This window comes from Leptonychotes weddellii, chromosome 13 (assembly GCF_054177405.1).
Source record: "Leptonychotes weddellii isolate Sample4059 chromosome 13, ASM5417740v2, whole genome shotgun sequence".
Lineage (NCBI taxonomy): Eukaryota > Metazoa > Chordata > Mammalia > Carnivora > Phocidae > Leptonychotes > Leptonychotes weddellii.
In genome coordinates this window covers 44852862-45059690 of record NC_138381.1, presented here as the reverse complement: position 1 = coordinate 45059690, position 206829 = coordinate 44852862, and the positions used below count along the sequence as shown (strand labels likewise).

General features: G+C 38.1%; 2 protein-coding genes, 1 long non-coding RNA gene, 2 other non-coding genes and 1 pseudogene across 10 annotated transcripts in view; 2 read left to right on the top strand and 4 right to left on the bottom strand.

The window, feature by feature from the left end:
• Positions 1-37459, bottom strand: part of ABHD3 (abhydrolase domain containing 3, phospholipase) — a 39379-nt gene extending 1920 nt beyond the window's left edge. Inside the window, exons 1-8 of one of the 2 annotated variants that reach the window (XM_081801539.1) lie at positions 36794-37459; positions 36083-36246; positions 34838-35020; positions 18940-18985; positions 10424-10536; positions 4925-5098; positions 2796-2844; positions 2551-2716 (exon numbers count right to left, since the gene is read on the bottom strand). In XM_081801539.1, the coding sequence (XP_081657665.1) occupies positions 2551-2716; positions 2796-2844; positions 4925-5098; positions 10424-10536; positions 18940-18985; positions 34838-35020; positions 36083-36246; positions 36794-36955 (1057 nt within the window). In that variant the 5' untranslated portion in view covers positions 36956-37459. The remainder of the gene's footprint in view (positions 1-2550; positions 2717-2795; positions 2845-4924; positions 5099-10423; positions 10537-18939; positions 18986-34837; positions 35021-36082; positions 36247-36793) is intronic. The other variant, XM_081801540.1, reaches the window with a different exon arrangement.
• LOC115940862 (small nucleolar RNA SNORA62/SNORA6 family) lies at positions 15293-15444 on the top strand. Its single transcript, XR_004075593.1, has one exon. It is a non-coding gene; the product is annotated as a small nucleolar RNA SNORA62/SNORA6 family (small nucleolar RNA).
• LOC145716783 (cytochrome c pseudogene) lies at positions 21070-26757 on the bottom strand (annotated as a pseudogene).
• Positions 37460-63544: 26085 nt separating the features above from the next.
• Positions 63545-193222, top strand: MIB1 (MIB E3 ubiquitin protein ligase 1). Of its 2 annotated transcripts, XM_081801527.1 has the most exons (22): positions 63545-63929; positions 85052-85223; positions 88003-88132; positions 93212-93316; positions 96231-96297; positions 98137-98341; positions 109029-109212; positions 116149-116293; positions 118116-118249; positions 122777-122884; positions 137526-137723; positions 140609-140760; positions 162222-162354; positions 166236-166322; positions 168788-168949; positions 172403-172584; positions 174240-174432; positions 178065-178143; positions 181942-182055; positions 183295-183395; positions 185297-185443; positions 186707-186887. In XM_081801527.1, the coding sequence occupies exons 1-21, from the start codon at positions 63701-63703 to the stop codon at positions 185432-185434; spliced, it is 3018 nt and encodes a 1005-aa protein (XP_081657653.1). In that variant the 5' UTR covers positions 63545-63700; the 3' UTR covers positions 185435-185443; positions 186707-186887. The 2 variants fall into 2 exon arrangements, with proteins under 2 accessions (XP_081657653.1, XP_081657652.1); XM_081801526.1 differs by lacking the exon at positions 185297-185443 and having other exon boundaries at positions 63555-63929; positions 186707-193222.
• Positions 130698-130839, bottom strand: LOC115940861 (U4 spliceosomal RNA). Its single transcript, XR_004075592.2, has one exon. It is a non-coding gene; the product is annotated as a U4 spliceosomal RNA (small nuclear RNA).
• On the bottom strand, positions 149451-155196 carry LOC115940859 (uncharacterized). 4 transcript variants are annotated; one of them, XR_014139671.1, is made up of 3 exons: positions 154875-155196; positions 154364-154538; positions 149451-153235 (listed from the first exon to the last, which is right to left on the bottom strand). It is a non-coding gene; the product is annotated as an uncharacterized LOC115940859 (long non-coding RNA). The 4 variants fall into 4 exon arrangements; XR_004075590.2 differs by having other exon boundaries at positions 154907-155195; XR_004075589.2 differs by having other exon boundaries at positions 154926-155193.
• Positions 193223-206829: the final 13607 nt, after the last annotated feature.

Genomic DNA, 206829 nt, shown 5'->3' with positions numbered 1-206829 from the left:
AGGCAGATGCTTAACCCACTGAGCCACCCAGGTGCTCCTTCATTGTCTGACTTTCTATTTACAGTCAGGAGAAAGAAAAATTTTATTTTGAAAATACAGCTGCTATATTTAAATAACTCTGTAGTAATGACAATCTTTTCCTATACGCTACAAAACCTATCCTGAGTAAAAACTTCACTCTAAAGGATGTGAACTGAAGTTCTTTTATTTTTATTTTTTCTCCCACGCTTAGAGTTTACAGTGAAAATGTTTTGATTTAAGAGCTATAATGAATCACAACCTGGCATGAGAAGTGTTTTAATTTCAGATACTGCTAAATGTTATCTCCTTAATTAAGGTAATGTGGTTGTTGCAGTATTTAGACTTTCATATCTTGGACGGAGTCTTAAGGGTAAATGAGCTAATTAAAGGTAACATCTCCCTACCACATACCCTTCTAATGAAGGAAAGGAAGCTGACACACTCTAGAACTGAGACCCTTATAAGATAGAGATGCTGCTGTGCCCAAATTGCCTGTTCAGATGATGCGCTCAGTTTGACCCCTTCACAACGCTCCCTGAAGAATAAACTTCAAGATCCTAAATTAAGGCCCAGCAAGCCAAGCCCCTTACTTGGGTCCTGAACTCACATCCTTAGCCAGCCCCACCTAAAGAAGAGTATCTTCTATCTTGGGATGAGGTGTGAGAGCTCAAGGGGAGGGGCAGGTGAAATGACATTTTATTTTTGCTTTTCCTTTTTCACCTTACATTAAAGGCTTTGATTTAGAATGCTTCATTTGCCTCTGATGGAATTATTATGAGTCCCAATTTCACACTCTGGATACACTCAGGAATTTCTAACACTGATAGTTACAGTCCTATCAGAAGAACAAAAGCTGTGCCACGCTGAGTGACTTGAAAGGGGCTGGCTGCCTATGCTCTCAGAGTGCAGACAACTGCCTACTATTTCAATGTGGTAAGACTGTCTTAAGGACTTGGGAAAGAATAGGGAACAATGAATTTAAATTTCAACCAAGTGGGGCAGGTTAACATGCTGAGAAATTTTGGTTGGTAAAAGAAGGGTCTGTGAAATATTAAAAAAGGAGAAGTACTACACTTCCTTAATCCAATGAAAGTAGGCTAAATAACCACCATGTAATTCAACTAATACTAAAGTTCACAGTTTCATTTCTTGCTTTGTGGTGAAAGGCCAAAAAGTTCCAGTCATCTAAAGTTACTTGTGATTAATCATAAATCACACAATAAAATGATAGGTGATTTTTATTTTTATATACTTTGGGGACTTTCTGAAATGTTGACAATACCTATATGTTGTGTTTGTAGTCAGATTACCTTTTTTTTTTTTTTTTAATGAAGTACTCTGGGAAAATGTTTTTAAACTATTTAGGAGGGGGGAATGAGAAAAAAAATTATAAAAAGCTTTTGGAGGCGCCTGGGTGGCTCAGTTGGTTGAGGCTGAGTGTCTGCCTTCAGCTCAGGTCGTGATCTCAGGGTCCTGAGATCAAGCCCTGCATTGGGGGTCGGGCTCCCTACTCAGTGGGGAGCGTGCTTCTCCCTCTCCCTCTGCTGCTCCGCCTGCTTGTGCTCTTTCTGGTGCGCACTCTCTCTCAAATAAATAAATAAAATCTTAAAAAAAAAAAAAGCTTTGTGAAATTTCATTAGAAAAAGAATTAGAGGTCAAGTCTGCTGGTTCTTATGATGACTTCTAATCGCCTTATATTGCTTCAATGTATGAACATATGCGTATATATTTTTGCTACCAAATTCCCTATTTCTTAAATTAAGAGAGCAAGGAAGTTAATTTGGCTATAATTTTCTTTTATACAGTATCCAGGGAAAAGCGAATACTGTTTCCCTTCAAATGTGACCGAATGTGCTACACTCATTGAGATATTCAAGGACATCATGTTTATATATAAAGTCTCAAGTTCTCTTCCAGGTTAAAAGGGAGAAAAATTCCAAAGTCTTCTGCTTAAGAATCTGAAGAAGAAAAAGCAAGTGATGACAATGAACTTGTGAGGCACATAATCTGTCCAAAGAACAGTGTATCTGATTAAGAAGAAAAGGTTATAAAAAATTAGAACAAGCAAAATATTCAGAGTCATAATGCACTCGAAGCCTCTCACAATGAACTAGATAAGGGTCTGTGAAAGCATTTAAAGTGACCTCACACATTTAGATACTAAATTATTAGTATCTAGCTATTTTATTTATTGCAGTGGAAAACATTTTATATGACATTTAATTTCTCCTTACTGTATTTTCTTTAAAAAAAAAACAAAACCAGTATTTCTAAACAGCCAATTCGGGGTGCCTGGGTGGCTCAGTCAGTTAAGCATCTGCCTTTGGCTCAGGTGATGATCCCGGGGTCCTGGGATCGAGCCCCCGCATCTGGCTCCCTGCTCGGCGGGAAGCCTGCTTCTCCCTCTCCCACTCCCCCTGCTTGTGTTCCCTCCCTGTATCTCTCTCAAATAAATAAATAAAACCTTTAAAAAAATAAAAATAGAACAGTCAATTCCCGTCAAAATGTATAGAACTATGTGAATTTTACCATGACTTGGTGAGAAAACATCATCCACAGAATTCAGACACAACACTGGAATTCCTACTGATTTCAGTCTACGATTCGGGCTGGCATCAGTATAATAATCATCAATAGTTTGGTATCCAAACATGACTGAAGTGAATCGCTTATCAAACTCTCTGATGGATTTAGCCTGAAACATAAAAACAGATGATCTCTCTTCTTGGAATCTGAAGAGGAAATCAAAATATTACATAAAGTTTCTCTCCTACCTTCATGACATGGTCCATGTCGATTTGTTTCACAAACATATGCCGGTGTCTGCAGCAAAAATAATTTCAAAGGTAAAAAATTAAGGTTATTGCTCTCTCCATCATACCTAAAGTACATAATAAATAACCGAACAGTCTAACACAGGGCACAAAGTGGATACTCAATGAATATTTACTTAATCAGACTCAGCAGAAGTACACTGACATTTATCCTGAAGACATTTTTGAAAAGTACTTTTATTTTTTAGAGAAAGAGTGGGGTGGAGGGGCAGAGGGAGAGAGAATCTTAAGCAGGCTCCATACCCAGCATGGAGCTTGACATGGGGCTCGATCTCACATTCCTGAGATCCTGACCTGAGCCAAAATCAAGAGTTGGACGTTTAACTGACTGAGCCACCCAGGCGCTCCAAGAGTACTTTTTTCTTAATTGAAGGACACTGAACTAATTTTGTAATAATAAACATAAGTATTGTTTCATAACAACACGTACCTAAATACTGCTACTATTAAACCAATTTGGCTAAAAAGGCCTCATGTAAACCAGAAGCTTTCAACTGGATAAACCACTTGAAGACATTATTTTTAAATTGCTATGTTGAAAATTAAAATTTACATTTTATATACTTATATTTTAAATGGTGGTCATTTTTCTTTCTTTCTTTTAAAATATTTTATTTCTTTATTTTTAAGTAAGCTCTACATCCAACATGGGGCTTGAACTCACAACCCTGAGATCAGGAGTCACATGCTCTACTGACTGAGCTGGTCAGGTGCCCCTAAATGGTGGTCATTTTTCTTATATAACCAGTACTTTTTTTTTTAAAGATTTTATTTATTTATTTGACACAGAGAGATAGCCAGAGCAGGAACACAAGCAAGGGGAGTGGGAGAGGGAGAAGCAGGCTTCCTGCTGAGCAGGGAGCCCGATGTGGGGCTCGATCCCAGGACCCTGGGATCGTGACCTGAGCCGAAGGCAGCCGCTTAACCGACTGAGCCACCCAGGCGCCCCTAACCAGTGCTTTAATTCCCAAATCATTTTCTTTACTGTTCTTGCTACTGGCCCCCATTTCAGTGACAATGAGTAATTAGTGATCTTTTTATTTTTATTTTTATTTTATTTATTTATTTATTTGAGACAGAGGGAGAGCACAGAGGGAGAGTGAGAAGGAGAAGCAGACTCCCCGCCAAGCAGAGAGCCTCATGTGGGACTCGATCCCAGGACCCCAAGATGATCTGAGCCAAAGGGAGACGCTTAACCAACTGAGCCACCCAGGCGTCCCAATTACTGATCTTTTTAGTATTTTAAGCAATATTTTATAATCAACATCTGTAATTTAATAAATAGGCTAAGTTTAATCCAATGTTTAATGTCAGCTTTCAGGGTATCTATGGTTTTCGATAAGTCCTGTACAAATTAACTAGAATTTTTATTTAGCATTTGTATTACATTGATCAATTCACCTAAAAACGATGGTAATAGTCATCAAAATAGAAACAGAAACACCTCTGTTCTTTGGTATCACACCAACTTAAATGGTAGAAGACATACAAACAATTCCAGAAAAACTAATGCAAACATAGCATTCTGGTAACGTTAAGAACTCTGGGGGCTGAGAATATCCAAGTGAAGTGCATTCTCCTAAGCTTCTAAAACATACTATGCTTGTAAGCATATGCTTAAGAAACTATATTATTCTGCACTAAAAACACTTAATACATTGCTTACAACCTAGGAAAGAATTAGGTACTAATAGATTACCAACAGGTAGAAAATCCGGGGAAATAGCCCTCATGTTATTCAACACAGTCAATGCTAACATTTTTAGTCTTTTGGAATAATTTAGAACAGTGACAGAACAGTGATCTTCAAAGTGGGGGCACATATCCTAGGGGTTGTACCACTGAGATACAGAAAGAAAACATTACAACTTGTATTACATTTTTAGCTTATACTTAAAATATTTTACTTTTGTATATACTTATAACAAAGAATATTTGGGTACAGTAGCAAATGCATATAACGTAAACATAAATATACAAATATTAGCAGTATTGTACTTTACAACTTTTTTTCTGTTGGGGAATGTAATCCAAAAGTTTGGAGACATCAGGCTTTAAAGATGACTCACTTATTAACGGAAGACTGGAGGCAAGTTGTCAAGTAGTAATTAAAAAGCAGCCAGTTGAGTGGTTTCTCCAATGACTCAGAGCAAGCAAAAGTATTCCAACCAACTGAAAAAGTTGCAGCTGCCTTCAAAGGAGTTTTTGGCCCAGTTTTGCCCAGGTAATTCAAAAGCAGCATTCTAAAATGGGGAGCAACAGGAAACTTAGTGATGAATTTGTTATCTCAAGACATCTCTTTTCTTTTAAGATTTTATTTTTTTATTTGAGATAGAGAGAGCAGGAGCAGAGGGGCAGAGGGAAAGGGAGAAACAGGATCCCCACTGAGCAGGGAGCCTGATGTGGGACTCAATCCCAGGACCCTGAGATCATGACCTGAGCCAAAGGCAGACGCTTAACCTACTGAGCCACCCCGGTGCCCCAAGACATCTCATTTCTAACTACGGATTTTACATTAACTATGGAGAAGAAAAACATAAACCCATGTTTAAGGCCTTCATCTTGGAAAAGCATGCAAGTATTTTCATTCTTTCTTTACATTCATATAATTATTTATCTTGCAGTAGACTATATTGTGAATGGGACAAGGCATACAGTTATTACTTACATGTATATCCTTCTATGAAGAGAAATATAAGAGAAATCCCCTGTAAAAGTGGGGTTTTTCCCCTCCCTCCCTTCCTTGCCTTGCTTTTCTTTCCTTTCCTTTCCTTTTCTTTCATTTTTAAAAATGATATTGGGGGTGGGGCGCCTGGGTGGCTCAGTCATTAAGCGTCTGCCTTCGGCTCAGGTCATGATCCCAGGGTCCTGGGATCGAGCCCTGCATCGGGCTCCCTGCTTGGTGGGAAGCCTGCTTCTCCCTCTCCTGCTCCCCCTGCTTGTGTTCCTGCTCTCGCTAACTCTCTCTCTGTCAAATCAATAAATAAAATCTTTAAAAAAAATGATATTGGGGTTTATTAAAAATACGCAAATCCTTGGGCCCCAGCTTCTAGGTGAATGTTTTAGTATTTGAGGAGTGTTTCAGGCAAACTTTCCTATAATAGGCCACAGAGTAAATATTTTGGGCCTTGCTGGCCATATAATATCTGTCATAACTACCCAACTCTATGATTGTAGTGCAAAAGTAGCTATTGATAATACATAAATGAATGGCGATGGCTGTATTCCAACAGAACATTATATACGGACGAAATTTATTTATTTGTTTATTTTTTTAAAGATTTTATTTATTTATTTATTTGAGAGAGAGAGAGAGAAACAGCATGAGAGGGGAGAGGGTCAGAGAGAGAAGCAGCCTCCCCGTTAAGCTGGGAGCCCGATGTGGGACTCGATCCCAGGACTCCGGGATCCTGACCTGAGTTGAAGGCAGTCGCTTAACCAACTGAGCCACCCAGGTGCCCTATATGGATGAAATTTAAATTTCATGTAATTTTCACATGATACAAGCTATTCTTCTTTTGATTTTTTCCAACCATTTAATTTTAATTTTTTAAAAGATTTTATTTATTTGAGAGAGAGCATGAGAAAGAGAGAGAGAGAGCACACAAGCTGGGGGAGAGGCAGAGGGAGAGGGAAAAGCAAACTCCCCACTGTGCAGGGAGTCCTTCGCAGGGCTCGATCCTAGGACCCTGGGACCATGACCTGAGCCTAAGGCAGACGCCTAACCTACTGAGCCACCCAGATGCCTCATTTATTTATTTTTTTACAAACTTTATTTATATAGGGAGAGAGAGAGTGTGTGCATGTGAGCCAGGGGGAGAGGCAGAGGGAGAGGGAGAGAGAATCTTAAGCAGGCTCCATTCCCAGTGCAGAGCTGACATGGGGCTCGATCTCACAACCCTGAGATCATGACCTGAGCTGAAATCGGGAGTTGGATGCTTAACTGACTGAGCCACCCAGGCCCCTATTTTTCAACCATTTAAAAATATAAGAACCATTCTTACCTCTTGAACAAAAACAGACAGATTGCCAGATTTGGCCTGCAGGCTGTGCTATGCCAACCTTTGGCATAGATGAGAGAGCATGAAGGAATGGTTTTCAGACAGGGTTGCACATTGGAATCACCTGTGGAGCTTTCAAAATTATTACAGACATCTGGGTTTAAATTCAGAGATTGTGAGTAATCGGTCTGAGTGGGCATCCTGGTTGCCTCTGAGCCCTTGCTCCCTAAAGTAAGTCTCTAAAGGGCTCCCTAGCATACAGTTAGACTTTCTGAGTTGTGGCAGAGCTCCTTGCCCTCAAAGTCACTTGTTTTCTCTTCCTACTCTTTCCTGTTTTTTGTCCTTAATTATCACACATTTTCCCCTTTCTTTGGTTCTATCAATTTTCCTGATTTTAATCTAGTTCTATTTTGGTAAGAGGGACAAGAATGGGGTTTAATCTAATACTAATGTCAGAAATCTAAGTTTAACATTACCAACTAAGAAAAAGAATGAGAATTTAAATTCAGTTAGTCATTTTATTTTCCATTCTTTATTTCTCCAATTGCCTAGGTTCTGAAATAGGAGAAATGGGTAAAAATTCTGTCTCCTTCTCTTTCCCAGCCCAAGTGGCTTGCAGAGTGAATGTGATGAGGTTTTAGATAAAAAATGGAAATTGTGTTTCTGCAAATGACTCTTAATAATGACTGCACTCCTGGGATACAGGACTGTGGTTCACTAAGTCATTTAAAGAATGATGTTTACTCTCCTGTAAAGCATTCATTCTAGAGTCCTAGTTTTGGTCGTCCTATTCTTTGGCTGGAAGTCAGAGAGTGCCAGGAAGTTGGTATAATGGGCAAATTGGAAGGGTTGGAAGGGAAGCTCTCAGGAGTAGGAAGGACCATAGTATCCACGACCAAGTACTTCTTGACTATTATTCAGGAGAAAAATAATATCAAGATGTTACTCCAAAAGAGGATGTTTTATTTTGACAGAGAAAGGACTCCATTTTTTCACCCAAAGAGAGAGCCAGAAAAAGAATCCATGAGTTAAGAGACTTAAGAGGCATATCAACCCCAATGTATGGACCTTATCTGGTTCCTGACTCAAACACAGTGTAAAACCAACCAACCAACCAACCAACCATCAAGTGGGGAAATGTGACGCTGACAAAATATTTGATGAATTTTAGGAATTATTGTTAGTTTTGTTCAGGTGTGATAATGGTACTGTGTGTATGTATGTGTGTGTGTGTGTTTTAAAGAGCGACTACCTTTAGAGATACCTACTAAAATATTTATAAATGATATCTGAGATTTATTTAAGATAATCAGAGTTGGGGAGGAATGGAGGGTGATACTGATAAACAAGATTATCCATGAGTTGATAATTACTGAAGCTGTGTGAAGAGGGTTGATTATTATTGAAGCCAGGTGGTTAGTGGTTAGTATATATGGGGGATCATTATACTCTTCTCTTTTATATATACTTAGAATTTTCTATACATTCTTTAAAGCTTGTTTACCAACTCAATGGGAGACTGAAACCTGACTGGGTCTAGCATGGTGTGGATTCCTTGGCTAGACTCAGTTCTGGCTTAAATCCCCTACTTGGTCCCAGGCATCACAGGCTTGTGGATTACCCCAGTCTACAGGGGCCCTGGATATTAGGATCTTCGACAGACTATGCTTTTGTCTGTTGCATTGCCAAAAGAAAAAAAAAAAGTGTCAAGCTATAAAACACATCCCCAAGTGGTAAGCCCACTCGGGAACATGTCACAGTGCTAGGCAACTAGAAAGGGTGCTTCCTTCAAACAATTTACAAGACATTATTATTCAACCAGCTGCAAAGGCTAATGGTCAAGTTCTGCCTTCAGGCACTGAGGCTTCAAAGCGACATGAATAGGCATTTCCCAGGAGCTTCTGAATAGAGAATCTGGGCCTGTTTATGTAAGGTCTGGCCTTTAAAAAGTCAAGACTTTTTATGATTAAGGGAAAAAGTTCAGCCGGCACCCTGTCCTCTACAGTTCAATTATAGGGCAAAGGAAAGAGAAATACATTGAGCACAATTCAGAGATTCTGCCTGGGTTTTCTGCACTGATTCAGATTTCTTCCTTTAGTAGGTCAAGTCAGACCTTCCATGCTAATGTAAGAAATGTATTCTTCTCTTTTTAGTTTTATGTTTATCAGAATCTAAAAAGCTATGGTTAAAGACTATTTTTCAGAATCTGTCATTTGTAAAGCCTGTTCATTTTCAAGTAGATATGCTCCTAAAATGTTCTGAAAATTGAAATGGCAGATAAATCAATTACAAAATTAAGAAAAAATACCATTTTCTACCTCATGTGTTTGCTGATTTTATTTTATTTTTTATTTTTATTTTTTTAAAGATTTTATTTATTTATTTTGACAGAGAGAGAGAGCGAGAGAGGGAACACAAGCAGGGGGAGTGGGAGAGGGAGAGGAAGAAGCAGGCTTTCCACGGAGCAGGGAGCCCGATGCGGGGCTCGATCCCAGTACCCTGGGATCATGACCTGAGCCGAAGGCAGACTTTTTTTTTTTTTTTTTTAGGATTTTATTTATTTATTTGACAGAGAGAGACACAGCGAGAGAGGGAACACAAGCAGGGGGAGAGGGAGAAGCAGGCTTCCCGCCGAGCAGGGAGCCCAATGTGAGGCTCAATCCCAGGACTCTGGGACCATGACCTGAGCCGAAGGCTGGCGCTTAACTGACTGAGCCACCCAGGCGCCCCCTGAAGGCAGACGCTTAACGACTGAGCCACCCAGGCACCCTGTTTGCTGATTTTAAAAAGTCAGTTTTGGAACAAGCATTTAGGGAATCTAAGCATATGAAATTCCAGATAATCAAAATTTTGTATTTTATTAAGTTCATAATCACTGGAACATAAAAAATATACATGATTATTAGTAGAAATGAATAAATATGGCATAGATGTTCCAACTAAGCCCCAGTGTAACTGCAAGAAGCACAAATTATAAAAATATTCATATGCTTAAAAGAGCAGCTGGAGTAAGGGTTAACAATAAAACGTCAGAGTTTCTAGGAGAGCATTCCAGGGTAGGCCCAACTGCCCAGCAACAAAACAAAACAAACAAAAACACCACCACCTGGAGGAAAAAAATTTTTGAAGGCCTCTTCAGCCGGAGAGAGCAAGAAGTGATTATTTCTACGCCTGGAGTGATGAAAGTCAGTCTCCGAGGTCAGCTTCCAGTGTGATGCCGGAGGACACACTTACAGGGACAGCTGGGAGACCATCAGGGAAGCTGAAGGTCAACATGGCAGCTCCCAAGTGATGGAAATCAACGTCAACAAGCCTTCAGGCTCCCACAACCCTGAGGATCCCAAGGAGATACTTGCATCCTTTTCACCACAGAGCCATAGTTGCCAAGGCAAATAGCAACATTCGCCTGGATGAACTTCTTCCTTCATTCAACCACATGTGGTAAAATCAGATAAAAATAATCCAACATTCATTTTTAAAATGTCTTTGTAGCTTATAGTCTCCTGAAAGAAGCACTCAGTAAGGCCACTTCTCTCTCAGACATTTTAGAAAGGAAAAAAACCTTACCCTCCCATCGACACCCCTGCTGCCAGGAAAGGAGCAGAAGGGTACAGACTGTGCACGTGGTGAATAACTGTCTCCAGGTCTTCCGTGTTAGCACAACAGTAAGTCCTTGGTGTCTGTAAGGAGAGACAGGTAAAGCGCAAAATTTTAAATTATGAGGTTCATGATTTGTATAATGCAGAAATGTAAAAAGAGCAAGAAGACAAATATGAGAAAATAAACCTTTGCATATACAATGAGTAATAATAAGCTATCATATTCACATCTTGCAGTATATGCCATTTCAAGTCAACACTCTCCTGAGTTGGCACTAACCAAAAGACTTTGGTCACGCAAGGAAGGCTTGACAGACATAGGGCAAGACCAACACAAATACCTTAAATGAAATAGAATACACAGTACCATATTCAAATGTGTCTCCAACCCAACAAGGACAGAGTCAATTTAGGAAGAAAAAGTGAAGAATTACACTTTTTTTTTTGAAAGCAACAAAAAAATTATGCCTGACAAAGCCGAAGTAATTCTTTATTTAAAAAAAAATAAGCAAGCAAGCAAACAAAAGAGACTTTACAATGATGCCACAAAATTTTTAAGTTGTGGCTGGTTTCTAACTGGGGAACTGTTTTCCTTGTCCTAAGTGCTGTCCACCAAGGAGGGAGTGTGGTTTTTTGGCACTGCTTTCCCTCTAGATAAGGCAATTTCCAGTTGCATTTATTAATCACATATGTTCTTTTACAATAATATATCCACAGAGCCCCAGCTGCACTACACTGCAACAGACACTTAATATGTTAAAATATGTAAAGCTGACTATGCCTCAATCCATAATGCATTAAAACAAATGGGTTTTCATGTGAACTTCATCAATAAGAGCTCTGTTTCTAGCAGGAAAGCTTCACAAATGCTTTGTTTGAGCTGCGGGAGGAGAGGGCAATCCTCTCTGTAGAATAAATGTGAGAGCGTGTACATGAATATGTGTGAGTGTGCATTTGTGAGATAAAATAACCAGAAACTGAATAACACGGAGAGGAATCTGGTTAACACTGCTCTAATAAAAACAGGGACCTGGACCATCTTGACTTTACTATTCCAATAAACCATGATCTCAAGGTCATGTTCACCCACCATTCAATCGCCAATGCGAAGCCTGAGACATCCACAGTTTTTAACGATCCTTCCAATTAAACTCAAGCCTAAAACACTACCCACTGCCAATATCATCTTTTTGAGGTCTGCAAATATGAAACTCTGCCAAAGACAAATGTTAACCTGATAAGATTTACAGTGGCTAAGTTATTAAATAATTAAGTTTGTCTCTACAAAACCCTGAGGAAGATCCCATTATTATATCTATTTTATATAGGAAACTGAATTTAGAGACGTTAAAAGACTCCTGGCACACCTTACCAGCTAATACGAGACTAAGCTGAGATACTTTTAAAAAAATCCTTTGTGATTAAGTGCATTTGAAGGGCACAAATTCAATGTAAAATCTAAATGGAATAATATCTAGTACCATGCTCATTCACAGAGACTGCACAATTTGTCACAAGAATTCAGGTGAAGAAATCCTTACATGGTATTTTTATTACATGTGAGTCTATTCACACTGCATGGCTTTAACATTTCTGAATTATTTGCGACAGTCACCACATGTACTCTTGTCACGCAGGCTTGAAGTGAATGCATGCACACACATGGGTACACGCGAATATAAACATAGAAGTCAGGGTATGAGAAAAATGGCCTGTGGAAAATGATTAAGATCAGAGAATCTTAGTGCCAGGAAGGACCTGGTTCCTTATTTACACGTGAGGAAATTGAGGTCAGCAAGGTTGAGTAATTCGCCAAAGGTCACAAAGCAGCAGAGCCTGGATCACCTGTTTGTAGTAAGTACACGACTTCTTGTAAAGCACTGGGATACCATGAGGGATTCAGTTAATAAGTCAGCATCTGGTACCCTCAGATACAGGAACTGATTTTGTCTATAAATGTTTTTCTCCAGATGGGTTACATTAATATCAAATCTGACAATACTCCATGGATCAAAGTCGCCAGAACTCTGAAATTCAGCCAATCCAGAGCCTTTCTGGCATGGTCCTGCCTCCCGCCAGCTACCCCCTTGGCTTCTGTGATGGCGCTACCCCGTTCTTCTCCTGCTGCTGGCTTTCCACTTCCCGCCTGCTTCCTGTCATTCTCCCCACAACCCCATTCCCAAAAGTCTTGTCTTAGGCCTGCCTCTGCTTCTCTGGTTAATACTTGATTCCTGAGGGTCTTACCTACCTTCCTGGCTTCATCAGACCACCGCTAGGCAACGACCAAACCAACTCTCCACCCTCTCACCTGATCTAGAGCTCCAGATCCAAACTTCCAAGTTCTAGCAGGCAGCTTCACTACTGTGTTCTGTCACTACTTCAAACTTAAAATGCCCCAAAGTAAATTCTTCTCTTTATGAACACTATAATGCTCCTCCTAACTTCCCATTTTTAAAAAAATAAATGACACCTATATTTTCCTAGTTAAAACTGTAGGTGACATTGCCTTCTCCCTTTCCCTTAATCTCATAGCCAATGAATTGCCAAGTCCTGTAGCTTCTTCCTCAGTGTCTTTTTCGGGAAACACCGGAAATCCCTTCTTTCCACTCTAGTCAAGGCCTGGTATGTTAGAGTCTCCTGGAAGAGCCCCTGAGACAGACAGGATGCGAGTGCAAGCAGTTCATTTGGAAGGTGAGACCAGGAAGCACCAGTTGGGGAATGGTGAACTGAGTCAGGGAGGGTAGGAAGTCAATAAAGACTATGGGACCAAGGCAGTTTGTGGCTATGGGTGACGGGGGACCCAACCCTCTTGAGGCACTTTGGGACACCATGTGAGTATGGCTCAAAATTATCCCAAACGAGTGGCGAGACAGCTGGGTTCCACCAGTCCCCTTCAGCCATTGGTTGAAGGCTGCTCCTGGAGGATGTTTACTCGCTGGCACTCCTGGTTGGCCCTGAGCACAGGTCCAGCAGGCTCCCGTGGCCAGAGAGGCCCCCGTCAAAGAGATGTGAGCGTTTGCAGGTGACAGTCATCAGGTACGCGTGCATGGGAATGGTAAGTGCCCCAAGGGTAAAGATGTGACAAGTCTATGGCACCGACTGTCTCTGCTACCGGGCCTTTTCACCTCTCACTCGGACGGCTGTAGTAACGACTTAACTAGTTAACTCCCAGCCTTTGCTCATAACCACCCCTACTCATATCTTCCACTCACTGGCTGATTAATCCTCCTAAAGAACATTTCTAGCTCTAATCATGACAGTGTTTTTGCTTAAAACTCTTCATTAGCTTCCCACTGCTGACTGAATTAAGGACACATTCTTCTGCCAAGTGTTCAAGGCCCTCCACAGTATGTCAAGCAACCTTTCCAGCTCTGGATTTTACCATTTCTCCATAGGTACAGAGTCACGTCAATGAGACACCACTATTGTCTTGTGTGCTGGCCTCATAATATCCTTGCTACCTGTGTGGATACTTCATCTGCCAAGTGTCCTTCACCGTCAACTCTGCCTGTTGAAATCATGCCTTGCATAAATATCAGGTAAACGGCCAAGACTTGGCCCCTGGTCTTCATGACATCACAACCTTCCCCATTCTACCCCTAATTGTCCCAGCAAGTCTGCTCCTGGCCCACATTATCTACTACCTGTCTATCTACTACTATCTTACCTCTATCTCTGACAGTCAGTAGATACTTGTTGAATTGAACTGAAATACACAGGACTGAAAAATGAGAAGGCCTGATTAGTAACTTCTGATATGCAAAACTATGTGGTTATATCACATGACCTCTTGCTACGTAATGGTTCCAACAGGAAACATCATATGCCTTCTTTCTTCACAGGACTTGAGATCACTAAAGAAGGGTCTTCATCCAGGATACACAGCAAAGACACTAATGGGGGCCATATACTGAATTCGTAGGCCTGGCAGAAATTTTCTTCAGGTCTAAAAATATAACTAGCAGCTTTTTAGACAAAACGTTAGTTAATTCTCAGTTGCTAGGGCTACTAATGCAACCAGCAACTAATCCTATTGCAGTAATTCCTGTCTTTTTCCATGCTTCCAGAACAGAAGTAGAGTAAGCCATATCTAATGAGAAAAGGGATTAAGGGAGACCTTGCAGCATTCAGCTGTGTGGTAAAAACTCTTTTACAGTGAGACGAGGATGGGAAAGGTATTCTGGAAAAATGAAGAAAATCTAAAGGACAGATAATCTTCCAGCACGTGTTTGGGCATAAATATTTTATAAGTTAGAATAATTTGAAAATAATTACAAACCAAGATTGTTCAAATTGTTCAACTGCAGCTATGATCTGAGAGAAACAATAGTAATTTGTTTAATGGCTTTTAGAGGTTCGTTCAAAAAAATCACTGAAGAGAATAATGAAGTAAAATTAATTCTAATTATTCACACATAACAGATGGGAAAAGAGTAAAGCATATATTTTATATTCATCTGTGGACTACATATAATCTATCCTTCTTAATCCACTTCCAAAAAGTAGACAAACTGAGTTCTCCCTAACCTGAAAGAGAATTTTCCTGTCCTGGTTTAGAGGTCATTTGTTTTAAAATGTAAATTTCATTTAAAAGGTGGTGTTTTTTTGTTTGTTTGTTTGTTTGCCTTCGGTCTAGAAACAAATTAAAATGCACCCTGTTAATCAGGTAGCCTGACTCTCCCTAGCTATTCTGGAAGGAGATGAATTTGCTAATCTGCAGTATAAGCCATAATCCAGGACCCTTCTCTCAGTGCTGGAGTGGTCTCACATCCAGTACTGAACTGGGCCCGCTAGGATTTTAGTTTTCCATCCAGCAATATGAAAACTGAAAAAGACACTTCCATGTTTTTTTATAAAATCATTTCAATTCCAGCTGGCCGATGAACTTACAAGTGTAGGTGGTGTGCTACACGAGGGGCAAGTCTTTTGCTAATACCACAAGGGTCTCTGGCTCCCTGAGGGGAGTTTGATAGTATTTTTGCTACAAGTAAAATAATAATAATAATAATAATAATAATAATAATAATAATTTCAATTTCACTTTTATTTTATTGTAATGTCTGATAATCATCAGGAGCTTAGAATATTTCATTTTACAGCCTTCCTCTCTCAAGTATTTAAAGATCTGTACTGAAGTATTGGATAAGATGCTGCTCAAAGGAACTCTGTGATTCTTGTGTGCACCTAGGCGCCCAGAAGAAGCAATTCTTTCATGAATATGAATCATGCTTCTCTGCTGATCTCTGCAGCATGTTTTTGTTGTAGCTGCTGTTTTGTTTTCATTTCACCCACCCCCAGTCTAGTACCTAGTGATCTGCCCAACTCGTTAGGAAAACTGATCTTATTTTTAGAAGATGATGTCATTAAATAGGAAGTCAGAGAAAATAACAGGAGGCACACATAAATCAAACTGGCACTTTAATGAATAATCATTTTATCTAGTCGTTGATAGACAGGTAAAATGACCAAATGTCTCAAAGTGCCCGGGACTTTGATTGTTTCTTAAAATAACCAGCCACAAAACAAAGGACCCCAAGAAATATCCTGGCCACCTCTGAGGCCAAGATGGCCTAGGTGCCCCATTCCCACTCATTTCTACATGGCTACACGCATACGCACTCATGCTCCACAGTGACACCACGGTTTTGTTAGCGGCTTGGAGCAGACCAGCCAGGTAGACAGGAGTTATGCTTGGTGCAAGCGCCTAAGAAGCAAGTCTCCTGCCCCGCCCTGGCTGGGTTTGGGGCCAGAGGTGGCTCGCCAGGAAGGGAGGCTGCCACCTCACAGCAGTCTTCAGCCCTGCCTGCACTTTAGACTCACTGGGGAGTGTCGAGACAAATCACAGACACTTGGACTCCACCCCAGACCAAATTAGTCAGGATCTCGGGGGTGGGGGTGGGGGGGAATGGGGTCCAGGGATCAGTGTTTTTAAAGCTTCCCAGAGGATTCTAATGTGCAGCCAGGGCTGAGAACCAACTGCTTGGAGAATAGAAGAATAGAGAAACAGGGTGAGAGCAGAAGAATAAAGAAATAGGGTGAGAGCTGAGCCAAGAGAGGAGAAGGCTGCAGTGACAAGAATGATAAAAGGATCTAGAGTGACTTGGGAAGAGGGAAATCTAGTGCTATGGGAATTCCTTGCAGCACACAGGGAAGTCCTGCCAAACACTGCATAGCTTATAGGATCACCTGGCCCCTATTAAGCATTCAATAAATGGTAGGAAGCTATTAAATTATTATTACTATTCCTAGAAATTCTTCAATTATTTAAACATTCTTCCTTATTTGAAAATTGTTTAACTATAGAGAATTGTACAGTCTTTTGTGTACCCACCACTTACAAGTGTCAATATTACTGAACTGGACCTAGCAATGTTAGGAAAAAAAACTCTAAAGGATTCAATACATTCATACCCATATCTGGCTGAGATCAAGCCTTCCTGGGTTGTTCTGATTGGGATGGAGGAAGGAGGGAGAGGTAATTTTTGGAGCATTTAGGAAAGAGCAGACCTGGATGGGGTGCAATGATGTTTAGTAGGGAGGTATCGGGTATGGGAAAGAGAGTGCCTGAAGGTGTGAGTCTGACAAATGAACTGTGTTCTGACTGGCCCTGCCCTCTATATTCCTCCCCTTAGACCATAAGGAAGGTCCTTAATCCCTTCTGAATGCCTACTTCAGAAAATGGAACTCAGGAGGGGAGAGAGCACTATATCCTTCCCATCCCATTAGCTTCCAAAGCTAAGGTGGAAAAGCTCAGTAGGAAACAAGAGCCGATTTCTGTAGATCTGTGTCCTTAGGGAACCATCCATTATCTGATGTTGAGGTAGGAACCCTCTTGTTGAAAACCCCTTTGATCTCTAACCCCGGATTTTCAGCCTGACTTGACTTAAAGCCAGTGCTGAAAGGTAAAGACATTCCAACAAACAGCCTGAGTTCCTGCCCGGAGACCACTAATCAGTTTTATGACCTCAGGCCTGTCACCCCACTTGTCCAGAGGCGTCCTCATCTAAAAAATGAGCTTTTCAGGATTAGAGGATCCCAAGTGCCAGGCCAGGATGAGATAAGCACTGGTGTCAGAATGTAATAAGCACGCTGCTTCTCTCACCGAGAGAATATTGCTCTAGGACACTCTCCGTCTCCTATAGCTAACAGCCCCAGGGAGGGCAATGTGCCGGCTTCTCACTTGCTATTGAGCAAGGCTTTTGGCTTTTCCACAATTCCACAATTAATAGGCAAACAAAACAGCTTTGCTGAATGAACAGATCTTTGTCCCTCACTTTATGAGACTGAATGGACTTTACTTTGCAACACATTATTTCCTTGAGAACCTCAGAATGCCCTTCCCATTTTTGTATCCTGGAAGCACCTAGAAGGAGACACAGCAGACAAGAGCTGCTCAGAAATGATTTCGTGGGTCCAGGGTCACAGTGACAAATTCAAATCTTTCCCTTTAAGAGTACCTGCCATTTGTCTACAAGATTTCTAAAGGGCTGGACTAAAAAAGGAAATGTGAACCTTCACATCAAACTATTTATTGTGAGGTGCTTGAGAGAGAACATAAACATTTTATAACTTTAGTTTTTGAAATCATATTGATCTTGATTCCCTCCAGGACCCAAGTCCCTGTAAAGCAAAGTGCAAGAGCCCTTTTCCCCCTAAGTTTTCATAAAGTACTGACATTGGCAACATGATTACACATTTTTATTTCCAGCATGACTTAATTATTTATAGTCTTAATATCATTCTCTATCAATGACTCAAAAAAAAAAAAGGTTTCTTTCAATTCTGGTAGAATTGTCTTTGACCTATTGGAGTGGTAAGGGATTAACAGTTGAAAATCTTCAAAAAAATTTCAGTCAATATGAGTTCTCACTCCAACTCACAGGTTTAACATCAGATAGAATGATGATTTTCTAAGAGGTGGGAGAACCTCTAGCAAAAACTTAATGGGTTAGAGCAAAAAAAAGCTGAGTAAATAAAAAGATTTAAATAATATTTCCTCTATGTAAACTCTGGCTGTCAAATAGGCATATAACATACAGTCAATCCATTTCATGACAAAAGTAAATTTCTTAAGTGAAAAAAAAGTATCATCATATTGGCTGATTTGTTTTGTATCAGTTAATTTTTAAAGAAAATGTGTTTTGCATTAAAAATAATGTAGATTAGTATCTACTGATGTTAAAATATAGTAAGTATAAAAGTTATAAAATAGAACTTTAGCTTCTATAAAAACAGAAATACATTACATATATTTTAATTATGATGGACAATTTGGATATACATAGGCTAAGGGAATTCCCCTGGTTGTATAATTACGAGTCTTATAAATTTCCTTTTCTTGTTGTTGCTTATCTGTATTTTTCCACAGTGAACTTGTATTGTACACACAGTTATTTTAAATAAAGAAGAACGTGCTTTTCATTATAAAACTAGAAATCATTCTTTTAAAAATTAAGCTGTTGTCATTAATTTAAATTTACTTACCAAGAGATTCTCCCCTGCCACTCCTCTGTTGTTAAAAACCACACATCTAAAAACCAGGAAAGTAATGTTTGTTATTTTTACACATGATTCTTGCTCACAATATAATACATATTAAAATCATGCTAGTGGCACTGTTTTAGGGTATTAAAAGATTTTTAAAAATCTATTCCACAGACATGAGAATGTTTGACAACTTCACCTAAATGCATTAAAATATATTTCCACTTCTCTAACTTCAATATGTGAGTTCAAATCAGAAAATTGTATATTGAAGTGATGTTAAATTTTCCTATGAAAAGCAGAATTTTTACAACTTCTTCCTATGCATATGTGTAGGCCTCCAATAAATGTTATTAAAACAATTCTAAATACAAGTCAAATTTATTTATTTATCTATTTAGTTTTTATTTATTTAAATAATCTCTACATCCAACATGGGGCTCGAACTCAGGACCCCAAGCTTAAGAGTCACACGGTCCCCTCACTGAGCCAGCCAGGTGCCCCAGTACAAGCCAAATTTAAAAGTTTTTGCCTCAAACTAAAAAAAAAAAAAAAAAAGCCCTCTACCTATCCTATTTGTAACATTAAGTATCTATTCCTATTCTAAGAAATAGCTATTATTCCCTCAAGACTTGACAGACACAGAGACTGGAATTTTACCTGAGGTGAAAACATTACCACAGGTAGAGCTGCAAGGAACCTCGCATCTGAGCTGGTAGGAAGGGCCCCCACTATGTTACTGTTTGGTGTTCAGTTGACCTCAAGGAAGAAAGACAAACTGTGTTCCCTATAATCTTGTTTGTCTCTCCTGAATCAATGGTCATATGCAAAGGGCTTAGAGCAGTGTTGGTTCATGGTAAGTATACAGGAAAGTTAGCTATTAATAGCAATGGTAATTGTAGGGACATGGTAGCTTCAAGAAGTCATTCTGCATTTAAATTATTTAATTCTCATTTAACTTTCAGTCAGCCAGAACCTCAGATATGTATTTTTTGCCATCCTCAAACCAAATCCTGACTCGCGTCTACAGGATTCTCTTTGATTGAGTGAATCTATATTCATGTTGATTAAAATTCATTTTGTTTTTGTCTGTATACTTATCCAATCAATCAAGGCCACCTAAGGTTCTAATTCCCTTCTTTCAGGGTGTTGCTGATCACTGTGGGTTCTGACTGCCTTACACAACACTCACAACTAACTCTTATGGTAGGGGGAGGGGTTAGATTTCAATGTGGTATTCAGGATATGTTTCTGCAAAGGAATTCTTTCTTTCTCCCTTTCTTTCTTTTTTTTTTTTAAGATTTTATTTATTTTTTGACAGAGAGAGACAGGGAGAGAGGGAACACAAGCAGGGGGAGTGGGAGAGGGAGAAGCAGGCTTCCCACCAAGCAGGGAGCCCGATGCGGGGCTCGATCCCAGGACCCTGGGATCATGACTTGAGCCGAAGGCAGACACTTAATGACTGAGCCACCCAGGCGCCCCAGAAATTCTTTCTTTCATCTGCAAGTTCATATAAAGAATTTTATTAGGCCCAAATGAAAAAAAAGGAAATGTTTAAAATATCAGAAATCAGGGGCGTCTGAGTGGCTCAGTTGGTTGAGCATCTGCCTTCAGCGCAGGTCATGATCCCAAGGTCCTGGAATCCAGTCCTGTGGCCAGCTCCCTGCTCATCAAGGAGTCTGCTTTTCCCTCTCCCTCGGCCTCTGCTCCCCCTGGTGCTCACTCTCTCATGTTCACGCTCCTCTCTCAAATAAATAAATAAAATATTTAAAAATTAAAAAAAAAATCAGAAATCTGATTTGAGAAAAAGCTAGAAATATTATTACATTTTATTGACAAAGAAATATCTTAAATAAACCCTGAAAACATGCAGAAAAGTTGGGAGTAGGATCAGCCTTTAATCTTTTCTTGCTAAAAAGAATGGCAAGGGGCGCCTGGGTGGCTCAGTTGGTTGGGCGACTGCCTTCGGCTCAGGTCATGATCCTGGAGTCCCGGGATCGAGTCCCGCATCGGGCTCCCTGCTCAGCGAGGAGCCTGCTTCTCCCTCTGACCCTCCCCCTCTCAAGCTCTCTCTCTCTCTCATTCTCTCTCTCAAATAAATAAATAAAATCTTTAAAAAAAAAATAAAAAGAATGGCAAGACAGGGGCATCTGGCTGGCTCAGTTGGTAGAGTGTGCAACTCTTGATCTTGGGGTTGTGAGTTCAAGCCCCACATTGGGTGTAGAGATTACTTAAAAATAAAATCCTTAAAAAAAAAAAAAGAATGGCAAGACAGACTAAACATAAATAAGATTTAAGTAAGCCACATGCATGTATTTGCGTAAGCACCTAGGTTACACACGAATTGGGGCTAAAGTTCATTGTGACCTTGAACCTTGTAGCTCTGAGTCACCCAGAAAAGAACCATCTTTAGAGAGCAAACACTAAATAAGGATAAAAATGGCTTCTGAGGTAAGATGTCACCATATGACTACCACCGAGAGAAGGGAACAGAGCTAGTAAGGGCAAAGAAAATGATGATCTGCAAACTCATGACAAAGCAGCCTGTGCATCTGGGATTTTCTCCCCAACTCAGACCGGGATATTTGTACTTCCCTTCAGGAAACTTTGAAAAGTAGATCACAGCTCTGGTATCTCTTGCTAGAGGAGGAAATGTACTGACCTCTCCACAGGCCTTTGTTCCTAACAATGTTCAGTCAGTAGCCATCATCACTGCATATACTCCTCGCCTTGGAAATTGGGCAGAGAGATAAGGAAGAATGGAGAAAAGCAGCTACAGAGGAAGGCAGAATGACGGCTGCCATTCTGTCTCTCTCTCTCCCACTCCAGTTGGTGACGAGTAACCTGCTTTTTCTTTCATCTAACCCCTTTTCTGCCCTGACGGTCATCAGGGAACACTACATATAAAGCTAAAAGAGCTGGTTGTATAACAACTACTATTACTAAGATATTTGGTAAGCCTCTATTAACTTTGTAACATCTCTCTCTCCAAATAATTTTTACAATTTCTCCCAAATTTTTTGATCTGTGATTTTGTTTTTATTTATTTATTTTTAAGATTTTATTTATTTATTTGACAGAGAGAGACACAGCGAGAGGGGACACAAGCAGGGGGAGTGGGAGAGGGAGAAGCAGGCTTCCCATGGAGCAGGGAGCCCGATGCGGGGCTCGATCCCAGGACCCTGGGATCATGACCTGAGCCGAAGGCAGACGCTCAACGACTGAGCCACCCAGGCGCCCCTGTGATTTTGTTTTTAATTATCTTAAGCCTTATCACATAACTTACAAATTTGTGCTGCTGATATACCTCCTCTACTTTAACCCTTCTAAGGAGTTGTCAAAAACACCATTACCAATCATACAGATATGGTAATTCCACAGTTATGTTTTTGAATAGCTGTTTAGAAGACAATCCTGAATTATAACTCGGTCTGACTTAGTAAAGAATTCACAAGCCAAGTCGGCTGCTATATCGTCACACTGAATCTTAAAAGCATCTGACCTTACAGATCATCTATGAAATGTGAGAAGTGTTAAATATTCTTTTTTTTTTTAAAGATTTTATTTATTTATTTGAGAGAGAGAGAAAGAGGGAGAGAGCACATGAGAGGGGAGAGAGTCAGAGGGAGAAGCAGACACCCTGCTGAGCAGGGAGCCCGATGTGGGACTCGATCCAGGGACTCCAGGATCATGACCTGAGCTGAAGGCAGTCGCTCAACCAACTGAGCCACCCAGGCACCCCAAATATTCTTTTTTTGATATTATACATAAACCACACTAAAATGCCTTTCATTAAGCAAAAGGCAACATTTAAGAGGCAGGGAATTTTAATTAAGTTGGCATAGTTAAGACCAAAAAGATAAAGTAGACATTGCCAACTTAACTTCAGCCCTTGCCTTTCACAGGCTACCGAACACAACTTGAAACATAGCTGAGTCTTGCTGTTCTATGAGATGGTGAAGGGATTTCCTTTGTATTTAAATACATTACTATAACCAGTTACATAAATCTAAATATAAAACCAATCTCCTATAAGTTAGGAGATGGCATTTACCATCTCTATGAAAAGCTGAACATTACTAATCAACTCCAATCATATTTTTAGAAGGGGAAAACATGACAGCACTTGCTGAACCAGAATTACTATCAAAGTTCAAAAAGCTGATCCTATTCATTTAACCACGAGCCCAACTTATTTAAATCAGGACCGTCCAAAAGAAGTAGTCTATCATCCATTCAGATCTGGATTCTGGTGTATGAGATCAATTTAAAGATGGTACACATACAAAAGTCGCAAGACATTTTTGTTTTGTAATAAGTAAGGCAATGGCCAACTATTACTCCTTATTAGCTTTTTTAAAAAAGATTTTATTTATTTATTTGACACAGAGAGAGAGACAGCGAGAGAGGGAACACAAGCAGGGGGAGTGGGAGGGGAGAAGCAGATTCCCCGCTGAGCAGGGAGCCCAATGTGGGGCTCGATCCCAGGACCCTGGAATCATGACCTGAGCAAAAGGCAGACACTTAACCAACTGAGCCACCCAGGCACCCCTCCTTAGTAGCTTTTTTGAGATAAGCTATCAAGTCTGCTCTTTTCCTTGTCTCCTTAATGCCAGCAAAGATAATTTTTTTTGTTGTTGTTCCAGGGATGTACTTCTTGGGATTCTCCAAGAATGTTGTTCTTTTTGGTATCCATGTAAGAAAATCTAGGGGCCTGACGCCCAAATAAACCATGGAGATTTGGCCCAGTCTTGTGCTTGCCTCCCTCTTCCATGGTATGTCACTGGGCACATTTCTGAACAAAAGACTTGCCTTTCTCAATATCACCCATTTTTTTTTTTCATTTTTTAAAAGATTATTTATTTATTTGAGAGAGAGCGAGAGTGCATGAGCAGGGGGTGGGGCAGAGGGAGAGGGAGATGGAGAGGGAAAGAATCCTAAGCAGACTCCCTGCCGAGTGCAGAGCCTAATGTGGGGCTTGATCTCAAGACCCTGAGATCACGGCCTGAGCTGAAATCATGAGTCGAACACTTAACCAACTGACCCACCAGGCGCCCCTACATCATCCATTTTTAAATTACTCTTTCATCATGCGCAAAACAAAGGTGTCCACTCACGAGGTGTACGTCCCACTCTCTAAACTCTCCCAAATAATTTTAAAAGTCACAAGTATGAGGAAAATTATTCTGCAAAAGTTATTTTTCCTATGTATTTTAGCTATTTTTTAAAAAGGTTTTATTATTTATTTGAGAGAGAGAATGAGAGAGAGAGAGAGCATGAGAAGGGGGAGGGTCAGAGGGAGAAGCAGACTCCCTGCTGAGCAGGGAGCATGATGTGGGACTCAGGATCATGACCTGAGCCGAAGGCAGTTGCTTAACCAACTGAGCCACCGAGGCACCCCATATTTTAGCTATTTAAATGTTCTTCTCAAAACAGGGAAATATAAATAAAGAAATACCAAATAAAGAATAAGTCTGGTATTAAGAACTCTCTGTGACAACAGAACATGTTAACCAGGAAAGCAGGTAAGTCTTTTTTAAGGAAGGTTAAATAAAGGGTATAGAGCTACTGTAGCACAGGATTTCTCGACCTTTAGTGCTGTGGACATTTTGGACCAAATAATAGGAGTGGCTGTTTATAGCCTCCTTGATTGAAAACCTCTGATACAGTGAGATGGACCAGATAGCCTTGAATCTGCTCAAGCCCCGTGATCTGCCAGAATAAAAGGATTTTATCAGATGACCTTAAATATTTTCTAGTTCTAAGATTCCACAAGTCTTTGAACCTAAGAACAGAAATAATAATCAGAGGGTGGAGTAAGAAGAACATTCATACGTTACTATGCTGATTTCAGATAATAATAACAACAGATAACCTTGATTATTGTTTGCTATGTGCCAGATCATGTTCTAGGCACTTTACATAAATATTAATATTGGAATAACTCATTCATTCAAAAATTTATTAAACAGACTATTTACTGAACTGAAGATTGAGTTAGAGCTTGTAGGAGAAAAATGAAATATAAATATAAGGTTCTTTGCCTCAAAGAGAGTATAATCTAATTAGGTTGAAAAGAAATGCATCATATTTTTGGTTGAGTGACTACAATAAATGTAATATTATAAGGCAGTGTACAATTCAATGTCCAGTGAATGGTGTAGATAATAAAGCCTTAGGAGGTCAGGTTGGGCAAAACTGATTAGGAAAGAATTCATGGAAAAAACCAGATAGGTATTATGCTGAGACTTGGAAAATGGTAAAGATTTCAGAAGAAGGAAAGTGTGGGATAGAATATGGGTTGGAGGGAGCAATGTAAACAAAGATGTAAAGTAGGAATGTATAAAATTTTCTAAGGGATGAAATAATAGATCATTTTAGCAGAAACATGGCTACATAGAGTATAATGATAGAAAATAAGGATGGAAAAAATAGGTTAGGACCAAAATAGGCATAGGGTTCTGAATGCCGGGTTAAGAAAAGATGACAAGGAGGTTATACTTCCAGAAATGTCAGAGTAGATCCTGTTAGGTCAATCCTTCCAAAGAATAGTATCTATAAAGTCTTGATAAATTTTAAAGGCAATGGAGAATGACCAAAGCAGGTAGAAACTAAATGAGAATTGACACTTGGAAGAAAAAAATGGCACTAGGTGAGCTTCTCCTCTTTTTATAGCTTTTTGCCTGAGGGGAGGCACCAGTTGGTATTATTCAATGATGGATAAATGTCAGATAGAAATGCTATTTCATGGGCTTAAGAGACCAGAAAACAGAGTTTGATACAATTATAGCAGCTAGAAAATAAAGGAAATTTTCAGAAAAGAGACACAGATGGAGAGTCCTAAATTCTGGGTAAACACTGAGCCCACAGTTCTTGCTAAACTTTCATCTATACAGATATGAGGCTCCAAGCAGTCAAATTAAGGATAAAAAACTGAAGAGATTTCAGCTGCTGTCTACCCCAGAGGAGACAGAGTTTGAAGTTTGAGTTTAGGCAAATTATCTGTCTGATAAGACAAACAAACAAAAATCAGTTTTCTTTGGAAAAATATAACAGAATCTAAAGTCTCTACAATGGATCATTCAAAATGTCTAGAATACAATCCAAAATTACTAGATCACAAAGAAACAGGAATACATGCCAATACTCAAAAGATAAGACAGTCAATGTAACTGACCCTGAGATGTCCACATGTTAGAATTAGTAGATAAGGATTTAAAGCAGCTATTATAACTATGCTAAAGGACATAAAGGAAAATAAGCTTGTAATGAATTTAAAAAATAGGAAATCTCAACAGAGGAATAAACCCTCTTAAAAATGGAAATTCTAGGTCAGAAAAATACAATATATGAATAAAAAATTCAATTGACTTGCAAATTACAGTTCCAATATAAAGATGAAAGAGAAATAAGGATCAAAAAAAATTGAATAGAACCTCAGTGTTTTTGTGGTACATTATCAAAAGATCTAACACATATGTATGTAATTGCGGTCCCAGAGGAGAAGAAAGAATGGAGCAGGAAAATATCTGAATAAATAATAGCAAAATTTTTTCCAAGGTTGATAAAAAGACAAAAAACTCAGAGTCTCAAAAAGAGAAAGAGAAGTGGTAGAGGAATAAAGGAACAACAACAACAACAACAACAACAAAACCAGAAAGCAAACATGAAAATGGTAAACCTATATCCACCATATCAACAGTTACATTAAATGTAAATGGGTTAAAAATCTAATTAAAATAAAGAAATTGTCAGACTGGATAAAAAAGCAAGACCCAACTATGTGCTATCTATAGCAATACACTTTAAATTTTTTTTTGTTTGTTTGTTTATTTATTCATGAAAGTCAGAGAGAGAGAGGCAGAGGCAGAGGGAGAGAAGCAGGCTCCCCGCCTAGCAGGGAGCCCGATGCGGGACTTGATCCCAGGACCCTGGGATCATGACCTGAGCCGAAAGCAGACGCTTAACCGTCTGAGCCACCCAGGCGCCCCTATAGCAATACACTTTAAATATAAAGACACAGATACTTTGAAAGTTAAAGTATAAAAAAATCATGTAAACAGTAAGTATAAGAAGGCTAGAGTGGCTACAGTAATATCAGACAGACATCACAACCAGAGATAAAGAAAGACATTTCATAATGGTAAAAGAGTTAAATCATAGGAAGACTAAAAACCACAAATATATGTAAGACTAATAACAGAGCTTCCAAATACATGAAGCACAAATTCACAGAATTAATGGAGAAATAGAAAATCCACAATCATAGTTGATTTCAACATCCTTCTATCAATAAAACAAAGTTAGTAAAGATATAAACAGTCTGATTAACACTATAACTATCCTACCCTAATTTACATTTATACAACACTACATCCAATAGCATAACACATATTCTTTTTAAAAAATTATAATACTTGAACATTTCCAAACTAATGTCATAAAGATATTAAAATAGATTAATATAACTCATGTACCTTTTTCTAGAATGTAAAGCATCAGAAATCAAACACAATAATTAACAAGACTGTATTATTGACTGTATTACACACACAACTCCTGATTATCACATAGTAATGGAGAACAGTGAAACTTAATTCATAATTCAAAAACCTCATTCTCTTGTTTCAACTCTTTCCCTACAAAATCTATTCCCTGAGTATGAAACATGACTTGTGTGCCTGTCATGTCTTGAATTTCTCTGATGAAAGAGTCCTATGATTCTACAGGTCTACATTATTCTGACAGACAATAATCAGGAGCTAGTTTTCCCAAGCCAAGAGTCTGAGACACCGAGTAAAGGAGAGTTTTGAAGGATGATCAACATTTCAAAGAACCTAAAAAAAAAAGAAAAATCATACATTTATCTGTAACAAGGCTGTACAGTTGAATCTTAACCTTGTCACACATTAACTGTCTAACTTTGGTGAGATTATGAACACTGTAGTTTTGTTTTTGGTTGGTAAAATGGGGATAATAATATATCTCTTGGAATTAGGTACATATTAAATAAGACAACCTAAGTATAGCACCTGGTATGGGGCCTATCATGTGGCAAGTACTACACAAAGCTAAATTAATTATAGTAAACCAAAATGGCAATTCTGGTTATCTCTTGCCGATCATAAGTTCTGATTGATCCTATGAATTAAAAAAAAAAAATCAACAAATTAATAATTAATGCAATTCATTTTTTTTCGGCATAATATTTTAAAACCAGACACCACAAGGGGAAGAAAGAGTTAAAGTTATCTCTCATGTGAAGAAGTTGAAAACCCTATAAAACTAGCGCTAAGTTCTCTTTCAGGAATCTCCTTATAACATTTTATTAGAATCTTTTTTTTTTTCCCAGTTAGCTCTCCCATTTTCCCTAACATACGAATATATGTTGCTTTCTGATGTTCTCAGATTTTATCTAACTCATTGAATTCTAGCTGTGTCTCTTTGGTATTTCTGTAGATCTGTCAACTAAAGAACGAGTTGAACTAGCTTACAGAAAACCCCACTTAATAAAAGGTATTCTACATTGGGGCGCCTGGGTGGCTCAGTCGTTAAGTGTCTGCCTTCGGCTCAGGTCATGATTCCAGAGTCCTGGGATCGAGTCCCACATCAGGCTCCCTGCTCAGCGGGAAGCCTGCTTCTCCCTCTCCCACTCCCCCTGCTTGTGTTCCTTCTGTCGCTGTGTCTCTCTCTGTCAAATAAATAAATAAATAAAATCTTAAAAAAAAAATTCTACATTAATAGTATGAACTAATAGGAATTATTCCAGTGTCACAGATTATTGCTGGCAACTTTATGAGCCAAAACTGAGTCAGAAACATGTATGTGTTCTAGGATATAGGTTCCAGTGGCCCTCCACCTTAGCAAGGCATTACCTTCTCCCTGTACCACTCATTGGCTGGCCAGGCACTCTGCTGTCTCTGGGCCCTCCTGGGATGGTTTCTTGCCTGGTAATAGGGACTAGACAGTAAGTACGTCCTTTCTATCTGACCAGACCAAAAGAGTGTGACTCTTCCCCACGCCAAAGACATGATTTGCTCCTTTAAGATTCACAGCTAGTACTTTTTAAAATGTTCATTGGAGGACGACTTTCTGCATATATATATATATATATACACGTAATCCTTGCAGTCCTATGAGGTATAGTGATCTTTACAGAGGAGAAAACAGAGGTACAGAGTGACTGAATAATTTCTCTGTGGATACACAGAAGTGTATAACAGAGTTGGGACTTGAATCCAAGCAGACCTGACTCAATAATCCACTTTACTACCTCACTCTGTGGCCCTGGGCTATCTAAGCTAGTAACGTTAACGTGTCTTTTTCCAAAGAAGATGAGTGCTCTGAATACAGAGTGCCCTTTGAGTGCGTGTCCGCTATGATTTAAAAAAAAAAAAAAAAAAGCTCTGTCCCTGAAACTTTGTTAATTGAGGTATCATTTTATCATGGAACGTCTAACAATTAGTTCCCTAGGGAATGAGACCACTTGTCGGTGTCCACCATAACTTTTTTTCAGAAATACCATTAAATAAGCTGAGCTCTTCACCCAGTGCATCCTAGTATGCATCATGTCATCTAGCCAGTCTCATGAATAATCAGTTAACTGAACTCATTCTCAAAACTTTAAAAGCCAAATTGTTTTAACAACAATAAAAAATGATTAAAAAAATACTTTTAGATAAACACATCCTGGTGTTAATTTAAAGTGACTTCTTACCTAAGATACTGCTTTTAGACTAGGGTGAGGTCAGAACTCACCCTTTTGTTTCCCTGCCTCCCCTTCCTTCCTCCCCCAGGAAAAGTGCGTAGGTGACCTCCGAGTGCCCTTCTGATAGTGCAGGAAAAGCTAAGCGTCACCTAAAGCTTCGTATCTACTGGTGATATCTGCCCTAAATCCGAAATGCACAGGTCCAAACTCCAAACTGGAATGTAAAGGAACACTGAAAACTTCTTTCAAATCATCTCCCACGTCTAGTTTCTTTCCAATATGTAAATGCTGGACATTGGCAACCTTGCTACCAATAGGTGGGCTTCGCAGCGAAACACAGAAGATCTGAATCCTGTCAAACCACATTTAAAAGTCTGTGCTTTCTGTAAGTGGTTTTAACAATGTGGCAAGAAGGAAATTTCTTGAAGCAAACACCCACAACCTTGAAAAATCCCTCCATTCGTCCTTCCGTTCTTTTCTGACCCCTCTCCTGTTTCCCTCCTTCCTCTGTCAAACTTATAGGATGTGGGATCCACTCCTGCTCTAGTCTCCTGAGGTCACTGTAGCCCTCAGGAGTTGGGCTTCCCTCCTCATTGCCCTGCTGAATCTTCTCCAATTTTGTTTTATCTGTCCTCATTCTCCTTGCCCTTTCACTTGCCTCTGGCACTGCTGACCTGTTCCTTCCCTCCATAAAATGTCTCATTCGGTGTCTGATATTCCAGAATCCTGGCACTTGCAACACTGACCACTCAGTGCTAGAGACTGCCAGTTATCTCCCAGTATCCATCCTCCTCTTCTTTCTTTGTTACAGAATCTCCCAATTTCACTTGAGTACACGGCTGCCCAAAATAAAGTTTTCACTTTCAAGCCTCCCTTGAGGCTGAAGGAAGAGCAGGCCCACATGACAGAAGCAAAAGTGGTGTGCACAGCTGCTGGAAAGCACCCTTAAAGAAAGATAGTGAATTCTCCAGTCTTTTTTCTCCTTCTTGGATGTTGGAATGCAGAGGTGATAGCTGGAGCTAGAGCAGCCATGGGTTATGATGCAACACTTCCTGATACTATAGAGCCCTGGTGTAACTTCTTTTTAAAGTCACTGTTGGGGGGCGCCTGGGTGGCTCAGTTGGTTAAGCGACTGCCTTCGGCTCAGGTCATGATCCTGGAGTCCCGGGATCGAGTCCCACATCGGGCTCCCTGCTCAGCAAGGAGTCTGCTTCTCCCTCTGACCCTCCTTTCTCTCATGCTCTCTGTCTCTCATTCTCTCTCTCAAATAAATAAAATCTTAAAAAAAAAAAAATTTTTTTTTAAAGTCACTGTTGGGACGCCTGGGTGGCTCAGTCGGTTAAGTGGCTGCCTTCAGCTCAGGTCGTGATCCCAGGGTCCTGGGATCGAGCCCCGCATCAAGCCCCACATCGAGCCCCGCATCGGGCTCCCTGCTCGGCGGGGAGCCTGCTTCTTCCTCTCCCTCTGCCTACTTGTTCTCTCTATCTCTCTGTCAAATAAATAAATAAAATCTTAAAAAAAAAAAAGTCACTGTTATTTTGAGTTTTCTGTTACTTGTAGCTAGTCCTGGTTCTCTCTAATGCATTTCTTCCCTACTACTGCATACTCTTCGTCACTTCAGCTAAACTGTATGCTCTTTGGGAATATAGGTTCTGATAAAAATACTTAATGACTGACCTAGATTTCAATGGACTTATTATTACATAATTCTGGATGGTTCACCCTTTTTAATACGAGTTGGGGGTGGAACAAAATAGTAGATGAAGGCTCTCAATACAAGAGGTCAAAGTAGAAGATGATTTGGATGTTCTCAGAGTTAGTTTTTCTCCCTCTTTTTAGTTGTAGTGCTAAAAACTAATTCAGACAATGGGGAAAAGATTTAAGAAAACAGATAATATTCAGGTACATAAAATAATGTCTATTAGGCTGTGTTACCAAATAGAGATTTAAAAAAAAAATCTTGAATGAATGGATAAGATTTCTAACTACTTTATCAATCATATGGGTGTAACTTTTTCTTCAGTCCTCTGATTTCTATGAGGGAAGCTTCTTTCCAAACACACTCCTGGCCTCCTGGCCTTTCTTACTTTACTCATACTCCAGGAGATGGAGGGCTTATCTGACTGATAAAATTTGGAAGCATGACTGAGGCTGTCTGGCTCAGCAATTCTCTTCTCTCCTCAGGGGCAAGTTTATCCAAGGAACACATACTGCACTCAGCCAATGAAGATGGGCAGGCAGGTAGACCATGTATTCCCCATTCATTTCCCTTTGACTTCCTGGTAAAGCTTTTGTTCACAATGATCTTAAATGAACTTCAGCTTAGTTTCTATCCCATCTGCTATTAATGCTGAACTGGTGAACCTTACCAGAGAAGTTCTGTGTCTTTGTCAGTTTTCAGGTACAGGAATAACACATTTTTTAACAGCAACAGTAGTAAACCCTTATGTTTCACTTATCCATATGCCAGGAGTTAAGTTCTCTCTAATGTCTAAATCATATCTCAGCAGCGAAGCAGCAACAGTTCTCTGGTGACCTGACCCTCCCTCCACATTCAGCCTTTACACAAGATAGTAACTGGGGCTTGAAGGTTATACACCCCCAAGGTATTGAGGAATTTGTACTGCCTATGAAACTCTACTGTGTAAGAGACATTATAATACAATCAAAGCATTCCTGTAAGAAAACCAGATGTTAAAATATCCCAAGAGGTAGGTTTGCTTGTACTTGCTCTTTAAATTATAAAAAGTATTCTATTCTGATCAGGGAATAGAAGGTCTGGGAAGGAAAACATAAACATTCCTAAAGATCCACTTTGTTCAGGTCACTAAACCAAGTACTTTATATATTCTAATTCATTTAAACTGTCTGTAGTAAATGAGAAGCTGTAATTGGTAAATTTAAAAATTAATTGCCAAGGTCACTCAGTAAGTAGAAGTTCCAACATTTGAACACAGACCCAGCTCCAAATCCCACACACATATCCCTATATTACACAGCCTCAAAGGACTCAACCCATCCTTCTGCCAAAGTTCCAGATCTTTTTTTTTTTTTTTTACTTCAGTGGTCTTCAGAACTGCCTTGCTGTCTCTGGTAGGTTGCAAAAATATTTTGTAGGCCTTCCTATCAAGAGGTGGAGTCTATTTCCCTACTCTTCAACTCTGGGTTGACCACGTGACTCGCTTGGACTGGAATGTGGCAGAAGCAACGTTATGAGAGTTCTTAGCTTGAACCTCAAGAAGCCTTGAAGCTTTTACTTTTGTACTCTTGGAACCCTCTGCCACCAAATGAACAAACTCGGGGTGAGCCTGATGGTGGATGAGGGGCCACATGGAGCTGAGATGTGTCATCCCTGCTGAGGGCCCCCATGCATGGAGTTGTCCTGGCTGCTGACCTCAAATGCATGAACGATCCCAGCCAAGAGCAGAAGAACCCTCCAGCTTTGCTCAGCCCAAATTCCAGAACCACAGAATTATGAGCAGAATGGTTGTTTTTTTAGTTACTAAGTTTTGGGATAGTTTGTTATACAGCAAAAGCTAACTGATACACCCTCTCCAACTTAGATTCAGTGATCCTCTTGTAGTTAAAAACAAAAGGGGATAGTCCAAAAGGCCACTGAAAAGTTTACAGACCACTGCTTATTCATGTATTCTGCTACTTTCAAGCCCAGTCTAATTCACTGTTAGAGTTACTGAAACCCAAATAAGGTGGGTCTTCAAAGCAGCTGACAGGGACACTGTCCAGCCTACTCTTCTCACAGGCTCCTTGTGGCAAGGACAACTTCTCACAACTCTTTGTTTAAATTCTGAACCAACAACTTCTCACAACTCTTTGTTTAATTTCTGAACCAACAGAAGAGATTTTAACCCTCAGGGGAGCTAGAATCTTCCAAAAGCTTTGAAGCACAGTGTAATGATAGCCATGGTCATAAAATTTGGCAACTTTTACAAATGATGGAAAACTGCCTTGTGTACTGGCAACTCCAGGGCTTATGAAATTTAGTCCTTGAGTTTCAACTACATTGTTTTTAAAAGCACTTCCTGTCTTGAGAGACGGCTCAGGCCAAGTATAGAATCAGCAATTTAAATATGCACAATAGGCTTTATGATCAGTACTTTTTGAGCATGACTAACTTTTAGCAAAAAATTGGAATCAAGCCTCACATCTAACTGAATGATGCTAAACATGGAATAATGATGAATTCCTGCTATTAGTGAAAATTTCACAAGAACAATAATTCTGGAACATCTATCAAAATGTCTGAGAGACTGTCATTTCATGCACAAAATAGGTTTTATCTATAAAAGATCAGAGTTAACTTGTTAAAATTGAATTAGTTCTTACGGTATTTCCCCACTTACATAAAATGTTTTCATTAATATAAACTCTACATCATTTTTTCACACAGAGTGTTTCAATTTGAACAAAAGATACAACTCTACTTTAAATGCAACTCAGAGTGTTCCATTATAATAATTACCATCAGCTATAAAAGACAGACACAAAAGAGCAGTACTTTTCACAATGACTCTGCTTTAAGATTTTAGAGCTGAATCTGAAATTTAAAGTTGCTAAGTCACTTGTAAAAAGGGAAATTGTACCTGGTGACTAAGTTGAATAATGGTTCCTAAAGAATACTATGGCATCATCGACTGGACATTAGTTATGTGTATCTGCAAACTCAGGTGGACAGAAGAGGCATGGATCACCTTTGGAAAAATAAGGCTCACCTACAAGCTGATTCTGAATATTTTTTACATTTGAGGTCTGAGCCAATAAGACAAGATTAGTGGATTCAGGGCTCAAATATGGAACAAGACATGAGGGTCACTATGTACTCTCTCAGGGGTTTGTAATGGCTATTTTCCATAGCACTGCTTTCAGTGGGCCTACTGCTCCTCAGACCTGGGTCCTATGTCAATTCCTAGGTGATACTAATTTCATTCATTCATTCATCCAAAATCTGCTGAGTGTCTACTAGGCTAAGTGCTATTTCCTATGAGATGATTCAGTTATGCATCTTCCTGGGGGAAAAAAGAAAGGCAAAAGAGGAAGCAGAGAAAAATAATAATCTAGGCAACTGCTTAATCCATGCAAAAAATAACAAGTATTTCTGAAACAAACATAGAGATAGATTTGTGCTTCATTTGGACAAATACGTGAAAAATGGAATAAATCTTTTACTGGTACCTGTATCCCAATTCTTCACTAAGATGGATCATATGAAGGATATACGATTCCTTGCTTGTTCCAGTGAGGCCAGGCAACAATAAGATAGTAGGTCTGGTGGTGGCATCCATATAACATTTGCTGTTACAATTATCAAACCAGTCCAGTGAAATTTGTCCGCCATCTGCAGTTTTAATAAGTTCACTGAAAGGAATAAAAGACATACTCATTAAGTGTTTCGAGTCATGTCTTAAAATTAGTGTCTTAATTTTATAAATATATGACATGATTTGGTCATCTGAAAAGAACTTTTTTTTCAGCATTCACTAACACACACTTATATCACTTTCTTTTATTACAAGAATGATATGAGATTAGTACCATAACGTATTTCCAGCAACACCACAAAAAGGCAGCATATAAAAATGAACTACAAAGTACTTCACATATTTACCTTTATCATTTCCTCATTACTCTAAAATATCCAGCCCTATTTGATTGAGGTCACCCAAATAATTCATCAGGGAATTGTGAATAAGTAAAGTGCTGATCTGATCACTGCTCTGGCCCTTTGACTCAGTAATGTAGTCTCTCCACAGAGTATATTATAAAATTTGCTTCTTAAATATTTTAAAGTACTTCTCACACAGTATCTATGAACTTAAAGAATTTTCCCAAATAGTGCAAATTCCAGACAACAAAAGGAACTCCAGAAAGACTAGATGACTCAGGGAAATTAATAGTAGGCACCATCTAAGTCTCCTGATTACTGATAAATTCTGGATCATATCTTTAACACCTCAAGGACATTAGCATCAAGAACCCATTTGCTTATTAATATGAAATCCTTTTACAGGAGCCCATCATGCAAAATCCAAATTAATTGGCACCGTTCTCCACCCCATCCCCACTCCCAGCATCAGTGAGTTGGTATATATCATCAAAGGATCTAGGTCCTCAGGGACAGATGCATGCCAAATTGGAAAAGAGTAACCCTCAAACACTTCTCTAGAAATAAACCGGTTACATCAAGGCGCGCGCGCGCGCACACACACACACACACACACACACACACACGGTGAAAGGCAATACCTGAATATTTTCCTGCAACTGAGTGTGTGTTGGGTGGGGGCGAGGGGGCAAACCTTCCATTTTCAATCCCCTTTCTTTTCTATATGCTGACCAACCAAAGGTTAACCAAGGACTGGGAGTATGCCAAAACCCCCGTGGTTTTGAAGAAATGACGGCAAATGGAAATATACTTACTTCCTGTACTGCACCGAGGGCTTAGAAGTGATGAAAGGTCTCAGGAGTGTCTGTCCTCGACTCTCCCAGCACCAGACCGTCGGGTAGTACGTTTCTGTCACCACCGGACAGTGGTTCTCGAGGAAGCGGCTGAAGCTCTCACCCCCCGTCACTAACTGGGGCTTCTGTGGGGGAAAGCCAGTATTATAGTGAAGGGTCCAGAACAAAGTTCTGCCAACCGTAAACCAGAAATGAGCAGACTCGTCCCTCGCGCACGCGCTCCCTCCGATTACATCTCCTTCGAGAAGCCTCACACACATCGCAGTCACAACGGACTTAAAGAGTGATTTACCAAAGCCTTGAAGAGAGGAAGGCAAGAGTTGAGATAAGGGAGTCATTCTCAGAAGTGCTACAGCATTGCCAGGCTAGCGAACGGTGACAGGGCAGTACCGTTGCGCCTGGGTCAGCCGGGTCCTGGCTGCTGTCCAAGGACCCGGGCCGGACCCACAGGCAGGCGGACAAGAGCTGGCCCCCTTTCCCGCCCGCGCTCAAAGGGCGTCCGTGAGATGCCCGGGAAAGGGCAACAACATGCGAGCAGCGGCACTCTCGCCTCCAGGGCGGCCCTAGCCACCCGCGCCTGCGGCGGCAGTTCCAGCTTGGCCAGCTGCTGTCGCTCCCAGCAAACCCCCCCGCGGCCCTGCGCCCCCGCGCCCGCGCCAACCCCTGGCTCACCTTGGCAATGCTGCTCAGGTAATAGCAGGCGTAAGCGACGCTGAAGCCCAGGATCAGGGATAAGCCTACTCCCGAGCCGAAGAACCCAACTCGGACTTGGTGCTCCAGGTAGAGGGAGAGCTCCCTGGAGAGCATCCGCAGGTGCATCGCTAAGCGCTGCATGGTCCTGCGGTGGGAGGCCAGTCAGCCGGCGAGCCACGGAAGGCGGCCGCGGCACCGCCCGGGACCCTTGAGCAGAGCGTCTCTAGTCAGGCAGAGCGCAGCTTCCGCCAGCGGGCGCGGCCGAGCGGCCCCGGGAGGCGTAGCACCGCCGCTGGTCGCCGCCGGCTCCGCCCCAGCTTTCACGGAGCCATCAGCCCCGCCACCCGTCAGTCACTCAGGAACCTTCCAGAGGCGCGGTTCCGAGCGCGGCCACCGGGGCGGGGGGCGGACTGCGTCTCCCGGTCTGGTGGTCTGGTCGCAGTCAGGCTGGGTGACCCCCAAAGGTGGGCAGAGATCGAGCGCCGACTTTGGAGAACGAAATGGGCCTGGCAGTGCGCATTCCGGTCCCTGGCCGGGCACCTGCTCGCGTGACCTTGAACGGTTCCGCACGGCGGTGGGTTTCGTTTAGTAATGTAAACTAGTAGTTTAGGGTGCCCCGGAAAAAAAAAACTGGGGGAGTTAATGCCAAATATATGTTAGAAGAATGCACTACGTAGGGGGAAAAAAAAATCCCACATCCCCCAGAAAGTTAGGTTTCCCCTGAACACTATCAAAAGAGAAAAAATAGTCTATAAACACTCAATAATGAGGCTATTCCTACTTTAAATCTCTCTGAATTCTTCTAGTTCCTTAAGTATGCCTTGAATGAGAAGTGGTTACCAGAAATAAATAAGGAGATCAAGAAAAGGAACTGGGATTCAAAAAATTTTAAAGCCTATTTGTGGTTCGTTACTGCTTTGAACTTTTAGACTTACACAAATTCAGTTACTTAACATATGGACCAAGAACCATTTACGAAGTAGGTTTTCCTAGGCTTATTTATGGCAACACGACTAAACCGGAAGATAGAGGCATGTAAAAGGGCTAGAAGATTTAGCAGTCTATTATTATGAACTCCTCCCACCTAGAGGTACCAAGCGTGGCAAGACTTAAACAGGCAAAAAGAAAAAGGCAAGGGCTGTAGAGACTATGAAAAATTTCACAGGATTGTAAATTAATCATAGAAATTAGTGATAGAGAAATGGGATGGGCCAGAAATGAGCAATGTATTTGGCCTTGATTTGGTCACTGTAATTTGTTGGTTGCCAGCACCCAGAATAATTTAGTTGCCTTCACTGAGCCTGTTTTTTTTTTTTAATCTGTAGAATAATAATTTCTACTTTATAGAGTCTTTGGGATGACTAAATGAAATAAGGTATGTACTGGTCTTGCCCTGAGCATACGTAATTCTTTTTCACTCACTGGTTCTTGCATCTGATCACACCCAGAAAACGCAAATATACATGGTGGCTGCCATACTGGACATTGTACATGCAACATTCTTTATAATGCCTACACCCACTTTCTGCCTTGCCTACCAATAAATACATATATATTTTATTTTGCTGAAGTGTACAGTGAAAATACTATAAAATACTTCATTAACATCACGATGTGTAGAAAGTATGCTGACCTGGGAGTAAACAACTCTGAACTCATCCACCAAACTTAGGCAAACCATTTACTCTTTTGGAGCCTCAATTCCCTGTCTATAAAATAAGACGGTTGAGATTGAAGATGTCAAACTCTCTTTGCTGTTAGAAGAACATTCACAAACTTCCTTAAGAACTATTCCAGTTTAGATGAGGAAATGAGAGCTCAGACCTAATCTGACCCCCCAGTAACTTCTTCTGCCTGGTGTCTATGTCTGTGTATAATTCCTTCACCTTGAGTGCAGATAGAACCAGTGACTTACTTCTAACAGAATATAGTAAAAGTGATGAAATGGCACAACTTCTGTGATTATGTTATGTTATGACTCTAGCTTAGCAGAGTGGGGCTAAAAGGCTCTCCTGCCACCTTGAGGAAGCAAACAGCCATATGAACTGCAGATGGAGAGGACCACATAGCAGAGAACTAGTGGTGGCGTCTAGGACTTGTGGGGAGCCTCAAGCCGACAACCAGTAAGAAGGTAGGGCCTTTAAGGAAATGAATTCTGCCAACACTCTGAATAAGCTTGGAAGCAGATTCTTCCTCAGTCAAGCCTCCAGATGAAAACACAGCCTGTCCAACATCTTGACTACTGCCTTCTGAGACCTGGAGCAGAGCCCCAGTTAAGTTGTGCCTGGACCCCTGATCCATGGAAACTGTCAGATAGTAAATATGTTGCTTTAAGCTGCCAAATTTGTGGTGATTTGTTATGGAGCAAGAGAAAACTAAGAGAAGATGAAAAAGTCCTACAAAAGCATTCAAATATTAATAAATATCAGTGGGTCATTTTACCTACCAATGTACAGTTGACCCTTGAAAAACACGGGGGTTCAAGGCGCCAACCCCTGCACAGTCAAAAATCTGTGTATAACTTTTGACTCTTCAAACACTTAACAGCCTACTATTGATGGAAAGCCTTACTGATAACATAAACAACGGTTGATTAATACATATTTTGTATGTTATAGGTATTATAGACTATATTCTTTTTTTATAGAGTTTTTAAAAGATTTTATTTCTTTAATTGAGAGAGACAGAGACAGAGATAGCAACAGAGATAGCTAGAGAGAGCACTAGCAGGGAGGAGAGGGAGAAGCAGGCTCCCAGCTGAGCAGGGAGCCCAATGCAGAGCTCGATCCCAGGACCCTGGGATCATGGGTGGCTCGATCCCAGGACCCTGGGATCAAGGCAGATGATTAACTGACTGAGCCACCAGGCACCCCTATATTATATTCTTATAATAAAGTAAGCTAGAGAAAAGAAAATATTATGAAGAAAATCCTAAGAGAAACACATCTACAGTGTCATACCATATTTATAAAGAAAATCCTTTTGTAAGTGGACCTGTGTAGTTCAAACCCATGTTATTCAAGAGTCAACCATAGTTATTGTAGGAATGTTTTAAATAAGTTAAAGATTTCAGCTTTTTTTTTTTAAGATTTTATTTATTTTAGAGCAAGAGCGAGAGCAAGAGAGAATGAGCAGGGGGAGGGGCAGAGGAGGAGGGAGAGGGAGAAAGAGGACTCCGTGCTAAGCATGGAGCCCCATGTGGGGCTCATCTCACGACCCTGAGCTCATGACCTGAGCCAGAACCAAGAGTCAGATGCTTAACTGACTGAGCCACCCAGGTATTCTGATTTCAGCTCTTTCAATTAATATTCAAAATTAAGAAACGCATTGAGATTTTTTTAAAAGATTTTTATTTATTTGTCAAAGAAAGAGACAGAGACAGAACAAGCAGGGGGAGTGACAGGCAGAGGGAGAAGCAGGCTCCCCGCTGAGCAAGGAGCCCAATGTGGGACTTGATCCCAAAACCCTGGGATCACAACCCAAGCTGAAGGCAGAAGCTTAACTGACTGAGCCACCCAGGCATCCCCCCATTGAGATTTTTAATTCTTTTCTTTATACTTCCCTTTAATTAATTGTCACAATGAACATTTATTTCTTTTTAAACAGTAAAAAAATTCATTTAAAAACATACAAAATTAGTTGTAAAGAAATAAATCACATGAAAAGATATATAGCTAAAAGTAGGAAAGGCCAAACATTCTAAGATGTAATAGAAAAAAAGTTTTAAATGGGAACACATCTCAGGGTGCCTGGGTGGCTCAGATGATTAAGCCTCTGCCTTTGGCTCAGGTCATGATCTCCAGGTCCTGGGATGGAGCCCCATGTCGGGTTCCCAGCTTAACGGGGGAGTCTGCTTCTCCCTCTCCCTCTGCCTCTCCCCCTGCTTGTGTTCTCTCTGTCTCTCATTAGAAACCAAGATATGGGCACTGGGTGCCCACTGGGCACTGATGTGGTCATTGATACTGGGGTATCATTGTGTCTAGGTCCTCTCAGCTGACTGAACTAGGTAATATATCTATGTATACTAACCCATGTGTACATATGTCTACTTATATGTGTATCTACGTCTATAGTTGTTTTTGTATCCATCTGCATTTTTAAAAAGATTTTATTTATTTATTTGACAGAGAGAGACAGCACAAGCAGGGGGAGCGGCAGGAAGAGGAAGAGGGAGAAGCGGGCTCCCATCTGAGCAGGGAGCCCAATGCGGGGCTTGATCCCAGGATCCTGGGATCATGACCTGAGCCGAAGGCAGACGCTTAACTGAAGGCACCACCCAGGCACCCCATCCATCTGTATTTACATTAAGCTAAAGACGAGTTCGGAAAAGAGATGAGCTTTTTTATATCAACTCCCTGAGAGGTTTTAGGAGGAATTAAACCTCTTAATTAGTAATGTTTCTGGGTTATTTCTCTTCAATTTTTGGATAAAGCAAAGTTCTATCTGTAATAGGAAACACCCTATACCCTTAACGTCCTCAATTCTATGGCAAATCAGCAACAGAAATCAGGCAGAGGACAGAATGGTTTATACTTACAGAGAATGCCAGAACTGAAAATCACAAGGCATATACTTAATGAAATAAAAATTTTAGGTTACATTCAATTAAAAGAAATATTATGGTTCTGGGGTGCCTGGGTGGCTCAGTCAGTTAAGGGTCTGACTCTTTATTTTGGCTTAGGTCATAATCTCAGGGTCATGGGATTGAGCCCTGTATTGGGCTCCACTCTCAGAGTGGAGTCTGTTTGTCCCTGTCCCTCTGTTCCCCCCCACTCTCTCTCTCACTTTAAAAAATAAATAAAATCTTTTTTAAAAAGAAATATTATAATTTTATATGGATTGTTATAAAAATTGTGGATGTCACCAGATTATTAATAAACCACTGCGACCCCAACTCCTCAGTTCTAATACTTATCATTAATACACCAACTGTAGCTCTGTCTTTAGCACCAATTATCCCCAACACTACAAAGTCCAACTTTAGCACTAGCAATCTGATTTCCAACTGATTGATCTTGGCAGGGAGGAGACTATACCCTGGGAATTGAGGCCAAAAACTTCAGGATGAAAAAGGAATTTAAGTAAGAAAGGGCTCTAGTAACTGGCAGAAAGTCATGTTGGAAAGGAGGAATGTTCATGGGGGACCTGCGGAATTGGAGACCTGGGGAAGAAAAAAAGTGGAATTCTTGGGAGACTTCAGAACTGGTCAAGAGGGCAGATGAGTCTGTGGTCCCCAGACCCCAGTCCCAATCTGTACTGCTTAGATTTATCACTGGAGTCTTTTTTTCTTTTTAAGTTTTTATTTATTTATTTGAGAGAGGGAGAGCACAAGTGGAGTGGGAGGGGCAGAGGGAGAGGGAGAAACAGACTCCCCACCGAGCAGGGAGCCCAGGGGTGCTGGGCTCGATCCCAGGACCCCGGGATCATGACCTAAGCTGAAGGCAGACACCCAAATGACAGCCACACAGTTGCCCCTTATCACTGCAATCTTGAGCAAAAATCTGCTTAAAGCTTCCCTCAAGGTTAATCTGTGTTTATTAGATTCAGGGTATGGCAGCCAAGTAGTAGGCATAATAGGGAGATAAATTAACCTGCTTCCTCCAAGGTAACTGAAGTCATTTGGGAATGCCTTAATGTGGAGAGGATTAATTTACAGACTAACCCAACTGGAGGAACATAAAGTTGACGCTTCCTCTTCCTCCTTTCATATTTTGTGTAAGAGAGCATGAGAGACAGACAGAAAAAGAAAGAAACTATCGGATGGGTTCCACTTGAAATGTTTGAGATCAAAATTATCTTAATAGAACTTTAATAGAATTCCCCTTCATGCAGAGATGCAGCTTTCTGATCATATGTAGTTGGAAAGAGAAATATCTTTGGCCGCCTCGACATCTCTAAAAACACCCTCCCTTGTTAATTCTCAAGTAGCTCATTTATAAGTAAATGTACCCATCATAGGTAAGTATGGAGTGGTTATGTGAAAGCACTGCAAGAATGTGCTAAAATTAGTTCTTAAGCCAACTCATTTAAGTAATGAAAAAAACAAACAGGGCGCCTGGGTGGCTCAGTCGTCAAGCGTCTGCCTTCAGCTCAGGTCATGATCCCAGGGTCCTGGGATCGAGTCCCACATCGGGCTCCCTGCTCGGCAGGAAGCCTGCTTCTCCCTCTCCCGCTCCCCTGCTTGTGTTCCTGCTCTTGCTATCTCTCTGTCAAATAAATAAATAAAATCTTTAAAAACAAACAAACAAACAAAAAACAAAAAGGAAAATAGAATAGTAAATTCTTAGCTGCATACCTCCAAACTTACCTGGATATACACACTTGTGTGAGTGATGGGCTATGGTCCTAGAAGGGGCGGGTGGGAAAGAGACCCAAACACAGGTGAAGGCAATGCCCTTTTCTACCTCATCAAATGTCACATCCTATAGTGGGCAGAATTCTAAGATGTCCTCTTCTCAAGATTCCTCCCCCTGGTGTACACTTATATAATCCCCTACCCTTGAGTGTGGGTGGGACGACATCAATATGATGGGATATCATTTCTGTGATTATGCTATATTTTATAGCAAAGGTGAAGTGATTTTGAAGATGTAATTAAAGCCCCAAGCAGTAGACTTTGAGTGAATCCAAAGGGAGATTTCCTGGGTATGCCTGATCTAATCAGGTGAAGCTTTTAAAAGAGAGTTCAGGAATCAGACATGGGAGAAGTCAGAGACTCTTTCTTCTGCCGGCCTTTAAGAAGTTAGCCTCTATGAGTTAGTTCTACAGTTGCAAGAAAATGAATTCTCCGAATAACCATGTGAACTTGGAAAAGGACCCTGAACCTCAAATAAGACTGTAGCCATAGCTGTTGAATATGTTAGCTGTGGGTTCTTCTTTTTTTTTTTTTTAAAGATTTTATTTATTTACTTGACAGAGAGTGGGAGAGCACAAGTAGGGGGAACAGTAGAGTGAGAGGGAGAAGCAGGCTCCCTGCCAAGCAGGGAGCCCAATGCGGGGCTCGATCTCAGGACCCTGGGATCATGACCTGAGTGGAAGGCAGACACTTAAACATCTGAGCCACCCAGGTCCCCCAGCTGTGGGTTATTCATAAATGCCCTTTATTATGTTGAGGAAATTCCTTTTTACCCCCAGTTTGTTCAAGGTTTTCATCATGAAAAGGTGTGAGATATTTACAGGTACTTTTTCTGTATTAAATGAGATGATCATCTGGGTTTTTTTCCCCCTTTATTCTGGTAATGTGGTCTAGTACATTGATTTTCACAAGCTGAAGCACCCTTGCATTCTAGAATAAATCCTAATCGGCTATGATGTATAATCCTCTTTCGGTGCTGCTGGGTTAGGTTTGCTCATATTTTGTTGAGGATTTTTTTCAACTATATTCATAAGGAATGTTGTCTCTAGTTTCCCTCTATGTTGGTTTTGTCTGGCTTTGGTATCAGGGTAATGCTGGTGTCATAGAATGAGTTAGGAAGTGCTTCCTTCACTTTTATGTTTTGGAGGAGTTTGAGAAGCATTGGTATTAATTCTTTAAATGTTTGGTAGAATTCACCAGTGAAGGCTTATAATCCTAGGCTTTTTTAGGGGGAAGGTTTTTGATTACTGACTCAATCTCTTGTTATAGGTCTGTTCAATTTTTTCTGTTTGTTCTTAAGTCAGTTTTGGTATTATGCATTTTTCTAGAAGTTTGTCTATTTCGGGTTGCCTGGGTGGCTCAGTTGGTTAAGCGTCTGCCTTCGGCTCAGGTCATGATCCTGGGGTCATGGGATCGAGCCCTGTGTTGGGCTCCCTGCTCATCAGGGAGTCTGCTTCTCCCATTCTCTCTGCCCCCCCCCATGCTCTCTCTCAAATAAATAAATGGAATCATTAAAGAAAAAAGCTTGTCTATTTCATTTGGATTATCTAATTTGTTGGCTTACCATTGTTCACAGTGTTTTTTTATAATCCTTTTTATTTCTGTGAGATCCACAGTAATGATCCCACTTTCAATCTGATTTTAGTTATTTGCAGATTGTTTTTTTAGTCAGTCTAACTTCAAATTTGTCCATGTTGTCATTGTTTCCAAAGAGTTAACTTTTGGTTTCATTAATTTTATTGTTTTTCTATTCTCTATTTATCACTGCTCTAATCTTTATTATTATCTTCCTTCTGCTTGCTTTGGGGTTAACTTGCTTTTCTTTTCTAGTTCCTTAAGTTGTTATGTAAGGTTATTGATTTGGGATCTTTCTTCTTCTTTAATGTAAGCATTTTCTCTCTGAGCACTGCTTTTCTCTGTATTCCATGAGTTTGGGTATGTTGTGTTTGTTTTCATTCATTTTAAATTATCTTTACATCTCTCTTTTGATTTCTTCTTTGACTCACAGGCTGTTTAAGAGTGTGTTGCTTTGGGGTGCCTGGGTGGTTCAGTTGGTTGAGCATCTGACTCTTGATTTCTACCCTGTCAGGGTCCTGAGATTGAGCCCCACATCAGACTTTGCACTGGGTGAGGAGCCTGCATGGGATTCTCTCTCTCTCTCTCTCCCTCTCCCTCTGACTCTCCATTCCCAACCCCCACCCCAGCTCAGGCTTGTGCGCTCTCAAAAAAAAGTGTGTTTTTTGTTTCCACATATTTGTGAATTTTCCAAATTTCCTTCTGTTATTGATTTCTAGCTTTATTTCATTGTGACCAGATAAGATACTTTGTAGGATTTCAGTTTTTTAAAATTCCTTGAGACTCGCTTTGTGGACTAGCTTGTGGTCTATCCTGGAGAAATTTCCATGCGCAGTTGAGAAGAATGTATTTTGTTGTTGTTGGATGTGGTATTCCATATATGTCTATTAGGTCTGGTTGGCTTATAGTGTTGTTTGAATTTTCCATTTCCTTGTGTTTTTTTTTTTAATAGATCTTATTTATTTGACAGAGAGAGAGAGAGGGAGACAGTGAGAGAGGGAACACCAGCAGGGGGAGTGGGAGAGGGAGAAGCAGGCCTCCCTCTGAGGCGGAGCAGGGAGGCTGATGCGGGGCTCGATCCCCGGACCCTGAGATCATGACCCGAGCTGAAGGCAGCTGCTCAACCAACTGAGCCATCCAGGCACCCCAGAATTTTCTATTTCCTTATAGATCTTCTGTGTAGTTGTTTTCTCCATCACCGAAATGGCTTACTGAAATAGTCAACTATTATTGTAGAACTGTCTATTTATTCCTCAATTCTGCCAGTTTTTGCCTCATATATTTTGGGGCTTTGTTGTTAAGTGAATATATGTTTATAACTGTTATATCTTCTTGATGGATTGACCTTCTTATCAATATATGTCTTTGCTTGTCTTTTGTAATGATATTTTACTTAAAGTTTGTTTGGTCTGCTTTTAGTCTACCTGCCCCAGCTCTCCTTTGATTACTATTTGCATGTTACAGTGGGTTGAATACGGACTGCAAAAAGATATGTCTAAGTCTTAACTCATACTTATTTGGAGATAGGGTCTTCGCTACAGATGTAATTAAGTGAATGGTTCTGAGATGAGATCATCTTGGTCTTAGGTTGGGCCTTAAATCCAATGACAGGCAACCTTATAAGTGAAAGGAAAGGGATATTTGAGAGACGCACACAGGCCATGTGAAGATGGAGGAGGGCATTGAAGTAATGTATCTACAAGCTACAGAATGCCTAAGGATGCCAGCAGCAACCAGAAGCTAGGAGAGAGGCATGGGATGGATTCACCCTCAACCTCCAGAAGGAGCTAACCTGGCCAACACCTTTATTTTGGACTTCTGGTCTCTAGAACTGCAAAAGAATAAATTTCCTTTGTTTTCAGCTGCTTAGTTTGTGGTAATTTGTCATAGGGAACTAATACATGTGGAATATATTTTTCCATCCTTTCACTTTCAACCTATTTTTGTCTTTGATGCTAAAGTGAATCTCTTACAGACAGCATATAGTTGGATTTTTGTTTTGTTTTGTTTTTTTAAGATTTTATTTATTTATTTGTCAGAGAGAGAGAGAATGCACAAGCAGGGGGAATGGCAGGCAGAGTGAGGAGCAGGCTCCCCACTGAACAAGGAGCCCCATGTGGGATTCAATCCTAGGACCCTGGGATCATGACCTGAGCTGAAGGCAGACCTTAACCGACTGAACCACCCAGGTGTCTTTTATTTATTTTTTAAATCCATTCAGCCAATCTCTGTCTTGTTTTTTTTTTTCCTGTCTTGTTTTTAAAAACAGCTTTACTGAGATGTAATTTACATTATACAATTCACTTGTTTAAAGTGTACAATTCAGGGGCGCCTCGGTGACTCAGTCAGTTAAGCATAGGACTCTTGGTTTTGGCTCCAGTCATGATCCTGGGGTTGTGGGATTGAGCCCCGTGCTGGGCTCCAAGCTGCTGAGCATGGAGCCTGCTTTGGATTCTCTCTCTCCCTCTGCCCCTTCCCCCCTTCAAAAAAAATAAAGTGTACAATTCAATGGGCTTTTTTGGGTATATTAGATCATTTTTTTAAAAGATTTTATTTATTGATTTGAGAGAGAGAAAGAGAAAGCACGAGCAGGGAGAGGGGGAAAGGGAGAAGCCGACTCTCCACTGAGCAGGGAGCCTGATGCGGGGCTGGATCCCAGGACCCTGAGATCATGACCTGAGCCGAAGGCAGACGCTTAACTGACTGAGCCACCCAGGTGCCCCAGATAATAAATTTTAATTTTTTTTAATTTATTTTTGAGAGAGAGAGAATGACAGAGAGAGAGAGGAGAAGGGTGAGGGTCAGAGGGAGAAGCAGACTCCCCGCCGAGCAGGAAGCCCGATGCGGGACTCGATCCCGGGACTCCAGGATCATGACCTGAGCCGAAGGCAGTCACTTAACCAACTGAGCCACCCAGGCGCCCAATAAATTTTAAAAAATCTATAAATAAGGGGCGACTGGGTGGCTCAGTCATTAAGCGTCTGCCTTTGGCTCAGGTCATGATCCCAGGGTCCTGGGATCGAGCCCCGCACCAGGCTCCCTGCTCTGTAGGAAGCCTGCTTCTCCTCTCCCACTCTCCCTGCTTGTGTTCCCTCTCTCTGTGTGTCTCTCTCTGTCAAATAAATAAATAAAATCTTAAAAAAAAATCTATAAATCAACACATATTTATGTAGTAAATATGTGTGGTATTTTGTTATATGTATCATATGTGATAGAATGCAGATAACAAAATTTGTCAATTTAACCATTCTTAAGTGTAAAATTCAGTGATATTAATCCCATTCACAATGTTGTACAAACATCGCTGCTCTTATTTCAAAACTTTTTTTATTACCCCAAACAGAAACTCTGTAATCTTGAGCAATAACTCCTCATTGCCTTTCCACCAACCCCCATGGTAATCTCTAATTTATTTGCTGTCTCTTTGAATTTGACTAGTATAGGTACCTAATGTAAGTGGAACTATACCATATTTATCCTTTTCTGTCTGGCATATTTCACTTATAATGCCTTCAAGTTTCATCCATGTTGTAGCATCAGAACTTCACTTCTTTTTAAGGCAAAATAATAGTCCATTGTGTATATATACCACATTTTGTTTGTCCATTCACCTATTGATGAACACATGTGTTGTTTCCACCTTTTGGCTGTTGTGAATAATACTGCAACGAACACTGCCATACAAATGTCTGAGTACCTACTTTCAATTTCTTTCTTTATTTGAGTATAGTTGACGCGCAATGTTATGTGAGTTTCAGGTACACAACATAGGGATTTGACAAGTTTATACCTTATGCTATGCTCACCACAAGTGTAGCTGCCATTTGTCCCCATACATCACTATTACAATATCATTGACTATACTCCTTATGCTGTACCTTTTCTTCCCATGACTTATGCATTCTGTAACTGGAAGCCTGTATCTCCCACTCCCCTTAACCCATCTTGCCCAACTCCTCACCCCCTCTCCACAATTCCTTTGGGTAGATATGTAGGAGTGGAATTGCTGATTATATTGTAATTCTCGTTATGTTTTGCCACAATAAAAAAAAACATTAAATTTATCTTTTTAACTCTTTTTATGTGTGCAGTTCAGTGGCATTAACTATGTTCAGATGGGTATGCAACCATCACCACCATCCATCTCTAGAAATTTTCATCTTCTTGATAGAATATTCCAGTGAAATGTTGTAAGTGTGGTAGATCTTGGAAGGAGAGAAGTTATAGATGAGAGAAAGTTTGTACAGTTTGGCACTAGGAATTATAATTGGACTCAGCCAATTCACATCTTTTTCTGTGATGGAATGCCTGGGAGCACTCACAAAGGTTCATGGTAACATGAGGCATTGCTAAAATTTTTATGTTGAGTGTCTGACCACACGCCAACAGGAAGGGAAAAATTGCTCTATAAAGTCTTCGTGGGAAAAAACAAAACAAAACAAATCTTTCACAAGAGTTTTGTTGCATTACTCAAGTTTTTACTGTTGGCAAATCTAATTTGGGAGGACAAGGAAAAGAAGTGTTATTTGTTGTTTGGGATCTGAGGTGCTGGTACAAATTGGTGGGAATGATGCAAGTTTGTCATAGCTCTGAGACAGATCCTGACAGGCAAGGGGTGTAAGGGGGCTGATACTGTCCCTACTTCTGTGCAGAGTGCCTTCGAGAGCCAGCCTGCCACACAGGTCTAAGATTATGGCCCCTAATATGCTTGCATTTCTGACAAGTTTGGCCACAGATGTGTTTGCTTGGACTCCTCTGACACCAAATCTTGGCACTTCTCAAAACTATGCTGTAAGGGGGTGCCTGGGTGGCTCAGTCGTTAAGCGTCTGCCTTCGGCTCAGGTCGTGATCCCAGGGTCCTGGGATCGAGCCCCGCATCGGGCTCCCTGCTCAGCGGGAAGCCTGCTTCTCCCTCTCCCACTCCCCCTGCTTGTGTTCCTGCTCTCATTCTCTCTGTCAAATAAATAAATAAAATCTTAAAAAAAAAACAAAACGATGCTGTAGGATATATTTTAAAAAATGAACCAAGAACGATTATATGTATATGTACAAAAATTATTAAACTCCTTTGTTGTATACATTAAGCAACCGAGGACCAGAAAAGTTAGGTGATTTGCTGATAAGAGCTAGTAAGCCTCAGTGTTAAGCTAGAACTAAAGTCTCCTGACTTTCTCATTTCATTCTACCACATTGTTTCTAGTCAAAAGGCTGACATGATCTAAACTATCAGATTATTTCCTCTAAATGTCTCAGAATTCAAGCAATTCTAGTTTAAGCATTGTATGATATGTTCCAACATAATCATTAGTATTCATTTTCCAAAACATTTTTTTCTTGAGCATTTATTTGCTTTCTTTGGCACTGGTATCCTTGTTTCTTTTAGACCAGGTGCTTTGGGTAGAGCTGACACCACACTGAACTTAAGAGTGACATGAGGAGCATCTGGGTGGCTCAGTGGGTTGGGCGTTGACTCTTGGTTTCGGCTCAGGCTGTGATCACTGGGTTGTGAGATGGAGCCCTGCGTTGGTGTCTGCACCCAGTGCTGAGTCTGCTCTCTCTCTCCCCCTCTCTCCCCCTCTGCTCCTTCCCCCACTTGTGCTCTCTCTCTAAGATAAAGAAAATCTTTACCAAAAAAAGTGACATGAAACCCAGGCCTTTCATGACCTCAGAGTTTGACTCAAGGCTAGGTACATGATCAGTTCAGTCATTGTGTCACAAGGAGACTTTTGCTGAGGCTGTTGGGAGAGAGTGGGGGACCTCTTTATGCTGGAACTTCTAGCAGTAAGATGAATGAAGCCAGGAGCTTGAGTCTAGTTGGTGACTACAAAGGAAGCCAAGAAAAGGAAAGAGAAATGAGAACTGGAAAAAAACTGAATCATGGACCTGTACATCTGAAACAAATAATACATTATACACTAAAGAAAAAAAAAAGAAGATAGTAGGAAGGGAAAAATGAAGGGGGGGAAATCGGAGGGGGAGATGAATCATGAGAGACTATGGACTCTGAGAAACAGACTGAGGGTTCTAGAGGGGAGGAGGGTGGGGGGATGGGTTAGCCTGGTGATGGGTATTAAAGAGGGCACGTATTGAATGGAGCACTGGGTGTTATACTCAAACAATGAATCATGGAACACTACATCAAAAACTAATGATGTAGGGGTGGCTCAGTTGGTTAAGCGACTGCCTTCGGCTCAGGTCATGATCTCAGGGTCCTGGGATTGAGCCCTGCATCGGGCTCCCTGCTCGGCGGGAAGCCTGCTTCTCCCTCTCCCACTCCCCCTACTTGTGTTCCCTCTCTCTCTGTGTCTCTCTCTGTCAAATAAATAAATAAAATCTTAAAAAAACCCACAAAAACTAATGATGTAATGTATGGTGATTAACATAACATAATAAAATAAAATTAAAAAAAACTGAATCATAAAAGTGTTGCTTGAGCTCCTGAGTCAATACACATATTAATCTAGAACTTTTGTTTTTTTCATGTATGTGATCTAATAGATTTCCCCTTTTAGTTAAGCTAATTTGAGTTGAGGTTTTGTTTTGTTTAGAAAAAAATAATTTTATTTATTTATTTTGAAAAAGATTTATTTATTTATTTGTTTGTTTATTTATTTATTTGAGACAGAGGGAGAGCATAAGCAGGGAGGAAGATCAGAGGGAGAGGGAGAAGCAAACTCCACGCTGGGCAGGGAGCCCGATGCGGGGCTCAATCCCAGGACCCTGAGATCATGACCTGAGCCAAAAGCAGATGCTTAACTGACTGAGCCACCCAGGCACCCCAGAAGAAAATAATTTTAGAAAGGAAGAGTATCACTAGAGAGTGATCACTAAAGAGTAAATTTGTTAAGTAATATATCTAATTATGAGTCAGGAATTTGAATTAGGGCTGTTGTCAACTTCAAGTAACAAAAATAACTAAACAAGAAGGATATTTATTATTTCATATAAAAGAAGTCTAGAAGCAGAGAAGCAAGGAAGTATTAGGGTTGGTTAACTCATGCAGTATCATTGAGGACCCAAAATCCCATCTATGTAAAAGTTGGGGCATAGATCGGGAAAAAGTGGGACTCAGACTTAGGATGAAGGCCATTTGACTGGATTCAGATAAATCTGAGAAACTTTAATCTCCATGTCCCCCTTAGTTTCCCCTTCCTTCTTTCTTTCCTCCCTCCCTCCTTCCATCCTTTTTTTTTTTACTTTTTAAAAGATTTTATTTATTTATTTGTCAGAGATAGAGAGAGATGGAGAGAGCACAAGCAGGGGAAGCAGCAGACAGAGGGAGAAGCAGGCTCCCTGCTGAGCAAGGAGCCAGATATGGTACTCGATCCCAGGATCCTGGGATCATGACCTGAGCCAAAGACAGATGCTTAACCGACTGAGACACCCAGGCGTCCCTCTTTCTTCTTATTTTAAGATAGTTTAAGACTCATTTAAGTTGCAAAAATAGTACAGAGTTCCTGTGTACCCTTTGCCTGGTTTCCTCCAATGATAACCACAGTACCTTGTAAAAAGTAAGAAACTAACATTGGTACAATATTACTAATTCAGGTACAGACCTCCTTCAGATTTTGCCAGTTTTTATAGGCACTCCTTTCTTGGTGGATTGCAGTTCTACGAAATTTTATCGTATGTGTGGATTCGAGTAACTCATCATAACCGGGGTTCAGAACTGTTCCATCACCACAAGGAAACTATTATGTTAGCCATTAAAGTCATGCCCTTCCCCCAACTCTACCCCTGGCAATCACTGATATGTTCTCTAGCACTATAATGTTGTCACTTTAAGAATAATAAAAAAAAAAAATGAATCTAAAAAAAATAAAAACAATTATCATCAAAAGAACACTTAAAAAAAAAAAGAATGTTATATAAATGGAATTATACACTATGTAACCCTTCAAGATCCATCCAAGTTGTTGTGTGCATTAAGTTTGTTCATTTTTATGGAAGACTAGTATTCATTCTCCTGAGACTTCTTTGACAACTGAAACATTCCTCCTTCTTGTGTCTGAGGAGACTAGCCTCTCCTTGAGTGAAGACACTGCAGTGAATCATCTGAAGCAGTTCCTTATCTGACCTAGGAGAAGATAGATTATTACCACAGCCCCCTCCCTCACCTCCCATTGCAAGATTTTGGAAATTTATATTGTCAGAGACATGAGAATATGTGTGGGAATGAATTTTCTAAGTGCTGACAAAAAAGACCAGAACTTAACATTGGACTGGCCTGAAATGATCAACATGGGAGCACTTACCAGAGTTTTCAGATACAGTATGTAGCTTAAGCAGCAGTTTGGTTGACTGAAAACTGGACTTAATGGTGGCTTACTTTCAGTAGGTTCAGATGTCAGAGCTTCCCTGGTATAATTTCAAGGAAGGAACCCAAAAGCTTCAGGAGCAGGAAAGTTATCCTAGAGGACATTCTTCATTAAGCTGTTGAGAACTGCGCTGATGAGGGGATCACCAGCATCTTTAAAAAGCTCACTGACAGCGGCCATCTGCATATCAGGGATGATGGTGGGACATTTCACCATTGAAATGGGTTCCTTGATTTCATGCCAGAGTAACAGAAGCCAGGTATCAATGCTTAACCATCAGAGACTAGGTGAATGCAGTTACTAAAAGGGGCAATAGGACCAGAGTGGAAATCAGAATGTTTTAATTTACATAGGTCGTTGGTGGTGGCAATTAATCATGGTGAATTAAATAGATGGGCACTTTACTTAAGTAATTTTTTATCTATATAATCAGAAAAACTCTAGTTCTAGTTGACAGAGACCTGACTTGAGTTACCACATAAGCCATGGCCTTTTATCCAGTGTATGAATGTAAGCCATTAACGGGACCTTGAATGAAGAGGAGGTGGGTCTTCATGAGAATGGACCCTGTGACACAGCTGTAACTTTACCCTATAATTCTTCCTTCCCCCTTTTTTCTCCACAAAAGGAACCAGCTACCATTTTCCAGAGTGAAGGGGCATGAAGGAAAGGGAAATTTCCCTTTTAGAAGTTCCTGTATATTGGCTATGAGTATGCCGATCCCTATGGGCACTCAAGCCATTAAAACCCATTGATCAGAGTGGTGATCATGAACCTCACGTGGTTAATCCAGTTTGGGCTCTAGTACATTGTATGATTTCTGAATGCGTAGCTGGGATAGACAAACCTGGCAACTGGAAGAATCTGCATATTGGCTCCCCCATCTATGGAGTGAAACATAATAGTATAAAAAGTCCTAATGGAAGTTCTGTAATTGCCTTTTCTTACCACAACAATAAACCAAAAGCATTAATGACATTCCTGGAGGGATTGCAGAGATTGGTGCCCCCATCAAAGACTTGAAAAATGCAGACAGTGATTCCTATCACTTCCCTATTTAACCTGCTATTTAGCCTGCAAAGGAAGATGGCTCTTGTGTATTATTGTAAATTTTATCAGGTAGTGACTAAATTATAGCTGTTTTAGATGTGTCCTCTTTATTTTTATGTTTTATATATGGCCTCTTAAATGGAGCCTATCAATATGCAGCTCCAGCTTTTGCAGCTGTTGATCTGGCAAGTGCTTTTTTCTCAGTAACCCTTGACAAGTAGCCTCACAAACATATTGCTCTCACCTAGCAGTAGTAGCAGCATAACTTTAGCCATGGAAGCAGTCTTTCCTCGGGGCTATGTACTGTTCTCTGTCATAATCTAGGTTACCGAGGCTCCATTACAGTTATGACATTATATTGATTTGACTTGGTGGGCTACAAGTGTCAAGAACCCTAGATGTAGTAGTAAGACTCATGCATACCAGCAGATGGGAGATATCCTTCAAGAAAATTTAGGTCTTGTCACTTTGGTGAAGTTGCCAGGAGTCCAGTAGTAATGGAGCATATCAGAATATCCTTTCTAAAATACGAGGCAAATCGCTACAAATTGCACTGTTAGCTGCTAAGGAAGAAATAAAATGCTTGGGGCTTCCTTTTTGGATTTTACAGGCAAGATACATCACGTTTGTATTGCTCTGCCCCATAAACCAGTTTTAAGTAGGTCCCAAAGCAAGAAAATATTCTGCAGTAGGCCTAGGCTGCAAGGCAAGCTTCTCTGCCATGTGGGCCGTGTAACCCAAGCCAGTCAATGTTGTTAGTAATATCTGTGACATGTGCAGATACTATATGGATCCTGTCAAATGCTGATAGTAGAATCCCAGTGCAAAACTCTAGGATTTTAGAGCAAAATTATGCCCTCTTCTGTCAATAAGTATTTTCCTTTTGAAAAATAGCTCCTGTTTGCTCCTGAATTATGATTGAAACTAAATGCCTGACCATGGAATACCAACTGAGATACATGCTTTGAACAGGTGATAAATATATAGTATTTCCATAGTCAGAATTGATAGATTCAGGAATCAAGGGGTTGACATGGCTCTTTTCACTATTATAGTATTTTCCATCCTGGGAAGTGTTTTTGATTTCCATCTTTACAACTTTATATTTCACTGGTTTAACAAATGTATTTCCCAAGTGAGGAATGTTTCCACCAGCCATACAATAATAATTCCACTGAATTGGCCATTGGGACTGCTATTTGAACATTTTAGATTCCTCAAGCCATTGAACCAACAGGCAAAGAAAAGAGTTACTATATTGATTGGGTGATTGGTCCCAATTATTACATGGAAATGGGATTCCTGATACAGAAAGGTTAAGAAAGGGCTGTGTTTAGAATCGAGATTCTCTGGTGTCCATTTTAGTATTGTTCATTCATGTTCTAATAAAATTTAATGGTAGACTACATGTACTAGTTAGGGTTCCCCAGAAAAACAAAACCCATAGCCTGTGTGTGTGTGTGTGTGTGTGTGTTTGTGTAAAGGGATTTATTATAAGGATTTGTCTCACACAATTATGGGGAAGTCCTGAGATCTTCAGTTGGCAAGCTAGAGACCCAAGAGAAGTGATGTGTAAGTTTGAGTCCAAAGGCCTGAAAACCAGGAGACCTGATATAAGTTCTACTCTGAAAGCACATAGACTCAAGACCTAAGAAGATGCTGAGTCCAAAGGCCAGAAAAACAAAATAAAACAATGTTCCAGCTCAAGTAGTAGGGCAAGATGAGCTCTCTCTTTTTCAGACTTTGTGTTTTATTTAGGTCTTCAATTGACTGGATGAGGCCCACCAATATTAGGAAGAGCAATCAGCTTTACTCATTTTACGTATTCAAATGTTAATCTCATCCAGAAACATCCTTACAAGGTACACCCAGAATAATGTTTGATCAAATGTCTGGCACTCTGTAGCCTAGTCACAATTAACTATCAGACTACAACAACCCAATAAGGTAAGGGCTGAGAATGAAGTCCTTCGGAATGAAGATTTGGACCACCTGCCAGGTATGGGACTCTAATCAGTTGACGTGCTGGCTGAGGGAAAAGTAAATATGGGCCGTGTATTGGAAAGAGGGAGTTATAAATATCAACTATGGCCTTATAAGCAGTAACAGAAGTGAGCACATTAACAGCTATGCTTATTTTCTTCCTTTCTTTTTGTGTTAGTTTTCTAGGAGAGCTGTAAGCAATTACCACAAATTTGGTGGATTAAAACAACTGAAATCCTTTCACCATTCTGGAGGCTAGAAATCCAAAATCAAGGTGTTGGCAGGGCCATGCTTTCTCTTTGAAGGCTCCAGGGAAGAATTCTTCCTTGTTTCTTTCCTGTTCTGGTGCGTGCTGGCAATCCTTGGCATTCTTGTCTTAGAAGGCATCACTCCAATCTTGGCCTTCTTTATCACATGGCCTTCTTCTTCTAATGTCTGTGCATTCATATCTCCTTCTCCCTTCTCTTTTAAAGACACCAGTCACTGGATTTAGGGCCCACTCTTTTCCATTATGACCTCATCTTAACTTGGTTATATCTACAAAGATTCTTCTTCAAAATAAGGTCAAATTCACAGGTATCAGGAGTTAGGACTTCAACATATCCTTTTGGAGAACATAATCCAACATGTAACACTTTTTAAATATAAAATCAATTGTACGTATGTTATGTATAAGTATAATGTTACATATAAAATCATTTCTCCTTTCCCTTTCTCCTACTATTTTATATACAGAGTGCTGGTGGTTGTTTAAATCTTCTCTCTTTTTTCTTGGTCAGTCTAGCAAATCATCTGTCAATTTTGTTGGTGGTTGTTAACTTTAATGTAGATTATAGGGCATCCAGGAGGGATTATGGCTGAACCACAAGTGGAATTAATATTTTCCAGATATATATAGTAATGAATAGGACTTTGTGCCTTCTCTTTTTGGGGGAGAGAGGTGAAGGTATCTTCATTTTAAGTGACATAATTGCAACCTCCTAGGCAGATGTGTGATGTTATTTCTTTGTTATACGAAGTTTAAATATGGCAGAACAGTGAGAATGGTGCTGAATACCCAAAAGGGTAGAAGATTCCTGTCATTTGTGGGAGACTAATGAGAGACCAACTGATGCGAGGAGAAGCCATTTTTTGTCTCCTGATTCTGTTGGAGCTTCCTGCAGCTCCTGGGTGCCTACTCAGGCAGGGCAATTCCCGAGGCTGTGGCAGTAAAGCGTGCCCTGCACTCATGGAGCTCTGACTTTGGCAGTGGTAATGACAGTGGCCGGCAACACTGGGTAGCCAGTTTCCTGCAGCTTCAGCATGAGTATGGGCTCTTGGTTTATTGTAAAACAACAGAAGTTCCAACATCAGCAGCTCAAGGACACAGTGATTATGGGTCCTAGGTAACATCATTGCCTCTTTTTCTCGTTTAGTCCTGGTGGGTTGGCGAGGGCAGGTAGTGTTTCCCCATAGTTATTAATCTGTCTTTGCCTGCAGCCTGATACTTTTGCAAACAATTTGCTGTATTAAATTTCTTCTGTTGGAATATTTGGAGTGATTTATGTTTTCCTAAGTGGATATGGATATACTTTTCTTCTTGGGTGCACAGCTAGGCTACATTTTTCCTCCCCTTCAATTAGATGTGGCTGAATTCTAGATGATGGGATGTAACAAAGTAATATATGCCATTTTGGCACCAAGACTTTTGAGAAGTGAGTATGCCCCCCTTTATACTCTTTCCCGCTTCCTCCAGCTATAAATAGATAACCTTAGAGGGATCATGGAACAGCATGAGTCTCTGAATCCCCATGTGGAGGAAAGTGTTAAACTATTACATGAATGGAAAATAAAACTTAATTGTATTAGAGTCTTTGTAAGTTTTGGGTCTATTTTTGGGTTATAGCAGATAGCGTTATTCTAATATAGTTACTGTCCAAATATATCTTTATAAATTGTAAAGCAGCCAGAAATTCATTCACAATAGTAAGAATAGTAGGTGAATAACAAAACCACTTTATTTCTGGGGCAAGGATTTATTTATTTTACCTTACTTATGATTAGAATAAAAATCTTACTAGTTTTGAATGACCCGAAATGCTTCTGAACAAATGGGCAGATAAACAAACATATGTGCAAAATAACTGGGTTCTAAATGTGACAGACACGTATATGATACGGTGATCTCCAAAGTGGGGTGTGTCTACTTTGGAGAATGCCAATTTAAACATCTAAGGATACAGGAGATGATCTATTGGAGTAAGGTAAGAAAGGATGCAAATTTTCCCATATATTTTGTATCTTATCTTTTACAGGCATACCTTGTTTTAGTGCACTTTGTTTTATTATGGTCACAGACATCGCTTTTTTTTTTTTTTTTTTTAACAAATTGAAGGTTTGTGGCAACCTCTGTGCTGGGCAAGTCCATTGGTGCCATTTTTCCGACATCATTTGCTCACTTCATGTCTCTGTGTCACATTTTGGTACCTCTCACAATATTTCAAATTTTTTTCATCATTATTTTATTTGTTATGGTGATCTGTGATCAGTGACCTTTGACGTTACCACACAGACCATACCCACAGAGATATTGAACTTAATTGATAAATGTTGTGTCTGCTCTGATTGCTCCACTGACCAGCTGTTCCTTCATTTCTCTCCCCCTACTAGGTGCCTCCCTAGTCTTTGAGACACAACAATAGTGAAAGTGGACCAATTAATAACCCTACAGTGACCTCGAAGTGTTCAAGTGAAAGGAAAAGTCACACATCTCTCACTTTAAATCAAAAGCTAGAAATGATTCACCTTAGTGAGGAAGGCATGTTGAAAGCTGAGACAGGTTGAGAGCTAGGCTTTTTTCACTAGTTAGCCAAGTTGTGAATGCAAAGGAAAAGTTTATGAAGGAAATTAAATGTGCTCCATCAGTGAACACACAAATGATAAAAAAATGAAATAGCTTTATTGCTGATATGGAGAAAGTTTGAATGGTTTGGATAGAAGATCAAACCAGCCACAACATTCCCTTAAGCCGAAGCCTAATCCTGAACAAAGTCTTGACTCTTCAATTCTGGGAAGGCTGAGAGAGGTGAGGAAGCTGCAGGAGAAAAGTCTGAAGCTAGCAGAGGGTGGTTCATGAGGTTTAAGGAAAGAAGCCATCTGCATGACATCAAAATGCAAGGTAAAGCAGCAAGTACAGTTGTAGAAGCTGCAGCAAGTGATCCAGAAGATCTTGGTAAGATCATTACTGAAGGTGGCTACACTAAACAACAGTGTTTCAATACAGACAAACGGCCTTCTATTGGAAGAAGATGCTATCCAGACTTTTCACAGCTAGAGAGGAGCAGTCAATGCCCAGCTTCAAAGCTTTTAAGGACAGGCGGACTGTCTTGTTAGGGGCTACTGCAGCTGGTGACTTTAAGTTGAAGCCAAAGTCGTTGACCATTCTGAAAATCCTAGGGCTCTGAAGAATTATGCTAAATCTATTCTGCTATGCTCTATAAAAGGAACAACAAAGCCTGGATGACAGCACATCTGTTTACAATATGGTTTACTGAATATGAAGGTACTGTTGAGATCTGCTCAGGAAAAAAAAAATTCCTTTCAAAATATTACTGCTTATTGAGAGGAATGACTCTAATTTTGAAATAACTTCCCCTGTGGGTAAAATGCTATCAAACAGCATTGCATGCTACAGAGCCATTGTTTGTGAAACGGAAGAGTCAACAGATGCAGAAAACTTCATTGTTGTCTTAAGAAATTGCCACAGCCATCTGAACCTTCTGCAACCACTACCCTGATCAATCAGCAGCTATCAATGTAGAGGCAAGACCTTCCACCAGCAAGATTACAACTCCCTGAAAGTTCAGATGATGGTTAGCATTTTTTTTTTTAGCAATAAAGTACTTTTTAAATTAGGGTATGTACATTTTTTTTTTTTTAAGATTTTATTTATTTATTTGAGAGAGAGAGAATGAGAGAGAACACATGAGAGGGGGGAGGGTCAGAGGGAGAAGCAGACTCCCTGCCGAGCAGGGAGCCCGATGTGGGACTCGATCCAGGGACTCCAGGATCATGACCTGAGCTGAAGGCAGTCGCTCAACCAACTGAGCCACCCAGGCGCCCGGGTATGTACATTTTTTAAGACAATGCTATCGCACACTTAATAGCCTACAGTGTAGTGTAAACATAATTTTTATATATATGAGGAAACCAAAAAATTCATTTGACTCACTTTATTGCAATACTTGCTTAATTTGGTAGTCTGGAACTGAACCTACAATATCCCTGAGGTATGCCTATAATTTTGATTTTTGAGTATATTTTATTACATCTATAACATGGTAGTACACATAATTTGTGCACAAATAACTACATACATTGAAAGTACATGTTCAAAAATATTGGACATGTTCAATGAAAGTACATGCTCAAAAATATATTGGAAGTCCATGTTCAAAAATTTTGTACTGAAAGGATGTATAATCGAAATCACTTAGAGACCACTGGCAAACTGTATTTAGTAGTCTTTTTTTTTTTTTTAAGATTTTATTTATTTATTTGAGAGAGAGAATGAGAGAGAGCACATGAGAGGGGGGAGGGTCAGAGGGAGAAGCAGACTCCCTGCTGAGCAGGGAGCCCGATGCGGGACTCGATCCAGGGACTCCAGGATCATGACCTGAGCCGAAGGCAGTCACTTAACCAACTGAGCCACCCAGGCGCCCTGTATTTAGTAGTCTTGAAATAGTGTTAGCAACATGGTTATAAAGTCACAATATATTTAATAAAGGGATGATGGATAGGAGAGTGTTTAATATAAAGAAATACATACAGTATTAGATTGATTATAGTCTAAGCCGTATGTCTTAACTTCCTCTGTAACCCTGGACAAGTTGCTACTTAATTAGTCCTGACCTCATTTTCTTTTTATCAAATATGGGGATTGGGCTAATTTGAGGTTTCATACTTATGCTCACTTATACTCCAGAGGTTTTGAATAGTTCTTGTAGAGCCCCTGCAAAGGTAGGAGGAAGGAAAGACTACAGGCAGGCTCTAGCCTTGCTATATTGCTTCACTATCTAGCTCCCTTTATTGATCAAATGTACAGGATAAGAACAGAGGGTCTGTGGGGTGGCTAGGGAGAAAAGAAAACCACTGGGCTAGATAATTTCTTCGGATCCCTTTTCATTTTAAGGGCAAATAAAATTCAAAGTTATTTTAACTCATCTTTGGTATCAAAAACAAAAGCCTTTCTAAATATTAGATTATGTCTTAGTATAAAACTCCTGGGTGAGCTCAATTCAATTAAATATGTGGAAAGTCATTATTAGTATGCTGTGCTTGATGTAAAATGTAAGGTTGCACTATGATGAATTGGCCTTTACTTGAATCAACTTACTTTACAAAGTCAATCATAAGTATAACTTGTGTAGTAGCTATATATTTTTTTCCAAAATCTTTTTTTTTTTGAGGTAGGTACCACACCCAATGTGGAGCCCAATGCGCGGCTTTAACTCATGACCCCCCAGATCAAGACCTGAGCTGAGATCAAGAGTTGGGCACTTAACCAAATGAGTCACTCAAGTGCCCCTCCAAAATCTTTTTATCAACTTTATCAACTTATTAATTCTTTTTATCAACTTATTAATTCAATTGATTGGTTATCATGAAAGGAAGGAAACCAGAAAAGATCCCAGAGAGAGAAGGAAGAGTTGGCAGAGCAGGAATACTAATAGTGCCCTTAATTGAATAGCTGCAATTGAGTTGCTCTGGCAATAGCACTTTTAAAATTTCTGGGGTGAAAATATTTTGAAACAGACTAGAAAGTTGGCTGGCCTATTCTGAACAAATATTTTAAATCTTGTTTAGTCTCTCAAATTAGCTCTATTTGGTCTTTGGGATTCCATATTGGTATTTTCCTCAGTTTTATTTACATGAAAAGAATATTTTATTTATTTTACTACATAATAATTAATTGGTCACATTTTACACCTCCTTTCTTTCCACTTGATTATTGTCTTTCCACTGGGTTACTTGATTCTGTGGGAGTATTCTGCTCCTGTGAGTCTCAGGAAAAGCAACAGTTCATGCTAACAATGCCTCCACGCTGGGCTGAAAAACAATGGTTTTAAATCCTACACACCATAATGTCATGTAAGTAACGGCAGCCAGAAACCACTCTTACAGTCCTCTTATTTTCCTTTCAAGGTTGTCTTTTGCATTTAAAGGCTGAATCACGTCTAGGGTGGAGGGGGTTATCAATGGGCAAGGTACATGTAAACTCTCTCAGGAGCTTGTACTGTTTGGTCTACTTAGCACCCTGACTCCGCAGGAAGGCAAGGCACACCTTTCAAAGGACTTTGCACGTAGCTCACACTCAACGCCATTCCACTCAGCTAAAAAATACATCCCTAATCACCCACTCCCGTTTGACATGTTTGCAATTTACACATACAAAAATACACGTCGCCCTTAATCTGTGCTATAATTTGTCCTACTTCCGATCCCGTTAAAAAAGGAGACTAAAACAACACGGAATCCCAAATTCACACTGTACACCTAGGTACACTAGAACTTAAAGAAAGACTGACCTCATCGTAACTACCTGGTTTCAGTGCCCGCGGCGTCGTCCCCATCCTCCTCTAGATTTCCTCCAGCCCCACCTCCGGGCCAGTGGGACTGATTTCTTGCTCCGCCCCTTTTCTCACAGCCAATGGGGCGCGCCGCACCACCCGTAGGCCACAACCCCATTGAGCCGCCTCTCTAGCGTCTCAGGCTCCGGCTGGCCGTCACCCCCCTCCTCCGTGGTTTCCGGGCCGGGCGCATGCGCACTCTCCTCGGGCCCTGGAGAGACGCTTAGGGATCGATTTTCTTCTTTCTTTCTCCAGTCGCGCGACTCTCCAAAACCCTTTCCGCCCTACTGTTGCTGAGCCCCCCCCCCCCCCCCCCCCCGCTAGTCAGAGAAGGTGCTGCTCCAACCTTGAGAGCGTCAGTATCCGGATGTGGAGCTGCTCTCGTCCGGCGGGCACTCTGTGGCGGGGCGGAGCGCGGCGGCGTGCGCGGGGGCAGAGAGAAGGGGGCCCGTGGGCCCGGGCGCTCGCCGGACGCCGGGAGGTACCACCGCTGCCCACGGGGGAGGAGACGGCGCCGGCAGTCGGGCGCCCACCCCGGAGCGAGGGGCTAGGGGAGAAAAAAGGCCGGCAGTTAAGCTTGCTCCCCGTCGCCCTCGCCGTCTCCCCCGGGCCAGCCTCCCCCGGCCCCCTGTGCTCCCCGCGCTCCCGGCCGGGGGAGAGCGTGGTTTCCTGGCGGCCGTCGCTGTAGCCCGGCCGGGGAGCCCGGAGGAAGCGGGGGAGTCCCCGCCCACGGCCCCCTCCCCTTTGCCTGCCCGCCGCCGCCGCCTCTGAGCCGCTGCGGTCCGGCCTCCAGTACGAGCCGGGGGCGCGGCGGCGGCGGCGACGGCTGGAGAGTGGTTGTGGGCTTAGCGGGGACCGCGCCGCCGCCCCCGTGAGTTATTCCCACGTACCCCGGGGCTCGCTGCCGCTCCCGCCGGCGCCGAGAGTCCGGCCCGGGCCCAACTCCCTCACGGGCCCCCCGGCGGCGGCAGCGGCGGAGCCCACCGCCCGGGCCCCGATGAGTAACTCCCGGAATAACCGGGTGATGGTGGAAGGGGTCGGGGCCCGGGTAGTGCGCGGCCCGGACTGGAAGTGGGGGAAGCAGGACGGCGGCGAGGGCCATGTGGGCACGGTCCGGAGCTTCGAGAGCCCCGAAGAGGTGGTGGTGGTGTGGGACAACGGCACTGCTGCCAACTACCGCTGCTCTGGGGCCTACGACCTGCGCATCCTAGACAGCGCGCCGACGGGTAAGCCTTGGCCCCCCTGGCCTGGGCCTGCGCGCGTGCGGGAAAGGGGCGAGGCCGGGTGGGCGTCTGACTGTCTGGGAGAAGCCCGCGGTGGGAAGGGAGAGAGCCAAAGAGATTTTAGGTTCAGTACATGGTAAACAAAAACTTGCAGAAAAGACCCCGCTACCCCACGGGAAATGATGGCAGCACCGTCACCGGGATGCTTTCAAGCCTGGGAGGCACAAAGCACCGGGAACACAACAGACTGTTCCCCTCCTCCTCCTCTAGGGAAAGGGTCTGGAGAGGCCTGTCTAATAAGCCATTGAAATTAATCAGCCACCGAGTGATAACTGTCTGAAGAGAGGCTTGCCTAGCCATATGGTGTTTAGCTGTCGGGTTACAATTGCCGAGGGGCCTCTGGTAGCTCGGATTTGTTGAGATACCATGTATGTATCTATGTATGTATTGCCTCCTGTAACACATAAAAAGACTTGGAGTTCAGTAGCTGAATGTTAATTGAGACCTTGTAGAATGATTTTTCATGTAAATTGTTTCATTACCAATAGAGGGAAAAAGAGTCTAAGCTGTTGAACCATTTCCTTGTGTTAAATACTTTTTCCAAGTGGATTAGACACTGATTTTTTTGTCGGTAATATCCCATCTCGTATGTAAGGTTGTATCAGAGACTTATCCATTCATGCACAATGAGTCAAAGTCCTTGATTCACAAATTTCAGGGATCTGTTTGTTATTGACTCTAGAATTTTTATGTAATGTGTTAAACTGAAGGCTTGTGCTCATAAAATAAAGATCTAACACTATTTTGTTGGATTATTTTAATCAAAAACATTTTTACAGATTTGTCTATGATACTCTATTTAGTAGAAAGTAGTTCAAATTTAAAATTTGTTACTTTTCAGGATGCATAAATAAGCTACTTTTAAAAAATTGAGGTATCATTGACATATACTAGTTTTCTGCGTACAAGATGGTTTGATATATATATTGCAAAACGATCATCACAATAAGTCTAGTTAGTATCCATCATCATACATAGTGAATAAAATTTTTTTACGATTTACTGTCTTAGGAACTTTCAAATATGCAACACAGTGTTATTAATTGTAGTCACCATGCTGTACATTACATTCCATGACATTTATTTTATAACTGGAAGTTTGTGCCTTTTGACACCCTTCACCCGTTTTGCTTACTCCCTCCTCTGGCAACCACCAATCTGTTCTTTGTATCTATGACCTTTTTTTTTAAGATTCCAGGTATAAATGAGATCGTATGGTATATGTCTTTCTCTGTTTTATTACACTTGGCATGGTGTTCTCGAGATCCATCCATGTTGTTGCAAATGGCAGGATTTAATTCTTTTTTTTATGGTTGAGTCATATTCCATTGTGTGTATATATATAGCACATTTTCTTTATCCATTCATCCATCAGTGGACTTTTAGGTCGTTTCCTTGTCTTGGCTATTGTAAATAATGCTGCAGTGAACATGAGGATGCATATATGTTTTTGAATTAGTGTTTTCATTTCTTTGGGTAGATACCCAGAAGTATTTCTGGATCCTATGGTAGTTCTATTTTTAATCTTTTGAGGCACCTCCATACTGTTTCCCTATTGGCTATACCAATTTACGTTCCCACCAACAGTAAACATCCTTGGTTTTGTCTACATACTTGCCAATCCTTGCTATTTCTTGTCTTTTGATAGTAGCTGTTCTAGCAAGTGTGAGGTGATATCTCATTGTGGCTTTGATTTGCATTTTTATGATGATTAGTGATGTTGAACATTTTTTCATGTGTCTGTTGACCATCGGTATATCTTCGTTGAAAAAATATTCAAATTCTCAGTCCATTTTTTAATCAGATTGGTGTTTCTGCTGTTGAATTGTATGGGTTCTTTATGTGTTTTAGATTATTAATCCCTTATATGTATTATTTGCAAGTATTTTCTCCCATTCAGTAAGTTGCGCTTTGATTTTGTTGATGGTTTCCTTTGCTGTGCAGTGACTTTTTAGTTTGATGTAGTCCCACTTGTTTATTTTTGCTTTTGTTGCTTTTGCTTTTGGTGTCAAGTCCAAAAAAATCGTTGCCAAAATCATTGTTAAAGAGCTTACTGCCTATGTTTTCTTCTAGGAGTTTTATGGTTTCAGATCTTAATTTTAAAGTCTTTAATACATTTTGAGTTAATTCATAAATAAGCTATTTTTTTTTTTTAAGATTTTATTTACTTGTGAGAGAGAGAATGAGAGAGAGAGCATGAGAGGGAAGAGGGTCAGAGGGAGAAGCAGACTTCCTGCTGAGCAGGGAGCCCGATGTGGGACTCGATCCCGGGACTCCAGGATCATGACCTGAGCCGAAGGCAGTCGCTTAACCAACTGAGCCACCCAGGCGCCCCACAAATAAGCTATTTCTAAGGCTTGATGATTGAGTTTGACAAAGCTTACCAAATCTGAAATGGGTTCCTATTTGTTACTGGCAGCAACAAAAAGGAAACTAACACAAGTCGACTCAGTTTTCTTTTGAACTGATAATTCATAAAATTGTGTTTCTTAGCTGGTTATTTAGACATTGAGAAAGATATATATGCATGCCCAAAAGAAAAGATTCAACAGTACAAAAAGGGACAGCTATTGTTATCAGTTTCTTGGGTATTCTTACATACTCTATTTATTGCAAGCATATTTGTTAATATACTGTAAATCCACTACCTTTTTAAAGCACAAATGGTAATAAACTATACTCTCTTCTGCACTTTTGTTTCTTTCACTTAATAGTATGTATCGGGAATTGTTCCAGGTTAGCACATTAGGTCTACTTTTTTCTTTCATAACTGCATAATATTCCAGTGACTGGATGTCATAATATATTTAACCAGTGCTTTCTTGATGAGCATTATATTGTTTCAGGTCTTCTTCTTTTTTTTTTTTTTAATTTTATTTATTTATTTGAGAGAGAGAGTGAAAGAGAGCATGGGCGGGGTGAAGGGCAGAGGGAGAAGCAGACTCCCTTTTGAGCAGGGAGCCCGATGTGGGACACGATCCCAAGACTCCGAGATCATGACCTGAGCGGAAGGCAGACACTTAACTGACTGAGCCACCCAGGTGCCCCAGTGCTTCAGGTCTTCTTATTTACAATGATGTAGTGAATAAATCCTATGCATATGTGCTGAGTACTTATGTTGTGGAATTGCTGCATCAAGGGGTACACATATTTAACATTTTGATAGATAATGACTAATTGCTGTCCAAAGACATTTTACGACGCTACACTCTGACATTTTACACTGAATGAGGCACATACCTGTTTCTGCAGACTCTTTAAATTTTATCTTGCTAGCTCAAGCTAAAGTTTGACCATAACAATAATTTGGAGTCATCTTGGTACCAGTAATTGCAGGTTTATGAGGAAATTTAAATATCTTTCTGGGTAAAGTGTAACAAATCCTATACTACAGCAATTTTTGAAGGGATATTAATGTTGTCTGTGTGCTTTATGGTGTGAAGTATATCTATCATAAATAGTTTCATTATCTTATATAAAAGCACATGTTTTTAGAGGTAATTGTTTTAAAATCTCAGTTTAATTTACAAGATGATTTTACACATTTAATTTGTTGTGTGTAATAATTCATCTTGTTCATCTGAATCTTTTAGCAGACATTTTAAAAGCATTTCTAGATGCAGGGTAGCTAGTCTTCTTATGCAGTGCTGTTGAAATGTATTTTAATTTCTATGATTTACTATCCTCAGTATTTTTTTTTTCCTTAAAGGATTGAACAAATCACAAGCTCTTAGATCTGGTTTTACCCCAGGAGTATAATACTACTTTCAGTTTTCTCTTTTTTCTTTAAAATATTTGATAATTGATGTCTATTGGTACTTTATTATATTCTCAAGATTTATTAAATATTATATTTATTATATATAGTACTTGATATTTGTTTACATAATAGTTAAAATAAAAATAAATTTAACCTTTTTGAAATAATTTCAGGTTTACAAAAATTACAAAACTAGTAAAAAGAGTTTCCTTTTGCCCCTTGCTCATCTTCAAGTATTAATATCTTACAAAGTATAATTATTGAAACCAGAAAAATAACATTAGTACAATACTATTAACTAATCTACAGACCTTATTCAAATTTCGCCAGTTGGCCCACTTATGTCCTTTTTTGGGTCCAGGATCCAATCAGGTTCTCCATTACTATTGCATATAGTAATTGAGCTGTATGTGAGGCTGTCAAATTCTCCAGCTCCAGGTTGTCTGTCTTTACTCTTTATTGGTATTATTTTTTTTACTTTATCAGGGTTCTTAATCTTTTACATTTTCTTTGTTCTAAAGAGCAGCTCAAAGTTCCAGTCATCCTATACTGTTGAAGCCAAGCTCTGACCTTGGGAGAAGATATGACATTGTCATATCTACTTATTGGTATTATTTTTTTTTACTTTATCAGGGTTCTTAATCTTTTACATTTTCTTTGTTCTAAAGAGCAGCTCAAAGTTCCAGTCATCCTACACTGTTGAAGCCAAGCTCTGACCTTGGGAGAAGATACGACATTGTCATATCTACTTAATTATCAGATCTTACCCAATATTTAAATTACTGAAATCTTACCTCATCTGTAAAGCTTCTTTTGTTTAATAAGAAAACTCGATCTATTAATATTTGCTTGTAAGTGTATGGTTAGGAGCAACATAGGTAATTACATTACCAGTTGTGGGAGAAAATTTTCATTTAGAAGTTAGAAGCCAGTAGGGCGCCTGGGTGGCTCAGTCGGTTAAGCGACTGCCTTCGGCTCAGGTCATGATCCTGGAGTCCCGGGATCGAGTCCCGCATCGGGCTCCCTGCTCGGCGGGGGGTCTGCTTCTCCCTCTGACCCTCCCCCCTCTCCTGCTCTCTGTCTCTCATTCTCTCTCTCAAATAAATAAATAAAATCTTTAAAAAAAAAAAAAAAAAAAAAGAAGTTAGAAGCCAGCTAGCTGGCTTTTTCCTTTATGTATGAGATAAATGGATTAGATCATTTTAAATACAAATTTTCTTCTAGCTTTGAAGATTTGATTTGATGTTAATAGTAAAGAGCCTAATAACTATTCATACAGCTAACTCAGAGCTAACCTGGAAATACAAATTAAAGAAAGGTATCTTTCACCCCAGTCAGAGTGACAAAAATTAAAAGTCTAAAAATGGTATGTATTGATAAAGAATATAGAGAAATCAGAACTCTCAGGTTATTGGTGGGACAGTAAATTGATACAACCACTTTAAGAAGCGATATGGCAATCTTGTAAACTTTACAGTGCACATATTCTGCAACTAAGAAAATCTTCCAAGTGTATATCCATGAGATCCTCAGGCACATATCCATAAAAAGGTATGTATAAAGAAATTCATTGCAGTATTGTTTATAAAAGCAATAATTTGATAACTACTAAAAGTATTTATTTGTTTATTTATTTTTTAAAAGATTTTATTTATTTGAGAGAGAGAGAGAATGAGAGAGAGAGAACACATGAGAGGGGATAGGGTCAGAGGACAAAGCAGACTCCCTGCTGAGCAGGGAGCCCGATGCGGGACTCTATCCAGGGACTCCAGGATCATGACCTGAGCTGAAGGCAGTCGCCCAACCAACTGAGCCATCCAGGTGCCCTAAAAGTATTTATGTAGAGTAATTTATATGTCATGTTACATGAGTTTCATACAATAAAAGCAGTTAAGGTGAAAGAAGTAGTGTATATTTACCAAATATTTGTTAAGTAAAAAAGTAGGTTTCAAAAAGATATTTAGATCATACAGTGCTTTTTATGTAAATTTTAAATACTGAAAAATTATGGAAAAATATATATAGAAAAAGGATAAACACCTAGACTGAAAGGATCTAACCATCAGGGTGGTATTTTGGTATTTTCCTTCTCATCAGAATATTCTTTTTTTAAAAAATGAGAGCAATAGGATTTTTCTTCATTTTTTGAAAATCTTAGTTTAATATGTTAGTAAATCAAGTCTGATTCTAAATTGAGTTTGTTTCCATTCTTGATTTTGCTAGATGCTGTAGCTTTTAGGAGACCTCACAAAGACAGATAATTGATCCAAAGGGAAGAAGTACATTTCTGAGTATGTTATGCTGGTTATTAAGCTCTTGCGTCTTGGCTTCATACCCACTCTCTCTGTATTCTACCTTGTGAGGCTGAGGTGGGACTCTGCATTTTCTTTTCTTTTTTTTTAAGATTTTATTTATTTATTTTGACACAGAGAGAGAGACAACAAGAGAGGGAACACAAGCAGGAGGAGTGGGAGAAGGAAAAGCAGGCTTCCCGCCAAGCAGAGAGCCCAGACGTGGGGCGCAATCCCATCATGACCTGAGCTGAAGGCAGATGCTTAACAACTGAGCCATCCAGGCGCCCCTGCATTTTCTTTTTTGCCAGCTGGATCCTAATTGGTTCTGCCAATAGGGGATCCTCAAAGGAGACTAGAAGGCTGGAGTGAGAGAAAGGACTTGCTCTTTTCTGTTTTGCTTGCTTCCTTTTGGTATCATCTTATCCATGAGGATTTCAGTATCATTATTTGATTCCAGTTTACTTAGTTCCAGTATAACCAGAAATATCCTCAGTGTGCCCCCACTCACTGATAACCAGCATCAGCCTGTCACGACCCTTTCATTAAGGTCTGGATCCTAGCCCTATGGAACCCTTTTTTTAAGCCTCTTATATTTTAGTAATCTCATTTTTTTTCATTGTTTCCCCATTTCTAGAAGTGGTGCATTGGTGTAGTTTCTGTCTCCTGACTGGACCCTAACTAATACAGTTTATTAAATCTTAATCTTATTTTTCTATTCCATTACCAGTTAAGTAAAATTTTTATTGAAACTTAGCTAGTAATTTTCCATTTTTGCTGATGCTAATCATTTCTTATGTATGAATTGGAAGGTGTTTCACTTTTATATTTTGAATCAATGAATTCTGAATTTACTGAATTTAAAATGAAGTAAAATATTTTCTTTCAAGGATATTAATATGAAAATTTATTGGTGATACACATTATTTTGGTATTAAAGACCATATAATGATGGAAACATCTCCAAATACAGTTTTCATCTTGCTTACTCTAGTTTCTTTTGGGTAGCACTTACGTTCTCACATCATGTCTACCCTGGGACACATTAAATGGGTATAATTAAAAAATCTTATAAGGAGCATACCACTAACCCCTGCTTTTCATCCCAGAAAATGTATGCAGTTTTGAAACATTTATTTTTCATTTATTTTGTAAGTGAATAATATGGAACTCATTCTTAATTTTCCCTCTTAAGCACTTTTTCTCAAGATAACCAACATGTTGTTTTGTGTCATTAGCATGCATTCCACAAATCCACTTAATTAGGAACAAAAAAGCTGCAGCATGTCTTAATGTGCCAGAGGTGAGCCGCAGTGTTGGGCCCTGGTGCTCTCAGTCTCTCACTCACCTTCAGTACACCTGTGTTCCCTGTGTGATGTGTGAGTTTTTGTATAGGCCCACTGATAGTGCTAGTGTCAGCTGACTAATTTACATTTAGTAAAACAATCTCATTCTTAGATTTTTAGAAAAATAATAAATATAAAAGTAAAAGTTTCAGTGAAAGTCCACAACCCCTTTTTTTAGAATGCTTGGGACCAAGTTTATACTTTTTGATTTTAGAACTATAATATGGTATGTTTGCAACACAGTATATAACACCCACTTTGAAGTCCACAGCAGCACCATGTAATCAAATAAATTAATATTTCTGCAGGGAAGCATATGAATAATTATACTAAGGGGGATAATAAAGACTACGTACTCTATATAGCCTTTTGTTTGTTCAGATCAGGGTTTATCACTAAGTGAGTTTGCTGCTAACTTACAAAAACACTTAGAGTTTGTAATTATTGATAAGACATTGTGGACTTCCATTTTCTCTTGCATTTCAAAGGATCATGTTCTGTATCTCCTGAGTTGTATACCTCACTTTGGAAACCACTGCTTTGAGTCACCTAGCAGGAACGTAGGCATTTTAAGTACCTATAAGAAAATGGCTTTTTTTTTTTTAAGGAATATTCCTTCTTATTTTTTTTTTTTTAGATTTTACTTATTTATTTGAGAGGGAGAGAGAACGAGAGAAAGACCACAAGCAGGGGGAGCAACAGAGGGAGAGGGAGAAGCAGACTCCCCGCTGAGCGTGGAGCCTGGCGCGGGGCTCCATCCCAGGACGATGAGATCATGACCTGAGCTGAAGGCAGCTGCTTAACCAGCTGAGCCACTCAGGTGCCCCTCCTCCTTACCTCCTTAAACCCATTTCTTTACTCACATTTTCATATGTCCCCACATTTAGCTTGACTTTTTTACCATCATGTCTGGATTACAGTGATAGAACATTTCCTCCGTTGGACCTAGGAACATAGTAACAATTTTCATTTTTTTAAATTAAAATATAGTTGACATACAAGGTTATATTAGTTGCAGGTGTACAACAGTGATAAAGCAATTCTGTCATTACTCAGTGCTCACCATTGTGAATGTAGTTATTATCTCTTCCCAAAGTTATTACTGTATTATTGACTATATTCCCTGCATTATACTTTTCATCTCTGTGAGTTATTTACTTTATTTATTTATTTATTTTTAAAAATTTTATTATGTTAGTCACTATACAATGAGTTATTTACTTTATAATTGGAAGTTTGTACCTCTTAAACCCCTTAACCTATTTTGCCTATTCCCCTACACCTCTCCCTTTTGGCAACCGCTAGTTTGTTCTGTATGTTTATGAGTCTCTTACCCTTATTTGTTGTTGTTTTTTGTTTTTTGTTCTTTTTTAATTTTTTTTTAGGTTTCACGTATAAATGAAATCATGTGATACTTGTCTTTCTCTGTCTGACTAGATCCATCCATGTTGTTGTGAATGGCAAGATTTCATTCTTTTTTATGTCTGAGTTATTTTCCATTGTATATATATACCACATCATTATCCATTCGTCAGTAGACATGTAAGTTGCTTCTATAGCTTGGCTATTGTAAATAATGCTGCAGTAAACATCAGGGTGCATATATCTTCTTGAATTTGTGCTTTCATTTTCTTTGGGTAATACCCAGCAGTGGAATTACTGGATCATATGATAGTTCTATTTTTAATTTTTTGAGGAACCTCCATACTGTTTTCCATACTGGTTGTACTAGGTTACATTCCCACCAGCAGTGCATGAGCGTTCCCTTTTCATCACATCCTTTCCAGAACTTACTATTTTTTTTTTTTTGATACTAGCCATTCTGACTGGTGTGAGGTGATATCTCACTGTTGTTTTGATTTGCATTTCTGGATGAATAGTGATGCTGAGCATCTTTTCATGTGTCTGTTGGCCATCTGTATGCCTTCTTTTGAAAAATGTCTATTCAGGGGCACCTGGGTGGCTCAGTCGTTAAGCGTCTGCCTTCGGCTCAGATCATGATCCCAGGGTCCTGGGATCGAGCCCCGCATCGGGCTCCCTGCTCAGCGGGAAGCCTGCTTCTCCCTCTCCCACTCCCCCTGCTTGTGTTCCCTCTCTCGCTGTGTCTCTCTCTGTCAAATAAATAATCTTAAAAAAAAAAGAAAAAGAAAAATGTCTACTCAGGTCTTCTGCCTATTTTTAAATTGGATTGTTTTTGATGTTAAGTTGTATGTGTTCTTTATATATTTTGGATATTAACTCTTTATCAGATGTATCATTTATAAATATCTTTTTCCGTTCAGTAGGTTGCCCTTTTGTTTTGTTGATGGTTTCCTTTGCTGTAAAAGCCTTTTAGTTTGATCTAGTCCCAATATTTATTTTTGCTTATGTTTCCTTTGCCTGAGAAGACACATCCAGAAAAATGTTGCTAAAGTAAAGCCCATGTCCATGAGATTACTGCCTATTTTTTTTTCACAAGTTCTATGATTTGGGGTCTTATATATAGGTCTTTAATCTAGTTTGAGTTTATTTTCATGTATGGTGTAAGAAGTTGTCTGGTTTCATTCTTTTGCATGTAGCTGTCTAGTTTTTCCAACACCCATTTATTGAAGAGACTGTCTTTTTCCCATTTTATATTCTTGCCTCTTTTGTTGTAGATTAATTGACTGCATAAGCATGGGTTTATTTCTGGACTCTCTGTTCCATTGATCAGTGTCTATTTTCATGCCACTACCATACTGTTTTGATTACTGTTAACTTTGTACTATAGCCTAAAATCTGGGATTATGATATCTTCAGCTTTCTTTCTTCCTCCTCAAGATTGCTTTGGCTATTTGGGATCTTTCATGGTTCCATACAATTTTAGGATTATTTGTTTTACTTCTGTGAAGAATGCTGTTGGTATTTTGGTAAGGATTGCATTAAATCTGTGGATTACTTTAGGTATTATGGACATTTTAACAATATTAATTCTTCCAGTCTATGAGCACAGTGTTTCTTTCTCTTTCTATTGTCTTCAATTTCTTTCAACAGTATCTTCCAGTTTTTAGGGTACAGGTCTTTCACCTCCTTGGTTGAATTTATTTGAAGGTGTTTTATTCCTTTTGATACAATTGTAAACGGGATTGTTTTCTGAATTTCTCTTTCTGCTACTTCATTATTAGTGTTATTAGTGCAACGGACTTCTGTATATTAATTTTGCATCCTGCAACTTTACTGAATTCATTTATTAGTCCTGATAGTTTTTTGATGGCGTTTTTAGGGTTTCCTACATATGGTATGTCATCTGTAAATAATGACAAATTCCTTACCAATTTGGATGCCTTTTATTTCTATTTCTTGTCTGATGGTGGCGGTTAGGACTTTCAGTACTGTGTTGAATAAAAATGGTGAGAGTGGACATTTTTGTCTTGTTCCTGATCTTAAGAGTATTGAATATGATGTTAGTTATGGTTTTATTGTATAGGACCTTTATTTATTTATTTATTTATTTTAAAAGATTTTATTTATTTATTTGACAGAGAGTGAGAGAGTACAAGCAGGGAGAGTGGCAGAGGGAGAGGGAGAAGCAGGCTCCCCACCGAGCAGGGAGTCCTACATGGGGCTCAATCTCAGAACCCTGGGATCACGACCTGAGCTGAAGGCAGACGCTAAACCAACTAAGCCACTCAGGCGCCCCATATGTGACCTTTTTTGTGTTGAGGTGTATTCCCTCTAAGCCCACTTTGTTGAGAGTTTTTATCAATTTTAACAGTTTTTATCTTTGTATGCCCATTGCTCTGTGTAAACAGGTTCTTGTGAAATAGTTTGGTATTTAAGTTATCTTTAAAACTTTGTTTTAGAGGGAAAATGGGTTCTGAATTCTATACAACTAGCTTATAAATGAATTGATAGAACACAACTAAGAACACATGCCCCAGACTTGTGTTTTGCTTCTAAAATGAAATAGTGAATTTTTGGGGGGCGCCTGGTGGCTCAGTCGTTAAGTGTGTGCCTTCGGCTCAGGTCATGATCTCAGGGCCCTGGGGCCGGCTCCCTGCTCTGCGGGAAGCCTGCTTTTCCCCTCTCCCACTCCCCTTGCTTGTGTTCCCTCTCTCTCTGTCAAATAAATAAATAAAATCTTAAAAAAAAAATAGTGAATTTTTATTGGTTAGCAGGAAAAAAAGTGATAAAATTCTTAATTTTGTTTGACCTCATTAACTTTCTATCCCTATGCAACAAATTCTAAAAATAAGCATACTACTAAAATTGCCAAGTGTATGCCTGTTTTGATAACTTGTTTCTTTTGTTTGGAATGTGTAAGGCATGATTGTAGTTTTATTATGCAAACTTGTAATATAGTAGAGTAGTAGAGGATGCAAAAATAGATGAGAATAACTTGTCCAGCAGAAAAGATATGATGGAGTTGTAGATTTTGGGTGAGATGCCTTCAAAGACATTTTCTTAATGTATAATAACAGTTGGTTGTACTTGAAGAAGTGATGTTTCACTCTACAAAATTGTTGAATTAACTAAAAAGTAGATAATCTTTTCAATTTTTAAAGTGTATCTCTTTGAAATTTATTTGACTATTAGGACTTGATAACATAGTATTTTGAATCTAGTAGGTTGAATGGGGAACATGATGCCCTAGATACGTTGTTTTTCTTTAAATATGATCAGATGGAGAAAAAACCCTGGTGGAGCAAAGACCTTAGGAAGGCCAAGCTTTATAATCAGACCCACCTAGGTTTGAATTTGAGCATGCCACCTACTAATATGTGACTTCAGGTAGGTTACTTATCTGAGCCTCAATATCTTCATCTTTACATGGGGATCATAATGTCCAGCTTTTTTTTTTTTTTTAAAGATTTTATTTATTTATTTGACAGAGAGAGACACAGCAAGAGAGGGGACACAAGCAGTGGGAGAGGGAGAAGCAGGCCTCCCGCGGAGCAGGGAGCCTGATGCAGAGCTCGATCCCAGGACCCTGGGATCATGACCTGAGCCGAAGGCAGACGCTTAACGACTGAGCCACCCAGGCGCCCGTAATGCCCAGCTTTTAGTATTGTTGGGAAGGTTAAATAAAGTGTGTATAAAGCACATTAGCTTGATGTGGTAATGTGTAGTGGCTAGTATTATTAATAATAACAATCTTATTTTCATTAATTTAGTATTTCTCAAGAGAAAGGAATGTGGAATATACCAACCAGCTGGCAGGTCACAAAGGCCTTACCCTCTTTAGGAATTTTAATTATTGTTGAGACAATTTCTAAACCAGTAAGTAGTTTGAAGGTTCAGGGAGAGTAAGATGCATACTACAGTTGGTTTAATCCTCTTTAATTTCTGTATTACTTTTTGTCACATTGATTTGGGGTTAAAGTTGAATGAATACCTAAATCAGAAATAGGATTTCTTGTTTGGTTGAATGACATCAACAGTTAAGCCACAATAAGTAATTACATTTAAGTACTGGCTAATGACTTGTAAATTATTATTTTTTTTATGTTAGGTGAAATCTTTCAATTAGGGCACAAATTTAGAGGATTAACTAGGTGTCATATTAGTCTATTAGGATTTTTTTAACTTAAAAAGTGTTTTAAAATTTATCACTTAACATATAAGATATCCAAATAGATTAATGAGTAATAAATACTTGTAAACCCATCTAGAAACAAATGCCCTGTGTACTTCTATCCAATTTCATTCCCTTCCCTCCTCTCCTAAGGTAACCATTATCCAGAAATTTGTTATTTTAATGGTTTTTTTTTTTTACATTTGTGTTACATTTTTATGTACCTGTAAACAATATATAGTACTTTATTTGCAACATTTTGTATTCTTAGATAATTAAAAAAAATTTAGCATTATGGTTGAAGGATTCATTCAAATTGAGTTGTGTGAGTATTGAGCATTAATTTTAGGTATTCCATTCTATACCTAATACATGTTTCCATTCTTTTGTTAGTGAACAATTATATTGTTGACTTTTTTCTTTTGCTATTACACGAAGTGATAATTTAGGTATTCTTGTTACATGTTGAAGTGCCTTATAGTGTGCACTGCTTGTAGTAAGAATTCTAGTTTTCTCTTTCAGTCATCTTTTCTAACTAGAAATTTAACATTTTACTTAAATAAATGAGTGCTTTGTGATTTTGAGCTCTTTTCATTGGCTGTCTTAAGAACTGTGATCATTGATCTTGACCAGCATGTTTAATTGTTCTCATAAAATTTTCCAACAAAAAGACTAAGCTCTGTAAATTCTCTAAGTTTTTGAATTTAGGCGAGATGCCATTAAAATGTAGAGCAGATGGTCATTTGAGTATTGGTAGAATTGAGTCAAAAGCTATCATCAGGTGGTTCATTTAATGGTGGCAGATGTCTTCATAAAGCGTAGCAAAGGAAAAGAGCATTAAGTCTCTAGAATAATATGGTAATCTATAGGAAGGAGAAAAAGGACTAATAGGTTTAGTTAGGGAATTAAGTTTTATGAAATGAACATTTTAAGGAATAACATTTGCCAAAGCTAAGGAGGTTTATGCTGGGAGGGAATGGTTTTAGATGAGAATGAATTGGGTGGATGTCATAAGGGGAAACAAATAAGCTACTGAAGTAAGAGATCAGTAAAATGTTGGTCTTGTTTATTAAATAGCCTTTCTCCTTTTTGTGTTTTCTTTAAATATCAACTTTTGTTTTAAAGTCAATTAATTGCATTCTCGTTAAAAATTCTGTAGTGTTCATTTTGATGGTGGAGTAGGTTGCTTTGTTTACTTTTTCCAAATCTCAGCCTTAGTCTGTTTCACAGCTGTTCAGTAGCTTTGTTGGCATTTGAACTGTGGGAACCAAGAAAGGATTTGGATGTGCTTTTGTGTGTATTAATGATTTTCCTGAAGTATTCTCTAAAACCATGAATTGTAGGGTTTTTTTTTTAACCAGTTATCATTGTGTGTTTAAATGGCTCCTTTTAAAGAAAACCTATACTTAGATTATGAGCTCATGAATGTTGTTATCATTGTGCTTTGTGGAAAATGAGCTTAGAGATGAAAAATACGTCAGTAAGAGAATAGCTGAAAACTGGACTTTTCGTTTTTTGGTCAGATAGTGAGGTTGGGATACATTTTCCCTATGCTTTTCATCAACCAACTCTCATTTGAAGAGCTGCGCAGTTAAGAATAAACCTCTTAAATGCGTAGCGGATACTGATTTGTTTAGTGCATTTTACTTTTTGTGATGACATAGGAGACCTGTTTTAGACTTATTCAGAAACTTAACCACCGTGTGGACACTTACTGTTACTGACATTTGATATTAATTATGATGTATTGGTCGTGGTGCTATCCTGGGGTAAGACAGGTTAGCCTGTGACTGCAGGCATGTGCCAGTGAGGAGTGTTGTCGGATAAAGTATATATTTTCTTTTCATGAAATAGCTCAGTTAGTGTAAGGGTTAAAAGAAATAAAAACTTCTAAGCAGTAGTTACATACTCTATTGCTAGAGTATTTGAAAGTTGATTTCTCTAAATATTTGCTGTAAATACCATGTTTTTGTTTTGTTTTTAATTTATGGGTGACATACTTGAGCATCTCTGATGATATACTCATATTAAATGTCCCTACTCATTCAGCTGCTTCCTAGAATTAATATACACTCAGTGTATACCACAAAGGGTAATCCCACCAGTACATTTTGGAGATTATCTTTCTAGTTTTTCTGTGCATGTGTATTATATGTCTTATATAATGGCGTATTGTAGTTCTTTGCAAACTACTTTAGAAAATAATGAGTTTATTGAAAAAATATAGTTACCATATCAGTAATATTTTTTCTGCAACGTGGTTAAATTGCTTAAATTTCTCTCTATGGATTACCATATTTTACACATAAATAGCCCCATATTTTTGAAATAGGTTTTGTTAAATTTTTGTTTTTATCTACAAACAACTTAGTATCTTTGGGTGTACTTTTTAAAAAACTTGAAGACAGCGAGATGCCTGGGTGGCTCAGTTGTGAGCCTTTGGCTCAGGTCATGATCCTAGGGTCCTGGGATCAAGCCCCCCATCAGGCTCCCTGCTCAGTGGGAAGCCTGCTTCTCCTTCTCCCACACCCCCTGCTTGTGTTCCTTCTCTCACTTTGACTCTCTCTATCAAATAAATAAAATCTTAAAAAAATTTTTTTAAAGACAGGGTCATAGTCTTTTTTTATTTTTTAAAATATTTATTTTTTCGAGAGAGAGGGAGAGAGTGAGCAGGAGTAGTGGGGGAGGGGCAGAGGGAGAAGCAGACTCCCTGCTGAGCAGGGAGCCTGATGCAGGACTCAGTCCCAGGACCCTGGGATCATGACCTGAGGTGAGGGCTGACACTTAACCAACTGAGCCACCCAGGTGGCCAACAGGGTCATAGTCTTTAAGGCATTTGAAACATTTTGCAAGTACCTTCCATAAAGGTTGTATCAATTTATATTTCCCTCAGCAAAATCTGACTGGCATGCATGTAGTTAATCTGTGCCAATTTGAGAGGATAAAATTGGTCTTGTTTTGTGTTTTTTTAAAAAATTATGAAAATAATATGGTTATTATAAAATTAAACAGTTCAGAAGTATACATAATAAAACATGACAGTGCTCTCCCCTTATCCTCCCGCACCCTGAACCACTGTCAACAGTTGGGGTAGGTTTTCAGATTTTCTCTATCTGTATCCTGTGTGTGCTCATTTGGGCATGTGTGTGACTTCTGGGTTTCATGTCATCTTAGAAAGACTACTCAAAATTGTAAATACATTCAACTCAGTTTTTTCTAGCATTTTTATGATTTTCTATTTTCATATTTAGCTTTTTAATTTAGTTTATTTTTGGTATGTTGTACTGTGGGGAACTATAACAAAGTTCATACTTTTTTTTTAAACTTGCTTTGTTTCAGTTAAAATGGTTATAGGTTACCCCAAAACTTAGTGGTGTTTAATAATTTATATGTTCATTGCTTCCATGGGTTGGGGATTTGGAGACAGCTTGGGGAATGGTTTGTCTCTGCTCTGCAATGTCTGTGTGGCCTCTCCATGTTCTTTTCTATCATAGGTGGCTTCAGGGTAGCCAGACTTACGATGAAAAGGACTCTCCAGGCATGCAGGGTATGATTCCTGAGAGAGAGAGAAAGACGGACACAGACAGACAAGTAGCACCTGCATTGTCTTTTATGATCTAACCTTAGAAGTCACACAGTTACTTCTGCTTCCTTATGTTGACCTAGGCAATTGCAAACATCCAGGTCCAGTGGGGAGGAAAATCTGTCATTGTCACATTGTCAAAAGAGCAATTAAGATGGATATATATTGGTGTGGCCCCCTTTGGAAAATACAGTCTGCCACACCTTTCCTCCACTGTAAATATATACTCAGTTTTTCAGGAATCTAACTGGTATAAAATGTACATATAGAGCAGGGATATACCTGTATTTCATTATTAAAACCTGTGAATTTTTAAAAAACTTATATTGTGATTTGCTATTTCTTATTATAAGTTGCAGTTGTACAAAAATTTAAAATTCAGTTTAATAGTCCTACATTAGGCATTATGTTATGATAGTTCTTCAAAATCTTTTTTTTTTTTAAAGATTTTATTTATTTATTTGACAGAGAGAGACAGCAAGAGAGGGAACACAAGTCGGGGGAGTGGGAGAGGGAGAAGAGGCTTCCCGCCGAGCAGGGAGCCGGATGTGGGGCTCGATCACAGGACGCTGGGATCATGACCTGAGCCAAAGGGAGAAGCTTAACGACTGAGCCACTCAGGCGCCCCAGTTCTTCAAAATCTTTTATCTGTTGATTGGTTTTAGAATTTACTTTAAAAAATATCTTTGTGTGAGCTAGAATAATTTCTTAACTTTGTAAACATTTCCTATTTGTGTTGGGAAATAATAGCTACAGGAATAATTGCAGATTTTTTTCAAAATGAACATTATAAAGAATTGATTACATACTGATTTAAAGTAAAATATAGCAAATTCTTAGTAACCCAAGAGATGAGTACCCAGTTTATGGATTATTTGGCCTTTAAAAAAAAAATCCTTATGTGATTAAAAAAAAACCCACTTTTTTTTCCTGTGAATTCATGTATATTCTCAAAAAAGAATAGATAAAGGTTACATTTTGCCTTTTGATTTATATTCTAAATGACTGAAGCATGTAATACTAGTGAATGATAGTAGCTTTGAGTTTTATGGCTTTAAATCTGTGGTTTTTAATTTTCGTATACATTCTGTTTAGAATATAATTTTTGGGGGGCTTATGGCTGATTATAATTTTCATGATTCATGCAGTCATACTTAATTAGCCATAGGATAGAATACATCATTATCAACTGTTGAGAAGTAGTGGATTATCTGCTGGTTTTTAGGACTATCTTGCATGGCAGTTGTGTCTGCTGTTGCTGTGCTGGAGTGAAAACATTTAAGAGGAACTGAGAAGACAGACATAGCTGCAGGTAAATCATAAGCTTTGGGGGAAAACCTGACATAAAACAGTAATGAGAGAATTGCCATGGTGAAGGTAGGTAATTTGCTAAAATAGGGGTAATCCATGCATGAGTAATTGAATGTTCCCTATTTGTACTCTCTGGGAAATTGAGAATTTAAAAGTTCTTTGATTTTCTGTATAAGTTGCCAGATTTGCTTGAGATATATGATGATTTTGATCACCAAGTTATTTAAATAGGTGATTAGTACATTTAATAAATCTGTATTAAGATTAAATTAAGTGCAGTATAATTCTTTATATTTGCATTTTGTTTTAAAGCCTTCCAAAGTGTTTTTACCTCTATATATCACTTCAGCATCACAAGGTTCTATATTATCTTTGTCTGCTTGGGCTGCCATAACAAACTACCATAGAGTGGGTGGTTTAACAACAGGAATTTATTTCTTGTAGTTCTCTGGAGATTGGACAGTCTAAGAGCAAGGTCTGGCTAATTCAGGTTTCTTGGTGAGGACTCTTCCTGGCTTGTTGCCTTCTGGCTGTGTCCTCATGTGGCAGAGAGTGGGAGACCTCTTAGCTCTCTCTCTTAAGAATACTGATCTCATTATGGAGGCCCCACCCTCATTACCTCTTCTACACCTAGTTACCTCATAGGTCTCATCTCCAAATATCAGCACATGGAGAGTTAGGGCTACAACATATGAATTTTAGGGGGAGGGGAATATATTCAGCCTATAACACACATGAAAGGAAATATTTTCTCATTTTATAGATGAGAATATTGATCCCAGAGTAGTAGTATAAATTAATTCTGAACATTACCTAGCTAGTAAGTTAGAGAACTAGTTTCTTTAATCAAATACTCTTGTTTTTCCATTTAATGCAACAATTTAAATCTGCAAGTCAGAAATCATGTCTTATCTTGTTATTTCCCAGTGTGACTATAATTTATCTCTAAGTCTCTGACAGTATTTCAAATTCCTCCCAAGCAAATGAAGCTGCTCCTGGTTCTCTGAATACACACTGTGCTCTTCTGAGATTTCTTCTTTCTTCATTTGAAAGGTCTATTCATCCAGTATTTCTAGGAAACTTGTCCTGATTCTTTTTTCATTTTGTTTCTTAGATGAGTATCTATTAAGAGGCCTGGACTTGCAATTTTTTTTTTTTATTATTTATTTATTTATTTATTTGACAGAGAAAGACACAGCGAGAGAGGGAACCCAAGCAGGGGGAGTGGGAGAGGGAGAAGCAGGCTTCCGGCGGAGCAGGGAGCCCGATGCGGGGCTCGATCCCAGGACCCTGGGATCATGACCTGAGCCGAAGGCAGACGCTTAACGACTGAGCCACCCAGGCGCCCCTTGCAATTTTTTTTTTTAAAAGATTTTATTTATTTATTTGTCAGAGAGAATGAGAGAGCACAAACAGAGGGAGCAGCAGAGGGAGAGGGAGAAGCAGGCTCCACACTGAGCAGGGAGCCCGATGAGGGACTGGATCCCTGGACCCTGGGATCATGACCCGAGCTGAAGGCAGATGCTTAGCTGACTGAGCTACCCAGGTGTCCCTGGACTTGCAATTTTGAGTATGTGCTTTTTTTTTTTTTTGTTAATGGCTCTTTTTTTTAAGTAGAGCAGTTCTAGTTTTCAGTTATTATACTGTTTGTTCCTAAATATCTCTTATCTCTTTGTTTTCTCTTGAATGATCTCATTTATACTTTCTTTGGTTACTTTCTACATCTTTGTTTTCTAACCCATAGCCACCAAGTCGTAAATCTCTCCTGAATGTTTTCTCTTCAATTCTACTAGCTTTATCCTGGCTTAAAGTACCATTATTTTCACTTGGACTGTTGTGTAAACTTCTTACAATTTGACCCCTTTTCTCTAGCCACTTTAATTTTCTTCCTTTCTGTTATCCATACTACACCAGGGATGACACTTGAAAGCAGCAGAGGGCCTGCCCACAGTAGCAGTAAAATAGTTACTGAATGAAATCAGTAGGTACTGATGTCTGCCATCTTCCCTGTCCCTGCGATCAAGCATTTGTGTGGCAGGAGACTGCGGAAGGATTGCACATGAAACATATTTGGTGTTGGGTGTCATGCTCTTTTGTACTTTACTAGGCATCCCAACTTCCTTTTACTGTTCTTCTCCTATCCCCTTTTTATTTACCATTTCAGCTTAGGCACAAGTTTATCTTCATGTTTGGCTCTTTATTTAGAATCTAGTTACCTTATGGGATTTTAAACTTGAATATAAAAAATTAATTATACAGGGTTTTTTTTCCCCCTTATCAGGAAGCAGTAATAGTGTATCAGTTCTTCTAGAGTTTAGTATTAACTTTACTACTTTTGTGCTGTAGTTCTCGGGTATTTAGCACATTCTTACTTGATTCTTAGAACAGCCCTTACCTTTTTCTTTTTTTTTTTAAAGATTTTATGTATTTATTTGACAGAGAGGGGCAGAGGAAGAGGGAGAAGCAGGCTCCCCGCTGAGCAGGGAGCCTGATGGGATTGTGACCGTGACCAGAGCCAAAGGCAGACACTTAACTGATTGAGCCACCCAGGCACCCCCCTTTATAGTTCTAATTGTCTATGTCATTCATGTCATCATTTTCGGTGGAGGTCATATTGCCAAATGCTTATTTCCTTTTTCCATTCTTTTTTCTTGTTCTGTAAGGAAAACAAAGGAACATCCTAACTATAGTATATTGTTTCCTTTTACACTGAGAAACTGATTTGGTAATCCTTTCCTAAAGTTTGTTGTTTGGGGTGGGGAGTTTGTCAATACTTAGGGATAGATGCTTAAATTAATTGATAGTTTGTTTCTATGATATCATGAGGCTAACATGAGGCTAAACTTGTTTTTTCTTTTAGAGTAATTGTTTACCTGGAGAATAGGTTGAAATTCTTCAAAAGATTCTGAGTGTTTGAAGTCTGAAACATCTACTTGGTAGTAAATGATTCTTTTTTGTGTCACTAGATTGAACCTAAGTTTCAGTTTGTGGATGACAGCAAAAAAAGTGCTGATGTGTTACTAATGAAGAAAAAAATGATAGAAAATGTTTAGTCTATAATTTGTACTGATTAAAATACTTGAAACATGTTGTCTTGAAACTATATATGGTACATTTGAAATACTCTTTCCTACTTTATTGAATTACTTTGTAAAATGCTGTTCTTATTTTTCCCCCAGGGAATAGTATTCAAGTAAATAATACTTGTAGTTAATGTAAGCATGTATCTTTGTTTTAATAGGCATCAAGCATGATGGAACCATGTGTGATACCTGCCGCCAGCAACCAATCATTGGCATTCGATGGAAATGTGCAGAATGTACAAATTATGATTTGTGCACTGTGTGTTATCATGGAGATAAACATCATTTAAGACATCGCTTTTATAGAATTACTACACCAGGAAGTGAGCGGTAGGGTAAACAATTTTTCTTCAGTTGTAATTCCTTGTTGGCATTCAATTTTTTATACTATTCAGCCTTAAAAATAGGATTTGGAAATAGCTTCTGACAGCTGGCTTAGTACCAGGACATAGGAGATAATAGCCTAGATGTGGACCAGGCCTGCCATATAGTGAGAAAAAAGCTCTGTGAAGATGGAGCTGTACGTATTTTTTCAAGATAATCTGGGCTGTTCTTTCTCTGGCATGGAGACTTGGCACTCCTCAATATTTGGAAAAGCAAGGGCGGCCCAAGAGAGACTTACTATTTTCTTCTTACTGTGCGTTCTGTTCTGTTAATCGCTACCAGATGAACACTAGGGCCCATTGATTGAATCAACAGGCCTTTATTAAGACTATGTAGCAGCTACTATGCTTGTGTAAATTTGAAGATAACTAAAACAGTATTCTTTTTTTTTTTTAAAGATTTATTTATTGGCGAGAGAGAGAGGGAGAGAGAGAATCTCAAGCAGACTCCCTGCTGAGTGTGGAGCCTGACTTGGGGCTCAAACTCATGACCTTGAGATCATGACCTGAGCTGAAATCAAGAGTTGGATGCTCAACCAACTGAGCCCTTAAGGTGCCCTTAAAGCACAGTATTCTTTTTTTTTTCCTCTTAAAGAATTTATAGGCTAAGGGATTATTTGACCAGTAGTGATTATCATGTGATGTTTTAGACTGTATATAGAGTATGAAGTGTCTTAGCAAAGAGAGAGGAATATTAATTGTGAATTGGTACAGAGTTTCAGGTGATTGAATCTTCTTTTGTAGATAGATAGGAATAATGTATAGGAGCAAGAATCTAGCCAGTCATAGGGAGGCAGCGGGAGTAGTAGAAGAATGGATTTAGGTATAAGACTGTCCCAGTTTAGGGACACCTGGGTGGCTCAGTTGGTTAAGCGTCTGCCTTCGGCTCAGGTCATGAACCCAGGGTCCTGAGATCGAGCCCCATGTTGGGCTCTCTGCTTGGTGGGGAGCCTGCTTCTCCCTCTCCCTCTGCTGCTTCCCCTGCTTGTGCTGTCTTTCTTTCTCTCTCGCTCCGTCAAATAAATAAATAAAATCTTAAAAAAAAAAAAAAAAAGACTGTGCCACTTCAAATCCTGGTCCTGCCTTTTATTAACTGAGTAGTTTTGAACAAGTTGTTTATTCTTGTCTTTTTGCTTACAATTTTTGAAGTTAGAGTATAATAAAGATATTCTAAAAATGAGTAGAATAATGAGGTAAAATTAGCAAAACAAAAGGAAAAACCCAAACCTTTTTGATTTTATGAATGAGAAGGATATAGAAGAATAAGGAAAAGATGGCCTTGGAGAACCAAGCTGGTCCAGATTGTTGAGTGTAGATTTTTTTCAAGGTCCATAGTCCTCCATAAGTATTGAATACTTTGGAGACAAGTTAGTGTTAGGTCAACACCAATGTATTTTATTTGGCCCATACTGTGTTTTGAATTTTTGAACACCCATGTCTGCGCGTGCACACACACACATACCCAAAGACTGTCAGCACTGGGCATTTGATCATGGTAACAGTTGGCTGACAGAGGAGCATCTGTACCCTTTAGACAAATCATGGTCTTGAATTCACCAAAGTCCCTACCACTGCCTCTTGTCTTCCTGAGCCTGGCGTCAAGTGCTGCTTGTTGCCATTTGTCATTGCTGTGGTGTTACCTTTTTGGCCTTATTTATGTTACTTCTCTGGCAGTTGTAGGGATTTGAGTTTGCCACTTATAAAGTGGTGAAGGATATAGTGATACTCTGAAGTGGTTAGATTGGATTCATATGTTGATTCCATTCCATTATTATTTAGCTTTTGTGACCCTGGATAAATCACTTACCTCTTTGAGACTCTGTTTCCTCATTTGTAAAATGAATAAAATATAACAATACCTTCTCTTAAGGAGTGTAATAGACTTTTATACTTTTGTGAGTGCTTTACTTATAGTAAAAGCTCAGTAAATATTAGATATTATTATTTTTCTACCTACTACTGTCATCATCATCACCTGTGGAACGTAAAGGTATTTATGTGTCATGCTATTAAGGTATTAACTGGAACAAAGAAAAATCTTTTATATTTTTAAAAATAACCTTTTTTATTTTATTTTTAAAAATAAATTGGGGTGCCTGGGTGGCTCAGTTGAGCATCTGACTCTTGGTTTTTGCTTAGGTCATGATCTCAGGGTCATGGGATTGAGCCCTGGGTCAGGCTCCATGCTCAGTGGGGAGTCTGCTTGAGATTCTCTCCCTCTCCCTCTGCCCCTCCCTGTGCTTGCTTGCTTTCTCTCTAAAATGAATAAAAAAAATCGTAAAAAAAAAAATTCCTGGGTCAGTTAGGCATCCAAGCCATGATTTCAGCTCAGGTCTTGAGCTCAGGGTTGTGAGATCAAGCCTGGCATTGGGCTCTGTACTGGGTGTGGAGCCTGCTGGGATTATCATCCCCCCCACCACCCTCACTCTCTCAAAAAAAAATATACACATATATAAATAAATTACTGTTAACCCACTTTTTTTTGTTTTTTTTTTAAAGATTTTATTTATTTATTTGTCAGAGAGAGACAGAGCACAAGCAGTGGGGGGAGTGGCAGGCAGAGGGAGAAGCAGGCTTCCCGCTGAGCAAGGAGTCGGATGTGGGACTCGATCCCAGGACCCTGGGATCATGACCTGAGCCGAAGGCAGACGCTTAACTGACTGAGCCACCCAGGCATCCCTTAACCCACTTTTATATAATTTAAAAATAAATACTTTCATTTTTAGGGTTCTGTTAGAGTCTCGTAGAAAATCTAAGAAGATTACAGCCAGAGGGATCTTTGCAGGTGCCAGAGTGGTACGAGGAGTGGACTGGCAGTGGGAAGATCAGGATGGAGGAAATGGACGAAGGGGAAAGGTGACTTTTTTTTTTTTTTATTAATTCATCATGTTATTCTAGAATATTTTATGTTCAGAAGATTTTTATTATAACTGAATTTCTTGGTCCATTTTTTCTTATACCAGTAACAGTTTTTAAAATCTTTATTTCTTTTTTTTCTGGAAGAATAAAAATTGTTCCTACCCTGTTGTAAATATTGATATTCATTGAGAAGGTTGTTGGGTAGATTTTACCTTTCTACTTTTTGGCTTCATATTGCCATTTTCTTGCCAAGAATGCAATTCTGAGCATCCTTTTTGGGTCAGTCCTCCCTAAGCAGTATATCATGCTTATGACTTTCTTATTACTAACATTTCATTTGAATTTACTTGTTTTATATTTAATTCCCTTGAAGGCCTGTTTCTGGTGGGGGGTAATAGGCATCTACTTTTGTTATCCAGTCTACTTAACTCTGTTACCTTTCTCAGGTAATTGTCCAGGAGTCAATTATAGCAGTTATTCTAAGGGAATTTTGTGTAGCTTGTTTAATTGGGGGGGGGGGGGATAGTGGCGCCTGGGTGGGCGTCTGCCTTCGGCTCAGGTCATGATCCAGGGTCCTGGATCGAGCCCCACATCGGGCTCCTTGCCCAGTGGGGAGCCTGCTTCTCCCTCTCCCCCTCCCCCTGCTTGTGTTCCCTTTCTGGCTATATCTCTCTCTGTCAAATAAATAAATAAAATCTTAAAAAAAAAATTGGGGAGGATAGCCAGAGATATTGGGGTAACTTAGTATAGATTCTTTTGAATTTAAAAATTTAAAATTTTTTTTCAAATATGTATTTTCTTTTTTTCCCTAATACATGTTTTCTAAATTTTTATTTGAGTATTGTTATATTGATTTCATTTTAAATAATAAGGTGTAATTTTAATGTTTGGAAGTCAGACATATGTGTTTTAGCCATTATATTTTAAGTACTTTGATTTTTACTAAGGAAGCGAACTTTTTTTTTTTTAAATTTGGTAAATATTTATTGAACACTTAATCTGTTCAAGGTTCTCTTCCAAACATCAGGGATATGACAGTGGACAAAAGAGACAAAGTTCCTGCTCTCCTGAAACCTATATTCTACTTAGATTTGATAGGCAAAAAATATAAATCTAAATTCTGTGACTGTAGCATGGGCTGTGGACCAGCAGCATAGGTGTTAGCTGACAGCTGGTTAGAAAGTCCCCTTTCTTCGAGTCCTTCTGAATCAGGGTCTTCATTATAACAAGATTCTCTAGGTCATTTATATGCACATCAAAATTTGAGGAGCACTGCTTTGAAAAGAAAAATAGAGCAGTGTGAATTTGGAAAGGCGCCACCTCTAGATGGATGGAGTGCTATGGGGCATGCTTGGCAAGCCCGTTGCAAAGAGAAGGCACCCTTTTGTGGGTGGGGGTAGAAACAGTCTTGCCCCAGCGCATAGGTCTTGGGAAGTAGAGTGTGGGCTGGATGTCAGCCCTACTTTCCTCCTTAGTGAGCCCGCTTGTAGAGTGAACAACTTCCACAAACACAGCAGTTCTGTATTGTACAGAAGAATGTATAAAATATGTGAAAGTGTAAAGGATAGTAGTAAAATGAACACTTTTGTTCCCACTATACAGTTAAAGAATGGAATGTTATGATTACCTCTAAAAGGCTACTTTTTAGCCTTTCACGGTTGTAAGCCCCCCCAAGATAATGGATTTTTGCTGTCCTTATTCCATTGTTTTTCTTTATTGTTATAGGACAGTGCTGTGTCCCACAACATTTAGGATTTCATTTTTGAAAAGACTAGTAGCAAGCACAAATTTAGTTATTGTAAGGATAGAGTAGAATTGCCACTTTTAGATTAAAGTTCCCAGGACAATATAAACTGGGTAGTCTCTGGCTAACCTGTCTTGCTTCCCTGGGAGTTGACAAGAATCCTGGGGTAGTCAGTGGGCAAGGTCCTGGGAAACAGGGCTTCACACAGGACTTCAGGCAGGGCAGAAGTATGGGCCCGGTGGTGGGCCTTGGCCAGGTATATGGTTAGAGGGGATGAGTTACTATGTGTTTTTTGCTTCCAAGCTTACTATGGTCCACCTCAAAGTTTTAGGAGTAGGTCAAAGCAGAGCATTTTGTGGTGTGAAATGAGAGACCTCAGCTGATCTAGGTGGCAGGGAATGGGGGTGGAGGGAAGAGTAGGAACTTCATTATTACTTCGTCTAAACAAGCCAAGTGCAATTGAGAATTTGGGTCAGGGACACATGGGCAAAGTGTCCTCAGGTCAATAAAATGGTACCGTGGCATTGGGGATTTTGATGATAGTCTTCAGCACATCTGGCCTGTGAATCACATGGCTGTAATTTAGACAGAACACCCTTGATACCTGGGGCCCAGCAGTCATCCTGGAAGCTCCCTTTGATGGATGCCTTTGCCTCTTTCTTGGCTGGATCTCATGTTTTCTGTATCCTATTATATCATCTTACTTAGCTTGCACTTTTCTTTTGGTAGAGTGCACTTCTAATAGCTTCTTTTGAAAGTGCGTGAGAAGTACATTTTAATTTTTTTTATTTTTTATTTTTTTAAGATTTTATTTATTTATTTGACAGAGACACAGGGAGAGAGGGAACACAAGCAGGGGGAGTGGGAGAGGGAGAAGCAGGCCTCCTGCTGAGCAGGGAGCCCGATGCGGGGCTCGATCCCAGGACCCTGGGATCATGACCTGAGCCGAAGGCAGACACCCAACGACTGAGCCACCCAGGTGCCCCGAGAAGTACATTTTTAATATTTTCATTTTAAATTTTTTTTTAGCTTTTTATTCTTCCTCATAATTATATGGTCAGAGGGTTGGAAATTATTTTTTCATCAGCTTTTGAAGGTAGGTTTTGAAGTCTGAAGCCACATCATAAATGGAACTTTCTGAGTTTCTGTTATTTTGGCACTTTTGGGGGCATAGTAAGTAGGCATTTTTGAAGCTTTGAGTCATCAGAATTACATTTTTGGTTTGTTATGATTTAATCTGTGTTGCATTTTAAGAACATAATGAGGAAAAATAAATGAAACCAGCTTGTACATGTGACTGAGTAAGGGAATTTAATATAATAAGTCTATTTAAGAACATGTTTGAGATTAAATGTGATTTTTATTATCTGACTTTTATTTTTGCCCGAGTGTGTATATGAAGAACGTGTGAAGAAAAAGTCCCTTTTTCCCTTCAGTGCAGGCTGCTGTATCCCAATCCCCTGGTTAACCCACATAAATGTGTGTAGTGTCTTCTTTTCTTACCTATTTTTTTTTTTAACCTGTGTGTGACGCTCAGAATTCTCACCCCACTGCCATTACGGCATGTGCTCAACTAAATGGCCAGTATGAGCTATATTAAGGGTACATACCAGCCCAGGCTGAGTTTGCAGCACTGACAGTCTTTGGCCTACCACATGCCAACATGTCCCATGATTTGCATGGTGATAACAAAGTTCATACACAAAAATAAACATGTCAAGTGTAGTATTTGGCAGACATGATGCAAAGACACCATGGAAATGTGTAGTGTATTCTTTTTATTTTTATAAGATTTTATTTATTTATTAGAGAGAGGGAGAGAGAGATAGCACAAGTAGGGGAAATGGCAGGTTTGATCCCAGGACCCTGGGATCACGACCTGAGCTGAAGGCAGATGCCTAACCGACTAAGCCACCCAGGTGCCCCCCTAGCATTGCGTTTTTAAAACAAACGAAGTAGAATGTTTTATAATCAGAAGGAATGTTTTACTAAAGATCGCATATTTCACTTTAGAGTGTTAGAAGTTGTTGCTTTATAATGTTATACAGTGGTTAGTTGTGCAGATCATAAAGTAAAGCAGTGCGGTGATGGCTGTAAATTCAAGGTGGTAGTTACCTCTGTTGGGAGGCCAGGAGAATGGGCTTGATGGGAGGCACACAGTGGACTTGAAAAGTACTGGTGATGTTCTTTTTCATAGGCTGGTATTCATTTCATTTTTTATTTTTTAAAGTTTATATATGTTATATTTTTTATAATGTATGATTTATTTCAAAATTAAAACTAAGTAGACTTATATAATAACAATTTAAAATATTTCTCAAATGTTTGATTAAATCTTAAAGCCTTTTTATCTTTACAAAAGCCTCAAAACACGTAGCTTACAAAATGATTTTTTTTTAGTACAGGGTAAAAACAAGGAAGAGTTATTATATATCTTTTTTTCAATAGGTTACGCTTTAAAATTATATTTTAAGGCCATGCTTTAAAAATTATATTTAACATCAGCCTGGCATTCTAAGTAACTGTAAAGGGTGGTGATTATATGTGTCAGGATGGAGAAAAGTAATGAGTTGCACATGTGCAGCTCCCCATTCTTAGCTATAGACTGGTTTACTTGAGAATACCCAGTTCAGTGCTCATTTTGTATTATTTTTATGCAGTTGATTCTTGGCCCTTAAGCAGTAGCAACCCCAGTTGGTGGTGGTGGTTTTTTTTTTTTTTTTTAAATGTCAAAAGAGCTTATGAATCAGCCTGCTGGATGTGGGGCCTAGAGATTGTGTCTGGGTTTCCATTGTAGGCATAGTGTTTTAGCTTAGATGGCTTGCCTTTTGGGGCAGCTGAAGGATATAGTGCTGGAGGAGCAATGTCAGCTCGTCTTCCTTAAACATTGGCAATGAGCCTTGTGCTTCTCAGCTTTTAGCTCACCAGAGAGCATATTTATCTTGAATCATTCTGGGTATCTGGTCAAAGATTTTCAATTTTGTAATGAATAATGGGTTTAAAATAATACACTGTTCTTAAAGGGAACCCTTTAAGAATCAAAATATAAAATTTTGTATTGAGTTATGTATTTTCTGGTAATCTATTACTGTAATCACTAAGTCTCCCAATTCAAAATTTCTGTAATGATTTTAGAAATTATCTTATAATTCTGGAAATATGTCTCTAGTTATAATTGCGTTATATGTTAGAAGTGACTTATGTAAATATTTTTTATGGTCCTGTTAAAGAGGATGATAGCTGAAATGATATGTGAGATTTTAAATATAATTAAGAGAACTATCCCCTCCCCTCCCCTTTTAAAACATTGTTTTCTCTGACAATTCTCTTAGGTAACAGAAATTCAGGACTGGAGTGCATCAAGCCCACATAGTGCAGCATATGTTCTCTGGGATAATGGTGCTAAGAACCTTTACAGAGTTGGCTTTGAGGGCATGGTGAGTAGTAAGAATCACAAAAGATAAAAATATTGGATAGATGAAAGAAGGGAAATAAAAGTAGCTCCTATTGTATTCCTTTTTTTTTTCTTTTGTCATATTTTATCAGAATACAGCCATCTGAATCATGAATTTGCTGTAGGAAGAAAATCTGACAAGTGAGGTTGTAATAAACTTTACATTTTTAGTACATTTGCTTAAGCTATTTAATAGTAAATATGATTTTGTCCTCAGTTAATATTTGGGTAGCTTACTATATGTTGATTGTGTAGAGCTGATCCCCTTATAAATCTGAGTTAGGGGCTTATTTACTAAAATCTATCAAAAAGTTTTAGAATCATCTGTAAGGCTGCTCCTCAGCATGGGCACCGAGTATAGTATTATAATGAGGTTTTTATAGGATATTCGTATTCTAGCTCTGGTAGCTAATAAAAGTATAAATTATAGTAGGTGTTAAAGTTGTTTTTAAGGAGATTATTTTTCCCTTCTATTTTTAAAGAGTAGTGTTGGTAATTGAAAATGTTTGATCTTGGGAATGCAAGCTGGTGCAGCCACTCTGGAAAACAGTATGGAGGTTCCTCAAAAAGTTGAAAACAGAGCTACCCTATGACCCAGCAATTGCACTACTGGGTATTTACTCCAAAGATACAAATGTAGTGATCTGAAGGGGCACCTGAACCCCAGTGTTTATAGCAGCAATGTCCACAATAGCCAAACTATGGAAAGAGCCCAGATGTTCATTGACAGATGAATGGATAAAGAAGATGTGACACACACACATATATATATACACACACACACACATATATATATACAATGGAATATTATGCAGCCATCAAAAAATGAAATCTTGCCATTTGCAACGACGTGGATGGAACTAGAGGGTATTATGCTAAGCGAAATAAGTCAATCAGAGAAAGACAATTATCATATGATCTCACTGATATGCAGAATTTAAGAAACAAGACAGAGGATCATAGGGGAAGTGAAGGAAAAATAAAACAACGGAACTGGAGAGGGAGACAAACCATAAGAGACTCTTAATCTTAGGAAACAGACGGTTGCTGGAGGGGAAGTGGGTAGGGGGATGAGGTGGCTGGGTGATGGACGTTGGGGAGGGTATGTGTTGTGGTGAGCACTGGGTGTTGTGTAAGACTGATGAATCACAGACCTGTACCCCTGAAACAAATAATACATTATATGTTAATTTAAAAAAATAAGTAAAATCGGTGGAAAAAAAAGGATTGACCTAAAAACACTTAAATTACGTGCTTAGGAAAATAATGGTGGTTTATTCAGTGGATTGCCCTATATTTCTTTTTTTTTTTTTTTTTTGGATTGCCCTATATTTCTGCATTTCATGGATCACTGTTCAAATGTTGACCTCAGCTATTTAATTTATGGAGTACAACTAAATATTAATGCCAGAATATTAATGCCTTTTACATCTTTTCCATCTTGAATATATTCCTCCTTGAAAGAATTCTTTAAATTTTGTTTTATCCCAACTGTTTTATGCCCCTTGGTAGGAGGGGAGAAAATATCCCACTGTCCCCTTGCTTTTAATTTATTCCATTTATATGGAATAAGTTTATATGGGATAAATTAAAAAGCCAACAATGTGAATCTAAACAAATACTTGATTTGCCAATTTTAATACTAGTATATAGCATTAGTTATCAGTTTTTCATTAGTATTTTTATGCCTCCTCCTGTTTTTAAATTGTGGATTTTTTGGGGATTCTGATTATTAACTTGCTTCAGATGAAGCCTTAGGTATATGTGCAGAGGTATTTAATGAGTGGTATACATATATAGATTGATCATTTTTGATGGCTGAGTAGTACTCCTCTCTATGGTTATGCCATTATTTAATAAGGTTTCTGTTGATGGTATCTGGGTTTGTTTGTTTTTTTAAATTGTTGCAAGCATTGTTTCAGTAAGCATCCTTGTACATGTATCTTTGCACGTTTATGGGTGTATTTTTTTAGGATAGATTCCTAGAAGTGGAATTGCTGGGTTAAAGTATCACATTAAAACAATTTGACCCCTGTGTCTCTTTGGCTAGGACTGAGCTAAATGTGATGCTGTAGTGGCAAAGGAGACTATAAAAAAGAGAGTTGAATTGTGTGTGTGTATGTGTGTGTGCGTCTGTCTGTAAAGGAGTGCCTTTCCTTAATACAGTAAGTATATACCGATCCCCTATATACTATTAGGCACTTTTAAGTAAATCTGAATTTTTATAGTAACTCCCAAGTTTGCTCTTCTAAGTTCACATTTTCTATACTTTTGATTATATCACAACTGCCTCCCCATTCAGATACTTAATTTGTTTTCTTATAAAAACTAAATGGAAAGGAACTTGAGTTAACCAAGTTATGAAGTAAGGACTAAAGTTTACATAAATAGGAAAATTAACTGGCTAAGGAACCAGAAGACTGGATTAGGTCCCATCCTTTTCTATTTTCTGGCTGTTTGGTTTTGGATAATTTTCTTTATTAACTTAGTTAATACCTGCCTTGTGTATGTCATAAAATTGATTGAAAAGAACAAATGAGTTGTGCTCTTTTTTTTTTTTTTGTAAAAGTATCTTTAAAATGGAATATGTTATGTACATTTTAAATACTAGGTATTTGTTGTGGTCATGTGTTTTTGAAAATATTTTAATGGTAAAGATCGAGGCATTTTAATTTTGAACTTTCAAGGAAAGCTAAAAGTAAATGAGTATGACCTATCTGAAGATCAGTCTTTTAATTTTTGATGGGTGCTTTTGAAAGCAGTGTTTAGTGTGACTGTTAACCTAGAGCTATTCTTTTGCTGAGGGTATGTTCTGAATGAACATTTTTGCCTATTTTAGGTACTGAGCTATACTTGAAGTTTTCAAGCGTGATTTTTCTGGTTTCTTTTCTTCTTAGTCTGATCTCAAGTGTGTCCAGGATGCCAAAGGAGGTTCTTTCTACAGAGATCACTGCCCTGTGCTAGGTGAGTCAGCAGACTAGTGAAAATTACTATATAGTGTGTCAGAGTTCATGGAATCAGAAAATGTTTAAATTGGGTTTTGAAAAAGTTATTTAAGGAGATACTTTTGGGGTTTTATTTTATTATTATTTTTTTGAAAATTATTTTCTCACTGGTCATCCATTTTATTTTATTTTTACTTATTTATTTTTAGATTTTTAAAAAAAATTTATTTGACAGAGAGAGAGACAGTGAGAGAGGGAACACAAGCAGGGGGAGTGGGAGAGGGAGAAGCAGGCTTCCAGCTGAGCAGGGAGCCCAATGCGGGGCTCAATCCCAGGACCCTGGAATCATGCCGAAGGCAGATGCTTAATGAGTGAGCCACCCAGGCACCCCTTATTTTGGTTTTTAAAGTATGTGTTCTTTTTTATTTATTTAGACTCTCAAAAAGTTGTCATGTCTTGAGAATTGATACACCACTTATATGTCATAATATATTTGAAACCTTTGTCTTTTAGTTATAAACATGTTGAAAAATTTTGTTAGACTTTCAGTATCTCTTACATGTTGATGATAGATTCTGACAATTTATTTATTTATTTATTTATTTATTTTTTTAAAAGATTTTATTTATTTATTTGAGAGAGAGAATGAGACAGAGAGAGAGAGCACGAGATAGGGGAGGGTCAGAGGGAGAAGCAGGTTCCCCGCCGAGCAGGGAGCCCGATGCGGGACTCGATCCCGGGACTCTAGGATCATGACCTGAGCCGAAGGCAGTCGCTTAACCAACTGAGCCACCCAGGCGCCCCAGATTCTGACAATTTAATGCTTATAAATTCCTTAGAATTTTTGTAAAATTGCCTTCTAAATACAAAAATAGAACATTAAGGTTATATAATAAATATAATTTTTCATGTGTCATTAAAATAAAAAAGGATAAGAAAACAAAATTATCTTCATATTATAGATTCTTTATTGCTGCCACAGTAAATATTTACCACATTCTTCTAATTAAGGCTTTAGTCTGTGAATGCTTGCCTTTTCATATGAACTCTGTGTTCCTCTTTTTAAATAATTTTATTTCCCTTTTGGCCAAAGAGTGCTGTTTTCTTACAGCATACCCTTATTTTTTTTTTTTTTTAAAGGAGAATGTAGAAGAAATACTTATATTTTTGACAAGATCATCCCTTTTTCTTGCTCTCAGAAACTTTCTTGTTTTATGTCTTGCCTTCATAGGAAAAGTTTAGAATCAACATACATATTTTGGATCCATCATCATGGTGTTTTATGATCATGAATCCTTTGTCCCAGAACTAGCTTTGAAAATAATCTAGGGAATGGGCTTTTAAATATTTAAAAATGTTCCTTAGGAAAAAAATCACAAGGGCCATTTGGTAAAAAATAGTACTAAGTAGTTCAGAGAAGAAAATAATTTCAAGGTTCTCTTTCATATTCTCTAGCTAGTTATTGTGGCTGTAGTTAGTTATTGAACCTCAATAACTGTGTAATTGTAGTGTAGTTATTGCAGGGTTAGTCAACAAGTCATCCAGGCAGAAAAATGAATATTTTCAAAACCCAGAACTTTGTACTTTGATAAAGGGTTGCATAGTCTAATAGATTCTGCTCTTGTTCAGTTGTTATAAATCATCACATTATTTCAATTTGTGAGTCTTGTGATTGTTTTCTTTCTTATTTTTGATGTTCTCTAGCTCCAGAATCTGGTACTTACAGTATATTCTCAAAACATTTTAAGATTAGGTTAAGATTAAAATATCTAGAGCTTGTTTTTATTTAAAAATAATGCAGTTGCCTGATGCTGTTGTGGTTTTCCTTTTCCTTTGTCAACTCCCTCTGTAATTACAGGTGAACAAAATGGCAATAGGAATCCTGGTGGATTGCAGATTGGTGACCTGGTAAATATAGATCTTGACCTAGAAATTGTACAGTCTTTGCAGCACGGTCATGGAGGATGGACTGATGGCATGTTTGAAACTTTAACTACAACTGGAACTGTTTGTGGCATTGATGAAGATCATGACATTGTAGTACAGTATCCAAGTGGCAATAGGTTGGTAATATTTCTTAATTTTTAGTAATGGCAAATAAAGTTAGTATATAGAGGAAAGAGCCTTCGAGAAAGCAAATAATGTGCTGTAATCAAATACTCCTTAAAGCTGGCTATTAGTAGATAAAAATCCAGAATATGTTGGTAAAGTGGAATGGAACAAATGAAAAGGAGTGTGTGTGTGGTATGTATGTGAATTTATATGAATATATTTATGACACAATATTCTGTGTACTTTTTTTTTTCCTGCTGGAGCAGAATACATTGTATCAGTATTAGATTAAATATAGCTAAAAAGTTCTTTGTTCACAATGGACTGTATCAGTTTACCCTGAATGAGAAGAATAAAATTGGAACGCTGGCCGGTGTCTCTAGAGAGTCATCTCTTGGTAACATAGCTTTTTCTTGCCACAGACGTGTGCATATACCAGTCCTTTTTTTTTTCTTTTTCTTTTAAAGATTTTATTTATTAGAGAGAGGGAGAGATCACAAGTGGGGGAGGGTGGGGGCAGAGGGAGAGGGAGAAGCAGGCTCCCAGCCGAGCAGGGAGCCCGATGCGGGGCTCAATCCCAGAACCCTGGGATCATGACCTGAGCCGAAGGCAGACGCTTAACCGACTGAGCCACCCAGGCACCCCAACATATACCAGTCCTTATTAGTAACATAGAATTGCATACATTTCCTCACTCTGTACCTTTGCACATATAATTTCCTCTATGTGCAATATCTTTTTCTCCTTCTTTGTCTGGATTAACTCCTCTGCATCCTATAAATACTGAGTTTATGTGTTTTAGGAACCTTCTCTCATATTCCACTCTCCCTGGTGTATGCATATGCTATTCTTCTGTTTAGGTCTCCTGTTGTATATGAAAATGGTGATTTATTTTACCTCTAGGTTGCAAGTTTCTTGGAGCCTTTTATTTATTTGCTCTTAAGGGCTAAAATATATTCAATTTACTGATACGGTTGTATTTTAAAGAAAAAGCAGTATTTAAAAAAAAAAGACGATTGAATAATTGTCAAAGCTTTATTACTGACATATACATAAAGAAACTAAGTCGTTGAGGTTCTTTAGGGGAGGAATTATATATAGATAATGAGAACAATTAACATTAAGTTGTTTACCAGAGTGTAGAATTAGCTCTAATTGTGTTCAGATCTTAAGGATACATGTGATCATACCAAAAGATGGGGAAAAACATTTGCCAAATCCAACTCCCTTTCATGATAAAAACACTAAATAAAGTAGTAACAGAAAGGAACTTCTTCAGCCCGGTAAAGGGCATCTATGAAAACCCACAGCTAACATCATACCCAGTTGGTGAGAGACTGAATGCTTTTCCCTTAAGAACAGGAGCAAAATAAAAATGTCTGCCCCCACTTTTATTCAACATTGTTCTAGAGGGTCTAGCCAGGACAATTAGGCAAGAAAAAGAAATAAAAGGAGGAAGTAAGAGAAAAGGAGTTAAACCATCTTCGTTCACAGGTGACATGATCTTGTATATAGAAAAACCTAAGGAATTCACAAAAAACTATTAGAACTAATAAGTGAGTTCAGCAAAGTTGCAGGATACAAGATCAATGTAGAAAAGTCAACTGTATTTTTGTAGACTAGCAATGAGCGATTTGAAAATGAAATTAAGAAAACAGTTTCATTTATAGTAGCATCACAAAAAAATATACTTAAGAATCAGTTTAGCCCAAGAAGTTCAAGACTTGGGGAGCCTGGGTGGCTTAGTTAGTAGAGCATGTGACTCTTGATCTTTTGGTGGTGAGTTCAAGCCCCATATTGGATATAGAGACTTTTTTTTTTTTTTAAGATTTTATTTATTTGAGAGAGAGAGAGCATGAGCCAGGTGAGGGGCAGAGGGAGAAGCAGACTCCCTGCTGAGCAGGGAGCCTGATATGGAGCTCAGTCCCGGGACTCTGGGATCATGATCGAGCCTTAAGGCAGATGCTTCACCAACTGAGCCACCCAGGTGCCCCTGTAGAGATTACTTAAAAAAAAAAAAAAAAGTGCAAGACTTGTACACTGCAAACTACAAAACATTATTGAAGGAAATTGAGGAAGACCTAAATAAATGGAAAGACATCTCATGTTTATGGATCAGAAGATCTAATATTGTTCAGATGGTGTTTTTAGTATCCTAGGGTTGCCATAACAAATTGCCACAGACTGGGTGGCTTAAACAACAGCACTTTATTCTTTCACAGTTTTGGAAGGCTATAAGTCCAAAGTCAAGGTGTTGGTGAGATTGGTTCCTTGTGGAGGCTCTGAGGGAGAATCTCTTCTATGCTTCTCCTAACTTCTGCTGGTTGTTGGCGATCCTTGGTGTTCCTTGGCTTACAGATGCATCAGTCATTTCTCTGCCTCTGTCTTCACATGACCTTCTCCTCTGTGACTCTGTGTGTCCCGGTGTCTTCACATGACCTCCTTTTTTTTTTTCTGGGTACAGATTTTATTTTCAAATGCATTCAAATCAGTCTCTGATTGGTTATTCTCAGCCGGTTGTAGAAAATCATTTGAGACTGAGAGCCACATAAACAATCCCCTAACTCCACTATTTTGTTTTGGTCAAGTCAATATTTGTAGCTTAACCATCCATGAGGAAAGAACCCTGAGAAAACATAGAAAGAAGTTAATTGAGCTCATGGGAATTCTAAAATCTTTTACATAGAAAATGACCAAAGCTGATTCCATATGACCTTCTTATAAGGACACCACTCATTGGATTTAGGGTCCATCCTAATCCAGCATGACTTCCTTTTAACTTGATTACATCTGCAAAGACCCTGTTTCTAAATATGGTCACATTCAGAGGTATTGGGGATTAGGATTTCAACATATCTTTTTGGAGGACATAATTCAGCATATAACATGGTAGTTTTCCCCAAACTAATCAAATTTAATGCAATCCATATCAAAACCCTAGTGCCTTTTTTACAGAAATTGGCAACGTAATTCTATAGTTCATGTGGAAATTCATGTGTCCCAGAATAGCCAAAACAGTTTTAAAAAGAAAAAAAAAAAATTGGAGGACTCACACTTCCTAATTTCAGAATTTACGATAAAGCTACAGTATCAAGACAGTATATTACTGACATAAGATGGGCATGTATATTGATGGGACAGGGTTGAGAGTTTGAGAATAAGCCTTTGCATTTAAGGTCATTTGGTGTTTGACGAGGGTCCAACACAGTTCAATGGGGAAAGAACAGTCTTTTTAATAAATGATGCTGACAATACATACAGGCATACCTTGCAAATATTGTAGGTTCGGTTCCAGACCACTGTAATAAGGCAAGTCAGATGAAGTTTTGGTTTCCCAGTGTGTATAAAAGTTATGTTTACACAATACTGTAGTCTATTAAATGTGCAATTATATTTTAAATACTTTATTGCTAAAACATGCTAACTACAATCTGAGCTTTCTGCGAGTTGTAATCTTTTGTTGCTCACATTAGTGTTGATGGCTGCTGGCTGATCAGGGTGGTGGTTGCTGAAGCTTGGGGTGGCTGTGGCAATTTCTCCCCCCCCCTTTTTTTAAGATTATTTATTTATTTATTTATTTGTCAGAGAGAGAACACACAAGCAGGGGGAGCAGCAGGCAGAGGGAGAAGCAGGCTCCCCACCGAGCAAGGAGCCCGATATGGTGCGGGACTCGATCACAGGACCCTGGTGTCATGACCTGAGCCGAAGGCAGATGCTTAACTGACTGAGCCACCCAGGCGTCCCTTTGGCGATTTCTTAAGACAGAAATTAGAATGCAACTTTGCTGCATTGATTGACTCTTCCTTTCATGAATGGTTTCTCTGTGGCATGCAATGCTGTTTGATAACATTTTACCCACAGTAGAACTTCTTTCACAATTGGAATTAGTCTTTTCAAAATCTGCCTCTGCTCTAGCAACCAAATTTATGTAATTTCTAAATCCTTTGTTGTCATTTCAACAATCTCCATAGCATCTTCACCAGGAGTAGATTCCTTCTCAAGAAGCCACTTTCCTTGCTCATCTATAAGAAACAACTCCTCATCCATTCAAGTTTGATCATGAGTTTGCAGCATTGCAGTTACATCTTTACGTTCCATTCTAATGCTGGTTCTCTTGCTGTTTCCAGCACATCTGCAATGACTTCCTTCACTGAAATCCTCAACCCCTCAAAGTCATCCATGAGGGTTCGAATCAACTTCCTCCAAACTCCTGATACTATTGCTATTTTGACCTCTTCCCATGAATCATGAATGTTCTTAATGCCATCTAGAATGGCAAATCCTTTCCCAAAGGTTTTCAGTTTGCTGAATTCCATTGGAAGAATCACTATCTATGGTAGATATAGCCTTACAAAAATGTATTTTTACCTTATTTATTTATTTATTTACATGTTTTTTAAAGATTTTATTTATTTATCTGACAGAGAGCACAAGCAGGGGGAGAGGCAGAGGGAGAAGCAGGCTCCCCGCTGAGCAGAGAGCCTGATGTGGGGCTCAGTCCGAGGACCCTGGGACCCCGACCTTAGCCAAAGGCAGTCACTTAACCAACTGAGCCACCCAGTCACCCCTATTTATTTATTTTTAAAGATTTATTTATTTTAGAGAGGGAGAGAGTGTAGGGCGAGGGGACACAGGGGCAGAGGGAGAGAGGGAATCCAAATAGACTCCCTGTGGTGGGGTGCCTGACTCGGGGCTCGATCTTACCACCCTGAAATCATGACCTGAGCTGAAATCAAGAGTCGGACACTTAACCAACTGAGCCACCCAGATGCTCCCAAAAATATATTTTTAAATTAAAAGATTTGAAAGTCAAAATTATTCCTTGATCCATGGGCTGCGGAATGGATGTTGTATTAGGCACGAAAACAGCGGTTGTCTCATTGTACATCTCCATCAGAGCTCTTGGGTGACCATATGCACTGTCAATGCAATAGTATTTCTAAAGGAATTTTTTTTTCTGAGCAGTAGGTTTCATCAGTGGGCTTAAAATACTCAATCAGCCATGTTGTGAACAGATATGCAGTCATCCAGGCTTTGTTGTTCCCTTTATAGAGCATAGGCAGAGTAGATTTAGCAGAGCCCTAGGATTTTCAGAATGGTCAATGACATTGGCTTCAACTTAAAGTCACCAGCTGCAGTAGCCCCTAACAAGACAGTCTGCCTGTCCTTAAAAGCTTTGAAGCTGGGCATTGACTGCTCCTCTCTAGCTGTGAAAAGTCTGGATAGCATCTTCTTCCAATAGAAGGCTGTTTGTCTATATTAAAACACTGTTGTTTAGTGTAGCCACCTTCATTAATGATCTTAACCAAGATCTTCTGGATCACTTGCTGCAGCTTCTACGCAGTACCTGCAGCTTCATCTTGCATTTTGATGTCATGGAGACGGCTTCTTTCCTTAAACCTCATGAACTAACCTCTGGTAGCTCCAGACTTTTTTTCTGTAACTTCCTCATCTCAGCCTTTACAGAATTGAAGAGAATCAGGGCTTTGCTCAGGATTAGGCTTCAGCTTAAGGGAATGTTATGGCTGGTTTATTTTCTATCCAGATCACTCAAACTTTCTCCATCTCAGGAATAAGACTGTTTCACTTTCTTATCATTCATGTTTTCACTGGAGTAACACTTTTAATTTCCTTCAAGACCTTTTCCTTTGCATTCACAATTTGGCTAACTGGTAAAAGGGGCCTAGTTTTCAGCCTATATAAGCTTTTGACATGCCTTCCTCACTAAGGTGAATTATTTCTAGCTTTTGATTTAAAGTGAGAGATGTGTGACTCTTCCTTTCACCTGAACACTTGGAGGCCATTGTAGAGTAATTAATTGGCCTAATTTCAATATTGTTGCGTCTCAGGGAATAGGGAGGCTGGAGGAGAGGGAGAAAGATGGTAAAGATGGCAAACTTCTGGTCTTTGCAGCAGTCCAAACACACACATTTAGGGCACCTGGGTGGCTCAGTTGGTTAGGCGACTGCCTTCGGCTCAGGTCATGATCCTGGAGTCCCGGGATCGAGTCCCGCATCGGGCTCCTTGCTCAGCAAGGAGTCTGCTTCTCCCTCTGACCCTCCCCACCTCATGCTTTCTCTCTCTCTCAAATAAATAAATAAAATCTTAAAAAAAAAAAAAAACACACACATTCATAGATTAAGTTCTCTGTCTTACATGGGTGTGGCTCCCCAAGTCAGTTGCAGTAATAATATCAAAGATCATTGATCACAACAAAAAACAAACAAAAACAAAGATCACTGATCACAGATCATCATAACAAATATAATGTTTGAAAACTGAGAATTACCAAAATGTGATAGAGAGATAGGAAGTGAGCAAATGCTGTTGGAAAAATGGCATCAATAGCATTGCTCACCACAGGGTTGCCACAAACCTTCAATTTGTAAAAACGCTATATCTATGCAGCGCAATAAAATGAGGTATACTCATACGAACGTCTAATCATTATGTTGTATACCTTAAACTAATCTAATGTTATATGTCAGTTATACCTCTAATAAATAAATAAATAAAGCTGCAATGAAAAGAAAATGGTGCTGAGTCAGCTAGTTATCAACATGCAAAGAATAAAATTGGACCCCAGCTATACACCATATAGAAATATGAAGTAAAAGGGACACCTGGGTGGCTCAGTCGGTTGAGCGTCTGCCTTTGGCTCGGGTCATGATCCCAGGGTCCTGGGATTGAGTCCCACATCAGGCTCCCTGCTCTGCGGGGAGCCTGCTTCTCCCTCTGCCTCTGCCTCTCTCTCTCTCTCTCTGTCATGAATAAATAAATAAAATCTTAAAAAAAAAAAAAAATATATATGAAGTAAAAAATGGACCACAGACCTAAATGTAAGAGCTAAAACTATAAAACTCTTAGAACAAAACATAAGTATAAATCTGTGTGACTTTGGATTAGACAGTGGTTTCTTACATGTGACCCCCAAAGCAGGAGAGCCAAAGAAAAAGTGAATAAATTGGACATCATCAAGTTTAAAAATTTTGTGTTTTGAAGGAAACAAGTGAAAAGACAGTGATGGAGTAGGAGAAAATATTTGCAAATCATATGTCTGATTTGGGACTTGTATCTAGAATATATAAAGAACTCTTATAATTCAACAATAAAAGACAACTAACCCATTTAAAAAATGGACAAAATATTTGAATAGACATTTTTCCAAAGAAAATACAGAGATGACCAATAAGTGCATTGTGCTAGTTTGCTAAGGCTGCTATAATAAAATACTACAGATTGAGTGGCTTAAACAACAGAAATTATTTCAACAATAAAAGACAACCAACCCATTTAAAAAATGGACAAAATATTTGAATAGACATTTTTTCCAAAGAAAATATAAAGATGACCAATAACTGCATTGTGCTAGTTTGCTAAGGCTGCTATAATAAAATACTACAGATTGAGTGGCTTAAACAACAGAAATTAATTTTCTTACCGTTCTGGAGGCTAGAAGTTCAAGTTCAAAGTTCCCTCAGGGTTGGTTTCTGTTGAGACTACTTCCTGCCTTGTAGTTGGTTGCCTTCTCACTATGTCCTCACGTGACCTTTTCTCTATGCATGCTGAGAGAAAGAGAGACATCTCCCACGTCTGTTCCTCTTCTTATGAAGACATCAGTCCTGGTGGATAAGTGCCCCACCTTTAGGACTTCATTTAATCTTAACATTTCCTTAAAGGCCCTAACTCCAAGTACAGTCACAGTATGAGTTAGGAGTTAACACCCATGAAAATATGCCTCATGTTATTAGTTACTAGGGAAATGTAATTTAAAATCACAGTGAGATACCACTTCACATACTAGAATAGCTAAAATAAAAGAGTATATAATTAAAGTATTGGTGAGGTGTGGAGAAATTAGAACCAAATCCTCATACATTGATAGTAGGAATATGAAGTGGTCTTGATGCTTTGGAAAACAGTTTGGTAGGTCCTCAAAATGTTAAATATAGAGTTAGCATATGACCCAGCGGGTCCACTCTTAGGTTTATACTCAAGAGAATTGAAAACATGTGTCCGCACAAAAACCTATGCTTGAATGTTTGTCAAAGCATTATTCATAACAGCCAAAATGTGGAAACAACCCACATGTCCATCAACTGATGAATGGATAAACAAAATATGATGTGTCCGTATAATGGAATATTATTCAGCCATAAAAAGGAATGGCATACTGATATATGCTGCAGCATAGATAAATCTTGAAATATTATGCTCAGTGAGGGACACCTGGGTGGCTCAGTCAGTAAAGCGTCTGCCTTTGGTTCAGGTCATGATCCCAGTGGGATCGAGACCCACATCAGGCTCCTGGCTCACTGGGGAGCCTGCTTCTCCCTCTGCCTGTTGCTCCCCCCTGCTTGTTCTCTATCTCTCTCTTTAGCAAATAAATAAACTCTTAAAAAAAAGAAAAAAGAAAAGAAATACTATGCTCAGTGAAAGAAGCCAGTCACAAAAGGTCATGTATTATGTGATTTATGTAAAATATCCAGAATAGGTAAATATGTAGAAACAAAGTATATTACTAGTTGTTAAGAGCTGGGCTGTGAGGGGTAAATGTGGATCGACAACTAATCGTTTTGGAGTATCTTTTTGTGGTGATGAAAATGAAATTTGATAGTACTTGGATGTATAAGGCTGTGTATATACTAAAACCACCGAGTTCAACACTTTAAATGAGTGAATTGTATGGTATATGAATTATATCTCAAAGCTGTTAATAAAAAGAGAAGGAAATAATCTTAAATTTACACAACTTAAGTTCAGATTAGCATGTAAACATTTAGGTTTACTTTTTACTGACATTTTGTGTTACCTTGTTTGGAAATGTTAAGATAAATTGGGATTATTACTTGCCAAATTCTTTCTTGGTCAAAATTCTTTCTCGGGCAGTAGTGTCAACAGTAACATGACATTTGAATTCTATAAAATAATCTTTTTTGTGCTCTTTTTTCAACAAAAATGTAATAAGTACTTGTCCTATATTAGCCCTGTGATTAGTGCTAGGATTACAAAGACAATTAAGATATGGTCCTCTGCTTTGAAGGGGTGTCGCTTTTAGTTTGGATAGACAAAACCAGAAATAACTGCACTAAAATGCTGTAAGTAATTATGGTAGATGAGTATTCAGGGTATTCTGAAGGTGCAAAAGAAGAGTGGTAATTTCAACGAGGCAAATTCAGAGGAAGCTTCAGAGAGATAATTACCTATGGAGTGAGTTTAAAAGACGGACTGCGTTTTCATCGAGAGGGCAGCACTGGACGCAGAGGTAACACCTTGAGGGAGTGCTGCCGTGCCCCAGCGCTGTCATAGGTCTCATCAGTTTTGGAGTATTAGGAGCAAGGTAAAAAGCACTGTGATTGTAAGGCTGGAAGGAAATGTTTGCATATCTGATTTTTATTCTTAACTGGTCAGAGACACTTCTTTCTCTTTGTGGTTGCTTTAGAAAGAAAAGTTTGCTTACGTGGTTATAAGAACTTAGTAACAAGTTTTTATATGTTATGACCTCTCAGAGTCTTTTATATGCTGATGACCATTTGAATTAAGGGGAGGAGGGGGAGTATGTTATATTGTAAAAGCTTGTTTGGGGAACCTTTTTTTCTATGGAGTGACATATAGGACTGGGAGAAATGTTGTGTTATATATTGTGGGACATCTATTTGATAGAATATTAAGTAGTCAGTAAAATGGTAGTTATGAAGATGGTAGCAACATAGAAAAATGCTTGTGTGTAGCAAAGAAGAAATCAGAATCCAGATTTGTTTTGAGGCAATGATTATAATCATGTGAAATACCCATGTGTGACAAGTTAAAACTAGATACTATTTTTATCCGAGATTATTAATGGTATGGAGAAATGGTGCACTGTCTAGGGCAATTTGGCTCTATCAGAATTGTAAACAAATATATACTGTGATTAGGTAGCTTTTTAAGAATCACTAATGAAATTACTGACCTCATGTGCACTAAGATGTTCATGCAGAGATGTTCTTTATAATACTGTTTGTCATAGTGAAAATTTGAAAATACTTTAAATGACAGTAGGAGAATGGCTAACTGCATTAGTGTATAACGTTGCAATGGACTACTGTAGCCATTGAATTGAAATAAGTAGCTCTATGCCTGTCACACTGAAAAAGAGATCTATGTGTGTATATATATATATATATATATAAAATCTCCTGTTTATGAAAAAGGAAACAACTCTCTACCTTATAAATATTAACACACTAATAGAAGATTTCAAGGATGCACAATGGGGTATTTTTGTCCCAATTTCATTAGATTTTGTTGTTAACTGAAGTATAGTTGACGCCACAATGAATATTAACAGTGTGGTTAGTAGTGGGATAGGAAATAGTGATCCAGGTGTGTTTGTGTGAAATAGAAATTTCACTTTATATGTTTCTGAAATGTTTTAATATTTAACAATGAGTGTATTTTATAATAATTTTTAAAACATGCAAGAGAAAACTAGACAGAAGTATATCATATTAGTGTGGTGATTACAGATAAGTCTTTTCTTAAATTCCCATAATACAATTATAAAAAGAAATACGTATCATTCAGGATATCATTGCAAAGTATTGCTTTACTCTGTTGATGTGTTACAAGACTTTTTCCCCTTCAGTGTTTAGCTAAGAGTGTTGTATTAAAATTAAGTAAACTTACCTAAATTTTGAGTTTTGGCTTGATTTTTAGGTGGACCTTCAATCCTGCTGTTCTCACTAAAGCAAACATTGTCCGAAGTGGTGATGCTGCTCAGGGTGCAGAAGGAGGTACCTCACAGTTTCAAGTGGGTGATCTTGTACAAGTTTGTTATGATCTGGAAAGAATCAAACTTCTACAGAGAGGACATGGAGAATGGGCTGAAGCTATGCTCCCAGTAAGTATATCTAAAATAGTTTCAGACCAGGAATAATAAAATAGTTTTAGACTAGGAATTATATTATGCTCATGTAGTTTTAAAAAATACTTTAATTTTGGAAACTAAATTAGAATAATCCTTTGAGAATTGTACTCTTCATTGGCAGCTAGGCATACTTAATGCCTTTTATTTTCTAATTTATTCCAGTGAAATTAGCCCAGGAAGGTCCAAATATGGCTACAGGTAATACTTTTTGAAAGAGTTGTTAGTAGAGGGGCGCCTGGGTGGCTCAGTTGTTGAGCGTCTGCCTTCGGCTCAGGTCATGATCCCAGGGTCCTGGGATCGAGCCCCGCATCGGGCTCCCTGCTCAGTGGGAAGCCTGCTTCTCCCTCTCCCACTCCCCCTGCTTGTGTTCCCTTTCTCACTGTGTCTCTCTCTGTCAAATAAATAAATAAAATCTTTAAAAAAAAGAGTTGTTAGTAGAGAATGTCATGAAGGTGGAAGGCAACAGAGACTTTCCTGATACTTAACCCCAGAGTGAGAGAAATGTGCTCATCTATGAGCTGGACCATTGCTGCTTTTCTCACTTGGGGGCCTGCCTCTCTAAAACTTAAGAGTGTGAAAGAACAACTCTGAATGTGTGCCTTCTGAGGTGGCTTTGCTCCCAAAGAGTTACGGTTTAGTTTTTAATTTGTTCATTTAATATATTTTTCACCAAATGTTCAGCAACAACAGAAAAGTTTGTTTGTTCTGCCCTCTTTGCATCCATCCTCTTTCTCCATCTATACATCGCTCTTTCCTTCTGTCCCTTCCTTCTGTACTACCCGTTCTGTCCTCCCTTCCCCCCCATACTGTCCTGCTGCCCCCCGTGCTTTCTTGCCCTATATTCCATTTCCTTCCTCTCCTCTTCCTTGCTATGTCCTCCTATTTAGCCCTCCACTTTGCTACCCCTGCTCCTGTCTTCATCCAGTCACCTAACTTGTCCTCTCCTGTCCCCCCAGTACCATCCCATTCAGTGCCTCCTTCCTCTACCAAGTACCTCCCCTCCCATCCCTCTTCATGTCTCATCCCTCCACCACCCCCCCTTGCTGTGTTGTCTAGTGCCTGTCCTGGCTAGCACCTCCTCTTCCTGTCTAGCGCCATCTCCTGTCTCATCTAGCCCTCTGTCCCCTCCCTTCCTTCATGTTGTGCTGTCCCTCCATCAGTCCATCCTTCCTTCCTGCTTTAATCCTTCTGCAGATATTGTAGCACAAACAATGTGCCTGCTAGGCTTCAAGGATATAATAGTGAACGAAACATAAATCAATTGTTATGGTGCTTTCATTCGAAGACATTTCATAGTTTGCAGATGCTGCTGATGTTTTTTATTGCTTTAGTTAGATAGTGACTAAGTGATAGTTGTGTATGTTTTGTAGGAGCTGTAATTTAGAATCTTTATTTTTGCCCAAAAAATTAAGTTGTATATGATCTCTCTTTGTTTTGTTTGCTTTTGATATTAAAGCTAGTTAAAAAAATGTATTGATTGTCTTTAAGCCTCACTGTAGTGTGGTGTTACTTAAATGTAATTTTTTGACATGCTTTTAAAGGAGCTATGTATATATACTATTTTAAGATTTTTTAGCGTCAAGATGTTTTTGTTTTTCCCCTTAGCGATGACACCTTATATGTAGCAGCTTATGTCTTTGGAGTGCCCAATTATTCTAAGCACTGTGCTAAATGATGAATATATACATATGCGCGCACACACATACGTGTATACACACATAGATATATCCACAGACTTTATTTGTCCTAGGAATATTATAAGCAGGTGGTGGTATGACATCCTTATTTTATTTTATTTATTTATTTATTTTTAGATTTTATTTATTTATTTGAGAGGGAGAGAATGAGAGCGAGAGTGAGAGAGAGCACAAGTGGGGGAGGGTCAGAGGGAGAAGCAGACTCCCCGCTGAGCAGGGAGCCCGATGCGGGACTCGATCCCGGGACTCCAGGATCATGACCTGAGCTGAAGGCAATCGCTTAACCAACTGAGCCACCCAGGCACCCCTTATTTTAAAGATGAGGAAATCAGAGCTAAGATTCTGAACTGGAGTTTGAACCTAAATCTGTTTACTTCAAAGCCTAAGTTCTCTTTCTCCCATAGTAAGCTGCTATATAAGCAAAACCTGTAGATTATATCTAGAGGGGAATTCTGGGATTCCAGTGGTGGTGGTGTAGGATTTTAATCTTCCCAAATCATCTTGATAAAAATAGTCAACAACTAGATGAGCATAACCAAAAAAAAAGAAAAGCCACAAACATCTATATCAAAACCAGGTTACAGAGTAACCTATTGAACCCTAAAATATGAATTAGTAGTGAGAAAATACTGATAGCTACTAGGTCCACATCTGTCTTTCTGGCAGCAGAGAGAATTAATGGGCATCGGATGGACCTGAGAACAGGGATACTCCAACATAGTTAACAAGTATTCATTGGCTAGTCTAGTAGATTAATGTGGAAACAATAGCTAACCCTGGGAGGGCTCTTGCAGACTCCATTTTGGGGTGAGGGTAATAGGTCCACGCTAAAGGTTGAAGGAGTTGGAGCAGCCTGGGTCTGTAAACTCTCAAAACTAACCAGCCATAGCTCCCTTCCTGGGCAGAGCCCTCCTATTAAGGAAAAAGTGCTGGGAATAGAAGCCACATTGATTACGATAGAGACAGTAGGTGCAAAGGAAAGATAAAAGTTGGAAGGGGATCATAATCGGAACCCCATACATAGTTACTGAAAAATGACAAGGAATAACATAGCTTCTCTATAGACAAATGAAAGTACACTAGAAAGATATGCACAGAAAACTAAAATCTAATGATTCAGAATGAGCCAACAAATTAAAATGATAAAAGATGAAAGAAGAAAATGGATCATAATTAGAAATGAGGTAATAGAACTTAGGAAAGAATTGAAAAGGAGGATAATTTCTGAAAAGAAGAGTAAGCTTGATGCAACACAGATCAAATAAATATGACAGATAATGCCTTAAGAGAAACAGAAGGTAAAAAGAAGAAAAAATTTTAAAATAAAAAATAAAAAGTATTTCAGGAAAGTGACAAAGATAGAGTATCTAATAGACATGTATTAGGAGTCCTTGCAAAAAAGGAAAAACAAAAACCAAAGCATGGAATATAACAACTGCTAAAATTTATAATTCCAGACAAAATGTCCCCAAATTAAATGATTTAAAGCTAAATATTAAAAGGACATATTGCATACCTGGGAAAATTGAGACCACCAAACACTGAGCATAACCTGGTAAAATAACAAAATCTTCAAGAAAAGGAAAAAAATTCTTTGGGTATCTAGGGGAAAAGGTCAAGTTTTACTTATAAAGGAAAGAAAATCTGATCTCAATGCTTTATGATCTCAATGAAATAACATTTAATAACATTTAACTGACTTTCAAGTATAAAGGCTACAAATTGCTGTGAACATGTAAGAATTCAGAGAATCTTGTTCCCATTAGCCTTTTCTGATTAATCTATTAGAAAATGGGTCTCAGACAACCATGGTGACTGGAGAGATACCAACTGAAGGGCTGATAGTGGACATTAAATATGTATTTGTTGAACTAAGATTAAAGGATAGTTAAAGGAAGGGGGAGAATCTATGTAATGGTTATATGCTCTATCATCACAGATAAAGTACAACTGTCAAAAAATGGGATGGGAATGGAGGGAGCATATGGAAAGTTTAGTAAGCTGTTTGCCTTTTAATTATTAACTGGAATGGAATACTATTATTTTAAATCAAAATATGAGGGAGAAAGAAGGTAAGGGTAAGAACATGAGTGACTCATTTCAGCGTTGTACATACTGGGGAACCAGTTGACTCACACACTCTCGCTCTTTTTTTTAAAGAGGGAATTAGGTTTTATATATATAAATTATATATTAGTATTATTGTAAATATAACTGTTAGGACGATGCAGAGTTTATGTGAAAAAAGCAAACAATGGAGGGATTAACCATTAAGTTAAAAAAACAGGTTTCATATCTAAAAAAGGAATGTGGTATAGGGGACAAAGGTAGAAGGGAGACGTCTTTGAATATGTCTTGTTTTATAGATTTGATTTGAAACCACATATATATTTTATACAATTATAAAGCAAAATTAAATTCCTAAAAGTGGAAAATAAAATGAACAAACCTAAATGTGTATCTTCTTGGCATAACCATACAGAGAGAAAAGTACAAGTGATTTTTAAACATAGTAATTTGTCTTTGTATCTTTTTAGGAAGAATATACCCTAAAGAACTGCATGTAAAAAGCAATATTTTAACAGTTTTCAACAGTTTTCAGAGATCTTGTTGTTTGTGGTAGTGTTAATGTTATTATCCTGAGATTGTTGTGTGATATCACAAGAAACCAAATGAGTACTTATATGGTAATTCTGATTCTGTTATCCCCAGTAACCTTGAGAACCAGAATGATCAGGGTGGGAAACAGATATGGAAGTAACATAAAAGGCTGAGTAAAAACCCTATAGTCTTGAATTTGCATTGGAAGAGGGTTTTTACTTATGATTTATTTTATCTTCAAGACAAAACACCCTCCTAGCACTATTTCCTAGCTCTGTCCATGAAAAGACTTAGAAACAATAATTCTAGTAACAATAACCAAACTTGTGCCCAGATTATAGTCTTGAAATAGCCATTCTCTCTGTAAGGAACCAGTCTTTGGAGAAATGGCTAATTCTAGCTCTTGTCAGGAAGTGAACAAGATGAGCCTCATAACAGATGGTAAGGAAGCTATCAGAGGTTTCTAGGTCATGTTAAAAGGATCCAGCAGCCAACTTGGAGTGTTTCTTATCAAATACAGAGACAGATGAACTATTTAAATTATACCAATTAGCAAAGTTCAGATTGTAAGAAAGTTCATAGGGCAAATAACCCTGTTTCTTCAACAAATAACTGGCAAAGAAAAATACATGTATAGACTTTATTTGGAACTTGATTTAAGCAGACTGAAAAATTTTATCATTTATGAGGCAATTCGAAATTTGAACACTGGTATTTTATGATATTACAGAGTTAATTGATAATTTGGGGAGGGTTGTTAGTAGTATTGTAGTTTTGTTTTTTAAAAAAAGTTTACATGGGGGCGCCTGGGTGGCTCAGTCGTTAAGCGTCTGCCTTCGGCTCAGGTCATGATCCCAGGGTCCTGGGATCGAGCCCCGCATCGGGCTCCCTGCTCCGCGGGAAGCCTGCTTCTCCTTCTCCCACTCCCCCCGCTTGTGTTCCTGCTCTCGCTGTGTCTCTCTCCGTCAAATAAATAAATAAAATCTTTAAAAAATAAAAAAATAAAAAAAAGTTTACATGATTAATAATACAGGAGGAGAAAATAGATAGGGGAAAACAAGATTGGCCATGAGCTGAAAATTGTTAAAAATAGTTGATGGGTACATGGGAATTCAAAATACTGTTGTCTACTTTTGTATGTTTGAGACTTTCCATAATTAAACAGTTAAGGGGGAAAAAAAACAAAGAATGCAGCCTCATAGAGTTTGAGATGATGGAAAATTCCAAGAGAAAATGTCTAATTAGAAGTTAAAATTGATGTGTGTTAGAGGGCAGGGAGAGGGATAAATAGGGCGAGAGAAGTATATTTCGGAGTTTTGGAAATAAGGTGATAGTTGTCAAAGTGGATTAAGCTTTTAAGGAAGAAGAGAAAAAAACAAAGGAATAAAATTTGGGGGAGAATGGATTTAGGGATCTGAAAAAGGACAAGGAGCCAGTGAGTGGAGAAAGAGAAGGAACAGGCAGGAAGGTTAGACTGTCATCCAGAAATTAAGGGAATAGTTTCAAGTAGTTGGGGTCAAATGTTGTGGAGAAGGCAAAAGATAAAACACTGAAGGGCAATCTACTCTGTTAGGAAGTAGTCAGGTATTATTACTATTCTTCACCAATTTTCTAGTGGTGTAATTTGCTATTCTGGTGTGCTTAAGAGAATGGGTTTTGGACTGGAGTTTGAAATGGGCCTAATAATAGTGCTTTACTTTCAGGGTTATATGTATTAGGTGAGTTAATTTGTATAAAGCTCTTAGAACAGTATCTGCCACATGGTAAGAGTTGCTGCTGATTGTGTTCTGAACCCAATTGCCCTTCTTTTCCTATATATATATATATATTTTTTTTTTTTAGGTTTATTTATTTATTTTAGAGAGAGAGTGCATGGGGAGGAGGGGCAGACTCCCCACTGAGCACAGAGCCCCAGGTGGGTGGGGCTCCATCCCCCAACCCCAAGTTCATGACCTGAGTCGAAATCAAGTTGGATGCTTAACCAATTGAGCTACCCAGGCTTCCCTTTTTCCCATATATTTAATAAGCATGTTGTTTCTACATACTTCTATCTTGGAATGAATACTGATTCCCTTTTTGGTTTAAGTATAGTTTATTTTAGAAATCAGATTTTATTTTTTTAGGCTAGATTGATGAATTTTGGACTTTTTGATTTATAAATTCTCAAGATGTAAGATAGGATTATGGGGTTAAAAGGTTGGATATCAAAAAGCAAAATTTTATGAATTCTTATGAATGATAGACTGTCATGATTTATTTTTGATTTTATATTCTTGTGGAAGTATTGTAGTTTTGTTTATTAAAATGTTTTTTTTTTTTTTCATTTTTTTAGTGGACAGCAAAGCAAGGTTTATTGAACAATAGTACAAAGCTCCTGAAGAGGGAGGGGACCTGAGACAGTTGCCCTAATAAAATGTTTTTTAAAGATACTCTTTAAAGTTTGTAACTAACAAATAACCCACTTGAATATGTTGTCCTTTAACAGTTTTTTCATTAGGAACAAAAGAAAATTCGTACTTTAAACATGTGAGAACTAATGATTGATTTTTTGTTTTATGGTATGTACTTTAGACTTGGGAACATGAACTTTTTTTTTTTTTTTTTTTGAAAGACTTTAGGTAAAGTTGGCCGAGTACAACAGATTTATTCAGACAGTGATTTAAAGGTGGAAGTTTGCGGAACATCTTGGACGTATAATCCAGCAGCAGTTTCCAAGGTGGCGTCTGCAGGATCAGCCATTAGCAATGCATCTGGTGGTATGTTTGTATTGTTGTGTCTTTAAAAGTAATATGGTTTACATTAGAACCTTTGCTAATTCCTCGATTCTCTTGTACAGTTAATGTTGTATGTGTTCATGGTTTTCTCCCAGATCACATGACCTCATTTGAATGTTGACTGACTTCTATACTTTCTCTAAAGGTTTTTTTATTTTTGTTCTGACTGAGGTATACCCTGGAAAATTTCCTTAAATAGGTGCTTTTTCTTGGGTATTATATCAAGGGCTTTTCCACATCAAATCTGAGAAAACTGAAATTCGTCATTGTATTCTTTAGTCTGAACTTTTGTTTTCTGCCAAGAAACATCACTTTCTTAGCCTACTTTATTCTCTTTTTATTTTCAACATTGTTGCTAGCAGATGGCTTTCTTCCTGGATATTTTTACATATCAGCCATATTTTTTCTATTTATTTTATTTTTATCTTTTTTAAAGATTTTATTTATTTATTTATTTGTCAGAGAGAGAGAGCACAAGCAGGGGGAGTGGCAGGCAGAGGGAGAAGCAGGCTTCCTGGTGAGCAAGGAGCCGGATGCAGGACTCGATCCCAGGACCCTGGGATCATGACCTCAGCTGAAGGCAGATGCTTAACTGACTGAGACACCCAGGTGTCCTCTTACTATTTAATAAGGGTTATTATACATGTAGAAATGTGTAATAATAAGTAGAAAATCATTTTGAAATGTGAGTAAGTAGAAAATTAGTAGGAAATCATTTTGAAATGTGAATAAGCTGGATGCTTGGGTAGACTCATGCCAAAGTCTTTCCTTCCTTGTGCTCCAGCTTTGTATACATAGCCTCAATTCATTCTAGAACAAATTGCAAGTTATTATGTATTGTCATTCAGAAAAGAAGGTAGAACCATAACTAAATTTTAAGAAAGTAAAGGAAAACATTGGGTGACCTCCACAGTTTTATTTTATACTGCTTTCTACTTCCTCTGCTGCTTTCTCTTCTTTCCTGATGTAATTTGCTAGTGTACTTAAAATTTAAATCAGGCGGTGTTTAAATTTTTACTTTGCAGTTAGATGGCATCACAGTAGGCTGACTACCTACAAATTCAAAGAATGAGAATATCCTACTCAAATAATTTGGACTTGGTGTTGGCCCTCTGCCTCACTTTGTGATGCCTTGCTTTCCACTAAGTAGAGCTGAGAGTTAAGGAATAGAACTGGGTAGTTTCTCTACTGATTAATGCTACTTAGGAAAAAAAATCTTATGAAAGAGTCTATGTAAATACATCTCTAGTTCTTTTTTTTTTTAGTCAGTACCAATCACGTGGCACCTGTTGAAGTATGTTAACACTTACATGACCATTTTCAACTGAAAATTGGTTTGTCACTAAAACATTTCCCCAAATATTATAGAGATTACATTGCTTTTAAATCATAATCATTGATTTGTTGATTTATTCTAAGGTCTGTAGCATAGAGCTCCAAGTTGTGGTATGCTTAAAACCTGAAAGGAAGTTTGTATTGTTATGAAACTCCCACTGTAGTGTGTTCATTTGTGATTATCTTTGGTATGACTTCTAAATCTTGAATTGTTATTTATATGTAACTCTCTACTTTTTCTGAATTGGAGAAAACTGGGAATACTTATGAGTTGGAATTTAATGCAGCTTTATATGGTAGTAATTATAACTTGCATGGGTAATATCTGTAGTATAGTATGAAAATAACATGACAGAAATAATAAAAAAGGAAAAGTATGTATTACAGATATGTGGGTAATGCTTGTCTTTTAGTAGTAGTTAAGGTTTGAGATCCTCCTATGTTAGCAGCTTTATTTGATGCTTTACAGAAAGACTCTCCCAACTCTTGAAGAAATTATTTGAAACCCAAGAATCTGGTGACCTCAATGAAGAATTAGTTAAGGCTGCTGCCAATGGAGATGTTGCTAAAGTGGAAGATTTGCTAAAAAGACCAGATGTGGATGTGAGCATTTTAAAAATTATTTGAAGCATATATAAAAATAGAATAGTATAATGAACATAATTCAATAATTACTGAGATTTTTCCACATGTCTTCATCTATTCCTTCTTTGTTTTTGTGAGATATTTTAAAGAAGACACTGGACATCACTCTTCAGTGTACTTTTTTTTAAAAAAATATTTTATTTATTTATTTTGATAGAGAGAGCACACAAGCAGTGGGAGCGGCAGGCAGAGGGAGAAGCAGACTCCCCCCTGAGCAGGGAGCCTGATGCGGGGCTCAATCCCAGGACCCTGGGATCATGACCTGAGCTGAAGGCAGACGCTTAACCGACTGAGCCACCCAGGCGCCCCTTCAGTTTACTTTTCTAAAAGACATTGATATATTCTTATTTTAACACTGTGGCCTATTATACTTAATTTTTTCTTCATTTAATTACTAATGTATTTTTTTAACAATATACATTCTAAAAATTAAAGGGAAAAATAGTTCTACAGGGTTTGTTATGAAAAAATTTCCTTCTCAATTCTGTTTACGCATTCTTCAGAGACAACTATTTTCACCTCTTTCAGTTGATTTTCTTCATATGTTTACCTCCACATCTTCCAATAACATACTTCTATTTTTTTTTTTTTTGATTTTTATGTTTTAGGAGTTATCTTTTGATACTTCACTGTGAAGATGAGGATTCAGCTTTCTTTTCCACCTCCAACTCATTCCCTCCACACACATACACACTCCTCTCAGCTTCTTAATGTGGTTAGGTTGTATGGTAACTTTGTTAAGATTAAAATTAATTGTGCATGTTATTATTTAAATGACATTCATATCTGAGCTGTGGGTGATGCTAGATTGTATTTTCCTATATAACCATTTGCTTTCCTTGGTGTTCATAATTGTTCTTGTATCAAAAAAAAAATTGAGGTGTAATTTACATATAATGAAATACATGGATCAGTTTTGACAAATGCATACATATAATTCACACCCCATTAGATGTAGAACATTTCCTTTATCCCAGGAAGTTCACTTGTAGTTTTTCTCAATCAGTCCCTCTTAACTTCAGACATAACTTAAAGTTTTTTTCATTTGTTTGTAATCTATGTTGTTATAATTAATTCTTCTGCAAACTTCTAATTGTCTAATCTCCCAAGACATGCAGGCATGTCAGGTATGTGTTCATTTCATCTTCTGAGAGATGATAACTGGAGAAAACATAGGTGACTTTGAGTATGGTGATGACTTTTTAGATATAACATCAAAGACATCATCTATGATCTTGTAGGACTTACAGTTTTGTGTTTTACATTTAAGTCTATGATTCATTTTGAGTTAATTTTTATGAAGGGTATACGGTTTGTGTCTAGATTGATTTTTTTCCTTGGGTTACTCCTGGCATCGGCCATTAGGTCTTTTCTCTTGGGCTGGTCTGACTCCCCAGAGAGGTCTCTTAATTCTCCTGCATAGAGGGTATAAACCTGGCGGCCAAGATCATGAATAGTGAGTAAGGGAGGAGGGCTTGGATTCTCAGCATCATCATGCAGATATTTACATAATAAAACTTCTGATTTTAGTACTTTGCCCCACTGATAACAGTGCTTGGTTTCTGTAGGCTAGGGATACTTTACTCTTTGTAGAGAATAAACTTTAAGGTTTCTGCTAGCCTCGGGGTAGACCACTAGTTCAGCTGAGCAGAGTGAGGGAATCCAGGGATCTAAATGCTTTTTTAAATTAATTAATTATTAATTAATAATTTGATTATTAAGTAAATTTATTTATTTTTAAGGATTTTATTTATTTGACAGAGAGAGATAGAGCACAAGCAGGGGGAGTGGCAGGCAGGCAGAGGGAGAGGGAGAAGCAGGCTCCCCGCCGAGCAAGGAGCCTGATGTGGGGTTCAAACCCAGGACCCTGGGATCATGACCTGAGCCGAAGGCAGACGCTTAACTGACTGAGTCACCCAGGTGCCCCTCTAAATGCTTTTAAAACAAACTATTAACCAATGCTTTTTTGTTTACCATCAGCCACCACATTATCCTCATATCCAGGGGTATCCAGTCAATACCTGAGCTTTTTTGGTTTCCTTGGTGGAAGGGTTGCTTCTAGGTTATTCTCGTAGCAGGTTTAGGGCCTGCTTTTCAGCTTCCTGTATAGGTGCTTGCATGTGTGTCTGTGTGTGTGTGTGTGTGTGTTATTTTGCTAGTTCTAATTATCTTTGTGGATTGAGGCTTCAAAGAAAATAAAACTTTGCTCTTGTTTTAGTAAGGTGTTGAGAGGTTATGAAGACAAGTGCAGTCCAACCTTTAAAGAACACTTACAAGTATATACCTTTTTAAAAAAGTTTTATTGAGGTATAATTGTTTATACCACAAATAAATACATAGGGATATAGTCTTTAAGTCTCACAATACTGAAAAACTGTTCTCTTGCCTTATATCTGCACAGCTTCTAGCTCCTCTAATGGGATTTCCTGTTTTTCATAGCATCCTCCTCTTGATTTTTAGATGTAAAGGATTCTTGAACATCTCTAACTGAAGTTTCTTTCTCAAACATTTTATTTCTCTCCATTTGTTTCTTCCAGAGTCATTTTTTTCTTTCTTTTTTTTTTTTTTTGAATTATTTTTTGTGTGTGTTTTCTGTTTTTGAGGTCTTCCTCAAATCTCGAATCTTTGGTTGTCCATTCGTATCTGAATAAGACTTAAAAAGCTTATTGGTAGTTCTCTTTGCTTCGATAGGACTTAGTGACTGACTTTACATTATGGTGATTGCATGTGTGGAGCTTTTGGGGTCTTTAAATGCTAACTCTTGTAGAGGTGTGTTCTCCATGGCTGTTCAGTTGTTTAAGGGAGGAAACCATTTTTCTGCCTAGGGACTAGATGCATAGCAGCTAATGTCCTATCCTTGAGTTTGAGAAGAGTGGCCTGGAGTGTGGCCACTGCACATCAGACTTCTACCTGGAGTTTTTCTTCTTAGCCCTCTCATGTGCTTGCTTTTGCAGGCTTTGACTTTGTGTGGGGTTCCCAGGTTTTGTATTCCTTTTCTCTATAAAGTCAGTCTGTTTTCTCCATTTCAGAAATGTGTTGCTTTTTATTATTTTCTGATGTTAGCTTTCCCTTTCTCTTTGTCTTTATGGCTTTTTATGTTTTTAATGATTTTACTGTCTTTTTAATGTAGTCTGAGGAGGAATAGGATATAAATGTGTGGTCAGGCTACCATCTTCTATGGTTATTTATTTTTATTTTATTTTATTTTTTAAAGATTTTATTTATTTGACAGAGGGAGAGAGAGCACAATCACGGGGAGTGGCAGGCAGAGGCAGAGGGAGAAGCGGGCTCCCACAGAGCAGGGGGAGCCTGATGTGGGACTCGATCCCAGGACCCCGGGATCATGACCTGACTCGAAGGCAGTTGCTTAACCAACTGAGCCACCCAGGTGCCCCTGGTTGTTTATTTTTAAATATTTTATTTATTAAGAGAGAGAGTGCGTGTGCGAGCAGGTTGAGGGGCAGAGGGAGGGGCAGAGGGAGAGGGAGAAACAGACTCCCAGCTGAGCATGGAGCCGGATGCGGGGCTGTATCCCAGGACCTTGAGATCATGACCTGAGCTGAAGGCAGACACTTAACTGACTGAGCCACCCAGGTGGCTTTTATGATTTTATGGATGAGAGTGAGTGGGGTGGGCTTAAGGAATTACACTTAGCCTTGGGTATGTCATGGAGAAATTATACATTTACACAAATCTGAAGTGAGGAGAAGGTTGGAAATTACTGCTTTATGTCATAGTTGTATATAGCTACCCTACTAATTCATTCATGTATTCCTCATGGTAGTTTGCTGACAGTATTCAGTATATTTGTCAAGTTGAAATTATTTATATAGTGGACAATATCTTTTCTAAAAGTTTTCCATTTACTTTATTGCTTTTCTTTCATTGAAACATAGACTTTGAGCTTTAATAATTCAAATAGAAGTAAATATGAAAAACTAATATAACTTACTTTTCTCCCTCACTTGCTTTGTTTTTTCAACGTTGCAGATTGGCTAAAACAGTTCTTTTTTTTTTTTAAAGATTTTATTTACTTATTTGACAGAGAGAGACACAGAGAGAGAGGGAACACAAGCAGGGGGAGTGGGAGAGGGAGAAGCAGGCTCCCGGCAGAGCAGAGAGCCCGATGCGGGGCTCGATCCCAGGACCCTGGGATCATGACCTGAGCCGAAGGCAGACGCTTAACGACCGAGCCACCCAGGCGCCCCTAAAACAGTTCTTTGATAGCTCTTTGAACAATGGAACTTTCATCTTAAAAAAAAAAAAGGAAAAATGTCTGCTCCCCTCTCTAAATTACAGAGAAGTTTCTGGTGATCTGTACTAGGATATATGGAACACCAACCTAAATTATTTTCGAAGAATCATATGGTGTGCTAGATTTATTTTTTTTATTTTTATTTTTTTTCAGTGTGCTAGATTTAAACCTGTACTATATATTGACTCTTTGTGATTTGTGACAATCCTTCATCCTTTCTTTTTATTTAGGTAAATGGACAATGTGCTGGTCACACAGCTATGCAAGCTGCTAGTCAGAATGGACATGTTGACATTTTGAAGTTACTTTTGAAGCAAAATGTGGATGTAGAAGCAGAGGTAATTAAACTAATCTTGAAAAATACTTAAGTAAAAAATTAATGTTCTAGAAATGGTACTTCTGTATTATAAGATGAATTGCTTTCATTCCTAAAATTTAATAATCACCTACGGCTCTTCTGATTGAAAAGAAAAATTTGACAAGAGATAACCTGAAGCATTTCTTGTTTCTCTTTGATCTCTCAATATTGTAGACATAACCCTAAGTGAAGATAGGAGTTGAGTTTTCCTTTACTATGGTTGGACCACCATGCTGCTGGGAGCCCAGATGGGTTCATCCAAGAATCATACTAAAGAAGTTGAGGGAAGGAGAATATATAGATCATGTAGGTCAAGATTTTTACTGATCAGTGACACTCAGAGGCCTTTCTTTATTTTAATCTCATAAGGGAATCAGTAAATTAGAATTTGTTTAGTCTTACTGTTTTTTTTTTTTTAAAGATTTTATTTTATTATTTATACAGAGAGAGAGAGAGAGAGGGCACAAGTAGGCAGAGAGGCAGGCAGAGGGAGAGGGAGAAGCAGGCTCTCCACTGAGCAGGGATCCCGACGTGGGGCTTGATCCCAGGACTCTGGGATCATGACCTGAGCCAAAGGCAGCCGCTTAACCGACTGAGCCACCCAGGCGCCCCTAGTCTTATTGTTTCTTGACCTTAATGTGGATCTTTGAAAATTTTACAGTGCATGTTTATCATTATGTGTATATATGCTTAATAGAGAGTATATTCTTTTAAAAGGGAAATGAATATTTTTTACTGTCATTGGAATTCCAGTTGATAATCTCTGTGTGTGTTGTGAAGGATGTTGTCCTTTGTTACAGTATACTATAACCTCATTATTGAAAAAATACATTAAAATCACATTTGTTGTTGTCTAGTGGAAGATTATTTAGGAATAAGTCAAATCCCATCAAATTTAGACTAGGCAGAAAGTTGTAATTTTGTTCAAATGATACTACCATCTGAGGAAGCTTAATGACTTGAATTTCTGAGGGCTAAATCAGTGGACCAGCCTGTTTTTATTAATTAAAAAATTTTAAAGACACATATTTGAAAAGAGAAGTCTTACATTATTTTTGCTTTTTTTCTCAGATTGAATATATTTTGATTTGTTGGATAGCTACTAAAGAATCAATGGTGTTGTAATTGTAAATAAGTCATTTCTGATGTTGGAATTTTCTGTTGTCTAAAAAAACTTGAATTTTAAATTAGCAGGTAGATGTCTATAAACTATATGATAGTTTCATTATTGTGATACCTTTATGAATGAGATTATATGATTTGATTTTGTTTTCACAGTAGCTATTTTTAATTCACATCTTTCTTGGTTATGAATTTAGGAACCCAGTATATGTTACAAAGTTTCTTTCGGTAATGAAAGACTTAATTTAAATTTAGTATTTTGTAAATGGAAGACAATTACTTTATTGTGTTACTGTTTTCATCTGGCTTGGGGAAATGGAATGAAATTCCCTGAGTTGAATACCCCATTTTTTAAAAAGATTTTATTTATTTATTTGAGAGAGAGAGCACAAGCAGGGAGGGGCAGAGGGAGAAGGAGAAGCAGGCTCCCCACTGAGCAGGAAGCCAGACCTGACAGTGGGCTCAATCCCTTACCCTGAGATCATGACCTGAGCCAAAGGCAGATACTTAACCAACTAAGCCACTCAGGCACCCTGAATATCCCATTTTTTATTTAATGAATCCAGAAACTACAATAGCAACAATTACTAAAATACCAAAGCCCTTCTGATTATAGCTAATAAGGCAAGAGGCCAAAAATAAAATTTTTTGCCTAATTTTTTATAAAGTATGCTTTCTGATTCAGAATTTAATTAATAAAGCAGACAACATGGGACTATCTAGCCATTTGTGTTTCTAAAGACTTCTTGTTCACATGAGAGGTTGTGCACAATGGTGGTGCAGCTGTGGGAGTGGGAACAAAAGTGGCACTGTTCCTTAACTGAACTCAAATACAAAACAAATGGTTAGTTGATAATATAAACCTGGTAAGATTGGAGTTGGAGTGTGGCTCAGTAAGCTAAGTGTTTGCAAATAATTTCTTTGAGAAAGTTTGAAAGTTAGGTCTGTTACTAGATCAGTGGGATATATTTGGACTTCAACCATACCACCTCATTTGAATTTCCATTCTGTGCATTTCTGTTTTAAAAATGCTTGTAGGCAAAAGGAGGTAGGTGGGGAGATGGGATATTGGGTAATGGGCATTAAGGAGGACACTTGATGTAAAGAGCACTGGGTGTTGTATGCGACTGATGAATGATTAAATTCTGCCCCTGACTTCGGCTCAGGTCATGATCCCAGGGTCCTGGGATCGAGCCCTGCATCGGGCTCCCTGCTCCTCGGGAGGCCTGCTTCTCCCTCTCCCACTCCCCCTGCTTGTGTTCCCTCTCTCACTGTGTCTCTGTCAAATAAATAAATAAAATCTTTAAAAAAAAAAAAAATTCTGCCCCTGAAACTAATAATACACTATATGCTAACTAAATTGAATTTAAATAAAAATGTTTAAAATATAAAAACCATTGTAGGCAGATGTAATTTATAGAAATAGTGTGAGAAAGGAGTATTTATACATCAGGTTAAATTAATAACACAGTTTCCCAATTGGCAAAGAAAAAACTACATTTAAAAATTGGGTTAAGATATAAATACAATTCATAGCCTAAGACTAAAACAAAAAAATCATCAAAGTATCATTTTTCTGGAATTTAAGAATTTATTAGAAACAGCAATATAGTTTTTTTTAAAACAGTAGTTCTCAACTGGGGGCATTTTTGTCTCATGGGGGACATTTGGAAATGTCTGGGAACATTTTTTTTTTTTTTTTGAAGATTTTACTTATTTGACAGAGACACAGTGAGAGAGGGAATACAAGCAGGGGGAGTGGGAGAGGGAGAAGCAGGCCTCCCGCTGAGCAGGGAGCCCGATGCGGGGCTCGATCCCAGGACCCTGGAATCATGACCTGAGCCGAAGGCAGACGCTTAACGACTGAGCCACCCAGGCGCCCCGGGAACATTTTTGATTGTCACAACTGGTGGGGGTGGTGGGAGTACTACTGGCATCTAGGTGGTAGAAACTAAGGATGCTACTAAATATCCCATAGTGCACAGTACAGCTCCCACAACAAAGAACTACCTGGCCCAAAATGTAAATATTGCCAAAGTTGAGAAACCCTGGTTTAAAAGATGGAGAAAATAGTTAATTTTACAAATGCACTTAAATTTGTGATTCATCATTTGCCAGCCTGTTTATAAAGTGATTTGTCATTATTAATTTTTTTATTATTGAAAAAAAAATTTTTTTAAAGATTGTGTTTATTTGAGAGAGAGAGAGAATGAGAGAGAGAGAGCACGAGAGGGGGAGGGTCAGAGGGAGAAGCAGACTCCCCACTGAACAGGGAGCCCGATGCGGGACTCGATCCCAGGACTCCAGGATCATCACCTGAGCTGAAGGCAGTCGCTCAACCAGCTGAGCCACCCATGCGCCCTATTATTGAAAATTTTAAATATTTATAAAGGAATAGTATAGGGACGCCTGGGTGGCTCAGTTGGTTAAGCGGCTGCCTTCGGCTCAGGTCATGATCCCAGGGTCCTGGGATCGAGTCCCACATCGGGCTCCTTGCTCAGCAGGGAGTCTGCTTCTCCCTCTCTCTCCCTCTGCTTGTGCTCTCTCTGTCAAATAAATAAAATCTTTAAAAAAAAAATAAAAAAATAAAGGAATAGTATAATGAATCCTATGTTCCCATCACCCCACTTCAGTTATTTTTCATGGCCAATTTTGACTTAATCTGTACCCTCTTCACTCTCCTCTACTGAATTACACTGAAGCAGATCCAGATACATTATTTCATCTGTAAATATTTTAGTATGTATCCCAAAAGATAAGTGTTCTTTTTCTTAAACTTCATTATATCTTTACCAAACGTAAAAGCAATGATAATTAACAGTGATTTTAAAAAATTTAATTGTATTAAAAGTCTTGAGGTTAGGTGAAGAATAAAGAGAATAATATATTTTGTTCTCTAGTTATCTCATTCTGTAACCTTTCATTTTTTTTTTTCATCTGCATTAGGAGGTGAGCTCAAGATAGTATAGATTAGGGGTTGCAAACTATAGCCTGCAGGCCATATCCAGCCCTCCATTTATATTGCTAAGTATTATTGGAATACAGCACATCCATTCATTTATTTATTGTGTATGGCCACTTTCATGTTACAACTGCAGAACTGAATAGTTGTGACAGGAGACTGGGTGGTTGTAAACGTGAAATATTTACTTTCTGGTCCTTCACAGAAAAGTTTGCTAGCCTCTAGTATAGATGACTATTGCAGTTTTTTTTCACTTGACTTAAGCTGTTATTAAACTGAATTGGTGTATATTATAACTTTCTAATATGTGATATCAGATTACATTTTTTTCCTATTTCTTTTTCTTAGGGAAAACGCAGCTATTTTGGAAAGGTATCTCCATGTATGACCTACTGAGTACAGTAGGATTACATTCTGTTTCCTCCTTAATGTATAGGTAAAGGCACTGAGGACTGTGAGATCTTAGGTGTGTTTTTATAGTTGAGCTAATTTTGGATCCTGCAGGGACTCAGTATTTTTTTTCCCCACTGATGAATTATAATAAGAAAGGTGTGGAGGATTGAATGAAAGACCAGTTTAAAACAGTATGTCATTTACAAAAAAAAAAAAAAGTTTTCAAATACAGTATAAATATATACTACAGTTGTCTGGAAACTTTATCATTTAAGGTTAATGAAAACTGTTCTGAAGGCAAGGACTAATAGAGAACAATACTAAATTTTGTCAGAAAACCCACATTATGGTATTGTTGCTGTCTAAAGTGATACTGGGCAAAAAGTTTAATTGGTATAAGCTTCAGTTTCCTTATCTATGATAATAACTTAAAGGGTTGGCTGTGGAGTAAGGGAAATAAGATTCTATTTATAGTGTACAATGACACCAAGGGAATCTAAATTTTTTTTTTTTAAGATTTTATTTATTTATTTGAGAGAGAGAGAATGAGAGACAGAGAGCATGAGAGGGAGGAGGGTCAGAGGGAGAAGCAGACTCCCCGCTGAGCAGGGAGCCCGATGCGGGACTCGATCCTGGGACTCCAGGATCATGACCTGAGCCGAAGGCAGTCACTTAACCAACTGAGCCACCCAGGCGCCCAACACCAAGGGAATCTAATGGTGTTATTATTGCCTTTGATTGTTTCTTTCCAACTGGCAGAAGGCAGAGAATATGGTTTCCTAAACAGATACTAATTCTGTCTGATTCTTACCTAGTAATGAAAACAAAGCTGTAGAAATATTTTATGTAAATGTAAAACTGAGAAGGAAAGGGCAGGTGGGCTTCAAGACTGGTCGGTTTAAGGAAATTCTTCTCTTAAAAACAAGTCAGGACTCAGGATAGTAACCTCTAAAATGGCTCTAGGAATTGGTGTACATAGTTCCTGAGGATTAATGTTAATTCAGATTCTGAGTGGAGGCACCCCCACCTCTCTACCCCCCCAAAGCTGGCACTATTAAGAATGTGGAGTGTCAACAAAAGATTAGATTTGTAAGACCCAGAAAACAGTCTTTAAGTTGCCTTTTATAGGTAGGCAGACTAAAATCTGAGATTGCCCCAACAAAAAAGGTCAAGCTTTAAAAGGAGACAGCCAGAGTTTGTCTTCCCTTACCTGCAAATTCTTTCAGTTGCTCAGGTTGAATTTTACGAAATCATCACTGATTTGTTTTTTCATATTCCTCATCTGGTCCATCACTAAATCCTATTGGCTCTTTAGAATATATCCAGAATTTAAGCAGTTTTTACCCTTCCTGCTGCTACCACCCTGGTCCTCACACTTCTTCCCCCAGATATCCTCGTGGCTTTCTCTCTCACTCTCTTTAGCTATTTACTCATGGCTTTCTCTCTCACTCCCTTCAGCTATTTAATCAAACCCACCCTGGGAGGCCATCCTTTGGCTGTCCTACCTAATCCTTCTTAACTGCAATTATTTTTTCTTTGGCCTTTTTACTACCTAACATTTACATTTTATTTACTTATTTTGTTTATAATGTTCTGTCTCCCCTGCTAGAACGTAAACTCAATGAGGGTAGGAACTTTATTTTGCCCATTGCTGTATCTCTGGTGTCCAGAATGATACTGAGCTTGTAGTAGGCACCCAATAAATATTCAATGAATCAAGCAGAATATACTCCTTCCAAACAATTGTGTTGAAGTTTTAGTATGATCAGAATACCAGCATCTTGATGAATTAAATGAGTTTTAGGAAAAAGAAGATGAAGTACAGTATTACTTACTATATTTAGGGATAATAAAATAGTTGAACTAATTTACTGAAAGTGTCAGCATGTTCAGGAAATGTTTAATTCCATTGATGTTAAAAATCACAGTGGTTACTGAGAAGATTCTGGGAATATAGTGGGGTATGAAATAGTAGAAATTTGGGCGCCTGGGTGGCTCAGTTGGTTAAGCGACTGCCTTCGGCTCAGGTCATGATCCTGGAGTCCCAGGATCGAGTCCCACATCGGGCTCTCTGCTCGGCAGGGAGTCTGCTTCTCCCTCTGACCCTCCTCCCTCTCATGCTCTGTCTCTCATTCTCTCTCTCTCAAATAAATAAATAAAATCTTTAAAAAAAAAAAAAAAGAAATAGTAGAAATTCATCTCGCCCCCTAGATAACAACTGCACTGGCAGAATTCTTTCTGATGTAACTATTTTAGAACTCCGGATTCTATTGAGATCTTGGTACGTCCAGGAGAAGGCACACATTATAATCAAACTTCCAAGAGCTAAGGCCAAAGAATCTTGAAAGCAACAAGAGGGGTGACTTGTCACTTAAAAGGGATCCTTGTAAGATTTTCAGCAGATTTCTCATCAGAAACTTTGGAGCCAGAAGACAGTGGTGGACTGATGTTTTCAAGGTGCTAAAAAGAAAAAAAAAAACCCTGTCAACCAAGAATCCTCTATCTAGCAAAACTCTCTTTCAGAAGTGACAGAGAAATTAAGACAGTCCCCAAAACTCAGGGAATTTGTTACCAGTAGACCTGTCTTACAAGAAATACCAAAGCAGTCCTGCAGGTTGAAATGAAAGAATATTAGATAGTAACCTGTAGCTATATGAGGAAGTAAAATCTCAATAAAAGTATAATATGTAGGCAGTTATAGAAGATAGCATTATTTTAATAATGGTTTATAATTCTTCTTTTTGTTTCCCACATGATTTGAGATTAATACATTAAAAAAATTATTAGTCTAGGGCACCTGGGTGGCTCAGTCGTTGAGTGTCTGCCTTCAGCTCAGGTCATGATCCCAGGGTCCTGGGATCGAGTCCCGCATCAGGCTCCCTGCTCGGCAGGAGGCCTGCTTCTCCCTCTCCCACTCCCCCTGCTTGTGTTCCTGCTCTCACTGTCTCTCTCTCTGTCAAATAAATAAATAAAATCTTAAAAAAAAAAAATTATTAGTCTAAAATCTAGCATTATCGTAACTTTGGTTTGTAAATCCACATTTTGTTTTCTATATATAATTTAAGAAACTGATGGATTTTAAAAAATTATTAGTTTATGTTTTTGATTACACAATGTACAAAATTGTAATTTCGTGATAACAGTAACTGAAAGGGTTGCAGATAGAGCTGTAAATGAGTTGTTTGTTTGTTTTTGTTGTTTTTTAAGATTTTATTTATTTGAGAGAGAAAAAACACGAGCAGGGGGAGGGGCAGAAGGAGGGGTGAGAAGCAGACTCCCCACTGAGCAAGGAGCCCAACATGGGGCTCGATCCCAGGATCCTGGGATCATGACCTGGGCTAAAGGCAGATACTTAATTGACTGAGCCACCCAGGCGCCCCTGTAAATGAGTTTTCAATTAGCAATAATTGTGCCTCAGATAAACCTCACTGGCTATGATACTGCCACTGTGCAAAGCTTTTAAATGAATTTTTATATGTTATTGAAGTTAAGTAAAATGTTTTTTACTTCAAAATATCAACTAAATATAAAAGAGTAATGTAGGAAATGAGGCAACAAAAGCTATGTGGCATCTAGAAAACTTACAGCAAAATGACAGAAGTAAGTTATTCCTTATCAATAATTACTTTAAATATAGGTGGATTAAACTATAAAAGAGACTGGCAGAAGGGATTAAAAAATGATCTAATATATTCTGTGTATAGGAGACTCACTTTAGATGCATAGATACAAATAGGTTTAAAGTGAAAGGATGGGAAAAGATATTAATGCATATAGTAACCAAAAAAGGGCAGGGATAGCTATACTAATTTTAGACAAAACAGACTTTAAATCATGAAGGTTGTAAGAGACTAAGGACATTGTATATTAATAAAAAGTACAATACAGCACAAAGATATAACAATTATAAATATTTATATACTTAATAATAGACCATACAAACATATGAAAAAAATTAACAGAAGTGAAGGGAAAAGGATATTTTTACGATACTAGTTTAAGACTTCAGTATTCTATTCTCAATAAGGTATAGAAGATAAGTAAAGAAATATGAGGACATGAACAACACAATAAAGCCAACTAGAGCTAATAGACATGTACAGAACACTCTACCTAACAACAGCATATACATTTTTCTCAAATGCACCTCGTGTGTTCTTTGTGGTAGACTGTATGTTAAGTCACAAATTAAGTCTCAATAGATTTAAAAAGGTAGATGTCTTACAAAGTATTTTCTTTGACACTTTGATGAAGTTAAAAATCAATAATGGAAGAGAAACTGGAAGATTCACACATTTGTGGAAATTAAATAACATTTTTAAGCAATGAATGGATTAATGGAAATTGTGAGGGAAATAAGACAATACTTAGAGATGAATGAAAACAAAAGCAGAACATACTAAAACCTGTGGGATGTAGTGAAAGCAGTGCTAAGGGGGATATTTATAGCTATAAATGCTTACATTTAAAAAATTGATCACAGATCAACCTAATTTCACAACTTAAGGAACTAGAAAAAAATTAAATTCAAAGATAGCAGAAGGAATGAAATAATAAATATTTGAGCAGAGATAAATAAAACAATAGAAAAGCAGTGGAGGAAATCAGTGAAACCACAAGTTGGTTCTTTGATCAGCAGAACTGATAAATGTTTATTTAGCTAGATTGATTAAGAAAAAACACTCAAATTATTAAAATCAGAAATGAAAGTGGGGACATTACTACCAATTCTACAGAAAAGGAAAGGTTTATAAGAAAGTACTGTAAATAGTTATATGACAACAAATGAGATAACCTAGATGAACTGGACAAATACCTAGAAACACAAAATCTAAGACTGAATCATGAAAATTCAGGAAATCTGAATATACCTATAACTAGTAAGAATATTGAATCAGTAATAAAAGATCTCCTGACAGGGGCGCCTGGGTGGCTCAGTTGTTAAGCGTCTGTCTTCCATTCAGGTGCTGATCCCAGGGTCCTGGGATTGAGCCCTACATCGGGCTCCCTGCTCGGCGGGAAGCCTGCTTCTCCCTCTCCCATTCCCCCTGCTTGTGTTCCCCTCTCGCTGTGTATCTCTCTGTCAAATAAATAAAATCTTTAAAACAAAACAAAACAAAACTCCTGACAAAGAAAAGCCCTTGACCTGATTGATTCACTGATGAATTCTACCAAACATTTAAAGAAGAACTAACACCATTTTTTGTGTGTGTGAATAAAATGATAGAGTTTTATTAAGTGAGGATACAGAAAAACTCTCGGGGCGGGGGGGGTCCCAACAGGCTTGCCCCTAAAACTATTTGTTCTCAAATTTTTCCAAAATAACATAGAGAACACTTACTGACTCATTCTATGAAGCTAGCATTACCCTAATATCACAGCCAGACAAAGATAGTATTAGAAAACTATAAACCAGTATCCCTTGTGAATATTGATGTAAAATTCTCAGTAAAATACTAACAAACCATATTCAGCATAATAAAAGGGTTATACACCATGACCAAGTTGGATTTATTCTTGGAATGAAGGATGGTTTAGCATACATAAATTGATCAATGTGATATATACCACATTAACAGAATGAAGGGGAAAAACTCTGTGACCATTGCAATTGATGTAGAAAAAGCATTTGATTAAATTCAATACCCTTCTATGATAAAAAAAACAGCAAACTAGGAATAGAAGGAAACTATCTTGACATATTAAAAGCCATATATGAAAAACTGAAAACTTGTCCTCTCGGATCAAGAAAAAGATAAGGATGCTCACTTTTCCACTCATATTCAACATGGTACTGGAAGTCCTAGCCAGAGTAGGCAAGAAAAAGAAATAAAAGGCATTCACATTGGAAAGGAAGAAGTAAAATTATCTCTGCAGATTATATGATCCTATATGTAGAAAACCATAAAGTTCCACACAAAAAACTTTCAGAACTAATTAAGACATTCAGCAAAGTAGCAAAACACAGAATCTGGTTTCATTTCTGTACATTAACCGTCAACAATCAATAGAGGATATTAAGAAAACAACTCCATTTATAATAACATCAAAAATAAAAAAACTACTTAGGAATTAATTTAACCAACGAGGTGAAAGACTTGTACAGTGAAAACTATAAAACACTGCTGAAAGAAATTAAAGAAGATACAAGTAAGTGGAAACATATTTCATGTTCATGGATTGGAAGAATTTGTATTGTTATGATATCAAAACTGTCCAAACTGATGTTTTTTGCCGAAATGGAAAAATCCATCCTACAATTCAGTATGTCATTTCAGGGTACCCCCAAATAGCCAAAACCATGTTGAATAAGAATAACAAATTTGGAAGACTAATTCTTCTGATTTCAGAACTTACTACTAAGCTACAATAATCAAAACAGTGTGGTACTGGCATAAATACAGATATATAAACCAATGGAATGGAATAGAGTCCAGTAACAAATCCTTGAATACATGGTCAAATAATTTTTGACAAGGGTGCCAAGACCGTTCACTGGGGAAAGGACAGTTTTTTCAATAAATGGTACTGGGAAAACAGGGTATCTATGTACAAAAGAATGAAGTTGGACCCTTACCTAACATTGTCTATGGAAATTAACTAAATAGGTCAAAGACCTGAAATGTGAAAGCTTGGAAGAAAACATAGGGCAAAGCTCCCAGCATTGGATTTGGCAGTGATTTGTTGGGCATTGACACTGAAGGCACAGGCAACAAAAGAAGAAGTAGACAAATTGGACTTCATGAAAATTAAAATCTTCTGTGCACCACAGGATGCTATCAACCATGAAAAGGCAACTTACAGAATGTGGGACAATACTGGCAAATTGTATGTCTGATAATGGGTTGATATCCAGAATATATGTAGAATTCTTAAAACTCAGCAACTACAAAAAACCTGATGCACAGCTGGGCAAGGGACTTGAGTAGACATTTCTCCAGAGAATATATATGAATGGTTCATAAGCACATGAAAAATGCTAAACGTCACAAATCATTAGGGAAATGCAAATCAAAACCATAATGAGATACCACCTCACACCTAGTCAGATGGCTACTATAAAAACAAAACAAAACAGGGATGCCTGGGTGCTCAGTCGGTTAAGCGGTTGCCTTCGGCTCAGGTCATGATCCCAGGCTCCTGGGATCGAGTTCCACATGGTGCTCCCTGCCCGGCGGAGAGCCTGCTTCTCCCTCTGCCCCTCCCCCTGCTTGTGCTGCTCTCTCTCTCTCTCTCTCTTTCTGACAAATCTTTAAAGACAAAACAGAACAAAATAAGTGTTGGTGAGGATGTGGAGAAATTGGAACCCTTCTGGACTGTTGGTGGGAATGTAAAATGGTATAGCTGCTGTGGAAAACAGTATGGAGGTTTGTTAAAAATGGAATTACTGTATGATCCAGCAATTGCATTTCTGAGTTATATACCCCAAAGAGTTGAAACTAGGGTCTCAAAGAGATATTTTTACACCCATGTTCATAGCATTATTCACAATAATTAACACTTGGAAACAACCCAAGTGTCCATGATGTATGAATGACTAAACAAAATGTGGTATATACATAAAATGGAATATTATTTAGTCTTAAAAAGGAAGGAAATTCTGACTCATGCTACAGTATAGATTAACCTGTTGAGGACATGATGCCAATTGCAAAAATGCAAATACTGTATGCTTCCATTTATATGAAGTACCTAGAGTAGTCAAAAATCATAGAGACAAAGTATAATGATGGTTTCCAGGAGTTGGGGAGAGGGACAATGGAGAATTACTGTGTGAAATGTATAGTTTTAGTTTTGTAAAATGAAGAGTTCTGGAGATGGATGGTGGTGATGGGTGCATAACAGTATGAATGTGTTTAATATCATTGAACTTTACACTTAAAAATGGTTAAGATGGTAAATTTTATGTTTCTTGTATTTTCCCACGGTAAAAAAAAAATCATTTAAAAAACGTAATTAAGGCATGTTAAAGATTCAACTCAGTACCCATTTTGGTTCTTACTAGCTAATAGGCACTGTGAATTTGGATTTGTGCAGGGGCTTCAAATTAAATCTAAAACTGATCTTGGTTCTTTCTACCCTCTTATCCCCCAGTATCAGAGTCATAATAATGAGCTTTTTTTTATTAGGTTTATTTGAAATACTTAAGATGGAGTCAGAAAAAAGCAGCAAACCCTATTAGTTAAGATGTTTGTGCAACTGAGGTTTTTTACTTGGAAGAAAAACGAAATAAATTTAATTGTTACTTTCTAGTGTATGTAGTTTCCAAATTCCTGGGAATAAAGATGATGAAGATACAGTTGTAGCCCCCAATATGCTCAAAGTCAAAGAAGTGTACTTGGAAACAAATAATTATACTACAGTGTGATAATAAAAGAATTTTTTGAGAGTGGAGGTTTCAGAGGGGAGGGGTTGGTTGCCTGAGTTGAGTTGTAAAGGATGTCTATTCTAAGCCAACAAGGTGATGAATAAGAGCATTGAAGTCTGGAGTCAAATAAGTTGTACGTGAACATAGTGGGTCAAATAAGTTGGTAAGTTAAAGTTTTATATGTGGGACGATGACGGGCAGCAGGTGTGGTCCACAGAAGTAGGCTTTAAAAGAGGTTAGTTCGTTACATAGTAGAGTTACATTAAAGAGTTTTAAACATAAATTGTGTGCTTTACAGAGGGAATTTGTGTGTGTGTGTATGTGTGTGAAGAATAGATTGGGGTAGGATAAAAGTGCTTGTGTTCCCTCTCTTGCTGTGTCTCTCTCTCTCTCTCTCTGTCAAATAAATAAATAAATACATAAATCTTAAAAAAAAAAAAGGGTGGCTGTCAAATTGTTGTGGACTCCTACATGAGCAGTTTTACTTTAAATATCTGTCTGAGAAAATACGTTAAGACCAAAGACTGTTTTGAATTCAGCAGCTGTTTTGAATGAACTCTTGTTTTGTTTTTAATTTAAATCCATGAAAAGTAGTTCAAATAATCCTGAATACTATATGGATTTTCAAACCACTTGCTAAAGCTGGAGTCCATGAGGGGTAGGACTGTGGGTTGGGAACCACTGCTCTGGAGAAAGTCTTAAAACATGCTTACTTCTGGGTGTTAAAATTTGAGATGTAGTCTGGAATAAAGATAGTATCCTTATAATACCCATCTCTGTCTGCATCTAGCAAAGTAATGGGACTTCTTTTTTGGTGTGGACTATGTATATTATCTTCATGGTGCAGGACAGGCATTTTTTTTCCTCTTTAAAAAGTAGTTTCTTGGCGCCTGGGTGGTTTAGTCAGTTAAGCATTGGACTCTTGATTTCGGCTGGGGTCATGGTCTCAGGGTTATGAGATTGAGCCCTGCACTGGGCTCTGCAGAGTCTGCTTGGGATTCTCTCTCCCTCTCTCTCTCTGCACCCCTACCCCGTGCTTGCACATGCTCTCTCTCTTTAAAAAAAAAAAAAAAGTTTCCTACATTAAAAAAAAAAATTTTAAGCAATCGGGTCTTTCTCTACCTCTCATCTCCAGAAATAGGCCTATTATAAAAGGTAAGGCATACCTACTTAATTCTTCTGAAATAGTTTTGGAATTTTGGATATATGAAGTTACGCTGATTTGTGTTTCATTTTTATCTTTTATGGTGGTACTTAATTTTTTTCTGTTCTTGAATATACAGAAAAGTATATGCTCACCAGCTAGAGATAACCAATGTTAATATGGTCTCAAAGTTAATTGAGATCACAGTTTGGCATCCTTTCTTCCTCTTTAAATTACTCAACTAATGTTTATATAATTTTTATGTCATTAAAAAGCCTTTGTAAAATTTTTAAATGGAAAAATGTTTATATACATAGTTGTATCATAATTTAGCATTTTTCTTAATGTTGGCTTATCATCATGGCTGATAAATTAAGAGTAATGAAAGATCAGACTACTTCTGATATAAGTGTTGGTCTAGTATGTATGTGACATAGTATATTGATCCAGGTTCATCATTTATCTTTGGAGTTAATCACTATTCAAGTGAATTTCATTTCAAGTTATTTTGTTGACTCCATTCTGTGTTTTCTTTTCTCACATCAATTCTTACTGAATTATTATAGCTTCAGGTTTTATTTTTCTTTCTAAAATATTTGCACACTAATTCAGATTTAAATACTGATGTTTAGGATAAAGATGGAGATAGAGCTGTTCACCATGCAGCTTTTGGAGACGAAGGTGCTGTTATAGAAGTACTGCATCGGGGCAGTGCTGACTTGAATGCTCGCAACAAGCGCCGACAGACGCCACTTCATATCGCTGTCAATAAAGGCCATCTGCAGGTCGTGAAGACTTTATTGGACTTCGGCTGTCATCCTAGTCTCCAGGTAAAATCTTTAATGACAGATATTCTGCAGGCGTTGCTAGGATTCTGTTAAGAGGAAATACTAAGTTCTGTGGTAAGCATTCCTTTGTTATCAGTTCATTTTTGTTTGATCATGTGATAAAATTGGCAGCTGTTCTTAGAAAAGACTTTTTAAGGAAAGTGTCAGTAGATTGGTTTTATATTGGAGGGTGGGGATGGGGACTTCCTTGCAAAAATATCAGCTTATGAATTGATTTAACTTTATTGATCATGACAGCTTCAGCAGCTTAAGAAGTATAATAGGCTGCATTTAATGAGAGTTACTTTATCTAAATTATTTCAGTTATAATCTTTGGGTCTTGGTCTAGTCATTAGTTTAGGAAGATTTTCTGTTTTGGAAAATATACAGGGTTTTAGGGTTGATTTTCAGTAGGACCTAATTTTTGAGGCAAGAGTTACTTAAGAGATGATTCCTGTCCACAGTTTTAGCAGCCAGATGGATTCGATTGGATAGATGTCAGAGAAGCAACAAAGAAGAAAAATAGGAGTAATGGGACTGAGGGTTTGAGAACTGAAAGAATTGGAGATTTTATTCAGCTAGATGGTTATCAGAGACTGGTATTTCTGAGGCATAGCATTTTGGAACTGACAGGGTTTGGAACTTAGAGCCTCTAAGTGGATTATAGAATTGGAGGATGGGGGAGGAATTAGACGGTGTTGATCTGTTGAAGGAGAGATAATTTGTACCTGTTGATTTTTTGGGGTCTGAAATGGCAGACAAAGTCATCTGTTGAGAGTGAATGGGGAGTAATAGGTATAGAAAAGGTAATTGAGAAGAGTGATAAATGTTTGGAATAGCTACTGTGGGGACCAGAAGGAAGGACGATCAGGGCCGGTAGAAGCTTATTCCAGCCATATTAAGAGCCTATCTCTTGGGATGCCTGGGTGGCTCAGTCGGTTAAACGTCTGCCTTCGGCTCAGGTCATGATCCCAGGGTCCTGGTATCGAATCCCACACCAGGCTCCTTGCTCAGTGGGGTGCCTGCTTCTCCCTCTGCCTGCCGCTCCCCATGCTTGTGCTCTCTGTTTCTCACTTGTACTATCTCTCTCTGATAAATAAATAAAGTCTTAAAAAAAAAAAACAACCTATCTCAAGTTGAAGACTATGAATTTTTAGTGCCACTAGATAGGAGGCTAGAAAGTGGCTGGTTGGATTGAACTTGGGTTAGGAATTTGTTATGAGGGTAGATGAGGATATGCCTGGGATTGGCCAACTTTTTCTGTAAAGGGCCAGATGATAATTAGGCTTTCATGTAGTTTCTATCATGACTATCCAGTGCTGCAATTGTAGCATGAAAATAGCCGTCGATAATACATAAATGGATGTGTATGGCTGAATTCCAATAAAACTATTTACAAAAACAGGTGGCAGGCTGAACTTAGCAACCATGGTATAAGCCATAGGTATGACTTAACTGAGAATAGTACTTATGAAACTATGGAATAAATGAGGTCTAAATTACCCACTTATGCAGATAATCTTCTAAATCAGTTGATTGATGAAAAAAGTAGTCAGCTTGAAAAAAAGGAAGACCGAGACTGCTAAATTTTCTTTTACATTTGTTTCTATTTTGATTAATTAGCCACTTTCCTGCCCCTTGACAACATTTAGATTAATATTTTCACCCATGACTACATAATATATTCAGCTGGGGGGCTCTGAAAAACTGCTAATGCCTGGGTCTTACCCCTAGAGATTCTGGTTTAGTTGTCCTGGAGAACAGCCTGAGTGTCTTTTTTTTTTTTTTTTTTAAGATTTATTTATTTTATTTTATTTTATTTTTTTAAAGATTTTATTTATTTATTTGAGAGAGAGAGAATGAGAGACAGAGAGCACGAGAGGGAAGAGGGCAGAGGGAGAAGCAGACCCCCCGCTGAGCATGGAGCCCGATGCGGGACTCGATCCCGGGACTCCAGGATCATGACCTGAGCCGAAGGCAGTCGCTTAACCAACTGAGCCACCCAGGCGCCCTGTATTTATTTATTTTAGAGCGAGAATGCATGCTCATGCATGAGCGGGAGGGGCAGAGGGAAACGGAGAGAGAATCCCAAGCAGACTCTGTCAGTCATGGAGCCTGACACAGGGCTCAATCTCATGACCTTGATATCATGACCTGAGCTGAAACCAAGAGCCGGAAGCTTAACTGACTGCGCCACCCAGGCCCCCTGTGCCTGGGTATCTTTTTAAGAGCTCCCCTACAGATTCTGAATGTGCAGCCAAGGTTAAGGACTACTGACTTTCAATTCATTGCTCTAAGGCCCCAAGACTGGTGTAGGTTTGTTTTGAAAGTTTAGGGCATAGTGATTACTGACTGGTAGGAATCTGGTATAGTAGGCCATTTTAAACTAATGAATTTTGGGGGCAGCTTTCACCTCATTAATTTTTGTAATTAGCTGAATCATATTTGAGGGTACTTTTTAATTTTTCCTTTTCTTTGGTAGGCTACAACATGTTCATTGTGTTCTCCATCTAGATTGAGTATGAGTTTAATATAATGAGGCTAATGTTTCTTGCCTACATCTTTTTTTTTTTTTTTATTTGAGAGAGAATGAGGTAGAGAGCATGAGGGGGGGGAGGGTCAGAGGGAGAAGCAGACTCCCCGCTGAGCAAGGAGCCCGATGCGGGACTCGATCCTGGGACTCCAGGATCATGACCTGAGCCGAAGGCAGTCGCCTAACCAACTGAGCCACCCAGGCGCCCTCTTGCCTACATCTTAAAATTTAACACAGGTTGTTTATTGAAGGTTACTGGATATGGCTTCTGTTTAGTAGTTCAGTATTCATATTAATATTACATGTGATGTTTGATTCAAGAACTAATGAAAGTCTCTCTAAATAAAAAAAAAAGGATTCTGAAGGTGATACCCCTCTTCATGATGCAATAAGTAAGAAACGTGATGACATCCTGGCAGTTCTTCTAGAAGCTGGAGCAGATGTTACCATTACAAACAATAATGGATTTAATGCTCTACACCATGCTGCACTAAGAGGAAATCCCAGGTAAAGATCTCACCTTTACTATTTTATATGCAGTTTAAAAATTTTCCTAGTGCTGGTTCTTTTTTTCTGATACTGATGAGGAAATAATGGCATATTTTAGTACTTCATAAATCATTTTAAAGTCTGTGGAAATTACGTCTTCACTACATAGATTAGTTTTATATTATTTTTTTATTGTTAAACTTATACAAGTATTATGAAATGACTTACATATATTAAATATGTATGTAAAGTATCAAGAATACTTGCTTATATCTAAAGATTTAATTAAAATGCATTCAATTTTTGGGTACCTGGGTTGCTCAGTCGGTTAAGCGTCTGCTTTTGGCTCAGGTCATGATCCCAGGGCCCTGGGATCGAGCCCCGCATTGGGCTCCTTGCTCTGTGGGAAGCCCGCTTCTCCCTCTCCTCCCCGCTTGTCTGTCTCTCTCAAATAAATCACTGTCTCTCCTCTCTCTCTCAAATAAATAAATAAAATCTTAAAAAAAAAATTTTTTTTTAATGCATTTCATTTTGAGATATGTTTTTTTAAGATCATTCTCAGTGTGTCCTCTGATCTCATGTTATCCATTTGCATGATTTTTAAGTAGGCTCCATGCCCAGCGTGTAGTCCAGTGCGGGGCTTGAACTCAAGATCCTGAGATCAAGACCTGAACTGAGATCAAGAGTTGGATGCTTAACTGACTGGGCCATCCAGGCACCCCATTTGCATGATTGTTTTTTTAACTTGTGGCTAAATATTAAGTACCTAATTCTTTATTAATAATATAATTATATAAGCTTCTAGTGTAGATATTCCCCAACCATTGTTAACAATAGTGATAGGCAGTCTACTAGAAAAAAGATTTGCTGGTTATAGTTTGAGAAAAACTTCTGGGAAATCACAACTCATAAAGGATCTGCAGAGTCTCACAGAACAGGAAAATACTTAGTTTTGCTTAATTTAGAGCTTTCTATGAATGAATTTTTGGGAACAACTTAACCTTGAGAAGCATTTTAGAAAATTGCATTAGATGTCTTCTGTTTATAGTTGAATTAAGCCTGCATATCTTGCCTGAGGGAGCTAGCTGTTCACTTTGAAGTTTATTTTGACAGTTTATCCTGAATTCTTTTTTTAAAATTGAGATAAAATTGACATATAATATTGTTAGTTTCAGTTGCACAATATAATGATTTGATATATGAATATATTATGAAATGATTTCCATGGTAAGTCTGGTTAACATCCTTCACCACATGTGATTACATATTTTTTCTTGTGAGAACTTTTAATATTTACTGCTTTAGCAACTTTGAAATATACAGTACAGTATGAACTAACTATATTACATCCCCATGACTTCTTGTCCTCTGGTTCCATACTGCGTTTTTATATCATGTACCCTTCTAGTTTTTGCTGTTTTTTTAGCTTCTTAGGATCACCACTAGAGGGGGAGCACAGAGAACAAAAGGATTTTACTGCTATTGCTTGTTGATGCTCCTAACAGTGGGTATATAATGTGGGAGGAAATAAATGACCGTATTTTAGATTATGTCTTGATTTTTCAAATTACAAATATTTGAATACTTCATACTTCGGCACTGTGAAGGAGACAAAATAGTATTACATGTTCCCTGCCTTTTAAAGAGAAGATGATGATGATAGCACTTACACAGGCAGGGCCTCTACTAAATGGTTTACATGCATTATCTCCTTTAATCCTTTCAGAAAACAGCTTTTTGAGGCAGGTGTTAATATCCTCTTTTTATAGATAATATGAAGCTTATAAAGAGAGGAATTTACTTATTCAAGATCACACAGCTGACTGGTGGAGCAGCTAGAAGTTGAGCAACAATCTGCCTTAATAGATCGTAGGGGTGCCTGGGTGGCTTAGTCAGTTAGTTAAGCATCTGACTCTTGATCTCAGCTCAGGTCTTGATCTCATGGTCGTAAGTTCAAGCCCTGCGTTGGACTGCACGCTGGGCATGGAGCCTGCTTTATTTTATTTATTTTTTAATTTTTTAAATTTAAATTCAGTTAACATATAATGTATTATTAGTTTCAGAGATAGAGGCCAGTGATTCATCAGTCTTATATATTACCCAGTGCTCATTACATCACATGCCCTCCTTAATGTCTATCACCCGGTTACCCCATCCCCCCCACTCCCATCCCCTTCAGCAACCCTCAGTTTCCTATGATTAAGAGTCTCTTACGGTTTGTCTCCCTCTCTGATTTTGTCTTGTTTTATTTTTTCCTCTCTTCCCCTATGATCCTGTTTTGTTTCTCAAATTCCACATATGAGTGAGATCTTATGATAGCTGTCTTTCTGTTTGACTTATTTTGCTTAGCATAATACCCTCTAGTTCCATCCACATCATTGCAAATGGCAAGATTTCATATTTTTTGATGGCTGAGTAATATTCCATTGTATATATATACCACATCTTTTTTATCCATTCATCTGTTGATGGACATCTGGGCTCGTTCCATAGTTTGGCTATTGTGGACATTGCTGCTATAAACATTGGGGTGCAGGTGCCCTTTCGGATCACTACATTTGTACCTTTGGGGTAAATACCCAGTAAGGCAATTGCTGGGTCAAAAAGTAGTTCTATTTTCAACTTTTTGAGGAACTCCATCTGTTTTCCAGAGTGGCTGCACCAGCTTGCATTCCCACCAACAGTGTAAGAGGGTTCCCCTTTCTCCACATGGAGCCTACTTTAAAAAAGAAAAAAGAATAATAGCTCTTAACTACCTTGTATTACTTTTTCTGTATTATGGTTTCAAGACTGAAACACATGGACAGTGAATGATTTAACTAAGAATGTATTAATACAGCCATCAGTCCCTTTGCTGCCTGTTTGTTTAGGGTTATCTTTGACTACTCTCTCACTAATTCTCAACTTCCAGTTAGTTCTCACATTCCATTTATTCTACTAGTCTTTTCCAATCTATTCCATTCTTCCTATTCCATTGTTGCTGATCTAATTAAGTACTTACCACTTTTACTTGAACTATTACAGTATCTTTCTAATTGTTCACTCCACTTTTACTTGAACTATTACAGTATCTTTCTAATTGTTCACTCTGATTTCAGGGTTATCGCTGATTTAACTTTCATACAGTTACCAACTTAGCATTCTAAAGGCATAGATATAATGGCACCTCTCTCCCCTGTTCCCAAATCTTCAGTTGCTTCCTATTGTACTTAGAATAAAATTTGCATACCTTGAACTTGGTTTTCATACCCATTTGTGGTGTGTCTTAAGCCTGTTTTTGTAACTTTATCTCCCACTAATTAAAATCCCTCTTCCTACCTTTCCCTTCAGCTACATTATGCTGTTCCCTTTTCTAAAATATCTTGTCTACTTTCTTCATTTATTTAAGCATTTTCTTTAGTCAGGATATCCTTATCCCCTTCCCTTCTTGATCTTAACCATCTTTCTTTCAGAGCTCCTAGATCTCATCATTGAAATTATTTTCTGTTTGCCCTATACTAACTTGTTCTTTGTTCTTATTTTATTGCACTTTATGTTTGTTAGTGTGGTATTTCTGTGTTTCTTTCTGTTAAAATTGTGGGCACTTCTTTTCATTTGTACATCCCCCACAATGCCTTGACTGTGATAGGGACTTAATAAATGTTAGTCTTAATTTGACAGGACAGTGCTAGGTATCACAGGATGTAATGTGATTAGTTATGGATTCTGTAGAGGAACTGCTAGGAATTCAAATAGCAATTATTTCAGATTAGAATGGTCAAAAAGAGATTTTACTGGTGCACCTGGGTGGCTCAGTCAGTAAAGCATCTACCTTCAGCTCAGGTCATGATCCCAGGGTCCTGGGATTGAGCTCCGTGTCAGGCTCCCTGCTCAGCGGGGAGTGTGCTTCTGCCTCTTCCTCTGTCCCTCTCCCTACTCATGCCCCCCCCAAATAAATAAATGAAATCTTTAAAAAAAAAAGAGAGATTTTATTGAGGGAATTTAGCTTATCACATTAAATCATAAAGTTTAAGATAAACCGAAAATTGAAGTGTTTAGGAAACGAGTAACCTTTAAATATTTTGAATTGTTTCACTTTACTGGGAGTAGGGGTAGTATATTTAATAATGGTAATAAGCCTATACAAGGAGGAGAGAGTATACTACTTACATTTCTTTAATTCTTGCATGTATCTTGAAAATTCCCTTAAAAATTTATAAGGGTGATTCCTCCACTCAAATAACTGGTGTCAGGTGACATTTTTTTTTTTTAGGTGACATTTTAAAAAAAGAGGAAAAAGCCATTTTTATTATGCAGCCAAGTGCTTTAGTTAAAGCTATATGATTGTTTTTTATTCCTATTTCCTTAAGACATTTCATGCAATTGTGACTATAGATTGCCAGATAAAGAGTGATTTTAATTGGACTCTAAAGAATATCAGAAGATTATACAACTTATGTATCAGTTTAAATTGCAAATTGAGGTTGTTTTCAGTTCTTTTTTTCATATCAGATTTTTTATTTATTTTTTTTTTTTAAAGATTTTATTTATTTATTTGACAGAGAGAGAGATAGCGAGAGCAGAACACAAGCAGGGGGAGTGGGAGAGGGAGAAGCAGGCTTCCCGCTGAGCAGGGAGCCCGATGTGGGACTCGATCCCAGGACCCTGGGATCACGACCTGAGCCGAAGGCAGACGCTTAACGACTGAGCCACCCAGGCGCCCTCAGATTTTTTATTCTTAAAATATGCTTTTCTTTCCTTGTACTGATGAGTGATGTCAAAAGACAGAAGGAATCATTTTTGGTGAACTCAGAATTTTTTTAAAAAACTCTTTGGCCTTGGGGCGCCTGGGTGGCTCAGTTGTTAAGCGTCTGCCTTCAGCTCAGGTCATGATCCCAGGGTCCTGGGATCGAGCCCCACATCTGGCTCCCTGCTCGGTGGGAAGCCTGCTCCTCCCTCTCCCACTTTCCCTGCTCATGTTCCCTCTCTCGCTGTGTCTCTCTCTGTCAAATAAATAAATAAAATCTTAAAAAAAAAAAAGTCTTGGGCGCCTGGGTGGCTCAGTTGGTTAAGCGACTGCCTTCGGCTCAGGTCATGATCCTGGAGTCCCTGGATCGAGTCCCGCATCGGGCTCCCTGCTCGGCAGGGAGTCTGCTTCGTCCTCTGACCCTATCCCCTCTCATGTGTTCTCTCTCTCTCTCAAATAAATAAATAAAATCTTAAAAAAAAAAAAAAAGTCTTTGGCCTTAACACTTATTTGAGGAAATCAGATATAGTTCATTTATTATTTCCTGAACCTGATGAAATTAGCATTTTTGAATAAAATATTAGGCATGATTAATATGTGCCAACATTTCCCCCTTTCTTATAAGCATTTTATAATTTATATAACTTGATGGATCTCTTACCTTGAATTATAACATTTTAATTTGTTTTTTGTGATCTTTGTTTTAAACTACAGTTATACTTCTTTAGTATACTTGTCTTAATTGTTGAATTTCATGTATAGTCAATTTTAATTACAATTGATGGTACTTTAGTTAATATAATTCTTAGCTAATTTTGAGGGTTTTTTTATTAGAATACATATATATTATTTCTACAGCAAATCATTTACATTGCGAGTGTAACTTAATACCAGCACAAATATTTACTTACAATTATTTCAATTTATTGTGGTTAGCAATATGGAAGTTTCCAAGGTTTATATGTGCATGTGTATACATGTGGGATTTAAGTAGCATTCTATTCCTTAGCTTTGCCTATAGTAAGCAGTAATGAGTTTTTGGCAATAAGTTAATAACACAGTAGAGTTATTGGTTGTGCTATTTATTTATTTATTTTTAAAGTTTTTATTTATTAGAGAGAGAGACAGAGATAGAGACAGTATGAGCGGGGAGGAGAGGGACAAGTAGACCCCCGTGGAGCAGGGAGCCCAATATGGGGCTCTATCCCAGGACCCTGGGATCATGACCTGAGCCAAAAGCAGATGCTTAACTGACTGAGCCACCCAGGCGCCCCTGGTTGTGCTTTTTAAAAAGAAAATATAATATCCCTGGTTATCAAAAATATGTCTAGGGGCGCCTGGGTGGCTCAGTTGGTTAAGCGACTGCCTTCGGCTCAGGTCATGATCCTGGAGTCCCGGGATCAAGTCCCGCATCGGGCTCCCTGCTCAGCAGGGAGTCTGCTTCTCCCTCTGACCCTACCCCTCTCAAGCTCTCTCTCTCTCTCATTCTCTCTCTCAAATAAATAAATAAAATCTTTAAAAAAAAATATGTCTAGATGTCCAATATTTATGAAGAATATACTTTGAAATCTAGATTTCAAAGCCTCAGATCAATGTAGGTTCTGGATTTCAAAGCTGATCTTGATGTTTCCTCATGGTATAACAGCAGAGACATTAAGAGAGAAAGAATTATAAAGCCGTTTCTTTTCTTTCAGAATTGTGGGAGACTATATAAGCTTTCATTCTGAGACACTGAGTATTTTGGTATCATGGTTTATAAAATTTGGAGCATTTTAGAATAGCATATGTCTTTTTTTTTTTTTAAAGATTTTATTTTATTTATTTATTCATGAGAGACAGAGAGAGAGAGAGAGAGGCAGAGGGAGAAGCAGGCTCCCCGCTGAGCAGGGAGCCTGATGCGGGACTCAATCCCAGGACCCTGGGATCATGACCTGAGCCGAAGGCAGATGCTTAACCATCTGAGCCACCCAGGCGCCCTAGAATAGCATATGTCTTAATATAGATCTTTTATTTCAGGAATCTTAACCAAGAGAACCATGCTTTTTCTTATTTTTGATATTTAGAGACATTTTCCCTAGAGTTTAGCCATATTGTCTTTTTTTGTATACAGGTGAAATTTCAGATTTAAATGAAGAGCAGGAAGCATTTCTCTTGTTGAAAATGAAAACTAAATTTCTTTGGAATAGCATTAATTGGCACATTACCTAGGTACTTTCTGTGAGGATGTTGCATTTTTAGCTCTTAATTAAGTTACTAGGTCTCCTTAACAGGCATGAAAATAAATTAGCAGTATTCTCTGAGAGCTGGCCAAAAACCAGCTAAGTATTTTGGAAGTACTGATACTGGATAGATATTTTGGAGGTACTCTTAGCAGTATTATAAAGTTAACTTATATAGTGTTATTTACAAATTCTTCTTTAATATAAATTGAGTGTGAAAAGTAACAGCAAAATATGAATAGACCACATGATGTGATACACTTGTGTTTTTAGGTTAGTGCTAAGATAACTTCACAGGCAGGGGCGCCTGGTTAAGTTGGTTAAGCGTTGGTTAAGCGACTGCCTTCGGCTCGGGTCATGATCCCGGAGTCCTGGGATCGAGTCCCACATCGGGCTCCCAGCTCAGGGGGGAGACTGCTTCTCCCTCATACCCTCTCCCCTCTCATACTGTTTCTCTCTCTCTCTCTCTCAAATAAATAAATAAAATCTAAAAAAAAAAAAAAAGATAACTTCACAGGCATTTCTTACTTACCTGTTTATTCCCACAAAGGCACATACTAAATCATACTGAATATATGAGCAACTCATAATTTTCCCTCTAGAATGTTATGATACCTTTATTTAACTTTTAAAATTCTGAAATAAGGCCTGGTAAATGAGACTATGTTGAATATATGAAGATTTGATAATCTAGACCATATCTTTGTGTTTAATGTTTTTCTTATAAACTCTGAACATGCGGAGTGCTATATATAAAAAGTAGCTGAGAGTGTATTAAATGATACTATACTTATAGTGTGTCCATTTTCTCTTATGTGCCATGCATCCACTCTCAAACATGATGTTCCTTCTAATACATAAATATTTAATGTAACTAATTGAAATGTGATTAAAATGAGCAGGTAGGCCTAATAATTTGAATGAAGTGATAAGATTTATCTATATATAAACTTTCCTTTGCCCACATTCTTTTAAGGGATGATCTTCACTTTTAAATAGAGGAGTGGACTGTTGAAGATTGTGTGAACATGTAGATTTTTAAACTACTACTTGCCATCAGTAACCCTTCATTAATTACTGAAATGTTTGTTTCCATGTGTTAAAGAACATTTTATTACCTATAATTGTATTGCAGTCAGTAAGAAAAATAGAGGGATGTTGGATAACTTATCATTTTTCCTCTTCCTTCATTTTCTCTCCCCTGAGAGAGAGAGGCTTGTGTGTATCTTTATTTTGTGAAGGACAAAGAAGACAGAGTGAGGAGAGTCATAGGATGTTATTATTAGAAGAGATCTTCATTTTACAACTGAGGAAACAAGTATGGAGAGGTGAAATACCTACATAGTAAAAAGCCATGATACTTAGCATTTCCTTTCTTTTCTGAAGGTTAAAAACTTTTGGGGTTGGAAGAACTAGATCCTGTTTCAGTCTCTGCACAAAATATTCTGCAGAATCGTTCATTTTTCTTTTTTACCTTTATCAATATTCAGGTAAATTGCAGTAAAATTAAATGCTAATCCTGGAAGATAGTGACCCAGCATTTCTAGAGTATTATATTTAATGTTATATTTTTCTTTAATTTAAAATATGTGCATGTCCATAGGAACCACACTGTGGTCTTCCCATTATGTTCAGGTAGGTTTTAGGTCACCTTCCCAAATATTTTCTTCCTTTGGAGGAAGTGTATTTTTTTATTATGCAGCATAGGCTACATTTCATTGCCATTTCTATTCTGAAGATAAAAAAAATGTAACACCAAGACGGTAAATAGTAAAATTATTTTATTTGCAGTCCTTAAGTCATCCACACATTTTTCATAAAACTTTTTATAAACATTTTTAACCACTATGGTTCTCCCAAGGAGAATTAACAGTAACAAATTATTTGATTTAAACCACAATCTGAATAATTTAAATAAGCTGGAATTAGTCAACATGTGATTGATATTCATAAATGAAAAGGTTGGCTGTCCTGTAGTAATCAATGCATAGCTACAGCTGGTTGAAGGGGACCAAATCCATTGAAGAGGCGATTTGGTTCCATTTTACCAGCTCTAGCAAAGCATTGCAGTGCTGCTAGTTTGGGATACAAAAGAGTTGAAATGCTTTTTATTTGTACAATTATGGTTATGGACTTTCTACAAATGTTAGATATTCTCATGTCAGTACTTCAGTCATTACATGTAAACTTTTCTATTTTAAAGGCACTTTTCCTACTATTTCCTTCTCGAACAGAGCCAGTCTTTGCCCTTTAACATTTTGTTGATGCATTAAGGAATTATCAGTGTACAGCTTTGCATAATTCTTAAATGTAGACAATAACCTGTTTTAAAACCAACAGCATTTGAAGGAACAAATAGACCTTGATGTATTTCAGAGTACTATTTTGTATTTATCTTTAGGCAGTGAACCAAGTAAGTATGCTAATAGGTTAGGGAAGAGTACTGGTAAGCTTTCTACCACTGCTCCTTTATTTAGTATTATACTTGAGAGCTAATAGCAAGTTCCTGATAGGGAGGGTGGAGGAATATGAGTGGCCTTAAGACAGTACCTCCGCCCTTTGGTTTATAAATAGATCACACGTGTATTCAGTGTATTGCTTGGACTTGTGTTGAAAGGAACTACCACGCATGCCAACTTTTTTCTTTGTTTTTGCTTATGTAGTGTTACTAATCATAGGTTAGTAATTTAACCCTTTTCAATGTCTATTTCCCTGACTGAGTTCTCCATCATTTTGGGTACAGATTGCCTAGTTAGTTCCATTATCAGCTTAATAATACATGGACTTGTGGTGCATAGCTATAATCAATGAATTTAATTTAAAAATCTACTACATGAGTAATACTTTAAAAGTCAGTACAGCAAATGTTTGTTGTAATTTGCATTTCAGTATCAGGGAAGGGATACCTCCTTAAATATACTTGCAAAAATAAAACTTTGAGATATTATAGTTTGCCTATAAAGTAAGTGCTTTCAGTGAAATACAGAGTAAAGAAAGTTACTGTTTTGAATTAGACTGGGAAAAGGTCAGCACTAATTCAGGCAGTATTCAAAAAGTTCTCATATTAAGTATATTCTGCATCTGTTGGTTCGTAAGTATCATGCTGCTGGTGAAATTAATGTAACTACAATTCTTTCCATATATTCTAATAGAAATGAAACAGGTGTTAAATTGCCTGGACTTAAGTGCTGAAGATAGCAATAAAACTGGCTTCTATTTTTACTAGTTATATGGGAGCTGTTTAGCAGATCCAGTTGCTCAAGTGTGCTTTTGGATGGCAGTTCAGTTTCATATACTGGCCATATCGGGGCAAGGAGAGGCCATGGAAAAAAAATAGTACAGCATTTGATAATGTCAGCATCTGTTATCCCTGTCAGAGAGACAGTTGAAATGTTTGAGTTACACCAGTGTCAGCAGATGCCCAGAGTTTACTATGTACTCAGTTAAAAATGAACAGCTGATCTAAGTGATGGATGTGACATTTTAGAATGACTGAAAAGCTCAGATATGTTCAGTTAAACTTGTAAGCACTAGAATCAGTATATAATCTTACTTTTTAAAATGAATAGCAGATGTTGTCATTTTATTTTCTGAGGATTATGTACTCTTAATATTATAGCAATGAGAATCTTTGTCACCAGGTTGTTTTAAAATAGTTACTAAAAACTTTCATGCCTAGAGAATAATGGATATAATTGTTCTACAATTTTATAATGCTCTATAATTTTAGAATGTTATAAAACATGAGTATAGTAATACCCTTTGAGTAGTTTTATAGAGGAACCTATACTTTTGAGATACATATTTTCAGTTATAACTGTAGTTGACCTTATAACCATTTCTGTTCAACTTGGGACACATAAAAATTTTCAAATTATCATTATGCTTTTTATACACATCTGAATATTCCAGTTGAAATAATACTTTTAGTAAGAAATGATTAGAGTATATGAATATTAGTATTTCTTTTTTTCTAAGTCTATCATAGTAGCTTGAAACAGGTACTGCTTATAAAGTATTGCCAGCAGCTTTATTATTTATGATTTCTGTTAATATGTAAGTGTATATTATACAAAATAAATTTTGTATAAGGTACAAAAAAAGTATTATGATATCTCCAACACATTACAAATAGTGGGCCCTAACGTGTTTATAAAAATTGAATTGCTGTTGCCCGGTACCAGTGAAACATGATTATTCTGTCTGTGTAAATTGGTTTCTTGGCTATAGCGTTTTCATTTTATGTGCCCCTTTGGAGAAAGCAAATTCAAGGATAATATCGATAATAAATTAATTTCTTTTAAATATTTGGCCATCTTTTACCAATGTGCCCTGTTAACCTACAATATGGCCCAGAATTTTGTCATTTTTCATGCATAAATCTTATGTTTTAATTTATTCTAAGTACTAACAGTATTTATACAAAGCGAACACTAGATTAAGGACCTGATTAATTTGAGGACAACACTTTTTTTTGAGAGTAGAATGTTACTTAAAAGATAGTCTTTTCGAATTATGACTATGTAGCTTTCAAAAAGAAAGCTTAAAACAACAAAACTTGTTCAGAAATTCCTCTAATATTAGTAGACTATAAATTTATCAAACTATCAAGAACAATTGCTAAAATGTAATGACATCAGCTTTTGTTATACCTTGTTATTTTTAACAAATCAGTTAATCCTACTAATATGATATATACTTCAATTAAGATCATATTGTGGAGACAGAAAATAGGTCATGTGTATCCCTCACTCTTTTGTTCTAGTAATACTGATTTCTTTTCAGTATTCAAATTTTAATCATGTGAATACTTAATTTAAAAATGTAAAACATAGTACATTTTAAACTTAGAAGATTTAAAAGGAGTTTCTTGATAATTTTAAATCTCCTTGGTTGAACTTTTTTTTCTTCACAAAGTAGAAATCTTCACAGCATTTAGTTTCCATCTAAAAGTAGTAGGTACATTTTTATGGTGTTAGTATTGCCAAAGGTCATCTCTTTGATACTAGGTTAATTTACCATATGAAGGTCATTCACATAGAAAGAAGCAAGAGCTTCTTTTAGCTGCAGTGTAGTTCCCTCCTGGCAGTTTATTGCCTACCAAAAATACATACTTCTTTACATTCCATAGCATTGTATGTTCATATGGGTACATAAAGAAGTATGTACTCTGAGTAGGTTTTACTAAGTTGTTAGCTGTAAAAACATGAAATGTTTTATTTTCCCATTTGTTAGTAAAACATTTAGTTTACTGATACAGAGTAGTGGTAGATCATTGGCAGAGACTATCAAAGACTAAACTATAACAGATTTACCTGAAGCATGGCATTAGTGCCATTCATGGCTCCTTGTTCTTGGTGGACATAGATACGTCTAAACACTAACCAGTATCTGTTGAACTTTGTCCTGGTCTGGTTGTTTTTGCAAGAGATTCATAGAATCAGTGGAGGTTTTACAGAGTATATTTCAGAAATTGGTAAGATCAGCCTAGTGTTTCTTCATTGTCTTCAGAGGAATTTCTTCTTATTTTGTAGTTTGCTTCTAGATCCTGCAGGTAGATAGTAATGAATTCAGTGCAAATTCTTTTTACAAACTAGATATCTTATTGAAAACTTAACCAGTTAACCAGTTAGTACTTCTTCTGTTGAAAGAACAAGGAGAAAAGCTAGATCTTTTTAGAGTGTGAGTGAACTGAAGTTTTAAAGATGATGAATTTTTTATTTTTTTTTTAAAGGTCACAGATAAGGAACTCATGATTATTTGAGAACTTCTTTCTCGTTCCTTTGTCTTTATTAGTTACTTACCTGAATTTTGCATTTTGGTGCTTTTGTTTGGGTTGAATACACTTTCGAATAGATGTATAAATATCTAATTTTGGTGAGTTTGGTTCTTTTGATTCTTTAATTTTTTTGGTATAAAGGATCACTACCAGAACAGTCTTTTCTAAAGTCTCACTGAAAAGAATTTAAAGGTGTTAGCCTGTGACACCAGGGTCTGCGCTTGATCATTTAGCTTGAAAAGACATTATAGTTGGTGAGTTGCCTTTAATTATTGTGGTATTAAAAGGTTAATTTAAAAGAACACCGTAAGAAATTTTCATATTCAGGAAAGGAGAAAACAAAAAGGTAGGGAAAGTCGAATTTCTGCAGCCCGTGATAAAAAGTTGGTGAAGCTCAGAGAGAGCAAATCAGAATGTAGCAGTAGATGGCCCAGCATTACAGCAGTTTCAGCAGTGCAGTGTTAGGATTTACCATGCACATTCTGATTTATTTTTGTGACCAACTAAAAGTTAGCATTAAGTATTTTGTGATCTGCCAAGTCTCTTGGTTGACTAAACCTTGAAATAGACAGTTAATAGTTTTTAAAAGGTAGCGTACTTTGGAAGCAGGATGTGATTTACTAAGGATGCAAAATCATTATTTAATCTGAAACAAAGACTAAATCTTCAGTAACATCAGTGCCAGTAATGGATTTGTACATTTTTGAGATCAAGAATTATCTGCCAGGATACTTGAACAACATTCCTTTTTACGCTACATAAGCTGTCTACTTGAACTATGAAATTAGGCAGTGCCCAGATAGACTTTAACAATAGAAGCATGTATCGAGTCATAATAGGTAAGCATGCAGAAAGTCATAAGTATCCTTAAAAGTGCAGGCCTTATGGTGCTGTTACCTGTAAGTTTAGTGCCATGCAGCTTTTGCAGGAGGAAGAGAGATAATGACCTAGAGAGTTACATCAGCAGCTGCCATCTCCTCTTGATCGTTCCTTCACTCTATTCGCTGATTCAGCACTTCTTTCCATGAGCCGAGGGAAGCAAAGGGCCGTATCAGTGAACACAGAACCCCACCTTTTAAGATACATTTGAAAAACAAATGAACAAACAGAAAAACCCAAAAAAGCCATCTTTTCCCTCTCCCTTCCCTTTGCCTTAAAAAAAACAAACAACAAAACTGAATCAAAGTTGGCCATTTGATTTGGAAGGTCAAATTACCAGTATTGCACAGATATGAGTACCTTGTATCTGCTGTACAGAAAGTTAAGCAACCAAGGAAGGTTGGTATAATGGCCAAGAAAATGAACTTTGCTTATTTTCAGATAAAATGCTTCAGAAGAGGGCAGAAAGTTGCAAAGGAAGTTAATTTTATAATCTAAAAAAAACAAAAAGCCAAAAACCAAAACACACCTCACTCCCCCCAAGTAACTGTAAACATTCACCCTATTTTCTTTTGCCCACCAGAATACATTAGGTTCTTCTGACTTCTCAGGAAATATTCTGTATCTTTCTTGCTGTGAAGTTGTTTTTTTGGTTTGTTTTTTTTTTTGATTTGTTTTTGGTTTTTAGTTTCCAGGATTAATTGGTAGATCTGTAGTGAAGCCACCTTGTCATATCCAGAGGTCAAGTCTGCAAGGAAGGTCAGGACTTCCCCATGGTCACTACAGAGGTTAACTTATATTCTTCTCTCAGTGGCCACGGGCTAAACTGTTACAGCTTTATAGGCAGCTAAGCATTTGAAACATGCACTCCCAGGCAAACAGGCTCTCTTGTGCCTCTCTCTTCCCTGACCATATTTAGTCAACCATAGCAAAAAATAGTCTCTCAGCTGTCGATTGTCGATCCAAAAGTGGAGGAAGCTTCTATCTTGCTTTCTGCCTATTGATTGTTCATCCTGCAGTCCAAACACTGCTTTGCCATTTGTTCTGCCCCCCCCCCTTTTTTTTAAAGCACTGCCAAATAAAGCGGTCTCTCATGTTTCCACTTACATTTCCCAGATTTTCACTGAGCTTGCGCTGAGACTAGGAAAGCCTGATGCGGCTGTCACTATACTTAGAAGCACTGCAGAGAAAAAAAGGAAAGAGGAAAAATATTACCCTGGCTAGTTGCAAGGCAGTCTTTAGACAGACCTGGAACAAGTAAAATCCCTCTGCTGCCAAAATATATTTCATAACCTAATTTTTTGTTAGTAAAAAATATTATGGATGATGATATTTTACATAACTAAAGGCCTGAAGAGATTTTGCAGGGTTATCTTTAGAGCTAGTTGTTGCTACACATGCTTTTTAAATTTAAGGAATAATATTTGAATGGAAAATATGTAGAAATGGTAAGTAGAACCTATGTATTAAAAATGGAGAGAGATCATTAAGGAAGAAAAGAGTAGTGTGTAAATGAAATCTTGGAAAAATGCTACTTAAAACTTTTAATTCAATGTCAGTTTCAGTTATTTTTTTATAGTGCTTAGATGAGAAATGGTCTGGAATGCTTTTGAGTAATTGTGTACTTTTATATTGAAACTATACATACAGAACTATTATTATTCCTTACTATATATTACATACAGAACTACTATTAATAACATTTTTATTCTATTTCATTTTCCAGATGCAAAGTATTTTTTTCCCTTCTTTTGACATTGCCATTCCTTTTAAATTTTTTGAAATAACATTTAGGCATGATCATTTCTACTTTACCAGAGACTATGAATTAGTCATTAATCTGATCTATAACATTTCTACTTTACCAGAGACTATGAAACAGTCATTAACCTAATCTATAATGAAGCATAATACTATATGCTTCAAAGGAAAAAATACTTTTGCTCTAAATTTTAATAGCATATTCACAATAAATGGTAAAGTTGAAATTTTTTTTAACCAAGGAGAAAAGAATATTATAACATCAAATCTAATGTAATTGTGGAGATACAGTTTTAAGATTTTACAAATCTAAAAATGCCCAAGAGAAGCTTTGTTCTTCCCTAAACCAAATCTATACCTTGTTCTTAATTCAAATACAGTATTCTGTTAAGTATTGATTCAATTAAGAATCAAGAAAAATTCTTACCAGTTTTTTAAGCTCAGTCTCCTACAAGGGAAGTTTGTCCTTGATATTCTTTTTGTCTTTAGCATTTAATACCATAGCAGGTGAATTATTTTGGATGACTCTTTTAAAGCAATGACATGAAGAGTGCTTCTGTGGACATTTGTCAGTTTTGAAGAGCCAGCTTTCCTAGATATTGGAATACTTTTACACATATTGTGAGAAGATGACACCCGTCTCAGTTTAAGACAGGGTAATTTTCAGGTTTCTAAATCGCCTCATTTTTTTCTAACCATTTTGTAGCAGTGAAAGGTTTTTTTGTTGTGGTTGTTATTGTTTTTTTATTTTTATTTTTTTAAAGATTTTATTTATTTATTTGACAGAGAGAGAGACAGTGAGAGAAGGAACACAAGCAGGGGGAGTGTGAGAGGGAGAAGCAGGCTCCCCGCTGAGCAGGGAGCCCAGCGCGGGGCTTGATCCCAGGACCCTGGGATCATGACCTGAGCCGAAGGCAACGCTCAACGACTGAGCCACCCAGGCGCCCCTGTTTTTGTTTTTAAAAGCAAACGTATAAAGTGCTGGTACTCTTCTAAACCCTTTTAAATTTTCATAACAACTTCTTTGAAATAGAATCTGTGATTCTTCTCACATTTTATAGATGAGGAAACCAAGGCATAGAAGTTAAGTAACTGCTCAAGTCACCAGCCATTCACTTTGCTAATGCCAGAATTTGAACCCAGATAGTTTGGCTTCAGACTTTGAGCTCTTTACCACCACACCATGCTCCTGCTCTGGTTTGTAATAATGAAACCAGTTAGGGAATTACCACTCTTGGGGACTTAAGAATATACCAGAAATTTAATAGGTTGCTAAATCCTCGCCTCCATTATATTCAGAAATGATTGTTCATTTGATTGTTTCTTCTTTTGTTCCATTCAACAAAACTTTGAGCTCCTTTTACTAGGCATACAAAGGGGACATAAAGATAAGTAAAACAGGGCCCTGGTTTAAACATAGAAGGAGAAATAAGAACTGATTGGTCATTTAAGAGAGAATTTTGGTTGTCTTTAGTTTAAGAAAACTCGAGTACTCAGCTATACAACTCTTCTGCAGTCTGAATTGTTGCATATCTCTTTCTCATTTTGAGCTAAATTCTATATCCAAATTCTTACTTAACAAAATTAGGCTACATTAACAAGCCTTTTAATTGTGGTATCTGTCAAAAAAAAGTTTGGTGGGGGGAGGGGGGGGATAAAAGCACACCAAAAAAAGAATTTAAAAACATCTAACTAATGTCTATTCACTAGCTATAAGTAGATGAAAGAAAATAAAAACCAGCTATATTCATTTATTAAAGTGATGACCATGGATAGCATCTGGGTATGTATCTTCCCAGGCTTCTTGTCTGCATCCATTCAGATGGGGGTAGGTATCGAACAAAAATATGTTTAGAATATCACATACTGATCTGCTTTTAGTATGCCCTGAAGAACTTCTGCTTGGGATTGATCAACTTTCTTAGTAGGTTCCTTTATGAATTCTGGACTGACAGGCTTTATTAGCTTTATTATTTGAGGGATTGTTCATTAACTTAGCAAGCATTTAGTGATCTAATTTTTTTTTACATTAATATGTAAGACCTCCACAGTTTATCTACTTGGGTTTGTTTAGAAAAACGTTGCCTATCTCTGAAGAAAGTTTGTAAAGCATGGCAGGCCCTAAAAATGGACCCAGTGCCATTTGACGGCTACATACCAATGTAGACAGCTGCTTGTCCCTCTACTTCTTAGAACTCATTTGTTCATCATTCAGCAGACGTTTGAGTATTACCAAGTGCCAGGGATTATACTAGGCACCACTATTAGTTGTTCCGGAACTTAATGCTTCTTTGGCAGTCTTCACAAATGCCTGCTTAACTGGTAGCAAGATCTTATCTTTAAACCATCCATGTCCTTAACCTCTTGGAAAACAACCAGATTGAGAACTAAAGAAGAGTGTTTGGGCATTAGGGAAAATACCGCCAAATCTCATGTACTGTGCTCCACAGGTGAGAGCCTGTTGACTCAATACAATTATTGATGTGCCAAACTGGTAACGCCCTGATCCCAGCAGCCCTGTGGGCCTGAGTGCTTACAGCCTAGGTCTCCTCTTGAGGAACGACAGCACTGCAGGGGACAGCCGGCAGCAGCATGCCTGGTTGGACTGTGGGCTCCTCAGATTGTCCACCCCACGAAAGTGGGACTAATTAACAGAATGGATTGGTTCTGAAGTGAAAACTTGCTCTCTGAAAATCTGAATTTTGCATTTTAGTATTAGGATTTGATGGACTTTATGGAATGTTATCTAGAAGGGACTGGGATCATTTTTGTCACTTCTGACAGTAGCCTGGAATTACCATCTTTCTTTTGCTCTTATACTTCAGTTACTCATTTTGAACTGAGAGGAAAAGCAAAAAGATAAAAGGTAGTGAGAGATGGCAGATGGCAGAGAGTAGAGAGGCAGTAGGCTTTCAGGAATACATATCTATTTCTGTTTAAGTACCTCACTAACCTTCTGAGCCATTGGCTCTTCTTTCTGAGAGACTTCAGCTTTCTCTAGCTTTTTCACTTAGGAAATGCAAAAGCCCAGAACAAGTTAGTGAATGGCTCCATCTCAGTGGATAGCTTATGCCCAGAGAAGGAACTGCTCCTCCTTTCCCTTTCTTTCGAGTTGTTGGCAGCATAATATGGGAAGGTACTTCTGAAACAGGAATGCAAAGTAGTGGGAAAGATGGTTTCATTAAGAACCATCTTCTTGGGCGCCTGGGTGGCTCAGTCGTTGGGCGTCTGCCTTTGGCTCAGGTCATGATCCCAGGGTCCTGGGATCGAGCCCCGCATCGGGCTCCCTGCTCGGCGGGAAGCCTGCTTCTCCCTCTCCCACTCCCCCTGCTTGTGTTCCCTCTCTCGCTGTGTCTCTCTCTGTCAAATAAATAAATAAAATCTTTAAAAAAAAAAAAAAAAAGAACCATCTTCTCAAGGATATCTATTCAATAATGTGACTTAAAAAAAAAAAACTTGATGAAATTAGCATGAAACCACACCTTATAATGTAAAACTTACTGTCATATTTATATATCTTGGCTATAAGAACTAAAGTAGCAAATTTAAAAGATTTTAACATAGTAAGCCTAAATATTATTTTAGTGTTTTGACTTAAATTTTTAAAATCTAATATATATGCATAGGTAAATCAAATACTACTGCAAAGCTTATAATAAAGAGAACTGTATTCTGCTTTATCCCTCTTCATCCCTTTGTTCCCCCTACACCCCTCCCCCAATAACTTCCAGCTTGTCCTGCAGTTTTCCTAATGTATCAATTGTAGATATTATCTACTGATTTCATGTCATGAGAAATGAAGATTTAAAGCTATTGACATCATCTATTACCATTTCTCTCAACATAATCCTATCACAGTTTTTGTTTAAATCAATGTGTTTACATTATTATCTTATAATTACATTTTTTTTTTACTGAAACTTTTTTTCCACATGATTTAATACATCTTCTAAACTCTCCAAAAGAATCATAAAACCCTTATAAATTCCATTTCTCACATGGTCAGATGTGTAGAGTGCTAGATAATGTTTGGCATTGGCATCATGATTATGCCAAATCCAAACATTCAGTAATACAGTGTGGTACTAGAAGTTTTCCCCATTAAGAATCTGAGGCAAAGTTACGTAATATCTAGTATCTCTCTCTCTTTTTTAAAAGATTTTATTTTTAAGTAATCTCTTCACCCAATGTGGGGCTCGAACTCACAGCCATGAGATTAAGAGTCCCATGCTCTACCAACTGAGCCAGCCAGGTGCCCCAATATCTAGTATCTTATTTTAATCCGGTGAAGGAGGAAGATTAGAATCCTTGTAATTACTGTAAACGAACTAAAGCAGGAAACCTGAGCTTTGTATGAGGTCTGCGAGTGGGATCTAGGGGTTTGTAGCCTCTCAAAATTGTGGGCAGAGCTATATAATGTGCATTTCTCTCCATAGTTTTCCATAGATTTCCAAAGAATTCTCTCACCCCTAAGCAGTGATTATAACTTTAGTAACAGCCACTGAAAGCTGTCTTTAAGCTGTGATTCTCAATATATTTTGGGTATATAGCTCCTCCTCCCTAATCCCATACCCCCCTCCCTTCTTGCAACCATCAGTTTGTTCTCTGTATTTATAGGTCTGATTCTGCTGTTTGTTTATTCATTTGTTTCTTAGATTCCACATATAAGTTAAATCATATAGTATTCTCTGTCTGACTTGTTTCACTTAGCATAGTATCCTCTAGGTCCATCCCTGTTGTCGCGAATGGCAAGATCTCATCCTTTTTATGTCCAAGTAATATTCCATTATATATATACACCACATCTTCTTTATCCATTTCGTCTATCAGTGGACACTTGGATTGCTTCCATATCTTGGCTATTGTAAATGCTGCAGTGAACAGGGGTGCACATATGTTTTTGAATTAGTGTTTTTGTTTTCTTTGGGTAAATACCTGATAGTAGAATTATTGGATCATATGATATTTTTATTTTTAATTTTTTGAGGACCCTCCATACTGTTTTCCACAGTAGCTATACCAATTTATTTTCCCACCAACAGTACACTAGGGTTCCTTTTTCTCTACCTCCTCACCAGCATGTTATTTCTTGTCTCTGATTTTAGCTATTCTACAAGGTTGTAAAGTGATGTCTCATTGTGGTTTTGATTTACATTTCCCGATGATTAGTGATGTTGCGCATCTTCTATGTGTCTGCTGGACATCTGTATGTCTTCTTTAGAAAAATGTCTATTCATGTCCTCTGCCCATTTTTTAATCAAATTGTTTGTTTTTTTTGGAGTTTAGTTGTATAAATTCTTTATATATTTTGGATGTTAACCCTTTATCAGATATATCATTTGCACATATCTTCTCCCATTGAGTAGGTTGTCTTTTGTTGATGGTTTCCTTTGCTGTGCAAAAGCTTTTTATTTTGAAGTAGTCCCAGTAGTTTATTTTTGAAGAAGTGTCTCTTCTTGATAATTACGTCTCCTGCTCTTTTATGCTTTAATCTTTGATGGTCTTTAGGATAACTGTCTGTCTTGCTCTGGAAATATTTTGTTATCCTTAAATTTTAAATATTAAATTATAATTACCATTTTACATGTTTTGGTATCAACTAGATTTAGCACTGCTAAATGACATATATCAGATTTTTAACTGCAATTCATGATAATTACCAGTTACATGAAATTTGTCTTTTTATTACTATTATTCCTACTTTGTTGTTGTTACCTGGCTGTTCTTTATTAACTCTTTCATTAATAGATACTATTCAAATTGAACCTAAGAGTTTCCACAAAACCATAAATATGTCCTTGTTTGGATATATTTCTTTCCCCTTTGGTTTTTTTTTTCTCTCATAATGTTTTCCCCTTATAATACTCCTATTCTAGTTTGATTCTATTCCCCAAATGGTGATAGTTTGTTTACCTCTTTAAGCATCAAAAAGCTGCACATTAGAGATTTAGAAAAAAATACAATTCGTTTGTCTCTGAGGGCATAATTTTCTTTAAAGAAGAATGTTTTTTATTTCAAAAGTTTCCTTTACATATTTTTTCTAAAGAAAATAATGAAATATTTAATTAAATATCGAATTATGTAAATATCAAAATCATATAAACTTGACTTTCAGTGCAATGCGTGTTTTACTATCTAAATTACCAAGACCATGGATTGTGGATGAGAAGAAAGATGATGGTTATACTGCCTTGCATCTGGCTGCCCTTAACAATCATGTAGAAGTGGCCGAACTGTTGGTACATCAGGTAGGAAAAACTGTGCCATAATATTGCCATTCATTCATTTATTACTTCATCAACTACCTGTTGGTAGGTTATGGTAAAACCCCAAGACGATGCAAATTCAGATATGGTACCTATTCATTCTGCCTAACGCTGGTTCTTAAATGGAGGGTAGTGCTGTGTGTGTGTGTGTGTGTGTGTGTGTGTGTGTGTGTAAGGGGGTGGAGGGAATCCTTTAGCCCTGAGTATTCCCTCCTACAGTGTTCCTGGATTGGTCTGATGAAATAGGCATCAACAAACAGAGATTTTCCAGAATCACTGTCACTGTTGTGTAAGTATCCATTAGCCATAGGCCCAAGAACCATTATGTTGGTATCTAAGCTTGTGTAGCCAACTGCCATCAGGTAACACCAGGCTGCAGCCGGGATCTGGGGATTCAGGTCATGACCACTGCTAGACTCCTGGAATCTTGGCTGGATAGCAGCACAGGTTCACCTCAGTCATTTCATTCATCTCTGAAATAAGATGACGTTATATTTTTATGAGATTGGATCTTGGGGGAACTTATTTCCTGTAGTTTTATGATGTTTTAGTTTTTCAGCAAAAATTTTAAATACATACGCCATAGAGAAGCACTGAAGTTACCAAAGAATTATCTGTGATCTCTGACTTCAAGGAAGTTACAGTCTAAGTTAAGAAGATGAAATAGCAGAAAAATTTAGTAAATTGTTCATTATGTATAATTAGCATCACATTATAGGATATACACTCCATGAACTATAGAATTCTAGTTTAGATTAAAAAAATAGTTCAAAAGTTAAACTTTGTTTTCCCCTGCCATTTTTTTTTTTTTAAAGATTTTATTTATATATTTGAGAGAGAGAGAATGAGAGAGAGCACATGAGAGGGGGGAGGGTCAGAGGGAGAAGCAGACTCCCCGCCGTGCAGGGAGCCCGATGCGGGACTCGATCCAGGGACTCCAGGATCATGACCTGAGCCAAAGGCAGTCGCTTAACCAACTGAACCACCCAGGCGCCCTCCCCTGCCATTTTAAGGCATAATTTTTATTATTTTTTTATTGAAGTATAGTTGACACACAATGTTACATTAGTTTCAGGTATACAACACAGTGATTTGACAATTGGAATTCTATTCATTATGCTCTGCTCACCACAAGTGTAGCTGTCATCTGTCACCATACAATGCTATTACAATACCATTGACTAGTAAGCCTTTATTATTAAGTTACTGCTCTTAGAAGTATTAATTGTGATAATTTCCTTTTCAATCCAAAATACAGATAACTGACGTTATGCCAATATCACACTATCTTGATTATTGTTTTTTAGTAAGTCTTGAAATCAGTTAAAGTCCTCCAACTTTGTTCTTTGTTCTTCTTCTCAGAATTACCTCAATATTTTAGATCTTTTGAATTTTTCCTATAAATTTTAGAATCAGATTATTAGTTTCTATTGAAAAATCTTGGCATTTTGGTTGCTCTGCACATTTTAGATTTATCTTTTTTTTAGATTTATCTTTAAGTAGTTTTTTCATGCGATTATAAATTGTAGTGTTTCAAAGTTCAGTGTCTGTATATTGCAAACATATAGAAATAGTTATTTTTTGTATGTTGACCATATTTCCTGTGATTTTGCTTTGATTACCAGAGATCATTAGGGGATTAGAAATTACACCCACAGTGAAATACTGCTAATCTACTACTACTACCTACCAACGAAAATGATGGAAATTAACCAAATGTTGGTTAGGGTGTGGTGCATTTAGAATTCACATACATTGCTGGTGTTTTCCAAAGCAGCCATTTTGAGAACAGTTTGGCAATTCTTAATAAAGTTAAACATGTATTTACTGTACAACCCAGCAGCCCCCCTTCTAGTTATGTACCAAAGAGAACATTTCCACACAAATACTTGTACTAAATATTTGTAGCAGCTTTATTTGTAATAACCTCAAACTGGAAGCAAGCCCAATGTTGACGAACTAGTGTCTAAATAAACGGATTATGGTACATTATACAGTGAATACTACTTTGGAAAATCTGATAATGGAAAAGTTCAGGAAACTTAAAAAGAAAATCCCTCATTTTCTGCATCTATGAGAAAAGGCATGATAAGAAAACAAGCTGAGATACAGTTCTTCATGATGACACCCAGAGAAACATAAATAATAAAGACAAATCAGAAACTCCCATCTTCTAGAATATGTCATAGCATTACTGGAGTTTCAGCTCTACCTAACACCCCGAGCAAGGGCACAGGTGGGGTTTCAAAGTTGTCTTTAGAGGGTATGAATAGTTCGAAGATGTAAACAGAATAATAAAGTTTATCTTCTGAATTTGTAGCCCTTTTCTTAGCTTCATTTTTTAAATTATTATGCAAGACATTGTATAGGGCAGTTTTACCTGTTATTTTTCTTAATCCTTCCTGGAGGGAAGGAAAATTTTTTCTTTCTTCCCTTCTAGGTTCTTTGGCTAGTCTAATAATTAAATTGACATGAGATATAACAACAAGAGAAAAACACATTTAATTTTGTACATATGGGAGCTCAGAAAAATAGGAGACTATCTAAAGTGACCAAAGCAGGCAGCTTTTATACCTTTTATTTTTATTTTTATTTATTTTTTATTTTTTTTAAAGATTTTATTTATTTATTTGAGAGAGAATGAGATAGAGAGAGAGCATGAGAGGGGGGAGGGTCAGAGGGAGAAGCAGACTCCCTGCTGAGCAGGGAGCCCGATGCGGGACTCGATCCCAGGACCCTGGGATCATGACCTGAGCTGAAGGCAGTCGCTTAACCAACTGAGCCACCCAGGCGCCCGGCTTTTATACCTTTTAAACAAACAATTATTTGTGGAGAATTCACAAAGGGGTTTGTGCTTGGGGTAGCAAATAAATAAATGAAGTAACAAAGTTTATTTATACAGTCAGTTTTTGGCCCTTAATTCCTTATGTCTGGCAATAAGGATGCCTTCTACCCTCCAAGTGCAGGGAGGATAGTCTTCACAGAGAATTTATTTCCTGCTTTCAGGGGAACAAAGGAAGGTCAGAGTGTCCTTGCACTGGCTGTTTCTTAAGTAACTTTAATTCAAAATAATCAGTATTCCAAAGTGGCATTATTTTGGGGCAGCCCCCCTGAAGCCCATCATCACAATAACCCTGGCAATAGGTTGTACTATGACCGTGTTAGAGCCGAGGAAATGAGCATGAAATGGCAGAATCCTTGCTTAAGTTCTTGAAGCTCCAGGTCCCTTGGTGCCAGTGAGTTCAGAATTTTGCTTCTCAGTTCCTTTCCTCTGTCCTTGGCATCAGCTGTTCTCATATAGTGCTTTGACTATCCCAGGACCCTGGTAGGACTTTCTGCTTTCCCTTTAATAAGTATTTTTACGTACTAATTAATTAAACATTGTCTTCTCACCCTCCAGCAAAGTTCCTTTTCACTGAATAAGAGCTCAGTCATGCAGTAAGAGTAGGTGACCTTATTAGGTCATTAAAGTAAATCTAAATCCACTAAGAAGACTCACTAATAGAACTTTTTAGGAAATTTCATTTACAGTCAAAAGGAACTAATTACCTCTTACTGTATAATGGAGATTGAGATGGAGCTGTGTTTGAGCTCTGTACTGAACTTTGTTCTTTAACTGTTCCTATATGGAGTCACTATAATAAATAATTATTGTAAACGTGCTGTTCTAGCTCAGAAAGTTTGCTGCCCCGTCCAGTTTTTGCTGTATTGCCAGCAACTGTTACGAGAACAGTGTTGCGGTAGCTAGAAGAGAGGAAGGTGGTCAACAGTGTTCTGTGTTACTTATTCCTCATGAAAAGTTATAGTTGTAGTGTTCACAGTTGTCAAATTTTGAGTATGTAAACTTTGTTCTTCTTGTTCAGGGTAATGCTAACCTGGATATCCAGAATGTGAACCAGCAAACTGCCCTACACCTTGCTGTTGAACGACAGCACACCCAGATTGTGAGGGTAAAGTATTTACTAACAAGAATCTTACCTTATAGTTGTGGTTTAACCAGACAGATTTCTAGAAAGTCTTGAAAATTATTCATAGTTAGATTTTTCAAAAGACATAGTTGGATCCAAAAATTATGATTTTAGGCTAATATTTTGCATCAATTGGGTAAAGAGTTTTAATTTATAATAGGGAAAATCTTAAAACTGTGATACTCAAAGACTATTGTATAATTGTTGCCAGACTTGTGACTTCCCAAATATTAAATCAGAGAATTTCAAAGTAACATATAAATTGGTTTTTTAAAAGCACATTCCCTCTTAATTTGTATAATTGAGAGTGAACTATAATTAAAAGCTTAGGCTGGACGTTTGCTGCACAGATTCCAAAAAAGCTGAAATATGTATTTTTATTTGACTAATCTGATATTCCAGAGAAAATATTTGAAAGATTATCGGTTTAAAATTTTTTTGTAGAGCAGTGATTCTTAAAGTTTAGAAGCTGAACCAGCAGCATCAGCATCACCTGGGACCTTGGTAGAAAATTCTTGGGCCCCACCTCAGACCGACCAAATCAGAACCTCCAGGGGTGGGAACTAGCAATCTGTGGTTTAACAAGTCCTCCAGGTAATTCTCATGCATGTTAAAATTTGAGAAACACTGTCCTAGAGTGACATTTTATGTAAGCTTTTGGGAACAAAGTTAAAAAAAACACCACTGAAAAATGGTAATTTGCCAAGAGAGGTAAGACCATATGCTTGAGATTGGCTTCTGTTTATGGTGTTTTTCTAAAACTCTGACAGCATTTATAGAAAGGATTAGGAAAATCAGTAAAACACCGTTAACTAAAGTCTTAAATATAAAGTTATATTTACTATTTAAAATATCTTTGAGGTGTATCAGTTATGCATTTTATATGTAGTTTAGCAAACCCTTCACATTTATTGTTATATAAAATTCCTCTTGCTCAAACTGAGGGTTGCTGGAGGGGAGGGGGGTGGAGGGATAGAGTAACTGGGTGATGGACATTAAGGAAGGCATGTGATGTAATGAGCACTGGGTATTATATAAGATTGATGAATCACAGACCTGTACCTCTGAAACCAGTAATACATTATATGTTAATTAATTGAATTAAAATTTTTAAAAATTTAAATACTAAAAAAATAAATAAAATTCCTCTTGCTAAAAATTCTTCATTTATCTGTGATATTTGGACTTTTTATGACTGTACATTTGGAAAAATTGACCAAAGAGGATGGAATAAATAACTTGCTTGTTTCTTTAAGTAATAGAAGAATTGTGAACATTTATGATTTGGTCCTATTGGAAGTACTTAAAATATCCCAACTTGCATATCTGAAATTCAAAGGAGAAAAAGGGGGCACATGGCTGGCTCAGTCGGTAAAGCATGCAACTCTTGATCTTGGGGTTATGAGTTTGAGCCCCACATTGGGTGTAGAGATTACTTGACAAAATCTTTTTTATTTTTAAAGATTTATTTATTTATTTGAGAGAAAACGAGAGCGTGAGCAGGGTGGGGAGGGGCCAGGGGAGAGGGAGGGAGAGTCCTAACCAGTCTGGGCACGGAGCCCAATGCAGAGCTTGATCTCATGATCCTGAGATCACAGCCTGAGCTGAAACCAAGAGTTGGATGCTCAACTGACTGTGCCACCGAGGCGCCCCGAAAAAATAAAATAATTAAAAAAATAAACTAAAAGGAGAAAAAAATGTCCTAAATTTCTCCTAGTTATCTTTTTCTTAGAGTTGATGAATTAGCCACATACTGGTTCTCATTTCTTTCTGTTTTCTCTGATTTGATATATTTGAGTAACCAGAGCTCATCACTATTTGTAAAGGAGCCACAGGAGTTTTAAGAGTAGCAAACGAGGGCGCCTGGGTGGCTCAGTTGGTTAAGCAACTGCCTTCAGCTCAGGTCATGATCCTGGAGTCCCAGGATTGAGTCCCGCATCGGGCTCCCTGCTCGGCGGGGAGTCCGCTTCTCTCTCTGACCCTAACCCCTCTCATGTACTCTCTCTCATTCTCACTCTCTCAAATAAATAAATAAATCTTTAAAAAAAAAAAAAAAAAGAGTAGCAAACGAATACATAAAGATAATTAGCTTTAGTGGCAGTCGCTTCAGGTAGGTCCAGGGCTCTGTCACTAGTACTTGATCTTATTTTATTTTGTTATTAATTAACATACAGTATACTATTAGTTTCAGGGGTAGAGTTTAGTGATTCATCAGTTGCAAATAACACCCAGTGCTCATTGCATCACATGCCCTTCTTAATACCCTTCACCCAATTACCCCATCCTGCCATCCTCCTCCCTTCCAACAACCCTCAGTTTGTTTCCTATAGTTAAGAGTCTCTTACAGTTTGTCTCCCTCTCTGATTTTGTCTGTGTTACTTTAGATATGTAGTAATTTCTTATGGGCCAGAGAGACCTTAGCAAAATGAGATGTCTTTCTCTTTTAGCTTTTGGTCCGTGCAGGTGCCAAATTAGATATTCAGGATAAGGATGGGGATACTCCTTTGCACGAAGCTCTGAGGCATCACACCTTGTCTCAACTACGTCAGCTCCAAGATATGCAAGATGTGGGGAAGGTCGATGCTGCATGGGAGCCATCCAAAAACACAGTGAGTAAAATAATCTTTAACTCAGTACTACTGGAAGTATCTTCAATGCAAGATCTTGTATTTTCGGTTAATTTAATCTGTTTCTGATAAAATATGTATCAGAGCTGCATATATGTAGAAATTTAGTTTACGGACTAAGTAATAGTTAATTCTGACTATATTGCTTCAAATTCTTACTGAAAGTTGTTTGGTTCTTTTTTAACTTTAGCCATTCATATGGGTGTGTAGTGGTATGTTGGGGTTTTGATTTGCATTTCCCTAATGACCACTGATAAATTTTTTTAAAAAATTATTTATTTTTGAGAGAGAGCGAGAGCACGAGCGCAAGCAGGGGGAGGGGCAGTGGGTGAAGCTTATTGAGCAGGGAGCCCGATGCGGGACTTGATCTCAGGACCCTGGGATCATGACCCCAAGCTAAAGGCAGATGCTTAATGGACTGAGCCATCCAGGCACCCTGATTTTTTTTTTTTTTTAAGATGTTATTTATTTATCTGAGAGTGAGCGAGAGAGAGAAAGCACAAATGGGGGAGGAGCAGAGCGAGAGGGAGAAGCAGATTTCCTGCTGAGTAGGGAGCCCAATGTGGGGCTTGATCCCGGGACTCTGGGATCATGACCTGAGCCGAGGGCAGACACTTAACCGACTGAGCCACCCAGGCACCCCAGTGACTACTGATATTGAACATCTTTTCATTTGCTTGTTTGTCACTCGCATATATTTGATGAAGTGTCTATTCACATTTTTTGTGCATTGTTTTGTTGAGCTGTTTTCTTACTATTGAGTTTTGAGAGTCTAAATTCAAGTTCTGTATCAGATATGGGATTTGCACCTATTTTCTCCCCATCTGTGGCTTGTCTTTTCATTCTTTCAGTAGTGTTTTTGGAAGAGCAGAAGTTTTTAATTTTGATGAAGTCTAATTTATAAATTTTTCTTTCATTGTGCTTTTTGTGTCCTATCTGAAAAATCTTTGCCAAACCCAAGGTCACTAAGGTTTTCTCCTCTTTTGTACTAGAAGTTTATTAAGTTTTAGCTATTACAGTTAGGACTGTGATTCTTTTTTTTTTTTTTTTTAATTTGAATTCAAGTTACTTAACATATAGTGTATTATTAATTTCAGAGTAGAATTTAGTGATTCATCAGTTGCAAATAACACCCAGTGCTCATTACATCAAGTGCCCTCCTTAATGCCCATCACCCATTTATCCCATCCCTCCACTCCCTTCCCCTCCAGCAACTCTGTTTGTTCTCTATAGTTTGAGTCTCTTGTAGTTTGTCTCCCTCTCTATTTTTAGCCTATTTTATTTTTCCTTCCCTGACCTATGTTCATCAGTTTTGTTTCTTAAATTCCATATATGAGTAAAATCATATGGAATTTGTCTTTCTCTGACTTATTTCACTTAGCATAATACACTATAGTTCCATCCAAGTTGTTGCAAGTGGCAAGGTTTCATTCCTTTTGATGGCTGGGTGATATTCCTTTTGATGGCTGGGTAATATATATATACCGTATCTTCTTTATCCATTTGTCTGTCGATGGGCATCTGGGCTCTTTCCATAGCTTGGCTTTTGTGGACACTGCTGCTATAAACATTGGGGTGTATGTGCCCCTTTGAATCACCTTTGGATAGATACCTAGTAGTGCACTTGCTGGGTTGTAGAGTAGTTCTATTTTTAACTTTTTGAGGAACCTCTAAACTGTCCTTCAGAGTGGCTGCACCAGCTTGCATTCCCACCAACAGTGTAGGAGGGTTCCCCCTTCTCCGCATCCTTGTCAACATGTATTGTTTCCTGAGTTGTTAATTTTAGCCAATCTGACCAGCGTGAGGTGGTATCTCATTGTGGTTTTGATTTGTATTTCTCTGATGATGACTGATACTGAGCATTTTTTCATGTGTCTGCTAGCCATTTGTATGTCTTCTTTGGAGAAATGTCTGTTCATGTCTTCTGCCCATTTCTTGGCTGGATTTTTTGGTTTTTTTGGGTGTTGAGTTTGATGAGTTCTTTATAGATTTTAGGTACTACCCCTTTATCTGATATGTTACTTGCAAATATCTTTTCCCATTGCGTGGGTTGCCTTTTAGTATTGTTGATTGTTTCCTTTGCTGTGCAAAAGCTTTTTGTCCTGGTGAAGTCCCAGGAGTTCATTTTTGCCTTTGTTTCCCTTGCCTCTGGAGATGTGTCTAACAAGAAGTTGCCGAGGTCAAAGAGGTTGCTGCCTGTGTTCTCTTCTAGGATTCTGATGGATTTCTGTCTCACATTTAGGTCTTTCATTGTACTATGACTCATTTTGAGTTAATTTTTAAGTATAGTATGAAGTATCAGAGTTCATTGTTTTGCATGTGAATGTTCCAGTTATTCCACCACCATTTGTTGAAAAGCCTTTTTCTACTGAATTGTCTGTTGTACCTTTATCCCAAATCAATTAACCATATATGTGAGTCTTTCTGGATCCTGTATTCTCTTCTGGTGATCTGTGTCTTTAGCTATGTGATGCCAACCCTACTGTCTTGATTACTCATTTTTAAGTATGTGAAGAGGTTCTGAGACCAGAGTGTTTGAGAATTGCTGCCTTTCCATATGACCATTGGTAAATTCTCTAACTCCTGTGTGCCTTTCTCATTTCATTTTATTTTTTTGAAGATTTATTTATTTGTCAGAGAGAGAAAACAGCAGGCAGAGGGGGAAGCAGGCTCCCCGCTGAGCAGGGAGCCCAATGCGGGGCTCGATCCCAGGACCCCGGGATCATGACCTGAGCCGAAGGCAGACGTTTAACCAACTGAGCCACCCAGGCGTCCCTCCTCATTTTAAAAAGGAAGGGGTGGAATAATTACCTCCATAAGGTTGTTGTAAAGATTAAATGAGTTAATTCCTGGGAAGTGCTAAAAATAGTATTTGGTCCATTGTAGGTGCTCTACAGTATTTGATAACATGTTTGAATGAGTAGCTCATATGATATCAGAACATGATTTATCTCCTCCATTTCTTGGCTCAGTTCCTTGGTGTTGGTTCTTTTCTCTGTTGTCTCTCCTCTTACTGTTTCATGTTGGCTGCCAGCAGTTCCAGAGCTACATTGGTTTGGGGACTACTATTTCCTCCATATGTCAATCATAAGTCCCGTTCTTGAGTTTTATTGGCCGAATTGACCTGATTTGTCATCCCTGAACTAATCACATAAGATGAGGTGGATATCTGACTCTCAGCCTTCTTTGGTCCACCTGTAACAGTGACAGTGGGGTCAGTCCTCAAACTACACCTGAGAAAACTGGAGTGAAGGGGGGGAATGGATGTTAGGACTGCAACTCATAAATGCCCACCATGTCTATATAAGCCATAAGTTCTTTCCAGACGTGTATTTTTATATAATACACACAGACATGCACACACACACATTTGGTGGTAAGAATTGATAACAGATTCCTAAGGGGAAAATCATGACTCTTTTCATTTGATTTCAGTTAATAATGGGACTTGGTACCCAGGGGGCGGAGAAGAAGAGTGCAGCATCGATTGCCTGTTTTTTGGCTGCCAATGGCGCTGACCTTAGCATTCGAAATAAGAAAGGTCAATCGCCGCTTGATCTCTGTCCTGATCCAAGTCTCTGCAAAGCACTGGCAAAGTGTCATAAGGAAAAAGTCAGGTTTGTACCATTTATTATCATAAAACTTAGTATTCTCTCTATATATAGAGTACCATGTGGTTTCATAATGGAGGACTTGATTACTTGAAAATGTTTTTGTCTTTGCTCATCATCTTTGTGCTGACCCTTTTTCCCTTAAAAATTTTCCTGCAGACACTATGTCTCTTATTTCATGTTGTATTCTCTACATTACTGAATATGACACTTTATGCATAATAAATGCTAAGAAACTTTTCTAAACCAGTCTGATCTTCCAGTACTCCTACATGTTAGAGAAATTTATCTATAAGAAAAAGTCTTACTAGTGAGATGGCTGTGATTAATGTTAGATGTATTTAAAATTTTAATAGACCTTTTTAGGAGAGGCAGTTTACATGCTCACCAGTAAGGTGTACCTTACAGATGCGGTAGTAATTCCAGCACCCTGCAGAGTGCCTGACAGGGACTCACTAAGTATCACTGAAGGACTGAAAGAATTTGAAAGAATGAATACATGAAGGAACCAATTCCTGATGGAGTTGTCTCTAAAAATGATTTCATACTTGTCTTCTTTTCTAAAAGTAAAATATATCAGTGATTTTAATTATTATTTATAATGCAACTGATTTTCTTCTTATGAGATATTGTAGACATACAAAGAGGTATATTTCATTACTTTTTTTATCCAGATGGTGCTGTGCAATTATTACTGCCCTTTATATCTGGTTCTTGTCATTGAACATTTCAGTAGTTGTCCCTTGATCTTTGTGTTCTCTTGCCTCTTTTATAATTTAGGTGTAGTGATAAATGACTTCCCTTTGGAATCCATACCTTAGAGCTGTGTTAATGGGGAAATTAATGCAATGAGGTATATACATTTCTTTAAGTGTATCCTTAAGGATAAAATTCTGTTACAAAATGACAGCGCGCATCTAAAAACATAGAAGGCACTATAATTACTGCAGTAATAACTTTAACACTGGTGTCTAAGATGAAACCGCTTTGTGTGTGCATGCGTGTTCATGAGTTTCTGAAGATTGTGGTAGAAACAGAGTATCCCCTTTCCTATAGCTGTAGTTGGTCATTTTTATGTATTTCTGTGTCTTGTATCTATATATTTATAGATGAGTTCTGTCTTTCCATAGTACAATTTTATGCTCCTTAAGGATACATTGAAAGAAATGTCAAAACAGCAGCTGCAGTGACATATTTTCCACAGTGCCCTGTCAGTTGTGGACTCTGGTGATGCTTCATTCTGTCTGTAGTTAGGATAACTAACGTGGGCTCTAGCTAGAATTTTTGTTTTATTCCTCTGCCCTTCTCTGCTGGCTCTGTATAGATGAAACAGAGTCTGAGTGAAACTGTGTTCATGTTAAATTTTTTGTGAGTAGTGTTTTTGATTTCTTTGTTTGAAGATTCACCCTTTTCCGTTGGGTGAGCTATTTGTTCAGTTTGAAATTTAAATAGTGTTAGAAGTATGTAAAGATGCAGAGATGTATATAAATGGAAAAATATAGCATGTTTCTTACACAGATGTTACAGCTTAATTTTTTTAACATAACTAAAGCTGTTGTTATGTATACTAATGATGCTCTCGATATTTTTAAAAGCATTTTAATTAATGAAGTAATATAAATATTCTGATAGGATTGATTATAAATATTTTCTTTTATTAGTGGTCAAGTAGGTTCTCGAAGTCCTTCTATGATTAATAATGATTCTGAAACCTTAGAAGAGTGCATGGTGTGCTCAGATATGAAGAGAGATACTCTTTTTGGCCCATGTGGACATATTGCTACCTGTTCTTTATGTTCTCCACGAGTCAAGAAATGCCTCATCTGTAAAGAACAAGTTCAGTCCAGGACAAAGGTAATATATTTTTAATACAGTTTTTTATCATTTTATGAAGTTCTTTCAGACTATAAATAATGATAAGATTATATGATGCCATATGTCTGTTAAATTTCGGTCTAAGTGATTTAAATATAAGAATGTATAATTTATATATTTATCAAGAGAACAATTTTTTGAGTTTCCTCCTTTAAATGTAAACTGTAGAAGTTAAAAATAAAATTGATCTACTGTTTTGCTTTCAAAGCCTCCTATAACCTAGAGATGTATTTAATTCCGTTTTTATTGTAGTTACTTATATTTTGCACCTTTCTTGAGTACATGGACCCTCATATTCATCTTTATAATAAAGACCACTTGATTTTTTTTTTGGTAGAATGTCATACATTCTGGATTTGATTGTTTTATCACAGTATTAATATGTTTCTTTATCCTCTGTGTTTCCTGTAAACTGGAAGTGAGATCTAACAGCTTGATTAGAGTCAGCTTAAACATTTTTGGCAAGAAATTCTTACAGATGATGTTACTCACTTTGTATTGTGTCCCACCAAGAAGCAAATAAAGTCTGATCATCATCCTGCTGTTATTGAAGGCCAAATTCTATATCCACTCTGAACTTTATCTTGTCTGACTCTTGGCTTTTTGAGAAGTATTATTCTTTTCTTGGTTTCTGGTTTCATTCTTTTTCTGTGTAACTTAGTGCTTTATCGTAACTGTACCGTCTTGCCCATTTTGGTTGTACTGAAATAATTGATTTTCCTTTTTAGTTTTTCCATATGTGTGTGTAAAGTGAGATTTAAGTTTCTTACAAATGATTTCTCTTAAGGTGAGTGGCTTAAACCAAGAGATATGTTTGGTTTTCTTTGGTTTCATTTATGGAATTTATACTCTTTTTTCATTCCCTTCTTTTTATTCTCATTTCCCCCTGATGTTTCTTAAGCTATTCATTTACCTTCATTAATTAGAAAGGAGCTGGCACTAATTCTTATAATAAATTAGCTGGCAGTGACTTAAAAGGTGTTACCTTGCCAGTGCTTTGTACATTTTCATAAGGAACGTTCTAAGACTGGGAGACTGTTCCTTCTAAGCAACAGTTTGGGAACGAATCTGAAAGAATTTAAGCCATTTTCTTATTTTTAGATTGATCTGTGTATTCTGCTGTTGTGCTTGAAACTTTTTGTGTTGGATTAAGCCCTATTTCAACAAATCTTTATTGAGCACTTGTTTTGTAGTGAAGACAGAGGTGTATATGATAATTCCCTACTAAAAAATTGTAACCTGCTGGTAAACTATGACTTAGATTTAAAGCTACTCTGCCATATAGGATGTTGTAGGTGCTTTAAGAGAGATATAAAGTGAGTTCAGAGCCCCAGGTTACCTGCCAGAAGCAGAGTCTCAGATACAGAATAGCCCTTACTGGTCTTCTAGTCCAACTCTGGGATTCACAGTTGAAAAAACTGAAGCCCAGAGAAGTTTACTCAGAGTACCAAACACAGGTCTCTTAATCTTAAGTCCTTATTCTTTCCCCTGTGTGATGATACACAGACACAATTAAAGAAGTGTCTTCAGAGGGAAGATTGATGGAACAGGGAGGTAGAGAGGGAGGAGTATGCCGTCATTTCGCTTTAGACCACTTTTGAATTCCAAGAATTAGTAGACTGTCAGTTTGACTTTCAGATTAAGAAATTTTCAAACCTGTAGAAAAGTACAAAAAGTAACATACCCACCAAATAAATTTGCCAGGTTAGCTGCAGAGCCTTTGAATATAAAGAAATAGTGACCCCAAGTGGTTAAAGGATAATGAACATCTTCATTAAAGATAAAGCAAATTATAAAACTAGTATTTAGAGGAAGGGGGATAAACAAGCTTTGTCTCTTTAGCAGTTAAAGAAATGTAAATTAAAAATTATGAATTACCATTAACCATTCCTATCAAATTAGCATAAATTTTAAAAATGCTAGCCAGGAAAGTGGAAAATGGACACTCTTTTAAACACTGCTGGAGGTTGAATAAATGGATTCATGTTTTTGAGAGACCATCCTGACAATATTTATGAGCCTTTACGATAAACATGCTCTTATTTAGTAATTCCATTCCTGGGAATATAACCTGGGGAAAAAATCCAAAGGGGAAAAAAGTTAAGACTACAAAGATTTTTTTCACTTATATATTAGGGGATTTGGTAAGTAAATGATTGTTTAATCAATTTGCTAAATTATTTTAAACTCTTTATGAACAATTCAGATGTATAAACAGTTGCAGTGGAAATCTTTTAAAGAAATAGCACATCATTATATAGAGAGGAAAAGAGAATTATCATGCATTGGACACTGATATTATATTAGGCATTGAACTAAACACTCCAGGCATAATATCTGATTTACCCTTTACTACCCTGTGAAGAAAGATTGTTCTTTATCATTCAGATAAAAAGAGCTGTGGCTCAGCAATGTTAGATAATTTAGATAATAGATTAGATAATAATTATTGGAGCTGCAGTTTGAATCCAGGAATATAAAGATCTTGACCCTCCGTGTCTTACTGCTTTCCCCTGTTACTCAACTACAGAAATTCTATGTACATAGCAAGGTATAAGTTGGGAGAGTCCATAGAGAGCATGTGTGCAATATTTGGTTAGTTAGGTGAAGTTATAGGTGACTGGTGGTCATCATTTTTGGACAGTGATATTAAGTGGCACAGATATGGGTAAGTGTGAATGTGTGTCAGAAGAGAGGAGAACAGGTGAAAGATGGATGCAAAGCAAGGGCAGTGGGATGGGTGGGGGTGGACAAGCCAAGAGCCAGGTTAAGAAGTAGCTACGCACTCAAAACTCAGATCAAGTGGAGATGAAGAGGAGGTAAAATTGAGGGAAATTATGAATATGTTGTGGAAGACTTGTGGCTTTAGAGATCCTAGGGAGAAAGAACAGCCCAAAGCCATGAGCTCCCCACCAGTGTGGGGGAACTGACCAAGTCCTGGAAAAGTTCCTCTGATGTGGATAAACAGAAAAATTCCACTTGGGCTCTAGCAATCTACTAATCTGGCTGGGTTTTTATTAATATTAGAAATCTAGCTTATCTTACATTTATTTTTATACTTCTTTTTAAATTTTTTCTGTCACAAAGTAGTTTTGAAAAAAAATTAAAGTCTATTTTGGTCTTTCTGACCACAGAGAAAATGGAGGTTTTTTTTAATTTTTTTTTAAAGATTTATTTATTTGAGAGAGAGAGAATGAGAGAGAGCAAGCACAAGAGAGGGGGGAGGGTCAGAGGGAGAAGCAGACTCCCTGCCGAGCAGGGAGCCCGATGCGGGACTCGATCCCGGGACTCCAGGATCATGACCTGAGCCGAAGGCAGTCGCTTAACCAACTGAGCCACCCAGGCGCCCATGGAGTTTTTTTTTTAAATCATTCTTTGGGACAGGTAGGGAGACTAACATGGTAGTAGAACCTGTGAAGGGCCACGGTATATAAAGGTAAAAAAAATGAGTAACCAAGAGAGTAGAGAACAGAGGAGGAGTGCATGTTAAGTTTCCTGTGCTGGGAGTGTTGCCTTATAGAGGAAATACGCTTGGATACAAAAGGAACTGTTAGAGTTAGGAGATTTATCTGTAGATGTTCACACTTGTGCTGTAACCTCTTTTTTTGTAGATTGAAGAATGTGTGGTGTGCTCTGACAAGAAAGCAGCTGTTCTTTTTCAGCCTTGCGGACACATGTGTGCTTGTGAGAGTAAGTAGCCTATACAAAACTGACTCAGTGTTTCTACAAAAATAGAAAATAAAACAAATTATAGCTGGAGATTTTTTTTTTTAATAACCCTTGAACAAAAACATTGGTGGCCCTCTCTAGTACCTTCCGTCTCTTCTTCTGTACTATGTGTAATGTCCCCTGTGTCCCTCCTTGCTCCTGAGTATTAAAGACAGAATAAGTTTATGTTCTTCCAACTCACATGTTAATTCATTTGTATCAGCACAAAATGATCTCTTCTCACACACAACAGAAATTTATTTCTAAAAATGACTTTTGAAACATTTAGTCTAGCCCTTTTTACATAATAAAATCCGCACATTTTCATTTGTCTTCACCTTGATGTTGCCTCTCCTGCATACTTTCCCCACTACTGAACCACCCACAGCATCCATTTGGGGCTATAATGTCTGGCCTTCTTAACCTTTCTTAATCTTTATGTCAAAAGAGCTTATAGGACTTTTTGGGAGAATATATTAAAGTTCAAGTGATGTTTTAAAATATCTCTTAAACGTATTCCTTCAAAGACCTTTGCTTTTTATACCTCCCCTTGTTCTTTTCAAATTCATGTACTATTCAACATTCTCCTCTTCCTTTGTTTTCATTTGTCAGTGAAGGATTTTAAGCAAGTTTAACAACTTACACCTTACTTAAATGGGCTCAAGATAAAGCATGGTGTTTCCTATTTTAAATTGTTCAAGGGGCACCTGGGTGGCTCAGTTGGTTAAGCGTCTGCCTTTAGCTCAGGTCATGATCTCAGGGTCTTGCTCAGTGGGGAGGCTCCCTGCTCAGTGGGGAGTCTGCTTCTCTCTCACCCTCTGTCCCTCCCCCCAACTCCCCGCTCATGCTCTCTCTCTCAAATAAAAATTTTTTTTTTTTTAAAGATTTTATTTATTTATTCATGAGAGACACAGAGAGAGAGAGGCAGAGGGAGAAGCAGGCTCCCAAGGAGCAGGGAGCCTGATGCGGGACTCGATCCCAGGACCCTGGGATCATGCCCTGAGCCGAAGGCAGACGCTTAAGCATCTGAGCCACCCAGGCATCCTCAAGTAAAATTTTTTAAAAAATAGTTCAGTCAGTAGGTACTGATTTCCAATATAATATCTAATACACAAATTGTATGATAGATTAATCTCACTGGCGTAGATTTGCTTTAAGCCTTGGTGGTTTTTTTCATTCTGATAGGCAGCTCATCAACTAAAGAAAGGATCAAGGTTTCCTCCTGTAACATTCTCCTCAAGTAATTGTTTTTGTTTTCCAAGACTAGTATAATGGCTACTATCAACTGTAAGAGGGCTTGTGGATTTCTGATTTAAGTAAGAAGAGCTCAGGTTACTTAAGTTTCCATAGTCTAGGGGCTAGGAAACTTTTTCTGTAAAGGGTCAAATAATAAATATTTTTGACTCTGTGGGCCATGTGGTTTCTGTAGTAACTACTTAAAACTCTTTCCTATTACTCACCTCTGCCATTATGGTGCAAAAACCACCATAGACAATATGTCTATGAATAGGCAGGACTGCTTTTCATTAACACTTTATTTACAAAAACAGGTACCTGGGGGCACCTGGGTGGCTCAGTCTGTTAAGCATCCGACTCTTGATCTCAGCTCAGGTCTTGATCTCAGGATTGTGAGATCAAGGACTGCACATTGGGTGTGGAGCCTACGTTTAAAAAATAAAAAAAAAATGTGAGCAAAAACAGGTACCTGGTTGGGTTTGGCCTGGAGGCTGTAGTTTGCTGACCCCTGTCCTGGACCTACAGAGACTTGAAAGCTGGTTATAATGAGTAGTTGATAATACAGATTTTCAGGCCTTACTGCAGTACTTTCTCCAGAGTTTCCCAAAGTTTTTACGTTGTTTTTGCATTCACATGTAACAAAAGTAGCAGCTAACTTTTATTAAACTCTTACCTCATACCAGACTTTTTTTTAAGAGAGAGAGAGCGTGAGCACCAGGGTAGGGACAGAGGGAGAGGGAGAATCTTAAGCAGTCTCCACACCTACCACGGAACCGGACGTGGGGCTTGATCTCACGACCCTGAGATCTTGACCTGAGTCGAAATCAAGATTCGGACCCTTAACCCGCTGAGCTACCCAGGTGCGCCAGACATTTTAATCTCTTTTAGAGTGTTTCCTCATTTATCGTCACAACAACCCTAAGAAGTAGATTGTTTTCTCCATCGTACAGACACATTGTTAAGCATTTATTTGCTAGGGAAGATGAAATTGAGGTGGAAAATGCCTCTCTTTCAAGCAATGTACAGTGAAGCACTTAGTCCATTACCTACATCCCAGTAATACTAAACAGAGTATTGGAACCTTGAAGAGTATAAAATAGTGCCTTGACAGGCCAGAAGGAGAGATTGTATCTGTTTTGGAGGGAAGGAAGAAAGATTTTATAGAAGCAATGTAACAACCTAACTTAATAATTAAAAGAACTTGAGAAAATTGTGGTTATATATTATACAGTGAGATGCTTAAATTAATCCTTTAAATTTAAGAAAAAAATCTGCCCTCAGATTTAAGACAACTCCCAAATGAGATTTCTGCTGGCATTAGCTCCAACCTAGTGCATCATGCATAAGCCAGCATCAGGCCCATCTCTGTTTAGGCCTTGACATGAGGTCGGCCTTGATAACCCTTCTCTGTCCCCTGACATAAGCACCATTAGGAGTCTGTGCCCCATCTTGTCCACGTCAGTGGTTTTGTGCTTTGTTAAAGTTTAGTGCCCGATCATAAATTATCCCTGGATACCTGTCACAGTTGTCATTTATTTTCCATGTTTTTGAAATGATAAAGACACTTGGTACATAGACTAAGATATGGAGTATACTTTCATAGTAAATGCTAATGGGAAAGGATATATTGAAGAGCTGTATGTTATTGTGTAATTAATTAACAACTTTAGATGTAGAATTAACAATCCACAACCTGTAATTGTGCCTAGGCATTTCTTCTTTGGGATGGGAGAGCATTCCTCTGATATATAAATATTAGAAAGTCCATTATGACACCTATCTGATGTTTTCTTGACTGCTGTATTAAAAAAGTAGTTACTAAACAGTGTCCTTATTATATTACATCAGTTTGCTAGAAAGAGAAGGAAGAGAATTCTTCAGCATATTTTAGGAGTTTTAAGGATAAGCTATTTACAACAGAAAGTACATTTAGAAAATTATGTGAGCAACCTTTTAATTCTATATTAGTTGAAACTTATGAAAAGTATATTTCTCCTTTATTCTCAAGCCTTAAGATCTTGAAATATTTTTAATTAAAAAAAAAACACAGGGGCGCCTGGGTGGCTCAGTTGGTTAAGCGACTGCCTTCAGCTCAGGTCATGATCCTGGAGTCCCGGGATCGAGTCCCGCATCGGGCTCCCTGCTCGGCAGGGAGTCTGCTTCTCCCTCTGACCCTCCTCCCTCTCATGCTCTCTGTCTCTCATTCTCTCTGTCTCAAATAAATAAATAAAATCTTTTAAAAAAAAAAATAAATAAAAATTAAAAAAAATTAAAAAAAACACAGAAAAATCCTTTTCACAATTTATTCTACTGTATTAGAAAATGTAATTATTTTCATAACAGTGGGCTCTCTCTTGTAGAGGCTGCCTCTAGAGAATACACATTCATAGGTCGATAACATTTTAAGAAGGTAGAATCGTGTATTCATAGAACTTGTTTAGTGTTTATTTCAGTGTGCGATTTAAGTTATAAAAATGAGCAGAGAAGGGCAATCCTCTTGTTTGTGTTGTCTCTTGTGAGAAGTATCCGATTGCTGTTTTGCAGACTGCGCTAGTCTGATGAAGAAGTGTGTGCAGTGTCGGGCAGTAGTTGAACGAAGAGTGCCTTTCATTATGTGTTGTGGAGGGAAGAGTTCCGAAGATGCCACTGATGACAGCTGTGAGTGTATTTTTTTGAGTTTTTCTGACTTCGTTTTCTCGTTGGGACTTTAAAGTGCTGAAGATCTTGTCTCATGTGTAGTAAAGCATAGGGTAAGGGTATGTGACCCGAATCTACAGAGGAACAGGTGGGGTTTGCTCTTGTTACAGGAAACTTGAAATTATATTTTTCTAGCTTGCACTAGGATTATAGAACTTGAAGCATTTGTCTTTTAAGAAACCTTCATGTGTGATATAAAGAAAATTGTTGTACTCTTGCTTAAAGAAACAGCATATTACAAATTATTTTTTCAGTTACACAAGTATCAACGCCTCATTCCTTTGTGTAGCAGGTTTCACCTAATGCATGTCAGTATTTTATAGAATAGTGTTTATTTGGGACAGAGTAACTGTAGATAATACTGAAGTATAACTCAGTGACGAAGTGGAAAGATGAAAAGTAAATGATTTACTTTCAACCTTTTTAATCCTATAGCTGTATAAAATATTTTTCATCTTCGCACTTGATATAAGCTTGGATGGTATCTTTGATTTCTTTGCTCTATGTACACATGAGGAAGAACATCAGTGTAACCATTTTTGCCCAGGGCTTTTTGTCTTTATCACCAGTAGAGTAGAATAAAAATCCCAGGGACAAATAAACTAGAGCTAAAAGAGTAAAAATCTAGAGAGTAGTAAAAGTTGACATAAAAAATTTCCCTCTGTTTAGCAGACCCAGTGATCACAGCTTTTCGTTCATGGAGTTCCTCATCTCGGAACAGTAACAAGGAGGGTTGGGCAGAGAGGAAGGAGCCTAGGTTTTTGTGTTTTCTCATAAACATCATCTAAGAGACTTTATAATTATTGCTGCCAAAACTGGCTAAAAAGTGCTGTGCTGCCTACCTTCTTGGGTTTGTACAATGCGGGAGCAGAGAAAACAAGCATAAAATGTATTTGTGAGCTTGCCAAAGGAAGCAAGTAGTACCTCGGAAGACCCAAAAGTCTGTGTGTAGATTGTTGTCTAGCTGAGTTAAATATAATTAGAAAATAATGTGCAAACCTGTTTCTTTCTGAAGATTATAAATGAAGGCGTGTAATATGAAGGTCACTGTTATGTCTGTTGGCCATGAATGAGAAAAACTTTTAAACAGGATTCTAGTAGTAGTCTTGTGTTTTTAATAAAGCCGTAGTAATTTTAGAAATAAAAATCATTATTATGCCAAAACAATCATAACATTAAAATATTTTATTTACATTATAGCAAGTGGAAATATTCCAGTGTTACAAAAGGACAAGGATAATACCAATGTCAATGCAGATGTGCAAAAGTTGCAACAGCAGTTACAGGACATTAAAGAGCAGGTAATAATGATTTCTTCTTGGTAAATGATGATTCTAAGAATGGCATTTAATATTTTTCTATAAGACTACTAGTGTTTTATGTAGTAATCGTGGTTCATATTAGGGTATCAATTGTAGTATTTGAATATTTGCAAAAAGTAATACGATTCAAAGATCTAATCAGGCACTTTCCAAAATAAACACACGGATGACCAATAAACATGAAAAATGCTCAACCAGATTAGTAATCAAGAAATGAAAATTAGGGTGCCTGGCTGGCTCAGTCAGTAGAGCATGTGATTCTTGATCTTGGGGTTGTGAGTTTGGGCCTCGCTTTGGGCATAGCACTTACGTTAAAAAAAGAAAAAATGAAAATTAAAACTACAGTTTGGTGCCTTTTCCCACCTACCTGACTGCATGGAAAACTCAGTGTTAGAATATGTAGCAGCCATAACCCACATACTACTGATGGGAATATAAATTAGTAAAAATACCTTGGAAAAGTTTGTCGTCACAATCATATAACTAAACAGGATATTGTTTGGTGATGCAAACTAGGAAAAAATTGTACAGATGTTGTTTAAAACCAGGGGTAGTGGTTTTCTTGGCTGGGATGACTGGAAGGGAGCACAAGGGACAGGGAAATATATAAAGTGCCGATTACATACATCTGATCAGTTTGTGAACTTTTATCAAACTGTACATTTATGATTTGTACACATTTCTGTCTAGATGTGATATTTAGGTAGAAAGTAGATTTATGTTCTCTCTCACTCCCTCATACACACGCACACCATAAAGAAAAGCAAAAGAAAGAAAAATGCAATATTTAGAATAGTAGGTATCAGTGAGAGGTAGATGGAAAGGATTTGGGAGGATGTATGGAGCGGCTTCAAAAGAAAGGGTAGCATTCCATCCTTTAAACTTGTTCTTCATATCTTATACATGCCAACAGAAGTACTCTTTTATCTACTCAGTATTTAATAGCAGCAACAGTAAAATAAAGAAGTTAGTTAAAACTTGTTACATATATGGTAAGTAAGAAAGTCTGTCCGCCATCCCCCCCCCCCTTTATCATTTGACCCAGCAGTTAAATTGGATCCAAAGGATTGAGAAACAGAGGGTGTTATTTCTTTAGTTTGGGTATCACATCAGTGTTGCCATGCAGTTGTTAATCATCACTCTTGTCTTTTCTGTTGATTTTATAAGAAAGTAACATAGTCAATAAATAATGAGTCAGGGTAACTGATGACCTTTGTGATATAGTAATATGGTAGCTACAGTAATTTAGAATTAAACATATATATTTACTAGGAATTTAAACACCCATCTGAAAAGATGAAAACTCTATGACTAAGCTAGTTTTTCTTTTGAAATCTTGCACCTAGTAACACTTACTGTATAGTGAATAGGTAAAGATAAACATGGATTTGCCAGTTCTTATGTAGGAACATAAAAATAGGAACATATTTAGCTCATTCTAATATAAAATAGAACATTTCAAAAATCTTGAAGCTCCTTAGAATCTCATTTCCTTTCCTATAAGACACTTCTAGAAAGGTAAACTGATTTTTGAATACATCTTCTCTGAAAAGCATTTCATCTCCTAATGGTGAATTAAAATTGTTCTTAAAATGAATAATGGCACTTTTTGAGCCCTATTATGTATCCTTAAAAATTCAGCTTTACCTTTATCCAAGTTTAGCACTCCAAAGAAGTTTCTTCTCCCTTAAATAATCTTCATGACCATATTGCATCACTAAAATATTTAAACAGTTACAGTAAAATTCATTTTCTGAGGATTGATGGATGGGATTTCTTGCAGGGACCCCTTCAAGGTTACCAAGACAAAGTAGCTGAATAACCCTTTTAAAATTTTATTTTATTTCTTTAAGGATTTTATTTATTTATTTGTCAGAGAGAGAGAGAGAGCACAAGCAGGGGAAGCAGCAGGCAGAGCGAGAAACAGGCTCCCCAATGAGCAGGGAGCCCGATGTGGGACTCGATCCCAGGACCCTGGGATCATAACCCGTGCCGAAGGCAGACACTTAACCAACTGAGCCACCCAGGTGCCCCTCCTTTTTAAATTTTAAATCTCCAGTCTTTCTTTTACCCCAATGTAATTTCATGTGGTGTTAAGATACATTAATCTCAAAGTAATTTAACCTAGGCTGTGCAGATGTGTTTACTTTTGGAAATAAGAGTTATTAATTGACTGCATATAACTCTTGAAAATTTAAGGGAAAAGAAACTATTTTAATGGCACTAAAAGGCTGGTTTGGCTTTTTAAAATAAAAAAAATATAATTTTCTACAACTTTGTTTCTCAAACTTTAAGATAGATAAATGTGAAAATTTTCTTCAGGAGGCTGTGGTTAACAATTTAGATTACAATTCCTTCCCCCTCCCTACCACAGTGATCTCTGGTATTGTCAAAGTTGGTAACTACATTTTCATATAGGCCTTAGGCCTAGTTTATTAATCTAGACATTCTTTTTTAGTTATTTCATTTCTGTGTAATTTGGGAAAAGATACAATTCAGAATGAAGCATTGTGATATATTAAGGTAAAATATATTTTTATAAATATAAAGTGTAAAATGTATTCTTGTGAATGAATGAATATCTGCTTTCCTAGAGGGTGTTCACAAAAGTATACCTAACATACTTCTAAATTTTTCTGAGTTCATGAAGTTACATTTATTAATATGTAACTAACGCTAATTGTTTTTAACCTAAGGGGATTCTACATTGATAGTAATCCAGTGAAGCATGTTTCAGAGCAAGAGCTCTGGGCCACAGAACCCCAGTTCACATTGTGGCCTGCTGTGGGGAAGTGTTTAGCGCCATGAAGCCTCAGTTTCCTCGTTTTTAAAGTGGGAGTGATAATAGGGCTGAGATTGTATCCTAGCGTGTGGCGTGTATTTTTAGGGACATCTCTATGCTGCTTCCCCTCTCCCATTGGCCTGATAGATTGTCATGTTTTCTTACAAGAGCAGCATAGTACCCAGAGTTGGGGAATCTGACTCAGACTGAATGCAGCTATTTTTATCCATTTCCTGTTAGATTTTGGCATTTGCATTTTTTGTTTTATATAGTATTTATTTTAGGTTGTGCGTTTGATACAGTCCTGACAGTACAACCAATATTTCTATTTTATAGGGATGACATTTTAACTGTTCAAAATTTTTAAAATTAAAAAATTTTTTTTTTAATTTTAGAGCAACAAAAGATTGAAACAACAAAAGAAAATGATGTTACAAAGTTGTTACATGTTACAGTTTCAAAATGTAAAATGTCTCAGCATTTACTACTCTGTTATCTCACATTCCAGACCATGTGCCCTGTGTGTTTGGACCGACTGAAGAATATGATTTTCCTCTGTGGCCATGGAACGTGCCAGCTCTGTGGAGACCGAATGAGTGAATGTCCTATTTGTCGCAAGGCTATTGAACGAAGGATTCTTTTGTATTAATTAAGAAACTCTGTGTTTTCTTAGCTGAAGTATTTGGTCATGAGCTCTTAGTAATCTTAATCTGTTAAGCCAGGTGGAGGTTCTAATGAATTAATTTGTAATATCATAGTTTCTTTCCTAGAGTGTAATTAGACTGTAAATGTGCCAGAACAAAAAACCTCTACAAGACAGTGTTTGAAGTTGTGTTTTTTGTTTTTGTTTCTTTTAATTTGAAACATCAAATCCATGTAATTCATAGGTAATTTACTTGTCACTTCTAAGGGAAAATCCTTTAAGGATCTGTTATTTTTGTTTTTATTGCATCTTTTCTTATTGTTTATAAATTTGTTAGACCTCGAGAAATGTAGTTCCTACGATCAGCTATCCTTCAGTTTATCATGATTTTACACAGTGGGTTGACACAGGTACTCAGAATAGTCATGCATCAAGTGAACGGGACAAGTCAAACCATTAGGTCACATGTGTTAAATGACAAAATTATAATACAAGCTTTACATAGTTAATACTGAAGAGAGGATTATCTTTTTAAGATAAAAAGTTATGCAAACGATTGATTCTGAATTCTTAGAGTAAATGGAAGCATGGAATGAGAGAGCAGTGACTTTGCATTTAGCTTAATTTCTAGATTTAAAAGGAAGATTGTTTAACTTGAATCAAATTTCTAGTTTCATGATGATTGACATGAAAAGGAAAAACAAGCAGTCATAGTGGGGAACTGAAGTGGGGGAAGTGGCCAATAAATGAGTACCTATTAACTGACCATTAACAGTTGCCTTTCATATATACTAATCTATACACTGTTCTGTTTACCAGCCTTTAAAAAAAAAAAAATCTGAAAAGTGTACCTCAGTTTTCCCTGTGGTTACTTATCCAGGCTTGATCTGACCAGTGAGATAATGTTGCCCTTTTTGGGCTTCTGAGGTTCCATGTAGCTTTTCTCGTGTACTGAATAGTACCCCAGTAATCTGAGGAGGATAACGCATTGTCCCAAGGCAGCAATCTTTTCCTTGTCCGTATCTTTTTAATTCTGACAGTGATACTGGTTCTATCTTCATCATAAGCCCTACTTCCATTTTCTTTCAGTTGCTAAGGCTTGCTGTAAAGAAAGCACTCTCTTTATACCTACAGGTGAAGATATTATTTAAATTGCCAGCAGTATCCAAGACATAGTAAGTAACCTAATAATAAATACTTTAGAAAGAGTGACCAGGACATTTACAGAAATATGTCTAATTACCTGTAGTTTTTTTTTTTGTTTTTTTCACTCTGATTCTAGAGCATCTGATAATTTTCCCTCCTTTGAATGAGTAGTCTTACTCTGTCTAGGATGAATCTACATATACATAAGTGTTTTGGGGTCCTTGCTGCTAGGTTATAAAAATACTGGCTGTTTACAGTGGTGTCTACTATATACTGTCCATAAGCTTCTTCCTAAGGGTGTAGTTATCTGGTAGTTCTTTTCCTTTCTTTAATTCTGGTTCTTCTTTCTTTTTGTTTGTTTTTTGGGGTTTTTTTTTTTAGGGTTTTTTTGTTGTTGTTATGACAACTAAATTTAAGAATATTCCTGGCAATTTAATGGCTGCTGCCTTTGCAAGTCCTGGTGAAAACAGTGGTGAGCTTTGCTGGCTGATTTTGTAGTGTCGGTAATTCCATATCTGTGTTTAGCTGAAAAACTTAGGATTTAGAACAGTAAAATTTTTATAAATTTTAAATTTGAAAATTTATATAGATTCAGTTATCTAATAAAGGGCCACTGAGGCTATTTTTTAAGCCATATTTTAAAGTTATAGAGAGAACATCTGACATGATGTTCACTTAAAGAAATAGATTATTTTCTTTCAGATTTGAAAATAGTGAAAGTCAGGATTTTTTTTCTTCCATGCCATAGGCTGCCCATCTCTTTTCCACTAGATCAGCTGGAGAGGAGGAAACACCTGGCTGACTTGTGCATGGTTTGGCCACCCAGTGAATTCTGTAGTCTAGAGCTCTGCTTTACTTAAATCCTTTTTGTCTTTGGAGCTTGCAGTGCTTAAACTTACATCCCTAAAAGGCAGTTTCATTTTCCAGACTAGTTCATTTCTTCTGCATTAAAAATACAATAAACAAACTGTTACAAAAAGTCATTAAGGTCACTATGATTATAATGCTGTATACTTGTGGGTTTTTCTATATTTGTACCACTTTGAAATCTGTTTAATGAATAGAAGGTGTTTCTCTATTCATTGTTTTCAAGCATCTGATAAATTATTTTAAATTTGTTTTGTGTTTGTGAGCAAGAGTAAGATTAAGAACTGAGTTGTTTAAGTGACTTCCTTCTAATTCTGTGAAATTGCTACCTCTTAATGTCTCTCAGCAGCACTTTCCCAGTTAGATATGTTTCCTTCTCATCAGCTCATCATCATGTGCCTCAGAAGAGCTTTTAGTTTTCCTAGAATCATTAAAAAAAACATAACAGACAGACATTCAAAAATTTATTGGGCCTCAGGGGCTAGATACACAACATTGAAAAAAGTGGTCAGCATCTTAGCACACACAGAATCTATCATGCAGCAGTTGCATTTGAAGAAATCTGTAGTCAAGAAGGGATCCAAAGGTACTAATAACATTTCTTCCTAATGTTTCAGAAGAGTTGTCATTTGGATTCCCTCTCTGTACCCCCTTACTCCTACCACATTTTCTTCTCTAAGACTAAGCTTTGTTGCCGGAAACACACAGAACTTACCAGATGGTGCTATTCTACTCGTTTTGGTTCACATAATTTAACATTCTTACTGCTTATACTATGTATGTATTTAATTTTGTTGGGAGCCAGAAGGCTTTTCAAGAGATCATTTTGTATTAGTGTAGGAATAGTATATTAGACAAATGTTTAATTTAGCTGGCCAAATCATAATTGGACAAGATGTTTGTAATTTTAAACATTGCAAATTGACCAGCTAGTTACTGAGACATAAAATTAATTGATGATGTTGAAAATAGCGTTCTTAAATTTGTATCTTTGATGGCTTTAGCCTGTAAGAGCATTTTAGCATATTGAAATGCATGCTGCTTAGGATTTGTCCAATTCAAATTTCAAAACTTGCTGGGTCATGTTCTTGTTTATTATGAATTCCTTTTTGACTGGGAATTAGTTACGCTTATGAACTAAGAGACTTAGTGATGTGGTAGGATAGGGAAACAGTAAGCAGTTGCAACAAGTAAGAAAGAAAAGTCAGTGTTTGAATTTAGAGAAAAAGGTTTAAAAAAATCATGTAGATTTCATCAAAGCAGTAAGCAGAAAGAGTATACTTGATTGAATGATAAAAACCCTTCAACCAGTTTTAGTGTCGTTTAATTGACAATTGCTTTGTAAACTATACGGTTTAATACATCTGGCTTTAAAAAAAGTCCAAAGGAAAAGCACCTATCCTGTCAGAGTCTCTAAAATGATACAGTAAAAATTTGTGTAAAAACTGAATTTTTGGAATAGAATTTTTTTTTGCATTTTTTTATTGTAAAAACACTTAACATGAAATTTACCATCTTTACGTGTACAGGTCATTAGTGCTAAGTATATTAACGTTATTAAATGGCTATCCAGAACTTTCTTGCCTTGCAGAACTGAAACTCTATTATACACATTGAACAACTCCCTTTCTCCCCCCAGTGGAACAGTTTTGATTAAATATAAATCAAGAAACAACCTGAATTTTCTTAATAGTTTGTGTCTGCAAGATTCAAAGTCGTGGCCAACATTAAGTTCCTAAGATTTGGGGGATGACAGAATTTCTTCCCTTCATCCCAGCTGTTATAAATCATAATTGGGTTGGGATTAATTGTCTGTTAATTGGAAGGGTTTGTTACTTCATTTGGAGCCCGGGGTGGGGGGGCACATTTTCAACATTAGAATTAGGTTAGCTTTGAATTTGTAGTGAATGGGGAAGGTGATAGATTTTCACAGACTATGTGTGCCTTGTCAAAAATGTTAGTTGTCTTTAAGTCTCCTTGTAACGGTCTCAAAATATTTTTTTTCTCTCAAAAACGCAACCTAATTTTATTTGCTTGAATATTATGATAGGAATGCTTACTGATATTACTTGATAATCATATGATAGCCTTGGAACTTATATATATGTAAGTTCCAAACTTATATATATATATAAGTTTTATATATATATATGAAACTATAGCAGTATTAATAATCACAGTTGTACTTCTTTAAAACATTAAATTTGAGGAAAAACTATTTAATGCTGTCTCATGTGTACATTGCTTTGCTGTAGCGAGGGGGAAAATCCTTTAGATTGAGACTCAGTTTACTCATAAATGGTTATTAGAGGATGAAACTAGAGTATGAAAATATGAACGAGTTAGTGGAGCTGATGAATTAAAATTGTAGGTTGCTACATTGGCATTTTCTACCTCCTTTTCTGTCAGAGTATTAACTTTTCCAGCTTTTATTCTTTTTTGTGACTAAGGAAGAGATGGGAACCCGAGGTTCAAATTGAAATTTTTACGTTGTTGAGGATTTAAGCAGTAGGTACAGGAAGGGTGACTTGCCACATCAATTTGGTGCGTAAATCCAGAACGACACGTGGTGACTGACATGTACAAAATGTGTAAGAAAGATAATATTGCTGAGTGTTTTACTTTTCCTGTACAGTCTACATGACTTGTTTCATAAATGTGACTTCTTTCCTCCCAAATGCAAAATGGTCTTGTAATTTTCTATAAAATAAACAAATATGCCGTTTTGTCTAAAATCTATAATTTCAGGAAGCTATTGAAAGTTCTGACTCAGGGCTTTGTAACAGTTTAAGCAATTGTTAATTATATTTTGGAAAGTCCATCTACATAATTTTTCAGTGCCTTGGAAGAATTATTAACTTGGCAACACTACTAAGACTTTATAGAAGGCTGTCTTTAGTGTGAGTGTATCATCACACACACGTTTATAAGGCGTATTGCTCAGCTTGTGTAATAGCAATACTGCATGTGTGCTGGGTTTGGGTAATTCTTTAAAGGAAGTTTTCTAGATTTGCACTTGATATTTGTTTTTAAAAAACTGATTATTTACGGCCATGACACTGTTACCAGAAAAGTAATTCTATAAGTCATTATACAAAGTCATGTATAAGTAGCATCTGGGAAGAAGAGCTAGGGTTCATACAGTTTGCTATTTTAATATGAAAGGAGGATCTGTTTGGTAAACACAGATTGTCTTCCCCTCATGAAAAAAAGACTTTTTGTTCAAGTGTTTCGGTTTAAAAACATTTCTTAAAGGAAATCATGGATTGCATGTTCTTAATGCTAGCCTTACTTAGCCTGAATCCACAAAATTGTTTTTCTGTTAATTTCAGTAGTCTTGTCATTCTAAATACAATATATTCAGTGTGATAGAAAGCAGTTTAATTGACGCATAGCACTGTTTTGCTTTGTATTTTTTCCAGTGTTTTTTTAGCTCCCACTTGATTAAAAGTCTTGCTCGTGAATATAGTTTCTGTATGGCAAATGATTCTTACTTATTAGCTTTTGTTAAAAAAACACTTAGCAAGAGCTAAGCTTTTAAAAATAAATGCAAACATTTACCATTAATTAAACTTACAATGTAATATTATATAATGCTTTTCTCTGATCTTTTGAAAGTATTCTTTATATGAATTTTGATTTTTAAGGTATTTGAAAACATATCTCAATATATCAAATCTATTATTGGAAAGGAAATTATCATGTCTTTGAGAAACAAGTTACATACATCTCCAGCTCAGTATAGGACATGGGTGCCCACATCTAGAAGGCTGTCATTACAATTGTTTACATTTAAGGTACCTCTATCTAAAGGGCCAAAGAAGCTTTTCATATTTTAACACCTCACACTCTTTCAGGATATTGTGAAAGTAGTTTGAATAGGATAAATTTGATAGAAAATCAGTCAACCAGTCAGGAAGACACAACTTTTTCTATAAAACGTTTATTCCTCTTCATAATTCAGATGTAGATTTCATTTTCAAAAGATAGACATTTTAAAGCAATGATTTATTTGGCTTTTTTAGTGTTTTGTGACTAAATCAGTAATTGAATGGTTTGGAGTTATTTTATTTCTCAAGTTAATAGAAGCAGTTATTTGTCATTATTGAGAGGTTGTCTGGTTCTAGTTCAAAAGATTCAGTATGTGTATCTGGAATGTTTAAGAGGAAAACCATCTGAAACAAAATCTTTTAATTGTTTATTTGAAAAAAACATGTGTATTCCAACTTTAAAATTGTGAATTTATTTTTGGATAACCTCTAACTAACTGTATTTCTGTTGCTGTAAAATTAGATATTTCATGGCAATATTTTTTATTAAATTGAAATTGTATAGGTTTTTAAAATAAAGACATTATAGAAAATCTGATTTATATTTTTTATCATTGACAGTTATTCATCCTTCACAGAAGTTCAAATTATTTGTTAGTCTTAGAGTGTAGCATTTCCCAAACTTACTGACAGGGAAAACTTTTAAATGGTGCATTACAGAGTAGTGATAGTTTATAGGATAGAATGAAGGCATGAATTAAAGTAGAACACCAAAAATTATTTCAGGTAATTGCTGAAGAATGATCATTTGGCAAACAGTTTTTTTTTTCCTTTAAAAACAAAACCAGTTGATAAACTCATTTTGTTAAACAAACAGAAAAAAACCTTAAAAGCATAATATGAAAGGGTAAGACAAGATCTGGAACAGAGCCCATTGATCACTGAGTTGATGACATATCAGTGAGACTGTTAGGTAATGCTGCCTTTGCACTCATGCTCTAATCAAATGTAATGTGTTCATGCTTTAGGTTCCTCTTCACATCAGGTCCTTGCATTCTCAAATACGGCAGCCTTCTGAAATACGGCAGCCTTCTGAAAGGCTGATTTTCAAGTCAAATATTCTTTACTTTTCATATAATTAAGAGTATGACCCTCCCTTCCTGTCTCTCTTATTCCTTTCTATAGAGCACCAATTTTTTTTTAACAAATATCTTTTATGATTTTTTAAATTCTTTTTTTTTAAAGAGTTTTATTTATTTGAGAGAGTGAGAATGAGAGAGAGAGAGAGCACATGAGAGGGGGGAGGGTCAGAGGGAGAAGCAGACTCCCCGCTGAGCAGGGAGCCCAATGTGGGACTTGATCCCAGGACTCCAGGATCATGACCCGAGCTGAAGGCAGTCGCTTAACCAACTGAGCCACCCAGGCACCAATTAATATCTTGAGTGGAACATTGACATACAGATTGGAGAAGGCTTTTAAAGGTGATACCCTTATTTAATAGGGTAATAGGGAAGCAACCAAATCAAAGAGCCCTAACCACGGCCAAACCATTCTGAAGAAAGACTGAGGTTCAAAATACTAAGAGCGTATGTATGTATAGCACAAGAGTATTGTAGTGGTTTCCTCTTGCCGCTATAAAAATTACCATGAATATAATGGCTTAAAACAATGGAAACTTATGATCTTATAGTTCTGAAGGCCAGAAATCTGGCAGAAAGCTAGTCAGAAAAATCTCAAAGTTCTTGGAGATTAAACAACACACTTCCAAATAACATGGGTCAAAGTCTCGAGAAATAAAAATGTTTTGAAAATACAACTGGACAAAATTTGTGGGATGCAGTGAAAGCTCTTAGAAGGCAATTTATAACATTGAGTAGATACATTAGGAAAAGAGATATAAAATGGTTAATTTAAGCTTCCACCTTAGGAAACTAGAAAAAGAAGAGTAAATTAAATCCAAAGTAACCAGAAGAAAAGAAATAAAACAGCAAAAATCAGTGAAATTGAGAACAGGAAATCAACACAGAAAAATCAAGGAAACAAAAAACTGATTCTTTGAAAAGATCAATAAAATTGATAACCTCTAACCAGGTTATCTAAAAAAAAAAAGAGGACTCAAATTACTAAAATTAGGAACGAGAGATGTGCCATCACTACAGATCCCATGGACATTAAAAGAACAGTAAACAACTGTATGCCCACAAACTTGATAACTTAGATGAAACTGACCAATTCCTTAAAAGATGAAATATACCAACACACACACACGGAGAAATAATCTGAATACACCTGTATCTATATTAAAGAAATGGAATCATTAATTTAATAGCCTTTCAAAACCAAAAGCAGCAGACCCAGATGGATTCACTGGTGAATTTTACCAAACATTTAAGAGAGAAATTACACCAACTCTCTATATTCTCTTCCAGGAAATAAAAGCCAACATTACCTTAATTAATTACCAAACCAGACAAAGACATTACAAGAAAGAAAAACTATAAGCCAATATCTCTCATGAACACAGATTTAAAAATTTGCAGCAAAATGTTAGCAAATTGAATCCAATAACATATAAAAATAATTATACGCACTACCAAGTGGGATTTATTCCAGGTGTACTAGTTTGGTTCAACATTCAAAAATTAATGTAATCCATAACATCATTATGCTAAAGGAAAAAAATCATGACCATATCAGTAGAATGAGAAGAGGCATTGGACAAAATCCCCATTTATGAGATAAAGGAAAACTTATTCATGATGAAACCACTCCTAGTCAGCATTGGACTAAAGTCCTGGCTAATGCAATAAGACAAGAAAAGAAAATAAAAGGTATACAGATTGGAAAGGAAAAAACAAAACTATTTGCAGATGATATGATTGTTTATGTAGAAATTTCCAAAGAATTGACAGGAAAACTTGTGGAACTAGTAAGTGAGTGTCGATATCTGTAAAATAACTTGCTGGAATTTTGATTGAGACTTCATTGAATCTATAGATCAGTTGGGAAGAACTGACATCTTTTTTTTTTTTTTTATTCTTATGTTAATCCCCATACATTACATCATTAGTTTTAGATGTAGTGTTCCATGATTCATTGTTTGTGCATAACACCCAGTGCTCCATGCAGAATGTGCCCTCCTCAATACCCACCACCAGGCCAACCCATCCTCCCACCTCTCTCCCCTCTAGAACCCCCAGCCTGTTTTTCAGAGTCCATCGTCTCTCATGGTTTGTCCACCCCTCCGATTTCCCCCGCTTCATTCTTCCCCTCCTGCTACCTTCTTCGGGAAGAACTGACATCTTAACAATATTGAGTCTTTATGAACATAGAATATCTCTCCATTTATTTAGATTTTTTATTTCTCACATGAGAGTTTTGTAGTTTTCCTCATATAGTTCTTGTACGTATTTTTTTTATATTTATACCCAAAGATTTCAGAGGTTTTGGTGCTAATGTAAATGATACTGTTTTTAATTTCAAGTTCCAATTTGTCATAGTTGGTATATAAGAAAGCAATTAATGTTTGTATATTAACTTTATATCTTGCAACCTTGCTATAAACTGATCCTGAAACTTACATGGAAAGGCAAAAGACCCAGAATAGCCAACACTATACTGAGGAAGAATGAAGTCATAGGACAAACACTCTTTACTCAAAGATTATAAAAGCTAAAGTAATCAAGGCAGTGTGATATTGGCAAAAGCATTGTTTCTTGGCCTTTTCAATGGGAAGGGCTAGGAACTTTTTTTTTGTTTTTTTTTTTAAGATTCTATTTATTCAGAGAGAGTGAGTAGGGGGTGGTGCAGAGGGAGAGAGAGAATCTCAAGCAGACTCCATCCTGAGTGTGGAGCCCAACGTGGGGCTGTATCTCACCACCCTGAGATCATGACCTGAGCTGAAATCAAGTGTCGGACACTCAACCAACTGAGCCACACAGGCACTCCAGGAGCTTTTTTAAGACAAAATACGCCATGAGTTCAGGCTGAAACTTCCAATTCAAGTTCAGGTCTATTGGCTATTTAGCCTCATTGATCTTATATCTACATCTCTTTTTAACCATTAAAAAAATGTGTTTTCTTTATTGTACAAAAACAATGTTATCACCAACAATATGGCTTCTGAAAACACTTAAAATTTTTTTTTGCAGTTATTATCATTAGGGTATATCTCACTGGGGATATTGAATCAAATTACTATGTCTTTAAGTCTCCTGGAGTAGCTCTTTATGTGTAGTTATGCTGCCAACTGGGTATACAGGTTTACTTTTACTTTGGGATATTAGAATTGCTTCATTCATTTATTGAATTTTATTTTAAATTATGTAATATATGTACATTGTTCCAAAGTGAGTTCTACAAAACAATATATATTCAAAGAAGTCTGCCTTCCATCCCTGTCGCTTCAATCCTTCATTCCCCATATAAATAATATGGCTTATTCTCCATTGTTTTTATCTTAATAGTAGGAAATACACACATGAATACCTTGATATGCCATTTTTTTTCAAAACACAAATATGCCTACTATGTATGAAGTCTCCACCTAACCTCTCACATTTTAGTAATAATGACTTTTAATACTTTATAGAACTTTTTTTTTGCTATTGCTCTGCAGAGAGACACAAAGAAAGGAAAAGGAGGGGAGGTTATCATTTCCAGAACTTAGGCACCTTGGGACAGTGGCCAAGGTGACTTTATTAGTCATGATTCTGGGCTGCCCTGCTTGATGAGTTGGAAGGTCAAGGTTGCCTGGAAAGGTGTGAGAATCATTCCAGGAGTCTGGCCAAGTTATTCTGAGCCAGGCTGGTTGGTTCCCTCTAACCCAGTCTCTCCAGCTTAATTGTGCCTGTTATCCTTCAGCCCCCATCTTCCCTCCTCTGGGAAGAAAGGGAAAGAAGAGTGAAGAGGTATTGCCCAACCCCTGGTACCTTCTGTGGGGCAAAAGCAAGTCAGCTTATGTGCTCATTCAAAGCCCCTTCTCTCCATCTTACTACTTCCATGATTGGAAGAACCCGTCCTCCGAAGAATGCTGAGGGCGTCTTACTCTAAAACATTAGGAACCTCAAAGTGCAGGTTGGGAAAATAAGGATTGTTTCCTTCCAGTTACAGCAAAGAGCATTTACTTCTGAGTGGGATCTTAGGCATTTCCTATGGGAAGATAAATGAAGACACACACCAGAGCCCAGGACTGTCCTGCTGGCTCCACTGGGGAGGGAAGGTGGTGTTCTCTGTGCCCCTCCAACCCCCTCCCTCCTGTGGAATTTTGCTTGCACAAGGGAAACAAAGCATCCTGGACAGAAAGTGTTTTTTATCTGTGTGTATTGTCAGAGACCGTGTCAAACCTGACTTCAACTAAGAGAATTGTTCATTGAAGAGAAAATTCTGTTTTCTCTTTTTAAAAATACGTTCTATGCAGGAGCGTAAAGGAACTGTCTACAAGCATCAGGATAATGAGTAAACATGACATCGTTATGTTTAATGATAGCAGCATGAACATTTATCGTTTACTGTGTGCCCTGCACAGCTGATTCAATCACTAGCACTAATGAGTTTCATTTTGCCTATGAGGATGGGGAGCTCAGAGAAATTTAAAAAATTGCTCACCGTCTTTCATTTAGGGAGTAGCTGTGTTAGGATTCAAAACTGGTTTTCTTTTTCTTATCTGTCCTCCCTCCCTCCCTCCCTTCCTTCCTTTCTTCCTACCTTCCTTCCTTTTTTTAAACAACCAAAGGCCATATTTCTGACAGTGACACCTCCTGCCTTTGATGAAAGCTCTGAAGGGTGCCAGAAAGAAAACTGATGTGAGAAATAACTGGAAGTGAGAATTTCAAGTTGAATGGGACGAACCTGGGCAGTTAGTAACATACTTCACCTTTCTGCTCCTTGAATTGTTACCTGAAAGAACTGCAGGAAAACTAGTTCCCCAAACTGGGATCTCCACTGGGTGCACCAACCTCTCTCTCCCACAAGAGGTCAGTAAAATCCTCTTGGTGAAATGAAGACCCGGTCCAGCCGTTGGCCACTCCCCGGCTTACCAGTGGGGCAGTAAGGATCCGTCCATTTTTGAAGGGACCTCTGACCTTCACATAGGCTCTTCTCTGTCTTGCTGAGTTCACCTGACACCTGAACTCTATCCTCACGCTACCATGTGGTGTGAAACAAATGCAGTGAGCACAAAGGCTCAATTCATTCTCTACTTTTAAAGTGATGTTTTTGTTAAAAATTGCTGAAATATTGGGGCGCCCGGGTGGCTCAGTCAATGAAGTGTCTGCCTTCCGCTCAGGTCATGATCCCGCAGTCCCGGGATCGAGCCCCCAGTCGGGCTCCCTGCTCAGCGAGGAGTCTGCTTCTCCCTCTTCCTCTGCTACTCCCCACCGGCTTGTGCTCTCTCTCTAATAAATAAAATCTTTTTTTTAATTGCTAAAATATTATTACATACTAATTATAAAATATGATTACAAGTTATTTCTTAAAATTCTATATCTTGTAATTCTAGTATCTGAATAAGTATTTTAGAACAAGAGATGACATGTCTAAAGCAATAATAATATGTTTAACACTTACGGAGTACCTTCTACGGCACTGTGGTTTATGCTTTATGTGGCATTTGAGCCCCGGTGGTCTGGCCTGCATCTCTGCCTGTAGCCTCTGTACCATCCTGCCTCTCTGCCGGAGACACAGACATTCGTGTCTTCTGTGGTTCTGCAAGAGGAATTTTCAGGTGGATAAGCTAATACAGACATTGAATTAGGTGGCTCAAGATCTTATGGGGTCTTGGAACTTACATAATTTAGGATACCTTCTTTAGAAAAACAATAAGAGTCATACATAAAAAGGTAGACATGAAAGTAAATTTTTATTTAGAATGAGAAAATAAATCACAGCAAATCATAATTAGAAAAAAAGACTACAAACATCTCCAGATCTAGGGGAAAAAAAGCATATTTTCATGAAGGAACTGGCTGACGTATCTAATGTTCTCCCCTCACATCTTGACAGGAGAGAACGTCCATTTTGACGAGGTGTGAATGAGAACCGATTCTTTGGTTTTCCATTGACGTGTGTGACGATTGGAGGAATTTGTCACAAGCCAGCTTCTGGCTACATCCATCTCAAGCCATTTTCTCCGCATACCCCACGCATTTCAGGACGCGAGCATACTGTGGTACCCTCTTTGGCCTTGCTCCTTTGCATCACAACACCAGGACCAAGAGAGATGGCAATGTTCCTAGAAGCCATGACTACGCCAGGATGGCTTTGCAATAACATGGGTTACTGCAAGCCACATCAGTGTATCCAGCTCAATGCCAAATAAATGTATCTTTAATGTATCCTCATCTGCCTCATCTCAAAAATGCAGTGGCTACTGCATGGCCACCTGACACAGAGAAGTGAAAGAAAAGTGGAAATGGAAACAGAAAGTTGTCTTACCAGGTTGCAGTGAAAATATATCATTTTTGCCCATTTTAGAAACAACGTGACTGAATGATCACACTGTTGGGACCCTTCCCAGGCGTTGGACCCGGCCTGTGTAGTGAGAGCCCCGCAGCTTAAGCTTCTTTGGTTTTAGGGTATATCCCTCTATACACATCCTTAGAAAGCTCAGCCACGGCCCAGCCTTGCCGAGCTCTCGAAACACACAGCAGAGAAACGATTGCACCCTGCTGCCGGCAAGACCACGTTCGCTTGGTGACAGCACCTCTCCAGTGGTAGGCAGACAAGTCCCAGGACTTCTCCGCACTTCCTATATTGCAGTCTCTGCTTCGGACCAAGTGCGTTTGCGGGGGGCCGGGAGCCTGGGTCTTTGTATCAGTAAGAAAGATCCGGGGACGTCCACAGCACAACAGAAGTGAGTGTGCAACTGAGACCTGAGATTATACAGTCTTCTCGTGTCAATTACCCACTTTTCCCAAGACTCGGTAGTGGTAAAAGCTTTGTTCATACTTTTCCCTTGGCTTAAAACCTTCTCTGTCCAGCACACATCGCACATTCCGACCTGAGCCACGAAGCCTTCCCAGCAGCCCCGAGGCCCAGGGATCTCTCCTCTCTCCGAACTCCTACACGTTTTAACAAACAATTCCCGCAACAAATACTTGTTAAGTGCCCATTCTGGACTGGCCTTCAGTTAAATCTGAGTGGCTTGCTTACGAAGCATTTTATGTGAGTCCATCTCTGTTTAGCTAGATTATAAACAAATTGGTGACAGGGACCAGGGTTTCTTGTTGGCCTATCACAGTTCTGGGCACGTCAGCACTGAATAAATACTTATTTGATTGATGCGGTTCTGTCTCCTCTCTGAGGACCAAACCTCTTGGCAGCTTCCTCTGAGCTGGCCTGGAGACTCCCTAACTGGGTGGAGAAGGTAGAGTTATCTTTTGAAGAAATTCAAATGGAGTCCCCCTCCCTCAACTTTGCTAATGGGCTCTTATAGATACTCTGCAGCTCAATATTTGAAGCAACTTTTCTTCTCCAGTAAACTGGTTAGATATTTTGACTTTTGACAAGATGGTAGTCCAAATCGAGCTACCGACCCCCCACTCCCACCCCCAATGTCTTACTTTGTGAGGTATCCAGGTTTGAGGGCACTGGGGCCCAGAACCAACTCGGAATCCCGTAATTGCGGGTGGGCATGCTACATGCTGGCACTTCTGACCTTCACTTGTCCTGTTTCTGTCCTGGGAGGCAATGTAGAAAGTAGGAAAAGCAGACTCGAGTCTCCCTCTGACCTGGTTTCAGTGCTGGCCCTGCCCTCACAGGCTGTGGGAGCCCTTAGCCAAGTCCCCTCCCCGCCCCCTTCCCCGCCCCGGCCTTGCTCTCCTCTGGAAATGGAGAACATTAACAGAATGCATGACATCAGGGGGCCGTGGAATTTATATATGCAAGGATTCTGGGTGATTGTTGGAGTTCCGTTTTCTCTGTGCAGGTTCCCTTCTCTGTCTCCCAAATCCTGTCCCGTAAATTGGTGCAGCCACTCTGGAAAACAGTGTGGAGATTCCTCTAAAAATTAAAAATAGACCTACCGGGGCGCCTGGGTGTCTCAGTTGGTTAAGTGTCGGCTTTCAGCTCAGGTCATGATCCCGGGGTCCTGAGATCGAACTCTGCATTGCAGGGGGCCGGGGGGGCTGTCTCTGCTCAGCAGGGCATCTGCTTCTCCCTCTCCCTCTGCTCCTCCCCCACCCCGTTCGCACCCACTCTCTCTCTCTCCAATAAATAAAATCTTAAAAAAAAAAAATAGACCTACTATAGGATCCAGCAATTCCCCTTGGGGTATTTATTGGAAGAAAATGAAAATCGAAAAGATACTCACCCCCATGTCCATTGCTGCATTATTTACAATAGCCAAGTTATGGAAGCAACCCAAGTGTCCACTGACAGATAAATGGATAAAGAAGATGTGCTTTATATATATAAAATGGAATATTACTCAGCCATAAAAGACAATGAAATCTTGCCATTTGTGACAACATGGATGAAACTAGGGGGTATTATGCTAAGTGAAATAAGAGAAAGATAAATACCATATGATTTCACTTATATGTAGAATCTCAAAAACAAAACAAATGAACAAACAAAACAAAACAGAAATAGACTCAAAAATACAGAGAACAAACTGGTGGTTGCCAGAGGAGAGAGGAGTAAGGGGAATGGGCAAAATAAGCGAAGGGGATTAAGAGGTACAAACTTCCAGTTATAAAATAAATACATCAAGGGGATGAAAACTACAGCATAGGGAATATATAGTCAATAACACTGTAATAACTTTGTATGGTGACACATGGTAACTAGACTTATCATAGTGGTTTTTTTTAAGATTTTATCCATTTATCTGACATAGGGAGAGAGAGATAGTGTGAGAGACAGCACAAGCAGGGGGAACAGCAGAGGGAGAGGGAGAAGCAGACTCCCTGCTGAGCAGGGAGCCCGACGTGGGACTTGATCCCAGGACCCTGGGACCATGACCTGAGCCGAAGGCAAACGCCTAACTGACTGAGCCACCCAGGCGCCCCTCACGGTGATTTTTTAATGTATATAAATATTGAATCACTATGTTGTACACCTGAAAGTGATATAATATTGTACATCAACTATACTTCAATTAAAAAAAAAAAAAATCCTGTCCCTGTAGATGTCCTTGTCCAGACAAACCCCTGCATTGTCTAAATTTGGCCCTACCCATAGCTCCACAGCTACTAAAGTTTCTTCTCTCTTATCCTAATGATGGGACTTGTATGGGGACCCAGTAGCAGGTTTGGTACTTTTAGGAAGGAGTTCTGTTTAGTCCTTTTCTATGACTGAAGAGTAGTCTTGTCCAGAGAACTGGAAATGCCAAGACTTCCAGGAACTTATCTCCCCTCCTGGCACAGGGTGGGCATCCAACTCCAGTGGGTAATTTTCAGAAATAAAGGAGTATTATCTGATTTTTAGGAAACTTAAAATTTTTTACTTTACTAATTTAATTTAAGATCTGAGCTTATGAGGCTTTGCCATTTGCTGGGTCCTTATCTATGTCTTAAGTCAATGAGGATCCGTTTATCTGAGTAATCTCTCAGTGTCTCATCTTCCTCATCTGTAAAATGGGCATATTCATGATACCTGCCTGACAGGGGAGGTTTGAGTAATTGTCTTTCCCATGTCGATACAAGGCAACTCTCCCTTTCCCGTTGCCAGATCCAAAAGCTCAGTGTCAGTCATCCTTGATTGATTTCTTTCCCTTTCTCCTTCCTTAACTCCAACCTGTCAGCAAATCCTGTTGGCTATACCTTGAAGATTGAATCTGACTGCTTCTTCCTGCGTCTACTGCTAACCTGGGCAAAGCCACGCCCTCCTGTCGGATTCTGACAAGTTTTATCTGTCTGACCTCTACTGCTGCCCCATTTCAGCCTATTCTTCACATTACCACTAGAGTGATCTTTTTAATGTCTCAGGGCTCAGGACCCTCCAAAAGCTTTGCACCTCACTCAGACCAAAAACCAACAACGGAATCCTTCCATGCTATGGGCCAAATGCATCCTCCCTCTCATCACTAACCCCACCCCGCCCCCTGGCGGCAGCACATGGGACTCCTTTCTCTTTGTTGAAAGTTTCAAACACCTTTCTACCCCAGGGCCTTAGCATTTGCTGTTCCCTCCCTCTAGAATGCCCTTCTCATGAATATTCACAGAGCTCACCCCCCACTTCTTTTAGGCATCTGTTCAAATGTCTCCTTACTAGAGAGGCCTTTCTAGATGACTCTGTATCATATAACAGACCCCCATCCCTACTTACTCTGGTCCCTTCACCCTATCATATTTTCTTGTTTACTATTTTTCTCCCCCAACCAGAACATAAATTCTGAGGGTAGGGCCTTTGACCCTCCTGGTCACTTCTGGATTCTCAGTGTTCATAAAAGTGTCTGGCACATCATAGTAGGCATTCATTAAGTATGTGTTGAAAGATTCGGTTAAGTGAAATTGCTTCATAAATTAAAAAGAATATACAAAAGGGAGCTGTCACCAATGTGACCAATAGCTAAGCAACATCTATTGTTTCCTATAGCCAATCGCCCTATTATGGGTTTAGCAATTGTTAGTATCTCGTTTAATCCCACAACAGTGTGAGAGATACCTATGATTATTTTTTAGTCAAAGAAATTATTTTCTTAGTAACTTAGATATTGATGGAGAAGGGAAAATAGTTACCAGTTGGTTAAAATGCTACAGACTCACACACAGGGTGACTCGTGCTGACCTTGCTTCTGTGTCCTCAAAGCAACTCCTGTGAGCGATGCTGGGCTCGGTGTGAGGACAAGATACTGGGTAAAGCGAACCATTTTCTCCAAAACACGCTGAACTCTCATTTCACTCGCCCTTCTCCCCTCCTAATCTTCTAATCACTTTATTGCTGGGAAAAAGGCCAAGTAGGGAAAATCCTGCTGGCAGCCCGCGAATTCTTGAACTGAAGAGGCCTTCGAGGTCATTTGCCTGCCCGCTTCTTTTGACCCGGGAGGAAATTCAGCCCCCTGCAAGGCGATTTCCCAACAGCTCGGTGTTACTTTTTACTTTTCTTAACCCAACTTCTTGTCCAAAGCTCAGATGAATCGTATACTCTGTCGATGTATCTCGGACCCTGTCAGCTAGTTGATGATTTTAAGGGACAAGGAGCCACACTTGCTCTATTTTTGCTGACTCCTTTTGACAAAACTGAGCTCAGTTGGATCCTTTTAAAAATATGTGGGACCCCGTTATTCTCTTGAGTGATTCATGGGCATCTGTTCTGGTGACAGCAACACAATAACATATTTGGCTACACGAAGCACTGGGGTTTCACCATACGTATGGAGATACCTCTTCCCAAAACCTGCTGCCGGAATATCACAAATCAGAAATCCCAATCTCGAGTGGAAAATATTCCTGGAAAGATTTGTAAGCAGTAGGCAAGACAGCTTTGCTCAGAAGAGAAGGTCAAAACTTTTCTTCCTCAGGGCGCCTGGGTGGCTCAGTCGGGTAAGCATTGGACTCTTGATTTTTGGCTCAGGTCATGAGACTGAGCCGCCGCCCCCCCCCCCCCCACTGTCGGGTTCCACCCTCAGCGCAGACTCTGCTTAAGATTCTCTCTCTCCCTCTCCCTCTGCCCTTCCCCCCACCCCCACACGCCCTTTCTCTCTCTCTCTCTCTCTCTCTCTCAAAAAAATTATTCTTCTTCATATGTGAACTATACAAGAAAACGAGAAAGGCAAAGACTGAAGGCAATCTTCTAATAATGATTTCTTTTCTCATCTTCATTTTTATTAGCCCAAGAAATATTGTTTTATTTCAAAATGTGTGCTTGCCGTTGTCATCACTGAGTAAATTAAAAACAATTATAAAATGTATCTTATGTTTTTTCCAGAATTCCTTCTGACTGTAGAAACAGGAACATATCCTAATTTCCCATAAAATGCCAGTATCAGCATAACATATTAGTACCAAGCAGTGCCGCTCCATTATGCCTTTCCTGGGCCTCTCGCTAAAATATTATTTTAAAAAGACATTCGGAGTTGCTTCTGGTGCCAAGTAGGTGCTGCCTGGATATTCTGTGATGATGACGAACAGCCTTCTAAGTGCATGTACTGAGTTTAAGAAACATAACACCACAGCACGTAAAATCACATGCCAGATCTCACAGAGCTGCCAAATCACATCCGCCCCTATCTCTCTGGATGATCCTTCCCCAAAATATAGGCCTGGCATCTTGCCCTGAACATCAGCCAACTGGACATTAGCAGACCAGGGCAGAGAGGGAAATCCAGATATGCTCCCCTATAAATCTCAGCCAAAGCCAAATCTTGATCATCTGTGGTGTTTGTGGGCAGTGGAGGAAGGCGCTGTGGGGTGTGAGTAAGTAGAATTTGCAGATAAACCTAAATCTTACTTTAGACAATCAGAGAAAACATAATTTCCAAATTCTCTGCTTTTGAATGCACCAATGAAATGGGTAACAAGTAAAGACGATTATACTTGGAGTGTTTTGAATCTAGTCAGTTTGCTTTCTGGGTGAGGTGCTGATAAGAGGTAAAATAGCCAAGCAGTGTGTCCCCAAGTAGGCTTGCAAAAGCCGGGACGCCTCAGGAGTTCCCAGTCTGGAAAATGAGTCCCCGGATAATTGAGAGTTAACTATAGTACTGATTTCTTTTGTAATTACCCCGGAGTTAGCTTCTACTGTGTAAAGGGCATAAGCCAGCTGCAGAGATTAAATTTTTATCCAGAGGTTCCCATTAATATTTAAGTGCCTCAGGTCAAATACCTTAATCCTTGAGTAATAAACTGTGTATTTAAAAGTCTGGAGCTATACACACACACACACACACACACACACACACACACACACACACGCATGTAAATGCCCTGAAGGTGTCCCAGCAGGACACACAGCAAATAGCTCATAGGAGGTACCTTTTTTGGAAGAGAGATGGGCCTGGTGGGGAATAGGGGTGGGAGCGGGGGTAGGAGAGGGTGAAAGGGGATGCTTTAAAAAGCTTTTCTGTTTAGGGGCGCCTGGGTGGCTCAGTTGGTTAAGCAACTGCCTTCGGCTCAGGTCATGATCCTGGAGTCCTGGGATCGAGTCCCGCATCGGGCTCCCTGCTCGGCGGGGAGTCTGCTTCTCCCTCTGACCCTCCTCCCTCTCATGCTCTCTGTCTCTCATTCTCTCTGTCTCAAATAAATAAATAAAATCTTTAAAAAAAAA

Bases quoted from the DNA above. Each gene is read 5' to 3' on its own strand.
- MIB1 (XM_081801526.1), top strand. From the start codon at position 63,701: ATGAGTAACTCCCGGAATAACCGGGTGATGGTGGAAGGGGTCGGGGCC. The intron at 116,294-118,115 runs GTATGTTTGTAT...GATGCTTTACAG, and splicing joins CATTAGCAATGCATCTGGTG to AAAGACTCTCCCAACTCTTG. The intron at 118,250-122,776 runs GTGAGCATTTTA...CTTTTTATTTAG, and splicing joins TAAAAAGACCAGATGTGGAT to GTAAATGGACAATGTGCTGG.